The following is a 220,379-nucleotide window of genomic DNA, read 5'->3' as shown; positions in this document are numbered from 1 at the left end:
GGGACTGTTCAGAGGGCCCCCGCGAGGAGCCTGAGCTACAACATTGGTTCTCCCCAGCCCCCTGCGGATGCCCTGACAGTTTGATTTGTGAACATGTCCGTGTCCCGGGACCCCAGCAGACAGTGGTTCCTCTGACCCTGGGCAGTCTCTCCGTGTTCCTTCGTGCCCGGGCTCTGGTCTGGGCTGCGTCCCCCATGGGCACCGCCGTCTGGGAGACTAAGGGCCACCGGGCTGGATCAAGCCCACCGCGGCTCCTCCATCGGGCATCCAGCCTGTCTCTCCAGCCCTGCAGCGTCTGTGGGGGGTTGGTTAGTTCAGAGCAGATAATCCTGATGTGAATGTAGTTAGTCAGGGTGAGTAGGACCAGGTTGGGGAGGAGCCTAGACATTGGAATGGTGTTCTGTGCCTTTCTAGAATCAACTCCCCTTCCCACGTGAGTGTACCATCTGTTTGACGCTTCACAGTTTGCAAAGTACTTTTACCTCCATCCTCCCAACGACCCCACAAAGGATGAGGATTCTCATCACCCTCTTTTCATAGCTGGGGGCACTGATGCCCAGGAGGTCAGGTGACTTGCCCAAGGCCTCCCAGCTGGTGAAAGTCAGAGCCCAGCCCCCAACGCCTTGCTCCTTTCTCGGCCCCATAACTGCTCTCATAACGGCGCCTCAATGTTCCTACAGCCCAGCAGGGAGAGGGTTTTGGCCCCATTTCACAGAAGCAGAAACCCACGTCTGAGAGAGGCTGGGTGATGGCTCGGGTGGTCCTGGGGCTTAGCTTGGGGCAGTCCCACCTGATCTTTCGCACTGAGCTCTATGGGCTCCGGGTTCCTGAGCTGCACCGGGAGGGAGAGCTCCTCTCTCACTTTGTCTCTGGGAACAGAAGACAAGAGATAGAAAGCATAATACACGTGAAAGCATTTTGTAAACCCAAATGCTGCTGGAATGCCATGTTATCTTCAGACTGGCTTCTGGTTTCCTACAAAGTGTAAAGGGATGAAGGGAAAAGGTTCCTCCTGGAATGTTCTAATCCATCAGGACAAATGAAGCCAGAACAGTCAGTTCCCCTCCCCTCCCTCTCCACCCCGCTTCATCCTCACATAGTTGAAGACATTCACGGGGTGAAAAATGGTTTCCGCTGCTCCTCTGACACCTGGAATTTGCCTTGTGATTGGCAGGATATTACTCCAAAATAGCTTAATTTTTTTTCATTTCTTGATTAATGCCCTAAACTCTTCGGTCCCAGCCTTGAGAACTGGCTTGACTGGCTGGCATTTGAGCCCCTTCCCTCAAAACTCAGAAATGATGAGATCTCGCTCAGTGGCTGAGAGCTGCCCTTCTCTCCAAGTGAGGCAAACTCACCCTGATTGGTAATTTTGCCAATCTCCTACCGAGTTTGACAGATATGGGAGAAATTTTCCCATACGGTATATGAATTTCTCCCTCATGAAATATGTTCGAGTTTTTTTTTTTCTGTTCCAGGGGCAAAGGAGCTTTGCAGAACAGGCAACATTCAATTACCTCCATCTCTAGTAACCAGAAGTCTTGATTTTTCTATAACTAGGAAACCCACACAGCATACTGCTTATACATGCATGTGTGCATACACACACACACACACACACACACACACACACACACACACACACACTGAGCACCATTGAGCTTTGGTATAAAATGGCAAAATTGCTTCTGAGCCTTATTTAGAGAGGAGAGGAAAGAGAGTCTTTGCAGCCCTGGGGTAACATAACACGCTCACCAGGAGACTTACAAGTAGAACATTTCCTCCGACACGAAGGCATTTGCTAAGATTTCAACCAGGGCGGTAGTTTTGGGCCACAGGGACATTGCCCGCCCCTCACCATGTCCCTCCAGCCCCCTCCCAGGCTGCAGAAGCAAGCAAGGCAAGGAACTGGGAGATGAAAAGAGTCAGCAGGAGTATTTCCCTTCAGGACTTCTTGCATCAGAATGGGGAAAACAAGAATCCCAGCAGAGGCCCTGAGTGCTGTGGGAAGAGTGAGCGTCTTTGGCTGGGTCTGTCGCTCTCTAGCTATGTGATCATGGCCATGGACCAGTGATTCCACCCCCTGCCCTCTTCCTCTCCTGCACAGTGGAGATGGGGTCGTAACCTATGTAAAGAGCCTGGCACCAGGAAGTGTCTTAATAAATGTCCTTTGAGAAAAGGACCGGTCTCGATATGCTTGAACTAGACAGATGCCAGAGATCACTCCCGCCCACGTGGATGGCCCTGACAGGCCAGGCTCCTCCAGGTCTGGTGGACGGCCCCACGTGCTTGTCCCTCCTCCCTGCTGCTGCTGGACTGCAGCTTCTGCTTCTTAAAAGCCTTTAACAATTCTTTATTAAATTTTCATGGCGCATAAAGTCGAGGTTCTGTTACTTGGCCTCAGTTGTCTTGGTAACTTCGTAAAATGCAATAATAAAACAGAGCTGAGTGTCTCTGCACGCAGGCCCCACATAGAAACGGCTGCAAAGTACTGCAAAGTACCGACGATTTCTTCTGCGTGATAATTAGCGACAGCAAATCCAGCAGGGTGGGCAGGGCTTGTTCATTTGGGGTCAGCTGGGGAGAAAGGGGATCCTCCTAATTTTTTTCTCCTCTAATGGCTAATGTTTGGCTGGGGAGCTAAATATTGCCTCAAGGAACCTGTGACATCCTGGGGGAGATGGAGGAAGGAGATTGGAAAAGCCCCCAACCCTTGATCCACTGGGGACAGTCTCCCTGAGGGAGGGAGTGACGTGCCCCTAGAGCCTGGCCACCTGGTAGAGACTCTGGCGGCGGCGCCTGCCCTGGGGGAGAAGGTGGCTCCTTCCAACTTTGTGTGGGCGGCAGCCACTGCCCACAGCGCCAGGCTGGGTAGGGGTGTGTCGCAAGCTCGGCCCCCATGGGGAGGCTCAGGGCAGGGCAGCACCCTGGAGAACTTAGTGGTTCAAGCTGCTCCAAAGAGGCCACCTGGTGCTGCTGACACACACACCTGGTGGCCCTGTCCTGGCGCCAGCCCTGCCCTTGACCCTTTGGGGATAGCCTATGTCTGCTCTGAACATTTCTCAGCCTGTGGACCACCCGGTGGAAAGAGAAAGGCAGATGGCCTTGAGTTATAAATAAATGGGATCCCTGCCCCTTGGAAACCACCACCCAATGGCATCAGAGAGGCGTCATTTCCCACAGCCCCTCCACAGTGGGGGGCCACTCAGGCAGGCTCTGTCACCCCCGGGAACTCCTTTGTTCTTTGGACCCCTCGGGTTCTCCATTTTGTGAAACATTCAGATCCTACACATTCCTTGTGCTCCGACTCTGTGCCAGCCCCTTGGTCTTAGACGCCTGTGCCCGCAGGTCATGGCTCGGCTGTGCAGTAAGAGCTGCCACCCTGCTCCCTGCTGAAGAAACCCAGGTTTGTCACCCACGGTCCCCGCACCACGTGCGGAGGCTGCCCCAGCAGCCTGGGAGGTTAGCACTGCCTTGGCCCATGGCAACCAGGCCAGGCATGCCTTCCAGTGGTCTTTCCATGCAGCTGCCTCCCACGGAAGCCCTGGGCATCTGGTGGTGCCCCTCAGGGCTCAGACCGCACTCTATCTTTAACCCAAGCAGCTCCAGCTTTATCTCTAAGTAATGCGCTTTGTTATTAACATTCTATCCTCGGCCATAGCATTTCCAACCTGTCAGTTTCACACATGGGACACTGCAAGCCCAGAGAGGGGACGGGCCCTGCCCAAATGCCCAGCAAGTTAGGGGTGTGAGCTCAGGCCTCCTCAGCGAAGGAATCTGAAGAGCAGAAGCCAGGGCCAGCTTCTAGTTCAGGGTTTTAAACTAGATTCCATGGTGCCCGAGAGCAGCTCGGCTGTTCTGTTTTTGTTTGTTTGTTTCTTTCTTTTCTGTTGTTTTGGTTGTTGCTCTGTTTTATATATTGCGGTTGCATGTAAGGAAATAGCTTCAAATGCCGTCATCATCATCATCACTTCCAATTTTTTACCTACGGCAAAACTGGGGGCCTGGGAGAAGTAACTTGTTTGAAGTCATGACCACAGCAGCCTCCTTCCCCCGCCGCCTGAGCCCAGCCGTGGCTCCTGGAAGACGTGCATCGTGCTGGCAACAGTGACAGTCAGGGCGGGTTCACCCCAGGGCCCGAGGCAGGAGCTGGACCGTCCTCTCTCATCCCCCATAGAATGGTTGTGGGGACCTCGGAGGCCGGTGCTGGGCTCGTTTCTCACTTGACCCCAGTCGTCAGGCAGGAGCCATGTGATCTGCTCAGACACTCAACCTCAGGCGCTCCTCCCCAGGCGCTTTCATAGCTGTGCTTCGAGCCATTTCCAGGGCCAGTGGCTGTGGCATCACTGACGGTGCTGGAGAAAAATACAGCCCAGATTGGCAGGTCAGAAGTCTGTGGGCATGGCCCAGATGCCAGCTGCAAGCAGCCACTTACTTGAAGACTCATGTCTTAGCTTTAAAAGTGCTGTAAATATTGCTTTGGGCTCCATATTATGTCCATATTTTAGTCAGGATGCTGAGCTAAACCCCCAAATCACCGCGGCTGAACACCCCTGTGGTTTACTTCTTGCCTGTGCAAATCTGACGGGGCCAGGGGGCTCTCCAGGATGACACTCCGCCACGCAGGGTCCCGGCTGCTTCCTGCCTGGGCTCCTTCTCCTCAAGGACGGCTTCCCAGTTGCCTCCAAAAGGAAGAGAAGATGGGAGGACTGCAGGAGTGGGTTGTTCAGGGAGAGGTGACTTCACCTCCACCCACATGCCCTTGGCCAGAATCTGGTCACCTGGCCCCAACCTGAGTGCAGGGGATACTGGGAAATGTGTTCTTCCTGTACATCCAAGTCGAAAAATGAAATGGGACTTGGTGGACACATGTTACCTTTTTGCCTCAATTCATATTTGTTTTACTATAAAAATGCTTCAATCTTTAAATAAAATTGCTGCTCCAAGAAAGTGACTGTGTTTCTCTTACAGCTGCACAGAGCATCTCACCCCCACCACATACTCTCCACTTGAGAAGCACAATGTGATGGGGGGCACATGGGTTTCCTAAGAGTCCAGAGTCAGGGATTCTGGGAATATCTTGTATCTTCCCACTAAGAATTCCAGTCCTAAGCTCTGTGGCTTGGCTGCAGCTCAGCTCCAAGCTCCTTGGGGAGCCTTCCCATACCCTGGAAAGCCCAGTCCAAAGCAGGTCACTGACGTTTCCCCTTGAGGAGGATTGGGGCCAGGACTGGAGAATAGATGAGGAGCCCAGACAGAGTATGTGCCCTTCCCAGGCTGGAGCAGAGCACACAGCCCAAGGCGCTGGCATCTTCAGGCCTAGAGACAGGTGGTCTGGCCACGCCAGCTCTAGCTATAGGTCTGCTGAGGAGGTCGGCCCTGCACAAAGCAGCCTCAGTGCGGGGAATCGAGCGGCATCAGGGCTCCTCTGGTAGCTGGTGGAAGCCGTGTCACAACACAGGGTGATCTGGTGGGGGAATGTAACCACATTCCTCATTCACATTCCCTGAGCACATACAATGGCCAGACCATGCCAGGCACATTACATGTGTTAGTTCATTTAGTCTGAGAAGCATGCTCGGGAAATGGATACTCTTACTATCTCCCCATTTTACAGGTGAGGAAACTGAGGTTCAAAACTGAGATGAAGTGACTTGGCTTAGAAATGCCAAAGCCAATCTGGGATCCCGGCCTCGTGGAGATGGGATCTCACTCCAGACGGTTCTCCTCTGTGCTGCCGCGATGGGCCCCCCTTGGAAGGGCGGCTGAGTCCCACCAACAGAGGCGGCTGAGAACATGTGCAAGTGGGAGACTCTGGGGAGACCTTGAGTAGCACCACATCAGCGAACACTTCTCTGAAAGGCCCTGGCGTGTAATAAAAAAGGCCTCGCCGGTCTCTGCTTCCTGGAAGCCACCCCAACCCAGCCAGGTTTACAGAACAGGAGGCCTTGGGAATTGCTCAGCTGGGCAGCAAAGTGATGGCGGTGGCGGGGGGAACCTAGGAGGCCAGGTTCCCATAACTGGGACAGGAGTGTGCCAGGCAGTGTGGGCAAGGGTGGCCAGTGGTGAAAACGGTGTCCATGTGTGGAGGACCAGCTTTGTCCCAGGCCCCAGAGTCACCCTGGCCATTGGGTGATATCACTCCCCTTTTACAGCTGGGAAAACTTAGGTCTGGAGAAGCTTCTCACCTTGCCTAAGGCCTCAGTAGCCTGCCCTCCGCCAGCCCACAGGCCACCAGAGAGACTCTGAGGTTGACAGCAGGGAGAGGGAAGCAGCTGCCCCCGTTATCGCAAGGTCAAAACGTCCCAGGACTCCAGCCACCCCTGTGGGTGCCACCAGCGTCACGACACCCGGAACGTCTGCCCCAACCCGGGCTCCCGGCCCAGAAATGACACGCTTGTTTCAGCCCTTTCTCTGTGCTCACACGCTGTGTGTCAAGTGGCACCTGACAGGCTGGGGAGGGACAGGAGCCCCCTTACGGCCGAGGGGGGCCCTGAGTGCAGGGGCAAAGCGCCCTTTGCTTCCTAGTCAGGAAACGTTCACGCACATTCCACACTCTTTACTTGATAAAATATGGAAGGATATTAAACATTTTACAGGGGTTTCCTTTATTGAAAAAAAGCTTTTAAAGAGTTTTGATTCTTATAATGTATCTGGAAAATTCACGTTCATGGAAGGTCATTCCCCAAGGACATGGTAAAATGAGCCTCCGCTGCATGGGAATGACACTCAGCCACCTGGGCTTCTTGTGGTTGCTGTAGTTTTTTTCTTTTTCTTTTTTTTAATGTTGTGTTAGTTTCAGGTGCACAGCAAAGTGATTCAGTTATACACACACACACACACACACACACATATATCTATTCTTTTTCAGATTCTTTTCCATTACAGGTTATTATAAGATATAGAATATAGTTCCCTGTGCTCTACAGTAGGTCCTTGTTTATTTTATAGATTGTCGTGCGTATCTGTTAATCCCAAACTCCTAATTTATCCCTTCCCCCCACCTTTTGCCCTTTGGTAACCATAAGTTTGTTTTCTATGTCTGTGAGTCTATTTCTGTTTTGAAAATAAGTTCATTTGTACCATTTTTTTAGATTCCACATATAAGTGGTATTTGTCTTTCTGTGTCTGACTTACTTCACTTAGTATGATAATCTCTAGGTCCATCCATGTTGCTGCAAATGGCATTATTCCATTCTTTTTTATGGCTGAGTAATATTCCATTGTATATATGTACCACATCTTCTTTATCCATTCATCTATCGATGGACATTTAGGTTGCTCCCATGTCTTGGCTATTGAAAATAGTGCTGCTATGAAAATTGGGATGCATGCATCTTTTCAAATTAGAGTTTTCTCCCGATATATGCCCAAGAGTTAGGATTGCTGGATCATATAGTAACTCTATTTTTAGTTTTTTAAGGAACCTCCATAATGTTCTCTATAGCGGCTGCAATAATTTTTTAAAAATATGCAGTGGAGATACACACATATATAAATGCCCATATGATATTAATGCATATATATAATGACTAAAACAAATAAAAACAGCACAAAAAGATGTACAGTGACAAGTAATCTCCCTTTCACCCCTGTGTTTCAATTCTCCAGTCTGTCCCCAGAGGCAGCTATAGTTTCTGGGTTTTGTGTGTTCCTTTCAAAGACAGTCTGTACACATACATGAATTCTTACATATGTGTGTATCCGCTAACCGGCACTCTACTTTTCACTTAACGCTCTTTCTGGGAGGTTGTTGCGGGATATGTACGTGTCAGCTGGCCTCAGATTTTTAATGGCACCATTGTCATGACATTATGCAATGCACTATAATGACTTAGAATATTTTCGTTTACTTAAATGGGCCCCAGTTGATGCATTTAGTTTGTTTCCAGTTTTCTGTTACTACATAAAGTGCTGCAGGGATTGTTCTTGTACATGTATCTTTATGCACAGGTATGAGTACATCCTACAGGTCAAATTACTAGGTCAAAGGGTATATGCATTTTAAATTGCAATCAATATTGCCAAATTGCCCTCCCAAGAGACCACACCAATTTTCAGTCCCACCAACAGTGTGTGAGAGGGCCAGATCTCCCATCCTCCCCAACAAGGCTTGTTATCAAAACGCTAACCTTTGCCAGTCCGTGGGTGAAAAAAACATGGCAGCATCTCATTACAGATTTAATTTGTTTTTCTTACGAATGCGGTTGAGAAGCTTTCTTCTGTGTTTCAAAGTCATGAGTATTTCCTCTCCTACAAACCGGCTGCTCGTGTTCTTTGCCCATTTTTCGGCTGGTCTTTTTCTTGTTGATTTGCAGCATCACTTTGCAGATGAAAAGAATTAGACTTCTGTCATATCTTTCTGCAAAATACGTGTTCTATACGGACCACTTTTTGGCAGCCAACTGTCTCTGTACCTCAACAAATTCTCCACAGGCTGCCAGAGTGGTCTTTCCGAAATGCCACTCTGATGGTGTCACCCTCCTTCCGAAAGACACAAAACGGCTTCCTGCCACCTGGATCCAGCTCAAACTCTCCACTTGGTTTGGGGGACCTGCCCATTTGGGGCCCAGCTTTCTCCCAGCCCCAACAAAAGGCCCACCACATGCAGCCGTGAGGGTTGTGCACTGTGTAGGGGGCAGTGACACCCAGGGAAGGACCTTGGGGGCACCCCCTGGAGGTGAGCAGTAGGGCAGCCCGCCGAGAGGCTGCCTCTTTCTCCGGTGAACCTTAGCTCAGGACTCGCACACTTTCGACCATTCCTCAAAGCCCCATCTCTTCCATTCCTCCAGGGCTACGTCCAGGCTCTTCCTTCTGCCCCAGATGCGCTCCCTCCCCTGTGGCCTGGTAAGCTTCCTCCTCTGCAAAGCTGACCCCACTTTCGCAGGCTGTCTTGGGTCCCCCCGCCCCAGCCTTTGTGTGTCCCTTTAACCCACTGCAAGGTGATTCTCCCTCTAGGGGAGGGCTGTGTGCATTCACTCCTGGATCCCACCCCCGGTCAGAGGAGGTGCTCGGGAAATGTGTGTGGAATGACTTAATGAGGGAATGAGTGAAGGCAGCCTTCTTATATTTTTTAAAAAACTTTTTAAACTGAGGCAGTATAGTTGATGTACAATATTACTGATATATAAGTTACAGGTGTACAATATAGTGATTTGCAATTTTTAAAGGTTATACTCGTTTATAGTTATTGTAAGATATTGGCTATATTCCCTGTGTTGTACAATATATCCTTGTAGGTTATTTTATACATAATAGTTTGTACCTCTTAATCCCCTCCCCCTGTATTGCCCCTGCCCCCTCCCCTGCCCACCACCCACCCACTGGTAACCACTAGTTTGGTCTCTGTATCTGCTAGTCTGTGAAGGTGGCCTTCTGACTGCTGAACCCAGCGGACATGAGGAGTGAGGGGTGAAGACCCAGTATCCCCTCAGCCTTCTCAGCCTAATGTAAAGTTGTGCATTTACCCGATAGGCTGTTTTTTTGTATAAATATCCATTAAACACTTTGAAAAATGCAAATAAAAAAAAAAAAGCAGCAGACTGGCTCTTCCCAGGTAGTTATAGTAGACCCTGCAAGTCTGCACCGAGGCCGTTTTATTTAGTAGGTCTATGGCTCCTTCCAGATTATAAATGAAAGCCCTTCAGGGAGCAGGTTGTTCTCCCTCCCCTAAATTCCCCGGGGGTGGGGGGCATTGCAAGAGGACGCAGTGGGCACAAACACCGCTGCCACGGGGCTCGCACAGGGGAGCGGGGGCCCAGGGACCCTTCCTGGTCTGTAGGGGCCAGTGGGATGTAGGCTGTAAAGCAGCTCCTTCCTCCTAAACCCCAAACCCTCGCTGCCAGTCCGCATCTGGGCCAGCCCTCCAGCCCTCCTCCAGTGGGGAGGGTACCCACAGCTCCCCAGCCCTGCGCCATTCCCCCGGGGCGCCTGCAGGACTGCCTGCTGCTCCGGCCACCTCCACTGCTCCGGCCGCCTCCGCTGCTCCGGCTGCCTCCACTGCTCCGGCCACCTCCCTCCACTGCTCCGGCCGCCTCCACTGCTCCGGCCGCCTCCCTCCACTGCTCCGGCCGCCTCCCTCCACTGCTCCGGCCGCCTCCCTCCACTGCTCCGGCCGCCTCCACTGCTCCGGCCGCCTCCCTCCACTGCTCCGGCCGCCTCCACTGCTCCGGCCGCCTCCACTGCTCCGGCCGCCTCCACTGCTCCGGCCGCCTCCCTCCACTGCTCCGGCCGCCTCCCTCCACTGCTCCGGCCGCCTCCACTGCTCCGGCCGCCTCCACTGCTCCGGCCACCTCCCTCCACTGCTCCGGCCGCCTCCCTCCACTGCTCCGGCCGCCTCCCTCCACTGCTCCGGCCGCCTCCCTCCACTGCTCCGGCCGCCTCCACTGCTCCGGCCGCCTCCCTCCACTGCTCCGTCTGCCATCGGTCCTTCCCCTGCATCCTGGGGACCTTTAAACACGTGAGTCAGATAACGAGCCTCACAGCTGCACTTCCCTGCCTGGCTCCTGTGGCCCCTCTGGATTCCCGTGCCCTGTGCCCTGTGGGGGTCTGTACCTCTGCCAGCCCTGCCAGGGGCCCTCTGACCTGGCTAAGGCCTGCTCAGCTGGCTCCCCCCCTCCCTTCCCTGCCTCCCCCTCCCCCCAGTCATTAGCTACTGAGCACCTTCCCCGGGCCAGCACCGTGCCACCCCTGGGGAGGCGAGGATGCGAGCAAAACCAGACGTGGCCCTGCCCACCTGATGCTGTGAGATGGACGGGGGTTAACTAAGAGCAGAGAGGTGAGCAGAGCAGAGAGGAGGCAGCACGGAGGGAGGCCCTGAGCGCAGATCCGGCTCAGAGAACGAGGACAGCGTGGGCAGGGGAGGCTGGCAGAGGGCCAGCCCTGCAGGCGGCGCAGGCCACCCTGATGATGTCCTCCTCGCCACTGGAGAGTGTTCAGAGGACACTGTGATCGGGGCTGTGGTTGGAAAGATAATTGAGCTTAGGATTGGAGGGTGGACCACGGAGTGGGACGGTGTGCCCGGCAACAGGAAGCTGGCGGCGGCCCCGGTGATAAAGGGCCATGAGAATTGATGGCGCTTCTCATGGCAGTTGTTTAATGCCCTCTCCCCTCCCTCCAGGAGGGCAGGGCCTTGTCCATCCCGTTGGCAGCCCTGGCAGCACCTAGCACACAACTCAGTACATAGTAGGTGGAATGTTCTGGGAATGAATGAATGAATGACAGGTGAGAGAGGGAATAGTAATCAAATAATGGATTTAACAGGTGGGGAAACTGATGCTCTATGTCGTGGAGCAGTGTGTCACCTGGGTGAGCTGGCGACAACCCCAGCACGGGGCAGCCCTGAAAACCCTGTCCCCTCCAACCTTGCTCACAAAGACCTGTTTTCACAACTTGTCATTTCCCTACACGCCCACAGGCAGGGACACACACTGCACCGATAGATAAATCTGGGCCACTTTTCAGCATCGTTTAACGTCCCCGGGAAGGTTGGATCACATGGCATCCAGCAGCAGCCCATTAGCTGACAGGCTGAAGCATATCATATTGAATTCCACGGCCCGCAGAGCCCATGAGACTCCGTGCTGCTCGGAAATCTGCACTGATTTATTAGAATGCAATTGTGCTGCTCATTTCCTATAATGAACACGTTGCCCCCCTCCTCTTGCCAGGACTGTTTCCCCAAACCTCCAGTGGGAGTGGGAGGACCTTGAACTCACTCCCTGTCTATAGCTTGAAAGGAAGAGGGGATGACCTGGAAGGGAGATTATAGGTTGGGCAGGGACCAGTGCTGGGGGCTGACTTTGAGTGCTGCTTGCAGAGAGATGGTCTGGAGGCATTGTGCTGTCCTCCTGCCCCCCACCAGCCCCCATCCTGTGTCTCCCTGCTCCCCCACCCCCGCCCCTGTGTCCCCTGGCCCTTGGTCACAGCTGCAGCAGGACCTATGGACAGGCCAGCCAGGGACTCAGCTGCTGACGCCCACAGTCTGGCCAGGGCACAACGCATCTGCCTCTGCCCTACCTCCTGGGGCCCCACGGGCCTGAGCTTCCGCCTTCGGCACGTGTCACGCACACTGACCACTGCTCTGTACAAACTAAACTGGGACACGTCACTATATGGTCAGGACACTCAAGATGGCGGCTCTCTTGCTCTCTGTAGATCCCCTGCTCGACCAGGCCCTGCTTCTCCTACACCCTGTCACGTGAGCATCACCACCCCCTTCCCCAGCTAGAGATCGTTCTAGTCCTTAGGCTAATGGTCGTTAACCCGAAAAGCGGTGAGGGAGGGGCCCCAGCCGCTGGTTTCCCTGGTGACTGATGAGCCAGCCTGACGTCAATTGCCCTATAAACGGCAGCCTCCTTCTCCCTCAAGTAGCCAACATGGCTGCCACGTCCTGCCTACTGCCCACGGCGGGGTGTTGCTCCAGGATCCTCTGGTTCGAACGTGTAAGACACTTTATCCGATTAACCATTGATGCCTCTGGCTGTTTCCAGGCTCTTTCTTCGGTCTCATGGCTGGGCAACTACAAGACTTGCAGGCCTGCGGGGTGCAGCCCAACAGCTGTCAGCCAGGAAGCCGAGGAAGCCGAGGAAACTCCCGTGAACGCGGAGATGTTGGAAGGTAAGGACGGGGAACCGAAAACTGTGGGGTGATCGGGGAGGCGCGGGGTGCGGGGGCCGTCCGCTAGCACTTGGAGCCCTGCGACAGCTGACCACTGTGAGAGGTGTCTTTATCTTCCGCTATACTGACGTTGTTCTGTTAACCTCACTCCCCAGTTTATAAGTAGCAGCCCCGTGCGCCTGGCTCATCCGACTGCACGGGGATGGCTGGAGAGTACAGACACAATGTACAGACCTGGCATAGCTGTCAAACACTTAGGCGTTCTCTGGTTGGGTAAGACGAGATACCCACACCCTCCATCCCTAAACGGCTACAGACACAGGCTTTAGGGATATTAACTCAGAGGCAGGCTTGTGGCCAGTTCCCCGCAAAGCCCTGGTTGAGGCCTGTGGCAATGGCAATATACTAGAGTACCCTGGGGCTTCTGGTCCCAGCTGCGGGAGGGGGCGGAGCTATATGCAGCCTATGGTGTGTTGTAACAGGTGGAAGACATTACGAAAGGCCTACCCACGTTGTTGAGCAACGCAGAAACCCACCACTGGGGGTCTAGAACAGCTGTGTGTGACATATGGGACCCCTGTGAATATCACTAGTGACCAAGGGACCCACGCTGAAGTTGAGGAATGGGCCCCTAAGAATGCCACACGCTGCCGTTTTCACCCACCCTACAGCCCCACTGCTGCCGACCTAACTGAAAGGCTGCTGGACCAGTTAACCGTAGAGATGGGAACCTGCTCTCAGCTGTGGATCGGGAGGCTGACTCAAGCCCAGGAACGATCACTGAGCATCCCCGGAGCCATCGTCCCTGTGCCTACGCTATGTTAACCCAGAGCCAACAAGTCCCCATCCGAGTACAACTCTTGACCACCAAAGGGCCGTCGACAACTATTGGCCAAGACGATAACTCACTTTTGCCCTTGCCATCCGATCTACCCCCGGGGAGCACACTGTAAGATGGCCCTGGGGCTGGCAGGTAAGTCCCTGGTGATTTGCGTTCCCTGCCCCGTGGGGAATAGGACAGATTTTTGCCTGCTGGAGAAAGCAGCACTGTGTTAGCCCTGCGGTCGATTGTTATGTGCTTGTTACGTGGCACGGCACCGCAGGCCAGGGCGACGACCACGGGGAGGGGTGGTGGTATCTCAGCATGCTGTCACCGCTCGTATTTTGCTCAGTGGTCACGATCTCCCCTGTATCGTGCTTGTTACACATCTTAGGTCCCTAGTCTGGGCGGGAGGAATCTGCTTGCGGGCTGGGCAACAGCGGCTGCCTCACTGCGAAAGGAGTCTGACTGTTGGGTCTCCAGCGAGATGCCACTGTCGTCCTGCTCTGGACTCCCAGGAAAAATTGACCGGATAAATGCCTGTCTTACCCTTGATACTCGTTAGGTGCTGCTGTCTGTATCGCACATGTGGTATCTGGTCGCAGTGCCCCTCTACATACCGGACCCCAGGGATATTGCGGAAAAGGGGCCACCCAGATGGTAAGGGTCGCGCAGGGGACGTAGGGGTGGAGTGTGTGGTCAGGCCATTCAAGATGGCGGCTCTCTTGCTCTCTGTACCTCCCCTGCTCGACCAGGCCCTGCTTCTCCTACACGCTGTCACCTGAGCATCTTTACCCCCTTCCCCAGCTAGTGATTGTTCTAGTCCTTAGGCCAGAGCGGCTCCACCTGCTAGTTTCTTAAAGGGAAACATCTGCCCTCGTGATGGTGATGGTCATTAACCAGAGGGGCGGTGACGGACGGGCCCCAGCTGCTGGTTTCCCTGGTGACTGATGAGCTAACCTGACATCAGTTCCCCTGTAAATGGCAGCCTTCTTCTCCCCTGAGTAGCCAAGATGGCTGCCATGTCGTGCCTGCCATCTGCTGTACACGGTGGGGTGTTGCTCCAGGACCCTTTGTTTTGGACGTGTAAGATCCCCTGTCCAATAAACCACTGCTGTCTCTGTGGCTGTTTCCAGGCTCTTTCTTTGGTCTTGAGGCTGGACAACTGCAAGGCTTGCAGGCCTGTGGGGTGCAGCCCAACACATACGCACACTGATATACAGACCACCTGGACAGAACCACGCTCAAACACATCCCATCCCAACGTGTAGGCTGTACCTACCCACACGGACCCACGCCACACCCATCACAGCTAGTGTCCCTGGCTCTCACACCTACACACACACATATATTTGCACACACGCTTCTACATGCATTTTGAATCTCCAAGCGGCAGATAAACCTTTGTGATTAATTCCTACTATTATTGCTCTGTGGTCAAGAAATATGACCTTTCCTTTTATGAACCTACTTTGTGCCAAGCATCATTTTAGGTGCTAAGTGTACAAAGTTGAATAAACTTGGACCCTACAGCCTAATAACAGAAAACAAATTCACCTCGACAATCTGCTGTGATACCTGATGCAGCAGAATCACAGCACTTATATTTTCTCAATATATTTTTCTCTACTTAGGTTGATTCCTTTTTTGTTTCTATTACCTAAACACTGTTAGACCAAAAACATATTTTCATTGCTGTACTCATTTGCTTTTCTTGAATTACTAGTTCGAATGGGCATATTCTCACCTATTTACTGTCCATTTATATTCCTTCTTTGTGACTTGCCATTTCATATCCTTTGCCTGCTTTTCTGCTAGTATGATTGTTTAATTCTCCAGATTTCCAATTATTTGTCTTTTGCAATATTCTTAGATAATTCTTCAAGCCGAAGTTCTAGCATGGACCACGACTTTGACTTTTAAGCACACGAGTTCTGTTTTTCGCTCTTAGCAATGATATGCTTTAATCCCAAGTTTTTCTTTTCAAAGTCCCTCCTTTTTCTTAGCAGCACACTCCCATTTATTGAAGAAGCATCATTTGAGTTACTTCAGCATCATTCAGGACCTACGGAGAGACTTCCGCAGACTGGTACCCTAAGGCTTGGTGTACCGTGGAGAGCAAAGCAAGACTCACTGCCAGCGGAGACGACAGTCCAGGAAGGAATCTCCCTGGGAATTTGCCCTCCAGGTTGGCATGCTTGTCCGTTCCTCCATACAGGCTGTGCCCGCACCCCCTCCCACTGGGGGCAGGGGTCCGGGAGCAGCTCCACCTCCCCATCCTCTGATCTCAGGCGTCACTCAGAACACTTGTTAAACTTCAGATTCCATGGATTTGGAGATATAGATGCAAACTCATGATTTCTAAAATGTGTATATATATGTGCACATGTATACATCTTTGAATGTATATTTGTATACACACACACACACACACACACACACACAATACATTTATTTCCTAGCTCTGTCTGCTGAAAAGGTCAAGAAGGAAGGATATTCTAGCAGCTCTCAGCTCTTGGTCTGTAATTCCATTCCCCAGAGTTCCTCAGAGAAATGACTAATCCCAGAGCTGGGGCAGGGTAGGTACATGATGAGCCTGGGACATCTTGTGAGGCTAGAAAGTAAGGGAATGTTCAAAAACCACATCGAGGGCATGTCACAGGACATGGGCACCGGCTTGGAGGGGCTCCCAGTGGCCAAATCTGGGAGTGTTTGAGCACCAAAACAATCAAGTAGAGTAATGAATTATAAGCCCATAAAAACAGACATTTATGAGTCCACACTGATAATAGATAAGCAAATACATAGGAAGAATGGAGGACCTTTGCTACAGTAAAATTCTGAGTCAACCAGTGAAGTGGAAGAAATGCTAGAACTGGAAAGCCATCCTTTGCAACCATCCTAGTAAAGACTGGATCACTCAAGAATCATTAAGGGTTGCTAAATCTAGTGGGATGTTTTGGCAATGAGCAAGATATTTGTATGATGTCAGACTATCTCCCCACAGACTGCATATTAGCTGCAAGCAAGACCAAAATACAAAAAACAAAAAAACCCCAGTAATTATACAGTGGAGACATTGGGCCACACCCTGATCAGGTGATCAAAATTAGCATCTCCAGGGAGGGATAGACAGGTGTCATGTGCCTCCAGGTGTACTAGTCTAAGAAGGACTCAATATATGCTCTCTGCAGTATTTTGGCCAAGAATGAATAACTAGAAACTAGTCACAAGGAAACATCAGACAAATGCAAAACTCTATTTTTATTTAAAAGGGCAGGTGGAGGTTGGGGGAGGAATGGTTGGTCGTATTCTTCCAATGTCAATGTCATAAAAGATAAAGAACAGTCATAGAAATGTTCCAGATTAAACGAGGCTAAAGAGACATGACAGCCGAATGCAATCTCTGACCCCAGACTGGATCCTGTGCTGGAGGGAAAAAATAGTATAAAAGGACATTACTGGTTCTACTGAGAATGTTGGAATGTGAATATTAGATGAGAGAAAAGTCTGTAACAGTGTTAAATTGAGGTGGGTAACTATACTGTGATTATGTAAGAGACTATCTCTAATCTTAGTAAATATTCACTGCAGTATTTAGGAGTAAAGGGCTGTGCCATAAGTCACCAAAACAGCAGTAAATGTTAAACATTTATGTTGAATACATGACTGTTTTAATACAAATTCAGTAACAGTGCAGTATAACTGTACCGTTCATGAGAATAAGATCGGGGCTTGGGTGCACTGTGGGGTCTGATCTGGAGACTGGCTCTTTCCCTGGCCCGGGGGCTGGTCACCAACCACACTGTGTGTACAACCTCACCACGTTGTCCAGATTTGAGGTCTCCTGTCCACCTGCCTCTCTTGCTACCCACAGGCCCACTCTGTTAATAGCTACCAACTGGTGTCTGGGAAAGCAGTTTCAATTTTGTATATTTATTGTGTATTCAGCCACTTTACTGAACCAGGAGCATTTTTTGGTTGATTCCCAGGGAAACTCTAAGAAGATGACCCTAACTTTTGTCTTCTCTTTCTCAATAGTTTAGTTTCTTTCCTGCCTTTTTGCCTTGAAACACAGCAGAGTCCTGCATCTAAGTCTGTTTCTTACCTCATTGGGAATGGCTGTTATGTTTTACTCTTAAGGATAATGTTGGCGATTGGCTTGAGGTATTCTATTTTTCAAATATGTTTTTATTACAAAAGCAAAAGTATGGTCAGAAAAAAGAAACTTAGAAAATACTGATTAAGCACAGAGATGGGAGGGGGGAATAAAAAGCCATTTATTATCTCTAGGTCAGTGTTTTGTTAACACCTTGGTATATATCCCTAATAATTATTATTTGAAGATTTTATTAGAATAATCATTATTGCTCCCAGAGCAGGTAGCATTTATCTATTATGTGTCAGTAACGGTGCTAAGTTTAGGGGTGACAAGCATTATTTCAGCAAATCCTTACAGAATACCTCTCTATAGTGTAGATACTGTTATCCCCACTTTACAGTTAAGGAAACTGAGACTGAGAGGACTTTCCCAATTTACCTAAGATCATAGGCAAATCAACAGCCATTAAGGCTGAAACCCAGGTCTCCCTTATGCCCAAGCTCTGGCTCTTACATACACTACTATCTCCTAATCCAGACCTCTTTTTGCAAATAGATTTTTTTAAAACTAAGCTAGAATCCTTCTGGACATATGATTCTGTTATCAGCTTTTACACCTAATGTATTATTAACATCTTTCAATGTCATTTATTATTCTTCTACAAATGTAATGGCTGTGTAGCGTTTTATTATATGGATATGTTTTATTTATTCTTAAATGGCTCCATATCAAAACAAAAAATAAAAACTGGTCGTAAAATATTCAAACAATAACAGGAATATAAAGTAGAATGTGCAAGTCCTCCCTTCCACCCTGCTGAGCACCATTCCTTGGAGGAAGTTACTATTAATAGTATATGTTTGCTTCCACATAGTTCTATGTAACTTATTATATGTGATGTAATTTATTTAATTTTCTTTAAAGGAATGGGTATACCAATCTGCTGCTTGCCTTTCATACATAATATATGATGAACATCATTCCAAATCTATCCATCCTTTTTTAATATGATTATAAAAATTGAACACTAATGGATTTACAATACTGTTAATTTTAAGTGTACAGAAAGTGATTCAGTTATATGTATGTGTGTGTGTGTATATATATAATATGTATAAATCCTTTTTCAGATTCTTTTCCATCATTGGTTATTACAAGGTATTCAAGACAGTTGCTTATGCTATACAGTAAATATATATATATATATATAATCTTTATCCATTCATCTGTTGATGGACACTTAGGTGGCTCCCATGTCTTGGTTTTTGTCAATAGTGCTGCTATGAACATTGGGATGCATGTATCTTTTCTTTTTTTTTAAATTTTTGTAGTTGAAGTATAGTTGATTTACAGTGTTGTGTTAGTTTCAGGTGTACAGCAAAGTGATTCAGTTATACATATAAAATATATATACATATATATAATATTCATTTATTTATATAATTTCTTTTTCAGATTCTTTTCCATTATAGATTATTACAAGTTATAGAATATAGTTCCTGTGCTATACAGCAGGTCCTTGTTGCTTATCTATTTTATATATAGTAGTGTGTATCTGCTAATCCCAAACTCCTCATTTATCCCTCCCCCACTCCCCTTTCCCCTTTGGTAACCGTAAGTTAGTTTTCAGTATCTGTGACTCTATTTCTGTTTTGTAAATGAGTTCATTTGTATCATTTTCTTAGATTCCACATAAAAATCATATCATATATTTGTCTTTCTCTGTCTGACTTACTTCACTTAGTATGATAATCTCTAGGTCCATTCATGTTGCTGCAAATAGCATTATTTCATTGCTTTTCACGGCTGAGTAATAGTACATTGTGTATATATACCACATCTTCTTTAACCATTCATCTGTTTATGGGCATTTAGGTTGCTTCCATGTCTCGGCTGTTGTAAACAGTGCTGCTGTGAACATTGGGTGCATGTATCTTGTCGAATTAGAATTTTCATCTTTTCTGTATATATGCCCAGGAGTGGGGTTACTGGATCATGTGGTGACTCTATTTTTAGTTTTCTAAGGAACCTCCATACTGTTCTCCATAGTGGCTGCACCAATTGACATTCCCACCAACAGTGTAGGAGGGTTCCCTTTGCTACACACCCTCTCCAGCATTTATTATTTGTAGACATTTTTGATGATAGCCATTCTGACCAGTATGAGGTGATATCTTGTAGTTTTGATTTGCATTTCTCTAATAATTAGTGATGTTGAGCATCTTTTCATGTGTCTGTTGGCCATCTGTATGTCTTATTTGGAGAAATGCCTATTTAGGTCTTTTGCCCATTTTTTGATTGGGTTTTTTTTTTTTTATTGAGTTGTATGTATGAGGTGTTTGTATATTTTGGAAATTAATCCCTTGTCGGTTGCATCGTTTGTAAATATTTTCTCCCATTTCATAGGTTGTCTTTTCATTTTGTTTACAATTTCCTTTGTTGTTATCCATTCTTTTTAATGCACAAGAATCAAGAAGTCACATTTGGCTCTTGGCTCGAGCAACTGGGAGGATGGCAGAGCCATTTTGGTGGGTTAGAAAATGAAGGGAGGAACAGGTTTTGGGGTCATATCAAACCTGATGCCAAGTGGACACAGGCCCTGTGAAGGGCTCAGGGAGCAGTGGAGCTGGGTATAAAAATGTGGGAGTCGGTGAGCAGAGAATGGATGGTATGTAAATCCATGGCAATGGTCCCTGATGCCGAGGAGGAGCCACACCTGGAGAAAGGGTGTGTGCTCTCCAGTTCTCCCCAATCCCCACCTCTCCCTGTTGTCTCTCAACACTGGGTCTGAGTGTCCTCTGATGTGGGCCTGCTTTAGTCACTCACATTGCTGCCAGGTCACTGAAGCTTTGTGCTTTGCCTTGTCAAGGAGTGTTCAGAAAAATCACCCAAACTTGGAATTAAGGCAAAAGGAGGCCAGCTTGACATCCCAACTTGTCATCCCAGTGTCCCACTGGAATATTGTTAAGAGGACCACCCCGGGACTATTCTATCACCTGGGAGAATACATCTTTACTTGACTTGCCATTCACTACGTATGTATGTACATAGCGTGTGTATTACATGTTCACTTGTGGATTTTTGTCACCCACATTGCTTGTGGTTTTATGGCCCTGTAGGGCATTAACTAGTCTTGACTGTAGCCAGAGAACAGCACATGATCATGCTGATTAGTCTCAATGTAACCTCACCATTTCTTACCAGGATCTCTCGCTGAGACTCTCCACCAGGAATTTTCAGGAACAACAGACTCTCTCTGCTCTCCAGAGCCATGGTTCCCATCTCCTCACTTAAGCCCATGTACTCAGCCACTGCTTCCTTCCCCTGGGCTCCTGGCTAACGCCAGCACGGATCCACACAGCTCTGGTATGTCTGGGAATTATGACACTGTGCCCTGGAGGGGCTCTTTTTCCATCCATTGTGCTGGGTTCTTTCATCCTGAACACTTGGGTTCTTCCTTCAACTCTGGAAAATATGCTTTTATGATTCCTTTGATCATTTTCCCCTTTCCTTTTCTTTTCCCTCCTTTAGGAATTCCCAATAGTTGGATGTTAGATATCCTGGATTGAGCTTCTAGATTTTTTTCCTCTCATTCCCATTTTCTTTTTTTTTAAATTTATTTTATTGAATTACATTTGATTTATAATTTGTATTAATTTCTACTGTACAGCAAAGTGATTCAGTTATACATACATACATGTATATATACATACATATACATTCTTTTTCATATTCTTTTCCATTGTGGTTTTTTTTCTTTTTAATGCAGTATTGTCTTTAATTAAGTACAAAGACTTCCATTCATGTTGCCTAGAGATCATTTTATCCACTGCTCTGTTTGGCCGCCAGTCTCTTGTCTCTCTCCTCAGCACTGGTAAGGTGGATACCCTTTCCATGGGGAAGAGAGATCCACAGTTTGTTGCCTTTGCCAATAATGAAAATGTTGGAGAGCCAGGTGGCAAAGCTGTTGCCATTGGCATCTTTCACATGAACTACATCAAAAGAACCAGGATTTAATGATGTTGAGCATCTTTGCATGTGCCTGTTGGCCATCTGTATGTCTTCTTTGGAGAAATATCTATTTGGGTCTTTTGCCCATTTTTCGATTGGGTTGTTCGTTTTTTTGTATTGAGTTGTATGGGCTGTTTGTATATTTTGGAAATTAAGCCCTTGCCAGTTGCATCATTTGCAAATATTTTCTCCCAGTCCACAGGCCGTCTTTTCATTTTGTTTATGGTTTCCTTTGCTGTACAAAAGCTTGTAAGTTTGACTAGGTCCTGTTTATTTATTTTTGCTTTTATTTATTTCTATTGCTTGGGAGACTAAGAAAACATTTGTATGATTTCTGTCAGAGAATGTTTTGCCTATGTGCTCTAAGAATTTTATGGTGTCACGTCTTATTTTTTATTTATTTATTTGTTTGTTTATTTATTTATTTATGGCTGCATTGGGTCTTTGTTGCTGTGCTTGGGCTTTCTCTAGTTGTGGCGAGCAGGGGCTACTCTTTGTTGCGGTGTGCGGGCTTCTTGTTGCAGTGGCTTCTCTTGTTTTGGAGCACAGGCTGTAGGCGTGTGGGCTTCAGTAGTTGTGGCGCACGGGCTTAGTAGCTCCGCGGCATGTGGAATCTTCCCAGACAAGGGCTCGAACCCATGTCCCCTGTATTGGCAGGTGGATTCTTAACCACTGAGCCACCAGGGAAGCCCCAGATGTCATGTCTTATATTTAAGTCTTTAAGCCATTTTGAGTTTATTTTTGCGTATGGTGTGAGGGTGTGTTCTAACTTCTTTGATTTACATGTGGCTGTTCAACCTTCCCAACACCACTTGCTGAAAAGACTGTCTTTTCTCCATTGTATATTCTTGACTCCTTTGTTGATGATTAATTGACTGTAGGTATGTGGGTTTATTTCTGGGCTCTCTATTCTGTTCCATTGATCCCTATGTCTGTTTTTGTGCCAGTACCATGCTGTTTTGATTACTGTAGCTTTGTAGTATTGTCTGAAGTCTGGTTCTCACTCCCATTCTCTATTTCTGGAAGAATACCTCAGCTTTGTATTCCATCACTCCTATTGGTTATTTTATTTTTGTCAGCAGCCCTTTTGTGATCTGTTTTTTTTTCATAGCATCCTATTGTTGTTTTATTTCCCTGAGGATATTCTAGTTTGGGGAGGGGGTTGTTTTTTAATGTTCTTCTCTTGCCTACATTGTCTCTATTTCCTGTTTCCTTTCTTGGGCTGGTTGTTTGGCCTTTCCCTTGAAATTTTTTTTTCTTTTTGAGCTGTTATATTTGCAAATAGGGGGCTTTGTTAGCATTAGTGAAGCAAAGGCCCGGGGAAATTCATATCTATTTTATTCATTGGACACTTTCTTGGCTGTCTGTGCTCTTTGCATGTGCATGTGTGCATAGGCCCAGGACGCACTGATCAGTGGGTCTCGTTATATAGGATGTTGGAACAGTGATGCAGTCTTTGCTTTGGGAAGTATCTGGAGGTCTTTTCTCCAAAGCCAGTTTTTTCCAAAGAAGAATGTTCCCAGTCAGGTGGGGGACAGATGCCTGGCCCTGGGCATTCTGGGAGCCATGAGGGTGCTTGTGGGCCAGGCACTCTTGAGAGCAGAAGCTCACTTCACCCCTCCCCACTGCTTTCAGACCTGCACCTGGCAGAGCCCTCGGCTCTGCCTGGTGTCCCCTCATCTGGAGCCTACCTGGCTCGATTCCTGCAGGGAGTAAATGTCCAGTTCCTTACCAAGAGGTGAGGTGGTAAAGAGGAGTTTCCTGGCTGTGCAGAACAGGGAGAGGAGGCTGTGGTCTGGTTCCCCCGTTTCCAACCTGGTACCCTTGCTCGGCCTCCCATCATGCTGGGACCGCATAGGGCTGATCAGCTCACTTCCGGTTCATCTCGCCCTCTGCTAATTTAGTCAATGCTCTTTCATCAACCTCCATCTGCCAAAGCTTTTCGAATTCTCTTACATACTGATATCTCCTCCCACATTAATTCTGCCCTTATGAGTGATCATCTTTTCAGTCCTGTCAGTACGGTGGTGCTTGAAAAGGAAACGAGATAAATGCATGTCATCAGTATACCTTGTTTAATTGGAAGATTATTTCTTTTAAAAACCTAATCCTACTGATGTAATATTTATTTTTTAAACTTTCTGATAGAAGAAAAACTAAGTAAACGTCTTTTAGTGAGCTCTAGTTTTATTGCTTCAAGGTACAGAATGTGGCCCAAACTGTTTCTTTGGCCAACTTTTTCAGGTTTTCATTTCTCGATATATGCAGTCAGCTTTGGGTGATGTTCTAAGTATACGCGAAAGAAGGTGTGTTCTCTCTAGGGTAAGAGCTTGATGTATCCCTGCTTATTAAACCTTATTAATTATTAAAATCCTCTGGGTTCTTATTGCCTCCTTGATCTGTCATAAGCTAATAATGGTGAGGTGTTAGTCTCAGATGCAATTGTATTTTTGTCATTTTTTTCTTTTGCATTTCCAGCAGTTTTTGCTTTCTATTTGATGCTCCTTAATCCACATATGGAAGTTCATGGCTTCTGTACCTTTGTTATAAATGCCTGTCAACATGAAATTATTCTTCTGTTCCATTCATTGCTATTTCCTTGAATTCTGTTTACAGGGCATCACCTCAGCAGAGGGACCAGAGGGACCAGTTTGGGAACCAGGGTCAGTGGTACAGAAGCACTGAGATGGCCCACGGGTTTGGCAATGAGGCAGTGGAGGTGTGAAAGGCAAGCCAGGCTACAGAGGGCTGGGGAAAGGGCGGGAGGCCAGAGGCGGAGATGGCAAGTCCCTGCAGGCAGTAAGTACACTTTAAGAAAGGTTGTCTGAAGGGAGTAAAACCCAGCCTGGAGCAGGTGAAGAGCAGGTGGAGACCTGGTGTTTTAAATGCTGTTAAGGAGTGGGAGGGGCCGAAGAGTTCAGAGTGATGAAAGCAAGGGGCGGCCAGGGGCTGCCTCGGGAAGGAATGGGGGCCCCTCCTCTCCTGTGGCTGCTTTGGGGAAGGAAGCAAGGTGAGAGCTGGGGCGCCTCGCTGGCGGTGAGCCAGGGTGGGGTCAGAGGGTCACTGCCACCGTCTTCCCCCAGTGGGCTAGGAGGCTGGCTCTCGGAGCAGGGAGAGCATCTGGCTGGGAGATCCGAGAAGAGGTACGGGTTTGGCTGAACCACGGTGGAGAATAGGGCAGGGAGGCCTTGCTGAGGGGAGATGGGAACCCACAAGGGCACTGTCTGAAATGGGGGTGTTTTTTTTTTTTCCTGCAGTGCTCACCTGTCCCCTGTGCAGGGTGCAACTGAAGGGGCTCAGGCGCTGGCTTGTTCCCAACAAAGGCCCTGGGTTCAGCCTTGCAGGTGGGTCTGGGCCATGTGTTGGGGCTTCTCAGGTATCAGAGGCTTGGGTTTAAGTCTAGCTCAGCCATGATCTGCTGGTGGCCCTGGACCACCTCCTTCTCTCCTGGAGTAGGATTTCAGGGGCTGGGGAAGCAGAGTCTGGCAGGAGCTGGTGTCTGCTGTAGGGAAATGCAGGGGCCAAGCTCTGGGAGCCTAGAAAGTCCACGCTTGTCAGAGCGAGGGCGAGGGAGAGACCCCAGCACAGAAGAGGACAGCGCAATCCCAGATCATGCGGGGTCTCCCCTGACCACAACTGCCACCAGGGTGAACCGAGTGCTGGTAAAGAACAGTATCAGGCCACGATGCAAGAGTCACCCCTGGAAAAGCTCCTGAGACACAGCTGAATGGAGAGGCGAGTCAGGCTTAAAATAGCTAAATAAATCTTTAATATTTCTAATTGCAAATGTACAGAAATTGCACAGCCACACAGTCTTAGAACACCAACAACTTTCTCTGTACATTATTACATAGTTAGAGTCACAGCTGGAGGGAGGCGCTCCAGCCAAGACGCCAACATTTGCATTTTTTCCTTTTCACATACTTACAAAAGGGGGGGGCAGGGAGGTGGAATGGGGGCTGGGGGCGGCTTGGGGGAGTGTGTAGAAAAGAGGGGCCGTTTCCCTGGACGGTCTGCCTTCCACAGACGGCCGGGGCGGGAGGGGGAGAGGTGTACCCCGGGGCAGATGCTCTGCAGGGTGGGGGGGGGTGCCTGGAGCTCTGGCCCTGGTTCCCCACCCCACTTCTGGGTGGTCGGAAAGAGTCTTCACTTATAGGAAGTTTGGCAGTTTCCTTCACCCTAAACATAAAAGTTAAGCAGGCCTCCCTGTGTTGGCAGGAGAGGGGAGAGGAGAGCCTTCTCCAGCAGGGCTGGGCCTGGGTCTCCCCGAGCAGGGACTGCCTTCCCTCCTCCTCTCTCAGGGACGCGGGTTCAGTGTGACCCAGGCAGGTCGCACGTCCCCACCACCCAGAGAGCACGCTGCACAGCCGACAAATAAAATGCCACGAGCAGGGAAAAACCCCATCACCCAAATCCCCAACCTCTGCTTCCTGCCCAGCACTGTTCTCTAGATTAAAAATAAAATAAAAACCGTCGGAGAGCAGCGGTCCCGGGCAGCCCTCGGCAGCACCAGGACTAAAGGACTATGTACAACCATTAGGTGAAATAGTTACATTACAGTCAAACACCAAGAACATTTACAAAAGTCGTCAGACTTGCAATTCAGATAAAAATCTGGGAAGAGTCTGTACACTTTTACAGTTTTTGCACTAAGTAAATAAGGCTCTCGGCCTGACAGCTCCCAACCCAGGCCAAGGGCCGCCAGCACCGGCCACCGCTGGCCTCCTGAGCCCGGCTGTCCAGGCCCTGGGAACCTCCCCCCTGTATTGCTAAGAGGCGCTCAGTCCGAGGTCGCTCAACGAGGCATCGGCGGGGGAGGCGGGTGCGGGAGGGAACCAGAGGAGGATGTCACCGGGGCCAGGCCCTGCCTGTGTGGCCAGAGGAGTGGGGCAAGGCCTCCGCCCCCATGGCCTGCCTTCCTGAGGTCTGTGACCCTTGGGGGTCCTGCCCTCTCCCCACAAGCGGGTCTCTGGGCTAACTGAACTGGTTTCACCCCAGGACGGGGTGCAGTGTGGTCCGAGCCCCCCGCCGTGCTCCCCCCTTCCTGGGGGGCTCTGGGGCAACCTGGGCCCTGGTGGAGCGTGTCTCCAGCCCCAGCGGCAGGAAGGGGTCTCCCCAGCTTCCCACGGCTGAGGCAGACGGGGCGGCTCCTGGCTGCGGGGTGAAGGCCCCAGCTCCTGCCTGAGATTCCCCAGGGCCAGGGGTGGGAACAGGGAGGGACGAGAGAGACCCACGCTCCTGCCCACCTATGTCCCGCAGGGGGCGCGGGGAGGGCCGATAAGCTACAGAACAGCCTAGAGCTGAGGGAAACCGGCCCCAGCCGCGGGTGAGCACCTCCCTGTCTGCAGCGCCTGGGTCCTCGGCTGGGCCCGGGAGGGGTGAGGCAGAGGCCGGCCGCACACACGGGGCGGGTGCAGGCTGCTGCTGTCTTGGAGAGGGAGCAAGTCTAACATCCTCCAGGGCCGCTATTTCCCATGCAGTGCGCACGCTCAATTTAAAAGGCCCCTGTGTTCCAGCAAGCGAGCAAGCGGGCTTTTGTTTCTAATGCATACTGTGAAAGGAAAAAAAATCACAGTTATCCACCTTCTCAGGGCCTGCGGGCACTAGACTTTTTTTTAACCATCCGTCAGGAAAGCTCAGCCTGTCTCTCAGGGGGAGCACCTCCTGGCCACTCCCTGCAGGGCCACCGTGCCCGGGTACACTAGCTCCGGGAGAGGGGCAGGCACCACAGTGCCGCCTGGGCCAGCTCTGCCCAGGTCTTTGTCTTCGGGGAGCCCCAGAGCATCGGCCTGGGCCCACGTGGCAAGTGAGGGAGGTCCTGGATCTTCCCACGGGCGCAAGGGCCCAGAAGAGAGCTGTGATCCTCGCTGGGTCTACCTGACAGAACAAGTTAGGGAGGGAAGGACGGAGGGCGGGAGCGGGAAGGCGGAGGGTCTGGGGACAGGTATGGGGGCGGGTGACTCCTTGGTTCCTCACGGCCGGGAAGGGTCCCCGCGCATGCAGGGGCAGGTGCTCAGGGTGGAGGTAGGCAGGGGTCCCGGCGCTCCGGCAGCTCCGTCCTCCCCACCCCCTCCTCCCTGCCTGCTGACCGCCCTGTCGGCTCCTGGAACTGAGGGGCAGGTCCCACAGGGCAGGGCCTGGCTGCCTGCCAGTCCTGGGGAGGGGAAGCCACGAGTAGGCCCCTGGCTCTCCGACCCTCCAGCTCTCCGGGCAGCTCCCTCCCTGGGGAGGGGTCGGGGGTACATGCACTCAGCCAGGTCAAGGAGGAAAGGTGACGCACACCACATTCAACACCCGACAGAAACATTGCGCAGCCCCCTGTGCCTGCTCCCCGGCCTGCAGTCTCTCTGGCCTGCACCGAACGCGCTTCTCGGGGAGCGGGCCGCTGTGCCCCGGCGCGCTGCGTCAGTCTCTCGCGGCTCCCTCTGCGGCCGCCTCCGGGACCGCGGCTGGAGGGAGGAGCCGAGCCTCGGCCTCTTGCCCCTGCGCTGGGGCCGCTCCTCCCCAGGCTGAGACCCTGCCCTGGGCCACCATGGTCCTCCCTCCTCGGGCAGGTTAACAACTGCTGCTGTTTCTGAACTCGCCGTTCTCAGTAATCTGCAATTTGGTGGGGTTGGTGGGGGAGATGCCGTTACGGGCTTGCATGCTGTACCTCTCTTTCAGCTGTGTCAGGGCGCTCATGAGGCGGGCGTTGGCAGCATCCAGTGAGGCGATGCGCTTCTCCTGTGGGCAAAGAGGGCATCAGCTGGGGTCGCGGAATGGCCTCCTGAGCCAAAGGGGGTCCGTGCCGGAAAGGGATCTCCCTGGAGCTGTGTCCGCCTACAAGAAGCGCTGGGAGGGGTAAGGCAGGGGGCCTGGAGGATACCACGTGTGAAGGATGGGAAAGGCACCGAGGCGGCAGTGGTCCTGCTGGGGAGGAGGCGGCCTCGCCATCATGGACCAAGACCTCCTTGCGCCTGCCTTCCTCATGTCTCTACCTCATCACCTGCTTCTCACCCAAAGGGAGCAGCCCCAGCAGTGTCAGGCACCAGCTCGTTCATGTGTGTGTGCACTGGTGTGTACAACACACAGGTCACAGCTACCAGTCAGCCTGTGGGGTTTCCAGACTGAGCAAGGCCTGGGCCTGGAGAGGAAAAGGGCGCAGACCTGGGTGAAGGAGATTGGAGGCCAGTCTCTAAACTGTCTCCCCTCTCAATGCAGTTGGGAAGCCACAGCTCTGAACAAGAGCTCCCTTGCTCCCTCTCTCCCCAGCCTGCTGTCACCCCCAGCCTTTCCCTTTCCCCTCCCAATAGTTTCCACTCTTTGGTCAGAACCCCTGGTGAAAGGCAACACCCCCCAAGCTGCCCCTGCAGGGGAGGAGTTGCCCCGCCCTTTTCATAGCCTGTCCTAGTGAGTTTGTGGTCCACCGAGACCCTCAAGTCTGACTTCTTGGAGCAGAGATCCTGATCTCCTATCCTCCTTAGCTTCTGCAGTGGGGTATGACTGAGGATGTGAAGAAACCAAAGTCACCCCCTCCTTATCCCAGGTCCTTTAACACCTGTGGCTGACCAAAAGGCCAGAGCCCCACACCTGGGCATCAATGATCTTCTGTTTGGAGTCTACAGCTGCTTGCATCTCCGCGTGGTCCTTCTTCAGCTCCTCCTCCACTGACATCAACCTGTTACCAGAGACAAGGACAGTCAGGCTGGCATTTGAGGGTGCAAGTGAGGAGGTGAGTGCGGGGCCTGGTGGGAACAAACCATCACACCTGCACAGAGGGGGCATACTAGGAGAGCCACTCCTTGGGCCATAGACTCACCTCCCACCCTTGCCTGGGACAGAGGCCCCCCAGCTGGCCCCCAGCAACTGACACAGGCTGAGCCTGCTCCCTCCTTACGCGTCACCCGCCCCAGATTCTGTTCCCAAATCCCCAGAAGTCCCTGGGGCTGCCCCTTTCCTGATGTTCTTCCAGGAGCCACAGGGGTGGGGTGGGAGTGGGTGTTAGATCCTCACCACACCCCAGAGCCAGGCAGGTGGTGTAACATCATAAGACCTGTGGTTTGAGTGGGAAACAAAGGCCCTGCAAGGCTCTAGAGCTTTCTCCACCCACCCTGTGTTCACTGAGGCTGTGCCGGGCACTCAAGGTGGCAAGATGAAGTCACAAGGCAGAAGGGACACAGGCAGGGAGAAGGTAACTACGCTCTGCAGTGGGCAGCTTGGGGGCCATGGGGACGGAGAACAGGAAGTGGCTGGCTGTCCTGGGGGTGGGGGTCGGGGTGGACACACTGAGCTGGACAGCTGAAGGACAAGCAAGTCTGCCGCCCGGGGAATGAGCAGGGAAGACGTGAGGAACACGATCCACAGAAGCTCAGAACTAGGGCCGGCGGGGGCCTGTCACCAGCTGCTTCTTCCGAGACCCTTTCAGGTCTCATCCTGCTTGTCTCTCACGTACCTGTCAGTCACCGTTGATCACACCCATCTTCCTGCTCTCTTCCTTCAGCTTTCAGACCCCATACTCTCTAGGTTTGCATCCTAGCTCCCAGGCCACTGCTCTGCAGATGCCTTGTCCTGTCTGCCCCTAGGCTGTCAGGGCTCCACAGGGCTCTGCCTCAGCCGGCCATTCTTCCCGCTCTACACTCTTCTCAGAGGAGTTCACCTACTGCTTTATTTCCGTCTCTACCCGCACAACTTCTCCAGAGCAGCAGAGCATCTAACCCCCAGGCGAGCACTTAGTCCATTTCACAGCAGATGCACCGGGAGGTCAACGGTGCTGGGGCAGGTACCACGGAGGGCTGTCGTGAAAAGCCAATGGGATCAGGGGTTGAGGAGGAAGGGGTGTGGGATCATGCCGAGGGGGGGTTCCTTGTCATAGGAAGGTACGTCACTGAGCAAAGCCTGTAAGAAGGGGGAGTGGGAGGAATGGAGGAAGGAGGAGGGGGGGGAGAGACTTCCGCTCCCAGCGATGGTGGAATAACAAACAGGCACTGGATTTAACCTCCTGCCGTAAGAAAAAAACAAACTAGAAAACTGGACAAAATATATGAAAAAAAGGTTTCCAGACCCTGAAAAGCAGGCAGTGCAGTACAGTACGGTGACCCCTAAGAGAAGGGAACACACGAAGCGAGCCCCACCCACTGCTGGCAGTGTCCCGGCAAGCAAAGGACGGAAGTGATCACATGGAGTCAAGGAGACCCTGGGAGGATGGAAGGGTGGGGGAGCAAAGCTTTTGGGGGGCAGTACCAGAGAGGAGAAAATGCAGAGAGGACTCTACCTATCCCCTGAGGGGTCCCCTTGGGGCTTTGGCTGAGGACTGGTCTGCATGCTTGTGAGAAAACAGCCAGGCTGGGGCAAGAGCCATTGGAAAGGAGTACACAAAACCACCCCAAGAATAGTTTATGATCCTTCTAGGCAGTGTGGAAAAGCATACTAACACAGGAGGCATCAAGTAGAATCCTTAGAAGGAAAGTCCCCAACAGTGAAGCCAGATTAGGCCTAGGCTAAAGACTGTCCAGGACCCACCCCAACGAAGCTTAAAAGTGAGCCTCATTACAGATGAACCGGGTTGCAGAGCAGAAGTTGAGACACAGATGTAGAGAACAAACGTGTGGACACCAAGGGGGGAAAACTGTGGTGGGGTGGGGATGGTGGTGTGCTGAATTGGGCGATTGGGATTGTCATGTATACAGTGATGTGTATTAAATTGATGACTGATTAAAAAAAAAAAAAGTGAGCCTCAAAAGAATCAAACTGATTCTTCTAATGTCACTGTGTCCCAGAACAAAGCCCCCAAATATTGAAAGGAACACAACACATCCAACAGCTACGTAAAAATCACGATGTCTGGCATCCAACCCCAAATCACCAAGCACACAGAGAAGTAGGAAAACATAACCAACCCATGACCAGGAAGAAAAGCAATAAAAACAGACTCAGAAAATGTCAGATGATAGAATTAGTAGACAAGGACATTAATACAACTGTTATAAATATATTCTACATGTTCAGGAAAATAGAGGAACACATGAGCATGATGAGAAAAGAAATGGATGGGATTTAAACAAAACTGAAAACTTAGAGGCAAAAATACGACACCTGAAATGAAAAAATACTGGATAGGATTAACAGCAGATTAGACGCTTAAGAAGAAACGATTAGTGAACTTGAAGACACTGCAACAATCTAAAATAAAACACAGAAAAAAGATGAAAAAAGGAAAACAACAGAGCATCAGTAAGATGTGGGACAACATAAAGCAGCCTAATGTATATGCAATTAAAGTCCCAGAAAACAGACTAAGGAGGCAGAACTCCACACCCACAGATCCAAGAGCTCAACAAACCCATGAAGAAAACATGTCAAGGCACTTCATAATCAAATTGCTGGCAATGGATGATTAAGAAAAAAAACTGCAAATCAGCCAGAAGAAAAAGATACTATCAGAGTCCCTATTATTATAGCCTGGGTAAGGGAAAAATTGGGTCCACTGCTAGTTTTGGTAAAGAGCCACACCACGCACATGCTTCTGCTAGAACAGCAGAGTTACATAGTTGCGATAGACACCATATGGCCTGCAAAGTCTAAACATTTATTATCTGCCCCTTTACAGAAAGTTTCTAACCCCTGCCCTAAAGTGACAACAAGATACAGCTAATATGCCAATAAAGGAGATAAAGTGGAATCATAAAAAATACTCAATCTAAAAGAGGGCAGGAAAAGGAACAAAACAGATGGTACAAATAGAAAACAAGTAGCAAGAAAATAAGTTTAAATGTAATTATATTGACAATTACATTAAATGTAAATAGTCTAAACATTCCAATTAAAAGGCAGAAAACTGTCAGATTAGATAAAAAGCAAGAACAATAAGGTGTCTGTAACAGAAACTCACTTTATAATGAGGGACATAATTGGGTTAAAAGTATAAATAGGATGAAAAAGGATATACCAGGCTAATACCAATCAAAAGAAAGTTAGGGCAGCTGTCCTAATATCAAACAAAGTAGATTTCAGAGCAAGGAATATTACAAGGGATAAAGAAGGTGTTTTTATAATGATAAAGAGATCAGTTCATCAACAGCACATAACTAGCCTAAATGTGTATGTGTCTAAGACTAGAGTTTCAGTGAACATAAAGTAAAAAACAATAGAAATGAAAGGAGAAACAGACAAATCCGTAATTATCATTAGAAACTTCATTATCCTTTTCTCAATAATTGATAAAAAACAAGTACAGAGAAAAACCAGTAAGGATATAGAAGACTTGAACAACACTATCAACCAAATTGACTTAATTGACTTGAACAGTAGGGAGGAAATACCAGGCTTGGCTGGTAGAAATAAGTGTGTTACTGAATTCAGGAGAGCATGCACCTCTCAGAGAATAGATAAGATGAGAAGGTGGTTAAATGAAAAGTGTTTCCTTTCTTGGAACCACACACATGAGGTGAGCCAAGAGCAGAGCTGGAAGTTCAGTCAACAGTGGGTTTCTAGTCACCCTGGTTATAGGCCCTCTGCTCACGCTAACCATTTTATAAAGAAGAAACCCACAGGTAAATCAAGCAAGCCATAATTAGAAGCAGAGAAACAGGTGGTCTGAATAGGAGGAATTAAGGAAGGATCTTTACCGTGGACAAAGCATGAGGCCAGGTGGGGGGACATCCTGACTACTGCACACCTGCTGAATCTATCCTGATGACAGGCTCTTGTACCATGTGAACAAACAAGCTGTAAGTGCACACAGTCTCCTCTTGCACTTGGTATTACTGTCATAAGGAAGTAAAGTCCACGACTGGGACCCTGTGGGCTGGTCTGAATGCTACACCTTGACTATATTCCCTGCTTGCAGACATGCAGGAGGGTGTATCCACTTTACCCGTGGGCAGAGTGGAAGAGAGAAGGGAATCAACACAGAAATAAAGATAAGCCACCACTAAGGAAGAGAGTCAGCATTAAAGTCAATGGTCCACCTGGAAGTCTTCCCGCATAACCCACAGGCACCTTAAAACTCAACATACCGAAAACTGGCATCATCTCTCTCCCTCCCCATCCCAACTGCTCTTCTTCCAAAGGTCCCCATCTCAGTAATTGGCACCATGACACACCTGGATGCTCTTGGTAAAAATCCAGGGGTCATTCTGGCTACTTCTTCCCTCCCACCTCCCACCCTCACCCACTGCATGTAACTGACATTCATTCCTTTTCCTGCCCCGGAGTGGGTCCTCATTGTCTTTCCTGGCGCCTGCATCAGCTTCCAAACTCCCCTGCGAGTGCGCACCAAGAAAACATGACTCCCTACGGGGAGCCCAGGCCCCTCTGCGGCTGCCTCGGCCAACCTCACGTTCCACCATCAACACACACTGCACCATGTGGGCCCCCCACACTCCGGGCTACCTCCCGCCTCCAGGCCTGTGCCACACTGTCCCCACCGCCGCGGACACTCTTCTCTCTCCACACTCGGCTCATCCTGCGGCTGAGCAGCCCCGCCCTAGGATCCGGGGCCTCCTGGAGGGCAGTGGACAGGTCCGCTCCTCTGTGCGCGTGGGGCCAGAACTGGGCCGGCCGCCCTCACCTGCTGATGATGCCCTTCATCTGGATGTCCTTGTCCTCCTGCTGCCGTCGCAGCCGCTCCTCGCCCTCCTCCAGCCGCGCCTGATACTCCAGCACCAGCTTCTGGGTTGTCTCCTCCTGGCACTTGAACAGGGTCTCGTACTCCTCCAGTTTCTTGGTGGAGATTCGCAACTTGTCCTGCAGCACCGCCAGGTCCTGCTAGGAGGGCAGCGTGCCACGGGCACAGCACCCAGGACAGAGAGCACGGCCTCATGAGCCCGGGCAGGGGCACAGGATGGGAAGCAGCCCACTCGGAACGCCTCAGGGCCCATCACCATCTCAGTCCTCTTCCCACAGTGGGGAGACACCCAGGGAGAGGCGGCCGGGGAGACGCCCAGGGAGAGGCGGCCAGTGAGACTCCACGCCTGGCCCCCATCCGGGGCTCTCCCACCCGCCAGCCCAACCTACAGCTAGGAGGCAGATGAAGACTCAAACCAGATCTCAGAAGTAAGGGTCTTGAGCTTTGCATAATAAACAAAAGTTATAAACCTCTTGGGTACATTAAGGAGATGACAGTGCTCTGAGAGATGGGGGCTCTACAGGAGGGGAAACTGAGGCGCAGAAGGCAAATGACCCAATCACATGGGGAGTACAGTGACTGACTGATGGGGTGAGATCCTAGCCTCCCAGCCTCGATTTGACCCTGAAGCTGTGGCAAGTCGCACAGGAAGTCGGGGGAAGAGATTAAAGGCAAAGTGGTCTAGGGCTTTCTGGATCTGACTCAGCCCAGCACTCTCGGCCTTTAGGGAGGAGAAGGGATGTGTAAAGCGGCAAGAGAAGCAGTGAGCTGGGAGGCTGTGCGAGCTGAATAGAGAGCGAGGCAGGGTCAGCACCCGAATCAAGCGGCCGGAGAGGTTGGGCGCCGGGTGCTGTGAGGATACAGGGAATGGGGAAGGCAGGAAGGGCCTCTCCTTGAGTCTCGGGCATCGGGAGCCAATTCACTCATCAGCACAGGACTGCCCAAAGGCCAGGAGGCAGCAAATCTAACTCCTGAAGCAAAGCTGGCCCCGGAGGAGAGCCCAGCTCCGGGAGAAACAGCCCCATCCCAGGTCTTCTGCACGGCTGGTCAGAGCGGGGTCCGGAGGGCCCTCCCTGACAGAGGCAGGACCAGGTATCCAAGGAGCTCGAGGGAACTCCAGGATTTGCCTGCGAGGGTTAATGGCAAAGAAAGAGACAAACAGCAGCTCACTGGGCCAAGGCACGAGGAAAGAGAACACTCCAGCTGCAGCCTGACCCTTGATATCATTCAGGCACTCCTTGTAATTCACCGATGGGAAGGTAGTCTCAGAAAAGCGCAGAGCCTGGCCCCAGACTCACGCAAGGAGCCCGGGGTGAAGCTGGCCCTCCTTGCTCCCCAGCCAAACTCTGGCTCTTGGAGCACTGTGCCCCATGTCCCCTGGTCCCGTTCACGTAATAATGGTGAAAGCAGGTGGATGCAGTGGACCAAGGGGATGGTGGAGGCGGCGGAATGCAGCATGGACGTGGACCTGACCCCAGGCCAGTGGGAGGGAGAGCGGACACCCTGCCCTCCGTGCCGTCGCCTGAGAGGCTGCTACGGGCTTTCCTGGGGCCAAGAGGGGCGAGGGCACCCACGGGGAGTGGGGGAAGTGGCTGCTGTTCTGGGGGGCCTTGCACTGGTCCTGTGTCAACCTGGGCTTTGGCCTCCAGGAGGAGATGAGAATCGGCCATGGATCCAGGGCAGCTGCCACAATAACTAAAAGAATTTTGGAGAACTGAAGCACCCCACTGCTCACCCAAATACTAGACGTTATGTTGGGGGTGGGATTTGGATGTTTTAGGACCAATATTTTTCCCCTGGAAAGAAGAAAACATCTCGGTAGCAATCTGACATCACCCCTCCCTGGCTCTCTCTCCCAGACCCTGGTGGAGGCGGGGACTGGGAGAAAGCCAGGCCGCGGGCAGGCACAATCCCAGAGTGGAGGGGCCTGGCCGGGGTGCCTCTCCCTGCCGTCTCCAGTACCCGTGTCTCTGCCTCTTCATGCGTGAGGCTCCCCCCAAGGGTCTCCATGCACCTCTTTGGCACCCCTGACCCCCAGGTCCTGGATTCTCCTCAAGTCCCAGATGCTCAGAAGCTCGGCTGCCCAGTCACTTAGGGAAGGTGCCTCCTGGGGTCTGGATTCAATACAATTCCTGGGTGGGTCTCACATGCAGCCCATGTAGGAAACCTCAGGTTTAAGGTAAATCCTCCAAATTCCACTGACTGCTGTCCTCACGTGGGACCAGGGGTTGAGAGGGGACTGGTCATGTGCGGGAACAAGCAGCGCTGTGAATTCAGGGCTCGAGGGGAGGAAATTCTGCCAGCCACCTCGGGGAGGCAGCCCGCCCTGCCCCGAACTGCCAGGGTCCAGCTTTACCTTTTCTGCTTGGCTGAGCTCCTCCTTACTCCTTAGCCTATCCCTGTGGGGGGGGTCTGGGCCCAGGCCCTCGTCTTCTAACAACTGCGCGTTCATGGTCAAGAGCCAGGCGGCCGTGCGGTCCAGGGCATTGGGGCTCACGGGTGAAGGGCCCTGCGATGAAACACAGCTGTGAGGGGCTGGAGGGAGGGGTGGGGCGTGGCCTTGGGTGAGCCCCAGGGACGAGGGGCTCAGAGGGGATCTTTAGCTGACCGGGCACATCTGATGCAGCCCCCCGCCCAGGCAATTCCAGGTAGCCTGAAGCAGAGTCAAGAGCCCAGGTGGCCTCCTGAGCGTGGCTCTCTGCCGCCCAAGTGAGAGCGAGTGGACCTGGCCCGGCAGGTCAGTGTCCGGCCCACAGTACATCTGTTACCCTACTGTGTGTACAGCTCTGGAGGCCAGCTCAGAGCAGGAGGGGGCCTGGGGGCCACGTCAACTCCTACCCTGGGTCGGGCTTTAACAGGCTTGGAACTGGAGATGGACGGACCCCTCCCTCTTTCTCCTTGACCCCAGCTGTCTCTGAGGGAACTGGCAGAGGGACCCCCGGGCCGCAGTGTCCCTGGTTCACAGGACACAGGCAGGGCCAGTGGGGCCGGGGGGTGGGGGGCAGGCTGGCGGGATGGGGTCGAGTGGGGCATCGTTCAGCATGGGATGGCAGCGGGGTGCGGGTGGCGATGACACGACCAGGAGCAGCACAACACGGGGTCAGGCCGCCCCCCGGCGCCGGAGTCCGGCAGCACTGACCTGCTTGTGCACCGCGCGAGGCTTCAGCTCGGGGCTGTCGCCCTTGGAGGAGGAGGACTGTTGCCGCAGCCGGGCTCCGGGGCCAGCCCAGTCGGGCGAGGCGGACGCCAGGGTTCCGCTCGAGGGCCGCGGGTACTGCAGGGTGCTCAGCAGGGTGGGTGGCGTCCGGCCGCGGGGCGCGGGAGGGGGCGGCGGGGGCGGGGGCGGCGGCTGGTCGATCCTCCGCTGGGGGCCAGCGCTGTTCTGCCGCGGCCCCGGGGGCTGCCCGCCCTTCTCAGTCAGCGACACCTGACGCCGTGCCAGCTCCCCGGGGCGCCGCCCCAGCTCCTCGGCGGCGCTGCTGAAACTTCCCAGCTTGGCGGCAGCCGCCAGCTCCTCGCTGTTGCTGTGGGAGCTCAAGGAGCTGTGGCCCTCGGAGCCCGAGTCACCAAGGCCACGGGGAGACAGCGGCAGGCTGGCCGCCATCTGGTACACAGGGTTCTGGAAGGAGAGCGGCGCCAACAGCTGGGGCCGGCCTGGCGCGCCCTCCGAGGTGCCCGCTGTGGTCGGCGTCTGGCCTGCCCGCCGCACCGTGGCCAGCCCTGCCAGGCTCACTGGGGCCACCCGGGCCGGCCACCCGGCCACCAGCTGAGTTGCAGGCGCCTGCCCGTCGACGGCAAGGGCGTCGGGGCCCGCCGGGGAGCCCGCCTCCCCGTCCAGCGCGCGGGTGTCCTGGAGGTCCACCATGGACAGGCTCTTGCCACCGTTGGCCATCTGAAGATCAGGCTCGTTGGCTTCCGAGTAACTCGAGCTGCGGGCAGGTGAGGGCTGGACCCCGGAGGACCTTGTGACAAAAAACAAGTCCTTGTTTTCGGGGGTTGGAGACGGTAACCGGGTGAAATCTATCAGACTGCAGGGAGACAAGCACACACAGGGAAAGAAGGGGGAAGAGAAGAACTGTGAATGCGGCCAAGGCGGGTCCCAACCGAGAGCCCCCGCCAACCTGCCGCCCACCCGGCGGCCTGAGCCAGGGTTGGGGGAAGGAGAGGGGGAGAAGAGGGAAGGCAGGGGAGGGGAGGAGGTGCGGGGGCAGCGAGAGTGGGAGAGTCCCGGGGCCCAGTGGCCCAGCTGCAAAACCAAACCACAGCCCGGGCAGCTGACCCTGGCAGAAGCCACCACGAGGGCGAGGGGCTGACGGCTGCTCCTGCACGGCACCTCTGCACTAGGGACCTGCGCTCCCAGTGTCAGGCCAGGCTTCCTGGCAGGCCCTTTCCCTGCTCAGCTGCATCTTGGGACAGTAGCTTCTGGGGCCTGAAGTGTTCTGGAAAATCCCCCTGACTAAATCCAAACCCACGACGCAGTGGCTCTCTGCTATCCAAGGGTCCTGCACCGAGAACTAGGGCTTCAAAGCCACGGGGGCTTCCTCTGCCTCTTCCCTCTTGTGCCTAGTCACCCTGATAACTAGGTGGGGGCCTGTGCTGAGAGAAGCCTCCACCTGCAGCCTCCTGCTGCCACCCCGGTCTGACTGGCAGGCGGGGGCTGGCGCTTCCGGCAGAAACAAGGAATCAGAGGCGGCTCCTCCAGGCGTGACTCAGGCGGGGAGGGCCTGCACCTGCGGTGGCAGGCCATACCCTCACCCCCAGCCCGGACTCCCAGACTCTCCCTGGCCCCTCCCTGGAAGCCAACTCCTTGGAAGGAGGCACAAAGCCAGGTGGGCTTTGGAGGGAAGAATGCGGGGGGTGAACAGGGCTCTGAGTGGGCTAGAGGCAGCAAGAACTTGGGGGTTCAACATGGCCTTAGAAAGGAGTTGGCTAAGCCTGGGATGGTGAGGAAGTGCCAAGTCCCAGGTGATGGGACTTAGGCAGGGCAGGCAGCGGCCACTCAGGGCCACAGCACTTGTGGGCCGAGAAGAAGTAGACGAGGGCAGCACGTGGAGCCGGGAGAAACCCAGACCAGTCATGGGCCTGGGCTGTCCTTCCACACGCCCATGTCAGGTCTCCTGAGAACCCATGTGCCCGGACACCTCTCGAGCCACCTCTCGGCTAAGGTGTGTTCCCCACCTGAATCTCTGCTTTGCCTCACTCGGAAGATTGTATGAACGGCCCCTCAAGACTTAGAGGGACCCGAGAAGGGGCATCAAGGTCTCTGCATCTCCCGCCTCCCCCTGGGCCTCCAGTCCCTCACACCACATCCCCAGGTCCTTGGTCTCAACGCCCTCGCCTGCTAAAAGCCTGCTGCTGCCACCACTTCAGGACCAGAGAGCTCCCAACTCTGCTGCTCCAGCCTCACCCTCACTAGCTGGTCCAAGACGGCCCTGGTAGAGGAGGGGAGCGTACAAATGCGGCATAAAGAGCTCACTGTAAATGCCAAGGTCCTCATTTTGATGTCATCACTCAGAGAACACTCTGCCTCCCCCTCCACTGTGTTTTATTTGCTGGGCGCTCGTCCCAGGGCTGGGGGCTCAGAGCAAGAGCTGGGCCTCAGCACCTCTCTAGTTTCCCAGGCTCCCAGTCTCTAAGCCTCACAGAGTCACCTGAGCTCCTCCTGAAAACACACACCCTAGAGCGTCACTTCTGGAGATTCTGATTCAGGTCCAGGAAATACCAGGAAACACATACAACCCAGTGATGTGGAAGTGTTTGGGACCAGTAACTGTTCTTCAACAAAAGATGGGTTGTCTTTCTCCAGGCCTTTGTCTGTGCTACTCCCTCTGCCTAGAATGCCTTGTCCACCAATGGAGGTATTACTTTTCCAAACTACAGCACTACCTCCTCCAAGAAGCCTTTCCTGATTTTTCCCAAACAGAACTTCACTACTTAGGGCCTGAAAAACACACTGAGTCTCATTCAGCTTGTTTTATAAACACCAGCGTAGGTACCTTCCACCCCAAAAGAGACTGCAGGTGGCTGCGCCTTGTCTGAACAGGCACCCCGCAACACCCAGCACGTCTGGCAGCTCTTACCCGGAGGCGTCGTTCTCGATCACCATCTTCTGCAGCCCCGCTGAGATGCCGCCGCCGCCAGAGCCAGGCGTAGAGGCCAAGTCGTTGGTCCCTGCGAGCTGCCCACTGCCTGGGGCACTCAGTGCTGTGTGCACGTCCCTCAGGATTCGAGGCAGGGGCCCCAGTTTGGATACGATGCTCTGCAAAGACACAGCAAGAGGCAGGTGTGACCCACTGGGGCCGCCTGCGGAGGCCAAGTGCGCTGTAGCCACTGTGTTCAAAACCTCTAAGGAGCCAGTCAGAAATGCAGGCCCGCCCTCCCGTGCAGGTCAGATCCAGCAGGTCTGGGAGCGGGGAGGGAGCCCAGAAATCACAAATGACATTTTTACCAGCTCCCCACATATTTCTGGGACAGGGTGCGAGACCCACAGGGAGAAACGCTAACCTAGTCCAAGCCTTTCACCCCAGTCTGTCCTACCTCGGTTCCCCCATAGAGAGGACAGGCCACACGGAATCCCGGACCTTCCCCACCTATACCTCCCCATCTGAGAGGCTTCGGGGATGGCTCCCTCCCACGTCATCTACTCCACAGGGTGGGCTGGGGCCTGACCCACTCCGACACCTGAGCCCCAGGGGCAATGGCCCAGGCACCAAGCAGGCACCACCACACGCCTGTCAGGCAGAGAGTGGCGCCTGGGCTTGCTAAACCTCGCTATCCTGGTTTAGACCGATGGTGCTAAGGGTTCCGGCCTGGGGATAGGGGACTCTGCCTTCCCCTGGCTTATGCCCCAGCTTCCATCTAGGGTTTTGTGCAAAAAGAAAGTGTGAAAACTCGTGTAGTCAACAGAGAAGAGACGTGAGTGGCAAACAGCTCGACTTTAAATCCTGCTGCAACCTCTGCAGCTCCCGTCTGGTTGCGCGGACATGGAAGACGGTGGCAGGGCACAGGCGCTCAGTAAATGGTGGCCGTAGACTGAATGGTGTTGGCAGCAGTGGAGGGAGACAGGGCCTTGGCCCTCACTTCCATTTCTCCCTCCTGGGTCTCTCGGAGCCAAAGGGCAGTGGACATAAAGGAGCAGAAAGGACTGCAGCAGCATCTGTTTGTAGTGAAAAGCTGGGCCTAATCTGAGCGTCCAGTAAACTAAACGGTGCAGTCACGTGACGGGACAGTCTGTGCCATTAGAAAGGTCACAGTGGCGGTGTGGCATGTACTGTCGTGAAAAGATGCCCATGAAGGAGGAGTGAGAAACGCATGTGGCACTGCACGCAAAGTTCTCACTTTAACAAAAAGGGAAAGGACTTTGCCTGTGTGTGTACTTAACATATGCACAGATGTATCTAGAAGGCTGCACACCAGAGCGCCCTGAGCGGTCACCCCTAGGGACGGGACAGGAGTAGGAAGGCCTTCCAGTCCTGGTTCAGCAGTAGTTACTTTTGTTAAGATGGTCTCTCAGAGCCCTGGAAAGCAGATGTTCTGGAAGTGGATCCTGGCAGGCCCAGGCCTTGCTGCCAAGAACCTGCTCACTGTGCGAGCTGGGGCTGCTGGGGACAGTGGAACCCAGGCCACAGTGGCTGCAGCAATGTCAGAGATGTCTAGGGAATAACCATTTCAACTGATGGCCAAGGGCAATTCTGGAAAGGTTTGCAACTTCCTGCCTGACACGTGGAGGTGTGGCATCTTCAGTCTTCTTTTTCATATCGGTGGCCTTAAAACCCAGAGCAAGGACATTTTCAGAGAAGCAGCTAAACCTGATCACACTTCTCGGGGGTAGGGAGCACAGCCTCAGCAGCGGACTCCATCCACTCAGTGCCAAGTGTGCGGAGGCACAGCCGAAGCCCCAGTACACAGAGCGGGCTCCCCTGGGCAGGGGCTGCCGCGTGAACGTGGCACCCCCCACCGAGGAAATGGGCCCCGAGATCCCCAGCGCGTGCTGACAGGGCCTGACAGGGCCTGGGCTGGACCCTCGGGCTCCGGCGCGCGGCAGGGCCGCTGATCCGCACCGCACAGGCGAACCCTCTGAGTCCCTGGCTACTCTGGGAGCTGCAGCAGCCTGAAGCAGCTCTGGTGGCCTTCGGCCCGCCCTCCGCCCCATCGCAGCCCGGTGCACAGGCACCTGCTCCAGCTGGCTGACGGCCTCCCAGAGCAGCGAGTGCAGGCTGGAGAGCTCGCGGCCCAGGTCGATGTAGCCCTCGAAGCCGGCCGTGTTGGAGATGGTCTCAGGGTTGGAGATCTCCAGCAGGAAGCGCTGCATGTTGGTCCACTCGTGCTCCAGGAACTGGTTCATGAACGACATGTACTCCTCCTTGCTGCCAAACCTGGAGCCGAGCAGATGGGGTGAGTGCCCTGGGCCCCGCCCAGGAGCCCCCCTTCTCCACTTACTCCCCAGCCAGCCAATCCACTCTGGCTCAGGGCCCTCATGGCTAAGGCTAGAGACCCTTTCTGGGCCTTTTCTCACAGGATCTGGAAGGTTCTGTGGCCCTCACTCCCCATTCACTGCCGGTCACAATCTCCTTCCTCTTTTCCCCCAAATGGCAATGGCCTGGCGCGCAGACGACTCTCAATCCGTGCCCGGCCAGGTCTCTCTGCTGAGCTTTCAGACACATTCCGCCACGGGCACCTCCCTTCGTCCTAAGCTTGGCCAGGTCTGCAGTCATCTCCGGCACCCCGAACCTGCACCCTCCTCCGGGGCTCCCTGCCCAAGGGGAGACGCCACCACCCAGCAGAGAGCTGCGCGAGGAGCCCGGCCGTGGTCAGCTCCCCCCGCGCCTCCCCCACCACCGGCCAGGCTGCTGACCTTACCTTCTAATCACCCCGTGACCTCGCAGCAGTGCCTCCGGCATCGCCACCTCCCGGGCCCAATACTCCCACCGCTTTGCCTTTACCGGAAGCGTAACTTTCTCTCCTCCCAGTCTCTCGCCAGCCAGTCCAGCTTCCTCCACCCCGGCCCCACTGCTGCCAGCCTGAACTGTGCAGGACCCTCACCCTCTCCCTTGCTCCAAGGCCCTGCCTGGCCTTCAAAAGTCCCTGCTTTCCTCTTGGGTCTCATCTCCCACCTCCCCCGGCCTGGCACTTGATGATTCAGGGACTGCACAGTGCCTGGTCCCTCCCGGGCCTGCCCCTCTGCTCCTGCCGCCCTTCGTCCTGACACACAGCTGGGGGAGAACATCTCCTAGGAAGCCTCCCTCTCTCCTCTCCCAACAAGCGCAGGGCCCTCCTGCGAGGCCGTGTGCCCACGTCCACCCGCTCTCTCCCCTGCTGTAGGGTTGGCTCCGGGAGGGCGGGCGGGGCCCAGAGGAGGCCCAGAGGGGGGCTCCATGCACACCTCCTGAGAGCGCCTCGATGACCCAGCCCTTCCATTTCCACCCACTCCCTCTAAGGTACAGCGAGAACACTGAAGTGCTTCACTAGCAATGACGTCCTTGGCAGCCTTACATGAGGACAATCTGAAACAAGCCGGGTGCCCAGCCACAGGGGTCGGCTTCAGGAGACACAGGCCCTTGTCCCTCAAAGGCATGTTAGTCACTCATTTCAAAACCAAGCATATGAATGGTAAGTACATGGGAGAATCCTTATGATAAAACGTTCATTCAAAGAAGCAGAAGGAAAAAATACCTTGTCTTCTCACCTTGGAAAATTACGGAGACATACCACAGCGGCATGTACCTTCACTAGGGGAGCTGGGGTGCGGGGAGAGGGTGAGGGGAAGGACCAAGGACGGCAGGGACCGGCCTGTCGCACGGCCCAGCTCTGGGGCAGACCCTGCGCCACGGACCCTGCCGTCGGGGGACACGGCACTCACTTGGCGAAGTTGGCCAGGTTCTGGGTGACCTTGGCGATGAGGGTGAGCGTGCGGGCGGTGCGGTCATCGGGGTACTCCTGCAGCAGGTTGAAGAGTGAGGGCGACATGATGGCCGGGCAGAGGAAGCGCAGGAACAGGGAGGCGCTGATGAGCCGCTCGCTGATGTCCGGCCGGCCGCGGCTGCTGCACTCCTGCCGCCACGAGGCGAACACCTCCTTCAGCTCCCGCGGGAAGACACTGTGCCGGGACACATGAGGCGGGGCTGGCCGTCAGGCAGAGCAGGGACCCGGTTCTGGGTCCGATGGAGCCGAGTTCCAGCCCTGCTCCACCATGAGGGCTGTGTGAGCCGGCACAGGGAAAGCACAGGGATAGCACAGGGCAGGCACACCCAGGCCGCAGTCAGGTGGATCTCTCCCCGAGGGGCTGAGTGGGATGGGACACAGGCACGGGGGAGCCGGCGGTGAGGGCCAGCTCCCAGAGGGCTTCACCCCCCTCCCCACGTGGCAGGCATCAGGGTGTAGGGGAGAGTGAGGAAAACACAGTAGGAACAGACCACCACTCCTTGGTTCCCATCCCTGCCTTTTGAGACTTACTTCCTTCACTCAAATAACGTTATAGAATTAGAGGTTTTCAGCAGAGCTCGGGGTGATCAAGAAGATGGGTAGATCCTAACCACAGGGTGAGGACATAGCTCCCCACTTTCTCAGGGGGAGGGAAATGGAGGCAGTGGCCTCCCCAGGCAGACCCGGTGAGTGGAGGCAGCGTTCCCGGCACCCGGCTGGGGGCTATCTCCTCTGGGCGTCCCCACCCTGCCACAGTGAGGCCCCACCAGGCCAAGCTTTAAGTGGCCTTCCTATCTTTTCACCCTAGAAGATGTGCGCTCCCTGAAGCCAGAGGACACCTGGCTCTGTCACTAGCTCGGGGTGCTCTGACCCAGGGCTTGGCCCTCCCTGGGCTTCGGTGTCCTCACTCTCCCCCCACTAAGAACAAGGCCTGCCCTGCCGAGCTCACAGAGGCATCTTAAGGCTGAGACCCCCCCAAGACTTTTAAGAGGCTTTGATCAGCTTGAAAAGCTTCTGCCCAACAAGCCCAGCACCCAGCCCAGCAGACTCTGGCAGTGAATGTGGCTGAACCAACAAGGACATGGCTAGAGAGGAAGTGAGGGCAGGTGACCTTTAGTCCTGGCCCCTGAAGTACCTGGCACAGGACTGGGCAGGGGGCAAGCGTTGAGTGATAACATCTATCAACAGCCTTGTTCAGAACTGAGAGGTGCCCCTGGGCCTCCACAAACGCCAGAAAGAGGAAACAGAAAATCATTGTCCATGGATATGTTTCCCTGTGTCCCACACCCGGTCCGCCCTGGGAACAGGGGGGCAGAGGGTGAAAGCACAGCCTAGCCCAAGGGTGGGAAGTGTGTTCCAGAGCTCAGGCTCTCTGGCTGCCCCTCTTCCCCTGGTGCCAGGGTTCATTTTCAGCTCAGCCCAAGAGGCCAGGTTGGCCCCAGGTGAGCACCCTGTGTAGCCCTGGGCCAGAGGGACCTGGGCCGGAGGCGCCCACCCCACCGGCTCTGGCCATTCCCTCTGCCCCGATCCAAGGCTGTCGTTCACCTAGCAGGCCCGCCTCTGCCTGTCCTTTGGGAGCAGCAAAACATTCCCGGGCCCTCCTGTAGGCCCAGGCCCGAGCTGGTGAATCTGCCCACCCCCAGGGTGCTCACGGTGTGTGCAGGAAACGGACTTGGACGCAGGCACAATCAGGCACTCTGATGGGAGCGGGGCTGTGAGCGAGGGTGCCCAGGAGAGGGGAGAGCTGACCATATGCGGTGACCTGAAGGAGGGCTGCGGAGGGGAGCCAGATACAGGCCAGGCCGGGAAAGAACACGATCAAAGAAAGGAGGAAGGTATGGCTGGGGGTGGGGGGTGGGAATGGGGTCAGGAGAGCGACCTGGATGGGGACGGGATGCAGGTCCTGAGCTGCAGCAGCGACCGAGGAGGAAACTTTGGCAGCTCCTCCAGTGTGAGAATAAACCCACTGCTCGGGGCTGGCGGCGCGGTCCCCTGGACAGTCACGAGGCTGTACTCGGCACCAGGTCAGCCGCCACCAGACATACGCGCCTGGGACGCTAGCCTTGGGGCTAGGCCGGCACTCCTCAGTGGCCCCGGGACTGATTCTGGCCCTGACCGCGGTCCTGTATGAGCGGCCGGCTCAGCGCACCTCTGCTCCTTTCTGGGGCTGCCAGGAGCCCGCAGACCTCTGTCCCAGTTAAAGCCCAATCCGCCTCCTTTGTCCTCTACAGCCCCAGCAGGAGGCCCACCCGGTGTCCAGGCGCCCACACAGGCCCCTGCTGGGCCTGATCCCAAGCCTGGGAAGTGAGCACCAGCTCCTACAGACAGGTGAGGAGTCCCAGGTGAAGCCATCCACCCACCCCAGGTGGGTGCCCGAGCAGGGCCTTGTCAGTCTGGCTCCCTGGGCAGCCCCGGCACCTACAACAGCACCAGCTGGTGCCCACTGTTAAGCATGTGCGATGGACTGCCAGGTCCAAGTCCTCACCACTGCGCAAACCACGTCCTGCATATATACTCTGGAACACTGCTTACGTCTGAGAGCCCAGAAAGGACTAGGACGGGGGCCTGGCAGCCCAGCAAGACTCAGCAGGGTCAGGCAGAGGGTGGCTTCCAATCCCAGAGCCCCACTCTGAAGCCGTGTGAGGTGTGGGCGTGTACCCTCTCCTCTCCTTATTAAACCTCAGCTCTCCCGTTCGTGAGTCGGGGATGATGGAGGAGAGCCCCTCACAGAGCTGTCCGGAGGGGACAAAGCCCAGCACTCTGTAGGCACCCGCACAGAAGGACACAGAAGGACAGGGGAGACGCAGGGGTGGGGGGCCCTGGGCAACTGAGGCCGAGAAGGGTGCGGAGGCAGCACTGACCAGTAGGAGTTGATGATCTTGCAGAAGGCCAGCTCGCAGCACATCTTGAGGTTGCCCTGGTGCTCGGGGAGGTCAGAGGCCGAGCACTTGCTCGGGTCCACTTCACAGTTCTCATCCGACTCATACAGCGCTTTGATGAACTCCCCTGTGGCCAGAGGGCAGGAGGGGGCAGTGAGGACCTGGCGAGCCTGCCCCGCCTCTGCCCTCTGCCCCCTGCCGGCCCGCACCCCCTACCTAGTGCGTCCTGCAGGTACTTCTGGCCCACCAGCTTGAGGTACTCCTCGATGGCCTTGGTGGCCAGTGTGTTCTCTCGGAAGATGAGGTGCTCGTTGTCTCCACAGCGGTCCACCTCCGACATCATCAGGTCTGTCAGGAAGTCCTGTGGAGCCAGGTGGAGAGGAGAGTGGACCTGAGCAGACTTGGCAGGTAGGACCCTAGGGTTCCAGACCTGCTCCCTGGCCAGGAGCCCCTGCTCCTCGAGGCTGCTCCATTGCCAAGCTACTGGTACCCACCGGCGGGAGCTGCCTGGGAGTGAGGGCAGGGCAGCCTGGTGAGGGGAGACGTCTAGCCATGGCGACATCAGAGCTGGGTACCGGATCAGGGACGCAAGAGCATGCTGCATGGAGCCATGGGCCCCCGTATCACAGCCGGACCCGCGGGACTCAAATCCCTGCTCAGCCCTGCCCAGGTCTGGCGGGGTGACGGGAGCAGAACTCCCCCTCCCAGTGCCATCAGTGTCGAAGGGGACAGATGGGCTGCCCTCTTCCCCCTCGTACAAGCAGCTGCCACTGTCCCCCCGTGACTCTGATGGGGTCTCCCACACCAGACACGGGCTCGTTCTGTGCGGCCTCACAGGCAAGGATGAGAGAGAGGCAGTCCAGCTGCCCTGGAAGGCAGTGAGCCAGTGCTCAGGTGGAGAGAGCACCGACCTCGGCTTGGGCGGGAAGGCGGCCCACGAGCCTCTCAGTCCCAGGCGCAGCTTCACGGGCAGACCCCAGGAGGGAGCCTGAGCCCACGCCTTCCCTCCTGACTGCAGGGAGGCTGCACGATGAACCTGCTGCGTCATCCAGGTGGAAACTCCTCCCTGGAGCCTGCGCCTCCTCACGCCCACAGCCAGCCTTGTGACTTGGGGGACGGGCGGGGGGGGGGGGGACAGGCAGGAGGCAGGAAGTCGGAGACCCGGAGGAGGGTGACAGTCGGGCCAGGGGCCGCCCTGCCCAGAGGCTGCAGTGGCCAGTGTGGGCCAGGGCTTCTGGAGCTCTGCAAATTCCTCACTCCGATGGGCACAGCTCTGGGGCCCTCTGAGATCACAAGTGGCCCTTGAAATACAGAACTGAACTCCGGGCCCCGGAGACCTGGCTGGCTGGCCAACGGAGAGACAGGAGGGGCTGGGGGGAAGTGGCAGTTGGCCTCTGCGGGGACCACACAGCCTGAGGACCCCTTCCTGACCACAGGTGACCTCTGGGGCCCCCTCTCTGAACACTCTCTGACAGCAGAGGTAAGTACTGCGTGTACTGCTCTGCTCATGCCCACAGGGCTTCCTGAACTCCTGGGGCAAGTGCGAGGCCCAGGCGGGGAAGAGGAGGGGCTCTCCTTAGAGCCAGGACCCAACAAGGGGGAAGAGGCACAGAACAGGAAAGCGACCTGTCCAAGGCCACACAGCTACCTGGGCCACATCTGGCCCGAGTCTCTTGTTTCCAGGCCCTGTTCCTCCCCTTGCACTGAGGCGAGAGGGGGATGGCAGGGAGCAGAACGTGCCAGATGCCCCCTCACAGCCCTCCCCCGGGACTGCAGGGCCCTCGTCACGTGCCCTGGAGAGGCGTCGCACCCGTCAGGTCCCAAGCGGTCAGAGTTCAGACAAAGGTCACCCCAGCAGCCCGAGTTACTTCCTATCCTTCCACCTACTGCTCTCCCCACCTAAGGGTCCACCGCGGGGCTGGAGCCCTGGCTTCCACCTCCTTCCACGATGAGCACCCTGATTCTCCTGTCTCAGCTGTGAGTCTGAGAGCAAAGGTCCCTTCAGATCGGAGTCAGACTCCCAGGCCAGCCCAGCCCTCGGGGGCCACTTACTGAAAGAACAGACACAGAGGCAGAGAGGACGCTGCTCCACCCCTGCTGCCTCCCTGGATCTCCCTCTGGAGGCAGGGCTTCCATTCACGTAGTTTCTAGCCCCCTTCCCACTGCTAACCAAGAAATTAAGAGACGGTCCCACATACAGCCTTGCCCAGGCAGGTCGGAGGCTGGGGGCAGGGGAAGGAGGTGGTCCAACAACGCGGAGGAACCGAGTGCCGGCCCTCACAGGGCCCGTGCCGGGAAAGCGCCCCTCCCTGGTCCTGCATTGGTCCCACACCATGAGCCCAACAGGCAGGGGCTCTGAAGGGCCCGAAGGAGGCCAGGGCCTTCCGGGAACAGATAGAGGATACTGGCCCCGATGGAGCATGTGCCCTGGGCTCTGCCTGCGGACCTGAGGCCCAGCGCCACCCGTGTCTTCCCCGAGCCCAGGCTGAGGGCTCAGGACCTTGACTAGGGCAGTCCCTCACCCCCACCACAGGCCGCAAACCACAGCACGTCCAGAGGGCAGAGGCCCAGCTCCCGGGGCCAGCACGCAAGGCCTCTGCAGTGTGGACGGACCCCACGTCCAGCCCTTCTCCACTGCACCCAAGGGAGGAGGCAGGGTGGAGAGGGGGTCTGCCCTCGAGGCCCACAGAACCATACTCCACTGCGATGGGCAGGTAGGCGTGTGGAGCTTTCCAGAAGGAGCCTACCTGTCTCCAAAGCCAGGTAGGTGGGGCTGAGGTGTGGCCTGGCAGGGAGAGGCAGGTGAAAGGCGGCGAGGAGAGCGGGGCCCCTCCAGCCCTGAAGTAGGGCCTGCTGGAGGGCTTTAGACGAGCTCTGTTCCTGGGGACTCTGGAACTGGGGACGGCTGTAGCCGTGGCGGGCTGCCCATCAAACAGACGGCTGCAATAGTGACTGTGTGTTCCATGCGTGTGAATTGGGAGTGAGGGGGGAGTCTGGGGCTCGGACAGCAGCCTGCACCCTGGCGGTCACCTGTTGGGATGTGTCCCAAACTCAACACCTCACTGGACGTGTGTGTCTGGGTCGCTGGGACCCGTGTGCCGGCAGGGGTGGGCCTCGTGGCCTGCTCGCCTCGAGCCTCAGGGAGGGGCCGGCCCTCTGGGGCAGTGGGGGAAGTCCCTAAACCCATTTCCTCACTGCAAGGTGTGCTCCGGTCCACGGGCTCCATACCCGCCTCTGTGATCAGCTCCAACCACGGCGGAGGAGCACGAAGTCCCCACCCTCCGCGATGCAGCTCTTGGGTTTAGGGAGCTCACCTGGCTGTGACCAGTGCCTCCACCAGAGCTGAAATCCATGACGTGGACATGGGGACCAGGAGGTAATCCAGCACATGTCACCCAGCCTCCCATGGGGCCACATGAGGTGGGGTCCCGCCTGAGGCCCACACACCTACCTTCACCTTGCCCGTGCTCTGCAGGATGTGCACCAGGGCCGATGCCATCTCCTCCTTGGTCTTGGCGCTGAGGATGGGCTCGAGGGCGGCGCAGAGCCCCAGGTAGTGGTTGGTGATGTGCTCGGCAAATTCCTTGTACATCTCCATGGGCAGGATGGTGATGGTCTGGTAGCGCGCCTTGATGCGGATCATGGGCCCGGGGCCCTTGCCGCTCTTGGGGTTGGGCGTCACCACCGGGTACCACTTCTCCACGAACTGCCGCCCGGCCACGGAGGCGGCGGGCAGGCTCACCAGGCCCAGGTAGCTGTTGCGCTCCTTCTTCTTCTTCTTGTCTGTCTCGCGGTACAGGTGGACGGTGACGGTGCGCAGGGGCGGCAGGTTGTGGAACTCGAAGTGCTCGCCCCAAAAGACGTTGTCAGTCTTGAGCTTGCCCGTGGTGCGTGCGTATAGCACGTCGTCCAGGCACAGCTCGCACAGGTACTTCTTCTTGGCTGGCAGGTCCTTGGCCTCAATCACCCAGAGCTTCAGGATGTGCTCCACGCGCCGGCTGTTGTCCTGCACACACGCACGGGGGGCCGCGGTGACTGGGGGCCCAGCCGCCTGCCCATCGCCCAGCCCATAGCGGGGAAGAGCTCTTGGAACCGGGAGGGACCAGGCCCTGGGCGAGGGACAGCTCTGGAGTCTGACGGCTGTGGGGCTATGGGGCTGGATCTCTGCTCTGCCTCACCCTAGCTCGCTGACTGTGGGCAAGTGACCATCTAAGCCTCAACTCCCTTTTTTTTATTCCCTTGGAAATTAAAACTGAGTACAGACCAAGTAAGTAAGAGGCTAGCACAATGCCTGGTACACGGCAGCCGTTTACTGGCTCCTCTGTAGTTTGCTGGTCTGCAAAGTCACTTAGAGGTAAGACCATCACTAAGGCCCTTCCTTATGTCATGGCGACCAGGACTCAGCCCAGGCCAAGCTGGCCAGGGAGGCAGACACAGAAGCAAGTGATTACAGTCAGGGTCCCAGGAACCTGCTGGGAGAAGCCTGGGGGCAGTAGGAACACAGGAGGGTACCAGCCTGGGCCGGCGGCGCTCGCCTGGAGGAGGGAAGAGAAAGCTAAGCTGGACTCGAAGGGATGAGCAGGATTCGGTCGTGGGGGGAGAAGGACAAGAGTTCCAGGCAGACGGGCAGCAGCACCCAAAACCCCAATGCTCAGCTCTCTGGCCCAGCCTCTTCAGTGTGCAGCCTCGAAGGCCGAGGCCCCCAGCACGAGTCAGCCTCTTTCAGAGCCCAGCACTACGGCCCGCTCGGGCCCTGCCTGCACGCAGGCTGCCTGCACCCCCCAGGCCCAGGCCACACCAGAGACCCCTCCGTCTGCTCCCTCACGTCGGCGTCTGTGCTCTGCTCTGAGTCTAGCCTCCACCCCCCATGCTCTGGGGACAGGGGACACAGGCCCACCTTGTTGGGATGCACCGCTCGCCGCAGGTTCTCCATCCACTTATCCCGCTCGGCCGCTGACCGGCAGGAGAAGCACTTGCTTCCCGACGACGTCGTCACCTGTGGGGGACGGGCAGGACAGCGTCACAGGGGAGGGGAAGGCAGCAAGGCGGCGTGATGGAGGACCTCCAGGACTTGGGGGGGTTTCGGCTGCCAGGTCTGACCGCACCCCAGCCTCAGGCAGGAGGCAGAACGACGACCCCCATATTTCACACTTGCGGGTGGTGCACCGAGACCTGTGGTCCCAGAGCAAGACAGTGACAGGAGGGTGGCCCAGCCCCGTGCCAGCTGGTGCCTGGTCCTGGCTCCTCACCCCTGCCTCAGTGCCCTCTGACCATAGGAAAGCATCTTTCTGAGCCCAACCTCGTTCTTCTGGAGATGGTGGGAGGCAGAAGGCACGGACCCCCACACGAGTCAGAGGGCAAGGCTTCACCCGAGTCTCCCTCTATCGGTGGAGCCACAGGCACCTAGGAGACAACCACGGGTCGGCACGAGGGTCACCTTGGTCCTCAGCTGACACCTGCTGATGATGCTTCTCTTGCCAAGTGACAGTGACAGCAATGGCGGTCACAGAAGGCTAACCTATTTGGGGCCAGACTAGAGAACTGAGAACTGGGCTGTCTGCGTGTGCTGGGCCCTGGGGTCCTGCCTGGAACCCTTACCCTACCCTCCCTGTCTGACTTGCTCATCTTCTGGACTCCTCCAGGCAAGGAAGCCCAGCCCAAGCTGTTCCTACCCTGTTCCCGCTGTCCCCTGCACCATGCCGAGGTCTCCACCGGGGGAACCTGCAGAAGCCACAGCACCCCCTGCCGTGGACGAGCGGGCAGGCACCAACTTCAGCCCGCCCCAGGCAGAGAAGTCGGAGGCCAGAAGAAGCCCAGCTGGGCCAGGAGTCCTGAACCAGAAACGCCACCCAGTGGGCACAGGGCTAGGGCAGATGCCAGGCACCACTCCACTCTTCCCCTGGAGCTGGGGGTGCCGGGAGGTTGCCCTATTAGTCCCAGGGTCATGCCTCTATCAGAAAGCTCTCCTAATTACGCAAGACTGTTGGGGGTGGGAAGCTTCCCAGAAATAGAGGTGGGAAGAGAACATGAATAATTAGAGAAGCAATTAGGAACTCCCAGCAACACCTGCACACCTGCGACATTAGTTGCCCTGGTCCTGGCTTGGCCTCAGGCTTGTAGGGTGACCTTTGACATCGTCTCGCCCTCTCTGGGTCTCAGATTCCCCATCTACAGGGAAGCACTGGACAGGTGATCCCCAGTAACAGCCCTGCCAGGTCGGGTGGCTGACCCTCTGCTCTCAAACCTTGGGTCACAGAACGCCGGGGCAGGAAAGATTCTGGCTTTCATCACGCAGAGGCAGGGCCAGGGCCAGAAAAGGGGACACTCCCCACTGCCCTACAATGCACTGGAGTGGTTTTGCAGGAGGCGCGAGCGGGCCTCGAGACCGGCTCTGGGGCTTGAGCCATTCCACATACGCCTTCTCCCTTCCACCCACTCGGACCTCTTGCACTTCCCAGCATGGGGGACAGTGCTGGTCCGTCTCCAAGGAGGCCACAGAGCAGGGATGAAGCCCCCATCTCCCAGCTCCACTTGCTCTCGTAGGAGGCAAAGGCTATGACAGATTCTGGCCGCTGGCCCCTGCGGAGGCCACGGAGCACTCCAGGAGGGCGTCTGGAGGAGACCTGGCCTCGCAGGAAGAGGACGCCGGTGCCCGCCCCGCCCCTGCAGCAGGACCCACCTCGAAGCAGTAGTCCTGGCCCAGGATGCTGCTGTGCACCGGCTTGATGACCACCTCCTCCTCCATGCTGAGGTCCAGCGCCTCCACCGCGCTGCTGGGGCTGAGCAGGGACTCGTGCGAGCGAGACTCCTTCAGCCTCGGCATCAGATGGGACCTGGGGGGAGGGCGGCAGGGTGCGTCAGGGCAGGCCTGCCCTGTCCCCTCCCTTCCCTTCTCCTCCAGGAAGCCTGCCCAGAACCCCCCAGTTGGAGGCAATCACTCCCCTCAACTCCCACGGTCCTTTCTGTCGTAAGGCAAGAGTTGCGGGGAGGGGACATCGTGGTGCTGGAGTCACAGAGACCTGCCAGTCCCTTTGCCCCAAGGCAGGACTCTGGGTAAGGGGCTCAGCCCCTAAGTCAGCGGGGTGGGCGGGCAGGTAAGGATGAGGCCACCACTCAGGAGTTGAAAGTCAGCACTGGGCGCAGGGGAGGGCCGGACCTGGCTCCTCAGCAGCCCGAGACCCACAGCGAAGAGCGGACCCGACCCAGGCAGCCTTCTGGGGCTCTGGTGCCTTCCCCATCCCATCCCCTCCCCTCTGCTCCAGTCCCCGTCCAAGACAGAAGCAGTCGCCCTGTTCCAACATTTGTCCAGGACATCACTGCCGACAGAACCCTTCCTTTCTCATACACCATCCCACTCCGCCCACCGGCCCCAGGCGAGGCAGGAGCGCCACGGGAACTCTGCTGCTCCTTTCTTACAGACGAGGGCCGTGAGGCTCAAAACAGAAGGGATGCAGCCATCTCTGCACGGTGCCCGCGCGCTGAGACTCAGACAGGGTCCACAGGCTGGGGTTCGGGGGTCAGGCCAGGGTCAGCGGGTCCAGCACAGGCACAAAGAGCACAGGTAGTTCACTCCACCTGATGCCCAAATGGAGCCTGGACCAGGACTGGCTCTGACAGACCTGGCCTTGGACCTGGGCGCACTGCTCACCTACTATGTGGCCCTAGACAAGTCACTTCCCCTCTCTGAGCCTCAGTTGCCTCGGCACTTCACGTGGAAAGCGCCTTAGACGGCATCTGCTCTGGTGCCTGCTGGAGTCCACCTCACAAAGGCAAACGTCCCTTTCCAGAGTCAACAGGACACAGCAGTGCCCCACTGGGGCCCCCTCCCACAGCCGGGGCACAGGAAAAGCCAGAGGACCAGCCAGGCCTGCAAAGACCACCCCGGGATGGAGGCTGGGCAGGCCTCGCCCCTATTCAGGTCCACAGTCCAAACCCCGGCCTCAGCTCACCCAGACCTCCTTCCCCCAACACCCTCTGCCTTTCAGCTCCTGGCCTCCGGGTCCAAGGCTCAGGCCATCATCTCTCCCTGTCTCGCCAAACAAAGACCCTCTCTCAGGTCAGTGAGGCCTGGCAGGACCACCACAGACCTCCCTGTAGGGCACATACACCCCGTAACCCATTTCCATAACCGCCTGCGGTAAGAGGGCCTGAGGTCCACCATGTGTGGACTCAGGAATCCAGGGATGAGCCGAACAGACCCTGCCCAGAGGGCTTCACAGGCTGACAGAGGCCACCCTCTAGCCCCTATACTTCTCCATGGCAACAGCCCTCCCTGACACGCTGTCCTGTGCTAGGCACTGCATGGGAGTCAGGGCTGGAGCTGGGACCCCAGCTCCTGGGGACCTCACAGCCCAACCCAAGAGACCCAGTCGGGCTCCCCCAGCTGCTCCCCCGTGCCCAGCATGAAGCTGGCGCAGAGCAGGGCTCAGATCCCTGGAGCCGAGTCAATGCCCTCAGGCAGGACTCCTGAAAGCTCCCAGGGGAGTGGACCAGAGGGAAGCTGTGAGGCAGGCTGAAGTCAGGTTAGAACCCAGCCAAACCTCCCCAGGACGCGCTCGAGGCCCAAGGCCACTGGCGTGCACAGCTGTGGCGCCTCTGCTCCTCCAGAACCCTCTCTGGGAGACCGCACTGCACACACGCACTGCTGCTGCCATGCCAGGCGCTGACAGGCTTCTCCCCGTGGCAAACCCTCCAGGTCCTGCTCGAACGGCCCAGCCTCCTTCCCATCACGGCACTGACCAATGTGGTGGCTGCGTCTGCCATCCACTCTGTTGAGATTCCACCCTGGGCCTCCCTCCATACCTCAGCACAAGGGACGCCCTGCCTCAGTTGCCGGGGAAATCACCCACCTCGGAAGGGCTGAGACCCAGAGCCCCCAGGCCCGCTGTCCAGGGCTGAAAACCCAGCCCACCGATCAAGATCGGGCTGCTTTCTGGCCCAGCCCGGAAAGCCCTGCCAGGTAAGACGCTGGGAGCTGGGGCGGGTGGAGCGGGCACCCTGGAAGTGTTATACATAGGGAGGAGCTGGTAGGCTGCGGCACCGCCTCCTGCCTGGGGCACCCGAACGAGCCGGCTGGGGAGAGGAAAGAGAGGCACACTCAGCACACTGGGCCTGCCCAGGGAGACCCAAGGGGGCCTTCGTTCTACAGCCCAGGAGCCCAGCACGCCCAGGCCAGACCCCAAAGCGGCCAGACCCCAAAGCAGCCAGACCCTGGAACCTGTGGCTGCAGAAGCCTCCTTTTCCTTCCCCACCATCCTGCCCCACAGGCATGCCCCCAACTGGCCCAGGCCTCACTGGGAAGGCTCCTGACAGAATGGAGGACTATGGGAAGCTCATGGCTAAGGCATTCTGGCTGCAGCTGGGCAGCCCCGACCCTCCCCACCTCCCCAGGGATTCTCTAAGCGGGAGAACCTGAAGCAGGGGCCGCACCCACCCCTGCAGCCCAAGCTCACGGGGGGTGGGGCGGTCCAGGGAGGCCCAGTGGCTACTCCTAGATCTCCCAGGTGCTTCTGGGAGAGGAGTTGAGGGCCAGGCTCTGACCACTGCCCTATGATGGGGCAGGGCCAGTGGGCCTGTGCTCTCCGACTCACATGCAGACACATATCCTTCTCGCTCAGCCTGGAGTCCACCTGCCCCCCAGCTCCCCACAAGGCTCCTGGGGGAGAGAAAGGGGCACCTATTCATCAGGCCGACATGCAGCTCTGGGCCCAGAGGGGAGCTGGTCTGCAGTGACCCTGCAGGGTGGGACCTCCTGGCAGAGGGGAGTGCTCCTGTGGCAGTGACTGATAAGATGACTGGGGCTCAGGGAGGGAAAATGGGCACGTGGTCACTGGACCCAGCAGGCCCACCTCACAGCCTAAGATCCACCTCTTCCAGGAAGCCAGACAGCCCTGTCCCAGGCCCACAGCACAGCACCCCTTAAAACTCCACCGCAGGGACTCCTGCCCCATCAATCACCCACGGCAGGCCTCGACCCGGCCCGCCTCTGCTCCAGCCAGCATTGTTGGGCACTTCCTTTCTCACCTCCAGCTCCTGCCTTCCCAGGCTGGGCCAGAAGCCCATCCCGGGAGGGACCATGCTCCAAGAGGGAGCGAGCGGGCACGGTGTCCCTACCCAGGAAGTTGGTGGGCGCCCACCTCCACTTGGCCAGGGCACCCAGCTGGTCACTTTCAACTGCACACAACTCTGCCAGGAACACTCATCTACCTATTTCACAGAAAGGTAAGATGGGCTCAGGGAGCAGCAGTCCCTGCATCTGCCCGAGGCCTCCTGCTGGAAGGAGGACACAGGTTGGTCTGGGAGCCCCACCCATGGCTGCCCTCTGTGGTGTGGAGGTCTGTGGTCTGACACCATCGTATGCAGGACCTCTTCTGCCCCAAGGCTGGGGTGGGAGAGAAGCTGGCCCAACATACCCACTGTGTGGCCTCCCCCAGTGCTCAGCTCAGTCTGTGACGGCATCCCCCGGGGACCTCCTGTGGTACCTGGGGACCAGAGCCTCAGTCCTTGGTGAGATGGCACCAAGGAAGACAAAATCCGTCGCAGGGGGCCTCTGCTCGTGCAGGTTATCCCCACAGCCCAGGTCTGAGCTACTCCTCACAACAGCCCTGCCAGGGACACCACATTGGCTCAGAGAGGCCACAGAACCAGGTCTCACGGCAGTGCTGTGCGCTCCACGCGCCTGGCCCTCCTTACCTGGGCCAGGCTCGCCCTGGGCTGTGCTCGCGGGAAACAGCACACACAGCACTTGGCTGAATCCTCACAAGGCTGAGAGGAGGATGGCCACCGGACCCCGGCGAGGCCTGCTTCAGAGAAGGAAGGTGACCTGCCCAGGGTCTCAGCTTCCTCCTGAGGTCACCCCTGTTTGCGCCCCAACCCCCCCAGGGGCCCTTTCCTTATCTGAAAGAGAAAGAAGGACCGTCTCAAATGGAAATAAATGGTAACACGCACACACTGAAGTGCTGGAGAGAGGGTCTGCAGGGAGAGGCATTCCCCCAGGCGCTGGAGTCGTGAAGAGGGGGTTTCCCATCAAGACCACATGGGCTCAGTTGCAGCCCTGCTGGCCGGGGTGCATCTGCCTGTTCCACCTCACCCTGGGCTCCTCTTCCCCAGAGGTCACGATTCCCTCAGGCAGGCCTCCAGGCACATGCAGTCCCCTCCGCCTAGAAATCCCCTTGTCCTATCCAACCTTCAATACCCAGCATCAGAGCCTCTTCTTCCAGGAAGCCTTCCCAGACTCCCAGGGCAGAGAGCGACCTCAAACCCTAATGTTCATTAGGCTGTGCTGGGAAGGCCTGTCACAGAGCTGTCTCCTTACCAGGGAGGGGGCTCCTCGTGGGGAGGGCTGGGTCTGGATCAGCGCTAAGATTCAGAGCCCCAGAGTTCCTGGATCAAAGCCCCAACACCGCAGGAGCTGAGGTCAGCTAAGCCTGGGGGAGGGGGAGGAGGTCAGCCGGGATGAGGACAATCCTCCCTGAGCCCTCAGACGCTGTTAGTGCGAGAAGGCACAGAATGACCCAAGCGCCGGTCTTCGGGCCAGCCGCCTGCTCACGGCCAGTTCCCAAGAGCAGCACCCTGGTACCTGCCCAGAATCTCCAAGAAACACCCCTGCTCTTGATGTGTCCAGGTATGGGGCGCTCCCTCCATCTCTCCCAAGGCCAGGGGCTCATCCAACCCTCTGTGGCTGCACCCTCCACCATAGCCGCAATCCTCCCGAGACCGTCCCAGACCCAGCTCACGCTCTAGACCTTCAACAGCCCCCCAGTCACTAGAGGCCCCGTGTCCCCTGCAGTCCCCCCTTCCTGACCTGGAGACCTTTACCTGCGTCCTCCATGCCATGGAATCCTCACACTTCCTGGGAGGGGGGTGGTGCCACGATTCTCAGGTCGCAGACAGGAGAGCCAAGGCCACAGGGGAGGGAGGCCTGCCCTGACCTCCTCTGCCTCTGAGAGGTCTTGGTCAGGGCCTGGGGGGCAGTGGAGGAGGGGGGCAGTGCCCTCCCACCAGATGGGCCCCTCCGCCCAACATGGTGTCACTCCTGCCCTCGGCGCTCCCCTCACAGCCTACAGAGAATCAGGTCACAGTGTTTCACCCTGGGGTTGAGCCCTCCCCGAAACTCTACCCCTGCCACACCACACCCTGGCAAATGACCTAGACTCTCCTCGCCAGCGGGTCCCAGGCCAGCAGGAACTCCCTCCCTCTGGGGGGACCTCTGCCCAGGCTGTTTCCTGAACCCGTCCCACCCTTCCCTCCACTCTCTGCCCGACAACAGCCTTTTTTCTCAGCGTTCAAAGCCCAGTCCAAATGCAGCCACCATCACACTGTCCCTGGTCTCTCCAGACAGACAAGCGCTCACACCCGGGCCGGGTGGCTGAGCCCCACTCCACACCACTTTCCCACCTGCCTCCTTACCCAGTTGTCATGAGAACCCATCAGGACTGAGGTACCGCACCTCAGAAAGGCCAGGTGTCGTGCCCAAGATCGCACAGGCAGCAAGTGGCCAAGGGGGGCTGGAACCCCATTCAGCAGACTCCAAGCCTAACGCTGTCCGCCCAAGCCTCGCCTTCCCATCTCCCCACAGGCGGCCACGCAGGGCCACAGCCAGCTGACCTGCTTGCCGTGACTCGCTCACTCCAGGTCCGGTGGAAGAGCCAGCCGCGGGGCTGGCTGGGGTCAGGCAGCCGTGCCCAGGGCCCAGGAGCCCGGGAAATGTGGGCATGCCACAGGCACGGGCAGAGCCGCTGCTGGAGATATAGCCGGGCACCAACAGCAGCCCACTGTGAGGGCGTGAGGGCGGGGAGCAGGAACAAGGGGACATTGTCCTGGCTCCTGGGCCACAGCCTTATCTGATAGCCTTCCAGCCAACCCACGAGCTGTTTTTCAACTCCGTCCTTTTTTCTCTTAAAAGGTTAGTGACACAGAAGTTTAGCAAATTCCCTATTATTTCAAGGAGGGAGGAGACCTGAAAATAAAACTTGTGATAATTGAAAAGCTCTATATGACACGGGGAGGGTGTCCCCAGCTACGGGTGGGGTGAGTTGAGAGTGGGATTGGATAGCCTGGCAAGTAAGCAGCTCAGAATCTCCTTCCAAACCTCAAGGGGCAGAGGGAGCTGCCAGGCCTGCCCCCAGAGGGCGGGGCTGGGACCAGGAGAGGTCAATTCCAGCTCAGTCACACTGTCCCCAAACGGGCCAGCCTGGTTCGGTTTTTGAGGAGCGGGCACTCTGTCTCTGGAGGCATGCAAGCAGGAGCTGGGAGCCCTCTTTTAGATGCGTCGAGGCGGCGTTACCCGCGCTGCTTGGGGGCTGCTGGCGTAACAGGCAGGCAGCGGGGTAAGCCCCAGGGATAAACACGCAGCCCACGCACCTGCCGCTGGCAACGGGCAGGAGGGCAGCAGGCCCTAGCGCCAAGGGTGCCCGGCTGTAGGAGCAAATCTAGTCTCCATTCCCTATAAAACACACAACCACGAGTACTTTTAACTCGTGCCACTCTCCAGGACTCAGTTTCCCCATCTCCAAGCCGGGAGAACTGACATGCCTTCCTCCCAGGGCTGCCGTGAGCGTCAACTGAGACAAGGCAAGGAGGTGCTCGGGGGGGCAGGGGTCAACGCCAGCGACCACACCAGTCACTCATGCAGGTCCCCGTCCTCTTTTGTCTGCTCTAGTCACTGCCTCATGCCAGACACCCCTGTAGGAGCGCGGGCACAGCTGTGAACAAGGCCGATTAAGGATTACACGCCGGTATCAAGGCTGACGTTTCTAGGGGAGATGACACTCCTGATGTTTGGGGTAACAAGACAGGGACTTTGCAGGCCATTCTCTGTTCCTTTCCCCTGACCACTCAAATCTCTTACTTTCTCCAGGCCTCAGTTTCCCCCACCTGCAAACAAACTACATCTAGCCAAATGCTCTGGGATGCCTCCAAAAAAAACACCCCCAAAACAAAAACGCAATAAAAGCCCCTAATTTCTTGAAGTGAAAGGGAGAAAGAGGGTGTCTGTGGGTGGGCAGGAGACCCTGCTGAGGGGCCACTTTAGCCCTTCGGCCTGTGACCCCGAGACCTGGCCTCTCACCTGCACGCCTGTGTGGTCTCACACCACTGCCTACGGCCACAACCAGGCCTGGACGGGGCAGAAATCCTGGACAAGGTGGGTCTCCACGGAGGAGGTGCCCACTTGAGGGCTGGCAGAACCCGTGGACTCTGGAGTCAGGTAAGAACATGCCAACCATGTTTCCACCTGTCACAGCCAGGCAGGTCCAGTGAGCTGTGCCCACAGCAGAAGAAGCCGGGTCCCGGGGCACAGTCAGGGGGAGGGCGCTGACTTCCTGAGAATCAAGCAGCATGACACAAACAAGGCAGAAACCACCCCCACCCCCCGCCCCCCGCACACCCAGAATATCCAGCGGAGCCATCTCTTCCCCAGGCCCAGCCTTGCCCTGCTGGCCTGGGAACCGGCTGCTGAGGCCAGCACTCACTCCTGGCCCCGCTGGGGTCCCAGGGGAGGGGAGAAGAATGCAGCTGCCTGGTGGCCCCCAGGACCCTGGGGAGACAGAGCCTGTCCTTAAAAGGCAGGGAGGTTGGCCGCCCTGCCTGGGAAGGCTTCCTGGGATGACAGGGCCTAGAGGCCTGGTCTCTCTCGGCCCAGGGCTCTCTCAGTCCGAGGCAAAGGGGCAGATCCCCGCAGTCACTAGTACCAGTGTGACCCCACCCGCACACTCACGCTGAGCCTGGGGCTGGGAGGTGCCCGGTCTCCTGCCTCACCCTATCCCTGGGAGCCTGTGCCTTCCGGACACCGCAGGGCTGAGTTGGAAAAGGAGAGTCCACACGCCGGCAAGCAAGACAGGAGGATAGGTTGGCTCCTCACGTGCCACGGCTACAGCGCAGCCCGAGGCCTGGCTCCAGGGGTGCCCCGTATATGCTGAACAATCGACACTGTGGCAGCTGCTGCTTCCTCACCTGCTGAGCTACTTCAGAGACTGTGACCAAACCCCCAACGTGTCAACTCCCCATTAACATAAGGGACCACATACTAACCACCACTCTTCCTCCTCCCAACCACCTGGAATCCCGTCAGCGAAACCTCCTTGCTGCCTGTTGCTGACTTGGGGAGAGGCCAGGGACATGAGGGGTGCTGCTTCTGGCCCCTGAGTTGGAGAGGCGCCCCTCAGCATCCTGACCATCCCCCATCCCACCCTTTCCAGTATAATTCTGCAGCCTAATGGAGTTTTCAAAGAACATCCAGGAACACATTTACCTCCCCACATCCCTACATCTTTTTTGGGGGGAGAGGGAAGGGCAAGGGGCACACAGAGAGAGAAGAAACAAAAAACTTTCCATCTATTCCCCCAAGTTATCCTGCAGCCTGAATAATTTCGGGTTTTTAATCAATAGCTGTCACACTTGTCAAATTACTTTGGGGACCACAAAGCAGTTTTTAAACATTCATAAACCTCAGCAGAAGAGCGAAGTGCCCTGAATTTTAAAAGAAGAGAATCTGAGGAACATTCATTGAATAGGATGAGATTTGGGCAAATCGAAAGTGAGTTGAGGGCCAAGTGCTCCTGCTGCTGAGTGGGGACAGCTCTCCGTCCCTTCCTGGTCCCCAGGAGAAACCGCCGAGCCCAGCCCGGCCGCTCAGGAAGACTAAGGAGAATGACACCCCAAACCCTAAGGTCCCCTCAGCTCCCCCAAGTAAAGCAGCCCCAGGCAGGAGCACAGCAGCAGCCCCATCCGGCCCACGGCCCGGCCCTCAGCTCCTCCACTAGCAAGACTCTGGAGAACGGTCAAGGCCCCGGCCGTGCTGTCCCTTCCCTGTGAGCTCAGTCTGTGCCGGTCTCCTCCTCACGTGCGTGAACACGGCCCGTGCGTCCCCTTGGTCCCACAGATCACACCGCCAAGTGTGGGACTAGTTTCTGACTCGTTCCCCCACCCCCACCCAGGACCATAAATACCAACAGCTGCCTCAGGCCCTGGGGACCCATGACCCAAGTGGGGAAGGATGATGAAATGAAAAAGAAGAACAAACTGAAAACCAAGGCTTCCATTCCCCAAGGAAGCAACTTCCCTCTAGCTTATCTAATTCCTCCCAGCTCTCCACCTCCAGGAAGCCCTCCTAGGCTCAGCAGACCCCTCCAAAGAATGTCATCTTCTCCCCTCTTACCCCTCCACCTCAGAACCAGGTGCCGTGCCAGGTGGCCTTCCGGTGCTGTGCAAGTCGTTCATGTTAGGGTGACAAGGTGATCTGGGGACTGTCCTTCCCCCATCCCCGGGCATTAAGCTTCCTACCTCAGCCAAGGACCAGCCACGTGTCAACAAAGCCCCAGCCCCTGGCACCATGCTGGTTGATGACTGGTCTAATGTGGTGAGGCCTCCTTCCTTAAAAACAAACACCCATAAAGTTCTGTGACTTTGGTCAAATTAAATAACCTGCACGTCTCAGTTTCCTTATCTGTAAAATGGGGAGGACATCACCTTTGGTGCTACAGGTGTAACCTGACACGCAGGGAGCCCTGCCTTACCCTGGGCATTCTGCCCCTTCCCACCTTGCAGCACTTCTCCTTTAAGTAGGCGCCTCCAAGTCCCCATTTAAGGAGAGACGGGCACCCTAGGTTCTAGCAGCAATGCCCATCTCCTGTCCTGCCACCACTTAGGACAGGGGGGCTCTGTGGCCTCAGGGAGACGAGGCAAAGACACGAAGGGGAAGGGGCATGGGCCAAGGGAGCACAGACCTCGGGTTGGCCTCTCCTGCACCTCAGTTTTCTCACCTGACAAGTGGGCTGCGCTGCCCTCCTCCCAGAGCCTGATGGAGGTCTGATATGCGAACACCCCCCCATGCCTGGTTTGAGCTAATCCAGCGCCCCAGTATATAGTTACTGAGTGCCTCCAGCATGCCGGTGCTAAGCCTGGGGGCCTTGGGACACCAGGCTTTGGGAGGATGTCCCAGCAGGGCATCAGAGCTCTGCTTCCCAGACTGAAACTCACAGGAGACAGCCAGGAGTGCTCAATAGCAGCAAAAAAGCAGGAGCGGGGGTCTGCCAATAAGCCACAGGCTCCCAGGCCACCAGCAGAGGCAAAAACTCATGTCAAAAGCAGGGCGTGGCTGCCGAGTTCTTCCTGCTCCTAGTGACCGTGCATCTAAGCCATCTGTGGCTCTCCAGCTCCCGCCTCACCCACGACAGACCACACACCTGGCAAGTGCACCAGCAGGCCCTGGCTCCGCGTTTAGCGGACTCCATTGCTCACGTGGCCCAGCCGCCCAACTGCAGTTAAGGAAACATGCTCTGAAGCCGTGAGGGGCTTCCAAGGCCAGAGAGTGTGCCTGACTCCAAGAGCCCACCCTCTTTCCCGACCCCCCACCCCCTCCCCCGCTGACTCTAGGATAAGCTAGCCCTGCCTGTCATTTGCCACTGGCCCACAGGATTCCAACCAGCAATGCCTTAAATACAGCCTGCAAGGTGCGTCCCAACCCAGCCACACTGGGCTGCGCACATACACTCAGAACGCGCCCAGCAGCAAGTGTGCCTTATCCATCAACGCCCAGCTCAAAGACCACCCCCTCCGTGCCGCCCGCCCACCCCAGCAGAACCGACACCTCCCTCCAGGGTTTCCCCTAAGCACTCCACCCCTGCGGAAGTGGAGGCTCAGGGAGGGAGGTCCAGCAGCTTGCCCAAGGTCACATGTCACAGTTCACAGGCACCGGGGCAGGGCTGGAGGCCTGGCATCTGGGCTCCAACTCCAAACTCTTTTCACTGCCTGTCAATGCCTCAGGCTTTCACCAAACCTACAGAAATTGTGTGATTAAATGCACCAACTTTCAAGTAACTTAGAAAAATCGTGGGTCACCAGAACTCCACTGAGCCCTGCCTTTGTCACCCCCCGTGTCACCTGTCTGGAAAATGGTGAGAAGGACACCTAGCTGGTAGGAGTCTGATCCACCGGCAGCACCCCAGCAGTGGCAGTGAACGTGGGCAGGACGAAGGGACACGGAGACTTGTAAGAAGCCAGGTGCAGGGCTGGCACTTCACAGCAGCGGCTCATTTGCTCCTCACAACCCCTCCACAGGACAGTGTGTGACCAGCCAAACCCCCGACCTCTCTCGTGACGGGGTACTTCCCCAGTAGAGGCTGCCGTGTCACAGGGGCCTGGCTCCGGACAACCGTTTCAAACATTTAAGCTGGAGCAAAACATACCCCAGGCTCAGACACACCGCCGGCCTGCAGGCCAACGGATCAGGGAACAGACAGAGGCAGGGAGAAGGAGGGAAACAGAAGAGTCCAGCTGGGGGCTGGGGCAGGGATGACACGGCCCCCAAACCCCAGCGCAGCCCCACCCAGGGCAGCCCCGGGCTCGGCGACTCGGAGCAAAGGCCAAGCTCCTCACTTCCCGGTTCCCGGTGCAGCCACAGAGACCACCAGGCCTGCTCTCGGAAAGGAGCCGCTGACACTGGGTTTCCTCTCTTTTCAACACTAAAAACAGCAACACCACTCCTCGGTTTCTCGCTTTTGGTCGGGCCGTCCTAATTGCTTCCACATTCTGGGCCGGTGGTGGACGTCCACAGAGGGGCAGAGGCACCGTCGCTGGGGAATGACTGAGTCCTTCCCGAAACCGGGCATCCTCTCTGACCGGCCGCTCCCACCCGCCTCAGTTCTCCCTGGGCCCAGGAGGCTGGTCAGGGGCCGAGACTGGCAGCCTCCCTCCTGCTTTCTTTCCTGGCCTCCCTCACCCCAACCTCCGCTCAGGCCATCAGGTCACTCACCATCCCTCCGCGCGGCCACCAGGCTCTCCAGGCCCGGGAAACCGAGGGGCCAGGCCGGCCACCCCGCTGCCCGCTGTCCCCCACCGGGCCCAGCCAGTCCAGCCCTGCTCTGGTCCTAGACATACCATTCCAGCCCTGTCCGCTGGGACTGATCATGGCTAGTCAAACAAAGGCTAAGTTCCAACTCTCCGTAATGTGCTTTTAAAGGGCCAGTGTCCCACTTGGGTTGCTGGGGACTTAAAGGCACACCTCCCTTTTTCTGTACAGGAAACAAGACAGCAAAAACCCCAAAATCCCTCAAAAGTCATGATGAGATTAGAGGCCTTGGGAAGATTTTAGACAAAATGCACAAGAGTAAAAATCCAAATTTCATCTGAAGAACCCCCCAAACCCCAAAACAAGGAGGCTACATCTCAAGAAGAGTGGGAAGGGCAGAGTTTTTAAGCACTCACAACGGGCCAGCACAGCACTCAGCACTTCACAGCAGCGTCTCATTACTCCTCACAACCAGGCCACAAGACAGGCAGCAGCTGGACCCACCTTACGGAGGAGGAAGCTGTGGCGGGCAGAGGCTCCCGACTCGCCCAGGATGGCACAGAGCGGCCCAGCCAGGGCCCAGCCACGTGAGGTCAGCCAAAGCCAGGATTCTTCTCCCACCTGCTCCCTCCAGAGGCCCCTCCTGTTCCATATCGACTAGCATCTTTCCTTCAAACAGGCGAGGATGAGGAATCATTTGTCGCAGGTGCCCAAACACTGGGCTTTCAGTCTAGGCCTCAAAACCTTGTGAGGTCGGTTCTATTCTTTCCCCGTTCTCACAGATGAGAAGATTGGAAATCATGAGGCACAGGAAAGGCAAGGAGAGGGAGGAGAAAAGAGGGGGTCCGCAGCCCCTGTAGGGGTGGGGCAACCGACAGCCAGGCCCTCGTCCCTTCCCAAACAGGCTCTACAGTCAGAGGGGGTAGGTAAGGGAGCCGTCCTTCCAACCTCAGGGTTCAGGCAAGCAGACCAAGGTCCAAAGGAAGGGAAGAGGCGGGGCTGCAGGGATGGGGGCTCTCCTGGGACCCCTAGGCTCCAAGGGTGGGCAGGGGAGAGGAAAAGAGAGACGTGACTGCCTGGGCCTCAGTACCTGGTCTAGCAAGCCCTCCAAGAAAGGCTTCCTGTCCTCTCCGTCCTCCAAGAAAGATGGGTCATTTCCGGGCACCAGGAGTGGTTGGGCAGCCCATAGGTGCTGTAGAGCCATCCTATCAGAAAGGCCAAGGCCAGGCGGAGTCCTCAGACCTAACTCCGCAGGGGCCAGGTCACTCAAGGATTTATCACCCTCAGTACGTTTCTACGGAGCCTGGCAGTCAAGTAAGTCTGAAGCCGTGTAGCCTGGTGGTTAAGAACATGAGCTCTGAAGCCAGACTGTTCAAATCTGGACTGTGCCACTTGCAACCTTTTGTTCTTGGACAAGTCATGTCACCTCTCTGGGACTGTTTTTGCCCTCTGCAATAATAATAGTACTCAGCCTCACGGGCTTGCTGTGAGAAGTCAGTGAGTTATAGAACAAAGCCTGGCTTCCAGTGAGCACTCAATAAAGACCGGCAGGTTTAGCTAGGTTGAAGGACGCTGCCCCAGGATATGCTGGGAGACACAAAGCGGGAAACTAGCTTCCTGGGTAGTGACCCTGGGAAAGTCACATCTTTCTCTGGGCCGCAGTTTATTTCTGTAAAGAGGGGGTCCACCTGGGACCCTCAGTGACTACCAGGCAAGACCACCCTCCAGCATGTCCCAGATGCCCACCCTCCTCCAGAAGCATCCAGGTCATAAGGCCATAAAGGCTGAGAAAGGCTGGGCTGTAGCCTGAATTCTTTGCAACGTAAAAACAGCCTGCCTCTGGCCCACTCCACCCCCCCAGGCTAACTGGGGTCTGCTGGGTAGGGAGAGGGTGCAAGGGCGCAAAGCCACATGGCCTGTCAGGAGGCAGTATAAGGCATCACCTCTCCAGGTAGAACCCAGCCGCACCCAGGCATCTCTGGACCTCAGTCTCCCCACTCCCTAGTGAGGGGCGGGCCCTCACCGCCTCAGGTGTCTCCCAGGGGACTTGCCGCAGCTGAGCTGGCTTTCCATTGTGAAGTTTAGCAGCCCTGCAAGCCATGCCACACCTGCGGCATAAACAGCCTCCCAGAAGCTGTGGGCTCCCTGGGCCCCGAGAGCCCCCAAAACTTGATCAAGTTCAAGGTCTGCCTCTTTCTATCTTCCTGGAGCCTAAAGCAACTGGTGTGTGTGCTCGGGGAGGGGAGAGGGGGAGAGGGGGAGAGAGGAGCGCCAGAGAAAACAGGGGCTAGGAGGCAGGAGGCATGCCTTGCAGCCCAGCAGAGCATACGGCCGCTATTCCTGAGGGGCAATGGGGGACCAGGCCCCTTGCGCCCACCATCACCTCCTCATCCACAGGGTTAATCAGTCAGTAAGGGGTGGCGTGACTGGGAGGTCTGCAGGGCTGAGTGGCAATTCTAGTTGTGTTACTTAGCGACTGTGGGACTTTGGGCAAGTTCTTTCACTTTCCTGAACCTCAGTTTCTTCAGGTACAAAATGAGGAAATACACTATCCTCGGAAGATAACAGGTGTAAAAACACTGGTTAACCAGGTGCAGAGAAAGCATTTAACAAAACAACTTGGGAACCCAAAGACTCAAATATCTGGGTGTCATTCATTCAACAGGAGCATTAGATCTTAGGCTGTCCCCAACCCTGCACTGTCTCCCCAATAAGCCAAACACATTCTAACCCACACCCCGACCCCGCCACACAGCCAAGCACTGCGGGAGGTCAAGGTCCCAGCCACCCAAATATTCTGAAATAGACCTCAGACTTCTCCAGACGCCAAACACACCAAGGAACCTTCCAGAGCAAAGCCACCAGTGCAAACCAAGTCCAGCTCTCAGCTCTGGGAAGGGCGGAAGGGCCCTCTGAGGAAAGCCAGGCCCACAGTGCTCTTCCTTAGGCGCCCCGGACTCAGAGAGATGGGGCAGGGAGGGGGGAGGACAGGGCTGGGTGACCACAAGAGCGGAGAGTGAGCCACTACAGGGTGCTTAGCAAGCCCTCCAAGGAGAGAGGGAAACAGAGCTCAGAGAGCTATTGAAGACCACTGAGGGGGGGGCCCGATCCAGCCCTCCCCAGTCCGGATCTCTAGGGATTCCGCTCAGAGGCTCCTGATGCAGGCCCAAGGTGGGGGCCCACGGCTGGTACACGGAGACCAGGACCCGGGACGTGTGAGCCCTTACCTGACCCTCCTTGGCTTCCCGGACGGGCCGCTCGCCCTGCGCTTCTCAGGCCCTGCTGCCTCCTCTTCTACTCATTTCCTTTCTACTCAACACACCTGGCCTGACCCCAGTGCTTCTCCCAAAGGTCCCCACAGGCCTTCGTGTGACCAAAGCCAACCACAGTTCCTGTCCTCTCCGTACTCAACAGGACAGCGAGCTCCCTCCCTGAAACCCAGGCCACCACCCCCTCTGAGGTGCCTCCCCTCCCTCCCAGGCCACTGCCCTGCTTTCCCAGTACCACACCACCTTTCCGCCAGGTGCTGGAGTTTCTCAGGCTCTGACATGGGTGCACTCTCCTTCAGTAAAACACTCTCCTTTGGTGATCGCATCCACGCCTTAGCTTTAAACACCTCCAGGGCTCAAGACTCCAAAGTTTCTATCCCAGCCCTCCCCTACTCTGCCCTCCAGACTCACTTATCTAAATGCTGACACCTCACAGAACCTCAAATCTGAAATGTCCAAAGTGGAGCTTTGTCTCAGCAGCTTAAGCCAGGAGTCTCAGAAGCCAGCCACCCTCCCTTTCCCTGGCCTCCAGAACCCAATCCATCAGCAAATCCTACCGCTACCGCCTCTAAAATCTCTCACACCTGTCCACGCCTCTTCACCAGCCCTACCCCGCCTCCCCACCCAGGAGTCAGAGGGACTCTTTAGAAAGGCAAATCAGATTATTTAACTCTGGGGCTAAAAACCCTCCAGTGACTCCCTACAGCAATTTGAATAAATCCGAACTCCTCCCCAGGGAAAGAAGTCCGCGAGAGTGACCGGCCCACCCTCTGACCTCATCTGGCAATCCCCATCCCCCAACTGGAAGCCACTGCTTTCCCGCCCTCGGGGACTTTGCACTCGCTGCTCCCTCAGGCAGGAGCTCTAGTTCCACCCCCTTCTCGTAAAGGCTGGCTTCAGGAGGCCGGTGGAACTCAGTCCTCCCCCGGACCGCCCCGGCTACAACAGGTCCTGCCCCGCCCCCATTACTCCCCACGGAAACACTTGGCTGTTTCCTTCACATCATCTTGTTCGTTCAGCCAGCAAATATTTATTAAGTGCAAACAGCGAGCCAGACACTATTTTAGGCACTGGGAATCCAGGTGCTGAACAAAGCAGACAAAAATCCTGACTGATATCACCCAATCTGGAATTACTGATTTGTTTCTCCACTCACTTATGATTGCCTGTCTCTCGTGCCAGAAGGGAAGCTCTGTTGTCTTTCCGCATCCTAAGGGAGGGTCTGGCAAGAACTCAGTAAGTATTTATTAAATAAATATGCAAAAACAAAGAAACAAAGAACAGGACAGCAAGAGAACCAAACCCAGAAAGACACAAGAAGTCAAGAGCCACGCCTTCGCTGCCTTAAGGCAGATGCCTCTCACTACCCCGGGGTCACAGGTGAGCAGGAAGGCTTCTGTGACACCCCAACCCTCCTAGGGGACAGACTAGATGCACAGGGGCAGCTGCTTAACCGTGGAGAAGAGGCATGACTGCAGGCGTGCGCGGTCAGGGAGGGCTCCTAGAGAGGTGAAATCTGAACAAGGCCAAGCCCCACCCCGCTCCCCAAACCTAGGGAGAGGCAGAAAAACAAATTTGTGTTTTAGGGCTCTGATGTTCTTTGCTCGAGTAGAAAACAAGGAAAAAACCTTGCTCCAAAAAACCTTGCTCCACAAAACCCTTTACTTTTTATTAGTGTCTGGATCAATAAAAGTTTTGGGATTAAAGCTTCCCTCCTGCAATACTAACCGTCAGAGAGACAGCCTAGGATTATTAAATCTGTCTCCAAGAGGCAGTGGCTAGGAGCCCCCGCGGCTTCACCCTGCTCCTCACCTGCGCTGGGAGGCCCAGGCTAAGCGGACAGTAGCCCGAGGGCCCTCACTGGCTCCTCAGCTTGGGGTCAAAGCCCCCTCCTCACAGCCCACCTTGCCAACCCCACCAGCTCCCTGGGCCTAGATCTCCTTCCCCACAGTTTTGCCTGCCTGCTTCCACCTCCTCGGTCCTCTGCTCAGTGGGCTTCTCTCCACCCGGATCCCGAAGACTTGAAGCTCCCAGGAGGACTGGGCCTGGTTCCCAGGAGGGAGGAGCCAGTCAAGCAACCCAGCCCCCACCTTCCCCCTTCCTTCCAAGCTGGTGGGGGTCTCCCATTCTTCCCCCGAGGCCAGCGTGAAAACCAGGCTGCTCGGGAGGGGCTGTGGGGCATCAACAAGGCCCTGGCCGGAGAGTGGGTGGGCTCCCAGGGCTGGGCCCCCTTGGAGAAACAGCTCCACACCCTCCGGCCTCCACCCACAGCCATCGAGGTGCCCACCCCCAGGGCAGGAAGTTTCCTGCACCCCCTTCCCCAGGCAGAGCCACCCACAGACCTTGGCGGAGGGATAGGCCTCTGGGCTGACCCTGGTCTGGGCACCAGGGGCCTGGGAGCCAGATCTGGCTTTCGAGGACGGCCGGGTCTCCACAGAGCAGCTCCTCCGGCCCGGCCCAGGATCTTGCCGAGGTTATCACCGAGGAGTCCGAGGCCACAGAGGCCCATTCCTGAGGATGGTGGGCACCCAGGTGCCTCTCCCGGCCAGATCAGGGGACCGCTCAGTCCAGGCCAGCATCTAAGAGCTGTGACCAGGCAGGTTTCCCCTTCCCGCAAAGCACGTGCTGAGTCTGTCTTCCAAGTTGAAATTTCAGAAACGACTTAAAAAAACACACCGGTGACAACGTCTAGAGGTTTCCGGGTCCTCCACGGAACAAGTGGAAAATTACAGTCTTCCATACAGGTAACCACATGGCACAAACTCCAGGTCCAAGAAGTCTAGAAAGACGCACTTTCAGCCACGAGCAGGTCGCCCTCCAAAGGCACCTGGGCGGGGTGCGGGCCCTGGAACCGAGCTCCCGGTCCGGGAGGCTGGAACAAGGCTCGCAGAGGAGTCTCAGGCTCCTCCCCAAAGCGCTGACTCCGCCCAGGGTCATACCCCGCCCGAGTCCCGCCTCCGGGCCTTTGCACTTGCCGTTCCCTCTGCTTGGCCCGGGCTCTAGGCCAGGCTGGTTTCTCCTCATTCTGCTCTCAGATCAATTGTCGCGCGCGTCCTAGTAAAGGTGGTTCTAACCAAAGGAGCAACTTCCACCCCCACCCCAAGTTATCACTCAGCTTCACTTTCCTCATGGTACTGATCTGAAACAAGCTTGGGCCCCCTCCTCCTCCCACCTGGAAAACGTAGGGGCCTGTTCACCTGGTAGGCCCGGCACACCTCGGGCCAGTGCCTGGCACAAAGTAGGCACTAACAGATGTCCTGATCGAATACTAGTGTCCTTCTGGCTGGCCTGCGACAGGCCGGCCAAAGCTAAGTGAGAGCTGGGGTGACCGAAAGACTCGGGGGCGCGCCAAAACCACCTCCCCCGCATCCAGCTCCTGGAGCGTTCCAGGCCCGACCCCGCGGCGCCACGCCCCTTGCGCTCCAGGCCGGAAGCGGCCGGCTCCGCCCCCACGAAGCCCCGCCCTCAGCCCGCCCCGCCCCCGAGCCGCTGGCCCTGCCTTCCCAGGCCCGGCGGCAGGGGACATTCCGCGGCCAGCTGCCCCCAGCTGCAACCACTTTCCGCCCCAACCCGCCACTGTGCTCCGGACGCGGGCGGGGACGAGGCCCGGCCCACCCCCGACTGCCCGCGGAGGCCCCGCCGGAGTTCGTCGGGCTCAGAGCAGCAGTCCCGAGGCCCCCACCCCGCCCCGAGGGCCAGTACCCTCCCTCTCCCGCACTTCCATTCGGACATTTAAAAAATGCGAACAGAAACGGAGGTGCAGACAAAGCCGGGGATTTGCCTACTACGGTCACCCAGTCAAACAGGGCTCCCGACTCCTTGGAGCTAGACCTTTTGGGAAGAACTGGGTTCAAGCTCCCTCCCAGGGCGGTTGCTCTCCTGTATCCGGGGCTGGGCCAGCAGGACAGAGGGGGAGGGTTAAGTGCCGGAGGGAAGAGACAAGGGGGTGAGCTGCGCAGGTTTGTGAATACTACAGGACGACAGGGGCAGTCAGACCCAGAAGCCCAAATGCTGCCCCACCCGCTGGCCTGGGGGGTTCATCCTTGGGTCACCCTGACAGGGCCCTTACTGAACTGAAAATCCCTCTGGGAAAGGCACACCCAGCCAACCTGACATTTTCGCCTGGGGTTACCCGCTTTGCCATCCTGCTTGAAAAGCCACAGCAACGTTTTCCAAGTATTGAGCCTCTACCACACACAGGGAATCACACACCTCCCTTAACAGCCACCATCTGGAGGGGCTAATCAAAGTAGAGTGGCTGCTGCATAACTTTCTGGTGCAACGGGATTATGGAATCCAATCCCTCCATGTAAATATGGATAAACAGGCCGGTGGGAGAATAGCGCCCCTGCCTGGGGTCCTGCATACTCCATAGCCTCTACACCAGAGGCTCATAAGCCCCAGTTCAGCCCATGGTAATTTCAGCCTGATCCAGACCCTCAGCAACAACTCAGCTCCTATTAAGTGCCAGACTGTCACGCACCTACTGTGTGCAGGTAGGCAGCACTCTGGCTGGGGCACCTGCAGGGCTGGTGAAGAGATCTGACTGTAACCCCAAAGCAGCCCCCAACCTGGGAAGTAACTCACTCCGTCCCCTGCTGTGTCCTTGCTTGGGCTCAGCTCTGTTCTGAGCACAGGTGATCCTGACCACAGGTAATCTAACAAAACCCGCCCCCCCATCTGCATCTGCTCACACCCCCAAAGCCCAAAGAACTCTTAGCCAGAGGTGCACTTATGGTGGTGGTTCCCTTCCTTCTGAGGTGAGGTTTCCCCTCGCAGCTTCATCTGGGTCTATCCAATGTCTTAATAAAATTTCAAAACCGGGGAGAGGTGAGGCCGTAGTCACCAAGGGAGGCCCTAGGGCAGAAGAAGCCCCTTTGGCTCCCAGAGCATCCAAGGCACCAGAGATGGAGGGGACAGAGCCCATCTCCGAGCATTCCTCCAGGGCGCAGGCCCCAAGCAGGCCTCCCACTTAAACTCAATAATAGCAATAAAAAGGTAAGGCAGATACTGTAACCACTTTACAAATGAAGAAATCAAGTCTAGAGAAGCTCAATCACTTGCACAAGTTGGCCCAGCCACATCTGAAAGTACAATAGATGTGCCTCGCCCCAGACAGCCATTTGTACCTATTTACTGGTCCCCTCTTATCTCCCTAATTCTAATACCCCCTCCTCCTGGGAGCCTTCCTGGATTTCCCCCAGGCAGGAAGCCACCCCCACTGGTTGATCCACACAGTTCTAATGTCTTTTTATAACAAAATAGGCCCCTGTGACAGGACCTCTCCCTCTGCATGACAGCTGTCACAGGAGGGGGTCACAAGCTAAAAAGAAACGAGCCTGTTTCTGGGGTTCAGAAGATGTACTAACCAGCTATTTGACCTTGAATAAGGTGCTTCCTCCTTACCCTTCTAGCCTCAGCTCAGGGGACTGCATAACCTCTTGCAAGCTGCTTTCAGAGCCATCTTGAATAATATGTGAAAGGGAGTGAGAACACAGCGAGCGTCCTTGGAATTTCAGAAGCTGACCCCGTAACTCCTGGTTCCAGTGCCCCCAGTGACCAGGTCTCCCTAATCATTAGGCCCCACCCACCCACTGCACACTCCTCACCTTCACACACACCCCCACCAGCCACAGGCCCTCTTCTGCTCTTCCCCAGGCATCCCTGCCCTCTCTCATGGCCACGCCTCTGCTCCCACTCATCTCCCCTCCTGCCCCAATCTCCAATTCTCATTCACCTTTCAAGGCCCAGCTTAACTGCCCCACCTCAGGGAAGCCTTTTCCCAGTGTCCCCAGGCCCAGGAGGTATGTGAACTCTCCCTCTCTTCCTGAATTCCCAGTCCTCCTCCCTTTCTCCTGGGTCCTGCTGCCTGTCCTGTCAGGCCCTCCTTGGGGTCTATTCATCTCTGGTTCTTCAAGTCCTAGGACTCAATAAATGTGTGATGGACCTCTTCTCCCAAAAGCTCAGAGCCCAGATGTCTCATGACCTTTCAGATCTGAAGGTGTCTCACCAACTGGGCCAGGCCCTGTGGGAGACCCTGGAACCTACCTTCCTCAAGGAGCTTCCCATTTCCTGGGGTACAAGGGAGCCAGCCCCAAGACTGTCAAGGAGCACTTCCAGGCAATGCTTGTATATCCCCTTGGGGAGAGAGATACTCATATCCTGGGAGGGAGGACCTTTCTTGTGACCACAGCACTGTCCTTTCCAGAGGCTGTGTAGAGGACGGAGGCCCTTTGCGGCCTGCCCAGAACTGCCTCAGCCAGAGGAGGGCGCTGCTGTAACCCACTGCCTCCATCCAGGTGAGTCTGCAGGCCAGAAGCAGGCGCAAGACCGAAGAGGGATGCCCCGCAGAGGACAGTCAGCCCCCGGCCCTGGCTGTTCATGGACGACGGCTTCTGAAGAGACCACTGCTGTACTCAGCTGAAGCTGAGAAACAAACTTGGTATTAGACTGAGGGCCAACTCTGGGTAGCAGTTTCAATGTGCCCCAGCTGTTAATTTATGTGAACACATCTATGCTTGTGTGGTTTTATCATCACCAACAAGCAACAAACGTGTTCTGGCACCAGCTATGTGCCAGGCCCAGTGCTAGGTATTTTACATACATTATCTTCTTAATCTTCCAAAGAGCCATAAGCTGTGGGTATCCACAGGGATATTTTACTAAAATGAAGCTGAAGCACAGAGAGGTTGGAAAAGTTGCTCAAGGTCACACAGCTAGTTACTGGTAGGAGCTGCAATTCCAGGCCCCTCCACAATCTGGCCGCAGCCTGTCTTCCTGGCCTGAGCTGTCAGTGCTCACCATTCCAGAGCCTCTGTTCTCCGTCCCCACCCCTCAAGTTCCCCACTCCCTTTGTTTTGTGCCATGGGTGGGGGGCGGGTTGGGAGGGTGTTAATGTATATTGTCAGCCTGCAGCCTCCCAACTCCCTCTCCACCTGCTCAGACCCCCTCCTCCCTCCCAAAAGGCCGGCTGGGCTCCGGCCCTCTGGCTGCCTCCCCCCACCAGCCTGGTTGCATCTACCCCATCTGCCAGGCCCCCAACCACTGTCTTGTGGTAATGACTTCAGCTGGCAGAGAATCCTGGAACCTTTCCCCCTACAGCGACGTTGACACACGTTCACTGAAAAACCGTAATGTTTCCATCAAAGCATTTAGGGGGAGTAAATTCCTACCCATGTGACGCCTCCTGGGAAAAACACAGAGTAAATTTACTCAACAGGCAATGAGACGTGGTCAGCACTTCTCTTTCTTGGTTGTCAAGGTGCCAAGTCCTGGGCAACAACCCGCGTGGTGTTCCAGGACCTGAGCGCTATCAAGGGGTGAGGGGAGGGGACGGTTCCAGGTCAGGAGCCTGTGACTGCTGCCCTGGCTGCACAGGACGCCGGGTCAGTTTGTGATCAAGACTTAGACGATCCCTAAGCCCCTGCCCAGAGACTCCAGTGCTGCTCACTGAGCTCCCACCAGGGCCCGGCTTCTCTGTCTCTGGCTGGGTCACCTACTGCCCAGGCCCCAAGCCCTGTCGCCGCAGCCACCACCCCACCAGGTCTACACCAGGCCAAGGTCACACACGCCCCCTAAGGTCACAACTCTGAAAGGTCAGGGAATTCAAACCTCCCTGAACCGTCCCCTTAACCCCGCCCCAACCCCTGGAACCGGCGATGGGGATGCAGGGGGGAGGCCCTGCTCCACCTCCAGGTTCTAACGCTGCCAAAAGGGGAGGTACAATGCCAGGCACTGGGACCTGGGGTTCCTAACCCATCCAGCTCCACCACTGGGAACTGGAATGACCGTGAGGCCGGAGCAGCAGAGAAGATGGAGGAAGTGAGGCGAGGCCCACAGGCCACCGCCCTGTCCGCTCTTCTCCATGTAAGCAGACAGCAATTCTGCAACAAGGCGGCGCTTACAACCCCTCCCACGATCCCCCAGAGCCCCGCTCTTAGACGTTCCCTGCTTCTAGGGAGTGGATCGCAAGCGTCTGATTTGATTTTCTCCACATGTTTTCTGAGAATCTGCTGCAGCACTGCCGCGTCTGACACTACTGGCCTCCACTCCGTGACGTGCGTCGGAAGGAGGCATCACTATTCCCATTTTACAGATGGGAAAACAGGCCCACCAAGGTTAAACATCCAGTCCAAGGCCACACATCTAGACAGGGAGTGATCCAGGACACAGGCAGGTCAACAAGACACGCGGTCTCTGCCCTCAAGAAGTTGGCAGTCCAGTGGGGGAGGGGTGCATACAGCCATTAGCGCCAGAAACACACTTAACAGGCCGTGGGCCCCGAGGAAACTGCGAAAGTATCCAGAGCAGGGCCTGGCCCAACAGAGGACCTATAATGATGGCAGGAACAGTTCCGGTTTGGGGGTAAGGAATTGGGAAAGGCTTCAAAGAGAGGAGGGCATCCCAGTAGAGCCTCCTCCTGAGATCTGGGACCCCCACCAAGCTCTGTGCCTGGCACACCATGCAAGGGAAGGAGTGTGGACAGACGAGTTAACTGGGGGCAGGCGCCGGGCACACTGTGTCACGTTTACATCGTCACTGCCTGGCCCCAGGAGGTGTGTCAAGTTCTTTGCCTCATTTACAAGACGGGGAGACAGAAGTGCAGAGCAGTCAAGTACTCTGCCCCGAGCAACACGGCTAGTAAGGTCCCTGTCGTGTCTGGCTCAAGGCCTGCCTTTCCAGCAAGCACTTAATTTCTCTGGGTGTCTGTTTGCTCATCTGTAAGGCACTCCACTGTCAGAATCGCCTCCACTGCAGACTGCAGTTGGGCAGCCTAGGTTTGGAAGGTGGTAGCCATGTGATTCCAGACCCCGCTCCTGCAGCCTGTTGGGTGAACGAGCAGAGGGGGCTCCCCTCCTTCAGAGCCATGTTTTCCAAGGAACGGCCACCGATACGGAGTTCTAACTGGTGAGCCTGGTGGCACGGAGCCCAGCAACACAGCCAGTGGGTGCCGTTGTTGCAGGGGAAAGAGCTGAGCATAGCAAATATAGCCGTTGACCCAATTCAGTTCCGTTCTGTCTTCGAGAAAATAATTGAGTTTAAATGAATAGGTTTCCCATGTCCCCTCTGGTCTCGGGGAGGGTGGAAAAGGAGAAGGGGAGACAGGAACACTTCCCTGGGCTCATGGTTGGTTATTTTTGAGTCATTAGGCCTGTGAAAGGTTTCCTTCTGCCTTGGCGGACAGTGGAGTTGGACATGGCTGGGAGGCAGTGAGGTGGAGTGAAAACCACACAAGGTGGACGGTGAGGATGGAGGTTTAAGGCCTAGCTGACAACAGCCTTGTGGAGCGGCCCACTCAAATCCCAGGCTCGTCATCTCTAGAATGGGAACCCTATCCCCCCATACACCCCTCCCAGGATCACTGGGAAGAGCTAGTGCAGGCTAAGCAAACTCAAAGGCCTTCTGGGGAGTAAAAGGAATCTGAGATGAACTGCAGAGGCTGGTTCTCTGCCCTGCAGGAATACAGTCCCAACGCTGCCACATCTGTTTGTTCAAGAAAAGCCAGAAATCCAGATTTTTCTGGTGAATGTTGAATGTGAATGTTTTGGGAGTGCTTAAATATGGGGAACGGTTTTTTTTTAAAAAACACCAAAAAACACCTTTCACCCTCCCAGACCAAATGAAACCTGCCTGTGGGCTACACATGGCCACAAGCCACCCGTGTGCAACCTCTGACTTAGTGACAACACGTGTAAAGCCAGTTAGGACATGCTGGTGTCCTCCCATCTGTTTACTGTCTCATAATTTTCTTTGGCAGTGAGGCCAAGCCCAGCCCTGCTTGAGTGGGAGAGGCGAGGGACACCGTCCTCTCCTCAAGACCTCAGGGGAGGCTGAGGGGCCGCTTCCCCGCCCCCCCCCCCGCCACACACACACACACACACACACACACACACACTGCGGGCAGGTACGTGGGGACGCGGGGATGGCTTTACCCTAGAAGTTAGAGATCCTGGGCTCGCCTCCTGCACAGCCCTCAATAACCTGTTAGGGTCTCAGCTTCCCCTTCAGCAGAAACGGGGGGGTTTCTGAGAGGACCAAATGAGAACGAGATAGAGTGAGCCTGTGTGTCAAGTCTCCCCAGAGAAGAAGTGCCGCAGAGTGGAAGAAGCACGAGAGTTAGCGAGACCTCGGGTCTTTTCCGCAACTGCCAGCTCTTGGCTGTGTGCGCCCAGGGAAGTTACCTAACCTCTCTGTACCTCAGTTTCATCCTCCATACACAGGAGATAAGAATCTCTGGGACACAGAGCTGTTGTGAAGATTAAATGAGATGATGACTGTCAAGTGCCTGGTAGGACGCCTGGCACGTAGCAAGGGGGCAAGAAATGATAGGCGCTATTATTATCGTTCTTGTTATCTTTAGTGAAAAGCATGCCAGAGAATTCTGACTGGGTGATTACAATGATGTAGCACAGCCTGGCAAACTTGTTGTTAACAGATGAGGCCACCTATAATTAGCACGATCATTACGTATGCAAATGGCGTGGCTGAGATGCCGGAGCAGGGTGTCCTTTGAAGTGTGCTAAATAACCCCCTCCCCGGCTGCCTGCCCTCCCCAAATCTTGTTTACACTATTAATTTCATTAGCAAACATTTTTTTAATAAAGCAAGACAGAATGCCAAACTAGTATATATGCAAATCAAGGAGGTTTAAAACCATTTGACCCCTGCTGCCCACTGCGGGAGTCGGGGGGCGGGGGGGGGGGAGGCTCTCTGTGGAGGCCTGCGCCCCACCTGGAATTGTTTCTGGGGGCCCATCCTCAGGCTCCTCGGTCAGCTGCAGGTCTGGGGCTACAGTTACTGTCTCCCCATCCTCTTTTCCCAGTAGGGCAGGCTGAAGACCTCCACTAACTGGCTCCCCTCCGATATGCGGAGCTGGGGAGAGGGGGCTTGGGGGTGTGTTTGGCATGGAGCAGGCACTGTATTTGGGGAGAAGAGATTCATAGCAGCTTTAATATGACTGCTGAGTTCCCTAAGAGCCGGGACATAGCATATCAGGCATATCATCATACCCATTTTACATCTGAGAAAACCCAGTCCCACAGAGATTTAGGATGTAATTTGCCCAATGTTACATAAATATTAAGTTGCAGAACTGGATTCAAACTTGGGTCAGGCCAGTCTACCAAGTCTGGAGTCTGTTCTTCTGGCTCTGCCCTGAAACTGTACTTCGAATCTCCCTGGAGAGGACACAGTAAGTGAATAATCCAAAAGTGATTGCAGAGCCTTCTTACTGAGGGACCACCAGAGACTGACCCAGGTTCTGAATTGAAAAAACTGAGGCTCAGAGGTCCTGTATGTAAGTCCCCTACATACGAACCTTTGAGGGGCAAACTTTCAAAGATTCAAACATGCATTTGCATGTCCAATCACATAAGTTAGTGCATGTGTCTGGCGTACACTGTCACATGCCTGCATCCTCTACAAGTGGTTGTGCTTTTGTGTACTTTACTGTACAGTACTGTATAGAGTACAGTACTACAGTATCTTTATTTCAAGCCCAGGATGTCCGGAAGCAAGCGTAAAAGCAGCAGTGATGTAGCTGGTACTACTGTACTTCTCAAGCTACTGTACTGTTAAGACTAAAAATGTTTTAATTTTTTGTGTTTGTTTTTTATGTATTATTTGTGTGAAAAGTATTATAAACCTATTACAGTACAGTACTATATAGCCGATTGTGTTAGTTGAGTACCTAGGCTAACTTTGTTGGACTTACGAACAAAACTGGACTTGCGAACACGCTCTCGGAACGGAACTCTTTCGTATGTAGGGGACTTACTATAATTTGCCCACAGTCCCACAGGCAGAAAGGAGAAGAGCCTAGAACCCAGAGCCTCTGGCCCCAGGAAGGCTGCTTTTACATTTAGATCTTTACACACAAGACAATTCAACAATCGTCCTCCCTCTTAATAGTTGCGTCAGTATCTTAACCATGCCTGTATCCCCTGGGTCCAACACAGACCCAAGAAGACAAAAGATGCTCAGGAAATGTTTGCTAAGATGAACTGTTTTCTTACCACAAAAGACAATGCCGAACAGCTGGGACAGTGAAGGCGTATGAAGGAAGATGGGTGGTGCTCAGGGCAAGGAAGAGAGCGGACCATCCTCTGTGGAAGAACGTGGCCATCCTCAGCTTGGGAAGGGCCCCTTTCAAAGCATTTCCCTGCTGGATGTCTGCTCAAGAGGCAGGCAGTTAGTTGTCCCTCAATATTGAAAGAAATGAAAATAGAAGTCTTAACAGATGTGTTAGTCCCTCACCTGCCCCTGCCGGCTCAGGCCACCATCATGCCTTTTCTCACTCCTTCCTTCCTTGGCCCCTGAAATTGAGGCTGGGAGAGATGAGTGACTTGCCTGAGGTCTGGGAGCGGTGAAGACTAAGACCCACACTTCTCTGCTCCTTCGACCAGGCTCTCCCCACCTCCACCTGCTGGCTCTCCCATCACCCCTCCCAACTCCCCACCTGTGGCTCTTGGAAACCTAAGGGAGCCTTGATAATGACGGTGAACATAATCGCCCTCCCCCGGCCCCTACCCCACGGCCGCCTCTGCCACAGCTAAGCAGACTGGGCACCTCCTACGTGTGGACACTCTGCTAAGCCCTTCCCCTTAAAAACCAATAACCCTCACACATACCGTGGGAAGCAGGTACAACAAGTGTCCCATTAACAGAGATGCAGAGTGAAGTTCGGACAGGTTAGGTAACGTGCTCAAGGCTCTGGAGCTGCATTCAGGCAGGCAGTCTCACTCAGGGGCCTGTTCCATATGGTGGGGCCCGGGGAACCCCCAGATGGGGAGCTGGCGGGGGTCCCCCCCACCTCCAAGTCCTGGCCGGGAGTGTGACACAGTGTATTCCCACTCACGGCACTACATCCTGCCAGGGGTCATTCAACCCCTCCCCCTGCCTCCAGACAAGGTTGTAAATGAGCCTGCAGTGGGGATGGGCTTCGGGGACTGAGGCTCAGCTGCCCAAGCCCAGACAACATTCTTCAGAGACCACCCTAAGGCCCCGCGCTCACTGCCTCCTTGCGGGGTAGGGGCTGGGGCTCCTGGCAGTATGGCGGAGGGGGCGAGGAGACCCTCCCCCTTGAGGAGAAAGGCAAAAGGGGGCCAGGCTCTCAACTGCCAGCTTGTTCCTCCTCCTTCCAGGCCCCCTCCCACAGGCAGGGAGCTGCCTCGAAATCAGGCCCCGGCTCCTCTTCAAATCCTTCCTGCTCCCAGTCACCTCCAGGATCGAGTCCTGCCTTCCCGCCATCTTCCACTCTATCCCCTGCCACCCCTCAGGCCGACGCACACCACACGTGGCCAGCGACACACGCCACCAGGCCCGCCAGCAAGCCCTTCCCTCCTCTCCCCAAGGAAGCCTGCCACCAGCCTTCACTTCCGCCCTGTGGCCCAACCACCAACTCTGAGGAGCATCCCTGAGCCCCAGGGGGGCCCTCACTCCTTTCCCTGTCCACCCACAGCCCCTCTGACGTAGGGTCTGTTCACCTCCTCCTCCAGCAGGCGTCCCTGAGGGCAGAGACTGGGTGTGACCGCCCTGCCCACATCGCAGTGTGTGCCCTGGCTCCTAGAATTTGCTGCACAGGGCGGGCCAGGGTCCGTGAGCCCAGATCTGAGGGTGACCACTGGAAGGGGAGTCTCTTGGAGGCAGACCTGACCACAAGCCCCCGATCAGGTCAGGCCAGGGCCCGCCAGCCGGCTCTCCCAACCCCATTCATTAGGGGAATATGGACGGTGCCAGGCCCAATCTTTCCACGGACGCTGCACAATGGCTGTGTTGAGAATCACAGGAGATGAAGTCATTGCTCCCAGAAACAGGCTGATTAAGAAGATGTGACGACAACGCAAACAGCAAGGCTGGAGAGAGAGAGACAGAGACACACACACACACACACACACACACACACACACACACACACTCTCTCTCTCTCTCTCTCTCTCTCTCTCTCTCTCTCTCTCTCTCTCTCTCTCTCTCTCTCCTCTCTCTCTATCTATCTATCTATCTATCTCCCGCTCTCGCTCTCACTCTGTCGCACCGTGTGCTTCTCCGCCCTGGGAAGCCGGGCCAGGCCTGAGCTCCTCTGGGAAGCAGAGATCATGTCAGGAAACAGAGCCAGCGCAGGGAGCCTGGACTTGGGCCACACAGTGGTCTTGGGAGCTGTGGTGCCCCAGGGCGCTCTCCCCAGGGACTCCCTGGCTGGGGCGCCCTGTCCTGACCTGCACTGAAGTCCCCAACCTGCCCCCGGGCCCTCTCAGACCCCTCCAGTTCCTTTTCTCACTCCCTCCTTGGCTCCACCCCTCATCTCTTCCCGGGGTCTTCCCATACGCCCCCTTTTTGGCCCCCTCACAATTCTGTCCTCTCCTGCAGGCACGCCTGACTAGATTCTGAGGAGGTGGGAGCTTCTACTGGCTAAGACAGGGCTCTGGGCTACAGACACTGGGCAACAGTCCCAAACAGGAACCAGGGCTGGGGGCTTGAGGCTTCCGGGCCAGGCGTTTCAACAAGCCCAACTCTCTTGCTGCAGCTGTGTGACCATGAGCTAGTCTGTCCACCTCTCTGAGCTTATCTTCCTCATCTATAAAAGGCAAATAGCAAAGCACCTACGTCATGGAGTAAGATTAAGTGTAACGTGTTGATTTGTTCATTCACCAACCTTGTGTCAGGCCCTATTCTAAGGGCTGGAGACACATTAGGGAACAAGACACCAATGCCCTGCTCCCCTGGGGCCTACAGCCTAGAGTGGGAGAAGTACACAAACGTATATGATCGTATCAGGGGAACTCAAGTACTAAGAGGGAACTCACAGGAGAGGAGGGTACAGGCTAGAGGAGAGAAGGAGGCTGGGTTTGACAGCGTGGCTGGATGAAGTGGGGACAGGTCACAGACATCTGGGCAAAGAGTGACCCAGGGAGAGGGAACAAGAGCAAAGATCCGGGGCTGGGGCACTGCAGGGGTGCAGGGCGGGGACGAGGGGGGAAGTAAAGTCAGCAAGGCAGGCAGGAGCTGCCCATGCAGGGGCCAGGGAAGGGCGCGGCGCCCGGGTGGTGTACTGTCTAAAGACTGCGCTGGCGGAGGGCAGACTGAAGGGGAGTGAGGTCGGAGGTGGAGACCAGCCTAGGGGTCGGCCTCAGGCCCAGGTGGGAGGTGACAGAGGCCTGGACTTGGCGGCAGTGGTGGCAGCACGTGAGGCGCTCGGCACGTGCCTGTCACAAAGTGAATCCTCAGTATTCGTTCCTCTTGTCCCTGTCGTCATCACCATCAACATCCTCGTCACCCCTAATACTGGCCAGGGCTCCGCTGGTCCCAAAGCTGAAGGGCTGTCAGGCAGACCCCGGCAGAGCCCTGTGGGGCGGGCAGGGCTCCTCACCCCGTTTTACAGGTGACCAAGCTCCTTGCTTGAGGTCTCCAGAGCAGTGACAGGCGGGGCTGGCACTCTTGCCCTCCCCCGCCCCGCCCAGGGCCCGTCCTCACAGGCTGCGTCCCAATCCACACAGGCCTCCCCTGGGGAAAACACTAGGCTCCAAACAACAACAGCGCCCATGTTCGCATGTCACAGGCTTCCAAGTTCTTTCCTGTCTACGTTCTCACTTGCTGAGAGGGAGGCACTTCAGGCCCCTCCACGTGAGGGACTAGGGCTGAAAAAGCACCCCGGAATCTTGGTTTAGGAGCTTTCTGAGCCCAGGCAAACACTCCCTGAGGGCCGGGCTCCAGGGCCTCTGCACGGCGGCCTGCCCAGCCCAAGAGAGCCCCAGGAAGAGACGTGCACGCACCTCTCCACCCCAGGCTGGCACCACAGCTGACTCCTGTCCCCGTCCCCAGGGTCGGGCACAGGTGAGCAAAAACAGAAAACTCAGTCCCGAAGGTCCCCTGGGGAGTCCTGTCTGCAAGAGAAGCCTGGAGCCAGCCAGCCAGCAGGCCTCCTTCCCTCTCACCCACCATCTCTGAGTTTGGGCGAAGCTGCTAGGAAACGACCATCCCTCTCCCCTGCCCCCCCTGGAGCCACCAGGAGAGCCACGCTGTCCCCAGAGCTGTGGGGACAGGGAAGGGACGAAGGGCGTGAGCTGGGAGGGAGGGGGTCTGCGGGAACCCGGGGAGCAGCCAGCCTTCCTCCGCGCCCCTCTCTCCCGGCCAAGGAGGTAAGACTAATAAGCTCGACGGCACGCTCTCAAGCACAGAGACATCGATACCGTTTTATAAGCCACAGAAAAAAGCCCCGCGAGCCACGGTCAGCAGTGGTTTGGGGTGAGGGGTCTGGGGTGGCAGTGGTGTGGAAGGAGAGAGGGCACTTTTGCTTTACACTCCTCCATGATGGCTGGAATTTGGTACTCTGCGCTTGTGTTTTTAACCACCTTCATGTTAAAAAGAAGACTTTAAAGTAAAGTGAAGTGAACGAGAAGACATTTGGTGAGGAATCTGGCACGCGCTGGCACCTGTTCCTCCGGAAGGCAAGTGCCTGCCTCACATTTCTTTTCTTCTGCGCAGGCCTCGCCCAAGCCAGCTGCCGCCAGCCGCCCTGCATGCCCAGAGAGGACAGAGCCAGGGTGGGAGGAGGGAGGGCTGGAAACCGGCCACCAACCCCCCCCCCCACCTTCAGACACACGCGTGTGGAGATCGCAGGGTCACCGCCCCTCGTCCCTGACCGCCCCACCCCCTCTGCTGCCTTGCTCGCCTTAGCACAGGCCCCGGGGGTGGACCCCCCCACTCTCCATGTCCGGCTACTCCCTCAGCCCCCGGCCACGCTGGGCTTCCATCATGCGTGTGTCTCTGGCCCTGCACACAGCAGGTGCTCAATGAGAGCTTGCTGGACGAATCACTGGTGAGCAGTTGGAAAGAAACTCAAAAATGGATATGGCGGGAGTGGCCGACAGGGGGGAGAAACAGAAAAGTTACGCCTGAACAGGAAGATACCCAGACAGGCTTTGGCCAGAGCAGTTCAGACTCTCAGAAGAATGCAGGACCCCTGCAGGGGGAGGGGAGGTGAGCCCCCTTCGGGACGTTTAGACCTTCCTGTAGACCTTCCTGTGCCCGAAGGAGCTGCAGAGCCAGCAGGAGAACAAATGCAAAGGACTGGGGGAGGTCACAGCCTCATGGACACACAGGATGCAGATGGGCAGCCCCCCAAAAGCTGTGTACTTACACCTTTGCTAAAGGTCAGGATACCCTGTCCCAGGGCTTTCTCTAAAATACTTGTGACCTTTCTTCCCTGAGCTCTTCCCTGACCAAAGCCTCTCGTTCACTGTGACAGTGCCGGGCAGAAGCACCGGGCCGGAGGCGGGCGACACAGCTGAGCAGGCTCACGGGAGCCTGGGTCAGGCCTGCCGCGTATCTGCTCGCCCAGGGCAGCCCTCGGCCAGGCATGCCGGGCTTCCACGACCGCGCGTGGCCCCATCCGTCCTGCTGCTCCGGTCCCCTCTGCTCCAGTCCCAACGGTCCTAAAACACGGTTCTGCAGATTCCTGCAGCCACACCTCTGCCCAGGTGGCTCCCCCCCCAGGAGGCCATGCCTACTCCCTGCTGCCCATCTGGATTTTATCCAACCTTTAGGATAAAGATTTCTAACTAAAGAATATTTGGTCAACACTCATGTTTTGTTTAGCCCACACAGTGTTTGACATTTTTAAGTTTTGAATCAACTGCCAACACTTAAAGATGTGAAATTTCAAAATGTTATCCACAACCCTCTAGATTTCTGGCTTTTCTTATAAGTCCAAAGGCCCAGTACCAGGGCACAGGGCCTGCTGCCTCCTTAGCAGGACACACCCCCTCCAGACTGCCGGCATCCACCACATCTGCACCTGCCTCAGCCGGGGGCTCCAGTGTGGCAGCCTGCAGGACAGGGGCAGGGCCCACCACACATCTCCCAGGGACATGCCCAGCACCTGGAGGCGCACAGCAGGGGCCTGCTTACTGTGCGTGGAATAATGAACAGAGATGCGCTGCCTCAGCCTCACCCTGCCTGGACCCCCTGACTGCTGTCTGCCTCCCTGCGAGACCCAGGCTGGGACAGAACGATGCTCCTCGGTCCTGGGTCCCCCTCCCACAGCTGGGCACACCTGCAGTGGGACACTGGGGCTGCAACAAGATCCTCACATCAATATCTGATCTTTGCTTCAGAAGCCGTGTCTTCTAGAACCCAGCCAAAGGAAGAGTAGAGCTCCTGGCATCTCCCCGCCTTCAATCAAAGTGGCAGGATTCCAAGCTGGCCCACAAACACTGATCCCCAGGACTTTTATTAAACTGAAAAGGAGAAATTCGGCAGCAGGAACTAACAAAGCCAGGCTTCCTCGATGCCCGCCTGCAGGAGGCCTGCCCCCCTTTGAAGCCGGTAGCCAGCTCTTCCCTTTTTCTGGGTTTTCAAGGTCAGAGTCACATTGGCAGCAAGGGTTCTCTTTGTCCTACTGCCTCTGACTTACCCCAAACACAGCCACTGCCCCCAACAGCCAGGTCCTCAGCAGTGGCAAAGGACGGTCTTGCTCCTGCTGGGGGCAGGGGGTGGGGGAGCAGTGAGAGCCAGCCAGGCGCTGGTCGTGCCCCCTGGGGCCCTGCTTCCCGGGAACTGGCGTCTCTGTGGGCCTGGCTTCCCTGCCAGCTTGGGAGCACCCTCTCTGATCCACAGTGCCATGCTCGATAGAGGCTGATGGGAGAGGAACAGCTGACGGCCCCCAGAGTGTGCTCCCAGCCTGGGGAGCGGGCACCCACCAGGAGAATGGGCTCGTCCGAGCTCTGCCTCTCGCTGGCTGATGCTATGACCTCAGGCTACCTGCTTCCTCTCTCTGAGCTCTGGTTTCCTCATTTGGAAAACGGGGAAATAAATACCTGATCCCAAACAACTGCCCTCCTAATGGGACCCAGAGGAGCTTGTGAATCATAAGGTGCCATGCCAAGGTTAATTATTCCAGCGCCCGGCACAGCACCCAGCTCGCAGTAGGTGCTCAATGTATCGTTCGTGGTGCAAACGTTTATTGGGCCCCTGCACCGTTCCAGGGTGCATGCAAGGTACCTGGGCCCAGGATGAAGGCCTGCCTGTGCATGGGAGGTCTACCCTTCAAGGGGCCCGCAGACAACTGTCATACCATGAAAACTGCCAGGAAATAAGGATCAGGATGCTGTGAGACCCACGGGGGCACGGTCCTGGGCTCCTTGAGGTGGGGTGAGAGACCCAGGTCTTACAAGAGCCCCACCTCTTGGCTGCCAGGCAGCAGAGGCCAAAGTTGAGGGCTGCCCACCTGTAGGCTGCCTGGCACTCTACCCATTTCCCAACAGCCTAGCTTAAACAGAGTTGCCAGGTGTGGTAAGCAACCCAATTCTCCCGTGTGCATGCACACATCAGTGCCGTGCGCACCTGGACACGTGTGCCAGGGAACTAATGGTGACACAGTACCTATGTGGGCCAGACCCCGTGCCACGCCTTTTACGTACGCTCTCTTAGTGGCCCCAACACCTGCTAGGGGAGTGGTTAAAATGATACAGACTCATGGGCCCCACCCCCAGAGAGGTGATGCTGCCCCATCTCTAAAAGGCAGCGCTCATCAGAGCCTGGGAAGTCGCAGTGCCTGGGGTCCCCATTATGGCTGTGCCCCTTACCAGCCCGTGAGACCTGGGTCAAGTTCACCAAACCTCTCGGCACACAGTCTCCCCATCTCTCAGGTCCCTGTGAGCATTACGAGACAAAGCATGTGGTGCAGACGGAGTGCTCATCCTCACGCCCATCCTCCGCCTAATCCACACCCCCCAACACACACACACACACACACACACACACACACACACACACGCGGGCACGCACGTGCGCACGGCCGGGACCCAGCTCCCACCCAGCTCACCTCTGTCTCCTCCTCTCCTTCCCTGCTGCTTCTGCCCCTCTGAACTACTTCCCACTCCCCTAATGCTCCAAGCCCTTTCCCGCCTCCCAGGGCAGCCTCAGGTCCCAAGAGGACACAAAGGTTCTAGGCCTTGAGCACTGGGGTCACTCAGGGGCTGCCTCACTGCCCTTCTCCCCTCTTTGACATCTGATGAACTTGTCCTCTTTCAAGCCTCAGCTCCTGCCACTTCAGTGAAGCCCTCCCTGATTCCTTGAGAACAGACCCAACTCCTGTCCACCCCCTGGCAGAGAAGTGCAGACAGAAGGGGGCAAAGCCTCCAACTCCTTGCTCCTTGCGCTCCTTCCTCACTCCTGGCCTCAGCTTCCCTACATGTGAAGGGATCTCTGAGACTTCTCATTCTAAGCTCCCAGAATGAGCTTGTTCACAGGCTCTATTTGGGGGTGGGGAGAGCATCTCCAGGTTCACCCCAAGGTTGTGGAAGGCTGGGAAGGAGCTAGACTCAGCCTTGTTCTCCTCGGGAGGACAGGACAAGTACAGTTCAAGAGACCCCAGGCAGCGTCCTCAAGAGGCCTCGCTTGCAACTGGGGGGAGCAGACCCAATAATGAAGCACAGAAGACACGGAGCAAAGGGAGGTCCACCTGGGATTGGGGGAAGGGGATCAGGGCAGGCTTCAGGCAGAAGGAGCTAAGGCTTGGAAGACAGGACCAAAGTAGAAAGAGCAGGGGGTAGAGGAGGATTCCAGACCAAGGGAACAACGTGAGACGGAAACCATGACACAGTGATGGCGAATGTATCTCAGTGCTACTACGCATGTCTCAAGGCGCTTGGCTCAGCATTTAGCTACAAGTCTCATTTATTCCTCTCAATCACCTTCGAGACAGGAATTGCGAATATCTCTGTTTCACAGAGTTAAGCAAGTTCCCCAAAGTCACAGCACTATGGAGTGGTGGAGCTGGGATGCGAACCCAGGCACCCGCCTGCCATGTCTGAGTAAACAGGGGTGACCAGGGCACAGAGGCTCAAGACAGTGGGGATGCAGGGAGGAGGAGAGTCTGGGGACTCCCGAGAGGCTTGTTAAGACCTCAAAGTCGGGCTGTTTTCCTTGCAGCCTGCTTCTGAATGGCACCCAACCCAGGCCAGGGTTGTCGGTGAAACCCCTTGAGGGTGACCCGCCCACACGTGGAAGCACACAGGCCACACAGAGTCCGAGGACCCCAGCCATGCACTTCCTTTGCACAATCTGCCTCAAGGATGCAGGGAGCCGCTGCTAATGAGTGAGCGCGCTGCGGAGCGGGGGAGGGGCCGGGAGCTGCAGCCAGTCAGGAGCCGCGCCTGTCAGCGGCCACCCCGACAGGCCGGCTCCGAGCTGTTGCCAGGGCAGCCCGGAGAGTCTGCCTTCCCAGGCAGACGGACTGAGAACCAGCTGCTCTCTCCTGGGCCACCAGCTCGGCCAGCCAGGGGCTCCCCATCCAGTGCCTGGCCCTTCCAAAGCCTCAGCACAAAATGTCAGGGGCCCCGTAGGGAGGGCCACTGGCATGGAAAGCCGTCAAGACAGAAAGCGTGGGCACGTCCTCACATGATGGAGACAAGCCCTTTGTCACAACAGTCCTAAACAGGGACCAGGGCCGGGGCTTGAGGCTTCTGGGCCAGGAGTTTCAAGAACCCAGGCCCATCTTGTAGGATCACCACTGAGTGGTCCCTGCCCCTCTCCTGAGGAGCCTGCAGCAGCAGGTGACCCACGGGCCTGGAGGGGAAGGGTCGAGAGGGAAGGTGACGGCGGGGGTGGAGCTGAGCGGAGAGCAGTAAGGGGAAGGCGGGACCCTGACTGGCCGCTCACCAGGCCTCCTCGCGGCATTCAGCAGGGCTGCCACCGGCGAGATCAGACTAACTCTGCATGGGGAGGAGGACCGCGTAGGAGAGGCAAGGTGCCGGTCAGTTCTGCGTGCCCAGAGTGCTGCGAAGCAGGATATCGGCCATGCTAAAGCACATCCAGGTGGATGACTGACGTGTGACAAACACACGAGTGAAACGTCAGTGAATCTGCCCAAGGGCAGACTCGCAGGGCCCCTAATCGGGACTCCGAGATGTCAGGGGGAGCTGCAACAAGCCCATTAAATGGTTTTCTGTACAACTGCACCAGATGGATGCAGTGTTCCTCTCATTTAGAAGTGTGTTTCCACTAGTATGATGAGTGGCTTCAAATGTGACCACTTATAAGAAGCCCACAGGGCATGGCCATGCTGTCTGTACCTGCTCTGAGATACAGGCAAGCTCAGCAAGCCGGCCCTTCACAAGCGGCCTCTTGCGGTCCAGAACCCTGTTTGCCCCCGAGTCCCACCACTCAGTGGAAGACCCTGGCCCCCAGGCCAATGAGAATGTTGGCAGTTCCTGCCACGGGAACCCTGGCATCACTGGGGAGTGAAACTCAGGTGCAAGGTGCTTCTCCAGGGCAGAAGGACAAAGTGGGGGGCTCACGAGAGGCCATGGGGCTGTCCTTCTGAGATGAGAGCCGGCTGAAATGTGTGTGCTTAGGGCAGGGCACAGTATGAGACTCGCCTTCACTGAAACTCTCTTCCTGGTAGTCGCTGGGGGCAAAAGAGACAGAGTCCCACCCACTGCCAACCATTAAAGGCTACAGAGACTTACTGAAGGAACCCGCTGGCTAAGCGGCCACCTGGACTTAGGAGAGAGAGACAGCAGGGATGGCCAATCGGAAATGTGTGGTGATGAAACACCAGGCTGGCTGTGGATCCCCTGGGTTCCCCACATTGGCCAAAGACCATGGTGGGAGCCATGGAAGCAAGCTCAGAGGTCAGCCCACTGTCTCCCTGCAAATAACGGAGCACCGTGAAAACAAACAAGTGCCCGTGGTGCCCAAGCTGGGGCAGAAATCGAGGGATCTAAGGTCTGGAATCCATCCATGGCCCAGGAAGGAGAAAAGGATGGGACGAGCCTTGACCTGGCTCCTTCTGCTTCACATCTGCCTGGGCCTAGGTTGGCCTGAGTCTGCCACAATGGAGGGACAGGGACTGCCTACAAGGAGATCCAAGATTTGGTACCCAGGGTCAGAGCCATCGCGGAGACCCCGAAACACCACCAGGAGTGGGTCTGGTCTGCCTGGCTTTCTGAGGGAGGGACTGGCTCCCTGAGAAGCAGGAGCAAGATGAGAAAGCAGACCTCGAGGCACCGACCCCAGGAAGCCACTGGTGTCTCCCCCTGGCAGCACACTGCGCTGCTGGATTCCCTCTATACCTTCAGGGCCAGCCCCACAGTAGATGCCCTGCTGTTTAGCTGAAGAACTCAGCAGACTTCCTTTGGAAGTGGGATCTGAGCAGGACAAAGAGCCCTGGCTGGGGCTCTTCAACCAGACCAAATAAACACTCAGTCTCTCACCAGGGGGGCTGCAGTTTAAATTTGGAGAGGGCAGGGAAGAGCCAATCCGAGCTGAGTTTGGGCTGAACTGGCTCTCAGCCAACAGCAGTAGGAACGCATCCCAGACTGAGTTTCGTCTGGGTCTCAGCCGCCCACCGGCTCCCCAAGCTGGAACAGGCAGTGGTACATCCAGCCCCAAGGTTATACAGCATGATAACCCAGCACCCTCGCCACCAACATCCCCCAGAGGCATGGGACCCTTCCAGAGAGGGAAGAATCCAGAGCTGCTAGCTGGAGGTCTCAATACTTGAGTGGGTCTCAGAATCACCTTGTCCCTCCACAGTGGCAGACTCAGGCCAACCTGGGCCCAGGCAGACGTGAAGCAGAAGGAGCCAGGTCAAGGCTCCTTGGTACCCAGGGTCAGAGCTGTCACGGTGACCCTGAAACACCACCATGACTACAGATCCTGGGGCTAGTCCTAGATCTGTGAATCTGACTCTCCTAGGTAGGGCTCTGGAATCGTTCTGCCTGGTTCCCATGGCACCATGATGCTCAGCTGTATCCAGGAACCAAGGGAAGGTGAGGTGACCGTTGATGCCTCCCAAAGTCCCCTTCCCAGAGCCCACAAGGCATGTTTGGTCTTCCCTATCTGCTGCTGCCACTTCCTAAAACCCTGGGGACTTACATAGGCCCAGGTGTAAGTCCAGACTCGGCCATTTAACGGCTCTATGACCTTGTGTTGGTCTCTTAACCATCTTCAGCTTCAGACTCCTCACTTGCAAATGAGAAAATGTCCGTTTCCTAGGACTGCTGTGAGGCCCTCTTTTAGTCCCCTCGCTCCCAGACCCACTGGGTCTGCACAAGCTCTTCCGTCTGCCCAGAAGGCCCTTCCCTGCGAGCTCAGCCCACCCCTCTCCTCCTCAGGGATGCCATCCCCACCACCCTGACGGATCAAACCCTCCAGTTCAGGGCTCTCAGTGCCTTCAGGACACACGCTTCCACTGCAATCACACATTGACCTGTGGGACACTTTCATGGCGGAAGGGGCCGGGGCTGGTTTTGCATCCTCCCCCAAGCCTGGCACACGGCGGGCCCTAACTGAACGGTATCCACTCTCCCCAGCGCCAGGCCATCAGAGCTCCCTGTCCCGTCCCTGGCTCCAGCCTTGACCACTCAGGAACCCCTGCTTCCAGCCCCTCCGATACTCCCACCAGCGCCCTGCCCTGGACGGTTCCTGTCAGACCATCCGGCACCTCTGGAGCCTCACACCACCACCAGCTGCTTCCTGGGACTCGGCCCTGTGTGGCTCTCAGATTTCTCGTAGTAACGCCTTCTCGGAGTTTCAAAAGCAAACCAAGTCATTTGCCCACTATTTTCTCCCATTAATTTCACAATGCATTTGCTATTTTCCCTCCATAATGACTCATTTAGCAGCAACAGAGCAATTAGGCAGACCACAGAATATTGATTTTCTAAGTGGGAGAAGTGTCCGCACAAATGTCTCCCTATGCCTGTCTCAGGCTGTCTCCCGCTACATGATGGGGTAAACCTGAGGGGGGCTGAGCTGGATCTGCTGGCAGGATTCTGGGGTCTCCAACAGAAGCTCAAAAGCATGGTGTGCACATATGTGTGAGAGAGTGTGTGTACATGAGATGACATGATGAAATTATCATGTGACATACATGACCCCATGGAGACCTCAGAACCCTAGGAGGCAGGCACCATTATCACACCCATTTTAAAGATGACGAGACAGAGGTTCAGAGATTAGGTGACTTGTCTTAGATCACACAGGAAGTTAGGGAGCCGACACACAGACCTAGGTCTGTGTGTCGGTAGGGCAGAACTCTGTTCATCAGGGCGCCCTTGTGTGGCTTGCTCTCCATGGGACATGGGGGATGTGACATTGGGGGCAACGCAGTCCCTGCCATGGTGTGACCCAAGGAGATTCCTGAGACATGAAACAGTTGGTCTAGGTCCTGAGGTTGCACACCTCTGCCTCAGCGCAGCCTCCAAGCCTGCCTGCTGTAAACAGGTCCACCCCAGGATGCCCCTGGCCATCGGCCCTTGGAAAGGCCCGGAGAAAGACATAATGGCAAGACCCCCTTCCCTCCTCCTCCTCCACCCCCTGACCACCACCACCAGCCCAAGCAAGTGCCTGCCCAGCTCGTGGGGCACTTCAAATATCCCCTGCCTATAAAAAGAGAGGGCAGAAGAAAAGAGAGTCAGGAATGGTTTGATGAGCTGAGCATCTATGATATCTGCGAATGGCTCCCAAACCAGGCCTCGCTGCTGAGAGGATCCTATCAAACAAGAGCTTAGCTTTCCTCCTACCTCCCGCTCTCAGGAACTCACTCGAGGCAAGTGGGATGGGGGCTGTAGGGGCAACAGGTGCCCAAGGTCCTAGGGACCAACGCTAGCCTAACCCAGGGAGCAAATGGCCTCTTGATGGCCAAGGGAAAGAGCTGAAGGTCCAGCTAGCAGACATGGATTTAAATACCAGCTCTGCCACCATCTATGTGGCTTTGGGTGGAATAATGGCCTTCTCTGAGCCTCAGTTGCCTTACCTGTAAAAGGAATAATGCCTGCTCTGACACCTCCTTAGCTGTTATGAGGGCCAAGCAGTAAATGATAAAGTGCTACATAGGGACTTACCTGGTGGCACAGTGGTTAAGAATCCACCCGCCAATGCAGTGGAAACAGGTTGAATCCCTGGTCCGGGAAGATCCCACATGCCACAGAGCAACTAAGCCTGTGTACCACAACCACTGAGGCTGTGCTCCAGAGCCCGTGAGCCACAACTACTGAGCCCACGTGCTGCAACTACTGAAGCCCACACACCTAGAGGCCGTGCTCCGCAACAAGAGAGGCCACCGCAATGAGAAGCCTGCGCACTGCAATGAAGAGTAGCCCCCGCTCGCAGCAACGAAGACCCAACGCAGCCAAAAATAAATAAATAAATAAATTTATTTAAAAATAAATAAAGTGCTACATAAATGTTGGCTAGCGAAGCTCAACAAAAGGGAAGGTTTCTAAGAGCTGGCACTGCCCAGCAACGGGATGGCATCTCCCCATTATTGGCGATGTGCAAGCAGACCCTGGATAGTCCATGATTATGGGAAGCAGAGCATCCTATATACCTCCTGTATACCCAGATGCACATTAGCATAGTAAAGGCTCCCAGGAGTCAAGCACTGAAGAAATTTACTTGCTTTGCTTCCCTGACCTGTTTGTTGGACTATGGAATCCCCTCATCACAAATGCCCATTAACATCTGCAAGGATGTGGTGTTCCATGGAACCCGGTCCGAGAAATTCTCCTACGGGCGCTTTGGACAATGACCAGGGGACATAGGGAAGAAAGCAAGGCCTTTTGAGTACAACCCTCATTGGAAAGACTATAGGACCTTTCCCAATGTCAACTACAGGTCGGGAGCAGACCCAGTCCTCAACCTCCCTTCCTAGCATGACAGGGAGACAAATCCATATGCCCAGAGAGAAAATTCACTCCAATGAAACAACGTGCTCTTGCCTGAAAATTCACCATGACTGCCCTTACCCTCTGGGTCAGCAGGGCCTCGTCCAGGCTACCTGAAAGCGGGGCTAAGACTCCACAACCGTTGACCATATTTCAGAGTGGAAGAGTTTGCGGGGCCACAGAAAGCGGGAGACTGCAGGATCCCAAATCCCCTGTGTGTCCAGACCCCATCTGTGGATCCTGGAAGAAGGCAGCAGGCACGCCCAGCCCTGCCCACAGCGCTGCTGTGGCGCTGCATGGACATACCCCCTCCACCCCAGTGCCTCTCCTCTCTCTGGGGGGCTCCATGCCAGGCAAGGCCGACGAGTCCCGGAACCACGGGCTCCCTGGAAGAGCTCCGGCAAACCCATCCATAATGGTGCAGACTTTGCTCCCAGCAAGGACAGAGCTTTATTAATTATTCAGGGAACAGTGCAATTATGCAAATCAGTGGGCAGCCTCTGCCCAACTGCTGTCTTCTGCAGGAGTCTGGGGGGAGGGGGTGCCCAGAGCCCAAGCAGCTGAGTACAAGAAGGGAGCCACCCAGCCCGTGAAAGGCAGAAGAAACCCCCCACGTTCTGGGCCCACAGAGGGCTCTGACCAGAGCCAGGCCCCATCCCGCACACAGAAGAGCTAGGAGCTGCTTTGAGGAAAGATTCTGAAAACCTGGGGATGCCTTTTCCAAAAAAAGAAAATACCCCCAAAGCTACTGCTAGGCCAGCAACGCCATCATTCAAGGCTTGCTCCTGTAGGCCCTAAAGGCATGGAATACTTCCAAAGTTCCCTCTTTAAAATTACGCTTCTAAGGAGAGGTAACAACTCAGATTAGTGTTTACCCAAGAATGTTCTGCAGAATACTACTGCTCTCGGGGTGGGGGACAGGAAACCCTGCATTAAACAAGGTGAACTGGTTTCTTTACTGCAGGACCTCTCAGGGCCTAGAGTAAGGATGCCCATGCCACCTGCGGAGGAGAACATCTAGTCTCACCTCCAGGAACCAGGAACCGAGTTTGATAAACTCTGGACAGACTGCTCACAAAATCCCCTGCCAGGTCCATCATCCCTTGACTCTGAAATCCCGTGGTGTAGGTTTTCACTACTCTCATAAACAGCCATCATCAAAAATGTGAACTTCACGTGCGCAGGGCAGCTAGACACGACCACCTCAGGCAGGCTGGCAGGGTGGTCAGAAGGCCCGCCCGTGGCCCTGCCACCACCCAGCCCTGCCTCTGCCCCCTCCCCGAGGCCTGGCAATTGTGCAGGTGCCCAGAACCATCTCAGGTCCACAGGGGGCTGGGTCGGCTGGGAGCCTGGCTGCACAATCAGCAACCCCCTCAGCCAGCCTAGCCAGAGGTCTCGGTGCCAGACTCACCTGCCTACCCACCCGTGCGGGACAAAGGCTGGGCTGGGAGGCCCTGCCCGCCATCATCACTGCTTTCCCTTCATCCACCTGCGCAGTGATGAAAGTGACCTCGACGTGCTGACCTGGTGATGAAGGCTGGTGAGCCCACCCGTGACCTCTGCCACCCACCCCACCTCTCCCAAGATCATAAATCAACAGATCCAAATGCAGCCATGGCTCATGAGCTCTGCTAGGAGGAAAAGAGAGGTAGGGGCCCAAGGAGGAAGACACTTGTAATCACTGAGCAACTGCCAATGCGGGGGCAGTCCCCGAGCCGGCCCTACCCTCACAGCCTGGGGACCCCACCCACTGAGACCAGGAGGAAGGCCCGCCTCCACTGCCACACACCCCCCCCACGCCCCCTCAGGACTTTAGCACCCATAGTAGCCTCCTTCAGAGCTCGGGGTGGCCCCGGGACGCTGCCCCAGCCCCCTCTGGTGGCTGTCATGTTCTTTCATGTGGGAGACAGTAAAACACTCTGGAAACATCTAGGTGCAAATCCCGTCTATGCCACCCACCTACTGTCTGATAGGGGCAAGCGGCTTTTACCTGTCGGAGCCTCTGTCTCTCATCTGTAAGGCAGGGAGAGGGCAGCACTGGCAGTAGTTAACAGCACAGAGCTGGGAGCCAGGCTCCTTGAGTTCGAATCCTACTTCTGCCATTCCAGCTGTGCAATTCACATTTCCTGGTTGGAAACCAGGGATAACAACAGCGTGTAGCACGTGGGCTGTTGTGAGGATGGAGTGGGTTCCTCTCTGTGAAGGGCTGAGAGCAGGCCTGGCCCACAGGATCTGTCCATCATGTTAACTATTATACTGGAGAGGGCCTTGGCTTTGAGTCCAAAGAGACCTAGATTCTCAATCCATCACAAGGGTAATCCCCAATAAGTGATTTTACCCCTCTGAGGCCAGTTTCAGCACCTGTAAAATGGAGGGAGGATAAAACAAGGGTAGTCAAGAGGATTAGAGACGACGTACAGACAGTGCACAGTGCCTGGCACACAGCAGACGCTCCATAAATGGCAGGTAGGTTAGTGATGATATTATTGACTGAGCAGGTCATCTGGAAAACAGAGACCATGAGAATAGTGGTTGATGGCAGGGCCTTAGATAGTAAAGCCAGTCCACCTGGGTTTGGATCCCACCTACGAGCCGTGTGACTTGGGCAAGTGGCTCAGTCTCTCCGGGCCTCAATTTTCCTCTCTGTAAAATGAGGACAGTAATATGGTACAGAGTGCTGGTGTAAGGATGACGTGCGAAAATGCAGGAAAGGAGCCCGGCCCATCAAAGGTGGCCACGCGGGGTAGTGGCTGGTGGGTGGTGGTGATATCGCAGCACTCAGAGAAGCTCGCCATGAAGAGGGCAGAGACGAAGGGCATCCTGTCCCACCTGCTACCATGGCTCCATCCCACGTCACCTCCAGGGACTTCACGACCTGAAGGCGGTGCAGCAAAGGCCGGGAAAGACAGGACGCTACCCTGTGCTAGGTACCTCCCCTCCAGGAATCCCAGAGTCCTGGGCACTGAGATATTAGTCTTTGTTTTGCTTTGTTGAGATGGAGAAACTGAGGCTCAAAGAGAAGCAGTCAGTTGAGCTCCGGGTGGCTGACTCCAGCACACCTGCTGACCTCCCGGCAGCTGGCAGCGCAGGGGATGGGGCCAGAAGGCAGTCATGGGTTCAAATTCCAGCTCCATGGCCCACAGGCCCAGATTCCCCCTGCCCCACCCTCCCCCATCTTTCTCTCCCAATCTCAGCGGGCATCCAGCCTCCTCAGTTGGGGGGTACAGCCTAGGTCACCTGGCTTCTCCCGGGGGCCTCTGCACAGACAGCCACTCTCACCCCTGAGCCGAGACTCTCCAGGCTGTGCTTAAAGAGCTCCACTCCCAGGTGGGGGCCAAGGGCACCTTCCAGGCCTGAAACATTGGCTAGTCCTGTCCTATGGGCTTTGACTCAGTGGACCTGGGCTTGAACCACATTACTGCCACTCACTTGATCCTGGTGACCCCAGAGAGGAGTGACTACACCTCTCTGAACCACCTGTAACTAGGAAGTCGGCAAGAGGAGCGGGCCTCAGTGGCTCAGGTGGGCCAAGCACTGGACCTGGAGCTAGGAGACAAGTCCCAACTCCAACTCTGCCCCTTCACCTTTCTGAGCCTCCCCCATCTTGCCTGTAGAACGCAGACCACAGTCATAAATGCCCTAATTGCTCCAGGCGCCCTTAGGAGAGCTAGAGCACCAGTGTGAAAGTGCTTTTTACAGCGGGGAGCCCCGGGCAAGCACAGGCGGGGCTCCTGGCACTCCTGTTGGAGGGGGAAGGTTAGTTCAAAAGACATCACAACTTTAATAAGAAAGGGCACGGCACGCTAATGGGAAGATTCTAGGCCTCAACCAGGGAATGGATCGCCTAGGCATGGGGTCCCCCAATGTGTGACTTTGGGCCAGTCATGTTCCCCTCTTGGAGTTTCAGTTTCTACATCTGTGAAATGAGAAACAAAAAACCCTCTTACTATGAGGAATCAATAAGAACATAGCAGTGCCTAGGCAAGCTGCTGGCATACATCTGGGACACGGTCCTGCCCTCTGCAAAAGGAACAAACTTTGGGCAGTGGTTCTCACACTTTGGGGAAACGTGATTGCTCCACCGGAGTCTAATTCTGAAGGTCTAGGGTGGGGCCCAAGAATCTACATTTTATCAGGGGTCCTGCCTGGGGTGGGCTGGTCAGTCCTGCTCAGGGACCAGGCCCTCAGCTTCCAAGACAAGAGTGGGGTTTTATCAGAGCCAATTCTGGGACTGAGTTTCCTGATGAAATCTGGGGAAGGTGGAAAGGGGGAAAGAAGGGTAATAGGAGTAGAGGGGTGGGGCTGTGAACAATCTATTAATCAATTTCCTCCCCAGCCGGAAACAGTAATTGCTGGGTGCACACATCCTTCACATGCTAACAGTCTGCAGCTGCAACAGGAAGCTTCCACTGCGAATGTCAACAAGACAGCATGAAATTAACTTCCCCTTAGTCAGTGGGCACAGGGAGCTGCTGCACTAACTCACTGCCCTCAGTATGAAAACTCCCCAGGACAATGTCGCATCAAATTAGAGCCTGTGCTACCACGGTGGCATCTATATTTCTACCCGAAGTGCTCTTTTACAACCAGGCCCTGCAAACAAGGGCTGGGAGAAAGGTCAGGGCTAGCCGAGGCAGGCGATGGTCCCGGCGTTAACTGGGCCCTGGCCAGAGCCAGCCGGGACCCCTCAGCTCCCCCATGGGGGCTGCCCACCAGAAAAGGGAGGCAGGGGATCACTGTGACAAGGAGTAACTCACCCCTCAGAGCACCTGCTGTGGGGAAAAGTGCAAACCCAACCTTCTATCTGGGCCAATTCCTGGCCCGCCAGCCCCCCTGGAGACACGGGGAGACAGACTTGTGGCTTTTCCGAGCTAGCAGTGCAGCAGGCCCCGGAGGCAGGTTCCTGCGCCCCAGCCTGGCCTGTGGCAGTCCAGGTACAAGCGGCAGCAGGAGGGGCGGCAGGAGGTGGGGCGACAAAGCCCTGCTCAGCTGCCTTTGGGAGAATGCAAAGACGTCCTGGAGGCTGCCCTCTGGCCCCTCCCCTCCTGGCAGTTAATCACCAGGCAGACCCCCAGTGCCTCCCCAAAGCACAAAGTGCTGTGTTCGGGCCTCCCAGCAGCCCGCCCCAGGCCGCCATCAGCCGCGGCCTTCGAGGGGACGACCCCAGGGGTCAGGTGCACGCAGGCTTCCTGAGCGGGTGCGAGTGGGGGTGTCTGGGGAACGCCCTATTCTTGGCACACCCCCAGGATCAGGCTTGACCTCCAACCTTGGGGTCACTTCTTACCCTCCCCAGGAACGCACAGAGTATTCCCAGATAGGCTGCCAGGGACCCTGCAGGAGGGATCCCGTCTCCCTCTCCTTCCCCTGGGTCCTCACCGCACCACCCGCCTGGCTCAGAGGGGACCTCTGGTGCACAACTGGTGGCTTCCACAGGCACCTGGCTTCCAGTTGCCAAGGAAGGTTCTTACATGTGCACGCCCGGTAGGCATGTGGTGTGGCCTGTAGGCAGGACCTGGGAGGCAGCCCAGGCTGTGCCCCCAGTATGTGTGAGATGCTCTGTGCCCACCCACAGGCTCACACATGCCCACAGAGGACGGAGATTCCCTCTGTCCCAGGAGGGGACAGTAACACAGGCCACCCTTCCTGGTGCCCCCAGCTGGGAGGGGTAACTTCCACATCACTCCGCTCACAGTCATCTCCTCTGGGCTCTCAGCCTGTCCTCTGACGTGGGTGGGCAGGATCACAGGTGACTCTACACTGAGCACTGAGGGGGAGCAAGCCCCTGGTGGAGATCTGGTCCTCTGAGAAGCTGCCTCAAACTCTGGAATTGGGAGGAGGGGTCCCATAGGCAGCAGCCCAAAGGCCGCTAGAGGAGTAGCAAAGGGGTTAGTTTCACTGTAGAGTGGCCAGTGACTGTCCCGTCCATAGCCCAGGCCTCAGGCATGTCGCCTGGCTGCTCTGGGGCCTCAGAGGGTGGGGGTAGGAGTGGTACAGCCTCATGTCAATCCGCCAGTCCGGGCAGCGCTCTCCGTGGCCACTCACATACCCCACCCCAGGCTGGGAATGCGGCCCAAGCCACTCCTCGCAGGCGGATGGACTGTCGGCCAGGAGACCCAGCATTAGCAAGGGGCGCTTTTCCACTCACCGCACCAAGTCACCCAGGAGGGCGGGTGGGGGAGGAGCTAAGTGGGCCCTGCCACCTGGGAAGGAGTCACACGCCAGCCGTGGGAGCTGGATGTTTTCCTTCTTGCCTTTTCGGTCTTCCTATGATCTCCAGCTCGCTTCTGTGGCCCTCTAAAATAGCCATTAATTAGAGCCTGGTAATTAACTTTCTGGTTCAAGTAATATTTTGCAAAGGAATTCCATTAAAGAGTCAATTTGCATATCCTCAGACATGGGACCTGGAAATAAGCAGGGTTACTCTGGGAGAATGCGAAAGGCCTCACCCACAGCACCCCTCAGGCCTGGCACCCAGGCCTGGGCTCTGCAGGCACCTAAAGGCATGAGGGGACTCAGAGGGTGGCTGTCCTGACGGCCTGGGGATATGCTGAGCCCTGGGAGGCTCTCCCCAAGAAGGCAGGCAGTTTGTTCACAAAACTGGCCAGCTCGGTGGCCACACGCCCAGACAGCAACTGCACACACGCACGCAGATGCGCACATGTGAGAGCGCAAACACAGAACACACCACGCACACGGCGAAACAGGATGTATGTAAACACACACGCACATGCCGATAGACACGTACACATAAGAAAACAGACACAGTAAGAACGGCAGCCAGCACTCATTGAGCACTTAGAATGAACCGTATGTCCATATTCGACCTACAAAAAGAGCCACTTCATGTGCCAACCCAACATGAAGTGCCAGGCACTGTTCCAAATGCTTTACATGCGATTACTCATCTCAGATGCACAGACATGTACAAGGACACTTACATATAACGCACACACACCTTCATGAGGGCAGATGCGTACTTGTAAGACACACAAAACCATGCACTCATGGATGTACACATGCCTTGTACAAAAAAAGGCTTCTCTAGCTTTTAAAACCCCAGCCTGGGGCTGATCACATTCTCACTAGCTAATTTCCACCGTTCCTAAAAATATTGCCCGGCTCAGATCTCTGGAAGATACACGAGGGAGCTGCAGATCTAAAAGGAGGGTGATAAAAATGAGAAAGCAAAAATAAATTGGTTCTTCTCCAAGTCTGGGTCATGTTCTGTGGCTTTCCCCTCCCTCCGGAGATGAGGCTCAGAATCATGTGCTCGTTAGTGGGGCTCCAGTCAGCCCTGCCCCAAAGGTGCCCATGGGGATCCAAGAACAATGCTGCAGGTGGGTCGGGACGTGGTCATGAGGCCTGGCTTCTGTAATGGTCCCACCACCACGCCTTTGACCCTGTGCCTCAGTTTCCCTGAATCTAACAGTCCCTTCACCACCTACCTATTTTTGCATGGTGAAAGACCTTTCAAGGTGCTGTGTAAATGCCAGGCCTCCTTATGATAATTATCGGATTAAGAATTAAATCTGATTCCCTTATGGAGAGGAGAGCAGAGGAGGGGGGAGCTGGGAAGCATTCCTTGCAGGTAATTAATGAATTCCCAGCCATACCGCTTGGTAGACAGAGACCCATTTAACAAAGATCCACCTACATGAGGCCTCTCAGAGCTGAGGAAAGCCAAACAGGGCAACTAAGACTCCTGCAAGGGCCTTGTCAGAACGTTCAGAAGGCAAAGGACACGAACAGACAAGACTCAAAAGCAGCAGCACTACTGGCCATTAAACTCAGGAAAACAGTGTTCAATCACTAACAAGCAAGAAATGCAAATAACAAAGAATTTTTCTGCCTATACAAATGACAAAGATTGTGTTAATGATGACACCCAATGTTTTTAAAGGTCTAAGGAAACAGGTGAGCACCCTCAAAAATCATTGGGGGAGTGTATACTACAGGCTCTGGATGGGAGGCATTTTTATCAAAAACCTGAAACTGTTCATATTCTTCCACCTAGTAATTCTAAGACTTTACCTCATGAAATCAATCACAGATGCAGATAAATGATGCATACTCAAGGATTAAATACCAGCACCATTTTTAATAAAGAAAAACTAGACATAACCTAAACGCCTAAATTACTAAAAACAAGTATGGCCTGAACATCAGATGGAACAGTGAACTTTACAAATCAATTTTTAAAACACATATAGTAGGGGCTTCCCTGGTGGCGCAGTGGTTGAGAATCTGCCTGCCAATGCAGGGGACACGGGTTCGAGCCCTGGGCTGGGAAGATCCCACATGCCGCGGAGCGACTGGGCCCGTGAGCCACAACTACTGAGCCTGCGCGTCTGGAGCCTGTGCTCCGCAACAAGAGAGGCCGCGATAGTGAGAGGCCCGCGCACCGCGATGAAGAGTGGCCCCCGCTTGCCGCAACTAGAGAGAGCCCTCGCACAGAAACGAAGAACCAACACAGTCATAAATAAATAAATTAAAAAAAAAAAAAAAAACACACATATAGTAGAGGTTTGCTTTCCCAGGTGTAGACAAGAACCAGGGTCATTCCACTTGGCTATTTCTTGTGTTCAAAGTAGTAATGATCCTCTGTACAGCCCCTTTCACCTTATGAGGGACAGCAACATAGAGTATTATCTCTCGAACTCAAAACAACACCGCACGATTGCATGTTATTATTCCCACACTGCAGATGAGAAAACTGAGGCTTACCAAGATGAAGGGCCTGTTCCCCACCAATATTAACTACCGCTTACTGAAAACCTAAAACACACTTGTCTAACCGCTCTCGTGTGTTATAACTTATTTAATAAAATTTTAGAAACATTTAAGAAACGTGGAAGACCCAGTGTGAGTTGCTAAGGAAACAGTACTGAACAGGACAGACATTTTCTATTAAACACATGCTGAATATATTAATATCGTTTCCAACGACATATTTATCATCAGGCCCATTTTGCCAATGTGCAAACTGAGGCTCAGAAAGATTAAGTGACTTGCCCCAGGAATGCCTGGCTTCAAATCCAAAGATCACATACTTCCCATTATTCCCAGAGACGAAGATGCCCAATCATCTCAACATCACCCAAGGGAAGGCAGAGAAGGACTAGGCTCTCCCTGTCTACAGCAGGGGAGGGAGCGAGTGGAGAAAACCCAGGCCTGGGTGCCCAGCCCTTCCTGTACCTACTGTCAACAGAAAACAGATTCCGTCTTCCATTTTTTCCTGTTCCTCATCAAGCTTCCTCTCCTCCCACCAAGGAATGCCTCACCCAAAGGGGTAGAATTGATTCTTGCCTACTCAGGGCCGGGTGAGGGTCCCTGAAAGCCCCCTCCCCCCACTTCCAAATTATCTCCCTCCCTAGTCTTACACTGCCTGGAATCCTACCATTCGTAACTTTCAGGTGTGGGAACTCCAGACAACACACATACTCCCTGTAAGGGAGATCAATCTCTCACTCCGCACGTATCAGCCTTGGGTAACTGCACCTGGGTTGCCCGCCTGTGTGGAGGGCCAGACTCACCCAGATACAGTATCAGGGAGAAAAAAAAATGAGGAAAGCACAGTATTGCCAGCTGACCCTCCTAGCTCCTCAGCAACATTAATAAATAAATGAGTGACTTGGAAATTATCTTCTGGGAAGGCAGAAGCACAACATCCGAGATCGCTTTTACCAACATTAAAACAGTCTTGTAAATGAAGCAGGAACATTTCCAGCCTGCAAAACAAAAGTGCTTTTGCCAGCACACCTTTCACCTGGAAAGCCTCCGAGCGGCATTCATTTCTGTTATCCACGGGAAATGATTACCTGTCCTTGGTGCTTATTTCCAAAACCTCCAAAGGAGAAATGAGCGTTGAGGCGTCCAGTGATCTTGGAGACCGGCTGGGAACCTCCCCCAGGCTGTCTTCAGGGAAATAAGTACAAAGGCTCAAACCTGTCCTGTGGTCCTCGGGGACCCCAGAGCCCAGTTGTGCCCACCAAGCCCTGGCTGGCTTGACCCCAGCCTCACAACCAGGCCTCAGCCCTCTCCCCGCATCAGCCAACTTCAACGTCTCCACACCTGGGGCAGACTCCTTTCCCAGGGAGCTGAAAGATCCCAGAACGGAGCCAACTGGATGAGAGAAGCCAGAGGAGAGAATCCCAGCGCAAAAAAAAAAAAAAAAAAAAAAAAGCTCCCAGATGAGAGAATCCCAGCTCAAAAAGAAAATAACCTCCCCAGCACAGAGAGCGTGCAACAAAGCCGCTTCAGCAGCCATAAAGCAGACAGATTCATCCAGAGTCAGAACCCAAGTGGCTGCCCCTGAGTCCCCCTGTGCTCCTTCTCCACATGAGGCAGCCACGGGGGCTCACATCTACCACCCTAGAGGCCCCCAGCCCCCTTCCCGTGCCCATCTCCTCAGTGAGGCCGCTGTCTCTGCACTTACCCCCTTCCCAGAGAGAGGCACGGCAGCCCAGTGGGGTCCCATGGAGCCGGGAGTCAACGCCCTCCTCACTGCTGAGCCAGCCCAGTGGGGTCCCATGAGCCAAGCCAAAGGCAGCCGTCCCGTCTTCCCAGCCTTCAGCAGCACCACCACCACCACCACCCCACGGCAGAGCGGAGGGAGGCGCCTCTCCACTCACCCAGCGTTGACCGTGAGCTTGGGGGAGGGGGGTGGGGGTCGCCAGAGTTGGCTTGACTCACTCAACTCCAAACAGGGCGAATCCAGGGACTGCCCCAGAGAAACACCTGCCCAGCCATCCCACCAGCAGCCGATAAATCTACTTCAAAGCAAAGCAGCACATCAGGAGACCCCAGTCCGAGTAAAGCCCACTGCCGCTCCAAGGCTAGACAGAAGGACTTCAAACTCAGTCTCTCTGCCTGTCCGTGGGAAGTCTGGGCTCCCTTCCTGTGCCAGAGAAGCCACCAAGCCAGATTTTGTTTATAGAAAATTAATAAGACAATTCCACACCACTGTCAGTGACATTCTGCTCCAACCGCTACCGTTTACCACCGTTTCTAGAAACAGACTTGTAGTCTTACTCCCTACCCACCCCGCTCCGTGCCCCTCCGGCATGTGGCAAAGCTGACCTGAGGCCAAGCTGGGCAGGACCTGCTCCAGGTCATCTCAGCCAGGCCCTGACCTCCGGCCAGGGTTGCCAGCCGAGCGCTCGCCGGCGTCTCCATGCAGGCTTCCCGCTGGAGGGAGGTAAACATGGCATGCACGCTGTCTGCTCCCAGGAGGGCAGGCACACTCAGAGGCCGGACCGCCTGCCATCTCTCCTGTTCCCCGGACACCCACACATGCACACAAAACTGGGTACGTACACGAGGCCCTGCATGCGGGTGCAGAGGGTCCTGACCCCCACCAAGGAAAGCGCAGAGAAGGGCATGTTCCTGAGGAAGAAAGCCAGAGGAAGGGGCCGGGCGGAGGGAGGAAGGCAGCAAACCGGGTGGCCTGCCGCCCAGACAATAACAAAGATGGGAACCGAGATTTTCAAAGACGCAGTGGCTGCACCCAGCGCTGAGCTCTGGCTTGGCTAAATCTTCCTGCCAGGGCACGCCTGGTCCCCTGGGGCACCACGGCCATCAGAAAAAGGCTGAGGGTCCTGCCTCGGGCTGGGCTTGGCAGCTGGGGCAGGAAACCAGCTGCAGGCAGTGGTGAGGATGCATTAGAGAGAGCAGCTCCGGGCTGATGGAAATTAAAGGTCTAGTAATTCTCCTGGAGAGTGGAAAGAGTACTCTTCGGGAAGATGCTAGGGGTCAGTTAAACAGTCACTCAACCTTGGGCAGGAGTTGGGCTAGAACTTGTACTCCTCTGCCTGCTGGAACCAAGGGGGAGGGGAGAGACATTTTCATTCTACCTGTGCCTCCCTTACAGGGAGTGCCAACTCACCAATCATACACAGGGGCACAGCCCTCTGAAGGAAGGCAGATGCCAGGGGCCTGAGATGCTGGGGCTGAATGCCGAAAAGGCTCCTTGCTGCCCGCCTGTTCTTTCACCTCCACTTAGCTGAGCAGGAACACGTTCTAACTGGCACCAGAATCCACCACCATGCTGTGCCCAAGCAGAAAGGTGCTGGGGCTGGCACGGCTCAAGGAGGGGGGACCTGGGCCCCGAGAGGCTGTGTCCGCCCGGTGTCCCCGCAAGCGGACAGGAGGGCTTGCCCTTGCGAACTGAAGCCTGCTCCTTGCCAGTGACTCCTGGCAGGCTGAACCACCTCCTCTCCTCCTCCTCTGCCCCACAAGCCACCTCCCCTTGGAATTTCCACACCTGTTCCTGGCTTGCCTAGGAAAAGGAAACAGGGAATAGGAGGCACCCCTGGGAGTGGAGAGGTGAGGGAGGGAAGCAGCTGCCCCGGGCTGGAAAGGATGAGGCCCTTATTCCTTGGCCTCAGGCAATGCCCCTGAGCTCAGGGCCCCGGCACTGCCCGCTCTGCTCGCCCCAGCCCCCAGCGGAGCACGCGCCCTACTTACAGCAGATGTGCCCCCTAAACGGCCCAGCCCCCTGCTCCTCCCCTCCAGATGTTCACCCTTTTCCTCACCGCTGGGTCTCCGCAAAACCCAGCCGAAATGCCTTTTGTATCGGACACTCAAGGGCTCCAGAGGCAGGGGATGGATCCTGGGGTGGAGGCGCCACTTCTGTCCCCAGCTCCGGGCACTGCACCGCCCGGGAAACAATGCCCACCTCGGCGAGGCGAGGCAGGACTTCCCGGCGAGGGCACTTCCCTCCCGGCCTCGCCCCGAGGCTCAGGCACCCGGTCCTCACCCCTGGGGGAGTGAGAAGGGTCCTCCCGTCGCGCCCCGCCCCCGTCCGAGATGGCCCCACAAGTTGCCGGAGGGCGGCGTGGGGCGCCCTCGCGCTTTCGGCGCGCCCCAGCCCGGCTCTCGCTTTGTCCCCGCGCCCTCCGGGGCGCATCCCGGGGCGGCGGCGCGCGGAGGCCGGGCCGGCGGCGACGGCGGGCTCACCTCTCATTGTCCGCGGCGGAGGCGGAGGCGGCGGCGGCGGCGGCGGCGCTCCGGAACCCCGGCAGGATGTGGCGGAAGCTGTGGTTGCGGTCCAGCTTGGGCTGGCTCTTGGTGCGCTTGATGGAGCCCTTGAGGCGGCGGCTGAGGAAGCCCTGCGCGCGGGGCGACAAGAGGGGGAAGGGAGGCGGGGTTAGCGCGGCGGCGGCGGGCCTGGGACCCGCGCGGAACCCGCGCCCTGGCTCGGGCGGCCGTGCGGCCGAGGGCGGGCGCGGGCTCGGGCTGGTCCCTGCACCTCGCGGCCCGCGCCGCCCGCCCGCCGACCGAGCGCCGACGGCCCGGCCCGCGCAGCGCGGCCCAGCCCACCCCGCGCCGCCAGCCAGCCAGCCAGCCAGCCAGCCACGTCGCCCCCGCCCACTAAGCCGCTGTTGCCATGGCGACGCCGAGCCGAGCCGCGCCGGCCGAGACCGAGGACGCCCGAGCCCCCCGGGCGCGGGGGCGGGAGAGCCCCCGGGGGCTGAGGGGGCGGGGCTGAAGAGGGGCGGGGACCCTCGGGGGGCCTCCGCGGCGGCGGCCTCCGCAGCAGCAGCCTCCTCGCCTCTTACAGTAACGAGGTCACACACCGCCACCCACCTGGAGGAGTCCACGCCCCCCTCCCGGTCCTGGATTGCCAAAGCGCCTTCCTCCACCCGCGAGGTCGATGTTCTCAGCCCGGGTGGTACAGACGGGGGAAACTAAGGCTCTGCGAGCAGGCGTCCGGTCCTCCGGGGAACGGCCGGCTAGCGCAGCTCCTGGTAGTACCCTGGACCCCTAACCTGGGCGTCTTTCCTTTCGCAGGTGACCGTCACAGGCCCTCGGGGTGGAGCCCTTTGCCTGGAACCGTTGTACCCCAGCAGGGGCAACCACCTTGGGGACAGTGTGACCTAGTATCTAGCTCAAGGAGAGGCCGAGGGGCTGAAGGGTTTGCTGAGTACCCCCACTGCGTGCTTCAAGATTTGGAGCCAGGTCTGAGGGAAGGCTGGACCTTCTCTAGAGAGACTGCTGCCTGCTGGCCCATTCATGACCCATGGCGGGTAGGGGTCCACTCCTGGGAAGAGTATGACAGACCTCAGCCGGGCCTCCCCATTAGGCCACTCATGCATCTATCAGACTGCGCTGGACTACGAGACCAGAACCTAAGCTGAGCGCAGCCCCCAGAGCTCCGGGTCTAATGGAAGAGACAGGGAGGAGACAGAGTTCAGTACAGCAGGTTGAACCAGTCTACCCTGGGGTAGATTTGGGGGCTCAAGGGGCCACAGCCTGGGGTGTTCTGGACTTGGTGCCCTCAGGCAGTTGGAGGGAGAGGAAAACTGCAGGAAGAGGGATTCCCTGTGGGTGGCGTTGTCTGAGAGGGATTCTGGGCACTCATCCACCCCAGCCTCAGTTCCAGGTGATATAAGGATAGAAGGGAATGGGATATTAACTCATTTTAGAGTTAATGTTGTTCACGATCTGAACACCATATTTCATCCATCACACAATAAAGGGTAGGCTTGGTGGCCCTCTCTGCTCTGGGGGGAGAGTTGGACATTTGCTGTAGTCCACGCCCTTACTGGATCTGTCCATCTCTATGGCCCTAGCACCCGAGACTGATGAGAGCAAATGTTGGTTGTACACATCATCTCATGTCACCCACACAAACAGAAATGACAGAGAAACATCCCTTTCTGCAAATGAAGAAACCTTGCTCAGAGAGGTGAAATGACTCACCCAAGGACACACAGCTCTCAGACCTGCCTAACGTCAGAGCTTTTCCCATAGGACCCCCCTCTTCCGCCCACCCTCTTCAAGCTTTCCCTTTTCCCATCTTTCTGCCCCTACTTTTTCCTCCCCCTCAATCTCTCCCATCCATAGAAGGCTTATCCCTGTGGCCACCTGTCAGAATTCTGCACATCCTTCAAGGCCCAGCTGAAATGCCACCTTATTCAGGCCTTCCCAGGCAGTGGAGTCCAAATGCCTCTCACCTCTACAGCTTGGTATCACCCATCAAGGTACTCTAATCAGTTGCAGTTTAACAATTATCTCTTAGGGGTTAGGGACTGCAGGAGGGACCCTCTTCCAGAGTGGTGACCCACAGACAGGACAAGGCCTAATGCAGAGGGACCACAAATGGTGGCGGGCCAGGGGGACAGCAGGCTCTCTGGGAGACACAGCGTGAAGGCAGGGACCTGCACCCCTGAATAAGCTCTGGGGTCTCCCAACCTTGGCCTCTTGGCAGGTGTGGGGGGAGGGGAGATGCACCTGGCTAACTTGGATGGGTTCTTCTCTCGCAGGTGTGGTTGTCAAGCAAGTTCCCCCAATGGGCTTGTACTTTTTATTGGTTTTTATTTTCTACACTGATTAAAATCTCACAATTTTTTACACTCTTGTGGTACAAAGAACCACAAAGCATGTTTCACAATTTATGGAGCTCATTATGTAGCAATATGGACGGCTTTATCCTATTCCTGAGTTTAAAAAAAAAAAGTTTTCTTCCTTCTAAGAGGTTGAGTGGGACAGTATCACTTCGTCTTCCCCACCCCCACCCATCAAGGCTACACTTAATGCTCCTCTGATAAGTATTACCTGTAAGCATCCTTGAAGCCTACTCTGAATGTACCTCCCCAAACTGACCATGACCTGGGGGGCTCAAACTCTCTATAATATTCATTCATTCACCGTTTGTCAAGCGCCTACTATGTGCTAGGCATAGTGACCAAGACCGACATGAACACTATGAGGTGAGCAGTGTACAGAATAACAAGAGGACAGGGAGCTCACCTGTCCCCCACCTCACCACACATACCCACCATGGAGGACCTTATGTCCCCCAGAGGACCCAGCTCAGGGCTCTACATATGGCAGGCTTAACAAATGCTCATTATCCCAGAAAGCCACAGCTGGAAGGGGACTCAGATCCAAAAGACTGTATTACAAGGGTGAATAATGCCCAGAGACCTTTCCCAAGGTCACACAGCAAGGTTAATCAAAGACCCCGGACTCCAGTTCCCTGCCCTGCTTAGCCTCATAGCTTGCTTACTGACCTCCTTCTTGGAGCGAAGGGACAAGGGTGGCTCCTCGCCCAGCCCTGGATGAAGGGAGACGAGCCTTTTCTCCTGTCCCTTCATGGGCAGGTCCCAGGACATGATTTCTGGAGGCAGCTGCAGCCCTGAACTCAGGAAGAGGGACAGACTGGCCTTCAAGTCAGAAAATCTTGTTCTAGACCCAAGTCGACCTTTAGTGAGGGGCAGTGGGCAAATCACGTCCCTTCTTTCAGTAAAACAGGGTTCTCGATGCTCACTGCCGTGGACCCCACTGACAGCCCAGTGGCTGAGAGCTGGGAGCCAGAGGCAAACAAATGGGGCTCAAATGCAGCTCCATAGACCCTTGGCGGTGAGATGGTAGGCAAGGTCCCTCGCCTCTCTGTGAACTGGGTGGGGGCTGCAGTGAGGATTAAGTAGGACAGACAAAGCCATGGATCCCCTCCCCTTCCACACCCCCAGGGCCTGACTTTATCCACCTTCTCCAGGAGGCCCTGACTACATACTCCAGCCCTGCTGATCAACCCCTCAGGCCAGCTGAAGTCCTCTCACACTGCTTGTGCTCAAATCTTAGTTCAGATAAGCCGTGGGAAAATTACTGGACCTCTCTGAGCCTCAGTGTCCCTATCTGTAAAATGGGTTAAGGATGATACCTTCTCTATAGGGTTGTGGGAAGGATTAAATGAGGTAAGCTATCCCCAGTAAAACAGTAAATACTAAGCAACTAAACACAGTAGTTGCCAGGTTTATTATTATTATTACCAAGGTTGGCTCTGATACAGCCACCGATTTTTGCCCCGAGGAGGTATGTGACCACCACAGGTGGGAGTCTGTCTGGGCTCTCTGAGGAACTTGAAAGCAACGTGGCAGTGGGGACAGGGCTGGTGTCATGCCTAGTGAATGAATGAATGTGCTTGCAAAAATTATCCTGGAGCCACAGAAAATCACTCGGTTTGGTAGTTTTGAACTCTTTTAAACAAGCACTTCTCTTCTAAAGCAACCTCACAGAGACTCCGGAGGTTCAAAGTGCTCGGGCGGGTGGAGCTGCACAGGTGGAGGCCTCCGCTTTCATTCACTGGCGCAGGGTCTGATGTCTAAAGCTCAGCAAGGCGCCTGCACAGTCGGCGGGGACCAAGCCTGCCCCCTCCCCAGATGGCGCGCTGTGTCTCTGCTAACACAGCCCCATTCCCCTGTGCTTCTCAGGCAGCTGTGCCACTGTGCTTAGGTCAACTAAGGCCCCAGGGACTTTTGCACGAGGCTGCTGCCTGGTGTCACCACCCCCAGTCCTTTGGTGACAGGGTGTGGACAGCCCTTGTAGCCTCTGCCCACCTCGGTGACAGCTCACTCTGCCCATGCAGATGTCCTCCCTCCCAGCTAATCCATGTCAATGGTCCAAGCCCCTTGGGCTTCCATCCATGTCAATGACCAAAGTGCAAGAAAAGTCCCGAGCGGAGGACAGAGGCCCATGGGGTCTCTGGCTTGCAGGACCCGAGTTGTCGGCCGCTCCCCCATCCCTATTCTCTGCCCCCACGCTGACCCCGGCCACAGTGCTGCTTCTCCAGGAAGTGCTGGGAAGCTTTCTCAAAGGCCTTTCAGAATTCCAGACTCGTGATTTCTCCATTCACCGTTTCAATCCATTCCATGTGATGATGATGATGATAAATTACCAATTTCCGGGCTCCTGCTCTGCCAGGTCGCTCTGCCCGGGGCACTCACGGAACACATCCGGAGCCCGAGCAGAGGGGATGCCTAGGAGGGCCCGATGCCTCATATCAGGAATCCTCGTGAGGACATATGCTTCAGAAGGATGTTTGGGGTTTTCAAGTGGGGAAACAGAGCCTCAGAGAATTTAAGCTACTTGCTGAGAGTGGCGGAGCTGTTAGGTGGTAGAGCTGGGATTGTAACCAGGAGAGTTGTAGCCTCTCCTGAGCAGGCGGGGCAGGGATCCTCTTACACATGCACACATGCCCCCCCCCCCGCCACACACACAGAGCCGTGCGCGCGCGTACACACACACACACGTGTCAAAGGCCAGGATGGAAGTGACTGCTCAGCCCCTCTTCCCCATGCCCCAGGTACCATGCTGGGCGGGGGGGAGAGAAGAAAGAAGGGAAGGTGGGCTTCTCCCTGAGTGCAGGGCTATCACCTGGGGCTCACAGGTGAGGACCTGGTGGCTCAGGGAGGGGAGACTTGCCCAGTCCCATCCTCACGTGTGCATCACTCCCCATCCAGGAGGCAGCATTTGGGGGGCAATGGGTTTGTATTCCAGCAACACCACTTGGGCACCTGGGAGTCACGTGTCACCACTGGTCTCACCTGAGTGTAAAGCACTCAGCACCATGCATGGCACATAGTAGGTGCTCTACCAGCCCCCGACTCCATCATCTATTTTGTCCTGCATCCTCAATTCTGCCTTCATCACCTTCTCCCTTTTAGCAAACCGACTCTGGGTCACTGCAGACGGGTGGGTGGGCCTGACCTGCGACAGTGCTCAGGATGAAGGTAGAGCCCCATGGCCCTCCCTCGGCCCCGGACCAGCTTCTCCTTTGTGGCCGTTTCTAAGGCCTGCATCCAAACAGATATCCTTCAAAGAAGGAGGCTCTTGTAACAGGCATGTCTCTCAATTTCTTTCTGAGGCTCTGTGCAAATGCCAAAAGCACACCTAAATAAACAGGAAAGGCAGGGGAAGATCCCATCCAGATATCACCACCTCTCTCAGCCCCAGGAGAGGAGATCTGCCGGGCTCAGAGGCTGGCAGGCAGACCTGACACCTTGGCAGGCTGGTAGGGACACCTCACTCTACCCTGGCAGAGGCTCCAGGAAGGGGCTGGGGGTGGTGAGGACTCCTATGTTATTCTAAGATAGCAGCGTGAGAGCTGGGAGTGCCCAGAGCCGGCAGCCAGGCCAATGCCCACATGATACAGATAAGACACCCGAGGCCCAGAGGGCAGGGGGACTTTCCCAGAGTCACTGAGCAGGGCAGTGGCAGACCCATGGCAGAACCTAGGTCCCCTTTCTCCTTGCCCAGTGCTCTTTGCAATGCCAGAATGCTTCCAGAACCTCCCAGGCTCCCCATGTTTCCTCTTTCCAGGCCTCAGTCTTCCCATCTGTACTCCGAGGGCCTGAGTTGGGTGATCACCAAGCTCCTTTCCAGTGCTGGTATTTGATGATTCTCTAAAGCTAGAGCAGCTGCCTTTCACAGCTGGGCTCTCCCACGTTTGGCACTAACAGTACCAGCAATTTCTGTGGCTTTGCTTGAATCCTTCAGATGCACAATTCCTCCTGCCCTCTTCCCCTTTCCTGGGGCTCTACCCTCAGCAAGCTGCCAGGCCTCTCTGGCCTCCTCCCCTGGGAGCTATGCACCACCAAAGAGGGTCCCAGTTGGGGAATAACTCAGTAACGGTGGAATGTCAGACACTGTGACAGGTGAAAGGTGGGAGGAATATTAAGCCAGGATCAAGTTGGTGCCTTCCCAGTGGCCACCTACTGACAGGCCACCGTAAGCCCACAGAACCCTCACTAAGCCCATGCCGGCGCTCCTTTGAACATAAGACCTCCACACTCCACCTTACCCAGAGAAGGTAGCCAGACTACTCAGATCACACAAAGAGAACCAATTCACTGGCCATGAGGACCGGGAAGGGGCTGGAGCCTGACACTCAAGGATCACTCTTGCATTAAAATATTGCCCGGATAGCTACACCCAAACATGTTCACATGGAGAAGTACCCAGGAAGAGAAACACACCCAGGTTCAAGGACATGGATGGTGCACATGTCGGGGAGGGACATGGCCACAAAGAAATGCAGGTATAAACATAACAGGTCTCCCTAGCACCACCAGATACACACACCTAAACACACAGATGCACACTGACCAGCGCACACACAAATACACACATACACAGCCATGAAACGCACAGATAAACATACAAATATACTGAGACAGGCTCACAAATTTACACATATATTCAACTGTCATCAGGTACTCACAGAGTTACGCTGACACCCAGGCCAAACACACCGGCCCACACGCGCTCACGTTCACAGCCATGGCAGGAAGGGAGAGGGGCCGGGTAAGCTCAAAGAGCCACAAGCCCACATCTTGGGCCGGAGGGGAGAAAAGGGCTCCATGTTGCTGCCGCCCCAATTTCGCCTGCTCTGCAGGCAGGGCCTCACTTTGTGCCAATCTCTGAGGACGACCTACTTGCTTCTCTCACACCCTGAAAACTGTCTTCACAGCTCCCTAAATGTGTGGTTTCTGGGTGCCTTGAGGCCTGGCAGGTTGCTCTGCAGGGCCTCACCCCTACCCAGAGCTGGAGACCCCTGCCCCAAACATCTCTCCTTCTGCCCATCACCACACCTGAAACACCACCATTTGACACACCTCTTTAGGTCCTAGGATTACCTTGACGTCTAGGAATCCCTGGGTAAAATGCAAATACCTTTCCTCCCCCTCCCCCAAGAGGCAAGGTAGTAGAGGGTTCCACCACTTAATGACTGTGGGCCTTAGGCCAGTGCCCTAACTGTCCGAGCCTGTTTCCTCTTCTATAGAATGGGGACTATAGTAGCTACCTCACAGACTGTTGTAACGAGTCAGTGAGATCATGCATGGAAAGAACTTAGCCCATTTCCCGGCACACAGTAAAAATATTAGCTACTATCATCATCACCGTCATTGTCATTGTTTTTATTGCTCAGACTTTGCTCGGTCACCAGGGGACAGCCCAGCAATTAGCCAGAAGGAAACAGAAGGCAGCAACTTAGAGAAGCAACTTCTAGGACCCAAAGCTCCTGTGATGGAGAAGGGGGCTGGTCAATGGCTCACTCAGGGCGTGTTTCCTGAGCCTCGCCATGTGCTGAGCCCCAAGAAGCGTTAGCTCTCTGCCTTCAGGGGTCCCATGGTCCAGCTGGAGAGGCGGCCCAGGCTGTTCCAAGGCACCTGCGGGAGCCTCCTCGCTGCTTTGGCTGTCCCCGACCCTGTCACCCTGTTCATTCTCTGAGAGCATCCAGAGGGACCCTTGGAAAAACAGATGAGACCCCGCCATGGACCAGCTCCACCCCTGGGCTCCTGGGATGAAGGTCTAGCTCCTTGGTGAGGCCTAAGGCCTCTCATGATCTCCCTCCTGGGCTCCAGCCCCAGTGGCTTCAGCGGCACTTTTGGAACTGCCAGCTCCTCCTGCCACAGGGCCTTGGCCCAGGCTATTGCCACTGCCTAGAACAGAGTCCCCCTTTGCCTGGCGGGCCCTGCACACCCTTCAGTCTCTCTTCAGTCTTCTCCTCAGGGGCCTCCCAGATGCCCTCGGATTGGGCCATATCTCCCTGCAGACCTATCACAGTCATAGTTGTACATGCATTTGTTTCATGCCTTCCTCCCCTACAGGACTGTGGGGGCCATTGCGGCTTGGGTCCCCAGTGCTGGACACCTGGCAGGCATTCCGTAAATACTTCCTAAATGAATAAACAAATAAAAAAGAAAAAGGAGAAAGGCAGAGAATGTGCTCTGGGAGGCCTTTTAAGGGATTCCACTTGGGGTCAATCTGGGTGGACTTGCTGGAGGAGGCAGCTTTTGAAGGCATAATAGAAACACTGAAGGTGAGGCAGCAGGTGGGCTTACTGAGATCATGTGGGGCAGGGCAGCCGTATAGGGATATTCCAGGCAGAATCACAGCACAGGCAAAGATTGTAGAGGTAGGACAGCAGCGGGTCTGGCTGACCTGGAGGGCCCCAGAGTGATCACAGGTCCCTCCGACCTCCAAGTTACACACCCGAGCCCAGGCTCATGACATGGGACATACAACCCCCTCCCCAAAGCAGAGGACACCCAGGTCAAGGGGGCCCATTAGAAACCCTGAGAGTCTAGAGGAGGGAGGAGGTGGGGGCACGCAGTTGGGAAGCAGGTGGGGGTGTGAAGGTGGGAGGGGGAAATGAGGACAACAGAGAGACCCTCCTGGTACCTGCCAGTGCCCAGGACTGAGTGGCATCAGTTAACAGAAATCAGACACTCATTCCTAAGGTCTCGAGCAGGGATGTGATAACCCAGAGCAGCCAGGGAGTGACTCACTCCCATAAATCCTCTGGCTGGCCAACGCTTGCCTTAGCCTCGTAAGCCCACCCCAGAGGTCAGGATGGGCACACACACTTCATCAGCTCTTTAAGCCCTCAGCCAGTCCTGACCTCGGGGCAGGGAGTCCAGCACGAGGGCCACATGGCTGGGGGAAAACCAACCCCATCAGGGAGCCACACCCCTGCAGCAGGCTCTCTACTGTCTCCTTCTGCCTCCCTCCAGGCCCTGTCACTGAGGCCCCGGCACCAGGCCAGTCTTCCCAGGGTGACTCACTGCTTAGCCCCCATCAGAACAACCCAGTCCTGTGCTCTGTGCACTCTGTGTGAATGAACGCTCTCAACAGAGGCTGCCTGGCAGAAGTGGCAAGAAAACCATGCGTACACTCAAGAAATCTGGGTTCAAAACCTAGCTCTGCTATTAACAATAATGAGAACTATTCCAATGCGTTAATAAGAGCAAGCCAGATGTATTTATTAAGCTCCGTCTAAGCTTCAGGCACTGTATTAGAGCTTTACATGACTTACCTTGTTTAATTCTCAGAACCCAATGTGCAGATGAGAAAACGGAGGTTCAGAGACATTAAGCTACTTGCACAAGGCCACACAGCCAGGAAGTGGCAGAGCTGGGTTCAACCCAGGTGGTCTGCACCAGAGCCCAAGACCTTCCATAATTCCATTACTGCACTATGAGGCTGTGAGCAAGCACCTTAGCCTCTCTGTGACTCAGTTTCCCCATCCGTACAATGAGAGGATTGGTCTAGATGATCTCTAACTCCCTTTCTAGCTTGGGCATGCCATCCTTCCCTTCCCTGGTGACCCATTTGCCGGTAACAACAAGGGGACCTTCTGGAGACAACAGCTTGCCTGAAGGAAGGGTGCTAATGGTGGGACTTCAGGCCCTGTGCTGGGCCACAGGGAGCTTCTGCTGGGTCAGACTGCGCCACCCTGCCGTCCCAGGCACTTAGCTGGCCGGGGATAGCCCCAGAGCATCAAGGCAGGGAAGAGGAGCTATCCCACTTCTCCCTGGACCAGGAGGCACCAGGGAACACCAGGACCCCAGGGTGCTCCAGCCCCAGAGACCAGTGAACACTAGCGGGAGGGAGAGGGGAGAGGTGGGTGGCAGCCCCATAAATCCATCTGAGTGAGCAGTGCTTTTAAAAGCCCTTTTCACTGCAGGATACAAAACGCACCGTTTGGGGAGAGGATTTTATAGGCTATTTCTCCTCCTGGGTTGATTTACCGTCTGCAGGCCAGGCTCACCTGGGCGTCCTGCCCCTGAGGGATCATGGGGTAGAGGCAAGGTCAATTTCAAGGCAAGACAGCGGTGGTCTGGGTGACTTGTGCTGACCTCCTCCCACGCGGGTGGCCACTCCGCCTCAGAGGTGCAGTGGGCTCTCAGGAGCAAGGAGGTGGAAACTCACCCCCCTCTCCTCACCCCGCCCTCACTCACTGGATGTATTCACTCCCTGCGTCTCTCACATACCTTCACCCCACAAACCGCTCGGGTGCCTGCGACAGGTGAGGCCCTGCCCCAATGCCTGGGGCTCAGAGAAATCAGAAACAGTCACTGCCCTTGAGAACGTCACCACGTCCGGTGGACGGTTAAGTCACAGCGTCTATGTTCTGGAGCCTGGGGAGGGGAAGTCTGCAGGAGTCCGTGGCGGAGCACAGGGGAGGGAAGGAACTCTCAAGGAACGGAAATGGGGAGGAAGTGTGGGCAGAAGGACCAGCCTATACGGTTGCTGGGACAGGCCTGGGGGCCTCGATGCCAGCTGGGGAGCTGGATTCCACTCCCTGGCAGCCATCGAAGGCACTGGAGCGGGGCAGTAACAATCATGGCTCATTTTAGATGTTCTTTAAGCAATTCCATGGGAAAAGTTACTCATCCCCATGCAGGGCCTTGTGTCGGAAACAGATGCCATTGCTGCCGCCTCCAAAGAGGGCCTCCTGGCATTGGAAACAATTCCCACCCAAAGATTCAGATATAATTATGTCTGCGATCCAACCCAAATGCCACTGGATGTGATAGAGGCAATCACTGCATTTTCATATGGGGGTGGGGTGGGAGCAAAGGCATCTGAGCCCTGCCCCCCACACCCAGTTTCTGGGTCCCCTAGGGGAGGGGAAGGCCTACAGGGGCCACACAGGGTGGGGTGGGAAGAGGGGAGCAGTTCCCTCCCACCAGGCAGCTTCTGACTTGTGAGGGCCAGGCCAGCTGAAGGCAGGGGCAGAACAAGATGAGGCTGAGTGCCAGCTCTGTCCCCGATTGGCTGTGTGGCCTGGAACAACGCACCTCCCCTCTCAGGCCCTCAGTGTTCTCATCTATAATATGGAAAGAATAACAACACTGGCCGGCAGAGACTGAGCTGCGTGTTGTGGGCCAGGCTCTGTGAGACCTTCACTATCTAGGCTCTCGAGCTGAGTGAGCTTCAGCAAGTTCTTCACTCTCCGTCTGCCTTGGTTTTGTCACTTTAAACAAAGTGGGATTTGTGTTATCTGCCTCATGGTATCATGAGATGATACCCAGTGAGGGCTCAGGAGAGGACCTGACCCAGCGGACCGTGTAAAACAGGTTTTATGACTGCCCCACCCCTGCCTCCTTGTGCCCTCATGCAGACAGCAAGGAGCTGGCAGAGCCTGGATTCGAACCCAGGTCGGCCAGACTTCATCAGAGGACAACCGTGATGGAGGGTCTATTGGTCCAGCCTGGTGACCACGGTGCAGAGACAGTGCCAGCCTGCACACTGGCCCCCTCAACCCCCTTCCTCCTGCTGGAAGGCTGCCTCGGCTCCAGATCTTGCCCCCCTCCGTGTCCCTGATGACGGTCCCCTTTCAGAGGTCCCCCAGCTCCCTGGTCAACCCAGCCCAGGCAGCTCAGTCAACAGTGCCAGGCCCAGCTGCCTACAGGCGCTCCTGATTTGAGCTGTTCCCTCTACCCGGCAGTGGGCTCTGCAGCCTGTTTAGCTGGACCCCCATGGCCCCAGGGTCGGGGTGGGGGGCACACAAACCCCTGGGATTTCCACTCTCCTCTGGGAGCTGCCGCCCAGGCAGTCACTTGCTGCCCTCTGCTGCCCCCAACTGGGCAGAAACCGCCCTGCGCGGACACCTCCAACCTCCATCTGTACTCACCACCTGGGAACTTGGTTTCTGGTCTCTTAGGGACCCCTTCACCCCCTCTAGACCTTCTGGTATCAGAGCCTGGTGTCAGAGCCGAGCCCTAGAAGCTCTGTCAGGGGCAATGTCGTTTGGGGCAGCACGTGGAGGGGTGCGGTAGGGAGGACCCGAGGCTCTGGGGAAAGGGTGGGGTAGGGTGAGCCCCGCCCACCAGAAAGAGGGGCAGGGCATGAACACTGGCTGAATGCCAGGCACTGAGCCCTCACAGCCGCCCTGTGAGCAAGGAACTCCTGTGCCCATTTACAGATGGGAAAAAGAGAGGCTCAGAGTTGGGGACCTTGCCTGAGGGATCCCACAGAGGGGAGCCATGGGGCTAAGATTCAAATCCTGCCCCATCCCAGGTAGACCTATGAGAAGAGCCAGTACTGTATCCCCAGGACCCAGGGAGGTGTGAAGAGAGGGAGAAAGACCCCCAAACAGTATCCCACCTGCCAGTCACAGAGCCTGCATTTCCACTGTGACTCAAACTTCCAACTGATAAGGTTCCTTTCGTGCAAGGAACCTATAACACAGGGACCGGGGAGTCAGCTACTGACACCTTAGTGGGGACCAGTTTATTCAACTCCTTGCCGCCCAACAGGCTCGAGTGCAGGGCCTTACAGGGGTATCCTAGAGGTACCTCCGGAGGATACGGGGGCAGAAACGGGTGGTTGAGGGTGCAGAGGCTGTCCTTGCTCCCCCCTCCATCCTCCCACCCAAGCTGCTCGAGCCAAGCTGGCACCTCCCGAAATGAGGCAGGAGATTCCAGGGCTCCTTGAATTGGTTCCTCCCTCCACCCCTGCCCTCACGGACACCTACAAGGACATTTTAAGCTCAGACGTTGAGGGCGGGGACGGGGTCCCAACAACCTGCTTGAGAAAAGCAGTTTGCTTGCTCCCCATCTCTCATCCCCCACCCTGGTCCTGGTCTCTGCCCACGTAAGGAGCTCCCGACTCTCCCAGCCCGGTCAGGTATGCTGCTCTGAAGGACACACTGCACTCCAGGCCTGCGCCGGCCAGCGCCGGCCAGCGCCGGCCAGCTCCGGCCCACCCTCGCCTCCCTCTCCGGGGACTCCACACTCCTGTTAATTCAGCCTCCGATCCCGTTTGCTCTATGTGCTGCCATGGGTCTCCTGTCCCTCATGCTGTTTCCCATCTCCTGGCCTTCGCAGGGGCTGTCCTGGCTGCCTGTCCTTTCCCCTTACCTGCCTGGAAATGACTTTGTCAAACCCCAGCTAAACCCGCCGTATTTTTGCAGGTAGAACCTACGTTTTAATCCTATTTGTGTCAGTGCCCCACACAGGCCCTGAAACACAGCTGGTGCTGATTAAAAATGTACTAAAAGAAAGAAGAAAGGAAGGCAGAGAAGCGAGGGAGGAAAGTAAGTTAGTTCACACCCACAACAGGACTCGTAGACCAGAGCTTGACTTCCATCTCTGCCGCTCACGGGCTGGGGGACCCCGGGCCAGTTCCTTCTCCCTGAGCCTTGCTCTCCTAATCTGTAAAACTAAGCTGATGAAACCACCTTCATGTTTATTAATGGGGCAGGCAGCCCCCCAACCCTACCAAATACCACAGCCTGCCCTCAGTCCCAGACCTCGGATGCTGGCCTGGTCTCAATTCAGGAGGCGCCAGATAGCCCCTGGCCCCGTGCTCCCGCCCTGCAGACCGTTCTGGCCAGCCCTGGCCACCCTGGGCTGTCGGTGACAATGTTCCCATCTCCTACTTTCCTGCTGCGGGAAAGGGGGCCTCTCCCCACAGAAGGCAGACACAGACCAAATGGACACAGACCGAAATGATAGTAATTTGCCTTTTGGGTTTAAACAGTTTAATAGCAATTAGGCTCCATGAAAGGCAGGAGAGGAGGAGGGCTGAGGGTACGGGGCCTGCTCTCCCCACCAACCCTCTCATCTGCAGAACAATGGCCAGACACTGGGTTGGGAGACTCCAGCTCAGGAGGCTCGACAGAGCAAGGGACATCGGCCTCACAGGCAAATTCCTGGTACTACGAGGCGGAAACTGGGGCATCCAATCTGGGGTCCAGCGGGGCACCCAATCTGGGGTCCAGCACTCCTGCCTGCCAGTCTGCCACACTGCGTGGTTGACATCTCTCCACCAGTCTGTGGGCCACAGACATAGATGTGTCCCATGTAAATGTGCATTTGGGATGGGCAGTAGAAGCCTGGAGTGGTAGAGGGAGGCCCAGCAGGTATTCCAGGCAAATCTACCTTCTCTGGGCCTCAGTTTCCCCATCTGTGCAGTGACAGAGCAGGCTCATGTGATCTGGAAGCCTGACCAGCTTTTCTGTCCACCATCCCCATGCCCAACAGGAGTCACCTTAGCCGACAAGGGCTACTAATGGGGGCAGAGAGGCAGACCAGGAGGTGGCAGTGTGCTGATGAGACATCAGGGGCCTCTATGGGTAGTTGGACCCACACATGTCCATTCCCTTCAGCCCCCTCCTCCCAGGAAGCATGATGGGGGCGGGGAGAAGGACTCAGTTGCAGGGAAATGAGGCAGGAGGGAGCAAGGCATAAGGAGCACAGGACAGCAATGGAGAGACCTGGGCTCAATTCCAGGCCCTGCTCCAGATATGCTGTGTGACCTTGGGAAAGGACCCTGCCCTCTCTGAGCCTCAGTCCCTCCTCTGGAGAAGGAAGGTTTGGAGCAGTTAATTTCCAACAGCCTTTCCACCGTGGTGTTGAGGCGGTCACCCACAGTCCTGCATGTTTGTGGTCATGTACCTGTTTATGTGTATGTGAGAGAGAAAGAAAGACAGCTGAAATGTGGGGAGGGTTTGGGGAAGCCACAGGAGCAGGAAGAGGGGCGAGCAGCTGGGGAAACCTAAGGTCCACATCCCAGAGATCTCCTGCCCACTCCACTCTCACTCATCATTCCCTGACTCCTGTGTCCTGTAGGGGAAAGTCCAAGGCCTCACCCACTCACTTTTCTGTCTAGGCTCCTCTCCGTCATGTCTTCAACTCATTCAACATCATATCTAATCACACAGGGCCGCTGGCTTGTTCCTATTTTGTTAGATCCCACTCTAACTGGAATACTCTTCTCCCTTTGTTCCTGACAAACTCCTACACATCCCTCAAAGCCCAGCCCCGAAGATCCTCCTCTAGGAATTTTTCCCTACCCTCGCCAGTGAGAGGTAACTGTCTCTTGTTCTGGGTTCTCACAGCACCCCAGGCACACCTCCGTCACAGCTTCAGGACCACCTAGGGTGCACACAATTGAGCATCCAGTAAAGGTGGGTGATTGAAAGGAACTGAGACCCACTTCTAGAAGCATCTGCAATCAACTGGTACGGAGTTTATCTGCAGCTTCCGCCAGCTCCCTGGGCCTTCCCCTCCTTGACACTTCTCCTTCTCCAACTCGCAAAAAATAGCCCTGAGACCTAATTTCAGCTAAACCTTCAAACACAACTCTTCACTTTCAACTTCCCGAGGAAGAATCAATTGGCTGTCAAGTTTCCCAGAGCCTCTGCCACCTCCCACACCCAGGCCCTGACAGCTCTCCTCAAGGTCGATGGGAGGGGCCGGGGGCAGAGGAAGGAGGGAGGAAGGAGGGAGGAAGCCCACACCAGGGGAGGTTGGGTCCGGGGAGGGCGGCGGGCTGAGGGGACCGGTGACAGTCACCATCTCCTTAACTCCCAAATCAGACTGTGAATTCCTCGAACATGGGGTGGCAGGTGAGAGGCGGCAGCCTGCTGCTGCTAAGGGTCCCTGGGCTTCAAGAAGAGGGATGGGTCCATGCAGAACCCCTGGACCCAGCCTGACAGTCTGTGCAGATCCAGGCCCCCAGCTCGCTGCCTGCCTGCCTCCCCTACCTCTGACCCTCTCTCGCTTCCAGGATTCCCTGCTGGCTGCAGAGAAGACAGACATGGGTTCGAATCTCAGCCTCGCCATCTCTTTGGAGCCCAAGAGCTGAAGGCCGGAGATGGGCGGGAGGTCCCTTTGGTCGCCTGCTCCCAGCTCCTTCCCCATCCTGCCCTCATCCAGGGGCCCCCACGGCTCTCAGGGTACACCCACTAGGCCTGCTAGCACCCAGTGGCCCCGGGAAACCACTCCCCCACCCCCCAACTCCACCTGTAGGTAGAAGGAAGTTGGGCCAGGTAGGCAAAAGGTTCCATATCTTGCCCGGGTCACAAAGCTGCCATGAGGCTCAGCCCCAGGTCTGTGGACTTTATGGCTCATTCCCTTAGATACCGCATCAAAGTGTTTAAGCGCCTACTGTATGCTCAAAACTTGAAGTCACTCCCCCCCTTTTACAGAAGGGTAAACTGAGGCTCTCCCAGGGTCCCATGGTCTCCAAGAGGCAGAGGTGGGAGCAGCACTGAGCCCGATGCCCTGTGGGATGACTGCGGTACCAGGCTGACTCACAAAAGGGGTAAGGGCCGCATGTGAGGGTGCAAACAGCCCAGACTCAGAAGCCCTCCCAGCTGAGTGGCGACCTGGTCAAGTCTGGCCCCTCCTGGGCCTCAGTCTGCGTGAAGGAGGTGGATAGAGTGAGTCCTACAGACCCCGCCGTGGATTCTCCATTAAACTACATCATTGCCAAGGGGCACCGCTGTGAGAGGCGGTGACATCTCGTCACCCTGGTTTGAAATGGCGGCAAAGACGACAGTTATTCAAGTACATCCTGTGACATCTCCCCTGCCTCCTCCAGGCAAAACCATGTTCCCTGGGTTCCTTCAGGGGGCTACACAGAGCAGCAGTCAGCGAGCGCAAGAGGATCTGGCTTGTGGGAGCACACGGGGGCAAGTACAAGTTCAGGCTGCAGGGGAGAGGGTGTGCTTCTGGTCCTGCCCAGGGTCCGCGTCAAGCCTGTCCCTAAGGCCCAGGTCAGGCGCACCTCTGACCTTCCCCCAAGCACCCGGTCCTCTGCCCTCCACCCCAACCCTCCCCAGATCTTTACTGTCCTGGAGCCAAAAGAGGAAATGCAATTCGGATGATAATGGTGGATTTCATGGGGTAAGCATCTACCATGGGTCAGACCTGGGCTGGTACGCACACACAAAGGTCCACCAAGTCCTTCAAGTAAGGGCAGTCATTCCCTGCCCCTTACTGATGAGCACACATGGCTCAGACAGGTTGAGTGACTAACGAGGTCACACAGGTCATGCAAGAGCCGGGATTTGAACCCAGATCCCCACCTCTGAGCTCCCTAGTCCCCCCCCCAGCTCTGAGCACCAGCCCAGGATAGAAACTCGACTCACGCCCCTTTCCTTAACTGCTGCACACAGAAAAGTACAAGGTGCCGAGCAAAAGGACACAAAAAATAAATGTCCGGCCATCGTAGTATCCATGCCAGGCTCTGTCACTCAAGAGCTGTGTGACACCAGGCAAACAACTTCACCTCTCTGAGCCTCAGTTCCCTCATCTGTGACTGGTAGACACTAATGGTACCTCCCTCGGGGTTGCTGCGAGAAGTGGGTAAAATGACGGCTGAACACACTTTCCATCCCGCAGACCCTAATCTCACAGGACTGTGAGTCGGGGGCCTGGTGGCTCAGAAGGCTGGCTCTGGCTCTGGCTCTGAGCCACAGGTGGTTTCCATACCAGGAAACATAGTGAAGATGACACTACAGAAAAAAAGCCAAGCCTAGCTGGCAATTAAAGAACTGCAACTTATAGCAACCTCGAGGTGTGATGATACACCTATTAGAGCAGCAAAAGAAAGGGAAGCGGGTAAAAAGTGATGCTGAGGGGGTTCTGGGAGGGAATGGGGGAAGGGTCCCCCTCCTCTGGTTCCAGTCGAGCCAGAGGGGTGCAGCACGCTCCTGCGCTAGGGTCAGGGAGACCTGAGTCCAAATCTTGGCTCCACCATTATGAGCACTTGGAGCTCGGGTGAGGGACTCCACCTCTCTGGGCCTCAGTTTTCTCATCTGTAAAATGGGGTGATAAAAGTATCAGCTTCAGGGTTGTCTCAAGGTTTAAAAGAGATCGAATAGGTAAGACCGTGAACATAGTACAGGGGGCTACATTATGATTAGTCAGCGTTCCCTAAGGCATCCTGAAGGCTCAGCCCTGGTGCCTGTGGCCCTGGGGGTCCAGGAAGGGCAGGACTTGGCCTCTGCGCCAGCTGATTCGATCAGGGTCTCTCAGGTGCCAGCCTCCTGATCCTCCCCACAGATGGAGACCATCTCCCAAGGGCCCTGGTCTCACCCAGGGAGGTGACCAGGAATCCTTCCTCAGCACAGGTGTCCTTCTCCTCCTCACTGCCTGGAGGCTGATCTGACCCAGAGCCTAGGGCTCAGAACTACCTCTTTTATGAGCTTGTTAAAAATGCAGATATCCAGGCTCTGCCCCTGGCCCACTGCACTGAAATCTTGAGGGGGCCCAAGGATCTATTTTGAGAGCATTTTTATGACACACAGAAAGCAGGAGAATCAGTGGCCCTGGGGAAAGCCCCGTCCCCTTAGCTGAGGACTTACCATTTTAATCATTTCTAAGTGTACAACTCCGTGGTATTATGTACATTTACAAAGTTGTGCAACTAACAGAGGCGCCACCTGACCCGGACCTGGCCCATCTTCCCAGCCTCACCTCCTACCCTGACCTCCAGACCCCTCATCTCCAGTCCCACCAAGCATTTCACCATTCCACAAACACATCAATTTCTAGTGTGCGTCCATGCCTGCCTCCATGTTTTTGCAACTGCTGTTCCCCCTACCTGGAACTCCCTCTCTCACTGTCGCTGCCTGCCCAATTTCTAAGGAACCCTTCAAGACCCAGCTCAAAGGTGTTCCCAGGGAACACCTTTCCCAGCCCACTCTCACCTCACCTGGAACCCCCATAGCACACTGTATAGCAACAGCCAGGCCTGTGCCCTCTCTGTTCCCTCCATCAAAACCTTCTTTCCCCTGATCCCCAGAGGGCTAGCTCCTCATCCCTTGGACTTCAGCTCAACTATCACTTCCCAACCACACCACCTCAAGGAAGCTCTCCTGGTTTTCCCTATCAGTCTACTTTTCTCCTTCACAGCACATAGCTCCAACACAAGAATGTCAAGCCCATAAGGTCAAGGGCTTTATCCACCTGGTACTCTCTTGGCCAGCTCCTCCCACTCAGCCCCAGTGCAAAGAATGGTACCTGGCACACAGCAGGCACACCATAAAAAATGGTTGAATGAATGAATGGATGAACAAATGATCAAACAGCCACCTCCCCTACAAACTGTGAGCTCCCAGGGGAAGAGAACATGTCCACTTCTCCAGCAGCTGGCAGAGCATGGACAGGGGGGCACATGGTAACATGTGAATGGGGGCAGTAAAGGGACGTAAAACTGCAGGTGCGTGGAAGGATGGTGGGGACACAGGGGGACACAGAGAGTCAGATATTAAGGTTCACTGGATTCTGTTTCCATTAAGTCATTTAGGTTTGAAATAAAAGAATGTGTGCTGGTGGGACTACTAATAATCAGTAGCTAAGATACATATACTGTACTTTGTTGATCCTAAGACATCATCAGTTGTAAGATACAGCATTATTTTATGTGCCACCAAGAAAGAGAAAACACAGCAATTAAATTATGACACACCACGGGCTGTAATATGAGAGATATTAAAATGTGGAAACAAAAAGGGTGCATTCTAAGGAAGCGTGGTGTGTGTGTGCATGCATGACGGTGCGTTTATCCGACCTAACACTAGCCCCTTTCTTCCCCGGCCAGCTCAGCTCTGGGCCCCACGGCCTGCAGAGCTGTCTGTCCTCCGTCTGGCCCCTCCCTCGCAACAAGGGGCCACCACGTGGCCCCCCGGGATGGGGCTGAGCCACAGAGAGGGGAGCAGCTGAGCGATCGGATACCTAGAACAAGGGAGGCTGGATGTTCTCCCGGTCCGTGAGGCTCCAGGAAGGGGGGGCCGCGGGGTCGCAGAGCAGCACCCCAGGCCAGGTGGCGATGGTGACGCAGAGATAGTTACCGTGACCCGGAACGGCGTAGCGGCTGAAGGCTCCATGCTGGGGCTCTTCTCTGAGAGGCTGCCCGGCAGGCTGCGCCGGGAGCCCGGCCTTTCTTGGGGCGACTCTGTCAACAGAGGGAGAGGGAGGGTGAGCGTGGACAGTCCAGGCCACCCAGTCAGGCCCTCCTGCCGTTCCCGTCCAGGCCGGGACAGCACACAACTGGTCCCCATAAAATGGTCCAACCATTGTGGATAACAGATAGCGGTTCCGCAAAAAGTTAAAGACAGAGTGGCCACGTGACCCAGCAATTCCACTCCTATGCCCCAAAGAACTGAAAACAGGGACACAGAGAAATACTTGTATGCAAATGTCCACATTATTCAAAATAGCCAAAAAGGTAGAAGCAACCCAAGTGTCCATCAACAGATGAATGGATAAACACAGTGTGGTAGCTCCGTACAATGGAAGGTAATTCCATCATTAAAAGAATGAAAGTTCTGATACATGCTGCGATCTGGATGAACCTTGAAAACATGCTGAGTGACATAAGCCAGACACAAAAGGACAAATGTTGTATAATTCCACTTGTACAAAATACCCAGAATAGGCAAATTCATAGAGACAGAAAGGTTACCAGGGGCTGGGGACAGGGGGGGCTTGGGGAGTTATTGCTTAATTGTACAGGGTTTCTATTTGGAGTGATGGGAAAGATTTAGAAATGGACAGTGGCGATAGTTGCACAACTTTGTAAATGTACATAATACCACTGAGTTGTACACTTAAAAATGATTAAAATGGTAAACTTCATGTATATATTTCATATATATTTACCACAACTTTTCTTTAAAAAAGGTCTCCTAAAACCCGCACTTCAAGGTGCACATCTTGTGATGTGTGATAATGAGCTCCCTGTTACTGGAGGTATACAAGCAGTCCCTTCAAACACGAGACTCTATGGTTTCTAGCTTCCAATTGGAACTGTCTCTTCCTGAGGCTTTAAACTTGAGAATAGTGCAAGGGCCGGGCAGGTAACGGAGTAAAGGGTAGCAGCGGCCAGCTGCTCAGCTCCAGCTGATTATTTCAGCATAGCAATGCGGGGCTCAGTGCAGCCAAAGCTTCCCACGGTTCAGGAGGACCTGGAAATCTGGGGGGCGGGGGTTAATATGAAATATTCTGATTTTTAAATGGCGACAGCTCATTCAAAACTCTTAGCCACGGCCTGAGCACGCCCATTTAGACAGCTAGGTCAGTCCACCTGGCCGCTTTCCCCCCTGGTTCCCCGACACCGGGCTTGGCACTGGCTGCCTCTTTTCTAGTGCTTGGGCTGTGGCCCCCACAGAAGCCCCCCCTTCCTGCTCCTCCCAGCCCGACCCATCCAGCAGGCCCTGGAGGAAACCCTTGGTAACCTCCTCCGCCCCCAGCTCTCAGCCCCCTTAGGGCTCCTGTAGCAAGAGCCAGGCCAGGGTAGCCTACCTACGCTCTCATTTTGCATGCACAGTGTGTGTGCGTGTGTGTGTGTGTCCTCTGCTTGACAGAGGAGTAGCCTATCTACGCTCTCACTTTGCACAGTGTGTGTGTGTGTGTGTGTGTGTGTGTGTGTGTGTGTGTGTGTGTCCTCTGCTTGACGGTGGAACTCCTAATGCCCACGCCTAAGCCGGCTGCATCTCCACATCCCCAGCGCCCTGCACGGAGGCTGATGTGTGGGGGTTGCTTGGGAAAGACCTGTTGACTCAGAAGGAAGAAAAAGGACGGGAAAAAGGACGGGGCGGAGATTTCCCTGGTACCCGCGAACACACCGGGGTGCAGAGTCAGAGGCGCACGCCCAGAAAACACACACACGTGTTCGCATCCATGTAGACACTCCAATGCGTACCAGCTCGGATCCATCCCCAGATACATGTGCACGAGTGGATGTGTGGACATGTGCACACACACAGGACAGACAACGAGGAGCAGGCTTTCCCAGAAGGCAGATCGGGCTATCGGGGGGCCGTGCTACACTTTCCGGTCCATTCTCTCCGTGCAGCCGGCTTGCACAGGGGTCCTCAGAAGTGTGGAAGGACAGAGCTGAGCCCCTCATCCCACTAGGGCAGGCCAGTGCTGAGCCCTGGCTGGTGGGCAAGCAGGCAAAGCCACTTTGGGACTGGAGGCAGTGGGCCACCCGCGGGGATGGGTTCAGGCCCAGCTGCCCACCAGGCAGCCCTGGGGCCACCTCTTCTAGAAAAGCTTCCTCTTCAGCCCAGTGACTGCCATGTCTTAGGGCCTCTCTGCTTCCCTCGTGGTGCCTCCTACTTAGAACCTTCCTCACTCCGCTCCCCCTCTACGGTGTCTGCCAGTCACACACTAGGGGAGACCCACTCTTTTTTGGAGATTTCCCCAGGAAATCTCTTCCTGTGCCCCCAAGTCTGCCTTCATCTCCCCCCCCCACCCCCAGTACCCCCTGTCACCTCCACCTGGGGGTCCTCCATAACTGTGTCCCACCCATGTGTGTGACACTGCCCTCAGCCTCCAGAAGCCTCTCAGGAACTACCCTCCCTCCCTGACACACACACACACCTGGCCACAGCTTCACTGCCCCCTGCTGGGCAGGTGTGCCCTCACACCTCTAGGCAAGAGACACACAGAGGCACCTGGCAGGACACAGGGAGCCCAGCGAGGCTGCTTCTTCTCTAAGATCAAGACTGATGTTCCCACAGCCTGTACAGATCACGGCCATTGCCTGCTGGGTCTGAGCAGGAGGTGCTCAGGGGTTGCGTGGTCCAACCACCATTTTATAGATGAGGAAGCTGAGATTAGAGGAAAGGAACTTATCCACTAGCTCCTAACCCAGTAGATAGATAGCAAAGACCCTCGTGGGTGCTCCCAAAGTAGCCGTAAACTTCAATTCAGACGCCCTGGGGAGTATCTCTAACCACTTCCAGTTTGGCACTGCACAATTCAAATTGATTTTTGCTCAAATAAACTCAAAATTTAAAAAAAAAAAAAACAAAGCCCAGGCTACAGCCCACCTGCATCAGAAGGTAGAAACCCAGCACGGGGGCTGCAGGGCAGGATGGGGTAAGAGTCCACTCCTCCTCCTGCACGCCAGAGGAAGAGGAATCCAGGCACCTTTCCGGACAGCTTCCGCTTAGCCCCAGTTCCATTCTCCCTCCTGCTCCAGGGAGCCGACCCGTGTAGGCCACCAACCCAGCTTCTGGGCCCTCCGGCTTCCATGGGGTTTGGCCAACGGGGAGCCCTGGCAGGAGATCAGGGGAGGGAGGAGAGTCGCCTGGGTCAGAGGCCTCTCTCCACCAAAGCTCCCGACTACCATCAGGTCTCCTGGGTTCTCGCCTCCCAGCATCCACGCTCCCCTCCCCTCCTGCCAGCCTCAGTGGACCAGCCCCAGCTGCCTGTAGCTCTGGGGTTCTGCACTCCTCTTCACGGTTCCCCACACCCGCCCACACCTCAAATCATCCTCGTGTAAGTGCCATCTGCTTCCTGCTGGACCCCCATGGATCCACCAGGCGGAATCTTGGCTGCCTGAGAAACAGGCCCCACTCACGGAGCTGGCGGGACCCCCTTTACACACGGATGGGAAGCCGTGACATGCCTGGGGATCACGCTGAACCACAGGGGCAGAGTCTGGGCCGGGTCAGGCTCTCTTCTGACCCTACACCCCAAACAGCTCCCCCCAGAAGCCAGCAGCCAACACAAGCTCCAAACACAAAGTTAGTAATAATAACCACATGGATTGCTGGGGTACGGACCAGTGTTTCTCTACCTTTTATTCGTTCCCCCTAAGGAGTCTTTTTCATTTCCTAGTTTCCCCTCAACAAAATTCTAAAACCATAGATATACAGTAAGTATCTTTTTGTCCTATATGTATATTAGGCTTTATACAGAAAAAGAGTGAGACTTTTTCACCTTCCCTTCCTAGAATCAATTTTTTTGTCCACTTAGGGGCAATACTCCCCCCATTGAGACACATTCAAATATCATCCCCACCTCACAACTTAGACAGCTGTGGGGAGCTCCATTTTCCAGATGAGTAAATTGAGGTCCTAAGAGGGAAAAGTGACTTCCTCTAAAGTTCCCCCAGGTTAAGAAGCGAGAGTATATGCTGAAACTGTTCCCCCTAAACCCACACTTAGAGGGGCTCAGAGAAGGCCGAGGATGCCTGGAGCATGGGGGAGGGGGAGGAGCACCAGGCTGGGACCAGGAGACTCGACTTAACCTTGACTCTGCTGTGTGACTCCAGGCCAGCCCCTTTCCATCCCCGGGCTCATGACTTATCATCAATCCAGTGAGTCAGGGAGTCGGAGCAGTGACTGTCTCTATTCCCCACCACCTAAAAAAAAAGGAATGGAAAAGAACCCCACTCTTTATTTTACAAAGGCAAAGAAGGCGGAAAGCTGACCCCCTGAGTTCTATCTCTGCCTCTAAAAACACAGCTGCCTTTGGCCTTTGACTTAGTAGCAAGTCTTTTCTAATTTGAGGAAGCAGACACTGGGATGCTTGGGCTCATGCCCCACACCAACCTCTAAGCAACACAACTGGTACTAGCAGGACCCCAGAGAAGTTGAGTGAGTTTGCTAACATCTTGCAGGATGAAGGTGGCATCCCCAGGGACAGACCCCAGTAAGGGCGAACCGGCCGACCTCCGAGTCTCCTCCAGACCTCGGAGCACTGGTTCAGGCATCTTCCCTCGGCTCAGACTCACTGTGTGACCTCCACGTGACCTCTCGGGCTTCCAGTCTACAAAATTAGGTCACAGGACCAGCTGATCCTGCATCCCCTTTCCAGTAGGTCAAGAGTCTCTGTTTCACCAGGCAGACCAGGCTGCCTTCCTATTCTTGGAAGCCATAGTTGGAGAAACGCATTTTAACCTTCATGTGTTTGCAAAAAAAATAAATAAAATTGGTTTCATTCAAATGCTGCTGGCTTGGTTGCCATGGATACCTCCTAATCATGAAGGATGACTGTTACTTGTTCCCATGGAAACACGGAGGCCTGAGGAACATCCTGTAATTTCAGACAAGACACCAAATTTCAGTTGTCGGGTTGCACCGCCCAGATCTTACTGCTTAAAAACAGGTCGAGGCAGCAACCTCTAATACTGGCAGCAGGAGAAAAGAAGTCAGCACTATAGAAAGAGGAGGTGCAAGGCAGGGGTGTATGTGTGTGCTGGACCTCAACAGTGATCAGGAAGATGCAAATTAAAACCACCAGATGTCATTTCACACCTTTCAGGGAGGCAAAAATGAGAAAGAACAATGACCCCAAATGTTGACAGGGATGTGGGGAAGTCTTTCTTCACTGCTGGTGGAAAGAAAAGAATTTGAGAACAATTAGAAAAGAGCTAGTTGAAACTGACACAGACACACACACACACACACACACACACACACACACACACACACACATACTCTTAAGACCAGAAATTCCCCTCCTACATGTCCAGTCTAGAAAAATGCTTCAGACTTGCACATGGGGATCTGCACAGAGATGTCTACTGCAGCACTGTTTGTAGTAGCAGAATGTGGGAAGCAACCTAAATGTCCACCAACAGGGGAATGGATGCCCCAGTGGACGACTCCTTGGGGCAGTCATTCGGTGGAATAGGGTAGGACTCCAGGGGGCAACATCCACGGACCCCTACAAAGGACCCAGTTCTATAAGATCAGCATGAATCAAACTCAGAAATAAGAAGTTGAGTGAAAAAAGTATGTTGCAAAAGGAAACAGAGTGCAATCCACTTATACTTTTTTTAACAAGAACGTTCACAACAGCTTTATTTGTAATAGCCAAAAACCGGAAATAACCAAAACGTCCTTCAGTAGGTGAATGGTTAAACCGTGGTACATCCACAGTGTGTGAGGCAGAATAATGTTCCCTCCAAAGAAGTCTACCCTAATTCCCAGAACCTGTGAAGATATTTTATATGGTAAAAGGAACTCTGCAAATGTGATTAAGGTTAAGGACTTTGAGGTGAGAGTGTATCCTGGATTTCCAGTTGGGGATAATCTTAAATGTGCAAGAGGAAAGCAAAAGGATGGCTCTGAGGGATTCAATGATGCAAGAAGAGACAAGAGAGATTCTAAGCATGAGAGGAATGATGGAAAAATGGGGTCACGAGCCAAGAAACGTGGGTGACCTGTATTTAGAAACTGGGAACATCCCTCAGCTGACAGCCAGCAAGAAAATAGGAACCTCAGTCCTACAACCACAGGGAACTGAATTCTGCCAACAAGGAATGGGCAATGAAATGGAGTTTTCCCTAGAGCCTTCAAAAAGCAATGCAGCCTACTAATACCTTGATCTTAGTCCCTCAAGACCCACACCAGACTTCTGACCTACAGAACTGTAAGGTGACAAATCTGTGTTGTTGAAGCTAAGTTTTTTTGTTTTGTTTTTGTTTTAATTTATTTATTTTTGGCTGCGTTGGGTCTTTGTTGCTGCGTGCGGGCTTCCTCTAGTTGCGGCAAGCGGGGTCTACTCTTTGTTGCGCTGCACTGGCTTCTCTTGTTGCAGAGCATGGGCTCTAGGCACACGGGCTTCAGTAATTGTGGCATGCAGGCTCAGTAGTTGTGGTGCACGGGCTTAGTTGCTCCGTGGCGTGTGGGATCTTCCCGGCCCAGGGATCGAACCCATGTCCCCTGCCTTGGCAGGCGAATTTTTAACTGCTGTGCCACCAGGGAAGTTTGAAGCTGCTAAGTTTTAACTTGCTGTGGCAGCAATAGGAAACTAATACACATGCCATGGAATACTACTCTGCAAAGAAATAGGAATGCACGATTGAAATACACAACCACTTGGATGGATCTCCAGGGCAACATGCTTAGTGCAAAAAGCCAATGTCAAAAGGTCACATGGTGCACGATCCCATTTATATGGCAGTCTCAAAGCGGTAAAGTCATAGAGATGCAAAACCAACTGGTGGTTGCCAGGAGTTAGGGATGGTGGCGGGCAGGTAGGTGGGTGTAACCATAAAAGGGCAGCACAAGAGGGAGATCTTTATGGTGATAGTCTTGTGTCTTGATTGCAGTGGTGGTTACACGAATTTACACATGTGCTGAAATGGCACAGTTATACACACGCATTGTACTGATGTGCACAAAAGATGAGAAAGGAAGGAGGAAGCAGACACTGACATCCAGAAGCTGACCTGGCATCCACAGCTCTGCCATGTTATTCTCCTTTTGGACATAAACAACCTCACAGGATACCAACCTCAGACAAGGCTACCATGATAAAATGAGGCGAAACAAGTCCACTTTATCATTTTGTCTAAGCCACTGACAAAAGCCAGGTCACCGCGCCACCCACAAAATACCAAAAATCTCCCCACCTTGGCGAAAATGAGTGTCTGCTGCTTCTTTACTGATGACAGCTTTATCCTTGTGCTGCCTCTTCTCCCTGGAGATAAGATTTGAGATACCCCATCACAGAATTGCCCCCGCTTTCTGAGAGCAGCCAATCAAGAGTGAACCCCACTTCCTTAGACGTCCCCCAGATCACCCAACCAAAGCCCAAATCCTAGAGTAGGTTCTCTCTACCACACTCAGAGACGTGTCCCGTGGTTCCCCACAGTGTGTGTTCTCCAGCACTGCAATAAATAATAGACCCAACTTGTTCAGCTGGAGGTGTGTTCCTGGTGGGTCTTTGGCTGGAGGACATTGTACTGGTTACATGAGATGTAACTGTCAGGGGAAACCGGGTGAAAGATGCACAGAAGCCTCTCTGTGCTGGTTTTGCAACTGCCTACATATCTGTAAAACTTTCAGAATGAGAAGTTAACAAATAGCCTATCTGAAATACATGGAGTCATATCTGTGTGTAAACAATTGAGATTTTCCATCCCGAGAAACTCACTGCAGAAATGTATTCCTATCCAGTGTTCCCTGAGTAGAGAGAATGGCCAGCAATCTAGAGGCAAGAGGCACAGAAATATAAACACCACTGCAAAGGCTTACCATGGGCTCTTTAGACTGAAACACATTTGCTGTCTACATGATTAAACTAATATGATGCTTTACTTCCTGTTTGTATGTGTGTGCACTTACATAGAAAAATATCATAAACAGTACTCAAAAACTTGGTATCAGAGATACTCTTTGGAGAACGGGATGGGCTACAGGTGGGAACCGTACCACTTGCTGAATGAAGAATAATTCAGCCTTCCAAAAACTAATAGTAAAATTAATATAGAAATAGGTGGTATGATGATTCAGTACAAATTGTACCCTCTGAATACATCTGAATAGGAAAAAGGAAGAGAAGCAAGAGAAAAAACAAAATCAGAAAACAAAACAAATGACATTGAAATCAACAGCAGCCCAAATGACCAGTTAGAGAAAGTGGATCAGAAAAGTCCAAAAATTAGATTTAGAAACAAACTCGTGGGTGAGGGAATGAAGTTCCCCAAGCGTAAAGCTGCCAATGAACTGGTGTCCCAACTTCCCCTCCCCACCCCCGCCACTGCAGGAGTGGCTGGATGAACTGCAGGAAGAGCCAAAAGTAAGATCACCATGGCAGCAGGTCAAGGAACCTTCAGAGTGTTAGAACTTTTCAGACACGGCTGTCCAGCTGATGCCACTGTGTATCTGTGTGCGTGTGTGTGTGTGTGTGAAGCACACCTGTACTGTTCTTATCTGCTCTTAACAGTTAGCCAAATGAAGAGTGAGTTTGTCAAAATAGTGCACTGATACGTTGGTAGGTCTCCTACACACACTTTTTCCAGTTCAGACTTTGGCCATCCATCTTTGTTTTTTATTTTATTTATTTATTTTTGGCTGCGTTGGGTCTTCGTTGCTGCACGTGGGCTTTCTCTAGTTGCGGCAGGCGGGGGCTACTCTTCGTTGCAGTACGCGGGCCTCTCATTGCAGTGGCTTCTCTTGTTGCAGAGCACAGGCTCTAGTCAGGTGGGCTTCAGTAGTTGTGGCACACGGGCTCAGTAGTTGTGGCGTGCAGGATCAGTAGTTGCGGAGCACGGGCTTAGCTGCTCCACGGCATGTGGGATCTTCTCGAACCAGGGCTCGAACCCGTGTCCCCTGCGTCGGCAGGCGGATTCTTTACCACTGCGCCACCAGGGAAGTCCCCCATCCATCTTTGGAAGAAGGAGGAGACGTGGTTCTTAGAGGTTATTAAACCTTACCTGCCTGTGGTAGGCGGAATAATGGCCCCCAAAGAGCCCATCCTGATCCTAGAACCCATGAATATGTTACCTTCAATGTCAAAAGGGACTTCAAAGATGTGATTAAAGATCTCAAGATGGGGAGATTATTTTAGATGACCTGGGAGGGCCCAATGTAATCACAAGAGTCCTTATAAGAGAGAGACAGGAGCATCAGAGAAGACAGGGAAGGCGATGTGGTGATGGAAGCAGAGGTGGGAGTGAGGTGGGGCCATGGGTCAAGGCAGCTTCTAGAAGCTGCAAGAGGCAAGGAAACTGATTCTCCCCTAGAGCCCCCAGGGGGATTGCAGTCCTGCCGACACCTTGGTTGTAACCCAGAGAAACTGATTTCAGACTTCTGACCCTGAGAACTATACGATAAGAAGTCTGTGTGTTCTAAGACACTAAATTTGCAGTAGTTTGTTCCAGTAGCAATAGGAAGCCAATACACCCACTGATCAAGGTTCAACTTATTCTAGTAAAAATGGAGGGGCAGTGACATCACACCATTGGCTGATCCAGGACTGTGGACTCTCAAGGTCCCTTTTCCAAATCGATGGCTGCCTTAAAAGGAGAAAAGCTTCCTTTTGGAAACATAATATTCATGACCCTATATAATGTAAACTTCTTTCTTTCTCCACAATGCACTTGTTATCAATCAACATATGTAAAAGAGTTTGAAAACCACGGAAGTATATGGTACCTTTCTCGGTTATTTTATAATGTAGTTTAGAGATGTTTTCAAATCTGTACATAGAGAATATTTATCTTTTGATAGTCACTCCGCACACTGTGTATTTATCCTTAGTATAGATACTAAATACATTACTAAAACTTCTTTAGGGTATATAAGCTCCAACAACAGCACTCCATGATTATCAAACCCTAAATATTCAGGTATAGAATTAAATTCACTCTATTTGTCATTTCATTCAGAAAATATAAATGATTTCTTTTTACCCCAAAATTCCACCTCAAGACTTAGTGTTTGTTCAAAAACTATATTATTTTTTTTTCGGTGTGAGAGCTGGAATTAGCACTTTATTTTAAAAAATGACAAGGGAAAATACCTTTAAACAGTTTATAAAAGCATAATAGACTGTGTAGAAGTTGCTCTGTTTTCCTTAGAAACAAGGGTACTATTAAATTAGAACAACGTGGCTATACAACAGTCTTATAGTTTTCCAACAACTTAAAATAGGCATAAAGTTTTAAGTGTGTACATACTGATTTTTTATATATAACTTTAAAACTCTCTTTACCTTTCTGTATTTGACAGTTTGGAATTCAAATTTTAAATTATCTCTAAATAACAAGGTCCTACTGTATAGCACAGGGAACTAAGTTCAATATCCTGCGATAAACCATAATGGAAAAGAATATGAAAAAGAATAAATATATATGTATAACTGAATCACTTTGCTGTACAGCAGAAACTAACAGAACATTGTAAATCAACTATACTTCAATAAATAAATAAATAATCTCCAAGTTTCTAATTTAATGATTTAATACTAAAGCAAACTGAATTTCAGCTCTTTGTGTAATTTTTAGCTTGAGGAACAGTTGACGCATAGATTGTACATTAGGTCCTATAAGGAACATGAAGCTATAATTTGACAAAACAAAAGAGCAGATTGTTTTACGTTCTACAAAAACACCTGTGACTGCCCTGGGAACTTGGAGGGAAAGAAAATTGATGCAAACATGAAGTTCATGCTACCAGCCATGAGTCATAGAGTCCTTTGTCTCTGACCCACGAGTCTTGTGTCTTCTGCCAGCACCCGGGAAACTCTACCAGGCTAGGTTGCTAGTCAGCAAGTTGGGTAAAATCTCCACCCTTCATAGTTATTAACAAAGAGTATCAAAAATACTTAGGAATAAATTTAACAAAACAAGTACAAGGCTAATAACTTTAAAAATATTGCTGAGAGACATTAAAGAAAATCTAAATAAATAGAAAGATACACCACTTTGAAGGATTGGGAAGACTCAGTCTCGTTAATATGGCATTTCTCCCCAAACTGATCTATAGATTCAATGCAATTCTAGTCAAAATCCTACAGGCGTTTTAAAGACACTGACAGGCTCAATTTTACATTTAGATGGCAAAGCAAAGGACCTAAAAGAGCCAACCAATCTGGAGAAAGCAGAAACAGTTTGGGGGACTTATATTACTTGGTTTCAAGACATACTTTATAGTCTTGAAATGTAACTGAAGTAACCAAGATAGTGTGATATTAGCAAAAGGATAGACATATAGATCAATGGAACAGAATAAAGAGTCCAGAAATAGTCCCACATATATGTGGTCAATTGATTTTTCGAAAAAAGTACAAAGATAAATTGGTGGTGGAAAAGATAGTTTTTTCAACAAATTTAGCAGCAGAACAACTGGATATTTGTATGTAATAAAAATGGACCACCAGGAAATGTGGAGAAACAGATCTAAGAGAGACAGGGACTGCACCGTATGTGTATATTTATCCTCAAGCTGACTCTTAAAGTAGGAAACATCAGCTCCAACTTTAACAGGAAGAAACTGAAGTTCAGAAACATCAACTGAAAGGACCATGACCACACGGCTAAGAAATGCAGAAGGCAGGATTCGAGCCTGGCGAGCTCTGAATCGAAGGGCTGCCCCAGGATGGGAAAGCGCCTCCATGGAGAGATAAGTGAGAGGATAACAGGTCCCAAGTACCCCGGAAGGCTGAGTGTCCTCCCTGCCCTTGGCCTCTCTCTACATCTCCAGGTGCCATCCCAGCCCCGCTACATGGCAGAAAGAGATAAGAGATGCCTCATTCGACTGCATGTTTTGGTCCCCTGATGTTGGGTGTGGGGAAGGGAAGAAGTCTTGAACCTATGGAACTGCGATAACCTGCTATCTCTCAAAAGGAATCAGGATCAGAGTTCAAGTTGTCTTTAAGTTCAGGATGTGGTTCAGAGTCAATGGAGGTTGCCCACTGTTTCGGGGGTGGGGTCTGCTGGGAGAGAGGCATGGAAATGACTGTGGAGGGCTGGCGTCCAGGGCACCTCCCCGCCCTGGGAATCCTCAACGTAGAGCATTTGGTGGGGGCACAAGAACTCCTCAGAGGGGACGTGGAGGGGTCAGGCTCCTGGTTCTCAGAAGGTGGGAGGGAAGCGCTGAGAAGATGTGCCTCCCAGCTATGTCTCAGGATTCTGGGTAGGGCCTCCCCAAAGGACAGCACAAGTGTTCACCCCTTAGTCCCCGGTTGGCCTCATGAATAACAGTCCCGCGTAAGTGTTGCAAACTTTCAGCATCTATAGACACTGTCACCAGCTCTTCTCTAAGCCCCTCTACTTGAGTCCCTTAACAATTGCCTTTGGGACTTTCCTGGTGGCGCAGTGGTTTAGAATCCGCCTGCCAATGCAGAGGACACGGGTTCGAGCCCTGGTCTGGGAAGATCCCACATGCCGCGGAGCAACTAAGCCCGTGCGCCACAACTACTGAGCCTGCGCTCTAGACCCCGCGAGCCACAACTACTGAGCCCGCACGCCTAGAGCCTATGCTCCGCAGCAAAGAGAAGCGACCGCAATGCGAAGCCCGCGCACCACAACAAAGAGTAGCCCCCGTTCGCCGCAAATAGAGAAAGCCCACGTGCAGCAACGAAGACCCAACGCAGCCAAAATTTTTTTTTTAATCTTTAAAAAGCAAACAATTGCCTTTGACCATCCATACTTCCTATTCCTCATCCTGACATACACGTCACTTTCAAAGAATCCCCAGTCTTCCAAAAACTCTGGGTTTCCCGGTCACTCCAAGGATTAATTACCTGGCCTGAAGGGTTCTCTCTTCCCTGAGTCTCTTCTTGCTCCTTTGCTTTCTGAGGATTTCTAGGAAATTTAGCCTGAAGTGTCACCTTCTCCATTTTTACTCCTGAGTTTTCTCCTGTGATTCTGTAGCCCCAGGGTCTATTCCAGGCCCGGCAGAGAGCTGGCATTTATCTGTACTGCTGGAATTCAGGATATAAGGACGTCCCAGCGTGGAGACATGCCTTTGCTCTTCTCCACCGTGTGCAATTTCTCTGTATCCATTTTTGAAACCCACAATGCAATACTACACATTTTGAAGCATTTGCAAATGTAGTAAAAGCGTAAAAGCACACGTGGGCAGGACATGCACCGCCTGCAGGAGGCTGGTTATCCCTGGGGAGAGCGTAGGAGGCTTTAGCTATATCTCAGGGGTCAGCACATTTTTTTCATAAAGGGCCAGAGAGCAAATATTCTAGGTTTGTCTCAACTACTTAACCCTGTCAAGGTAACATGTAAACAGCCACAGACAATATGAATAAGTGGGGCTGTGTTCCAATAAACTTTACTTATGGACACGGAAAATTTGAATTTCCGATCACTTTCATGTTATAAAACACTATTCCTCTTTTGATTTTTGTTTCAACCCTTGAAAAATGTAAATGCTATTCTTAGCTCGCAGGTCATACAAAAACAGGCGGTGGGCTATATGAAAACAGGTGGGATTTGGCCTGAGCTGTACTTTGCCGACCCCCTGCTATACCTGAATCGTTTTATTTCTAAGAAAAAGAAAAAGAAAAGAAGAAGAAAAGAGAATCAATCATGGCAATGTTAACACTTGCTAAATCTGAGAGGTGAGTACCTGGGTGTCTGCAATGTTATTTTCTACACTTTTTATACTTTCAAATATTTTAGAATTTTCAAAAAATTCAAGAAGGGAAAAAGCCTGGAAATCACCCTCCACATGCTCCCAGAGCTTATCACTGGGTGCTAGAATTAAAGGTGATTTTTTTATTTTCTCTCTTGCATAATGGATATTTATTACTTTATTACTTTTGTAATCCTAGGGGTTGGGGGAGACGGGGAAAAACACTAACATAAACATTATATTCTTTAAAAAAAAGAGGAGATGGAGTGATTTGGCCCATAGTTGGTGGTCTCCCCTGGGGACCACCAGTGACCCAGGAGCCTCTTCCGTAACATCCCCATGAAGGGCCTCCCCAGCTCCCAGCCCCCGGGCTCCCCACTCCTTAAACTGGCCCCTCCCTCTGCAGATGGCTCTCCCTCTGGGGGTGGGACCGGAGGGCTGCATCCCTAGTTTTCTGAAGCCCAAGGTCCTGTCCCAGGAGGGCTCAGAGGCTGCCGCTGCTGCTGGGGAAGGGCCCTCAGGGCCCCAACCTGCTTGCTGCTAACATGCAGCTTTGAACAGCTTCCTAGACACCAGGCGGAACAGTGACCACACAGACAGTTAATGGGAAACGCAGGCTTCCCTCAGACCTCCACAGCCACCCAGCTTCTCCAGCAATGTCCAGTTCTGCCCGCCACCCTCACCCCTCAACCATTTGACCTCCTGCAGCCTCTAGTACCTTTCCACCACTTTCCTGAAGCTACTCCCCAAAGGCAACCCCTGCCCAGTCTGGTGCCCCCCTCCCGCCCCTGCAGCATCAAGAGTCAGAGCAGGCCTGTCAGCCATGCCCACAGCTCTGCTGCCCCCTCACCCCAGACCCTCCCCACTTGCCTGGGCCTATCCCACCACCAGCTCCCACCCCTCTCGCTGTGAGGATGACCCCTGACCTCTCTCTCTCCCCGCTCAAACCCATTGCCTCTTGCACCAGGATGGCCAACACAGTCACCTGTGATAACTGATACCCACTCTCCCTGCTCCCCGGACCACATCAGTCTAGCTTGCTGGTTGCTTAAAATCATTTTCCTAAATTGCAGTTCTGGTAAGTACAGTGAGAGTGAAACATCCTGAACTCTGCCACTCAGTAGCTGGGTGACGCTGAGGAGGTCAATTAACCAGCCTGAGCCTCAGTTTTCTCATCTGCAAAATGGAGCTGATACGATTATCTTTGAGAATGAGGACTTAATGAAATGATGCACGTAAAGGACTTAGAAGGGCGCCTACACTGTGTTAAGTGCTCAAAAAATGGAAGTCGGTGCTATTATAATGACTGTTATTTTCAAAATTCTCCCTTTGATTCCGTGTGGCCTGCCAGGGGGAGTTCCAACCTCATGGCTCACCATCCAAGGCCCTGCCTACCCTTCCAGTCACACCATCTGCCAACCCGCTTACAGGACTACCTTCCCCATAAGCCCGGCTCCCTGGGGGTGGGGGCTGACTGTATCCTCCACGGCAGCCCCTGGCACAAGGCTTGCAAACAGTAGGTGGCTCACTAAAGCTCTGCTGCTCTGAACAAGTACAAGTGACACTTGTAGCAGCCTCTGGGGGAAGGGAATGCCAAGGAGCCATCTGGATGGCTCCGATCCCCACAAGTATCACATTTTATTTCTAGATCAGCCCTAATAGAGCTGCAATTAACCCCTCAGGCTTTGGATGAACAGATAATGACAACTCACCCCGCCTATAATGATACCCTATGTTGTTTCACATCTACTTGTTCAAAGTGCTTCTGAGCCCAGAGATGTTTAGTGACTTGCCTGAGGTCACCAGCATTTATGGTGCAGTCAGAAGGACTCCCACCCTGGCCACACACCTGACCCAAACTCAGTCCCCAGGATAGAGGGATAAATGGATAGAAAACCACTTTTCCCGAAGACTATCCCAGATTGCCAATTTACTGGTTTCCAACCTTTAAACCCAAGTTCTACAGTCTCCCAAGCCAAGCAGGACACCAAAAGGAGCCCCATCCCTGGCGGCCTGGCTCCCTCAGGCCCCACTCTCTTCCCCGCCCCTCTGCTCCCTCATCCACCAGAGGCTTTAGGGGAGCGGGCAGAGCCTGACAGCAGCCATCTCTTCCTCCCTGTGCTCTGCCTTTTCCATTTCACAGCCGTGTCAACACATCACCCCTAAAGGGCCAAGAAAAGAGAAATAACACAGCCCAGATGCCAACAGTGCTCTCCTGTCTGTCAGGGAGAAGAGAGGAGGGAAATAAAAGCTAACAAGACTTCCAAAAGCAAAATCCCCAAACCTCCTCTCGGGTACCTGGCAGCTGTCAAAGTCAACACAGGAACCTGGTGGAGGCGGGGAAAACCCATCCCAAATAAAACCCAGGCAGCGGTGGAGTCTGGGATTCACAGACCAAGCACGGCTGCATTTCCAAGGGGCTGCATTTCCAAGGGCGTGCTAGGCGCCCTCACGGCCTCATCTTTCCTGCTAATGTACAGGCAGTCTGTCTAGACTGTGAAACCAAGCCTGTCTTTTCTGAGTACCGAGTCTACTCTTTTTATTTTTGTATTAGTATTATTTGGAGGGCTATTGCGCTTCCCCTCACTTCCTTATTTATGCAATCAGAGGAAATCACAGCACAGACAGCCACTTCCAAACTCAAGGCCACGTGGGCCAATTTCAGATGGATAATTAAATATTGAACAAACGCTGAAATGCCTCTACTGGATCGGGATGGCTAAAAATAACCACCCTGCCACTCCACGCGCGGGCATCTCCGCTGTTCCCTCTCAAATCCCTCCTCCCAGCAACTGTCAAACACAACCTTCCCAGGGAATGGCGGGTGGGGGGCGGGGGAGGGCTGGGAACCGATTCCCCAAACACCTACTTAACAGAAAACAAAACTTCAGCTCCCAGCAAGCTCCTAATGTTCCTGACCAGGAAATACTCTCCCTTTCCTGACATTTAACCAAGTGGCCTCGAGAGGAAGGTGCAGGGGAAATATCACAGCCATTTCTTTTCTTTTAAAAATAGTCAAGAGGCTGTGTGTCATTTCGAAGCAAAACACGTATGTGGTCGGGGATGTGAGCACATTTGTATCAAGTTACACAGGAATTCAACCCTTATTCCCTCCCACCAGGAAGACCCAGCAAGGAGCCCAGCTGCCTCAGTGTCCCGATCTGGGCTAACATTAGGAAAAGCAACAAACAAAATCAACACCAAAATAGGATGCAAAGCGCTGTGGATTCCAGATCTGGATCTCTCCTTAACGTCTTTACATACCTCGGGAAAGTGGCCTTGGCTCTCTGGGCTTCAGTTTCTCCAATTGTCAAGGGGAACAGTTAGCTCCCAGGGCCACACAGGTCGATCCCTCCAACCTCCCCCATCAGCAGCTGAGCAAAGCAGGCTCCGGGCCTGTCCTTGTGCCACCAGGTTTCAGGAAGTACAGAACGCAATAGGGCAGAGAAAGAGCGCCCAGGAATCAGAGCTCCAGACCTGACCCTTTGAAGCGTGCTTCTAAGCGTGAACTTGGGAGTCCGGTGGTCTTGGGTCGAACCTTGCCTCTTCCTCCACACCCTGAGCTCAGTTTCCTCACCTAGCAAAGGGAAGTGATGGTAATGACCCCTACCTCCTAGGAGGGTTGGAAAGGTAAAAGGAGATACGAGATAGTCAGGTGAAGCTCTTGACACAGGGACTGGCACACGGTCAGCTGGGTAAAAGGAAGCAATTACCTTCCTTGTTATTAAAGGTGATGAGGACACGCCAGAAACACAAAGACCAAGAAGCTGACATTCCAGCAGATGAACTTGGGCCTCTGGCCTCCCTCAAGGACCTACACAGCTCCGGGAAGTGGGCCTCAAGCTGTCTGCTCGTCTCCAGGGACCTCACAACACGGGATGCTGAACCCTCAGCACAAAGGAACTTGGTGGAAAAACAGGGCTGAGTCTGTAAGACCTGTGACCTGCCCAGGGAAAGGACATGGCTGGTAGGCATGAATGGGGGCAGGATACAAGGGTGGGGACTGGGGGAGAGCCTGGGCCTGAGGGGGATGGCCTGAGTCATCCCAGGCACACAGAGGGCCCAACGAGGAGGATGGACCCTCCCCACCTCAGATGCCAGTGGGGTCATTCCCCTGCCACCCTCCTGAATTATGGTCAGGACTGTGGAAGCGGATGGCTGTGAACACTCAGTAGAGCTGCTGACTGTGCAAATCAGATAGAAGGAGAAGGTGGCCTTTTATCAAAGCCAAGGCCTAACCTCAGAAGGATCCGCCTGCCCACGGGATAGCGAGGTGGTGCGTTCACAAGCCCAAGATGTGGAGTGGGGCAGAGCTGGGCGTTTCTGAGCTGCGTGACGTTGGACAAGGCTCCCGCTCTCTGGGACACAGTTTCCTCACCTCTAAAATGAGAATGATGCCAGTATCCATCTCCAGCGTTGTTGTGAGCATTAAATAAGGCAAATACAGAGCATTAAATAAGGCAAATACAGAGTTAAGCTCACTGCCAACACTGAGCAGGCATTCGGCAAACAGAAGTCATTTGAACTTTATTACACGTCGTGAGAAGGAGTGAAGTTCCCACTACCTGACTTATGTAAAGGTCTGGAGAAGCCGGAGCCAATCCCCAAAGGAGGGATGGTGTCTCAGTAGGAACAAAGGAGGAAACAAGGCAGAAAAAAAGTGTATGTACAACTTCAGAGGTCTCAGCCTTGGGCCCTTGGAAGGACATTTAAAGACCGGGGGGGAACAAGGTACAACCAGCCCCTGCCCTCAGGGCTGTTCTCAGGCTTGTCCAGCCCCTGGGGCCCAAGCTGCTGCCCAGGGAACTTTCAGCAGGTCTCCCTAAAGCCAGGGTCCCCATGGAGAGGTCCCAGCACCCGCCCTTCCCTACGGTGGCACCCAGGCCCTTCCCTAGCCATCGCTCACAGTTAGGAAGCAGCCGTGGCAAACCAGCACCCTCCCCAACCATGTTGCCATCTTCCTGGGGGCCAGAGCCCTGGGTTCCATACCCCATTCTGTGAAGGTGGCCTCTCTGTGCCTCAGTGTCCCCCCCTCTGGACATCAGGGGTTGGATCACTCAGCTGCCAACTTCGAAGTCCTGGGAGGTGACCCCCACCTCAGGAGGTCAGCCCTAGTCCTCCTGGGCACCTCCTGCCCGGGAGATTCCTCAGGGGATGCTGGAGAGCTCCTGGGAGCTCCCTCCTGAGGCCCCTCACACAGACTCCAGCATACCTCGGAAGGAAAGACACCCAGGTGGAGGGGAGTGGGACCACACAGCAGCCATGACACAGGGCCATGCAATGGGGTATGTGTGGGCGTGGAGAAGGAACTGACCCTCTAAGGAGAAAACATAGGCCAAGTCTGCAGCGCCCAGGCAGGGCCTGGCATGTGCCTGGACCCCAGGAAAAACTCAGGTGAAGACACGAAGAAAAGAATCAAAACCTCCCCTGAGTACAGGGATGGGCATTCCAAGAGGTCTCCCAACATGTGAGGCAGCAGGACAGGATTAGCCCCAATTGACAGATGGGGAAACTGAGGCCCTGGGATGTGCCAGAATCACACAACCAGCTCATGATCGAGCTGGGACTAGAGTCCGTTTCCCACTATCCACTGCCCTGTACCCCCAAAAGGGCTCTGTGCCCCAGGGCAGCTCAACAAGCCAGCCTCCCCAACCAACTGGGGGCTTGTCAAGAGCTGGGAGCCTATGCAATTCATCCCCATGTGCCCCCATGCCCAGCACATAGTAGGTGCTCAAGATGTGTTTGCTAGTTGAATGAATGGGTGGACTTTATCCAGGGCAAGAAGAAAACTTGTATTTCCCCAGCAGCCCTGGGGGTACAGGTAGGTCAGACAGACAGACAAAGCTTTTCTTGACCTTGGTGGGGGTAGGTGGGGAGGTACCCTGGCTGGTGACACACTTTTGGGGGGCAGGACCCCCTCAAATTCATGGGCCACGCCCAGCCTTCAAGCAGACTCAGGGTCACAAGGCACAACGCAAAACGGCCAGATGACCCTTGCCGTGCAAAAGTCACTGTTTCCACCCTGCCTCTGGCCATCATCAAACTGCGTGCCCCCCTCTACCAACAACAGATTCACTCTGCCCATTCTTCAGATGGAGAACTCAGGGCGCAGAGGAGGGAAGAGGCTTGCTTACTGCCCTGCTTTGGTCACACCTGGGGGACTGCAGACACTGTCCCTCACTGGCGGCCCCACCAGGGACAGTCTTAGTCTCGAGTCTGCAGCGAGCCCCCTCCCACCACCCCAGAGGGACAGTAGGGGTGGTGGGCAGGGAGCTTCCTCAGAGGTGGCAGTCTGGTCACAACCCTTTCCCTGGCTGGGCCAGCTGTGCGTCCCCACCACCAGCCAACTCTTCCCTGCACTTTCCTGTTTCTGAACAAACACACGCCTGCGTTCTCGGTCGTTGTCCTTCCTTGCTCATGGCAGAGGCCAGAATGGGTGTGGAGCAAGGGCCCAATCAGGGCTGGGATGCTGGGTACCACTGCCTCCTTGGGGATCTGATGATGTCACCCTCATGGGACCAAGCCCCGCTGCAGATGGGGAGACTGAGGCATGAGGTCAGAAAGGACGAGCTCAAGGCCTCGGGGTGGCTCCCCCAGCATGAGTTACCACCTGGGGGTGGGGGTGTGCTGCCCTCAGGAGGAGAGGCAGCGTGGAGGCAGAGTCAGGGATCTGGGAGTTTAGTGGAGGGAGGTCAGTGATGCTCTAGCTGCCCCCAACCCGAGTACCTCCACCTCTCACCCTGCCAGGCAGCTCCCAGCCCCCACCCATGACTCCCCATCACTCAAGGGCCTTTATCAGGCCCAAACTACTGCTCCCTGCTATTCCCCTCCACCAACCCAGGCCCTCCGCCATCCCGGGATGAACTCTGCCCACACACCCAACAGGTTTTCCAACTCCATGTCTTTGCACAACTGCTGCTCTGTCCAGAGTAAGGACATCCATAGCTCACACTCAACTGTGGCCCGAGTCCCAGGCAGCGTGGGCTTGCAGCTTTCCATGCCTTTGCCCTCGGTCTTTAAACAACCCTGCCATCACCACCCCCATTTACCAGACAAGGCCACTGAGGCTTGGAGAGGTAACTGGCCAAAGGATGGCTTTGTGCAGAGTGGGGGCTTGAACTCTGATTTGATTCAACCACTCCCTCTGCCAAAGGAAACTCTACCCATCTGGTGAGACCCAGTCCAAATGTCACCTACTCTGTGAAGCTCTCCCTGATTTCCCCAGATGTAACTTCTGTTCAGGGACAGTCTCCTCCCCTCTCCCTGAAGGCTGTGTGCTCCTTCGAGGCTGGGACACAAAGCAGTGACTCCTGCACAGGCGAGCCTGGGAGCTGGGGCTCAGGCGATGGCCAGACATGTATTGATTGTCTCTGGCCCAGTCAGCTGAGCAGGAGGGGGACTTCTGGTCCTCTCTGTGCCCGCAGGGATGGAGCTGGGCTGAGGTGAAGAGTGAAGGAAAGGTCACACAGGGCATCGAGCAGGGGTGGGGTGGGTACAGGAGGACTCATGGTGACCTGAGCTTAACTGGCCATCTGTACAGCTCCCATTTCTCACAACCTGAACCCATTTCCTCACGGAATCTTCCATGTATCAATACTACTAGCCCCCTTTTACAGCTCAAGAAACTGAGACTCAGAAAAGGGAAAAGACTTGCCCAAAGTCACAGTGCTTGAGCCCAGATCTCTGATCGCCCAGGCCAAGCCTGGAGGGAGGTAGTAGCCAGAGGCCTTTTCAAGGAAGGCAAGGGGGAGGAGATCATAGGCCTTGGGAGACCCTTAAAGACTGAACTCCCAGCACACACATGTGTGCATTCCCAACCTCAGCTTGAACCCTCCCACGCACAGGGAACTCACTACTTCAGGAACTCACCACTTCCTGAGGAAGCCCTGTACATTGTTGTTCAGCCCTGACTGTGGGAAAAGTCTTCCCCATTCTGGGAGAAGCAAATGAACGTATACTGCCTGCCTGCCTCACTTATCCTCATACTGATGAGAAAAACTGAGGTTCAGGGGCAACTACAGGGCCCAGGCCACACAACCAGTGCCCGGAGGGGTGGGTATTTGACCAGATTCCAAGCACAGATTTGCTCAAACCCCTCTGGGTCAGGCTGGGCACCGGGCCAGCCTTCCAGATTCCCAAGATAACCTGATGGTGTAAACTCAGCCCAGGTGCCCACTAGGTGCTCCCAAGCCCCCTCCTCCCTCCCACCCACGGACACCTCAGTGGGCCTGAGCCTTTGCCAAGGACTCCAGCCTCCCCAGGGCCCCTTCGAAGCCCTCCTCCTTCCAGGGGGCCTCCCCCCACCTCCTACCCAGAAATGGAAGGAAGTCCCGGCCCCCACCCAGCCCCCTGGATCACACGCCTTTCCAGCTGAGGATCGTGTTACTGGAAAAAGAAAATGCTGCTTGCACCTCCCCCTCCGGGTCCTGCCTCCTGGCCTTGAAAAGAGAGAAACTCATTTCAAAGGAGGTGGCGCCCACCCACTCAGAGACGTCCTGGACAGATGTTACCCGCCACCACTCCTGTGGAGCCAAGGACCCCTGGGATAGGACCCCCTGAGGTCCACCCACGTGTCCCTCCACCCAAGAGGCGGGGGAGTCCACTTAAGTCCCAGAGGAGCGAAGAGGGAGTTGGGGGGAGGTAAGCTGAGCGGCCAGGGCAGTGCGGGCAAGGGGAGGAAAGCCAGATCGCTCAGGATGATGATCCCCCCCGCTGCTGAGTAAACTGAGGCACGGTGGTCAAAACTGAGAGGTGGAAGAAAGAAGCTGAACTGCGATCTCCCCTTTGCCTGCCCTTGGCAAGAGGAGACACCGGAGCCTCAGTTTCCCCACCAGGGTGGAGGGTGAGGAGAAGCTGGGGGAGTGGGAAACAAGCAGACACAGTTCCGGGCAACCCGAAGGGGCGGCTGAGAGGGTCCGGGGTAAACAGACAGCAGGAGGACCCAGGGTCCCGGGCCTCCCAGGGCATCAGGCGGTGATCCGGCGCTAGGGAGGGCCTGGGGTCAGGGGTCGGGGTGGCGCCTACCCCTGGCGGGCCGGGTCCGGCTGCGGGAGCGGCTCCTCTGTCGCTGCAGCCGGGGCCGCCTCAGCAGCCGGTAGTAGTAGGAGGGCCTCCCGGTGCTCTTCCTGGCGCCGCCCGCGGACATGCTGCCGCCCGCCGGGCACCGGGCCGGGCCTGGGCGCGCTCACACGGGCCCCATCGCCCGCTCCGGCCGGCCCGGCGGGCGTCCTCGCGTTCTCCCGCGTGCCGCTGCGGCCGCCGCCGAGGCCAAGGCTGCCCCACAAAGTCGCGCAAACTCCTCCTCCTGCTCCCGCCCTCCCCGGAGCAGCCGGCCCCGCCGCGGGGGCCGGGGACCGGGAGGCCGGACTGGCACGGGCCCGGAAAGTCAGTGCGGGAGAAATCCCGGCCTGGAGTCGGCGAGGCCAGGCGGGCCGGAGTGCCCGGGACCCCAGGCAGGTCCCCAGGACGGTCACCGCCCTCCCCCCCGCGCCTGAAAGCCCGACCTCTGGGCGCACGCGGCGTCCCACCCCGCCGGCGGGTATAGACAGTGCACACCCGCGTGTGGGCGCTCCCTGGCACTGGGCAGGGCGCAGGCAAGGCGACCAGGAGGGCACCGTGCTTCCGAACCGGGAACCCTCGATTAGGGTCCGAATGAGGCCGGTGCCGCAGGGCCGGTTTCTGCCCCAAGCTCACTGGGCTGAGTGTCGATCCGCAAACACACCGTCCAGCATGCCCCCCGCCCCGGCAGATAGAAAGACTTCTCTTTCACGAAGGATACTCGCCTGTTCTTTAAAAAATCGTCCCGTTTGATACGCGTATTACTTTTATATATTTACAACTAGGGTGTATATGTCAAGCACAGAAAAAGTAGAGAGAACATAATGAACACCTATGTATCCCTCGGGTCTTCGCCAAATCAGAACTTTTTGCCTCTTTGATCTAAACCCTTCTCCAAATGAAACACCTCAGGTGCTGTGAGGTCTCCCTCCCGCTGGGCATTTACAGCAGTTCTAGCAGGACTGCGGGCAGGGCAGAACTATCCCTACCCCTCTGTAGGGAGAGGAAACCGAGGCTACAGAAGGGAGGGTGCCAGCTCCCTCTATTGCATCCTGCTGAAAGCTTTCTCCGAGTCACGCACTCCCCCAGCTCAAGAACCATCCATGGCTCCCAGAGTCCAAAAGCCACAAGTCCAGAGAATCTTCTTTGGTATTTGAGACTCCAGCGATGTATCCTCAATCAAACTAACTCCCAGCCTCACCTCCACTTCTCCCACTACTTCTCACTCCTCTTTACTCTACTCCCAGCAGGGACTGGCCTCCTACTGACTTTTCTCTGCCTGGCCAAAGTCTGTTGTTCTAGAGCCCACCTCCTCCAGCCTTCCCTGACCACCCTGGCCATTGGCTGCGGTACCTCTCTCTACCCGCCAGCCTCTGCAGCAGCATTTATTTTTTAAATTATTCTGACAACCACCTACCTCAGTTCCATCCCTTCAAGTACAGAAGGGGAAACTGAGGCCCTGACAGGAGGTCTGACTTGCCTCAGCGGCAGAGGCAAAGGGTCTTAGCCAGGGCTCTGACAAGTAGTCTTAAGGATGTGTTGGTGGGAGAGTCACGTGTGGGTCCTGAAGGAGTCTAGATGTCCTCCTCCAGCACAGCTGAAAAGGTGCGGCCCTGGAGGGGGCGGGGCAGTCGGCAAGAATCCAGACCAGGTTTTGCACCTCACAAAGGGGACCCCCTCCCTTGCTCCCTCAGCCAGAGGGGAGGGCCCCCAGGTCAGAAGCCTGGATCACAGCTGGAAGCCAGGCGCCTTCCCAGGACTAGGGGGGAGGGGCAGGAGGGGTATTGCTCCTCCAAACCCAGTCTGGGTTGTCAGAAGCTATCAACTCCCCTGGCCCCTCTCCCCAGAGCTCTGGCCAGTCCCTGGGGAAGATGGAAAACCACAGGGCCTGCAAGGACCCCATTAGCCTCCTTTGGGTTAAGCATTGCTCTGGCTCATTTTCAGTAGCAGACATTACCAGGAGCCTCTTTTACAAGTGCAGAGGCCCCTGGGAAAAGTAGCACCCAATTCCTCCATCCAGAGGCAAGCTGTGGGCCCTCTTAGCGAGCCTCCTCCAGGACACAAGAACCCAGCGCAGAGCCTCCCCATTCAGCTGGGGCTCCCGCAGCCACCTACCCACACCTTGGCACTTCCAGAAAGAATAACCTCCGAAGCCAGGCCCACCAGTTTTGGGGGGAGGAGGACTCCCAGGAAGTCCAGCTCAGGGTGGGGACAAGAATCCTGTTCCAGGGCCTGGACTTCACCTGGCCCAGTTTCCTCCCCAAAGCAGGAACTCCCTGATTGGCCAGGTCCTAGCCTTCCATGAAGGAGACAAGACACTGATCAAGTGATCAAGCTGATTAAGGCTGGGACAAGTGGTCTTAGCCTGAGGCCCCCAACTAGCAGATTTAGGTGAGTGTGTGTAGAGGGAAGGGAAAGCAGCCAGGACCTCAGCATCTCATCTGTAAACACAGTTGAGTTCCAGAGGTCTGGCATAGACTCTGTTTATGCTTGGGCTTCTCAAGTCGTTCTCTGTGCCTCGGTTTCCCTGCCTACAAGGAGAAGTTACAGACTCCTAACCTATCTGCCTTGTGGAGGGAGGGTCAGCTAATGAAGAGGAAGAAGCTTTTGCATTTCTGGCCTTCGGATGGGGTGGGCATTGCCACCCACCCAAGCTGAACATCTCCACGGTACCAGCTGGAGGACTGAGTAGGAAAGGGACAGGGTGGGAGGTAGGAGAGGAGGTCCAGGACCCCTGGGATGGGCAGGCAGACAAAGGCTGCTCCCTGCACACGCAGCAGAGCATCTGGAATCAATCCCGCTGTGGAGCAAGCCACCCACCTCCTCCCGCTGCCCCGTGGCCTCCTCCCTTCAAACAGAAGCAGCCCCCCTTCCGGAGGCTGCCCAGGCTGGAGGAGGGGCACCTGAAAATGTCCCCCACCCCACCCCGACCACTTCCTGCAACAGACGCCTTCAAGGGCCAGGCCCTGCCAACCTGTGAGCCCCGGGTCCTGCAGGGAGGGTAGTCCCATCAGTGGTCTTGTTCTCCCACCTCAGTTTTGCCTCCAGAGGGTCTCCTGAATAGGCCCAGCTCCCACCTCCCCTACATGATGCTTTGTGTGAGGATCAAGGCTGTAGTCTCCATGCCCCTCAGCCTCCAAATGGCCCCAGCTCATTAAACATGCATATTTCTGGGGTTCCTCCAAGACTCTTGATTCAGTGGGTCTGGATGGGGCCTGGAAATATGCCTGTTGAGCAAGTACCAGGCAGGGGGCTGGGGACTAGCTAAATCAGATCCCACCTGACCCCACCACCACCTTCAGTGTCCCTCAAAAGCCCCCAAAGTTGAACTCCCAGAGTACCGAAAAGGACCAAACTCTGTCACAAGCAGCGAGCCCCTCTGCACCCCTACCCACTCCATGCACCCTGATCTATCTGCTCTCAGCCCCCTAAGGCTCCAGCCTCTGCCCTGGTGGCCAGGTGGCTGCCATGAGGCTCTTCCTTCTGCACCCACCTGGTGAACTCCTCCTTATCCCTCAGGACCCAGCTCAAACATCACCTCTTTAAAGAAGCCTAAGCCCCCAACAGAGACACCCCCCATCCCCGCCACACCCCACCAGTTAGGTTTGAACAATGAGGACACAGGAGAAGACCAGAGAGGGATGGACCCAAAGAATTTCCCTGCAGGCAGAGGACCATTGGCATCCAGAGGTCTGGAGGAGAATTACACCCTGTTGGGCTGGAAGTCCAGGTAAGCCAGAGGCCAGGCCAGGGCTGGGTCAGGAGGGGTCAGATGCAGGGAGAGGACCAGCCCAGTGCAGTCTCACATCTGTTAGGTTTACAGTCAGTGAGGAAGGAGCAAAAAAAGCATATAGTCAGAATTACCCTTGAAAAGCCTTAAATTGCCCATCCAGGACAGTGTTTCCTCCAGTGTAAAGTCAGATCACCCATTTCTTCAGCTTCGCGCAAAGCAGAAGGGCCTGACCTTTCCAGAAGGGCCATTTTTGTGCAGGAGGAAAACAACAGCAACAGCAATAATGAACATTATCTAACACAAGACTCCACTCAGGGAGGAGAGATGCTCACGCCTGGAGGGGACCACAGAGTCCAAGACCTCTAACATAGGAAGGTTACAAGTTTGGCCTCGAAAAGGCTGTCAGAGGGTGAAGTTTGGATTTAATAGCAATGAACTGTATTCAGCGTTTACTGTCTGCATTATCTATGCACATTATCTCATTTAACTTATGAGGCAGATGGTCACCACCTTCATTTTACAGAAAATATTGGGGGCACAGGGAGGGTGAGGAATTTCCCTAAGGTCATACCGCTTGCACTAGGAGTCAGGATTTGAACTCAGGCAGGCTGGAAAGAGCAAAGGTCTTAAGATTGAGCAGGACTTAATGCAGACATGGAGGAGGGGCAACAGCCTGGAACTTTCCTTAAAAGCCAGCTTGGACAAGGAACAGGAGGAGACGAGAAGGGATGGAGTCCTGACAGGGGAAACACTGGAGCCCACCAGGCTCCACACAATGGGTGTCTGGAGGGCTCAGACCTGTCAGGTTTCCTGTCGGGACGAGGCTGGGCAGTGGCGACCAGGGGAAGTCCCCGGCTAGGCAGCGCTGCACACATCCGCCTCCCAGGCTGGTCTCAAGCTTTGAGTCGCTGGAGCCCTGGGCAGGGTGTGGGTGGGAGTGCTGCGGGGGACATTCACGGTTAAGGTTATGGGCCTCTGCCATGGGAGGTGGCCTGTCTGGCAGGCAATGACGGCTTCCTGTGTCCACTGTTCATCCGGGAATGAGGCTGGACCACGTATAGGACCTTCATTCAGATGGGGCAGGCTGGAGCGGGGGATCTCCGACACGGCGGAAGGTGGAGACAAGCCCGAGAGGTCAAGCTCGAGTGCTCGAGGCCCAGCCAGGTGTCCACCACCTCCACCAGCCCCTGGACTTCCTAAAGCCATCAACAAATTTAACGACATCCTTCACAGAAAATGGCCCACTCAGGGCCGCGATGATCCCGGGCTTAGATGGCCCTGCCCCTCTTAACACAGGCAGAACGAAGGAAGCAATCAAGCGTGGACATTGGAACACACACAGACAGAGCCTCGGGGAATGTGAGTGTTTTTTTGAAATCAAGTCACCCAAAACTGGGCTGAGGGTGAACCCTTGGGAGAGGCAGGGCTCTAATAGGGTGGAAGGCCAGTGGGTGGGGTCATTGTTTCTTTGGGCACTGTGTAACTCAAAGAAAGCCCTTGACATCTCTGGGCCTGAGGTTTCACATGTTAAATAAAGACGAGTTATCTCTGCCCAACTCACCTCCATGGATCCCATCAGGATCTAGAAACTTCCTCCAGTCCCAAACCACCACCTCCTGCCCTCCAGAAGCCCAGAGAAGAGGATATATCTCCCTCATACATGACAACAGCCTGTCATTAAAATCCTGGAAGGTCAGGTTTAGAAGGAAGCTTCAGAGCAGGTGATGGAACCAGGGAAGCTGGGGCCCGATAGGACAGCCACTTGGCCAGAGGAGCCTGCCTAATTCATCGCAAGCCGGGATCTGGCATCAATTCTCCAAACATGGAGGTTCTGATTGCCCCTCCCACCCCAGCAGTCAGGCTGGAGCACGGTCACTCCCCGCAGATGGGGCAGTGAGGCCATGGGAGGGAGGGACTCCCCCCGAGGTCACACATGAGAGTTGGGGGTCAGTCCACCTCGGGACTTAAACAGAGCTGCCAAGACCCCCTTTCCCTCTCAATTACCTGGACCACCCCTCCCAGATGCCTGATGCGTTCTGGCCACAGGTGTCCAGCCTTCCACTCCCACTGCTCCAAAGCTCGGGGCTCCAATCCTGTGGCTGGGAGAGGCAGGGATCCACTCTCCAGGCTGAGCCCCAGACCCCCCTTCTTACCCCCACCCTAGCAGCCGGCATTTCAGCCCAGATGGCCTGGCCTGGAGCGACTCTCTCTGCGTACTTCCTCTCCTGCCCTGACCCAGAAACGCTGCCAAGCTCCAGGTGGGCCCACAGCTCCTCTTTCTCCCAGCCCAGCCTGGGGCCGAGGCTCCAGGTCTCCAGCCTCCTTCCTCCCCTTCCAGCTGATGGAGCCAGACAGCTCCATACCCACTGGGCGACAGGAGGGGGTGGCATATGGTCCCAGTGTGAGGTTAGAGAGCCCCCTCCCTTCCCAGGCAGACCCGCCTGGTCATCTGTGAACCACATCGTGGCTGGCACTGGCCTGGGTTCTGGGGGGAGGGGTCTCGCTCCACCCCTGCAGATCCCACTGAAGAGGACAGATGAACCAGCCCAGTAGCCAGCTCCTAAGAAGCTTCCATCTTGGAAGGGAGCTGAAAGAGTATGGGATTTGGAGTGAGGAATCAGCACTTCTTGGCTGCGTGACCTCAGCTTAGTACCTTTACCTCTCTGTGCCTCTGTTTCCTCAACTATGGAGTGGGCTTGATGATACTTAAACTTTGTGAGGTTGTGGAAGGTCAAATAGCATAGTGAATCAAAGCCCTGTGGACAAACTGGCTCACATCTGCCCCTCCATGCTATTTATTTTCTCACCAATCTGTGGGCTCCCTGAGCAGAACAGCCAGAGCTGGTCAGCACAGTTACTGGCCCAGAGCAGGCTCTCAGTAAGACTGACTGGGAGAGATAGTGGCAGTGTTTCGGAAAAGTGGCTGAGTGCATCTCACCTGGAGTCAGCACTGAGGGAATTTGGAAGAGGGAAAAATCCTGGAAGACTGCCTGGAGGAAGAGTCATTGGTACTGAGCTAGAAGGCTAAGTAGGAATTGACTGAGTAGAGAGCAGAGGAGGAGCAGGCAGCATGAGCAAAGACCCAAAGATGGAAACCAGCAAGGCATATACTGGGGGCAGCATATAGAACTGTGAGGCTGGAACACAGGACGAGGAGGGGGACTGGGGAGCAGGCTATATGGGGTACGTAAGGATGGGATCAGGGAGAAGAGATGGGGAGATAGGTCCAAGTAGGGGTAAGGCCCAGACAGCCCCTCCAAAGGGGAGAAGTAAAGTGGTAAGGAGGGAACCCTGGCCAAGGAGGCAGAGGATCAGGGCTCCAGGCCTAGCTCTGCTGCTGTGTGGCTGCGTGACTTTGAATAAGTCACAGGCCTCTCTGATCCTCACTCTGCAACTGAAAGGAGAGGCTGGCTCCACGAGGCAGGCCTGCAGGGGTGGGGCTAGGCTAGATGCCCATGAACTACAGTGAGAGCATTCAGAGTTTCCTAGCAGGTTTCTTGAGGAACCACTGGCTAAGATGGTTCTAGATGAGACTGGATACCCTTCTAATCCTTGAAGGTGACACACATGGCCCCACCTCAGGGCCTCTGCATATTCTGTTCTTCTACCTCACACACTTAGCCCAGACCTTCAGATGTCAGCTCCTTCCTGCCATTCAGGACTCAGCTCAAATATCACATCCTCAAAGGCCTCCCCGGCCACCTTATCTCACGTACCTCTGCCCCAATCCCCACACCCTATCCCACTGCCTTGTTTTATTTTCTTCTACTTATCGCTTCCTGAAACTATCTTATCTGTGCATTCGGCTGTTCACTAATTGTCTTCCCCCAAACTTTAATGAGGGCAGGGGCCTTGTTAGTTCTGTCCCAGGCATGTCCCTACTGTGCACAGCAGCGCTCAATAAACATTTGATGAGGGGCTTCCCTGGTGGCGCAGTGGTTGGGAATCTGCCTGCCGATGCAGGGGACACGGGTTCGCGCCCTGGTCTGGGAAGATCCCACGTGCCGCGGAGCAACTAGGCCCGTGAGCCACAACTACTGAGCCTGCGCGTCTGGAGCCTGTGCTCCGCAACAAGAGAGGCCGCGATAATGAGAGGCCCGCACACCACGATGAAGAGTGGCCCCCACTTGCCGCAACTAGAGAAAGCCCTCGCACAGAAACGAAGACCCAACACAGCCATAAATAAATAAATAAATTTAAAAACAATAAAAAATAAAAAAAAAAATAAACATTTGATGAATGAGGTGAATGAAGGGAGCTGGGCTCAAAGCCCCCCTTCTTTTTTTAAAGAAGGGAACCAGGGGCAAGGGACTTCACCTCTCTGGGCCTGGGTTTTCTCCATGTGACATGTGGACAACGAGCTACAGAGTTTACTTTCAAGCAGCAGCCTGGGGCTGGTCGGGAGGTCAGGATGTAAGTCCTGACTCTATGCAAGAGCTGGCACAGAAGAAATGAATGGATGAATAAATGCCTTTGCTTTGCTGTGTGCCTTTGAGCAAGTCCCCTCCTGTTCATAGGCCCAGCTTCCCCTCCTAGAAAATGGAGTTGCCTGGGTGGTCTTTCAGGACCCTTGGGCACTGACACTCAGAGCTTCTGTGCCCAGTCCGGAACACACACGGGAGCCACAGCAGGTGTTAGAGGAGGGGCAGGCTATGCCAGTGCCATGGTTCTCGCACTTACTGGCTTTTCCTGGAGATCCCACCCAGCCCATAGCTGGCATCCTGAGGCTGTGTAGGTGAGAATTAAATGTAGCTTCTGCAACTGTCACCCCTCAACTCCCCTTGAGAGTGAGAACAATGCCAGCCCTGCCCCCATCCTAGGAACACCATTTTGTCTGGAAATTCCACCACTGGGGAGGAGGAAGGGCTGGGGCTCTAGAATTTTTGTGCCTGCTCAAACAGGAAGTAGCTGAAAGTTTGGGGCCAAGGAAAACAAGTTCAGGGTCATCCTGGATATCAGCCCCTGTTCCCCCTATGGTTAGGGACTTGCCCCTTTCCCCAGGTGGGGCTCTCCTGGTAATTAATGATTAGCACAGTGTGGGGTGGGGACGGTTCAGGACCACAGGCAAAGGCCTAAGAGGAGGCAAAATTCATCCAGCCTCATCTGGCATACCCTGGATGACAGGGAGCTCACTACTGAACTGGCTCCCTGTCCTCAGAAAGTCTGAAAGTGAAGATGCCTTCCCACAACTAGGACTTGCAGGAGACCTTTAGGGATCTAGTGGTCATCCTACTGTCTACTCACGGCTCAGAGGGCTTGTGACCTGCCCAGGGTAACCCAGACACCCCCAGCTACTCCCTCAGTTTCCAGCAGCAAATGAAACTGTTCCAGGCACAAGTAAGGAGGAGCCAGCAGGAGAGTTGGCGCCAGAGTCTGGGCTTCAGCCCCACCCCACATCCCTGCTGGCTAAAATACCAGGGTTTGGGGGTGGAGGGTTGACCTCTGGCTGGCCTTTATTAGAAAGCCCAGAGGACATGGGAAGGGGCTCTGAGTTGATCCCGGTCCCATTGAGAGCCCTAGGGAAGCAGCCTGGGTTACAGAGCCCTTAACACAGCTCCTCTGACACCTCGGCCTTCTCTCGCCCTGTAGCCTCTGCCCCAGGAAATTGCAAGGCAGCTTCAGAATTTTCTGGGCCTGCTCTCTCTGACTTCATGTCTCTTGTGTCCTCCTGGTGCCCCCTCTCTCGTACCCACCCCCTTACACGGCCTCCTGTGCATGTACAGACCTGCCTTCCCACTCAAGCCCTATGGTGGGCTCCTTCCAGGCCCTACCGGGCCAGGCCCACAGAGCAGCCTGGAGCCCTCGGGAGATGCTGGCCGGTGCTGCCCCCTGCTGGGCTGCAGAGCCCTGGGAAAAAGCCTTCTTGGCCCTGGCAGGACCAACCATGGGGAGGCCCAGCCTAGGACTCCCAGGGCTCCGGGGATGTGCCCCCCGAGGACCCCAGAGTGGCCTGGCACAGGGTCCCAGTCTGCTGACTTAGACAAGCCTTGCCCACCCTGTCTCTGCCCCGTTCCCAGCGGTGCAAAGCGGGTGGAGCAGAACCTCAGTTCTCAGACTTCAAGGCACTTCAGTCCCCTGGGGAGCATATTAAAAATGCAGATGCCCAGGCCCACCAGGGAGAGTCTGGTTTACCTAGCCTGGGAAGAACCCAGGAATCTGCATTTTAACTAGCAGGGGTTGGGCCCACACTGCCCACACTGGCCTACCTACTGCTCTCTCTCAGGGCCCCTGGCTCTATATGGAGGCTTCTGGGAGTCTAGGCCCTGACAGGGTTACCAGCCTTTTACAAACTGCAGCCTCTTGCCTTTCTCAGCACCTGTGTGTGGCAAGCAGGCAGGTGTTCCCAGTCTCACAGTACAGACGGGCAAACTGAGGCTCAGCAAAGAGGCTAGTTTGGCCCCGTCCCATGATGAAACTCCCCGCTTCCACCTCCCTCTCTGGGCCCCCCAAATGCGGTCTAGATTCTGGGGCCCAGAAGGTCAGTTCAGGCCAGGTAGCAGCCCTGACTGGCCCCCTTTGTCCTGGTCTCTGTGCCCTCTGACCTCAACGGGTCCTGGGCTGATTAAAATATCCCCTTACAGCCCCGATAGGCCTGGTGTCTTCTTACAGGCTGGACGGGACGCAGTCCTATCGGAGGCATCACTGCCAGCTTGGCCGTCCTCGGGAGCTGGATACTGCCGGCATAATGAGATCAGAGAGCCTTCGCCCAAAGTGTTTGCAAAGACCGGCCTGGAGAAACCGAGGCCCAGAGAGGGGAGAGCCTTGCCTAAGGTCACACAGGACACAGTTATTAACCCCATTATAGTCACTTACTCTCTGCCGGGCCATATTAATTCAGCAAGTCCTTATCGCAATCCTAAGAGGTGGACATTGTTACTCTCCCATTTTACAGGCATAGAAAACTGCCAGGACTCGATCTCACGCAGCTTGGCCCCTGATGATGACCCTGTGCTGCCACAAATGGTCTCCCCTTACCTGTCCTCAGGTAATTCACCTGCCAGCCCCTTTTCAGACACCAAGAAGACAGAGCCATTTGTAAAAGAGGTGACCTGCAGCAGTAAGGCCAGGGCCTTGGCTTTCAGTCCCAGCGGGCGGTGTGGGGGGGGTGGTGGTCAGTGGGTGCTGCCCCAGGCCCCCCCCCGACCTCACCTCTCAGCACTCCCTACACCTACCCCTCCTCAGCCGCACTGGTCCCGGCCTCCCACCACTTCTCTCCTTCGTGGCTTTGCTCCCGCCGTTCCCACTCCTAGGACACAGGACATGGGGCAGGCTTCCCAGGCTCCCAGCCCCCCTGTGAAGTGGGTTATTGCTAGCTCCAAATTCTAGCTTGAGTCTGTCCACCCCTCTCCTCTTCACCGTCACTACCTGCATCCAGGTCACTGCCACCTCTAGCTTTGGGGACTCTCACAGCCCCTAACTGGTCCCTCCAAATCCCCTCTGGCCCTCCTGAGTCTATTTTCCACAAAGCAGCCAGAGTGAGCATTTTCAAAACTGCCCTCTCTCCCAGCCACCTTGGCCTTCCTGGCCTTTGGACACTCTTTCTGGCTCATTCACCTCTCCCACGGCTCCCCCTTCCCCCCTGCCCCCATCCGGGCTGTCCTGAGCCACCTGGTCTACTCAGAGTGGGGACTCACTCTTCCTCTCCAGAGAACGCATCCCCCTTCCCTCTCCAAACTCACTGCTTCCTGAGTCATTTTCTGCAGGCCCCTGCACCTTTCCTCCAGGGAGCCCATCGCAGTGTGCCATGACATCTATTTTTTGATGATTCATCTCACATCTGTCTCTCCTGGCACACTGCTGCCCCGAGGGTCAGGTCCCGTCTGCCTGGCTCACCATCATAACCCCAGTGCCCCGGCCGGCTCTGACACACGGTCACTGTCAATCAAGGGGAGGATGAGGGTGTCATCGTTGTGGGAGCCCCCAGACCTCTGGGCCTCAGTGTACCATGACGCGCCAGGGCTCACAGCAAAATGGGGCCACATGGCCTCCGGCCCCGCCCCAAACAAGCCACAGCTCAGGACTTAATTCTCCTCCCCATAGGTTTTGTGTTTTCATTCTGTGATTTATAGCCCATTCAATAAATTTCCCCCATTATCTTTCACGTGCAGCGTGCTGCCTTTCTGCCATTTAATAATGCATTTGGCTCGCCAGGCCTCTCCCTGGAGAAATCTAAGGCTTGGCTCCGATGCGGGAGCAGGCCCACAGGGCCGCCAGGGATTCCCAGGGCTCCTTTTCAGACCCAAACCTTGAGCAGGTCTGAGCCTCACACTCAGGGCTAACTGGGCAGGGGCCCAACTCCTCCCCACTCCCTCCTTCCCTGTGGCAGGGAAGCTCGGCAGCGAGAATGAAGGCTCAGATGTCCGGTGCCCACTGGGACCCTAGTGGCCAGTTTTAGGGCTGGGCAGGAGACTCTGGTGCTTCCCCCAACCAGCCTCAGTGGTTTCTAGAGGCTCCACAGCCATGATCTTAATCTCCCTCTCTGACTCCCCAGGCAAGACAGGAACCCATGAGACCCGCTTCACACATGAAGAAACTTCTCTGAAACACAGGTAGACTGCAGCCCAGCCTTGCCTACCCCACTGGGTGCTTGCTAGGTTCAGACACAGCCAGTGGAGATTTCTGAGGGTACCCTCTGTGCTGGTGCTATACCCAGTGCTTGACTTGAACTGTCTCACCCACAACAAACTTTAGAAGCAGAAGGTACTATTACGCCTATTTTATGGATGGGGAAATCAAGCCTCAGAAAGAAGCAACTTCCCTGGGATTATTCGGGAAGAAAATGGCAGTGCCCTGGAGGAATTGCTCCTGCAGTGAGGGATGAGAAGGGTCTAGAGGCTCCAGGGAGCACACAGCTCCAGCCAGAGCTACCCACCAAAAACACAAAGTGGCAGAGAGGCAGGGAGAGCTCAGGGCTGTAAGGTCCAACAGCTCAGGGGTTGTGATTCCACCCCTGGGCGTCCTCAGCTGTGTGACTGGGGCAAAGTCCCTTAACCTCTCTGGGCCTCATCTCCCCCATCTGTAGGATATGAGTACCGTCCTCCCAGGACTGTCACGGGACTTGCATGAGGCAACACGTGGGAAGGTGCCTTGTAAACTGTCCGGTCCTGGGCTGCGTCACTTTTGCATGTTAGGACAGTGGCAAGAGACATCATGCAAAGACCTGCAGAAAACCCTTGGGCACCTCCAGGCAAAGTGTAACCGGCAGCTCTGAACCATGCAGGGATGTGGCCACACAACGCAGGCTCCTTCTCAGGCCACAAGATGCTTACCTCACTCTGGTACCAGGCACCTCCCATGCAGACTTGGGAGAAACTGGGCGGCCCTCCTGCTCCCGGGCGCACAAGCCCAGCACTGCCCGGCTGGCTGGGGGGTGTTGGGCAGAGGGGCGTTCCAGGCTAGCCTGGGCCAGGCCTGCCCCCGCCATCCCCTTCCCCGGCCCTCAGCTACTAGGTCTGCTTTCCTCCTCCCTCCTGCTCCTGAAAGTTTCTGCTTCCACTTTAGAGTCTCCGTGGCAACCACCTCTCTTCCTTTGATTGTTTTCCTCTCCTCAGTCACTTTACCCTCTTAACAAGCAAGTTTCTCTCTTCTTTCTGCTAAAGGGAGAATCACAGTGGGTTGGGGCAGGAGGTCTGGCCAGGAGAAAGAGGGCAGAGAGGGACAGGGCTGGGAGGGGAGAGGTGACCCCTGGGGTGCAGCCAGGGGGCTGGTGCAGCCACGGTTTGCCCTCACATGACCTCGGGGTCTGAGACTGCCCACAGGGTCCTCCTCGGTGGGCTTCTCTCCTGCTCAGAGGGCGAGCCTGGCTCTGCAGGGGAGGCTGAGGGTGCACAGTCGAGGCTTTGCAAGCTGGCTGGGCCTCAATCTGCTTCCCACTGTCTTGTCTTCACTCACAGATGCCCCGCGTTTGGACGGCCTCCACGCCCAGGCCCCAATCTCTCTGCTTCGGCGCGCCCTTCCTTTCGCGGGGCCCGGCTCCAAAGTACCCCCACCCCCAGCAAGGCCCCGCCCTCCCAGCACCCCCGACCCGTCAGAGCTTCTCTCCTCCCTGCGTCCGTCCTAACCCTTCTCCCAGGCAGCCTTCTGCCCTGCAGGCAGGGCGTCTGGACGGCAAAGCCAGCGTCTCCTTGGCTCCAAGTCGGTCCACAGGAGGCCGCGCTGAACGTACAGCCAGAGACACCGGGGCTTCAGGCTGGGGTCCACCCCCAGCTAGCTACGGGCCCTTCACAAGTTTGCTCTAGAACTTGATGTTCCCTGTGGTCAAACATGGATGGAATTCACTTCCTCCCAGGCCGCTGGAGGCCGAAATGGGTTTTGTGAGTCTGGAGGAGCTTGGAAAATTCTGAAGAGTTGCACCAAGTCCAGGATTATTTTTAGACACAGAATTAGTGCCATCCAATGAATAGCCCAGAGGCCTCCTTGACCCCGCGGCTCTCACGGCTCTCCCTCTCCACCTGCCCACCTCCTGAGGCAGGTACTGCCCGTGTCTGGCCAGCTCCACCCCGAGGCCCTGTCTCTCTAGCCAGAGTTCCACACCACAGTCAACGGCCAGCAGCTTCCCTGACACACACACACACACACACACACACACACACACACACACAGCGGCAGCAGGTTGGCTGAGGGGGCCTCTGAGACCCAAGTCAGCAGGGAGCCCACGTGCTGGGGGCAGGGCTGGGGCAGGAGGCAACACCAGAAGGGGCTCCCCAGCCGACCGGGCTGTCCACTGCCTTCCCCTGTTCCACTACCTGCTTCCTTTCCAGGCCCGCCCCTGAGGCTGGACCACCAGGACCCACCCCCTTCCCGCATCGTCTGGGAGGCTCCCCCGTAATACCTGCCAGAAGCACTCTCCCCAGAGAAAGGTCTCCTTCTCCCCTTCCCCCGGGGCCCCCCTCCTTTCTCTGGTGCTGACAGTGAACTTCACCCCCACTGCCCGCCCAGCCTCAGACCTACACGTCACCCCTTACAAACTGCTCACAGAGGCTGCACCTGCCCAGGCTTGTGCTAGGATGGGGCTGGTTTCCATGCGCAAGGGGACGCCTGGGGCCATGGTGGCTCTGGGAGGGGTTCATGTGTACACTTGAGGGCCATTTCTCCTCCCTCCAAAGACCTGCAGAATCAGAGGGATTTGAGCAGGCTCAGAGGAAAAGGAATAAAGAATGGGAAATGTCAGAACCAAGCGGGTAAAGACAGGGCCAGCTGTGGCCAGCCAGGGACTCTCTTCTGCCTCCCCTTCTGTCCCCGACCTGCTCCCAGTTCAAGAGTCCAGGATTCCCACAGCTGACATTGGGAAACCAGGCCATTCAGCTCCCACACTGGGGTGCATGGGGCACACATCCCAGGAGCTGGCATTTGAAAACCCATGCAAGTACTGGCACGGTCCTGGGAGGGACACTGTGTGGGCCCAAGGGGGCTCCGACACAGTCCCTGTCCTCAGGGTGCTGACAGTCTGGTAGGCCACGTGACCTCCCACAGGGACCCACCGACAAGGAACCAAGGCAGAGGAAGCATGAGGAAGGGAGGAACTAATTCTGACTGACAGGGCAGGGAGAAATCAAGGAAGGCTTCACAGAGGAGGTAGCATCTGGGCCAGTCCTTTGAGAAGGATTCCAACAGGTAGATGGTGTTGGGGAAGGGAGGGAACCCACCGAGGTTTAGCGGCAGCCTGGGAACCACAGAGAGACTTAACTTGGCTTCCATTTTCCAAATGCCACGTGGCTTGACCATGGTGAGGGCTCGGGCTAAGAGGATGCTGGCCCTGTGTGGAATTAACTGGGCCTCTTAGGCCAGGCAGGCGGTAAGTCTCCCAAGATGGCCAAGAAAGAGGCACTTTCCAGGCTGGTTCCTGAGACCAGAGCCTAGAGCAATGTCTGTTCTGGTCACTGGTGTCATGGGGCAATGGCCCAAGAGTGCAGAAGGGGGTGGGGACGTAGAACCTGCCGGCTCTTAAAAGCCCTAAAGAAAAGAGTCTCCTCGAGTTCCCTGAGCAGCCCATTCCGGGATTTCACACCACCCCACGGTCAGCCAGGAAGTTCTTCCCCTATCTAACCTACATCTCTCTTGCTGAAATGTACACCCACCTTGCTGTGGAGACACAGGATTAACAAAGCACAGAGGCTGAAATGCCTCACCAGGCACTCTGTCTGCAGCCAAGGTGGGAGTGGGGGTGGCTCAGTGGGCACAGACACAGCCCCACCCTCACCCCCAGCTCTGACAAGAGAGGACAGGGCCCTGTTTGTGTGCATAATTAATCTACAGGCCTGAGGAGGGCCAAGCGAGTGGGAATGTCCTCTCCCTGGGCCTCGGAAGCTTCCCTGACCCAATTTAGAAGCCGCGTTTATTGTGTTGTTCATGTCAAACCTTCCCAATGAAGTCTCTGTTCCCAGCGTGCTCATGAATTTTCCGGGGGTTTAATAGTGTACAATCTGAGAACGATTCATTAAGAAGATTAACCCCTCCCCCCCCAAATATGCTTCCGCATGCTCTACAAAACAGGGCAAATTTATTCTCCGGCGTCAGCAGGCTCCCACTGCCCAGAGCAGCGCAATCACTCAGAGGGGTGAAAGCTAGAACCCCTCGACCCGGGAGGGAGGGAAGCCATGTGGGTAGTGGGAGACCCCGTGAGGGTCCAGGGTGAGCGTGGGAAGGTGCGAATGGAACGCCAGGACCCCAAGGCTCAGCCGCAGAGTGAGCAGGGCCCGTGTTCCAAGACCCCGCCTTCCTCCCTCGCCAACTTTACCCAGCGCATCCCTGCCTGGGAGTGGGGGGGGTGGGGGGGTGGGGGGGGAGGGCAGGGCCCTGGGCTCCCAGCTGAATGCTGGTCTAGACACTTCCTGCTCTGGGACTTGGAAACAAAGAGGGGCTCCTAATGTCACTCTCTGAGGACCCCTCTCTTTTGCCACATCTTCCCGACACTGGGACCTCCCAGACGGAAGAAACTCGGTCAGATACCACCAGAGGTGTCAGAAATATATGAAACTTGTGCTTGATCCTTCCTGAAAGACTACACTTGAGACGCCAGAGCAGGCCTTGCTGAGGGACAGCTGGACAGAGGAGGTGAAGACAGGGGAAGGGGCAGCTGCCCCAGCTCTTTGGAACAACAGGGAAGATGGCACCAGGCCCAGGCTGGGGGATGGACCTGGTCTCCGATGCCGGCACACCGGCCCGGCCTCCGTGAGGATCTAAAACCTCAGACTTTGCCTCTCTTCTCCCTGCAGCCCCTCCCATCCAGCGGGTCCCCAAGAGGATGATAAAAACAGTCATAGTGACCTCATACCCACCACTCCCTCTGTGCCTGGCACTGTGCTGAGTTTTAAACACATTTCATGCTCAGAACAACCCTGCAGGCCTGTGCCATTATCACTGCAAGTCTCAGATGAGGAAATGAACCTTAGAGGGTGCAATCGACGTGGCCGAGGCCACGCAGCTAATAACCGACAGAACCAGGATTCTAGACTTCAGACTCCAGCGCCTGAGGTCTCAGGGACCTTCCACCCCCCTCATCCCACAGAGGGGACAACTCCCTGCTCTGTCCCCATGAGGACCCTCAGTTTGGGCTCCGTTCAGGTCTCCACATCCCCCATCACAGGACCGCCCAGTCTCCTCACTGGTCACCCAGGCCCCAGCCCCATCTCCTCCCATCGTCCCTCCACCAGCAGCCAGAGGGACTGTCCTGGACTGCACACCTGACCACGTCTCTCCACTGAAAACTTCACCGAGGCTCCCTGGGCCGACAGCATGGGCACGAGCTTCCTTGCCTTGCATTCAGGGCCCCCAAACGATCCCTCTGCTCTCTCTGCCACCATCTCCCTCCTCCACATTCACCACGTGTACCCAGGCTTCCAGTCTCCATGCCTTGCCTCCTGCTGGTCCCTCTGGCTGATGTGCTTTTCCCCATGTCTCTTACTTCAAAATTCTCAAGGCTCAAGTCCAGTACCACCTTCTCCACAAAGCCACCCTGGGATCAGGCCCTACAGCAGAAGTGACTTCTCCCTCCTCTGAACCCCGACAGCACAGGGTCTCCTGGGCCCCTGGTACAGCCAGTTTAGGTGCAGGTCTTGCTTGCCCAGGAGCTCCTGGAGGGCAAGGTCTTCCGTCACTAGGGGCTCTTTCCCCACCCCACCCCCATGCAAGGCCCAGCACACAGCTGGGTACACGTTGCAGGCTGGTCCAGTGCAGACTAGTCCCCTTGGCAACAGGACACCTTGACCAGTGAGTGGGGGGGAGGCCAGAGCAGCCTGGGTACCCAGCCTGTGAGTCCTTCACCTTTTTCGGTGCCGTGGACTCCTATGGCCTCTAGTAAAGCCTAAGACCCCCTTCTCAGAAAAATGTTTTTAAATGCATAAAATAAAATACCAAGGATAACAAAGGAAACCAATTACATGGAAATATGATTATCAAAATATTATTAAAAATTATAGCAGTATGTGTGCTTCTTTATTAATGCCTTAAATAACAAGATACCGTTCTAAGAGCTACTATAATTTTGAAGTAGGAGGAACAAAAGCATTATTTCAAGATACCCACAAAACTATACTATGACATGATAGTTTCTGTGATTTCTATGATTTCTACAAAATCACAGAACAGTTAATGCCACTGTGGTTTATCACCTACATTTGTAATGAAAGAATTACAATTTGGAATTGTAATTAGAGGTTAGCAAAAAAGGTGGGATTTTATTTTTCCTGTCCAAGTTCACGGACACTCCAGATTCCACCCAGAGACTCCTGGGGTCCCTGGTTAAGAACCCATGGCTTAGAGGCAGGGGCTGAAGGGAAAAGAGCAAGGTTTGTCCTGGAGTCCAGATTCTGGCTGTGCACTGTCCTGAGTCCCTGACCTTTTCAGAGCTCTGTCTCCACCCACCTGCGTGGTCAGATCACGGAGGAACCAAGCCCTGTGCTCACGGTCTGCCTGTTCTGGCTTATCCTGAAGCCCCTCAGTGGGGTAGGCTTGGCAGAGCTCCTGGAGAATGACCTCTTGGAGCCACTGTGCCCCAGACAGCCTAGCCCAGGGCCTCAGGGCCCGTGGCCGCCTCCCAGGGAACTTGTTTTATGTCCCCAAAGAGCAGGGCTGACAGGCGATAAATCGCCAAGGAAGGCTGGAGTGGGCTCAGACTGTCTGCCTGGCGCCCGCCCAGCCACACTGCTGTACCCACCACCAACCTCCGTAGAGATGAAAGCACCATTAATTACCCAGGAAGAAAGGGCGCCATGACAACGCGCCCAATGGCTGCTCGGAGATCATCTCTGGCCACATTTTCTGAGTGTAGCGCTGTCAATCCTCCCCTCCCTCTGTCACCTCCTCTCCTCCTGGGATCCCCCAGGGCCATCTTTCAGCCTGGGTCCTGCCCTCAAAGACTCCTGACCTACCCACCAAAGACTCATGAATGGATTGCTTTTTGCAGACAGGGCCCCCAAACAGTGCTCCCCAAGGTGGTGTGGGACCTGAGAAGGCAAGGGGGTCAACTCTGTCACCTCTGACGCCTTCACCGGCACGAGTCCATCACCGAGTCCTAGGGACTCCACTCGGGAAGTCTCTGGCCTCACCCAGAACTCGCTGCCAGCTCTAGTCATCATCCCACGCCCAGGTGATTGATTCACCTGCGTGCTACCCCATACCAGTTACCCTGTGCAGGTCTGTGCCAACCGCTGTCCAGGCAAGAGCTCAGATGACCCTACTGCCAGCCCTGTGAGCGAGGCACTATTATCCCGTTTTACAGGCAAGGTAACTAAGGCTCAGAGAGGTTAAGTGATGGCACAATGAGTCACAGCTGGAAACGGACAGAGCCAGAGTTTGAGCTCTAGTCTGTCTGGCTCCAAATACCCCTTTATCAGCTCTCCAGCCTCCAAGTGGTCCCCCCATTCTCTCTAAAGAGTCTCTCTTAAGGAGGTTTGCCAGGCCCCTCCACACACCCTTCCCTCCCTTTCCTGCCTCTGCCCAGGGGCTCCCTCAGAGATCAGACACTCGTCTCCCTGCCCTGCTGGCCCCATACCACCTCCTCCAGGAAGCCTCCCCTGATTGCAGAGTCAAGTCTTTCAGTCCTCCCAGCCCTTAGCAGAAGCCACCAGAAATTACCACTAGTATCACCTGTGGGTAGGGGCTAAATGAGTCTTTTCCCTCATCACTTCCACCACCATACTCTCAGCCAGACCCAGACACACCACAGGGGCTCTTCCAAGAGGAGAGATGAGGAAAGTCATGCTGGCAGATGAATGAGTGAGCTCCTGGCTCGATGCTTCTGCCAACCTCCCACCAGAGGCAGGTCTGTTCATCCGCAGGCAGGGGGTGGCTGCCCCAGGATCACCGGAATGGGGGCCCACCTGACCAGTCAACCAGGATGGCTAAGGGGAGTAGGAATTGGCATCGCAGCAACTCCCTGAGCAGAGGGGAGCCCTGGGCCAAAGGAACAAAGTCAGCAGATGCCCTGGACCCACACATTGTTCAAGAAGAACCCAGAGAAGGGCCAGACCCAAGTTCAAGGCCAAGGAAGAACCATGACTTCTGCTCTGAGCTCACGGCGGGAAAAACAGCAGTGCCATTCCCAGTAACAACCACTTTCTCTAGACAGAAGCGACACTGGCACCTGAGCCTGATGCGGTCCACAACGGATGCTCCCTGAAACACCCCAGGGGGCTTCAGACACCTGCAGAGGGGGCCTAAATCAACCATCTCACCCTGGACTGCAGAATGTTCTATGCAGCACATAGAAATAGTGAGGTAGAGGTCCATGTCCTAACTAGGAAAACCTTTCCAAAATATCTTAGTGAAAAAAGCAATTTGCAGAATGATAGATGATTTTTTTAAAATTGTTGAACAGAATCATAGATTTCTTCCATGGATACATATGTATAAATGAGAGCTCAAAAGAGCACTGAGAAAAACGCACTCCAAAGGCCCCCACTTCGGGCTGGGTCCTGCCCCACAAAGCCCACCCAAACTCTACCGGGCCCTAGCCCAGCCCCACTCCTCATGCAGGAGAAGCTCGTGACCACATCACTTCTCACCCATGATAGGCAGGAGTATAAATGACCCCAACCTTTGCGGAGGGCACCTTGGCAAAGTGTATCAAAAATTAAAATCCATGGGGCATCCCTGGTGGCGCAGTGGTTGAGAATCTGCCTGCCAATGCAGGGGACACGGGTTCGAACCCTGGTTTGGGAAGATCCCACATGCCGCGGAGCAACTAGACCCGTGAGCCACAACTACTGAGCCTGCGCGTCTGAAGCCTGTGCTCTGCAACAAGAGAGACCGCGATAGTGAGAGGCCCGCACACCGCGATGAGGAGTGGTCCCCACTTGCCGCAACTAGAGGAAGCCCTCGCACAGAAACGAAGACCCAACACAGCCAAAAATAAATAAATAAATTAATAATAATAAAAAAAATTTAAAATCCATAAAATGTCCATTTTAAATTCATGTAATCTTTCTCCATCCTATCCCTCAGATAAACTCTCACAAGAACAGATGTACAAGGATGTTTCCGTACCCCTGTTTGCAGCAGGAAAAAAAAATCCCTGAAAACCACATCCATGTCCATCGTTGGGGGGCCTGGCTGAATCAATTATGGTCCCCTCCGGAAGATGGAATTCTGTGCCGCCCTCCTGCAGCGGGAAGCAGAGATGCATGTGCAGACATGGGGTGCTGCAGGGTGAAGGCGCAGGATACGTGGGACAACCCCCTGGATGCACACATCCACGGAAGCACGGAAACAGGTTCCTGCATAGTCTTCCAAAAATAAACAGTGGTTACTCTGGGGAGCGTGCTTGTGTGTGTGTGTGTGTGTGTGTGTGTGTGTGTGTGTGTGTGTGTGTTGAGTGGGGGGCAAGCAAGGGGAGAGGTTTAGTTTTCACTTTATACCCTTCTGGAATTATTTTATTTTAAATCATGGAATAGGCTGTTCTTATATATTAAAAAACAGATCCTGGTGCGGGATGTTGATAGTGGAGGAGGTTGTGTGTGGGGGGAGCAGAGAATACGGAACTCTCTCTACTTCCCGCTCAATTTTGCTGTGAACCTCAAACTGCTCTAAAAAATAAAGTCAATTTTAAAAGGAGAATTAGAGATTAAAAGCCTTTAGACATTTGAAAACACACAGAACTTTGTCCTCCCAAGTCAGGTCTGCTCCAAGTTGAATCTCCCTGCGCCTTCATCACTCTCCGGCAAGTCCTAAGCTCCAGCCTGGCTCCCACGTGGGGAGGGGCTGGAAGGTGGACCCGCCCAATTAAAGCTCAAACTGGGGAGGCCTGTTGAGGTCCCTCCTCTGAACTTCGGCTCACACTACTCCCTCTGCCTAGAACGCCTCTGTGCTTTCACTGTGCAGGTTCAAATAACATCTTCCTTGAAAGCCCATTCCAGGCACCTTCACCCCCTGAGATGCAGACTTTCTGAGGATGTCTGTGCCCCCAATATCTCCTTGCAGCCTCCAGGGCTGGCCAGTGCCTGGCACGGCGCTCATTAAGCACGTGCCCCACTGGACACATTTCTAAAAGCCCCAACCGCTGTCTGGACATCTCTCCGGGGCCACTCGTTTTGCCTTGAATTATGACTCTGCCTTCCCTTAGCAGCAGGGAGCTCCCCAAAGGGGATCCCAGGCCCACACTCGCGATACCTGCCCAGCCCTGTAGCTCATCCAGCTCAGGCATCTCGAGGGCTAATGCCAGTGGGAGCCAGGAAGGGAAGAGAATGAGGGAAGCAGGACAGCCAGACTCAAAGGAGTACTCATGGGACTTCCCTGGTGGCGCAGTGGTTAATCCGCCTGCCAGTGCAGGGGACACGGGGTCGAGCCCTGGTCCTGAAAGATCCCACATGCCGCGGAGCAACTAAGCCCATGGGCCACAGCTACTGAGCCTGCGCTCTAGAACCTGTGTGCCACAACTACTGAGCCCATGTGCTGTAACTACTGAGCCCGCGTGCCTAGAGCCCATGCTCCACAACAAGAGAAGCCACCACAATGAGAAGCCCGCGCATCGCAATGAGTAGCCCCCACTCGCCACAACTAGAGAAAGCCCGCACGCAGCAACAAAGACCCAACACAGCCAAAAATTAATTAGTTAATTAATTAATTAATTAATTTTAAAAAAGGAGTACTCACGCCCCAGCCCACAGCGAGGCTACTGGAAAGCGGGTCCACAATGGCCAGATGATCTGATTCAAGAGTAGCTACCAGATTTTAATTTTTGAAAACCTCCTGACTATTATATGTAAGCAACTCGTGCACATTTTAAAACAAACACCATACAGGTCATATCAAATAGGGCTGCATATGCCAGATTCGGGCCAGTCTGCCTGTCTCCAGTGGCCTCAGGGAGCAACAGCTCAGAATTCAGAGCAGTCGCAATGAAAAAAGAAGAAAGAAAAGCAAAAAAAAAGAAAAAAACCCTCCTTGATCCTGCCATCCTGTCAGCCCAAACAGCCCCAGAGCCCACACCCAAACCTCAGCACCAAGGGGGCTCAGAGACCAGCCATTCTGGAGGCAGCCCAGTTGGCTCTGTAGCCACCAGCTGTGTGGCCCGGAGCAAATGACTTCACCTCTCTGAGCGTCTGCTTCCTCCTCTGCAAAACAGGGGGGAAAATATAACAGTACCTGTCTCCCAGGGTGTTGTATGGCTACTGAGCTGTCCAGGGACCTGGGAAAGGGCCATAGCCTGTAAGGGTTCATCCTTATCGTCACCAGCAGGGACAGTTAAGCCTAGAGGAGGTGAGGGACACAGCCACATCACAGAGGGGCTGGGTGGCAAAGCCGGGGCCCCTTCTCCCTCGGCCCCCAACCATGCCCTTGATGGGGCAGGAAATGATAAGCCTCAGAGCTGCCCAGGAAGGCCTGTTACAGAGGCATGCTCTTCTCCAAACCCACTAGGTCCCCAAATAACAGAAATTAACATTCATGGAGCACTTAATACATGGCTGGCACCATGTGAAATCCTTCAGGTGAGTTCCTATCATTTCACTTTCTCAGCAATCCCGGAAGGTAGTTATTATCATTTCCCCATTTTACAGATGAGTAAACCGGGGCTCAGACAAGTGACCTGACTTGTCCAAGGTCACCTAGTAAGCGGTACAGCCTGGACTTGGCTGTAGACAGTCTATTCCAGCGCTCTCAGCAGCCACCCCAGCCTGCTCCTAAGGTGCCTTCCTTCTCTTTTCCTCAAACCCCGTGATTCCTACAGTGTGCCAGGTGCTGACGAGTCCTGGGGCCGCCAGGAACAGGACTCCCGCTCCAGGCAGCCTGGCTAGGGCCGGGGCACAGGGGCAGAGAGTCATGCACTCGGCTTGGAAGAGCTGCTTCAGGGAGGATGGGGCTCTGAGGTAAGCAGGGGGCTGGCTGCACCAGGAGGGAACCCCCAAGCTTCGAGGCTGGAGGTTGGGGCTACAGTCCAGACAAAACCAGCCAACCTGGCTTGGCCCCAGGCAGGTGAGAGAACGGCCAACGGTTTCTCTCTTGAGAGAATATGCAAATGTGGAAGGAATAGAAAGAGCCGAACAGTGTGGAGGTGAAGAAAACTCCGAGCCTTAAGGCTGAAAACCTACCCTTGGGGTCCTCCAGCCCCCAAGAAGAGGGGGCCTCTTGCCCTGGGTGAAGCTCCACTGGCCTGACACCACCCCCCTCGAGGTCATATTTGGAGGTGGTCACTCAGGCCTAGGGTGACTTATGGGCCAACATGTGTTCCCCTAAAATTCACATGTTGAAGCCCCGACCCCCAGTACCTCAGAATGTAACTGTGTTTGGAAATAAAGTCTTTAAAGAGGTGATTAAGTTAAAACGAGGCCATCGAGGTGGGGCCTATAGTCTAATCTGACTGGTGTCCTTATAAGAAGAAATTGGACACGCAAAAGGACACCAGGGGCCCACGTGTACAGAGGACAACCAGGTGAAGAGGCAGGAAGAGGGTAGCGACCTGCAAGCCAAGGAGAACAGGCCTCAAAGGAAACTATCCCTGCCGACACCTTGATCTTGGACTTCTAGCCTCCAGAACCATGAGCAAGTAAATTTCTACTGTTTAAGCCACCCCGTCTGTGGTATTTTTTATGGCAGCCCTAGTGGGGTCCAGCCATGCTGTTGGAACAAGGCCCCTGGCCTGGCCATCTGGAGCTGACCTTGGGCATGTCAGGTCAATCTCCTCTGCAAAGACGGGGCGAGAGGAGCTGGCCACAAGCTTAACAGGGACGGCGTGAGGCTCAGGTGAGGCCGATAGCAGCCGGGTGGGGAGTGGCAGCCCACCTGCCCGGCAGCCCCAGTGCCCGCCCCCAGGCATCCACACATTGTCCTCAGGAATGCATGTGCCCTGGACTCCTTCTAAAGACTGAACATTAAAAAGCATCTGGCCCTCGAAAATCAGTCCTCCAGGAATGGGCACTTGGGCAGGGGCAGGGTGTCAGTTCATCCTGGCTTCCCTGCAACTATAGTGGTTTTAAAACTGAAAGTCCCAGGGAAATCCCTCCCCCGCGGCCAGTCCTGGGCATATCGAGACGGCTGGTCACCCTAGCCAAGGGTCTGCCTCTCTTGAGGCCTCCATTTACCCATTCATACGTTCATCTGACAAATATTTACTGAGGACCTACTATGTACCAGAAACCGCCAAATGCTAATGGTGAAAAGCCAGACAGAGAGCCTGTCCTCCTGGGCTTTCTGTCCTGTGAAACAAACAAAAACAAGCATTAAAAAAACTATAAATATACACACACACACACGCAGACATATACACACATGTAAGTTAAGACTGTGATGCGTGCTAGAGAGGAAAAAACAAGTATTGAGGCAGAGACTAACAGATCACGGGAAGGGTCACCCTCGATGAGACACGTGGTCCTGGAGGAAGGTCATTTCAGGTGAGAGCTGAAGTGGGACATTCCAAGGAGGAGAGGGGACCAGAGGTGGACAAAACCGAAGGAAAGACCAGCGAGGCTGAAGAGTGGTGAGGACGGGGAAGGGGAGGTGAGCCGGGACAGGCCAGCCAGACCTCAGGGCCAAGGGCAGGTTACATGTGGCTCCCAGAGCAGTGGGAGGTGAGAGCAACTTGAACCAATCTACCTTAAATTTAAAAAAACCACACGCACTCTGGTGACTAAGTAAAGAACAGACTGTAGGAGAGCAAACAAAGGAGTGAGTCCGGTTAGAAGGATCCTGCAGTCACCCAGAAGAGAGGACGGCAGCCTGGATCTGGATGAAACTGGGGAACCGGGACTATGGAGAGATTCATGGTTCTTCCCCATTACCCATCTGATCTTCCTCTTTAGTTCAGCGGCCACTGTCTTCGTCCCAAGAAGACCCCTGGGAATCAAAGTCAGTCAAAGCCCGGGGGCCTTGGCAATGGGACTTACCCCGCGCCCCTTCCCCACACACACACACCCCACGGTACCTGTCACTTTCTCAGTCAACCCTGTCCCAGTCTGGCTGGGAATCAATCTCGTCCAAGGGGCCAAGTGACTGTGAGTTTTCCTCCCGCCTGGGGGTGGGGCTGGGGCCTGGTGGTACTTTTAAGCTATTAACAATTGACATCTGTTAATTATTAGTTTGTCCACCTCTGTTTCGCTTTCAACCACACCACTGATCAATCCACCGGCAGCCCCGGCCCTGAGAAGTGGAAATATTACCTCCCAACAGAGAGGTGGGGGAGCAGAGCCCCCTCGCACTCTGGGGAGGGAGTGACTCCATCAGACCTGGGTTTAGAAAGGTCCCCTGGAGGTGGGGTGCAGGGGGAAGCAGGAGGCGGTGGCTGGGGCATCGCCTAGTGGACAGTGGGGGCAGCGATGGAGGTAGGAACCAGTGGACAAGGGAACTACTGGTCTTTCACGAAGGAGGAAGGAGGGAAAAGAGGGGAGGCACCAGGCAGGGCTTCCCCGGCCCGGGGGGCCTGGCCAGCGCAGCCTTCACCTGAAAGCAGGAAGTCGGGGCTGGGGGAGGGGTGGTTAGGGGTGGGAGGAAGTGGTTTTAGTGGAAGGAACAGGACTTCCATGTTGGACCCGTTGATGTGCCTTCAGAGCATCTGGTAAAAATCACTTCTCCATCTGGAACTCTGGAGGGAGGATTAGAGTGAGAGACTTAACGTCGGGATTGGAAGTAGTCCAGGTTCGGGGGTAGTTGACACCCTGAGCGTGATTGGGGTTCCCAGGTGAGAGGAGGGTACGCGGGGTAGGACCCTCCGAGGGTCAGAAGGCATCTACATGCAAAGGGCCAGGAGGTGCAGTGTCTGGGAAGGCAAGAGTTGGGCAGCTGGAGGCTGGTACCCACCGTGGGAAGGCTGGCTGAGGCCCCGAGCAGTAATGATATTATAATCACCAAAGATCCCATGTATCGGGACTTCCCTGGCAGTCCAGTGGTTAAGACGGGTTCGATTCCTGGTCGGGGAACTAAGACCCCACATGCCATATGGCGCGGCAAAGAGAAAAAAAAAAAAAAAGATCCCATGTAGAGTTTCCTTCACGTGCCAGGTCTTGAACTAGGGACGTGATCATCTATCTCAATGACACCTGCATAAATCCTTTGGGGGTTGGTACTGTTATCCCATTTTACAGACGGGAAAGTCAGCAAAGAGTTGTATAGTCACCCAGCTGGTCTTGAACCCAGTCGGACTCCAGATCCCACACATACTTTTAACCACTGTATGGGGTTGGGGGGAGGGTCAGCATTTGCTGACTGGTCAGTGGCGGATACTGTCATTGGGGAAGGGGTTCCTAGGGGCCAGAAGGTGACCAGGTAGGGGCAGACAACTGTTCTTCCAGCTGGGAAGAGTGGGAGGGTGGCTCCAGCAACTTCCTCTAGCAGCTGGCCCTGGCGGCCACAGTAGGAGCCGCCCATCTGAGCGGAAGGACCTGGAAGGCTGCAGCGGGGGGGCCAGAGGCGGGAAGGACCTTTAGTTCTTGTTCTGCCTTTAGGATCCAAACTTAGAAAACAATGACCGCTAAAAACAATTTGATGACTAAAATTTTTGACTGTTGCTAAGTTTAGCGCCCAGGGTGGGGTAGGCACAGTGACGTACAACGTGCAAATCTTGACTTCCACCACCAGCCCGATGTCATATCCGGGTCCCCTGTTTAACTCCTCTATCTCCACACTTCCAAAAAATAACTTGCAACCCAAATAGGGCTTAGAGATCAATGAGATCCACATTCAGTATCCCATTAGTACCTAGCACCTAAGCTAGTAAGGGCAATGTTTAACCCAAAGAAATCAACCACTAATGGTGGAATTTCAGGCACCAGAGGTGGTTTACAGGAGCTCCTAAAATCATACCAGTTCTCAATCTGGTAAACAGTGATAAACACTAGGCACTCAAACTAAAACAGTGCCTGGCAGATGGTAGGCACTCAATAAATATGTGCCCCTGCAGGCAGGAGCGGTGCAGCTCACTGATGTCACAGTCAAAGGACAAGAAGGCCTTCCTGGAGCCTCAGAGTGCCAGGAACCACAGCCTCCAACAATCACCCCTCATCATGTCCTATCTCATTATAATTTATCTGTCGGTTCCGTAGGATAGTATTATGTATGGCCAGAAAGGGCTTCAAAGCACATGTATTTGGTCTTTTAAAGTTTGGAGGAGTCTTTCGACATTATTTAGTTTCAACCCAATTGTTTTCAAACCTTAAAAGCACCTATAACACCAAAACCCAGACCCAATGAGGGATGGCACCCAGGTCCTCAGAGCACACGCAGACCCTGCCTCTCCCAGCAAGGCGCAGACCCCTTTCACTAATCAACTATGCCGCTCTTTCCTGCTGAGCCAAGCTGTGGCTTCAGATCCTTCTCAGGGCCCAGGGTCTGCTTGGTTTTGTTCTAGGATATGATGTGCCTCCAATGTAAATTCCTTCTTTGGAGGAAAAAAAGAAGTGTCTACAAAAATCCATTGAATTTACCAGCCATTCATGACATGTGCATCGTGTTTCTGGGCTTTCTGTTGTTTTTGCCTGTGCTTGCTCCCTCTTCTTCTGGGGCCAGTGCCCCAATTTTCCCTGGGGACCCCCTTCCTCCACTCCCACTGCAATGGAGAAACAGAGCTTAGAACTGGGTGGAGTGAGAGGAGAGAAACAGATATCACACCCTAACTCATTCAGTACGGTCCATTGCGCTCCCTTGGGTTCTGTAGATATGTGAGCCCATAACATCCCTCTAAATTTGGCCAGTTTGATGGGATCTTTGCCTCTTATGCCTGAAAGAGCCCTGTCTGATCACCCTCCCCCACCCCTACCGAGCTGGGCACTGAGGGGTGATCCCAGGATGACAAAGGGTCCCTGTCCTTCAGGAGTTTCCCAGTCTAACGGATGGTTACATAGACTCAAGGAACCAGTCACAGAACCAACTCCAACTAAGATGGTGATGGAACAAGAGAAACCACTCTCCCCTCAAAGGGCTCATCCCCTCCTGCGCTGGGCTGATGCTGAGCCTTGCAACCCCCCACTACAGCCCCCAGGGGTCCCGGACCTGGCGTCAGGAGACTGGGAGTGCGGTGGGAACTTGGACAGATCACCCTGGGCCTCGACTTCCTCATCTGTAAAATGGGGAGGAAAATGCCATGTGACCCCCAGGCAGGGAGTTGCAGTGTCCAGGCCTCACGGAGGGAGGGGTGAGGGTAGTGGTTATGACAAAGGACAGGCCACCTCTGGGGCTGGACCCTCCTTCTCCCTGGGTGAGGGAGGGGTGGGGGAGTGGAGAGATTCCACTGAAGCCCCTGTACCATGCTGCCCCCCCCCATATAAGCTCCAGGTGAGAAACCTGAGGAACCTTATGGTCCAGGCTTTCCCTTCCACGTCTAGAGCACTCACTCATTTGAAATTGGGCCTTTTCTGGGCATTTGCTGGGGGCCATTTCTGGGAGGAAATGCCCACACTTGCCTTTTTATCCACTGAGCAAATAAACCTCCCAGTCCCACGCTGAGATCCTCCCTTCATGCCCTTCTCAGCATCCCTGCTAAGCAGGCACCCTGACCTGCCCTCCCCTCCCAGGGGACAGCAGTGCCCCGGGCAGTGGGTCGAGAGCCAGCACCTCAGGCTGCCCAGAGGAAAGGGCAGGCCGATTCACAGCAGCTGCTCTCCTTCAAGGCTCTCCTAGGAGTCGCCACTGTCTCCCTGGCCCTCCGGGAGGCCAGATGACAACAGCCAGGGTCAGGGTCAGGCTGGGGCCAATGGCCAGGACTAAACGTCCAAGGTGAGGGATGACCGAACCCATCAGACCTGACACTTGCCTTTCAGCTCTTCTTTTTCCTACAGTAAACCTGCCCCAGTTCCACAGTCAAGTGAGCTCCCGTGCAACCCATGTACTTTCAGTATGAGAGGGGACCAATTCAAAGGTAAGAACCGTATCATCTACCATACCACCCTCACCACCACCAGCAGCGCCGCTGGCCGCCCACACACCCTTGAAAACGCCTTTGTGGGCATCCCCCTGCCTCCGCACCTGCACCCTCTTCTAAAACAATATTCAGCAGCTCTGAATCACCAAAATCAATTACTCCAAGAAGGAATTTAGGCAGACAGACACTAGAATAAAGACAGCAGATAATTCCCACTGTCAGGTAACTGCTCCCCTGAGAACTTCCCATAATAAAAGAGGAATCAGAAAGAGAGCACATTTTCCCCAGAAAGGAAGGGGAGACTGTGCATTGATAAACAGAAGGCTCTTCTCTTCTCTGCTGCCTCTTCTCCCCTCCCTCCGCTGTGCCCCCGCGGGACCAGAGCACAGTGGAGTCACGGAATCCACGGGGATCGCTATGGGAGGCAGGTGGGGCCGAGTTCCGGGGTCCCAGGCGCTGGGGACAGTGCTGGGTTCCCAGAGGACATTTGACTCTCGTGTCCTTCCTTGGGCAGGGATGTGGCCTGCGCCAGGGCTCCTGTTACACGCAGGCTCAGGGATGCATGATTTGGCAGTTAACCTCTCTCTGTTTCATGTGTCCATCTCATTCCCTCAACAAGGCCAAATGCTCTTTGAGAGCAGGTCACAGCCAGCCCTTCCTTGCCACCTGGCCCTGAACACCCACATAAAGGACCTGCACTTGATCCAGGAGGTGATGGAGATGCACACAGGTTTACCTGGGGCCAGTTACTTGGTTTCCTTGACTGTCAAATGGGGAGATACCATCAAACTACTATATAGATGTCTACAACACCACATCCCCCAAGAAGGTCACAAAGCTTTGTCAATAGTTATTCCAGGAAGAAAGTGTCCTAAGGTCAGAGGTTTGGAGAGTTCTGGGGCAAACAAAGTTCGACAGCTTTCTGTATTGCAGAACTTCTCAGAGCCTTTAAAATTGCCACTGTGGGCTGGTACTGTACAAACGGGCATCAAGTATGCAGCCTTTTCCAAAACTCCTTTTTTACAAAGTATCTTCCAGACTGCCATTCCATGGAACATACCTGGGCCAACAATAGTTGCAGACGAAAGGCATAACAAGGATGTAATAAGGCATTTAAGGGGGACTGGCTGCGGGGGAGGCTCTAGGAACATTTCACGGAGGGCACAGTGCTTGAGATAAGTTCTGAAGGAACAAGGAAGGGCAAAGACAGGGACATTCCAAATAGAGGGGACTGGCCAGCAGGAGCCCAGAGGTGGGAGAAGCCTGGGCATGCTGTTCTGGTTGTTATCTGGACAGAATGAGGTAAAACAAATGGGGAGGGTCTTGGAGTAAAGAACACAGTAAGGATTTTTTTAAGATCCTTAAATAAAAACAATGGCTTACTTGTATGAGTACTTACCATGTGCTAGCATTATGTGTAGAACAATTCTTACAATTCCTATGAAGCAGGATCTATTATACCCCTCACTTCAGAGCCAAGGACGAGTTAAATGACTATGTCAATTTATGCAGTTACTGATTTATACAATTTATACAGTTACAGGGCAAGGACTGGGAGCCCTCAGGACATCAATATCAGAACCCATGCCCTTGGGAATTCCCTGGAGGTCCAGTGGTTAAGACTTGGCGCTTTCCCTGCTGGGGCCCAGGTTCAATCCCTGGTGAGGGAACTAAGATCCTGCAAGCCACGAGGTGCGGCCAAAAGAAGAAAAAGAACCCATGCCCTTAACCACTGCACTTCCCCGCCCCAGAGCCACGAGGGGCAGGGCAGAACCCAACGCCACCAACACCAGCAAGGTGTGAAGAGTCAGTGATTCCTCGCCATGTGACACCTTCTCCCTAAGCCTTGGTTTTGATTTACACTCCATCGGCCAGCCCTCCCCAAATACGTACACAGGTTGTTAGTTCCGAATATTTAAAAAAGAAGTCTTATCAACCATCCTTCCAGGAACGGGCAAAACAGTATGCTGGCACCCAAAGAAACAGCGGCCAAACCATCAACATCCTCAACAAGATGTATGTTTCCCAAGCACGTGGCTGCAGCTTGATTTATGGGGCCCATTAAGCTATTCTAAGAGGGAGCAGAACTCTCAAGGCGGGAAGGCGTTGTCATCAAATATTTCAATAATCATCTCAATCACAGAAAAGAAGTCACCGGCGGTTTCCTGCGCTTGCAAAGGAAAGGAAGTGAAATTGTTTGCCTTCATTCAATCAGGTAATTAGACAATGCAAAGAGAAATTCCAGCAAGGATATAAATACTTAAAATCCCTGCGCTAGTTGGTGTGGAGAATGTCAACAACAGGAATTCTGTGGAGGGGAGGGGAGGGTGAAGAGGTGCGTCCCAAGCCGAAAACAACAGCAGGCGGGCAGCAGTTTTTAATGACAGGCGCTTCCCCTGAGCCAGCTCTGTGATAAGCACTTTACCTGCATTACCTCACCGACGCCTCAAAACAACTCGGTGACGTGAGGGTCACTATTATCCTCGTATGACACATGGGAAAACTGAGGCACGGGCAGTGAAATGACTTGCCTGAGGGCACACAATGGAAGTGACAAACTGAGCTCTGATTTCAAACCCAAATCTTCATCCATATCCTTCCTCTCCCTTTTTAAAGGCATGCCCGAGATAAAGGGGCTCTAGGGATGTACAGGTCTAAAGGGGGAAACTGAGGCAGGATTGGACATCGCCCCCCCGCTCCCCAAGTGTCCTGACTGCCAGGCCTGGGGCCTCCCAGCTGACCGGGCTGCAGGCCTGCCACAGAGACCCAGGCAAGCTTGGGAGAAGTGATTTTGCAATCCTGTTTGCAGAAACCAGGGCAGCCGCCTCCAGCGCCACTTCCTCCAGGAAGCCCCCCCTGATATGTCACCCTCCCCACACCAACCTGTGGCCTCTCCAAGACTGGGCATGCTTTCTCCCTAGGAGTGGACCCCGGAGGTTCTCAGGATGGAGGGGGGAGCCAAACCTCACATTGGTTTGAATCTCTCCACCCACCCCCTTCACCCAGCAGGGCTGCTTCAACATACACTCACCTCAGCAACTTAACCGGCAAAAACAAGCTCTAGTGTAATGTGAACGCTATGCAAGAGATAAACTTCCAGCATCTTAAAGAAATCTCTTTCTCTATCATACCCTTTCTCTATTCATCCCTGTAGCTCACTGAAAAACCCACATTCAAAAACCTTTTTGTTTGGTGGATTTGAGTCACCCTGTATCTTTACAAGAAAAAATAAATAAGTAATTCATATAGTCTCTTTATATCAGACTTTTCCATACCCAAAACTGCCTTCCCAGAGGCAGTAAGTTCTGGAAAGGGCATTGGCCAGAGTATCCCAAGACCAATGTACAGTTGACTGAGAAGGCCCTCAGTAATAATAATGGAAATAGTGATAAGTAAGAACAAAATCACTAGCATTTGTTAAGTGTTTACAAGGCACAGACATTGTACTGTGTTCTCTAGCTCCATGTCTAGTTTTAGCCTAACAACAACCCTAGGAGATAAGGAGTATTATTATTCCCAATTTACAGATGAGAATACTGGGGATCAGATAAGTGAGGTAACTTTGTCCAAGGCCACACAGCTGGTAGGTGGAGCAGACAGGACTCCAACCCAGGTCTGTTTAATGGACCCCAGACTAGTCCCTACCCTTAGCCTCTCCAAAATACCAGGTCCCTCTGGGGTGGGAACAAGCTGCTTGGCTCTTTCCCCACCTCCCACCCCAAGCCCAGGATTCAGCAGCCAACAACAGACCCCTGTTCCAAATCTGAATCAACACAGTATTGGTCACTCCGCTCAAAGGGAAATGATCCCAGCCTTAAAGGCACCTTCCGGGGGAGGATAGGAAAGGAATTAACACCAAAAAAGCCAACAGTTACAGGGGATGGAAAGAGACAGGGCCAGGAATGGCTTAATGCGACCTTTCCTCCTGGAGCTTGGATACAGCCGTACCTGCTCTCCTCTGTTCCCCATCTCTGACTGCTCGTGGCCAATGCTGGACGGGGAATATGGGGGATGATGTCAATCTAGGATTCCTCATTCACCCCTTTCCTGCTCCTTACCTGCTTGATCACACCTAATTTCTTAGTATTTATGCTTTCACAATCCCACAGGAATTAGCCCAGCAGCTGGAGGGCAGAGAAGCACAGTGACTGACACCTCGAGCTGTGGAGTGGGGAGATTTTCATTTGAACTCTACCTCTGCCCTGTCCAAGCTGGGTGACCTGAAGCTGGGTGACCTCCGCTCTGGGCCTCAGCTTCCTCATCTGCAAAATGGAGACGATAACAGGACCTCACGGCTCTGTTGTGAGAATCAAAGGGGCTGATCCTTGGAAAGTCTTGAGCCCAGATACTGGCTCATGGGAAGTACTCAGAAAGTGTGAGCTGCCAGGAATGATTTTTACAGCCCAGGGAGGTCCTGCCCCTTGCAAAGAGCCAGGATGAGACAGAACAAACACTAACACCAGGTTCAAGCTCTCTCGACACAGAGCCACTCTCCTGGAATCTGTGAGATGGCACAGTCCAGGAGCTTGTCATGGCCCAGCAGCTTCCAGGTCCGCAGTTCACAGGCCAAGTACAAAGTCCCAACCCACAGGTTTGTTTTTCTTACACACACACGCACACAAAATCGACAAGTGGCTCAGAGTGCAAGTTCCCAAACCTTGGCATCCTCCCCCATCCCGAGGTGAGTAGTGATCTCATCCCTGTGACTAAGCCAACGCCAAGAGCCCTCGCCGGGAACCCGCAGGCTTGGTGCTGCTGGCTCCCAGCCCCAGGAGGAGCCGAGGCTGCAGAACCAGGGTTCACACAGAGCTGGGAATTCCTGCGCTTAGAGCTCAGAAGCAGAGTGACTCTGAAAAGCACAATAGTGTTGCAGCCAAAGACCAGGACGGGGCTGGAGATCGGGTTTGAGTCCCAGCAAACCCAGGCCTCTGTCTGCCCAACTCTAAAATGGGTGGATGACAGATTTTCAATGGTCTGAGAGATCTGGTTACCTCCCATTCTGCCCACCAGGGTCTCCCCCTATCTGGGGAAAGAGCAAAGAGCTAATAAAGGTATGGGTTAGAGGACAAAGGGCACTAAAATGTGTGTAAGGAGAGCCTGGTGGTGTGGGAGCTTGCCAGGGGCAAGGAGGCACTAGTGCAGCCTGTAAAAGTTTCAATGAATCAGGCCAGGAGAGAAGAGCCTTCCCCTCAACTTCAGCCACCGCCTCCTCCCTCTCCTTTAATTCCTCCAACCACGGCAAGGACAGATAGACAACCAGGAGAACCTAGATTAGAAACAGGAAGAAGCAGAGAAACCCAGATATAGACTTTGCTCCAGAACCCAGAGGCAGCAGAAAATGAGACTCTCCCTCCTCTACAGTACCAGGTTCCAGAAGGAGATGTGGGGAGGGACAGGGTGACTTCCGAGGATTTAAATAAAAATCTGCTCTACCGGGACTTCCTTGGCGGTTCAGTGGTTAAGACTCTACGCTTCCATTGCAGGGGGTACGGATTTCATCCCTGGTCTGGGGAACTAAGATCCCAGATGCCGCGTGGCACAGCCAAAAAAAGAAAAAAAAAATCCCTCCCGCCCCCCGCACAAAAAATCTGCTCTACCAAACACCATAAAAAGACACCCATAGCAAAGCCAGGGGAGCACACCATCACACTGCACTTCTGATAAAGCAGTAACTGCTGTGCTCTGGAATCCTCAATGGCTCCCCTTTGCCCACAGTATCATGTTCACGCGCCTTATTATGACATTCAAGGGGTCCGACTTGGGGTCTCGACGGAACTTTTCTGCTTCACTCGCATCACTACCCCCACCTCCCCACACACCCCTGCTCCAGCACTTACAGCCTCCCACTGCTCCCCAACCCCTGGGGCCTTGATCCAGCCTGAGCCTTCCTTGCTGCTTTGCTTAGTAATCTACCCCTATTGTTTCAACCAACCCCCTTCCCTCCTGTAGCCTGTGGACTTCAGACTTTAATTGGGCTCCTCGCATGGGGGCCAGGGAACAGACCTAGGTTCTGCCACCAAATACTGGGTACAGCCTCAAGCAGAAATTGGGCGCACGCCTCCCCATGCTCCTTTATAAAGTGGGCAGCCCGACCTCTACCCACGTCAGCGGCTGCCAAGCCACTCGAGTGAGATAATGGAGCCGAAGGGCCCTGAGCAGCTTCAAGTCTGACACGGACCTGAGGGATTAGGATACCTATTTTTAACTCCCCACATCCTGGCCGAAAAGCAAATCCCTCACACACCCTGCAGATCCCTATCAGGGGGCCGGCGGAGCCTTTTGGGAATTCTCTCCTCGTGGAAGCAGCACCAGCTTTGATGGATGGGAAAGGCTCTGAGATCCCGGCTCCATCCAGAGCCAGCTTCCATTATGTCTGGCTGGGTCCTCACTGCTCCTGTCAGACAGCCATTTCCTGGTGGACTCAGTTGTCACATATTCTCCAGCCGGTGACAGTCAGACAGGGTCACCAAAGATGCCGAGAAGGACCATTCACTCATTTACTTATTCATTTACCCCCATGCTCCCTCCCCTCCCCCTCTGAGGAGGTGCGACCTAGGGTGGCCCAGAGGAGTCAACCCTGAGGCACCTGTGCTAAGATGTTCAGTCCAGGGGCAGAGGGTGGAGACAGGTAAACTGAGAAAACAAAAGTGAGCAGGACATTCAGTAACAAGGGCATCATGGGAGGCGACGGGACTTCAAGGGCCCCTGCCAGCCTCTAATCGGGCAAGGGACTTGGCAGCATCTGAACCTAAAGCCAGACTATCATCAATCTCACTTCTCTCCCTCCAGCACCCTCAGCATCCCTTGAACCTTACTCCAAGATGGGTCTTTAATAGCCACCGTGACCTACAAGGAGATGGGAGCTCCCTCCTTGGGGACAGAGAGCTCCTCCCTGGTCACCTGGCCCAGCTGTGTGGGTGTTGACTAAAGCCTGTTCTCCTTGGTCCCACCTCGCCCACCTGCCACTGCCTAAGTTCACTCTCAGCAAATGATACTAGCAGGGAAAATGACCCCAACACAAGAGCCTCATTCTGAATGGGGAGCCGTCATGATGGAGAATCTCCTTCTAGTTCAACAACCCTCGCTGAATGCAGCGACAGACAGTTTCCCTGGAGATTCTGACTGCAAAGAACTGTGCATCCCTAGAAAAGTCAAGGGAATCCCTGGGTGCCTCTGGGGCCATGTCTCTGGGCCCCCAACACAATCCGCATAACCTTGCAGACCCTTTGTAAATACTTTACAAACTTTCTTCTGAATTCTAGAGAATCAGATGAATCTTGGCTATGCTCCTTTGAGACCTGAAGTTCAGCCTGCAGGCAGGGGAGCTGACAAGGTACCCTTTTCAGACCTGGTTCCAGGCCTCTCTGTCTTTGATGCCACATAGCCAGAATAGACTTTCTTAAATAGCAAGAACGAGCCAAAGGAGGCAGAAAGTTTTTCCAAAAACCAAAGGCATCCCTCTGTGCATCCCTTGGCTGGAGCTAGCTTAACCCAGAGCCCAGACAGACAGGACCCCCACCTGTTTGCGTGGGGAAGCGGGGTGCAGGCAAAAAGCTCTGAGCCAGGAGCATAAAAACCAAGCCCGATTACAAGCTAGTCCAACTCTACAAGGCTTTATGAGCATTTACTAGACCAAGGAAGGCCCTCGCCAGGCCCCACCTACTCCGTGGGCACCGAGATGAGAGATAAAGCCGGGCCTTGCCCTCAAGAAGTTCAGAACCCATCTCGGGAGACGGACAAGCTGATGACAAAGTGTGAAGCAAGGGAGTTGATAAGAGCTACAAACCAGAACCGCACAGGGGGATGCCTCCCCCTTATTGATGAGACCGAGCAGAAGTGACATTTGTGCCAGTCCCGGAGGGGCAGTTAGAATTTGGGCAATGAAGCAGTGGTTGAGAGAGAAGAACATACAGGAGTCACAGGTGGAGCTTGAAGAACAGAGAGAGAAGAGGCAGGGAGGGAAGTGGGAGAAGGCATGGGGCCCTGATGGCCAGGCCAGAGAGCATGCGTTTGATCCCGTGGGAGGGTGACAGAGAGCCACCCCCAGGGAGGGAAAAAGAGGCATGATGGAGGGGGAGCTGAGGGCAGGTGGCTGGCAGAGGCTGCGGTTGACAAGGGCCTGCTTTAGGAAGCCAGGCTGCTGGGAGCCCGCCCTGGGCACGGAGAACAGGCCACTGGAAGCCCCTCAGTCCTGACATAGACTCCAGTTGGGAGGGGCTGGACTCAAGGAAGGCTGGGGACGTCCCACGGAGAGACATGCAGTGGCTCAGGAGGTAGATTAGAGACTATGACCTTCTCTTGGTCTCTCGGCCAGGGTTGTCCTGGGCTGACAGAGGGGCTCTGCGGGGGCCCCAGCTCGCCCTCAGCTCCCATCCACATCCCCAGTCATTCCCACCATCACCCCCCTGCAGTGTTCAGAGTAAGCCACCTCACCCTGCCCCGGGCACCCTCCTGCTGCCCCCCCGCACCCCAGCTCCCAAGTGCCCTGGACACTGAGCCCACAAAAGCCCTTCCGACTGGTTTCATAACCAGCCCCAGTGCAGCACTCTGCCCTCCAACCCCACCCAACAACTCACCCATGCCCCGAGCCCATCATGGAACCCCACGCCCTGCCCCCGGAAATGCAAAAAACAAAAAAGGTAACCTGTGTATGTCAAGGTTGGAAGGAATCTCAGAGATCTAACCAAACACCCCCCACCCTTTATAGACAAGGAAACTGAAGTTTTAAGGGACGACCAGCCCCGCCCAGGATCACACAGCCCAGTGGTGGCCCAGTCAGAACCCAGGTCTTCCAGCATCCGGGCGAGGACTCTGGCACCAAAGCCACCACCACGTGGGGCGGAAAACAATGAGGTGTGGGAGGCAGCGCGAAAAAGACCTGTGCTTATTGCCAAGGGGCCTGGGTTCAAGTTCCAACTTTACCATCTCCCCCATGCACCCAGACAGTAGAGCTTTGGACGGACGTGTCACTGCAGCTTCCTGGACTCCAATGACCTCTTCCATAGAATGGGTGTTTACTAATTCGGTGCTTTCAGGAGATCAAACAGGATAAAGGTGAAACAAGTGCTCTGTGTACACCAGGGCTAGGAGGTGGGAACTGGGACCCAGCCGAGGCCCGTGCAGGCGATTCCTTTACCCCACACCCCTGCCGGCACCAGCCCTACCCAGCCAGCCGCAGGTCAGCTGTTTCTCTAGAGCTGCCCACGGACCAGCAGAGCAGCCCTCCAGGGAAAGGATGCACTTCCAAAGGATTTAAAACACCAATGCACACACGGCAGACCTACCCCACTCCCCTCCCCCAGAAGCTGGAGCACAGCACTTCCTGTCTGGGAGATCAGAGGCCATCACGGGCCGTGGAGGAGGAAGAGGTGTGTGGAGGGGAGTCCTGCCCATCTGTCCAGGGTCCCCACCATCCATGCTAAGAAATCTGAGCACCAGAGCTTCATCCAAGGTGCACCAGTCCTTCTAGAAAGCAGAGGCCAGATGTCTGGAGAGATGGTGGGGAGGGGTGACGAGTAGGGCCTCCTAGGCCCTACTGTGGCAGGAGAGGCCTCACCAGGGCACTCTGTCCTCCTAGGGCCTGCCCCATAATGTGTGACATCCACCCAGGAGACTTCCACAGCCCATCACAGACAGCAGTCACCCCGTATACTGGGGGTATAACATCTTGTCCCAGGAAGGGAAAGTAACCAGCTCAAAAGAGTGAAGCCAAGGGTTTCCCTGGTGGCGCAGTGGTTAAGAATCCGCCTGCCAATGCAAGGGACACGGGTTCGATTCCTGGTCCGGGAAGATCCCACATGCCGCGAAGCAACTAAGCCTGTGTGCCACAACTACTGAGCCTGCGCTCTAGAGCCCGCGAGCCACAACTACTGAGCCCGTGTGCTACAACTACTGAAGCCTGTGCGCTCTAGGGCCCGTGCTCTGCAACAAGAGAAGCCACCGCAATGAGAAGCCCACGCACCGCAACGAAGTGTAGCTCCCGCTCGCCACAACTAGAGAAAGTCCACGCGCAGCAACAAAGACCCAAAGCAGCCAATAAATAAACAAATAAATAAACAAACAAATAAGTAAAAAAAAAAAGAGTGAAGCCAAGACTTGAATTCAGATCTCCTGGAACCCACATGCCACATTCTTTCCCTAAGCATACCTTGGGGCTGTGGTTCTCAAACTGTGGTGTGCATGAGAATGGTCTGGGGAGTTTTAAAAAGTGCAGATTCCTAAGTCTGGAGTAGAGGTGAAAGATCTGCATTTTAATAGGGGCCCCAGGTGATTGTGAGAAAAGTAACTGCCAGCAAACACCACAGACTGAGACATACACACACAAACACACACACATACACAGTGTGTGGGCACAGTGGACACGCATGCCAGCACAGGACGGAAGTAACGATAAAGGCAGATGCTAGCTTTGGGATGCAGCCTAGCTCCTTATGTGTTGTATGACCTTGGGTAGGTCTCTTAACCTCTCTAAACCTGTTTCTTCATATGTAAAATGAGGATAAGAAAAGATTCCACCTCATGGGGCTGTCTTAAGGCTGCACAGAAATAGTATGTGTAAAAGCTCTCAGTACAGGACCTGGCATATAATAAACACTCAATAAATGGTGCTGTGATCATTGCCAGACTCAGTTCAGTGTGTTGAACGCCTCAGGGAAGGAACAGAATGCCAGGCATCAGGGGACCACAGTGAATAATTGAGCCAATAAGAGATGCCTGAAGGGTTGTACTAGAACCAGTGGGTAGAAGTAACAGGGACACAGATTTCTACTCCAAACAGGAAGAATTTTTTAACAGACTGGAGTTGCCCAATCATGAAACCAGCTGCCTAGTGGGCTGCCACTCAAGGATCCCAGCAAAAAAGATTAGATGCTCTCCAGGTGGAGATGCAGCTTCGGGGAAGGAAGAATAGGGATGGGGTGGCTAGATGATTTTGAAGGTGACTTTGGCCAGGTTCTACAGGTCAGCCCCTCTCCCTATCATGCTGGTTAATTAGTGCACCTGCACTTCCCTGATATTTACAACCGTAACCTCCAGGCATCCAAATGGGATGGGAAGAGATCAGTGGTAGACAGAAGGCCTTATATCTTCCGAATAATTCATGACAAGGAGGGGGATGGATGGGGTTGTCTTAAATCTGAGGCTTACAAACCCAGTGAAATCATAGGCCTTGGAGAGTATATGCATCTGTCTACTTTTCTGAAAAGGGCTGGTCCACACCAACTTTTGAGAGGAGAGGAAACTGAGTCACAAAGGGTCTGGGTCCCTCAGGCAGCAAGAAGGCCCAAGCTCCAGGATGCAGACTGGCAGTCCAAGGCTGTTGTCCTATGAGCCAGATGCCTTCCATGCCTAACCTCACAAAAGCCTCACCACATCCCCCTGCGGTGGGAACTTTGAGCTCAGAGAGGTTAGGAAACCTGCCCAAGGACACACAGCTAATGAACAGCAGGGCTGGGGTTTTCCGGGCTCCAAAGCCTGTGTTTGGTATGTTTTTAACTCTCAGGTGTACCGTCTTAGGTCAAGAAAACAGAAAGGCATTTGGCTTTGACATTGAGGGGAAATAAAGATGATCATTAAAAAGGATGATCCTCATAGGTGACAAGCTACCTGCCTATCCACCCTCAATCAAAATTAATTTCCCCCCTAAGTAGCAAAAGAGGGCAGGAGAGGAGAGGCGCAGTTTCCATATGACTCAAGCCAGACAGCTCAAAAGAATAGACCGTTCAGAAACAAGAAAAGCCCACGGTGTTCCTACCAGGCTGGCGATTGGAACCTAGATGGCTTTGGTCCCTGTTCCCACTCTGCTTGCTCAAGATGTTTTCTGGAGGGTAGGGTTCCAGGCAGCCCAGGAAACAGAAAAGAGATCTCACTTCAATGACCCCGCCCCGCTGAAAATTGAGGAGTGGCTACTGGTTGAACAAAACAACACCCAAAACTTGGGTGCCCCGGGGTGCCTGGCTCCCGGCAGAGAGGAGTGGCTGCCCAAACATCAACCCCCAGGAGCAGATGAGGAAGGTCCGAGGTTTTGGGAGACAACTTGGAATTGTTAGGGTTGGGAAGCTGCAGAAAGCCCCCAGCCAACCCCCGCCGGCTGCGAGCCCCAGCTGGGGCTGCCTTCCTTGTAACACCGCGCGGTTCTCTCCCAAGGACCCAGCTGTCTAGAGCGGCGCCCAGGAAAGTTTAAAGGGTCAACTCACCACGCAAAGATCCTCGCGGCATAGGGGGCTGTAGGGTAGAAGAGGGGTAGGTAAAGCAAAGTCGCAGCCCACTCCTCAGTCAGGCACCACTATACCACCCATCAGGGTCCCCAGATCCCCTCGAACCCCGGATCCCTCTAGGACCCCCGGGGCCCCCTCATACCGACTCAGGGGGGCCTAGCTCTTACCTCTACTCGCCAGCCTGGCCGCTGGGCTCTGCCATCCCAAAGGCACCGGAGCCCGAGCAGCACAGGGCCAGAGTCACGAGGTGGCGAGGTCGCGGGGCGCAGGAAAGTTTCAGTAGCGCCAGCCAGGCGCAGCGGAGCGGAGCCGGCCAGGCAGGCGGCGGACCCCGCCAGGGAGGCGGCGGACCCCGCAGTAGCGCGCTCTGGCCGGCTCCGCGCCTCCGCCTGCGCCGCGGTGCTTGGGCTCCCGGGCTCCCCCGGCCACTCTGCCAGCCCAGCCCCGCCAATCGCAGGCCCCGGCACCCGCAGCTCCGCCCGCTGGGCCCGGACAGAGAGGAGGCGGGGAGGAGAGGGGAGGGAGCGCACCTGTTTGGCCAGTCGACCCCACTACTACCACCCGCCCCGAACGGACTGGGCAGCGCTGATCCCCTCGGCTCGCGGCACAGGCTCCCGGTCCCCACTTTTGTCCCGGATCTAGGCCGGGCCACACTCCCCCTCCGATCCCACACCAGCACGCACCCCAGATCTGGGCCGGGCCACACGCCCACTCCCCTTCCCCGGCTCAGCTAGCTTGCTGAGCCCCTCTGTGTGGCCGGACTGCGCTCTTTTCCCGGGATTTCAAAGGTAAAATCCCAGCTTTAGCCCAGGGACTATGCAGATACCAGACTGAGGAGTGGGCTGCGACTCTGCCTTGCTCACCCCTCCTCCACTCCACACTCTCCTCTCCCGCAAGGATCTTCGCGCGTCCGTTGACCTCTTAAACTTTGCTGTGCGTCTCGCCTTGATCTCCACCCGCGGGGGCCGTGGGCTGATGCTAGGTCCAGAGCTCCGGGAGAGGACGGCGAGGGGGGGGGGGGTGTCTAGGGTGGGGGTCACAGGGAGGGCACCTCCAGCCCTCCCATCAACAAATTATCCACCCCATCTGGGTTCGGGCAAACATCTCCAGAATGCTTGCGATCCGTTTCAGCAGGTTCCCCTATTTCTCTTGGGGTCACAGTCAAAATTAAAGCTGGACGATTTTACTGTCCCATAATCCAGATAGGAAGACTGAGGCCAAGGGGAGGCAAAGGCTTCTCAAACGAGGTGGCGAGACTAAGACTTTTTTCGAACCAAAGATGAGCTTGCAGAGAGCGCCTGACTCTTCTCCCCAAGCCCTGCTTGGGTTCCGATGCCTGCGTTCACTTTCCTTCGGCCCCTCCGCCACGGACCCGGGGTGGGGAAGGAGAAAGAGGCGCCAGCAAGTGCCTGGGAAAAGCGAGGGGCGCGCCGGCTGCGGCCCGGCCTTACCTCGGCAGCAAAGCGTGTCCTCGCAGAGCGCGCCGGCGGGAAGCCCCAGCAGCGGCAGGGAGGCCCAAGCGAGCGCGCGGGAGGCCGCGCTGCGGGCTCCCATCCCGGACGGCCTCGGCCGCTCCTCGGCCCGCGGGCCTTCCACCCTCCGCGGCACCTGTGGGGACAACGCTGTGCCCGCGGCCTCGGCCTCGGCTTCGGGGGTGGGACGTGGGCCAGGCCCGGGGTGGGGACTCCCGGTGGGGTGGGACTGTCGCTGCCGGCTCCCGGCGAGCGTAGGTCGTGCTGGGCAGGGCGCTATTTTTAGCAAGAGCTGCTCTCCCAGTTGGACAGACAGAACCAGTTAATTCGACAGCTCAGGAAAGGCCTGCACTGGGAGCTCCCCAGAACGGCAGCCGCAGCTCCGCTGAAAGCTGATCCTTCGCATTCCTGCCTCGGGAGGCGGGAGGGCGGGAGGAAGCCTCTAATTCCTGAGGGAAGCCGCCATCCTCTCTCAAGGCAGCTCCTGGGTTCCAAGGGCACGCCCAGGACAGGGCTCTCTAGATCGACTCTGAAACCCGCGGGTCTTCCTCCTGCTGACCCCAGGCCTCAGACTTCCCATAAAATGCCCACCCGAGGTCCCACTCTCCCTACTGGTCTCCAGTACTGGGAAGAGTCCCCCAGAAATGGGATCTGGCACACACACTTCACTCAGGATCTACTTGCTGAAAGAAGGAAGGAAAAGTGAAAATTCTGCACCAGATGAGCTGGAGAATCAGGTAGAGGTCCTCAGAGCCTAGGCAAAATGGGATGGACAGAAAGGTGGCTTTGAAATCCTACAAGAACACCTTCTGTCTGTGTGACCTTGGCAAATCACCTCACCTCTGTGCCTCAGTTTCCTCTTCTGCATAAGGGAGTCTCAGGAACCCAAGAGACTGAGTGTGAGAAAGTCTTTGCAAACAGAAGCATGACATGGATGTTCATGTAATGAGTGATGAGATGGACACAAGGATGAATAAGACATGGATCTGCTCTCAGGAAGCCACTAGCTCTTCTAATTCAAGGAGGTGCTAAGAGCCTAAAAAGGTACAGCTTGACCGTATGATATTAGCCCAAGGATAGATAAATAGGCCAATGGGCTAGAACAGGCTGCAAAAATAGACCCACACATATATGGAAACTTCATATGCGGCAGAGGTGGTGCTGCAGGCCACTGGGGAAAGGGTGGACTTTTCTATAAATGTTCTTTTATGGAACAACTGGATGTCCATGTTGGAAAAAAATGAGATGGAATCTCTACCTCACACCATGCATAAAACAAAATCAATTCCAGGTGGATTAAAGAAACTTAAATGCAAAACTTTTTAATAGGGAAAGTTTTCTTAAAGATACAAAAGGCTTTTGAGCTTAAAGGCTCAAACTATCAAGAAAAAGATTGATACATTTAATTAAAGAACATAACTCCCGTTTATCAAAAGAAGACATTTGGAACATGATATCCCAAACATACAAAGATCTACAAACCATTTTTTAAAAGAAACAAGAGAAAACTGGATCAAAAATATGAACAGGCAATTCCAAGAAGGGGAAACATGAATGTCCAATAAACATATCAAAAGAGATTCAGCCTCACTCTTAATCAGGGAAATGCAAAATAAAACCAGAGGAAAGTGCCATTTCACACCTGTGAGATTGGCAAAAAGCAAAGGGGAGGACAGCAGAAAGTGTTGATGAAGATGTAGAGCACAGAGAACTCTCATACGCTGCTGGTGGAGAGGAAATGGTACCGCCACTCTGGAGGACAATTTGACAGCATCTAGAAGTGACGCACACACCATAGTGACCCAGAGACTTGGCTTCTGGGATAAATCTAGAGAACTTCTTGCTCATTGCAACCTCGTGATCCTAGTAAAGAATCTAAAACAGCCTCAATGTTTGTCAGTGGATGAAATGCATAAACAAATTGTGGATAGGGCAGTGAAAATCTATACTGCGGTGAAAATGACTAGAGATTCCTTATGAATCATTAGTGGGGGGATGGGGAGCAAGTTGCAGAAGATCAAATTGCATGATATTCATGTAGATTTCTAAAACATGCAAAACAAAATGATACCCTATATTGCTAGGAATGCACATATGTGGTAAAAGTATAAGGAAACTTAGAGGAATGATAAATAAATACACCATTCAGGAATTGTTTACTTCTGGGGGGAGAGGGAGATGTGAAGGATGATGGGAAAGGGCTTCCCTTAGATTGGTAAGGTTTTATTTCTTGACCTGAGTGGGAGGTACATAAGCCTTTGACTTTTTTCAGAACATTTTTAAGGGTACAGAGCAAGCATGATGGTATAAAATATAAAGTCCACATAAAATCCACTCCTGCTCTGAACTTCAGTGTCCTTATTTGAATGATGCAGTCATCATACCTGTGAAGTGCTCAACACAAAGCCTGACTCATGGTGAGGTGCTCAGTAAATCTTAAGAGCACGAATAGCCCGCTCCCCAGTCTCCACTGGGGCCCTTCATACCCTAGTCCCAGCCAGCTGAGAGTCCCCCACTAGAGCACCGTCATGCAACCAAGTCTCCCAAACCCCCAACCTCTGACATGCCTTCATACACGGTTCACTCTTCCTGGAATGCCCAGTCCTCCCCTGCTCTGCTGGGCCAAGATCTGTTTCTCCTATTACGATCCAGCTCTGGCATTGCAGCCCACAGGAAGGCCCTGTGAGGTCTTCATCAACTCTCCCAGGCAGTGGGTTCCCACGGCACCCGCCCACCGCACTATCCTTGTTTATCACATTGCGGATTGTTGCACCTGGGTATGGATCCGTCTCCTCCCCGAGCTGACTTGTTAGAGACGCCGCCAGGTCACTAACCTTGTCTGAGCTACCACTGCAGCCCCACCACCCAGCCTCAGGAAGGTTTGTTGAATGAATAAAGGGGGTAAGTGGATCCAAATACTCAGAAACAAAAGAGGTCATGCCAAACTCTCAAAAGGAAAGCAATCCCGCTATATGGATTGACTGCTTGGTCTTCACTGAGTGTTCTTGGAAGGTAATGTGACCTTTGGGTCAGAGAGACCTGGGTTCACATCTAGGCTGAGCCACTTGCCAGCTGTGTGACCTAGGGCACGCTATTACATCCCTCTGAGCTCGGTTTCTGTGTCTGCACAACCAGGATGTGACTAGGGCTGATTGCAAGGGGTTCTTGCAAGGATTCGGTGAGATAACAGAGGCAAAATGCACGGCCCCATTTTTGGAACAGGTAGCAATTATGTGAATATTGACCAAAAGGAAGATGTTTTCAGGGGAGGGTGAAATGTACCCAAGTGGGTTACTATGAAAGTTGCGCGGCTGGTGAAAGAAATGCCAGGGTGGGGTGTTGTCCAGTTCTGAACAAAAGCATGCACCTGGAGTCTGGCCCAGACTCTTCTGGAACAGTCAGAAGTGTGCTCCGGGTCGGTGCTTCTCGTGGTCCTTCCTCCTGTCCTTTGTCCTACCTCTGGGTATGGGGCTGCACAGCACTTCAGAGCCACAGACCCTCTTCCCTGTCCCCCCACGTCCACTCTGGCCCCCCCAATCTGTTTTCACACGTAGCCCAGGGATCCCAATCTGGACCCGTCTTTTCCTTCCCAACTTCCATCTGTAGGGGCGACAGAGCCTGCGGCACCGTCCCCAGGGACGCGTCCGAGGTGATTTACCAAATGCGTCTGCGCTCTGTATGCAAAACTCACATATGTCCACATGTCGGGAGCTTCCATCAAGGCAAAGTACAGGCTGGCAAATTGCTTATAGTCTAGACTCTGCAAGATGAGTTGGCCGGTGTTACACGTTGTACAAGCAAACAGATATATGAAGTCGGCAGGGCTATGTGGTCACCGGAAAAGAACAATACTGTGCGCTTCATGGGCTCGGATGAGATTTTCTGAACTAATGAGCCAATCCTCTTTGATCCAGATCGCACTGGACAATGTAATGTTATCCTGGTGACATGGACGTTAGCCACTGCTGGCGCTTTGTCCCATGAAAATGGGCATTCAAGGCAGGAATCCCATCCAGCTTAAGGTCTGCCATCTCAGTGCTTCTCAGGAAGGTCACTGATGGCCTCCTTGGTGGTAACACCAAAGGACACCCGTCCATCTTGATCTCACCTGACCTCTTGGCCATACTTCACCCCTGGAAAATCTCCGGTGCCTTCTATCTCACCATCTTCTCCCAGTTTTTCTCCTAGTTCTTTGGTCACGTTGTCCTCTCCTTGGCTACCTCATTTTACTCTATTGGGCTACAAAAGCTGGTGTTTGAGATTGTCTGCATCCCTTTTATCCTTCCAGACTCTCTCTGCGGGCAACTTCAACTGCATCCAGACCCATGGCTTCAGCTGCTGTCCTTGTGCTGGTGATTCCCAAATGGTTATTTCCAGACTAGTCCAGGCACTGGCTGTCATCTTTTGCCTGAACTTCAATAAGAACTGAGCTGGCTCTCTGCATCCACCTGGGCCCTCTCCCCATTGCCCCCTGTCTACGGGTCCTCCTTGTGAGGTTTTCAAAGCTCAGATCCAATCCTATTCCCTCTACCCTTACTTGAAAGCTTTCAGTGGTTTCATGTCACCTTCGTGTGGCCTACCAGACCCTGGGTGGTCTGACCCCTGCCCACCCCTCCAGCCTCCTTCCTTGCCATCTCCCCTCTCCCCTCTCTGCCTTCAGCCCCCCAGCCAGCTTCCAGGTCCCCAAATATGCGATGCTCCTTCCCATTACACAGCCGTTACACACGAGACTCCCCTCTCTGGACCACTTTCCTCTGTCCCCTCCCATCCTTGCTTCAGTTACTTCTTCCCATGGCAGCTTCAATGACACGCCCTCAGGGAAGCCTTTTCGGGTTTTGCACACTACACATCCAGGGTGTTTATTGAAGTTGGTGACTGTACCTTTACTGTGTGACCACTGGATGCATGTGTTGCCATCCCAGGGCTGGACGTCCCTGAGCACAGGGACCATGGCCGGTTTCATTCATTGTTGTATCTCTCCCCACCCCCAGCAAAGGCCTCAGCCCATAGTAGGCGCTCCATGGATGTTTGTTGAATGAATGAGTGAATCCGAGTCTGCTTGCACACCTCCAGTGCTGGGCTCTGTTTATCATGGTTGGACACTGTCCGTTGCCAGAAATGTCTACATCGCTGCACATTGATATGTATATCAAGTGTGGAGTGCTTTGCCAGGTGCTTCGTGTGTTCTCTCGCTTAATACTCACAGCCACCTCTGCGGATGCTCAGAGAGTTTAAGCGGCTGGCAGAACATCACATGGCATGGGAATACGCAGCCTGTCCTCAGACCCATGTCTGTCTGGCTGCAAATCCTGGGCTCTAGAGCCTATAATGCCACACCACCATTTTATAGTCGTACAAACCAATCAATGACAATCGCTTCTTCGGGCGGTGGGCCCTCACCCGATGATGGAAGTGAGATTCAAAACCACCGCGACTGAGGTATCATAGAATAAACACCCAGGCCCACAGGCACCCCCTGGCAGGGGTGACATGAAAGGAGGGGGAGGGAAGGGAGCAGAGTGAAGCTTCGATCCAGTGAGTGCAGCGCCCTGAGGGTCACGGAGCATAAACAGTAAAACGTGTAAACCTCCCTTCCAGCTCCGAGGTGTTTGAGAATCAAATACGCAGAGAGAATGCAGCTGCAGTCAGACACTGTGAGTTACACTGAACAGGACGGTGCTCTGGTTCCCAGGACAGGCCTCTTGGAGGGGCCACAGCCCTGCCTGAGTTTAATCAGTCCCCGATGCTTCGATTCTGCCTTTATAGTTTCTCTCACACTACCACCACCTCTACCCCCCGCCAGCTGTCCACGGCTTCCCTGAGTGCCAGAGTCCATGTCACTGGGACTCCCTCTGTGCCAGGCTCTGCGGTCGGTGCTGGGGGCACAGATAAACAGAACAGTGGGCCGCTCACGTGTGCAGAGGAAGAGATAAGCAACAACACTGCCTGGGGCCCGTGGAGCACCCCTGGGCGCCAACCCCGTGCGCCCCTGACGGAGGCCGGTGGGTGGCTTTGGGGTCCCTGATGCCAGCCTTGTGGGCCAGAGGGGAGCCTCCAGGAAAGTCATCCGAGGAGATGATTTCTGAGTGTGTCTTAAAGGAGCAGAGAGAAGCTAGCCAGGCGGAGAGGAAACAGCCCCTTCCAAAGCGTGACAGCGTGAGACAGCCCAGCCCAGCGTGCTCAGGGATTCCGATCAAGCAGCTGGGAGACAGGGGGCAGGAGGAAAAGGGAGCTGGGCCACGAGGAGCCCCGAATGCCATGCCCAGGAGCGGGGACTTCAGGCAAGCTCCTGGGAGGTCTTAAGTAAGGGAGGGACAGCCAATGCTTGAGTTTTACAAAAATCCCCTTATCTGGAGGAAGAAGGTGGGTTTGTTTGTTTATTTTTCTTTTTGCCGCACTGCGTGCCATGTGGCATCTTGGTTCCCCGACCAGGGATCAAACCCGCGCCCTCTACATTGGAAGCTCGGAGTCTTAACCACTGGACCACCGGGGAAATGCTTTTTTTTTTTTTTTTTTCTTTGAAGGTGGGTTTAAAGGGCACAGACTGGAGGCTGCGAAGCGCACAGAGGAGGGGGGTGACCGGGAGAGAGGAAGCGGGGACAGACAGCTCTTCAGAGGGACTTGGCTGGAAGGAAGACGAGAGATTGGGTGGTCGCCTGAGGGGAATGCTTTGGGTTGGGGTGGGGTTGGATGCTGTGATTTGCAACCTACATCCCCGCTTCCAGAATAGAGGACTCACTGCCCAGATGTGGGAAGGCTGCTGCAAGATGGCCCCCAGCTGTCAGCCCTCTTTGGGGGTGTCCTCTGCGGAAGTAAGCCACCACACTGGAGGTGACACCCCCTTCCCGGGTGTCCTTCCCTCCTGTCTAGTGGGCGGTCAGCCCAGGGACATAAAGTCCCAGCCCCTTGACACTACTCAGGACAGCTCTAGAGGGCCATCACTGCTCTAGCACCTTCCCAGGCCCTACACAGGGGGGCTGAGACCTGCACTTAGACTGCGTGGCAGCTCAACTTCTCCTGCTCCCTGCCCTGCCCTTCCCTGCCCTTCCATAGGTGCCGAGCTGTCCAGCAGGCCCTGGTGGACCTCTTGCACCCCAATACATCTCAGAGCACCCCAATACGTTCTCCTGCTGCCTGGAGACCCCACCCTGTGCCTGGGAGAACTTGCTGGGTGTGCCTGGTGGGAATGACCCAGGAGAGAGTGTGACCTTGAAGCGGTCAGTGAGAGAGGTAAGCCATACTCTAGGGAGCAGGCAAGGTCTTAGGAGCAGCGAAGAGGCCGGCTCCTCCCGAGATGGAAGCAGAAATTGGAGGCAATTTGGGGTGGGGAGAGCGTCAGGATCTAGAGAGAGTCCTGGCCTTAACTTATGCAGCCAGAAGTAAGGTTGGCTGCTGAGAGGAAAGCTACATAGTAGAACAATTACCTGACAAAGTAAGGACAGTAGTGCGAGATAAATGTTGCCACAGCAGTAGTCAGGAGTGCAGGGCCTCAAAGGGTGGATAGGAGTTCGCCAGGCTGCATGCGCAGTGGGGAAAGTCATACCAGGAAGAGGAAACAGCTGGTGCCCAGAACCCAGCTGGGGATGCTCTGGGCGGCTGGGGTGGGATTGCCAGATGAAATACAAGATAGCCAATTAAATGTGACTTTCAAAGAAACAATGAATAATTTTTTAGTCTGTGTCCTATGCTATACTGGGGACATACTTATACTAAAAAATTGTACGTTATTTACCTCATCCCCTTCTGACCCCCTCCCTGCCAGCAGCCCACTAAGGGGTCCCCCATACTGTGGCCCAGGTACTGCTCAGATTCCGTCTTATCCCTCCCTTGCTCAAACACCTGCAGTGTCTCCCCATTGTCCAAACCCTCAATTGGTCATTTGAAGCCCTCTATTGTCTGATCTTCAGCCACTCTCCCGACCTCATCTCCCATCCTTGAACACCCCCAGCCCTTTAATCTCCCACCTCTGGGATTTTTGCTCAGCTGTTTCTTCTCTCTACAATTCCCTCCCCCATGTCCATGCTTCCAGGAAGCCCCCCAGATCCCTCTGGGTGAATAGAAGTGGTCATCTCCTCTGATCAGTAGCAGTAGCACCTTGGGTGAGTCATTGCTCATCTCTGAGCTTCCGTTTCCTTGTCTCTAAACTGGGGACAATACTGCCTCTCTTAGGTGTCTGACGGGACAAGAGACCATGTTCAGAAGACACCAGACACACTCTTGAATGTTGCCCATGTCTAGATCAGTGCCAGGCACCCAGTGGGCATAGAGGCACATTTGCTGAATTGAATTGACACAAAGGTCCTGAGCTTTCATTGTTTAACTTGGAATTATCATGCCCACCAGTGGAACTTAGGCAAAGTCAATTTCTTATATGAAGATGATCTGAAAAGAGATAAATAATGAAGCCACTGCAATTCTGATTGTATAATGGGTTTCCCTCCCAGTCGACAAGGAACCAAACCAGCTCCCCAAGAAAGGACCCGTTTTGGAACCAAGCATGGCGCCCAGCCTCTCCAGCTCAGAGCGGGTAATATTCGCCACACATGTTTCTGTCTCAAGCCCTCCCAATCCCAGACCACAAAAGGTGATTTCCTATAGCCATTAGCATAATTAGCTGACTGTGACGCTATAGAGATGTGATTAGATGAGCCTGTGATTTTTGCACAGTTATTTGTCTCAAGTAAGTCACCTGAAGTTCATCTGCCATCAGGATTCATGGCTGCATTCTGTAATCGCAGGGAATTATTTTGCTAATAACAGAGGTACCTTGATCTAATTTAGTTTTAATGCCAGGAGGTACCCTCCCAGAATAATCAGCTCCAGGGCAATTCCAATTTCCAGGTTTGTTACGTTCTGGAGAGAAGATTCAATTCAAGGAGGCTGAAGTTACTTCTTTATCACCCAAAGTCATCTAGGGGTGAAATGGAATCCTACCTCTGCGTGCTTGCAGAAAAATGCGGGGAGAGGTCCAGAGATAGGGAGCGGGGGAGAGGGGATGGCTCCCAGCCAAGAGGAACCACTGGAAGACATCACTGATGGGTGAGGACAGGTCTGAATTAGGACCACAGGCATTCCCTGGGAGAACCCGAATTTTCCTTGCATTCATTATCTCATTCATTCTTTTATTCCATTTCTGGGACCTCTCTGCAAGATCTATGCTGTTATTTGAGTACAAATATTGATAACAAACCCTTAGGCAGCCCTGTTCTAGATGCTTTACACGTATTAACTCATTACATCCCGTGAGGCAGATGGGTGCTACTATTATTCCCATTCTATGGATGGGAAAGCTGAGGCAGAGAGGTTACAAAACTTGCCTCAAGTCACCCCGCTAGTAAGGGACGTGACTGGGATTTGAACCTTAGACCTTGAACTTCCTCAAGTTCACATACAAGGAAGAACCTGAGCCCGCCAGGAATTGTTCAACCCCTGCTCTGTGCTCTCATTTTTACCCCTCACAACAACTCTGGCACGGGGGTGTTGTGAGTCCCATTTTGTTGAGGAAGAAACTGAGTCTCAAGAGGGGGTTGATTTGGCCAAGGTTAACACAGTAAGTGCAAGAGCTGGGGCTTGAACCTGAGATTCTGATTCTATACCTGGTGCTACTCTGGCTAAAGCCAGGATGTCACAGTGTCTTTGAACAGCTCCAGAAGCAGGCTGGGTATAATGTAATTACAGTAAGTAATTACTGGCACAGTGACCAGACACCCAGCTCTGCTCTTTCCTTCCCACTTTGGGGCAGTTCCTCTTCCCCATCCCCCACCCCTTGCCCCAGAAATCAAGTGTCCTTTGCTGTCACCCCATGTTACCAAAGCCTACTTCCAGATTCCTACTCATTCACTCATGTGTTTATGCTTTCAGCAGAGGGCCCCGTGGTTCAGCGCGAAGGGCCAGGAGGTCGACATGGCTCTGCCACCCCATTCCTCTCTAAGCCCTGCTCTTATCTGTTCAAGAAGGAGGTGTGTTCTTTGTAAACTGATTGAGCCACAGAGCCGTCATTTCAAATGAAAAAGTTCAGGCAAACCCAGAGTTTACATCAGGTGAAAGCAAGCTGCTCTGGGCCGAGCTGTGTTAGGGGACGTGGGGTCTCTCCTATATGTCAACCTCTGGGCATCTCCTCTGACTCAATTGGAAAACCACTGGACTGGACAGAGTGTCTTGGCTCTTGGGGTTCTTAGAACCAAGGAATCTGGAATCCCCTGATGGCAGGTGATACCCAAAATGCTGGGTGGGCAGCAAAATGCCCTCCTGACAGCCCCCACCCACCCCCTGAACACCTGTCCTGACTTGTTGGTGGCATCAGGGGACAAATTTGAAAGGGACCTGTCAGCAAGGCCAGGCTGTGCCCAAACCCCTGGCCCTGGGGGAAGTTTTCCAGGAGTCTCAATGCAGAGAAACGTTCCCTGCTTCTCCCCACAGGCCTGTGGAGTCAGTCTGTCCTGGTACATCAGCCAGAGGACAGGCTACTCCTCTCACCCAGGCTCTGCCCATTTGTTTTCTCTCTCATCCTCTCCCTTTTCTAAAAACATAGTTTTTTTGTTTGTTTGTTTTTTAATCCCTCCCCCACTCCCTCCTTCTTTCAACAAATGCTCGCTAGTCACCAGCTTTCTGTTCTAGGCCTGATGCTTCAGGGGAAATGGGCCAACTTCACACACAGAGAGACAGCTGCATCCTGGAGTGATTGGTGCCACCAATGCCCCAGGCACTCACTCACTCACTGGACCTGGGAAGGCTTACTGGAGGCCGTGGTGACCAAAGGGGCACTAATGCACGAATAGGAGCTAGCCCAGTTTGGGGGTCATTGCCGATGGGGAGGAGATGGACATTCCAGGCTCAGAAGAGAGGTGGAGTTGGGAGCCGTGGAAGGTGGGGTGAGATAATTATCCTTGAAGCGCTGTCCAAGGGCTGTGGACTTGATCCTGAGGGTCACGGGGAGTCAGTGGCGGGTTTAAGCAGGCCAGATGGGGAGGCTGGACATGCATTTTAGAAGCTCGTCTGGCTGCACACAGTTGGGGGTGAGACGGTGAAATGGGGCTTCCTCTCCTTTCCCTTGTCCCCTCCCCACCCCTGTCCTCCCTCAACACACAGCCGGGCTCCCCCGGGAGACACAGCCTGTGGACAGCAGGGAACTGAGGCATTGGCCTGTCCCGACCCTGGCCTGGACCCCAGCCGGGAGGGCAGCCCTTGACCCCTTCACCCCCAGGACCAAGGGTCAGGATGAGTTCAGATCTCCATCCCCACCGGCTGGGAGGCTTTGATTTGGAGGCGGGGCTCTGACAAGCGCCTGTTTGTGAATAGCAGCTAAAGCGGGGTAGCTTCCCCACCCCCTCCCCGCCCAGCACCTTCTCTCCAGATCCTGGCTCTGACAAGCCCCTGCCCCGGCCGAGCAGCCCCACTGGGCCCGGATCACTGCCCCTCCTCCACACCGAGGCAGGCAGGGGGAGGTTTCATCCCGAAACACAAGCTCTTTTGTTCCACCACTCAGCTCGGCTCTCAGCCCTGCAACGCGTTGGTGGAGGTTTTCCTGGCACTCAGGGAGCCCCAGGTCAGCTGAAGGATGAGGCTTGGAGTGGTCGGTGAGAGGCTGGGAACCGGGGCTGGAGGACAGGCGATTTCTGACTGCAGCTCTGGGCCCTGTCCCTCCCGTTCCTCGGCTCCTGCTTACTCTGGGACAGTGGTTCTTAATCGGGGGCAATTTTATCCCGCAGGGAACATTTTGCAATGTCTGGAGACATTTTTGGTTGTCACGACTTGGGCTGGGGGTTGGGGGCGGATATGGTACTGGCATCTGGTGGGTAGAGGCAGGGATACTGCTAAACATCCTCTGACGCGCAGGTCGGTCGGTCCCCACGACAAAGAGTTATCCGCCCCACATGCCAGTAGTGCCAAGGTTGAGAAACCCCGCCTGAGGGAACAGCCCCTCGCTCTGTGTCCTCAGGCGTGACTCAGGCTTCCTTCAGGCCGGTCACCCCCAAGCTTCAGGCTGGGAGACTTGGGACACTCATTCCCACCTCTGCACCCTTGCTCAGGCTGTTTCCCTTGCTGGGGCACCCTCCCTGCTGCCCTCCACTTATCTCAATCTCATTTCTCTCCACCCCCTCCTACCTGTTGGGACCCTCCTCTGCTGCCTGCACCAGCCCCCGCTGCCCCCTCCCAGAAGCCGTCTCTGACTCCCTGATACCAATTCCTCCCTTCCCTGTTCAGCCACTGCCAGCTTCGGCCCTCAGTTTGCACATCTATGCAATGAACTGGCCAGGTGAATAGAGAACCCAGGCCCTTCCTGCCTCTTCCTGGCGCAGGACTAGGCAACTTGGGATGCTCAGTGCAGACTCGCAGTGGCACAGAGTGGGATGCACGCCGGCTTTGGAGCCAGCAAGACCAGGGTTCAAATCCTGCTCTACCATTTCCTTGCAGTGTGACCAGGGGTAAATTGCCAAACGTCGCTCTGCCTGTTTCCCCCTCTGTAAGATGAGTGAAAGCTCTATGAGCTGTGCACTTTTCCCTTCCCTCCCCTTGTTCCCTGTCCGGCTGGTTTACCTCATTAAGGTGCCCCCCATCTCTGGCCAATCTCAGATTCAGAACCATCTACTATTGGGGCCAAGAGGAAGAGGATTAGAGTGTCCCTCATACTTCTCCCTAGAAGCTGAGCTTGCACTGCTTGGGCTGCTGAGGACCTTGGGGAAGGGAGACCTCTGAAACTGGAGGTTCAAAAATCCAGAGGCTGGGCAGGCCCAGGTGAACAGTGGCGCAGGAAAGCTGCTGCCCTCTTGGTTCCCGGCCGTCTTGGCCTCTCTGCCTCTGTGCGCTCTTCCCAGCTTCCCAGCCCCCTCCTGTAGGCTTCCCCTTCTGGGGCTGTGACCTCCCCAGGTAGACAGCCGCCCAGACTTAGCTGAGCTGGCTCAGGGGAGGGGCACTGTGTTGAGTAGACGTGTGGTTTGGGGTCTTAGGAATTCAGGGGAGGCAGCACAACTGCATGCCTCCCCTGCTTGGACCTATTCATGGCTCCCTGGATGCAGGATGAAACCCAAGCCCCTGAGCCTGGAACCCCTAACCTCTCCAGGCTCCTCCCCTACCTCCTCCCATCTGGATTTTGGGGTCCAGCCTCACTGAATCACTCGAAGTTTCCAGTAGACCCGTCCCCAGCCTGCTCACTACCTCCTTCTGCAGGCCAAGCCCTGGTTACCTTTAAGCTCAGCACCTCCCCTGCACACCACCCCCCAGGCCTCCCTGCGCTGGGCTGTCATTGTAGCTTTGGGCCCCTGTCCTGAGCTTTTCCCTGAGGACAGGGACCCAGCCTTGTCCTTCCCTGGGCCTCCAGTGCCTGGCAGGCAGCTAGCTTGGAGGAAGTGCTCAACATGAATTAAAAGAAGTGAACGTGGGCAGGGGAAAAAGACACCCCGGCCCCCCCATCCCCCCCAGTACCCTCCTCCCCCAATTCCAGTGGCTGTCCCTTAGAATCACCTGGTGGGGGTGGGGTGGGGGGAAGGGAGGGGATGAATTTAATATTCCAATGCCCAATCCCCCTCTAGACTAATTGAATCCAAATCTCTAGGGCTGAGGCTGGGGTGAGGGTTAGAACTCTCTGGACGACTGAGATCAGACCATGTCCTCTCCCCCTTCCTGGGGGCAGTGGATACCCCTGGCAAGTGAGCTGACTCTTGGGGGAGGCTTCCAATGCTCTTTAATACCCACTGTGTGTTGCATTGATCAGAGAAGCTCTTTACCGCTTGCATCGGGTCATTCATTCCACAAACATCAGCAAAAAGTGCTGAGGCACCGAGACAGGCGGACACCTGGGTGTGACAGGGGAGCAGAGGAGGATGAGGGGTGCTGGGAGCACTTGTTAGAGAGTCCCCTGGTCTGGGGTGGGGACTGGAGGCAGAGGGTGAGGCAGGAGGCCCAGGGCGGGGCTGGCAACCGGGCCGGGGTGTGGGGTGTGAACTAGGCCGCGTGTGGGCAGGGGTGAGATGGAGACCGCAGATGTGAGGAAGGGGCGGGGGTTGTGGAAGGAGAGGGAGTCGTGCTTGGGCATCTGGGTGGCTTGGCTAGAGGAGGAGGAAAAGGAGTCTGCCGGGAAGAGTGAGAAGGGACAAGGATTGGGGGGAGGGGCGTGAGGGTCACATGCTTGCTGGTAGTGAGAGATTCCAACAATGACAAATGCAATAATAATAATCACAGTAATAACCACCAACGTCAACTGAGGGTTAACTCTGCCTGAAAGGGTCTCAGGACTGTTTTTTAAGCATTAACTGTTTACTCCTCCTAGTAACTTGTGAGACAAGGGCTAGCGTCATCATCCCATCTCACAGACGGGAAAACTGAGGCTGGGGGAAGTTACATAATTTTTCCAGAGCCACATACTCCCTGGTAAGTGGCAGCGTTCTGACGCAGGTGGGCTGCCCGTCCAGGGACCCTGGCCTGAGCCACCCACTCCCAGCCCACCCTGCCAGGGCCTCTCAGCCCGGAGGAGCAGGGAGCCTGCGCCTGACATCCCGCATTCAGCAGTTAGGGCTCCTCTGGTGGCCTTGGCCACAGCAGTCTGGGGCAGGGGCTGGTGCTGAGGAGCACGTGGGTGGTGAGGGACCCGGGTGGCCCTGATGGAGCTCAGCTGTGAAGGAGCAGGGAGGCTGGGTGCGCTGAGGGGTTGAGATGTGGAAGAAGGGATGGAAGGGCAGGCTCGTTGAAGGGGGAGAAGCGGCCGGTGGAGGGGCTGAGCGGGGGGTCCCCAGGCAGGCGGAGGGTGGGGGGTGCAGACCCCAGAGCCATCTGGCCTCAGCGGGGAGCTGAGGGAAGGAGGCAGAGCTGAAGCACCAACACCAGTGGACCTGGAGGGGCCTGGAGAGCCTTCGGGCGCGGGAACCTCACGCCTCTCGCTGCCCCCAAGTCTGTGCAGCTGAATGGGGTGGGAGGAGCTCTGCGGGAGGGGAGGGGGCAGGGCTGGGGCCTGCAGGCCCAGCGGGAGGGAGGCAGAGAGACAGAGACAGAGAGAGACAGACATTCAGCAATACTTGAGCGGGCACCGTCCATCCCCCCCAAGCTGTCGGAGGCCCAGTCTGGGAGAGGAGCCCCAGAAGACGGGGCACAGACACCCCGACTGGGCCCACCACAGAGCTGGCCAAAGGAAAGACTGAAGAGTCTCGGAGCCGGAACCCTCCTAGGCGCCCCGGCTTCCAGGCCATGAAGTTGGCACAGACGCTTGGTCAAGGACAGTCTCACCAGGAGAGAAGGGTCTCTACTGTCCCTCGCAGGCAGGTGGGGGAGGGGTGCGGAGACCAGGTACCAGGAGGGAAACCAGGGACAGACCTGGGACAGCCCCAGGAGGCTCCCAAGTCAGACCCTGAACTTGGCAGCCTGGGCTTCGGGAGGCCAGAGCCCACCCTCCCTCCAGACTTGTCTGGCCACCTCCTGGTTCAACCTCACACTGTGTTCCAGGTCCCCTCCCTCCGCTGCCCTCGTTCTCCATGCCGAACATTCCACCATTAGTAAAGGCGGGGGGAGGCCATTTATCTGAAATTTGGGTCAAGGGAGAGAGAGTCCTGGGCAGAGGTGGGCTGGTGGCTAGGGGACAGGCACCCCAGCCATTTCAGGACCTGTGGTCCCCTGAGCGGGCTTTTCCGGAGCACAGCCTCCCTCATTCTGGTGCCGAGTCTGTGGTACTCCGGGGCGGGAGTGTGGGGCCCCCTCACCCTCACACGCTCGCTCACAGCCGAGACGGAGACCCACCTGCTAGCGCTCCATCCCACTGGCGAGGCGCTCGTGCCCTCAGCACAAGTTCGTGTGCATGTACACACACATGCACATGCACAGAGGCGTGCCGCGATGTAGGTCACCGGCTGGAGTGCCTCAGGCCTGGGGTTGTGAGGACCGAGCCATCTGGGCGGAAACTTCCAGATTGGACAGAAATGCACCCCTCCCTTCGTCTGCGTCCCCCCCTGCTCGCCTGTGTCAATCTGACCCGAAGCCTCTCTAGGCTTCTGTTTGGTTTTCCCAGAATCCCCTGGCTGAGACTGCGGAACCTGACTCCATCCAGGGGAGGGGGCATCTTCTCAGCGTGTGGATCCTTGTGCGGGGCTGCATGGAGTCTACAGAAGACACAGGGGTGTGGCCCCAACTTGAAGTCTTCGCAGGCATAGCCCGTGAGACGTCCTAGGACTAGAGGTGGTAATGACCAAGAGGGCACAGTCAAGGAGAGAATAGAGCAGCCTCAGCCAGTGGTCAGGGCTGGCTTCCTGGGGGAGGTGGCAGGACCTTGGCTGGGGAGGTGAGTAAAGGTTTCAAAAAGCCTAGGAAGGGGAATGGTACTGATGCAGCTGGGAAGGTCTAAGATGCTGCCATCCTCCACCCTGGAATTGGGGCCTCTCTGGAGGTCATCTGGAATGATCATCACAGACTCTTCTACCGAAAACCACTCGATGGCCCTGCAGGCCTTTCAGACACAGCAAGCCCAGAACATCACTCCCCACCCCACCCAGAATATGCCCTTCCACCCATGTCCCCCTCTCAGTGTGGACACCAACAGTCCTGCCACACAGGCCAGAGACCAGGTCACACTGACCTCTTTCCTCAGCCCACCCCCTCAGCCTCCAACTTTTCAATCTGGCACATGGAGCAGCTCACAGTCCAGAGGTGAAGACAGGCAGGGAAGCAAATGCACTGTACTCATTGGCATGTGGCAGGCTAGCAGGAAACCCAGGGTGCCTGGGAGCTCAAAAAAGGTAGTCAGGGAAGGCTGCCTGGAGGAGGTGACACCCAAGCTGAGACTGCAGGCTGAGCAGGAGTGGCCAGGTTGGGGGGAGGAGTAGTGGGGAGAGATGAGATGGGAGAGTATTCCAGGCAGGGGGGATTAGCAAGTGCAGAGTTGAGGATGGCACATTCAAGACAGAGATTACTTGGTCATGATGGAATAGAGAGAAAGAAGGGGTGTGCTGGAGACAAGGGCAGAGGTGTCATCCAGGAGTCAGATGGTGGACTGCCTTGACACTGTGGTAATGAGTTTAGACTCTCTCCTGCTGCATTGGGGTGCCCTGTGGGACTTTAAGATGCCTGAGAGTGGCCCCTTTAGCTGCACACAGAGGATGAGTTTGGGGGATGGGCAGAGACAGGGATCCCCAAGAGGGGGTGAGGTAGCTGTCTAGCAGTCCACTGTGGGGCGTGGCCTGAGGTGGGGGCTGGGAGATGGAGAGTCAAGGCAGAGCTCAGGACCAGTTAGGAAGTAGAATGGCCCTTGAGTGGTTCTGGTTCCTCCTCTCTCAGGTCCCCATCTTCTCATCGTGTAATGGGGGATGGGCAGGAGGACCCCCAAAGACCCTCTCCCTTGGATCTCCTCACACTTGGGGCCATTTTCTGTTTGCTCCAGTCTTCCCAGGCTTCTGAGGTGACCTCTTGGGAGGAACCCCCTCTGGGAGGGGCATAGCTCTGGCTTCCGAAGGCCTGGGGTGTAGTCAGCAGCCCAGGGCACATCCACCCAGTAGAAGGAACGAGCTGGGCAGTGGGAACAAAGGGCTGGACTTGGAGCGCCCAATGGTTGGCCCAGGGAGGCCAGCCAGTGAGAAGGTGCTGAGACACACTGGGCCTCATGGAAAAGGCCCACCAGCCTTCTTGGCATAAGGGGGACCAGAGCAGTGGTCCAGGAGCCTGGGTGTGAGTTAGGCCCCATCACTCACAGGACTGAGATTTGGGTTAGTGACCTCACCTCCTTGTGCCTCAGTTTCTTCATCTATAAAATGGGGATTAACACATGCCAGGAAATACATCAGGTGGTAGGAAAGCTTAGGGGGACCGGTGCCTGCTGCTGAGTGATTCAACAAAGATCTGCAACTAGGTACCACAAGGTAACCTCGAGGGAGGGGCTGGCTCCAGGCAGCCACCGTCCAGGACAATACAAGAAGGAATGATCTGGGAGGTGGCTACTGCTGTCCCCAATCCTCTGTTGAGAGGCGCAGAGAGCCATGTGGCCCAGACGCCGGGGAGGTGCAGCAGGATGGAAGCCCAGGCCCATGCAGGAGGACAAGGGTGAAATGTCTTTTCTTCCTGGGTTAGCTGCTCCCTGCTTCTCCCACCAGGAGCCCCTCTCCTTGAGCTTCCTCCTGCTCTGCTGGGGGCGCTGCGGGCACAGGGGCCACCCTCCCGTCTTCCCCAGGCCTCACTCCCTGGCCTTCTTGTGCGGCCAGCTGCTCTGGCTTGGGAACATCCATGATTTAAGCCCCTCCCCGTCCAGCCTCATTGTTCTTTATTGACTCTTCTTCCTGATTTCGCCTCATCCCAGAGTCCCGTGGGGCAAGAAGTGGGGTCTCCACCCCTCGTCCACCTGCCCAGCTGGGGGAGTTCAGAGGCCCAGGCAAGGCCGGCGAGCAGGACTGAGGCTCTCCTGGGCACAGGGAAAGGCTGGGGGTCAGGATACCCAAGGGGCAGCCCAGGGTGGGCAGAAGCACAGGCATCTGAGAGTCCTGGGTTTGAATCATGGGCGGCCCCACTAGCTTGTGGTCTTGGGCCCTTCTAAGCCTCAACTGTCTCATCTGAGCAATGGGGCCATTCCTTCCTCTGTGAGGAGCCCACAACTCCATGTGGAACACTTAGCACACAACTGGGCACATAGTAAGAGCTCAGTAAGTGGGGTCCCTGCTCTGCCTCTCTGGCCTGATTCCTTCACCTGTGAACGGACCTAAGGTGGGGCTGTGGCCTCTCCTGTTCCTTCCGTCCCCAGAGGCCCAGCCAGCTGGTCCACAGCAAAGTCCTAGAGCAAGATGGAATGAATCTGGATTTGGCATCCCTTCCCCACCCCAGGCAGGCCGGGCGGCCATCATTACCTCAATTTCACAGATGGGGAAACTGAGTTTTGCTGTTGAGTTAGCTCAGCAGCAGAGCGAAGAGGGGGCCCCAGGCTCTTGGCCCTGAGGAGGCAGAGGAGGCCTGATCCATCCACACAGCACAGCCTCAGAGAAGGGCCTAGTGGGCACTGGTTCAGAGCTCGGGCTCCAGGTGGGACAAACCGACATGACTCTCAACTCTGCCATTCGCTCACTGTGTGACTTTGGGTGAGTCACCCAGCCTCTCTGAACTTGTTTCCTCATCTTGAACATGAGAATGACAACACCAGCCTCACAGGGTCGGGGAAAGGGGAAGCGAGATGATGAATGTGAGGCACGTGGCCGGCCAAATAGCTGCTGTTTTATGGTTATTTTCTATTTGTTACCAGCTGAGGCAAGCCGCTTATGACATCTTCAGCTTCCCCCTCTCACGGGGGAAGGGCCAGGGAGTGGTGACATCAGGCCCCCTGACAGCTTCCAGCCCAAAATAGCCCTCTCTTTAGACTGACCCTCTCCCGTTACAGCGGCTTCTGCACTCACTGTCTCCAGCTGACATGACATCACCGTCACGGCTCCTGCCCTGTCGTGCTCGTCTCCTGAACTGCTCCAACAAACACTCCTGGCGAGACAGGATTTTAGGCGGTAGCTTTGGCGCAGGGACAGCTCTTGGAAAGTGCAGCAAAATGAAGCCCCAGGGCTCTGTCGCAACCTGGGTTAAACCACTGACCTCTCTGTAAGGTCGTGGTGTCACTTACTTTCCCTGAGCCTGTTTCCTCATCTGGAAAATGGAGCTATAACAGCAGCCTACCAGGTTTGTTGAGGATTCAAGTAGGCAGAGTGTGGGGCCTGGCCTGGAGTAGGTGCTCAGTAAATAGTACTGGTTCTTTTACATGCAGCACCTGGAAGTTTACAAAATCACCTCATCTGCCTCCCTACAGGGCCCCCAGCTGGAGCTGATGTCCTGTGCTGGTATCATCGGGAAGAAACTGAAGGTTCTGAGCTGCCGGTTCCGCCCCCAGGGTTTCCAAAGCAACCAGCCCCTTCTGGAGCTTTTATCCTAGTCGTCTGTCTGAGCCCAACTCCCTCACCCAAGAATCATGAACTCCCCCCAACAGGTGTCCAGCCTCCCATAGTTGTATCTCATCACTCCTCTGGGGACCCCAGCCAACCCGGGAAGCAGGCAGGGCAGGACTGAGTCTGCCCATTTGTCAGACAAAGAAGCTGAGTCTGAACAAGGAGCAGGGACCTGGTCCAGGCCACCCGATGGCTGAGGCAGCCGAGCTGAGGCTCAGGCCGCAGGGAGGGAAGACGGTGCCAAGTGCTGAGTCGGATTTAGAAGCTTAGATGGTCAGAGCTGGAGCATTCAGGGGTGTGGAGTGCAGTACCCTCATCGGACAGCTCAGGAAACAGAAGTCCGGAGAGGAGGAGGATGCCTGAGGGCACGAGTAAGTTAAGGGCGGGATCCAGCTGGTGCCATTCACCATTCACTCATTCATTCATTCATCCAGTGAGTGTGTATTGAGCATCTCCTCAGGGCCAGGCACCCTGCAGGACCCTAGAGATACTGCAGCAAACAAGACACAGCCCCTACTCGCAAGGATCTCAGGGTCTCGAGTGGGAGTCAGGTCAGCGAGCAGTTGATCATCTTGCCCCCTCCCTCAGCAATCACAGGCACAGAGGAAGGAAGTGATTCTCTGGGCAGGCCTTTCCGTGCAGCTCTGAAGGGCCCATGCCAGAGGGGGTCAGTCAGATCTTGTCTGGCCCTCGCCCCAATTTACTTACACATGGGGAAACTGAAGCCCCTCCACGAAGGGCTCTGCTAGGGTTAGTGCACAGTCTCCAAGCTCCCTCCTCCTTGCCTTCCTGCCTGTGAATGTTGTGTAAAAGAAACCCCTGCTCCTGTGTTTGCCACTCCCCCCAGCTGTGGTCTGAGCCCTCGCTGGCCTTGCTCTAAGGGTCCCTCATCTCAGGACCCCCTATGGGGCTCTACTCAGCCCTGTCTGCTGAGATGCCCTGAATGTGCCGGAGGCCTCCAGAACATCAGTGTCAGTGGCTGGGGACGTAGCCAAACTCCTTGCAGTCCCTGAGCACCTGATGAATGGAATTAGAGCTCAGGATATCCACCTGACGGAAGGGAGTCTTGCCCTGCTTGAAGCAGGGAAGGGGGGCCCAGAGCCCCAACCCCAGCTGTGCCTCTCCCAACCTTGTCCCCATAGAGGCTCCTGGGCTCCCTAAGGAGCTCAGCTTGCCAACCCCTGACCAGAAGCATCACCCTCATTGGAAGTTTCTCCAGCCTCCGTGCCTTTGCACCTGCTGTTCTCTCTGCCTGGAATGCCTTTCCTCACCTCTTTGGCTAGGCCAACCGAATCGTCCACTCACTCATTCACAAGTATTTGTTGGATGCTTACTACAGGCCAGGCAGAGAGCTATGCTCTGAGGATAACGGCTGTCAGGGAGCTTAGAGATTAGTGGGGGATACAGAGGTTAAACACATACACATACCATAATGTGTAGTGCAACTAGGAACAGGTCCTATAAAGGAAAAGAGAGAGCAGAAGAGTGGGATCTAATTTGATGGATCGGGGGAACATGATCTAGGGAAAGCTCCTCTGAGGAAGTGACTTTCAGTGGAGACTGGGAGGAGGAGGAGGAATTAGCTCAGTGAAGACTGAGAGGAAGAGGCAAGGAAACCACGTGTGTGAAGGCCCTGGGCTGATAACTAGCTTGCTGAGTGTGAGGAAGGTCAGATCACTATGGCTGGAGCCTACAGAGTGAGGGGGTGAGGACAGAACAGTCAGATCACGGAGGGAGGCAGAAGATGCTGACCTTGGTGATAGGACCACGTGAGTAACAGGTAGCGGGAGGGGTCCAAGAGAAGGAACCAGAAAAAGAGACTGAGAACAGATGGGAGAAAATCAGGAGGGCGGCCTAGCCCAGAAGCCAGCTGAAGAAATTGTTTCAGAAAAGAGAGAGTCGTCCTCTTCTTCGGTGGAGGAGTCACCTCCACCGGGAAGACTTCCTGGACTCCACGTGTGGGGTTAGGGGTTCCAGGGAACCCTGGCCTTCCCCATCAGAGAGCACTTACCTCTCTCTCCCAGACTAGCCTGGGAGTGTCACAAAGGCAGAGACAAGGTTTGACTTACCTCTCCAACCCCAAAACTTAGTCCAGGACCTGAAAGTAGTATTTGTTAGATGAATAAATGCAGGACCTGGGCTTAGAGAGGAAGTGACTCTGAGGCCACAGATGTCCCTTGCTTCCCTGGCCAAGATGGCCCCTTCAGCGTGGGGACATTCCCAAGGACTTCCTGGGCTCCCCTCCATTCCTGCCTGCCCCTTTCCTAAGGAACCCTCTCCTGTCCCTTGTCCTCTTCCTCTCAGTTTCCAGGCTCCTCACTGCCTGACCAGCTTCCAGAAGGCCAGCCACAGGGGAAGACAAGGATCTGATGGTGCATGGGCCCTTCAGTTAGGGTGCAAGCAGCCTCCGTTTCCAGGGCCCCTGGGCTTACCCTGCCCCAAGGCTGCCACTAGCAAACCCAGGGGACAGCAGGTCGGGATTGTGGGTTCCCGAGAGACCACTGGGTTCCCGGTGGGGAGATGGAGCCCCAAGGGATTTGGAGCCTTGCTTGGCTCTGGGTTGGTCCCCCAGACAAGGGTCTGTGCCCTCCTTGGGGTAGCATCCCCGTGCCAAGCTTCACGTGAACATCTCTGGAGACCAGCGGGCCTGTCGCACACCCCAGACGGTCTGCCCCCACCTCCCCCCGAGGAACTCATCACTCTGAACCCAGTATCATTTGTCTGTCTCCCATTGGAGGCTGGGAGCTCTTCCAGGGCCAGGGCCTCCGTCTCCCTTTTCTCCCCTCTCCCTCTCTCTTTCCTCCCAACATTCACTAAACACAAACTGTTTTTTAGGCTTGAGTTCTTTATTCCAGCATCCCTGACCCTGACACAGAGCCTGGCACGTGGGGGTCACTCGGCGTGCGTCCACTGGCCACCTGACCGCCCAAAGACGCCAGGCCAGCGGGCTGCCAAGCTCCCCCGAGGGGTGCAGCTCCAAACGTGGCAAAGGGCCCCTCTCCCTGGAAAGAGCTGAAGCTGGCAGGAGGGAGGTAATTTGGCCTTGAATCTGTGCCCAGCGGCCAGGCCTGGCTGCGGTGGGGCTTGGGGGTCCAGAGGGAGAAGAAAACAGTTTTCTTAGCAGGGACCATGGTCCCAGGAGGGTCTGGGCCCCCAAAAGGCGGATCCAAGCTGGGGTGAGGCCTCCCTTGACTAGCGCTCCTCTCTGAGGCCAAAAGGGCCCTCTCCCTACTGAGCCCTAAAACCTGCTGGCCCCCCAGGGCCCCCCACCTCAGTCCCTCCTGCCCTCCTGCCTCTCTCCTTTGCACAACACAGAGATGGCCAGAGCGCCCCAGGCGTCCTAGCCAAAGGTGCACAGCCTGGCCGGGCTGAGCAATGGGGTCTTAGTTCCCTGTACCCCTGGAGCCCCAAGCCTGCAGAAACTGCCCTGGCCGAGCCATTCCGAGCCTTACAAGTCCCTGCCGTGGGCTCCAGACAAGTTGCTCTGTCCCAGGCAACTTTTCCCTAACAATCTGCCCGGGGTTTGCAGGGAGCCTGCGTCAGGGGCAGCTCCCCGGTGGCAGCTCCTGGGGCCCTGCAAAGCGAGGAGTGCTTACAGCCGGGCTTTAATTACAGACTGCGTTCCTGTTGCCTGGTCCATCTATATTTATCTGCAGGATCTCACTAATTAAACTCCCCGCAGCACCCGCACCGGGCAGGCCTGGGGACAGCGAGTGAGGCAGACAGGCAGGGGAGCTGCAAACTTCCTTCCTTTCCTTCTTCCGTCCAGGAGCAAAACAGAAGCCGCCGAAACTCCCTCTCCCTCCCCCAACCCTGCCAATGCCCGGTCCGAGGGGCTGCCCCAGGCCCCGCTCCTGGAACCCTTCAACTCTGTGCCAAAATTCCCGGCACCCATGACCCCCAGGTCCCAAGACCAGGCAGTGCCCATCTTCCTCCCCGCTTTAACTCGGATTCCTGCAGCCAACAGAGAAAAGTCTGCCTGAGCAGCGGCTGAATCCCCAACTCTGCCACTTTGCCGGCGCTTGTCTTACCGAAGGAGTCGTCTCGGTCCAGGAGGGAGTCGGGCTCCATGGCGTGTGCGCCCCCAGCCCCTGGCCCCGCCTGATTTATGAACCGAGGCTGTCTCCATGAGCGTCTGGGTTTCTCCTTTTGTATTCCATCTGGCGGCTTTTCCAACTAGATGACTGGGTATTCCTGCAAGCAGGCCCCTTTCCAGCCCTCGCCTTCATACAGTACATTTAAAGTAGCAGTAACCTCTTTTTCCTCCCCCCGCAAACTGGCTGGAAACATTAGAAGGGACCAAGGCAGCGAGATGTCTAAAATAGGAAGACGCCGGGGACGACTGGCCTGGCTGCCTGCGTTGCTGGCTGTGGGGATCTGGCCCCGCTGTGCAGATGGAAGAGCTAAGAGGTAAGGCTGAGCCTGGGCTGAGCATCTGGAAGCTGGCTCTGGGGCCCAGGCATCTGTGGGAAGGGGGGAGGCTGACCCACCCGTGGGAGGGCATGCGGGGTCTGCTCTGTTCACTGCCCAGCGCCCAAACCCCAGGGGCTTCTCCCAGGCTTTGCTGGAACCTCCCACTCAAATCTGTTCTACAGACATTTCCTGCGGTGTGGGGGATGCAGAAATTGACTCATCCATCCATTCAGTCAGACACTAAAAATTTTTCTGGAACATCTACTCGGCGCCAGACACCGTGCCAGGTGCTGGGTTTGCAGTGGGGAGCAAGTGGCAGTGTCTGGTCTCTTGGAGCTCACAGGTAAACAGGTGAGTGCAGCGCAGTGTGTGTGGTAAGTGCTGTGGGAGCATAAAGAAGGGCTGGCTCACCTGGATGGGGGAGGTGGTCAGTGAGGGCTTCCTGGAGGAATGGGCCCCTAAGCTGGGGCCTTATGATGAGTAGGAACTAGCCAGGTGACAAAGGAGAGAGTGTGCCAGGTGGAGGGAGTGGCATGTGCAGAAGCTTCGAATTGAGAGGGTACTTGGGGTGTTCAGTGACCCCCAAATAAGTTCTGGGTGGTTGGAGCTGCGGTCACGGCACAGGTGGCGCAGAGAGACGGAACCGTGGAGAGAAGCAGCGGCGGGTCGGGCAGGGTCTCACGGGGGTATGGTTCTCAGGTTTGACCAGGGGATGACC

At 55.0% G+C, this 220,379-nt stretch overlaps 1 protein-coding gene across 19 annotated transcripts; it reads right to left on the bottom strand.

Annotated features, from left to right (window-relative positions):
- Positions 1-25,297: 25,297 nt before the first annotated feature.
- Positions 25,298-219,495, bottom strand: DAB2IP (DAB2 interacting protein). 19 transcript variants are annotated; one of them, XM_082402226.1, is made up of 18 exons: positions 194,064-194,317; positions 193,876-193,903; positions 128,841-128,944; positions 108,638-108,789; positions 53,635-53,788; positions 51,853-51,951; positions 50,407-50,961; positions 47,172-47,316; positions 46,938-47,082; positions 44,015-44,251; positions 42,329-42,530; positions 40,236-40,414; positions 37,295-38,183; positions 36,512-36,664; positions 34,099-34,295; positions 29,121-29,208; positions 28,204-28,274; positions 25,298-25,730 (listed from the first exon to the last, which is right to left on the bottom strand). In XM_082402226.1, exons 2-18 carry the CDS (start codon positions 193,895-193,897, stop codon positions 25,412-25,414), a joined length of 3,711 nt encoding a protein of 1,236 aa, XP_082258352.1. In that variant the 5' UTR covers positions 193,898-193,903; positions 194,064-194,317; the 3' UTR covers positions 25,298-25,411. The 19 variants fall into 19 exon arrangements, 18 of the variants coding, with proteins under 18 accessions (XP_082258352.1, XP_082258350.1, XP_082258351.1 ...); XM_082402224.1 differs by lacking the exons at positions 193,876-193,903; positions 194,064-194,317 and adding an exon at positions 219,280-219,495; XM_082402225.1 differs by lacking the exons at positions 193,876-193,903; positions 194,064-194,317 and adding an exon at positions 219,280-219,495 and having other exon boundaries at positions 34,099-34,292.
- Positions 219,496-220,379: the final 884 nt, after the last annotated feature.

This window comes from Balaenoptera borealis, assembly GCF_965194805.1.
Source record: "Balaenoptera borealis genome assembly, chromosome: 8".
Lineage (NCBI taxonomy): Eukaryota > Metazoa > Chordata > Mammalia > Artiodactyla > Balaenopteridae > Balaenoptera > Balaenoptera borealis.
The sequence above is the reverse complement of the archived record's forward strand: the minus strand, read 5'-3'. Positions and strand labels throughout refer to the sequence as shown.

What these genes read in the sequence shown, in the direction of transcription:
- DAB2IP (XM_082402211.1), bottom strand. Translation starts at nt 151,755, where the DNA reads ATGTCCGCGGGCGGCGCCAGGAAGAGCACCGGGAGGCCCTCCTACTAC. An exon ending in AGAGCACGGGCAAGGTGAAG is followed by an intron (nt 47,317 to 50,406) that starts GTAGGTGTGTGG and finishes CTGGCTCCACAG; the next exon opens with GACTTCCTGACAGACCTGAT. An exon ending in ATCGAGAACGACGCCTCCGG is followed by an intron (nt 38,184 to 40,235) that starts GTAAGAGCTGCC and finishes GTCTCCCTGCAG; the next exon opens with TCTGATAGATTTCACCCGGT.